The sequence below is a fragment of the Ambystoma mexicanum genome, chromosome 1p (genome assembly GCF_040938575.1).
Source record: "Ambystoma mexicanum isolate Mex_15411 chromosome 1p, UKY_AmexF1_1, whole genome shotgun sequence".
NCBI classification, from domain to species: domain Eukaryota; kingdom Metazoa; phylum Chordata; class Amphibia; order Caudata; family Ambystomatidae; genus Ambystoma; species Ambystoma mexicanum.
In genome coordinates, this window is record NC_090921.1 from 653165720 (window position 1) to 653454077 (window position 288358).

At 45.9% G+C, this 288358-nt stretch overlaps 2 protein-coding genes across 2 annotated transcripts; one reads left to right on the forward strand and one right to left on the reverse strand.

Annotated features, from left to right (window-relative positions):
- Nucleotides 1-65167: 65167 nt before the first annotated feature.
- LOC138578437 (uncharacterized) lies at nt 65168-104659 on the reverse strand. The gene is made up of 2 exons (XM_069649707.1): nt 104549-104659; nt 65168-66818 (listed from the first exon to the last, which is right to left on the reverse strand). The coding sequence occupies exon 2, from the start codon at nt 66809-66811 to the stop codon at nt 65735-65737; it is 1077 nt and encodes a 358-aa protein (XP_069505808.1). The 5' UTR covers nt 66812-66818; nt 104549-104659; the 3' UTR covers nt 65168-65734.
- Nucleotides 104660-106334: 1675 nt separating this feature from the next.
- NDUFA7 (NADH:ubiquinone oxidoreductase subunit A7) lies at nt 106335-219785 on the forward strand. Its single transcript, XM_069649708.1, has 4 exons — nt 106335-106442; nt 128796-128845; nt 184357-184506; nt 219505-219785. Exons 1-4 carry the CDS (start codon nt 106392-106394, stop codon nt 219599-219601), a joined length of 348 nt encoding a protein of 115 aa, XP_069505809.1. The 5' UTR covers nt 106335-106391; the 3' UTR covers nt 219602-219785.
- The last annotated feature ends 68573 nt before the right edge of the window (nt 219786-288358 follow it).

Here is a 288358-nt window from a genome sequence, read left to right on the forward strand (position 1 = left end):
AGGGACAGAGTGGGTTACATGATTACCCATTTAACAGGACCTGCACTTGCTTGGGCCACGCCTCTAGTCACTTCTAATAATGCCGTACTCGATTCTGTGCCTGCTTTTACGGCGAACCTGAAAGCAATGTTTTCAAGAAAGGAGTACAATGTTTCCACTCAAGAGAAACCCTTAGAGTTCAAGCAAGGGTCTCTAGGTATTTTAGAGTTTATCACTCTATTCAAACAAATGGCTTTAGGTACGTCATGGGCCAATGATGCTCTTATAACTTTGTTTAGAAGAGGGCTACATGACGATTTGAAAGATGAACTCGCACAGGTTCCTAGGCCCACCCCACTTGCAGATTTAATCTCCCTAACCATGCAACTAGACTATCGGCTACAAGAGAGACAAGCTGAAAGGAAAAAAGGGAGAAGTCATCGCTCTGGGCCTGAATTCGTATCTTCTCCCAAAACTTCTACTGCGGATGAACCCATGCAGGTGGGAATCACTCGGGGTCCTCTTACTCCCGAGGAACGAGCCCGCAGGAAGAATCAGGGGTTATGCATGTATTGCGGTTCTTCCACCCATGCGGTACACAAATGCCTGATAGCTCCTCTCAGAAGGCCGTTTCGTTCAGGAAACGCCAGACCTCAGCCGTAAAGGGAACTACGGTCGGGGTAACAGGTACTGGTTCCCACTCTCCTACATTATTGCCTCCATCACTGGACATGGTAGTCCTGCGGGTTACCTTTTCTCTGCCAGACAAGACGATTGTAACAGTACCCGCATTGATCGACTGTGGGGCAGCTGGTCTGTTCATAGACGATCTATGGGCGAAATCACAGAATTTACCTCGCTCTTCCAAAGCAATAGCGATACCTGTAGAAGGTGTGGATGGAACACCTCTAGTTTCGGGACCCATTCGAGAACAGACGTTCGCCTTGAAAATGTCAATCGGTTCTCACAGGGAAGAAATTGTATTTGATATCATAAAAGCCGCTCACTATCCCGTCATCTTAGGTCTGCCATGGTTAAGGCTACATAACCCTTTCATAAATTGGGCAGCCGGTTCTATCTTTCTAGGATCGGAGCATTGTGTTCAACACTGTCTTGCCGACAGTTCAGTAGGATTCTGTACTCCTCCTTTGAATCCTGATAACTCCCGAAAGATAGTGGACCAAATCAGCCTTCTGCCTCCAGAGTATGAAGAATTCCAGGACATTTTCTCCTCTTCTCAGTTCTCTGAGCTGCCGCCTCATCGAAGAGACGATTGTTCCATTCGTCTCGAGTCTTCACAGCCAATTCCCTTTGGGAAGTTGTACATCCTTTCAGAGAAAGAAAAATTAGCCTTAAGACAGTATCTAGATACCAATCTTAGAAATGGGCTGATAACTGAATCAACCTCTCCTGCAGGAGCCTCGTTATTCTTCATAGCAAAGAAGGACTCAGATGAATTAAGGCCCTGCATCGATTATCGGGGTCTTAATAAAATCACCATTCCCGATCGTTATCCGATGCCACTAATCCCTGATATCCTGGAGGCAGTTAAGGGGGCAACAATCTACATGAAACTGGATCTCAGAGGAGCTTATCACCTCATCAGGATTAAGGAGGGGGATGAGTGGAAAACTGCATTTCGTACCTCCTTTGGGCATTTCGAATACCGGGTTATGCCCTTCGGTCTCTCGAATGCTCCTGCAGTTTTCCAGAGATTTATTGACCATATTATTTCAGATCTCCTTCTCTATACAATAGTGGTATACCTTGATGACATCTTGGTGTATTCTAAAGATCCTGAAGAACATCACCAACATGTATGTCAGGTATTACACCGATTACGGAGCAACCAACTGTACTGTGAGCCAGAGAAATGCAAATTCCATCAGACTACTGTTACTTACTTGGGGTTCGTCCTGTCCCCTACCGGAATTACCATGGATCCATGCAAAGTCACTGCGATTCTGGAATGGTCTCCTCCTCGTACCATCAAGGAACTCCAAAGCTTTCTGGGGTTTTCAAACTTTTACAGGAAGTTTATAGCAGGGTTTTCCTCCATTGTTCTGCCACTAACAAGATTACTAAGGAAGGGAAAGACCTTTGAATGGACAGCAGAAACCCAATCAGCCTTTGAAACTTTGAAAGCCCTTTTTACTTCGGCTCCACTCTTGCGAACACCCAGACCAGAGTCTGCCCTTTATAGTAGAGACGGATGCCTCTCACTTTGCTTTGGGAGCCGTGCTGAAACAAGCTCTTGCACAGGGACCAGAGCACCCGGTGGCTTATCTTTCTAAGACCTTTTCTCCCTCCGAAATCAACTACACAGTCCTAGAAAAATAACTATTGGCTATAAAACGAGCATTTCAAGAGTGGAGGCATCTCCTTTTGGGTTCCCAACACCCCATCGAGGTCCGCACAGATCATCAAAATCTCAAGAGTCTGCAATACGCCGAAACACGCAACAGCCGGCAAGCTAGATGGGCACATTTTTTCTCTCCCTACAACATCACTTTCACCATTATTCTGGGTAAAACTAATCTACAAGCTGACGCTTTATCACGAAGAGATCGACTTGCAAGCCTGGTTTTCAGACCGAAAGACTGTTTCCTCACGCTACTTTTATAGCAGAGGTTCAGGACTTCCTTCACTCAATTGCAGCCCAAACTTGTGTCTTAAAGGACTCTATCAAACTTCAAGCGGATAAATGGGGTCTATCTTTCGAAGATGGATGCTTTTACCAAGATCATCGAGTATACATCCCTACTCTCCGGCTCCGTACAGAAGTTATGCATATGTGTCATGATTCCGTCACGGCCAGACATCGCGGGATAGCTAGCACTCAGGAGCTCATATTGAGACACTTCTGGTGGGAAACCCTAAAAAAGGACGTGACTGAATATGTCTCATCATGCGTGGTATGCCTCCAAACCAAGACTCCTCACAGCAAACCATTGGGGAAGTTGGCTCTAGTTCAAATACCTACCCGTCCTTGGCAACTGATTTCCACAGATTTCATTGTCGACTTACCAGAGTCTAAAGAACATACCACCATCATGGTAACTGTCGATTATTTCACCAAATTGGCCCATTTCCTGGCACTGCCCTTGATACCGACAGCTCCACAGATGGCAAGACATTTTATAAATTCCATTTTCTCCCAGCACGGTCTTCCGGACAGCATAGTGTCAGATCGGGGTTCTCAATACATTTCCCGATATTGGAAGCAGGTCTGCTCCGCTTTAGGCATTAAAAGGGCCTTAAGTTCGGGATATCATCCTCAGACGAACGGGCAAACCGAACGCTTAAATCAAATTTTGGAAAAATATCTGCGTTGCTTTGTGTCTGCTGCACAGGATAACTGGAAGGAGCTGTTACCCTTGGCAGAGTTTGCCTATAACAATGCTCCTCATGCATCTATTAATACTAGTCCATTTAATTGTACTTATGGGTATGATCCCTCCTGTTGTTCTTCTTCACTTCTCAAGTCTTCAGCCTTTTCAGATGCCGACGCCCTTATGGGCAACATTCAACAGGGACATCTTTTGGCCAGGACTGCATTGCTGGAAGCTCAAGAACGTTTTAAACGCTTTGCAGATCGGCATCGCTCACCTACTCCCGAGATTGCTCCGGGGGATTTGGTCTGGCTCTCTGCAAGATTTCTTCCCAGACACTTGGTTCCATCTAAACTGTCTCCGAAGTTTTTTGGACCTTTCACGGTATTGGGAACGAAGGGTCCTTTGGCCTTTGAATTACAACTTCCACCATCATGGTCCAGAATCCACCTGGTATTCCATGTATCCCAACTCAAACTTCTTGTTCCAAACCGGTTTGGTCGTTCTAAAGCCTGCCCTCCGCCATTGTCTACGAATGATGGTCCCGAATTCGAAGTCTCTGGTATTTGTGATTCTCGATATCATCACAGTCGGCTTCAGTACTTGATCCATTGGAAGGGATACACGGTGGCTGATCGTTCGTGGGAACCGGCCTCCGCCGTCCACGGTCCTTTGCTTGTTCGCCGTTTTCACAGGTGTCACCCGACCAAGCCGGGTGGTGTTGCCCTCAGGGGGGGCATACTGTCATGGCTCGTTGGCGCCACCGCTCTCTGTGGCAACGCTGGAGGTTGCGAGCATCGTCTATTTTTCCTTCTTCCAACATGGCTCCTCTTACTCGGGGTAGCAGTGCAGCGTTTCCGCGTTTGGAAGTCAGACGTCCTCTGACGTCATCACGTTGTTCCGGGGATTCCGCATATGGCCCAGCGGATCCAAAGCTCAGCGTGTCGCTTCTCTCCCCAGACGCTACGTGAGTTCGCAGCTAGGGTGCATGTTACCTACATCCTTGCTTCTACTTACCATTTCCTTCTATTCCTTCCCACAGCCTTGTGCCTTTATCCTGCCATTTATTCCCGTCATTCAAGACCCTTCAAGAACCTTTGTTAGGCTCTTCCTCCCGACACACTGGGTACTTCTCCACCCCTTTTCCTCTGATTTAACTACGTGTCTGTCCCTCGGCTCATATCCTGTTTGTTTATTTAGAGTCCAGACGTTTTCGGGATCCCGCGACTAGAACCTGGGAGTTCCTTCCCGTATTGATGAGCGGCGTACAAGGGACGAATTGATCCATCCATCTACACATCCGTTCCAGCAGGGTTTTATTCCCCAGGAGGGTTTCCCTGGGATCCCTCGCACCACCTCTTCTTTCCCTTTTAAGAGGAGGGGAAGTGTCAGGGTCCTCGGGGGACTCCCCAAGTGCCTCGTTGATTGCTGCACAAAACAGGTTAGTTTTGAATTATTACACTGCAATCAACACCCGGCAGAGTTCCACTCCATATCCATCCAGTTCGGCAATACTATTAACCTCATTACTCTTTGTCATTCTCCGTAGACATTTACTTCCATTGTGGATATACTACCTCTGCTAAATCCCATCCTACTTGCAGGAGAGTTTAGTCTGACAGTCTCTGTACTCACTCCTGATCAGGATTCAACTGGACCTTCAACTATTGTAAAGGGTTTGTCTTCCTGGATCAAGGTTTCTTTTCCTCCTACTACAAAGTGCACAGAACTTTGGACGCTTACCTGTGTGCACCAACCCGACTCTAGTGCGGCCCTCGTTCCGCCCGGGTTAGATTCCTCACTACCCTTTCCTTGTCGTTGTTTTCCTTGGATTTATCGGACATTGTTGGGACTTACCTGTGGCTGAACATCCAGGTTAGTGTATATAACATAGGTTCTTATTGTCCTTTTGTACCAATAGCCTTCTAATTAGTTCACTCTCTATCGACAGCCTGGTGAATCGTGGTCCACTCCTGCCCTTCCCACTAATAGCTCTCTTTGACTGTGAGTTTTAATACTCAGAGAGTGACATTAGTTAGAAGGTTTCTCTTGAGACATTACGTTCTACCTCTGACAACAGTAGATGGGAGAAGACATTGAGTGTATCCTTTGCAACTACCAGTCTGTATCCTTTAAGTCAACCTTAGACGTATCTTCTGTATCTGTTGTGTTTCATTATCACAAACCTGGTTATAACAGAATCAGAAGCCATGATGGAGGGTTCCGATCCCCTGATTGTCCTCACCCAATTGGTGGTGGATTTGAGACAGGAAATGATCACAGCACAGGATACAATGCGCCATTTTATGGACGTAATGCAAGATGCCATACGTGCCTCCTCACAAGGAAGGGTTGCCCCAGAACCAATTGCTTCCGGTTCAGGTCTGTCTGCACCTCAAAGGGAATCCGTTCAGGTGCTAATACCAACACAATTCCCTCTGGCTCCACCCAAAAGGATAACGGGAGACCCCAAGACCTACCACACTTTTGTTAATCAGTGTCGTCTCCACTTCCTGTGTAGACGCAGTTCATTTCCGGACTTGACAACCAAAGCAGCTTTTGTATTGTCGCATTTGGGGGGCACTGCAGCAGCCTGGGCGAACCCTTTGCTGGAGACCAACAGCCCATTGTTATATGACTGCAACGAATTGCTGTCAGCAATGAGCAAGGTCTTTGACATGAGGTATGCCACTCAGGCAACCGATTTGGAACTGTTGAATCTACAACTGGGTAGCCAACCACTAGTGGCCTATCTCGCACGATTCAATCAATTTACAGCTGAAACACAGTGGTTGGAAGATAAGAAGACTGCGGTCTTCTATAAAGGGCTGTCCGAGGAATTGAAAGACGCCTTGTCAACAGTCCCTGTCGTGCCATCAGGATACATGGAGATGCTCGATCTAGTTCTCCAGATCGATTCTCGGAGATCCGCCAGAAAAGGCTAAAAGAAACCCTTCCTGTCTGCGCCAAACCTACCTGGAGTTACTCAGACCACCTCTAACGGACCTGAACCCATGCAAATAGGGGCTATTCGGAGTTGTTTATCCGCCGCTGAGCGAGAAAACCGTCGCAAGAATAACCTATGCATGTACTGTGGCTCTGCGGATCATTTACTGGATTCTTGCCTAAAAAAAACGGCAAAAAAGCCGGGAAACGCCAGAGCTCGGCAATAGTGGGGGTCCCTTTGCGAAAACGGACTCGGCTTTGTCTTTAAAAGCTTCCATTGCAGTAACAGTGTCCTTGTGTTTTAACGACACCACTGTTCAGACCCAGGCTATGATAGACTCTGGTGCAACTAATAGCTACATGGATATCACTTTTGCCAGACAGTCAACTATACCTATGACCACTAAAGCAGTATCCGAGTCAGTCAAGACAGTCGATGGTTCAGCACCATCTTCTGGTCTCGTAACGGAAGAAACGTTGCCTATCACAGTATCCTTACCTGACGGTCACACTGAAAAAATGGTTTTTGACGTAATCACAGCACCTCAATATCCATTGATTTTGGGTCTATCTTGGCTTAAATTACATAGCCCTGTGGTGATTGATTGGGTCACTGGTCATATCCAGTATCCTTCGGATCATTGCAATGAGAACTGCTTTTTGGATTCTGGTGGGTTTCATGACACCCCTGTCTTGGCGTTCCTCGAAGGGTTGCTGAGAATAAGTGCACTGACGTCACCTAAGTCACCGATACCTCAGGAATACCAACAGTTCTCCGATGTGTTTGACAAAGGCAAGGCTGAAATATTGCCTCCACATCGTCAATACGATTGTCCTATCAAATTGATTCCCGGGGCCAAGACACCAACCGGTCGAGTCTACTCTCTTACCAAACAGGTAGATGCAGTCTTGAAGGAATAAATAAATAAGGCACTCCAGACAGGCTTTATTTATCCTTCACAGTCCCCGGCTGCATCTCCTTTGTTTTTCGTCCCTAAAAAAGAAGAGGACTTGAGACCCTGCATTGACTACAGGGCTCTCAATGCCATAACGGTTAAAAACCAGTACCCTCTACCTTTGATTAACGTCCTGTTGGATCAGTTGGGCTCTTCAGTCGTTTCTCTAAACTGGACCTGAGGGGTGCTTACAATCTTGTACGGATCAGGGCAGGTGACGAATGGAAGACCGCCTTCAAGACCCGGTATGGTTTATATGAGTACCTCATCATGCCCTTCGGTCTGTGCAATGCCCCCGCAACCTTTCAGTATTTTATGAATGATATCTTTAGCGATTACATGGATCAATTTGTGGTCATATACCTGGATGACATATTGATATCCTTGGCATCCTTAGAGGAACACATACTGCATGTATCCAAGGTACTTCAAAGGTTAAGACAAAACCATCTCTTTGTCAAGCCAGAAAAATGCATCTTTCACTCTCAGGATGTAGAGTTTTTGGGATATGACATCACCAGCCATGGAGTTAGAATCGGTCAATTCAAGGTAAAAACCATCCTGGACTGGCCAGTCCCCGTCTCTATCAAGTCCCTGCAATCTTTTCTGGGATTTGCAAACTTTTATAGACGCTTCATCCATTCCTTCTCAAGAGTGGTGGCACCGCTCACTACACTAACTAGTCCCAAAAATCCATTTTGCTGGACATCGGAGGCCCAGGAGGCGTTCGATCTACTTAAAGACGCGTTTACCATGGCTCCGGTCTTGCAACACCCGGATCCTGAACTACCGTACATCGTAGAAGCGGATGCGTCTAATCAGGACATTGGTGCAATCCTTTCCCAGGTTTGCAAGGACACCGGGGTGGAACATCCAGTGGCGTTTTTCTCACGCAAGCTAGCTCCATGCGAAAGAAACTATACGGTGACCGAGAAAGAGTTGTTGGCTATCAAAGACGCATTCCTCACATGGCGACAACATCTTCTTGGAGCAAAACACCCGGTGGTTGTGTATTCCGATCATCGTAACCTTCAGGCCATCAAAACAATGAAGTGCCTTACAGCTCGCCAGGCCCGTTGTCATTCGTTTTTTGCCCAATTCGATTCCCGCATCGCCTACAGACCCGCTAAGGATCATACCAAAGCAGACGCCCTCTCCTGTATGCACTCCGGGGTGGACAGCTTAAACAACACCAAACCACCTCTACTGGCAGAACACGTTGTCTGTGGTTGTTCAGTTCAACCCTCATTGAAGAAGGAGATCCTAGATTGGGTATCACATAATCCTCACAAGGTACATGAACTGCGTCTCGATATCAGAGATGGTCTCCCGTTTATGAACAGCCTCCTGTACCTACCGACAGAGGAGACACGTACCAAGGCACTGCATTGGGGTCACGATTCCCTGGTAGCAGCTCATCCGGGCCAAAAGAAAACGTTGGAACTGTTACAACGATGGTGCTGGTGGCCCAAAATGTCCAGTGATGTTGTGGATTATGTCTCATCATGTGCCCTATGTGCACAATGCAAAAACACACCGAGTAAACCTATGGGATTACTACACCCATTACCGGTTCCCCACAGATCTTGGTACATGGTTTCCATGGATTTCGTAGTCGAATTACCTTCCGTCCATGGTTACAACATGATCTGGGTTGTAGTCGACTACTTCACTAAGATGGCCTTGTTCATACCCTATCAGGGCATTCCCACTGCTAAGATTTTGGCCGATTTGTTCCTAAAACACGTCTTTCGGTTCTTTGGTCTGCCCTCTATCATTATCACTGACAGGGGGTCACAGTTTGCATCCCGATTTTGGAAGGCACTAACTTCTGCTCTGCCTATGGAGGATCGCATGTCCAGTTCCTATCATCCTCAAACAGATGGGCAGACAGAACGGGCTAACGGAACTATGGAACAATACCTACATTGTCTGTGTCTTCAGTACCAGTCCTCTTGGTTTTCGCTGTTGCCGGCAGCTGAGTTTGCGTATAATAACTCACAGCATTCCTCAACGGGTATGTCACCGTTCTATGCTCTTTATGGACAGCACCCACGATCCATCCCAGTAGATTTGGAATTGACTGACACAGTACCTGAGGCAACTGACAAGTTAAAAGCTCTGACCGCCCTTCATACCGAAATAAAAAAACACCTAATTAAGGCCCAAACTAGTGCGAAATACTATGCAGACCAGCGTCGGGCGGCTGCTCCGCGCTACAAAACTGGCATGTCAGTCTGGTTGTCTACCAAACACCTAAAGATCCCGGGTAAGAGGAAACTTCTGCCTCGATTCATCGGTCCATACAAAATAACACAAGTGATCAATCCTGTTGCTGTACGGCTGGACCTGCCCGCAGGTTGGAGGGTACCATGTTTCCTTGGTCAAACCATGTACGTCAAGAACCCGGTTGCCTGTCCGACCTTTGGTGGTTTCAGTTAAGGGCACAGACCAATATGAGGTCCGTGCTATCCTAGGTATGAGAATGCGAGCCGGGGTTCCCCACTATCTCATTGATTGGAAGGGGTACGGTCCGGAAGACCGATCATGGGAACCCTTGTCGAATATTCACGCTCCTGTGTTGCTCCGTCGCTTCCATGCGGTGAGAGGAGTGGGGCGCCCTTTGGGGGATGGTACTGTGATGCCTGCCACCCCAGGATCCATTACTTACCCCAAACGCTCCTATTTTCCGGCATCCTCAGCCTTCAGAACGGCCAGGCCGTTCTATACACATTGGAAATTGGCCGGGAGACGCCACTGAAAGAGCTTGCGTCACATGACCAACGTACGCGTCATCACGTTGGTCAGGTGCACGTCAGCTGCCATTATTTAACGAGGCTGATGCCTTACAGCTGCACTTCTGATCGTTTTCGGTATCTGAGTTCCGGAGCTTGCTTCTGCTGTTCTTCGCAGACGCTCATATTTCCATCGCAAGGAGCGGTTGCCTTCCCCCGCATTCCTACGCAGTTTCAGGCAACCTCCCAGCTCGTCTCAGAGCTACCCCTTCCTTCCACGTTCTTACGCAGCTTTCTACAAACGTACTCTAGTTCCAATATGGAGCCCCGTTGCGTTCCCACGCAACGCTCTTCAACCTGTTGCTTCGTTCCAAGACGGAGCCCCGCCACGTTCCTACGTGACATAGCAATTTCCACGGACTGCAATCAACACCCGGCAGAGTTCCACTCCATGTCCATCCAGTTCGGCAATACTATTAACCTCATTACTCTTTGTCATTCTCCGTAGACATTTACTTCCATTGTGGATATACTACCTCTGCTAAATCCCATCCTACTTGCAGGAGAGTTTAGTCTGAGAGTCTCTGTACTCACTCCTGATCAGGACTCAACTGGACCTTTAACTATTGTAAAGGGTTTGTCTTCCTGGATCAAGGTTTCTTTTCCTCCTACTACAAAGTGCACAGAACTTTGGACGCTTACCTGTGTGCACCAACCCGACTCTAGTGCGGCCCTCGTTCCGCCCGGGTTAGATTCCTCACTACCTTTTCCTTGTCGTTGTTTTCCTTAGATTCATCGGACATTGTTGGGACTTACCTGTGGCTGTACATCCAGGTTAGTGTATATAACATAGGTTCTTATTGTCCTTTTGTACCAATAGCCTTCTAATTAGTTCACTCTCTATCGACAACCTGGTGAATCGTGGTCCACTCCTGCCCTTCCCACTAATAGCTCTTTGACTGTGGGTTTTACTAGTCAGAGAGTGACATTAGTTAGAAGGGTTCTCTTGAGACATTACGTTCTACCTCTGACAACAGTAGATGGGAGAAGATATCGAGTGTATCCTTTGCAACTACCAGTCTGTATCCTTTAAGTCAACCTTAGACATTCCTTCTGTATCTGTTGTGTTTCATTATCACAACCTGGTTATAACACTGACACTGTGTGCTCATGTTGATTCCTTAAATAAAGTGACGGGTAACACCCAGCAAGGATTCTGGATATTTTCTGATGTTTTGAACCATTATTTTGTAATCTCAGCAACCAAAGAAAAAAAAGGATTTCAGAGCACTTCTAGGTTTCCTTGCAATAAAGCACTGCCTTTCGTGTAGTTTCCATTTTCACTCTGTGGGCAGCCCAGTGACAGGTTTCCATAGCTCTCAACCATTTGTGTTGCAAAGGCGGGTGAAACCACCCGATTTTGTTTTTGGCGGGTGAGACGCCCATTGGAATGCATGGGCGTGCAGGAGGCTTGGCGGGTGAGTCAGCCCTTTAAAAGGCGGGTGACACCCGCCAAAAGCGTGTGAGTTGAGAGCTATGGGTTTCAGCAGTGTGGTCTCCTGTTCGAACACTGACACAGGCAAAGTAGATTGGCAGCCATCTTTTCCAGTCTCAAAGCACAATTTTCATAGGTTTAGCGTGCATAGGGCTTTTTGCGGCCATTTTGCTGGTTCTGGTGCCACCAGCACACAGTGATGTCGCAGGGCAGAGCTTGGTGGGTCAGTACATCCCACAAGCTACTCTTCATTTATAGCTGACTATAGCATGCTATGTTATATCTTGTTCAATATTGCAAACAATGTCAATGTGACTTTTATTCTGTTGCTTTCATGTTAGATGCTCAGTGCCGCCTCCTCAATCACCTCCTTCGCTGTCACACATGGATTAGCATACCTCAAAGCGATGCTGGAATTGACATGGAGGTACAAACTTTTCAATCCCGCAAACTGCTTCTTTCTTTTTTACTGTCTCACTGTGTGGAGACAAAACACAAAGCATAGGGGGGCAGTCAGTGTAAACTCAGGAATGCTATTCCATGTCGAACGGCACAGTGCATGTGTGCTTGTGTCCCAGTGTTACACCATTCCGTGTATATCTCTAGCTGTATGCTGTGCAATACAAGATCTTAGGCATTTTCGCTTGTTACTGATCTCGGGTGATGTCGCTACCCAGCACAGAACCCAATAAGTGCGTAGCACTAAACAGCATGAGGCCTATGGTTTAAGCAATACTTTGTAGTCAGAAGGGCGGAGCAATTGACCCGAAGAGCCCATACTTACCATCTCACCACTTTCTTTCTACTTCATAAGGGACCGGGTCCAAATGCGAAACGCTGTGTTTCATTTTGAAATATACAAAAGCTAATAAGCTACTCACGCTGGCCAGAGGCTCCCGTGGGCGTGACCAGGAGTGGAGCTCAGGACACGTGTTGCTTGCTTTGCGGGCCATTTTGGAATGGGACAGCACACATTGCCTATCTATGGTGTTGTTTTCGGGAAACAACTCACTAAAGGCTCACCATCTTTAGAGTTGCGACCACAGATGAATGCAGGGTAGCAGTTGACCTGCCGATAACTACCCTGCATGCCCACAAACGAGATCAAGGCTAGTCAGTACAAAGTGTGGCAGTTGTACATTAGCATCACTTATTTTTCAGAGAAAAAGAGGGCCAGAAACCAACACCAATGTGGTTGTTTTTGATGTTGTTCTTTGTGTTTTTTCCCCTTTATGAAAATTATTTTGTAGATATTTCAATTCTTGAATTTTTATTGAGCTTAATCCCAAATAATTCCCACATTTTTGATTTAGGGTTTTTAAAAATGTTTTTTTAGGACGGGACTCCCCGCCATACTTCAATATTCCCCGTCTGCCTGCATTATCATATGCCATATGTGTATCAATTATTGTTTTTCTCTATCTGATCGTGGCTAGCTCATGCCATTGGATATTTTTATCAAGGCCATTTTAACAAGTGTCCAAGCGAAAAATCCAGAGTTGTTCACGTTTGAGCAGGAGGTCAGCATCGTTCCCTCCACAGCACGGAAGGTGGATTTCTTCAAGAACTGTCCATCTAAAATCTTCCGCTGTATGGACCATTGCCACAAAATGAAACACAAGTGGAGCCGTCAGTTTCACGGTTCTAATGCACGATTTGTGCCCGATGAGTCTTTTTTTGATTGGCCTTGCGTCATTCCAGTATACCGTAGTCCACAGGGACACGTAAGGAGGTATACCACAACTATTTCAATTGGTGAATGATCTTTGTGCCCAAGGGGACCTCCACCCTATGTCAATCTCAGTGCTGCATGTGGTTTGAAAACACATGATGGACTGTTTGCAGGGTGCATGTCTGATAAGGGGACTACTACCTGATAGGGTCAGTTGCGCGTTGTTCTCATCATTTTCAGATAAAGTGTGGACTAGCCGGTCCCTCAAATTTTGTCTGCATTTTATTGCAAATGTAGGCTGTGCAATATCGTTGGAGCCAGTGTTGAGTATCGGCCAGAGACCCTTTATTGCTTTAATTAGTTTGTTAAAGAGTGGGGAATAGATGAACACTGCAGTTATATTCCCTCAATCCCCTAATTTACGATGTTGTTGTAAAGTCACATCCCTTGGAATAGTCCTGGCTAGTTTGTAGGTGTTATGTACACTTCTCTTGGGGTATCCTCTCTGTATCAATTGTTGCTTCAATATCCTGTCCTTTGTGTTGTAATCATCAGGGCGGTCCATCTATACCTGAGGAATTGACCAAATGCTTTTGCTTCTGCTTTCTCTCTCCCTCTCCCCTGCTAAATTCTTCATTGAAACTGCACTGAACCTGCACCTGGGCCACTCTCACCGACCTCGGTCCTTGGCCCAGCCACTCTCCACTTTCACTGCCTCCCTGGCAACCCCTCCACTGCGGGACTGTCTCTGCATCCCTACAGCCCCCCCCCCTCCCAGCACTTGTCTGCACTTACCTTGCACTTGCCACCAGGTGGCCCTATTTATTTATTTATTTTTTATTCTACTTACCCTGTTCAGCACTTTCCCCTCTCCCCTTCCCCTTGCACTTTTTCCCTTCCCCCACCCCCGCACTTGCGCGATCTGAATGACACCTGGCCTAGTAGGATCGCTGTCTGTCTTTCCCTCCTGATCCCCCTCCCTGCCTCGTCGCGCCTTGAAACACTTGTGTGTAGGCGCGTTACAAATGCCATATCATATCATATCATCATATCATATCATATCATATCATATCAAATGGTAGGTTATTCCTTAGTGCCTGAGGATGGTAACTTGAATATGACAACAACAAATTGTGATCTGTTGTTTTCTTGTAAACTTTGGTAATGAGATGACCCTCTTGTACCAAAATGTGTAGATCCAGAAAGTAGGTCTCAAAATGACTTAGCTCCGTACTGAACTTCAAATGCAAATTGCAATTATTCACCCAATTGTGATACTGTGTTACTTCCTCTGCTGTTCCCTCAAATATTACCAGAACATCATCTATGTATCTCTGCCATAGCAGAATCTGTGCTTTAAATGGATTGGTTGCTGGATATATATGCTCAAATTCAAAGTGGTGTACATAGATGTTTGCTAGGCTGCGGGCAAATGTAGCGCCCATAGCGATACCTGAGATCTTCTGGTAATAGTTTTCTTCATATAGGAAAAAGTTATGAGTCAGGGCGATCACTGCCAGTTGTCGAATAAAAGTGGCATGTCCCATATCTAATTCAATGTCTCCTTTTAGGAGCTGTTGTACAGCTCCCAATGTGTCCATTTGTGTGATCTTCGTGTATAGCGACTCGATGTCCATGTTCACTAACCATTGTGTTTCAACATTGAATGTCATCGTCTATAGTAAGTTCAGTATGGCCGTAGAGTCCTTAACATAGGATTGCATCTTGGGAATTTCGTCTATAATAAAATAACCAACATATTGTGATAAAGGTTTGAGTAGAGAATTAATACCAGACACAATGGGTCATCCAGGTGGCGGGGCGATACCCTTGTGAATATTTGGGAGGGCATAAAAGGCAGGAAGTATGGGGTGCATAGGGGTCAGAAAGGCAGCTTCCCTCATGCCGATGTAACCCTCAGATATAGCTTCTTCAAAAATCAGAGCTATTTGAGCTCTAATGTCAGATGTGGGGTGTACGGCTATAAGTTTGTGACTATTGTCTTCTTGCAGTAGCTTCTTAACCATATTGTTATAATCTTCAGAGTTCATGATAACCGTTGCTTCCCCCTTTGTCCGCTGGTTTTATGACAATCTGTTTGTTTTTAGATAACTCATTCAGAGCTGCCAATTGGTCTCTAGAACAATTGTTGTGGACAAAAAGGTATTTCTTCTACCATCAGTTCGATCTTCTTCGTCAGAGCCTGTTCAAAGGTAATTGATTTCGCAGTGTTAGTATGTGATGGCGGTAAAAAAAAATTGACGGGGGTCGTAGACCAGTCAGATCTTGTTGTGTATCCATTTGTTGTTCCCTGAAAAATTGTTTCAATCTTATCTTTCACATGAGCTGAGCCACTTCTATTCATGTTTGAAATGGTTCATATTTAGCTGTGGGGACAAATGAAAGCCCCTTTTGTAAAAACTGTGTTTCTGCTGATAACAAATGGTGTGCTGGTAGATTATTCACTAAAGGAAGATCGGTTGCTGGAGGCGCCTGCCTCTGCTGCATGTTATTTGTGGGGACTGCGTCTGCCATCTCAGTCTGAGCCTGTTGTTGCTGCGCTGTCCTAAAAAATTAGGTCCAGAATTGTTTCTATTCTATGGTGGTGCTCCAAAGTGTACCTGCCAGGCTGGTAGCTGGTTGTCACACCCCTGGAGTATCACACAACTCCTTCCTAGCCATGGAAGCCAAATGCAGTTGACCCCTCCCACCATGGTTGGCACGGGCTCCTGATTTTAGGATTCACAGGTAACCACGAGGTAGCCAATGGGGGGAAGAGGGTTAGCGAGACGTTGTGGATAAGTAGGGGGTGTTAGGATAACTGGAAAGAGGTTTAGGGCTCTTGAATTGGATAGGTATGGGGAACATCAGGGAAAAACATGCCTTACAGCACACAGTCCTGTACAGTGGAAACCACCTTGTATCCTTACCTCTGAAAACAGGCTAACACCCTTCTTGATCAGGATATTTCCCTCAAAACCTGTATCTCACACCTTTCATACCTAAGTCAGCATAAGCACATAATGTCTTATCAGGAATCATCTGATAAGAGCAGTAGCATACAACATAGAAATTGACATAAGCCAGAATACAACATAGACATCTTGCAACAGTAATACTTCCCCACTGGGTCTTCAAAACCCCCTGCTGTACCCCCTGGCGGAGGTTGCTTCATAGAATGTCTTGAGAGTTAGCAACCTGCAGCAACAGATTCCTTTCCATAGGCTTTAACAAGAGCAAGCAGCCATGAACAACATATAAGGTCCCTCGCTCTTATGCTCGTAAATGCAGGGAACGTTCAATGTTCAAAACCAAGAAACCGCTTTCCCGGGCTTGCCCTGCTTGAATTCCTGATAATGCTGCAGTGAACACACGTGAAGGCACGTCACCACGCATCGCCTTAGATCTATGTCGCGTACTGGCAAGTAGCTTGTGTGTGAAACCAAACACACTGTCCTTGCCTCACAAGTCCATGACCTCCCCCACCAAACACTTCACACTCCCAGCCTTCACTTAACTGAGGCCTGGGGGGAGCTTGCCGGCACCTCCCCAGGCAATGTTTGCTCCACGGTTGGACGGTCACAATGCTGTGATCTGCTCCGTCTCCCCAGTGAGGGACGCAGGCTTCCCGCAATGCTCCTCCTCACCGCCAGAGCCCAGTTCCATAAGCGCTGACACCTGTACTCCTCTGGTCCATGCCTGCCACGCCAACAATCACCAACTGGCAGCAGAGGCCAAGTATGGGCTTAAATAGCGTGCTCGAACATGCACATGCGTTGGCACATTAAACCCCATGTATTCATGGATAATGTTGTACTCGGGCCGTCTTAGCCCGCAAATACATTCCTCTCTTCCTTACACTGGTATGGGCCTGAGGGCCCTGCCCGTGCTCCGTTATCCAAACTGTCACTAGAATAATTAGTTGACCCTGACCCAGATCTGGACCGGCCAAAGCCCCTGTTCAGTGTCTAAAGGTTTTGTAGGTAAGCATCTCGCTTGTTTTGCTTCTGGAGTGTAATAGTTTTCCGAAGTGTATGGATATATTTAGCAGTGTGAAAATACTGCTAGATCTTTCTTCAACTTGTTGATGTTTTCGGTGATATTGAGCTCTTTAAATTCTTTCATTGTTGCTTCAAGAGCTGCTAATTTGTTGTTATAATTCTCGAGGGCCATCTGATTTTTAATAAGGTCCAACTTTTCCAGTAACTCACCCATTAGGTTTTCTGAGATGATGAAAAAGAGGTCAAAAAGCTAAATAGCCCTCTAACTGGTATTTGTCAAAAAGGAGACAACACAGAGTGATTGTGCTATGCAAATGCAAGGTAACCCAGTTTAGTTCAATAGACTGGGGGAAAAATCAAGATTAAAAGCCAAGCTCTCACTCCAGAATTCTTCAACGTTTGAACAGACAACAGAAGTTTATATAACACAAATGTGTCATTCTGATGTCATCATGATCACTGAGTTATGAAAACCTATCGCTCCGGTCATTGGCTCCCTCTACTAAGCTACATATAGAAACCTATGTGTTCCTAACTAGTGATTGGTCAACCTTATCTAAGATTACACCCATAAGACTTCCCATACTAATCATATTATATAGTAGGCCCTAAATTACTTCTGCGATGAAAAAAGACTTGTGCTTATCGGTTAGAATGCGGTCAAACTATCCATGAACTGGCTGCATGGTGACATGTTTATGTAGATAAGAGAGAGAGAGAGAGACAAGTGTATCGCCTTGTTTTAATTAAATCAAACAGCCCATGTTATCTCCCCTGCCATGTTGTAGCCGAGTCTCAAGGACCTGTTCTCGCAACAGTGATCGCACCATCCTGTTCTTGACACATTTAAGAATAACAATTTTGTGAGTCATTCTGCTTTCACCCTGCTAAGATTTCATTGCGGCAATTAGTTGTTTTTTAGTTGCCTTTGCGTTGTTCTGTCACGCCTACTCGATCGTAGAGGCATTAATCTGCCACCTGCTTCTGACTTCCTGGTCCGCAGTGTTATTGTAACTTAATCTACATTGACAACTGGATGCACATAATAGTATCTTGTTCCGACATGCAACCCTCCCTACTAAGTCTTTTGGGCCTTTACATTCGTTGGGGGCACACCATTTTCCCTGATTTGTTCAAGCAGGGTTTTTTCTTAAAGCTGCAATGCTGAATTCTCTGCTGGTGCAATTTAAAATGGCAGCTTGTCACATTATGTTTCTCTGCTGGACACATTTGCTGGATTTCTGTTGTTTAATTAATGAAGGGCTGCAGTGCAGCATCTTTGAGTGCAGTGATGGGTCTCATTGGGTCCTTCCACAGTACTTTACTTGGTACACCTCATAAGTAAAGACTGGGACAAGGAAGAGGTAATGCAGGTAATGCCTTGATTACTTCACGGAGACCTACTCTTCATTGTCACAGTACTTTTGACCCTCCCCGCCCACGCTTGTTGTTGATGGTCCCATGATCCAACTTGGAAATTGTCACTGAGGATTGTGTAGTATACCTCCAGGGGAGAGAAAAGGAAACAAAAAGTTCCTGTCACGAAGACGTAGGATTGGGAGAAATGTAGTAATCGGGACAAGTACATGTGATGCTGGAAATGCATCGGAGGGACAGGGCCTCCGTATCCTTGTCCTTTACTGCTTTTTATTGTGTGTTCTGTCGTGTTTTCTCCGCAGGAGTTCATGTGGGACTCCTGCCGGTGCAGCTCTCTCTTTTGGCTTGGTGAACAGACCCATGGATACCCATATGGCACCCATGGGTGGGGTACCACTCTGTGCCCCTAGTCTATGTTTTTGGGCACTTGTGTGTGGCCCACAGAGCAGGGAACGAGCTGGTGGCAGCTCTGTGCGGAATTGGCTGGTGTCCTGAGTATTCTCCATTTTGGGATGCCCAGGCCCTGTCATTGGTATCGGTAGATTCCTGATGGAGGCAAGATGGCCCCCGTGGCCTCTTGCCTTCCATCGCCTGTTACCTTGATCTTCCCGAAGTCCCGGGAAGCCCTGACTCTGTCCCTTCCCCCTGACTGGCTGTTGGGTGGAAGTTCCATATATGGTAGTGGGGGGAAGTGCCGATCAGACTGGCTGGAGCCTTCCCAACAACCGTATGTTGTGGGTACGCCTGTGGGTGGGACCTGGGTGAATAGAGTGTGTGACGAATATGCACTTCTTGTTGCGGATGTCTGGTATCTGGTGGTTGACACAATGACTGAGACAACCCTGCCCGAAATTGGTATGAATGCAGTGTGTAGTGTTGAATGGCGTGGTACTTGCCCAAATCCACATTCTGTGTTGTGAGTGTCTGGATGGAGAAGAATGGCCTGAATGCACCGTGCGCCTTTTTGGCTGACAGACTGCTGAATGCCCTTCGTAGTGATTGGATGCTCTAGTGTGACTGTAACGCTCACCTGATATCCACAGGGACGCCACTCAGCCGGTCCAGACTTCCGACCACTTCGAACCCTTCCCTGGACTTGCTCAACCCAGCACTGGGCCTTGTGTTTTGATGTGGGGCGCTCTCCATCCTGCCTTCGATGCAGGGGTGTGTTGGGTGATGCGGGCTGGAGGGTGCCTAGTTGCTTCACTGGCATGGGCCCGGCGGACGGGGCTTGCTGCGGCTTTGGCCCGACCGGTAATTGGAATGAGTCTTGCAAAAGTTCTGATGGCTCTAGTCCCTTTAATACTGTGTCTTTCTTTCCTTAGGTGATGAAGGTCTTGAGGATGGTGATGCGCTGCTGAAGTAAGTAGGAATGCGGAGCGTGATGCTTATTGGCTTCCTTAGCACTAACCAATGTTCGTCTTTTCTGTGTCCTTTTAGGTGCCGCAGTAACCCAGCATGGAAGCGAGCTGAGGAAATGTGCTGCTTTGAGAAAGCGTGATGTGCAGCGCCTCTTAAATGTTTTGCGCTAACCTGCTGTGTCTTTTCCCCTTTTTCAGATCGGCGGGATGCTCTGGAGCAGAAGTTGTCCGATCGACGGGAGTTCAGGTAAGGATTAAACTCTATTTGCAAATTCGAGAGAGCTAAGTATTGCAGAATGCTTACTAACGTCTTTTCTTCTATTCTTCTCCCCTTTGGTAGGGCGCGGCGTGCCAAGATGGAGATGACTCTGCCGTAGGAATCCGCAAGACTGGGAAGAGCTGAACAGAAGTTGGATGCTCTTCGAGGTGAGTATTGGCAACGAAGTTCTTATTCTTGCAGGTGCGCTGGCGCTGAAGAAAGAAGTGGGCCTCTTCAGGAGATCCGAGCATGGTGAGTGTCACGCTGCAGGTGCAGAGAAACGCAAAGCATGTTTCTCAGGCCGGGTGTGTTTTAAATAGTCTGTAGGTATCCCTGGGCTGAGCCACACCCGAAAGACTAGACCGCTCATCCAGTTCAAGGAACTGAATTACATGGGGGCATCCATTGCCTCATAATACATTGCAAGTCCAATACTAAGTGGATCTCAGGACTGTGTGTGAGCTTGGTGCCAAAGGCGCCAAGTCTGAGTCCAAGTAGGTGTCTGGGGAGATGGAGAGGCCCTTAGGGGCCGACTAGGTGGCCGTGACCTGGCTCCAGCCTGATATGCCGGGGGCAGGAATCGTGACAGCACTTCCCCCCCAAGGCCCCTCTCAAGGTGGTTTTCCCCTCAGGTCCCAGCTTGTTTGGGTGGTTTTGGTGGAACCTCCTAAGCAGACGAGGTGCGTGGATGTATTCACAGGGTTCCCATGTTCTGTCCTGGGGACCATACCCTTTCCAGTCTACTAGATAGTATAGTTTGGAACTGACATACTTGGAATCCAGGATGTCCTTGACCTCGAATTCTGGCTCTGCTGCGATCTCTATTGGCTTCGGTGCTGGTGTGACACGGGTCCCAGGTAGAACAGGCTTTCAGAGAGACACGTGGAACACAGGATGAATTAGCATATTAGCTGGTAAGGCTAGTTTGACAGCTACTGGATTTATAATGGAGGTGATAGTGGATGGGCCTAGGTATCTTGGACGGAAGGTTCGGGTCCCTTTAATGGGTACATGCTTGGATGCCAGCCAGACTTTGTCTCCCACTTGGTAGTTGGGGGCTTTGATTCGGTGTTGGTCTGCAAATTTCTTCTGACGATCCTTAGCTCGGAGTAGGTGTTCTGCTGCCCCTTTGAAGGTTTGTGAAATGATTGTATGTAAGGTTTTAATTGCTGGCATTTCTAAAGTCATAGGGGTGTCCAACTTGGAAGTGCGTGGTTGTCGACCATATATGGTATAGAAGGGTGTTTGCCCAGTACTGGTGTGTAGGGAGTTGTTATAGGCATATTCAGCAATCAATAATATATATGACCAGCTCTCCTCAGCTTGATGGAGCATACAGCGTAGATACTGTTCGAGCGTCTGATTCGTTCGCTCAGTTTGACCATCTGTTTGGGGATGGTGACTGGTGGATAGTCGGGTGTCAGTGTGAGCCAAAGAGCAGCACTTCCTCCAGGTATTTGACACAAACTGAGTACCACGATCTGAAACCAGTACCGATGGGAAACCATGGAGCTGTACGATGCATTCCAGAAATACTTTTGCTAGAGTGGAAGCGTTTGGGAGCCCCTTTTGAGGGATGAAGTGTGCCATTTTTTAAAACAGGTCCACAACTACTAGAATGGTGTTGAATCCCTGACTGGATGGTAGGTCAGTAATAAAGTCGAGGGATAACGTGTGCCAGGGTGCTGGTGGGATATCCAACGCTTGCAAGAGTTCTGCCGGTTTGTTTGGATGATTTGTTTTGAGCACATACTCCACAAGATCGGATAAATTGAACAATGTCTTTACGCCACGTGGGCCAACAATAATTCTGTTTTACTTTGGCTAAAGTTTTTGCGATCCCCGGGTAGCCTTCGATTAAGGAATCATGATAGCTGGACATGACTTGTTCTCGTAGTTCCTGATTTGGTAAGAACAAGCGGTTTCCGAAGTAGGGCAACTGGTCCCTTATCGTGTAATGCTCCCCTTGTGTGCACCACTCTTGTGATTGCTTAGGACTCATCAAGTTTTGGATTTTTTCGTGCAGTTCTTTCTGAGTGATGGTTGCTGTAATTCCCAGGAGTTTATCACATGGGATAATAGGTATCGGGTCCGGTGGTTTGTAGTCCTGTTCTTCAATACCCATACGGGAAAGGGCATCAGCCTTTCCGTTTTTGACTCCAGGTCGAAATATAATCACATAGTCATATTCAGCGAAGAATAGGGCTCAACGTAACTGTCGTGAAGATTGCTCTTTAGCAGTTTTTAGATAATGGAGATTTCGGTCATCTGTTATGACAGTGATGGTGTGTCTCGCACCCAGAAGGTAATGGCGCCAGGCCTTAAAGGCAGACTTGATGGCCAGGAGCTCTTTCTCTGTGATGGCGTAATTGAGCTCGGGGGGTGTACATTTACGTGACCAGAAGGTAACTGGGTGTAACTGACCCGTTTCAGGATCCTTTTGCGAGAGGACGGCTCCCATGGCCATGTTTGATTCGTCCATTTCCACCACGTATGGGATTTCTGGGTGAGGATGGCGCAGAATTGGGGCCGAAGTGAATCGAGCCTTAAGTTCCTGGAAAGCTCTTTCTACTTCCTCTGTCTATTGACATTTTTTATTGCTCTTTTTTTAGTAACGATGTGATGGGATGTACTATCTGTGAGAACTCCGGGATGAACCGACGGTAGAAGTTTGCAAAACGTAACATGCTCTGTACTCTCTTGAGCGAGTTTGGTGATGGGCAGTTTAGGATCGCGTCTACCTTGTGTACATCCATACGGATACCATTCAGACTAAGAATGAAACCAAGGAACTCCACCTCGGAAACATGGAATGAACACTTTTCAAGCTTGGCATAGAGCTGATGCTGGCGGATTTTTGCCAGTACGGATCGAACGTGTTTGACGTGGTCTTGTTTTAATGCAGAGTACACTAGGATGTCGTCAATGTATACTAAAGAACAGACATCAATTAATTCCCTTAAAACATTGTTCATGAAATATTGAAATGCAGCTGGCGCGTTGCAAAGGCCAAAGGGCATTACTATTCGTACAGGCCATACTTGGTACAAAAGGCAGTTTTTCATTCGTCGCCCTTTTCAACTCGGACAAGGTGATATGCTCTTCTTAGATCTAGTTTTGTGTAGATTTGGGCGTCTTTGACTTGGTCAAGAAGTTCAGGAATCAATGGCAGGGGGTAACTGTTTTTGACGGTAATCTGGTTCAATGCACGATAGTCGATGCGCGTTCTTAGGTCCCCTTCCTTTTTCGGTACAAAGAACAGAGGACTGGCCTCCGGGGACTTCGAGGGACGGATGAACCCGTTTGCCAGGTATTGGTCGAGATAGGACTTCAGGTGCTGGTTTTCTGGTTCTGTGAGTGCGTAGATTCATCCACAAGGGATCTGGGTGCCGGGTATCAGGTCAATCTGGCAATCGTATGGTCTGTGTGGAGGTAGGGAATTAGCTTGTTCCTTCTGAAACACGTCTTGAAAATCCTGGTACTCTCTTGGTAGGGTCCCGGCCACCACTGTTCCCAGCATAGAGGTTCTGGCGTCGATTGATTGTTTCTCTTGACAATAACACGTTTGAGCACAGGTTTCAGAGAAGGCCAGCTCCTTTGCTCGCCAATCTATTAGAGGATTATGAGCTACCAACCAGGGCATCCCTAAGATCAGTCGAAACTGAGGTGCCTTGATGAGGTCAAAAGCGATAGATTCTAGATGCCCATCCTGCCACTGAAGGGTTAATGTTGCAGTGCATTGGGATACTGGACCGGAGGCTATTTCCGTGCCATCGACTGTGGTTACAGTGTCTGTGGTTAACTTTGGACATAAAGGAAGTCCCATCTTTGCTGCGAGATCTTGGTCTATGTAATTCCCAACAGCTCCACTGTCTATGTACGCTCTTGCTGCGTGCATCCGCGGTGGTTGTTGGTTATCGATCAGGATCACAGGTAGTGCAAAATGGGAGGTCTGTAGTTCACTTTCTTCGTTCGTCAAGTGGACCCCTACACTTGCCGGGCTGGGCAGTTTTCCGACTCTTTGGTGGGGTCTTCCTTGTCCGTAGCTCCTACAATCCTTCTCGGTGGCTTACCTAGGCACTCTTTTAGAAAGATACCCGATTTTCTACAGTACAAACATAATTGCTGTTGCCTCCTCCTATCTCTTTCCGCCTTAGTCAAGGGTGACCTGACGCCTCCAATCTGCATTGGTTCCCCTGAGCCTTCTGTTGATCGAGAAACATTGTCCCTTGAACGCACATAAATAGGGCGAGAGTCGGGTCTGATCCGATCTGCTCTTCAGTCTTGCAATCTTTGATCTAGCTGAACCACCAGGTTAATAAATTCTGCACAGTCATGAGGGGGGTCCACTACTTGTGCGAGGACATCCTTTAGCTCTCCCCGCAGACCCCTATGAAATAACGTGGTTCTCTTCTCTGCAGGCCATTCAGCTTCAACCACAAGTCTATTGAACGTGGCTATGTATGTCAATAGGTCTTGGTTCCCTTGACGAAGGGATAGAAGTTTGTTGTCTAGAGCCTGTCCATGAGTACGACGGGTGAAAAGTTTTTCCATTTCCTGTTGAAAACCCCAGAAATCGCGTAACAGAGGATCGTCTTGAGTCACAAATGGTACTGACCAGTCTGCAGCACTTCCGCTCAAATAAGATAGCACAAATGCGACCCGTGATTGGTCATTTGGAAAGGCCAAGGGCCTGCAAAGGAAGTGCAGACGGCAATGGTTCATAAAAGTGGCATATTTCTTAGGATCCCCACTGAATCGCTCCGGTGGCGCCAAGGCAACTGCCCCAGGAAGGGTTACCTGAACAGGGCTGGCTGATGGTACTGGCATTGTAGGCACGTTTCCCGGCAATGGTGCATGTGCCGCTTGCGACTGGAGAAGTTGTCGGCTTAGGTCATCTGTTCGTTCCTAAGCAACTATCAACTCCCTTCTCTGGGTTTTGGTCTCCTGCCGGGCTGCGTGTACTTCGGAGCGTAACTGTCCCAACATTTGGGCTAACTGGTCGGTTTATGACATTTCCAAGACGCCCAGGTGGATTTTTGGTGTGAGTCGTTGCATTCTGAAATGCTCACCTGATATCCACGGGGGCGCCACTCAGCCGGTCCGGACTTCTGACCACTTTGAACCCTTCCCTGGACTTGCTCAACCAAGCACTGGGCCTTGTTTTTTGATGTGGGGCGCTCTCCGTCCTGCCTTCGATGCAGGGGTGCGTTGGTTGATGCGGGCTGAAGGGTGCCTAGTTGCTTCACTGGCACGGGCCCGGCGGACGGGGCTTGTTGCGGCTTCGGCCCGACCGGTAATTGGAATGAGTCTTACAAAAGTTCTGATGGCTCTAGTCCCTTTAATACTGTGTCTTTCTTTCCTTAGGTGATGAAGGTCTTGAGGATGGTGATGCGCTGATGAAGTAACTAGGAATGCAGAGCGTGATGCTTATTGGCTTCCTTAGCACTAACCAATGTTCGTCTTTTCTGTGTCCTTTTAGGTGCCGTAGTAACCCAGCATGGAAGCGAGCTCAGGAGATGAGCTGCGGTGAGAAAGCGTGATGTGCAGCGCCTCTTAAATGTTTTGCGCTAATCTGATGTGTCTTTTTCCCCTTTTTCAGATCGGTGGGATGCTCCGGAGCAGAAGTTGTATGATCGACGGGAGTTCGGGTAAGGATTAAACTCTATTTGCAAATTCGAGAGAGCTGAGTAGTGCAGAATGCTTACTAACGTCTTTTCTTCTATTCTTCTCCCCTTTGGTAGGGCGCGGCATGCCGAGATGGAGATGACTCTGCCATAGGAATCCGCAAGACTGGGAAGAGCTGGACAGAAGTTGGATGCTCTTCGAGGTGAGTATTGGCAACGAAGTTCTTATTCTTGCAGGTGCACTGGCGCTGAAGAAAGAAGTGGGCTTCTTCAGGAGATCCGAGCATGTTGAGTGTCACGCTGCAGGTGCAGAGAAATGCAAAGCATGTTTCTCAGGCCGGGTGTGGTTTAAATAGTCTGTAGGTATCTCAGGTATCCCTGGGCTGAGCCACACCCGAAAGACTAGACCGCTCATCCAGTTCAAGGAACTGAATTACATGGGGGCATCCATTGCCTTATAATACATTACAAGTCCAATACTAAGTGGATCTCAGGACTGTGTGTGAGCTTGGTGCCAAAGGCGCCAAGTCTGAGTCCAGGTAGGTGTCTGGGGAGATGGATAAGCCCATAGGGGCCGACTAGGTCGCCGTTACCTGGCTCCAGCCTGATATGCCGGGGGGCTGGGGGCAGGAATCGTGACAGTGACCCAGCGGAATGAATGGGAGATCAACGGTATATCTGGGGACCTCTCACTGCTAGGAATCATGTTCAGAAGCTGAAGAGTAACTGGAGTTACACTGAAGCTTGACCTTGAAGCCCTGCTGGAAGAGAAGAATTGCTGTTGCCCTGCTTCATCAATCAGAAAGCTGCAGTGTCTCCAAGGACTGACCCAGAGAGGACCTGGTAAGGCGCCCTCTTCCCGAGCTACGAGGGATCATCGTGCACCTGCTGATCTTTGCCAAAGCTCCCTGGTAGACAGACCTATGACAGGCTGCCGACTGGAGACAGGGACTGCCGCGGAATCCCAAAGAGAAGCGCCCAGACTGTTGTCCATCACTGTCAACAACCGTTGTCGCTGACCGGAGCCGCCCCACTCCCGTTGCCTAAGAACATTTAATCTGAGGACGCTCTCGTCTGCACCGCCGCCCGCCTTATCCCGCCGGAGAAGGCCAGGCCGTCGACGCGCTGAGGAGTATCCGCCAGTGGGTTTCCCACCACCCAAAGACCACAGAGACGCCGACGACTCGACGCCCTTGCTGGACCACAGTTCTTCAAACTCTTTGTGGTCCAGAACTATCGACATTGAGGTGCCCCAAACGCCTCTTCCTTACAGGACGTTTACGCTTCCCCGTCGATGAGCACTGCTAGGAAAGAAGCTGCCACTTCACCGCCGTAGTTCACCCTGTTCTCCGTCGGACGTTCGACGACCTGTGACTCCTGCCTTAAAGGGAGGGCACTCAAGAAGGGCCGTCGATTCCCAGACGAGGAACTCTACAATGCCAGGTACTTTGGGGTTGCTGAACTATTGGAGAGACTCTTGTGAACAATATATGGACTGGGCTTGTGATATATCTTTATTCTACAGGTTGCCCAGGTGGGGGATCTCCACACAGAACTGTGTCTAGGTAACGGGGCCAGTATTCTGCCAAGTGTTCTAATCAAATGCTTTCCTCTTATATCTAATGTTGGTTTCCTTTACAAACTGATTTGTGACATTTAACTGTACAGTTGATGCACTTGAAAGAGATCTAATAGTCATTGTGGTACCACGTAGAACTGTATATTTGCCATTATAGATAACCGAGTACAAAGTGAGTTATCGTGATCGTTTACATAACCTTGAATATTAATTATATAAAGACTGTGTTTTAACTGATACAGTGTGCGGACATTCCTTTGTGGGTGCGTGGGGACTACCCTGTACTTAAGAACCAGCCCATATCACCTCCTGAGAAGCTAGGCCTTGATTGCTCGACTAGCGCTACCCTATAGAGAATCTTGGCTGTGGACCTCTGTGCCTCTCCTCTGCCATATAGAGAGCAGGAGTACAGACCCCTCCTCCAGTCTTTACAGTACACATCAATACTCAGCTTTAAATGAACATTTCCAAATATGGAGCATTATAAATAAAACAAAAACAGCGATTGCAGCTTAATTTGTTTCCCTCTAGGTAAACCTATTGTGATGAACCAGGAATGAGACACAGACACAGAGAACTCATGTTGGTTGTTATAGACTTTTCTTTAACTAATAAAAGGGTGGAAAATGCCTCGATATCCCTGTTCTAAGAGGTATTTTCCTACCCCAACCAAAACTAAGGGACAGTCTAGTTTCAAGATGTCCAATAATAAAATGTCCTGTGTCCAACGTCTTATCCTGACCTTCACATTCTAAAAGTAACTCTAATGTGCTAAGGGTATTGTCTTTGGCCTTGAAAAGGGCACACATGTTCAATTTCAGGAAAAGGGGTAACTCCAACAAAAAGGCTCCGACTGAAGTAGGGTTCACAGTTCCTGGTAATGTCTCCCTTCCCCAGGTTTCTTTTTAGTAAAACAGAGTTCAACAGAATAGGTGAATGGCACACAACTCAAGGAGATCACTCCCACCTCTTCGTATTTGCAATTTAGTTTAAAGACGTGACTTTGCCTGGTATACTTTCTTGCCAGGATTTTCTTAATCAGTTAATTCAATTTGTAATACACATAGATAGTGTTCACAGTTCCAAGGAGTGTATCCCTTCCCCAGGTTGTTTCCAGCAAATACAAAGTTCAACAGAATAAGTGAGTGCCATACAACTCAAGAAGATCACTCTCCCCTCTTGATGTTTGCAATTTACTTTACAGACTTGACTTTGTCTGATATACTTCCCTGCCGGGACTTTCTTAATCAGTTCACTCAGTTAGTAATCCACTTAGACAGTGTTCAAAGTTCCTGGGAATGTCTCCCTTCCCTAGGTTTCTTTCCAGCCAAAACAAAATTCAACAGAATAAGTGAGTGGCATACAACTCAAGAAGATCACTCCCCCTTCTTGATGTTTGCATTTTACTTTACAAACTTGACTTTGCCTGGTATACTTCCCTGCAGGACCTTCTTGTATAATTTCACTTAATTCACAATCCCAATGGCAAGGGCTTTCCTTAGGTTTCTTTCACCGACTTGGCTTTGACTGTATACTCTCCTGCAGGACTTTCTTGTATATGTTCTCTTAATTCACAATCCCTAAGGGCATTGGTCTTCCTTAGGATTCTATGTTACAGAGCTTCACACGTCTCTTTCTCAAGGCTCTTAAATTCGGGTGCAGGTCTAAAACTTGCTGAATTGCAGGCCTCAGCTTTTGACCTCCTTTTCTGCTTTTAATGGATCAGCGGCTCACTCTCATTCACTTCCAGTGGGTTTGCCTCCCTCTCTCACAATACGTGGCAATTGCCGTTAAGCACACCTTCCCCAAGGGGGCTCACCAGTCATATGCGGCTGCTTCAGCATCCCTCGCGTTCTTCTGTGGTTGCTGTATTCATTTAGGAAGTTGGGAAAGCGTCCTATCCTTTCTTTGCTCTCCACCTGCCTTCTACGCCCTACGGGCAGCGTCCCTCCGATACTGCTCGAGTGGCATGAGGGTTTCGGTTGTCCCGCTTCACCTCCTTGGCGAGACCAACAGACCTTCCAAGTTGCACAGCACTCACTGTGCTCCTCTCTCCTCTGCAGATTTCGCCAGTAGGTGGGCTCTCGCCAAGCCGCTTCCTTCTGCCACAGGAGCCGCTTGCTCCTCTCAGCTTCTCTCTCGGTTTCCTCAGTTGTTAGGGATTTAAAGTTTCCGCATCTGCCACTCCTTCCAACATCTAGAGCATGTTGTGGGCTTCCGCGCTCTAGTGATCCTCATAACTCCATTCCACCTCCTCGTCGCTGTATCTTCCACGGCTTTACAAACGTGGGATGGAAAAACTGTTTGTGTCATTATTTTTACAGGATATTGTAGAGTGTTTCCAGTAGGTCTTGTGGTCTGCAGAAGGGGCTTACCCCAATAGGCCATTAAGGCTTTAGGAATGGAGGGGACATTCTTATAAGGAAAAGGAGGATACCATGTCTCGCCTGTTGATATCAACTCCCCCCACATGAGGGTCGCCTCCTCGATGTGATCCTCCCTTGCAATGCCCCCTGAGGGTCAGGATCAGGTAGCGGCTGATGTTTCCTGGCCACATGAGAAGAGGCTTCCCTATGGAAAGGAGTGATGACATCATCAGATTCATTTTTGGATTAAATCCTTCCCAACAAATAGAAGAGAAACTGTATGGACCAAACCTTTCAAATCAACTCGAAGGTAATTCACCTGTGGAGTACCACAAGGATCCTCCATATCCCCATTGCTCTTCAACATATACCTGGCCCCACTAATCAAGCTCATTAAAAAACATGGCCTTAAATGCTACATCTATGCTGATGACACACAAAACGTCTACAAAATACAAGATACACAGGAAGGAAAGACAACGCTGGAAGACTGCCTATAAGAACCCTACGGCTGGATGAACACTAACACCCTTAAACTCAACCCAGGCAAAACAGAAATAATGATCATATCCAAAAGCAGGGAAGACAATCACTATATCCCATGGCCGACAGAACTAGAACAGCACCGACTGTATCAACAATAGTAAAAAACCTGGGAGTCTTGATGGACAACTAACACTCGAACCACAAGCAAACACCATAATCAAGAAATGTTTCTTCCTCCTACACGTGTAAAAAATGATCCTACCATTCCTATCTTTCACCCACAAAACACTCACCATCATCGCACTCATCATGTACAGAGTAGACAACGCCAACAGCCTATACCTAAGAATGCCAGAACGACTATTAAAGAAACTTCAGCGCATACAAAACGCTTCGGCCAGACTCCTGCTCAAACTACCATGAAGAGAACACATTACCCTAGCGCTGGAATCGCTACACTGGCTACAAATAAAACAGCAAATAAAGTTCAAACTGATGTGCATTACACACAGAACAATCCCAGAGAGCAGAGTTCCTAAAGGAGAAAATAACCATCTATCATCCAACAAGACCACTCCTATCAAGCAAAAACATTTGTTTAGAAGCAAAACCATAAAATAAAAGAAAATTCACAGGATCATCATTCTCTCCGCTAGCAACAATAACATGGAATTTACTTCCAAAAAACATACGCAACGCAAGGGATCATTTGGAATTCAGGAAACTACTCAAAACCTGGCTCTTTGTCCCAGAACCAGAAGGAAACAACTAGGAAATATGTACCCAACGGGAAACAAGAATCTTAATGATTAGCCCATGACCCTGGCTTAATCTCCCCTAATCGGAGGGCGGGGAGAGGACCCACCATCAACCCATGTCCAGATACAGCTAGCCCACAGAGGAAACTCAGGTAGTAAGAACCCCCAAGGGACAGGCAGGGAGTGACCAGAAACCCTTAACCCAAACATCACCAACCCAAGGCGGGGAACTCGCCTGCATTTGCCAGTTAGACATACCAGTAGAGTAACACATAGGAAAACTGCCAATCCTTAACATGCCTGCCAACTAGGCGGAAGAACTACAATACAAAACACACAGGACATTCATAGATGCTGAGTACAGAAATGCAAATACAAAGAGGTAAGGAAAACCTGCTAACACAACTTTAAGACCTCAACCATCCGCATACACTTCCCATACAGAAACCCACACAAACACATCTCTGCACAGCAATCCACATGCACGTCACCACATTGCAACAACAGACTAACAACACATACCCTGGCACAACAGCACATGGGAAGTCGCACCGACCTGGAAACCGCACCTAAGCTCAGCGAACGCTGCAAACCAAACTGATGCAACCAACAGGACATCACATCTCTCACTTTCCTATTCCCACTACACCCTACCCTACTGCTTGTATCGGAGGGGGTTCCGGAACACGAAACAGTAGAAACAGTAAAAGAGCCAGCACTAGACCACCAAGTGTTCCGAACCGCCCCCTCCGCTCTATCCGTTTCTTCTGTTTCTCCCCTTCAGTCATTTCTGCCTGATCAACGTGCCGAGAGTAGTGTTGTGTCTGCCTCCCTGAAAGTCAATGCCAGTAACAACGAACCTCATAAACACATTTTAAACATGGATGCGTCAGAAATGACAGGCCTTGGTTCCAGCTTGCTTCCCTCTGAAACATCAATAAGCAAACAAAGTAAATTGCGAACCTGTAACGATCTGATGTCAGCCCAAATTCACTCTGACTGTAATGCCCAAGTCCCTAACTTGGATGTAATTGATCTGGACGCTACATGCATTACAAGAAACGACGAAATAAGCAGTGGTCTTTCCCGTCCAATGTTCTATAGTGCTCTTGAAAAATTGATGCCATCACCAGTGAAGTCAATTAATATGTCTCACGATGAGACCAATCACAGAACATTCATTATGCATAAGGACGTGGGCGAACATGTGACTGAGCCTAGTCCTGATCCTCTTTTGGAGGTGTTTAATCATCCCCTCTCTGCGAGAGCAGCCCTCGAAACGCCAACGAACCTGGAAAGCAAACATGACAACAACCGCAGAAATTCCTTTGACGTTGTCAACAAACTACTATCAGACCTCAAACAGATCAACAAAGGCAGACACAACAACTTAACAACAAAAGAAAAACAAAACAGTGTTCCAAAAACAAGTGAGGACAGTCCTGACCTGCCCGTCACCTCAAACTTGAGCGCCTCAATCAAAAATAACAAACTGCAGTTTTCTCAGCCAAGTGGCATGGCGAAAAGAAGAAGAGCTAACTCGAGCACTTCACCCAGCATTCAATGCTCACAGAGGAAGATCCCTAAAATGGCTGTTGCTGCTCCTAAACAACCTCAATCTCACTCACTGAATGAATCGTGGCACGCCGGGGCAGGGTGTCCTGCTGATCACGATTGCTCTGAGTCCACGTCTGATTCATCGGCCTCCGATTCATCTCTAACGGAGCGCCCCATTTCCAAAGATCAGACGATTCCCTCTGGGCAGAAAGTGTCACACAGGCCTCGACACTGAGGTTAATGGTAACGCGTGTCAAACTGCAAAAACGAAAGACCTTCAGTCCACCATTATATCCTCAATGACGCTGTCCCTTGCGCCTTTTCTAAAAATGTACGAGCACCTAAACGAGAGTCTTAAAGACTTAACAACAGTAGTCTCCATCATGCACTCCAAGCTTGTGACCTTTGAAAATATGCACACGCAACAAATGGATGCAGCCCTGAACACAAATAACATGTCGGAGCTGGCTATGCGGCCCCTCATGGACAGTAATAAGAACGCCAATCTGGACAAGAAATTACTCGCAGAAGTGGCAAAACAAGCGCTCAACTTGTTCCAACAAAAGTCCGAGCTGAGCCCCCGAAAGAGGGGTTTGGTCGAAAGAGGGCTTGACGATCCCCATTGCCATGACCGACCTTCACTTGGCTCTTCAAAACGCCTGTACAATGTTACACGTGATCTGCCTCTGGTCGTCAATGCTCCCAGTGACTCACTGAACTTAACACTAAGACCCCAAGAATGTTCCAGCTCAACTCTCGATAAAAACATTGACGTCCTGTCGAACAAACCCGACAAACTCTTAACCAACTATGCACAAGATTCTTTAACACCGGTACCACCGAACCTCATGAACAAATCAGGGGCCCAAAATCCAGTCGAAAATTCAACTACAGCCGGATCGGACAAGAGAACTCCAATGGACTTCAACGATATTCTCCTGGCGAGCTTAGCCCCAGGTAACTTGGCCCTCTTAGATCCCCAAATTGCTTCCACCTCTGCTTCAAGTCAACACACGGAACCAACAGAATTTTGCGAGCATTTGTTCAACAGGATTCTCAAGTGTTGTAAGACCCCTAACTCATGGAAATCCGCTGTGATCATACCGTTCTTTAAAAAAGGAGGCCGCAGAAAGCCCAAGAACTATAGACCAATTGCACTTCTCGATGTATTAGGAAAAGTGTATGCTACCCTTCTCCAACAACAACTTCTGGAGTGGTCCACCAAAAGTAATCTCGTGGACCCGAGACAGACAGGCTTTGTCAAGGGAGTGGGCTGCTGCGTTAACCTCCTTCTGTTAAACCTTCTGAAGATGGAAGCCCACCGCAAAAATTCTAAGATCTATCTAGCCCTAATCGATCTATCTCAGGCGTTTGACAGTATAAACAGAGATCTATTATGGCGGAAAATGAGCAAATGGAACTGCCCACCTAGCTTGTTGGCTGCAATTCGAGAACTGCACACAAACACCTCCATTAGAGTTAGACTAGATCTTAAGGGCAATCTATCAGCCCCCATTGAAACATCTAGAGGAGTTAAACAAGGCTGCCCGCTAGCAGCGAGCATTTTCAACCTGTTTATATCAGACATTAAAGAGGTCTTTGTTGGGCTACATACGTTTCCACCGAAAATACATGGCACGCATATTGATTACTTAGCCTATGCGGATGACATCATCCTGTTGGATTCCACACCAATAGGTCTGCAACGCAAACTTACTGCTGTGGAAAAATACTTAACAGAGAACGGCCTGAACATCAACAGGGGGAAATGTGAAATCATTGTCTTTGAAAAACTCCAAGGCACCAAAAAAAATGGCCAGAAATTCAAATGGTATTTGGACAAAGAACCTATCTGCCTTGTAAAAAACACCACCTACTTAGGGATGCGTATAAGTGCTAGCAGGAATGACGCACCCTGGGTAGAATCCGCAAGGATGAAATGCCGTCAGCTGGCATGTCAGGCTTCCTTAATTAACAAAAAATTCGGGAAATTTTCCCTAAAACCTACGCTTAATTTCTTTCAGCAAAAAGTGGTTCCATCTCTGATCTATGCTGGAGAAAATGTGTTTGGTTGTGGGAATGAAGTATGAAACTCGTTTGAAAACATCTTTTGGACCAAAGTCTTACACCTCCCTAAGGGAACTCCTACAGCTTGCGTAAGATACGAACTTGGCTACATCTCCATTCAGGCAAGGGTTACTTGGAACCTTTTAAGCCTTTTCAGGAAAACTTTATTAACAAACCAGGTGCCTCAAATCGCAATTCTTCACAACCTAGAGTCTGAACAACCTGACACAATCCTGTATCAATGGAATGTGTTATGTCACGAGGTTCTGAAAGCACATAACATCAAGACTCAAATGCTGATTGAAAACCCTGACGCTGCAAAACTGAAGCTTTGGAGACTTGACTGGATCCATACTTGCAATTTAAGATCGATATCAAGAACAGCGCAAGATTTCCCGACTGAAGCACGAGCTTATGGCCATCTTCCGGGTTACCTGTCCTGTTTTCCGGATCAGTGGTCGAGATCTCTTTACCTGAAATTCAGGCTCAACGTCCTGCCAACTAAAGAGCGACTCTGTTTCTGGTCACAATCAACTGACTTAGATCTAATGTGTCATTTTTGTAATACCACAAATGAAACCCTCAAACACCTGACAATGACATGCCCTGGGCTAGAACAAGAAAGAAACAGAATCTTTGGCCCAGTCACAAAGAGATTTCAGTTCGCATCCCGGGAGGACTGGTGGAAAGCCCTGTTCGACGGGTCGAACAGATCTGTGCTATATGCCTTGGTGTTCTTTCTGCAAGCCGTTAAAGACCGTTTACACACTAACTCGGCTATTCAATAGAGGAGAAAGGCTGACCAGTAACCTAATGATGAATGTGGTGACTAACATGGAACAGGATGCAATAAGACGTACTTGTTTTGTCTGATGACTTGCCTGACGACGAAACTGTCGTCACTTGTATTCTCTTTTACATTTTTAAAGGTTTGAAATAAACCAACAAAAATAATTAAAAAAAAACATATTCTTCAACATAACATAATGTATGATGTGCATTATTTTCGTCAAAAAGTACATTAGTCTGTCACATAGTCATCAAGCGCACAGCACACATGCCATTTTCAATCGGCAAAATATTATGTAAAGTTATGCTTACATCATTTCAGGGTGTTCTATTCTCTCAATGTCACACTAAACAACCACTCCAAAGATCCCAGAAATAGAAACTGAAGTTTTGTATCTCCATTTTCAATATAGTCAGTGTTATCAATTCTTTGTGGCTATTCAACACATAGGGCCTCATTACGAGTCTGCCGATCCGGAAACAAGAGTGCCGGTAGCAATGTACCGGCACCCTTTCCGGACCGGCAGATTACAACTCTGAACTGCCGGGCGCATCGGCCCCGGTAGATACAGTTATCATGGAAGCACCAGCACCGGTGCTGGTGCATCTGAGTCCCCATTCCCGCAGAGTCATATTGGACTCCACGGGAATGGGGACTAACATTTTCCGTCGGCTGATATCCTGGGCCGCCAGGACTTGTAATGTCCCGGTGGCATCAGGAACTCAGGTGGCGGAAACAGTGTTAAAGTCTGGGGGCAATCCACCGGTAGCACCGACAGGTTACTGCTGGACTTGGAATGAGTCCCATTGTGTCCTTCGAACTGTTAGTGTGTTTCATTCAAGGGCAAATAAAAATGCCTTGAACTAAGGGTGGGTTCCCAACATACATGTGCAAGTGCCAAATAACAATGCCAGCCTGTATTCAGTGATCTAAGCCAGAGAGGGGTAGGTTACGTTTTGGAGAAAGAATGCCACAAAAAAGATAGACAGCATACAACCTTGCTTCTGACACATGGTTTAGAAAACTAAGGACAGTTAAACACAGCGATTTACAATATGTGACTCAACAGAAGAGCGATAACACACCAGAAAATTATGTATTGCTGTTACCGCTGGGGCTATCTCTGTGCTGTAAGAAAAGGAGATCCATACCCCCTTCTCGCTCATCCCACACTCTTTCGTGGCTCAAAGCATACCCCTACGCCTAGTCTCCTGCAAACCTAACGACCTTCATTACTAAGTCCCTGTTCCATCCTTGATTCGGTTGTTCACTTCCTATGTTTCTGGCATATATTGTACGCCTCTTACTATAATTCCCACATGTCCGGTCATGCTCAATTGTGCATCCCTGAAGCATCCCTGTGTACCATCAGGCGAGACTGGGTGAGATTGCGTGCTCACACTACATATGTCTCCCGTGTGTTTATTCTCGTGTCAAGTAGCCACACACACCACGAGGTGAGGCTTTAAAACACTGTATACTCAGACCTATTGTGTCTGTAGCCTTTTGGCACCCTTGAAGTGACAATTTCTGCCATATGGGAATTCAATGTGGTGTATTTATCAAATTTTTATTTTATTTAATTGAGCATTTGTAAAGCGCTTTACAGAACATAATTGTGTTTCAAAGCACCACAATGCTAAAAGGGAAATGAACATGGGAAATAATAACATTGGCATAACAGTAATATACCGTTGTTGTCCTACTAGACCTTGTGGCATTTGCCAGTGCAAGTGCATTGTGGAGAAGTGCTGGTGAAGGGGATGGAAGGAAAAGCAGAGGGGTGGACAAGTGCTGGATAAGGGCCCAGGAGGGGAGTGCTAAGGGGAGCCAAGGAGGAGAACCTCAGGCTCAGTGCTAGTACAGGCGGCTCTCAAGCCTGGTATGTGGAGCCATCAAGCAGGGTACCACAGGGCAGTGAAGTGGGTTGGAGGGGTGCTGGTATTGACTAGGAGGATGTTTCCTGGGATCCTCTGAGATTCATGATGATCAGGCCACCGGTCACAGCGGCAGTGCGGTGATTAGCGGTGAAGCAAAAGAGGGATGTTGCGAAAGAGGGCCTTGTGAATGATGAAGATGGTCTTGAATTTGATCCTTGCAGCCAGCCGGAGGTAGTGCAGAGATTTTAGGGCTAGAGAGATGTGATACCTGGGCTTGAGGGCAAGGATAAGTCTTGCGGCCCTATTCTGGATTAGCTGGAGGGGGCGAAGGGAGGTAAGAGGGAGATTGAGAAAACGGCTGTTGCAGTAGTCCAGCCTGGAGAGGACCAGAGCTCCGGAGACATTGAGTTCCTGGCAGAAGGTGAGAAAAGGAAGAATGTCTGTGAGGAGGTGGAGCTGGAAGTGGCACTTCTTGTTAAGGTCCACGATGTGAGGGGTGAAGGATAGACTGGAGTTGAAGATGACCCTGAGTTTTTGGCCTCACAAGATGATTGAGGTAGAGGACCAAAAGAGGGTGGCCAGAGGGTAGGAGGAAAAGAGGGCACAGGTGTCCCAATGAGGCAATTAGGAACCTAGGCCTTTGTTCGATTACAATTCGAAAATGCACATCAAGGATCCCATCCTTTTCACCACTTTCCATGGCCCTTTCAGAAAATGTTTACTCTAGTAGGAACGCACCTTCACTTCATACAGATTAAAAAAAAACTTTTATTGGTCATACTTATTCCCTCTGCATCGCCATATCCACGGAGGACTTTCCACGCAGTTACATTTGCTTCCATGATTGGAAATAGGCATCAACGTTAGAACAATTGGCCATATGTCTCTACAATAATTGTCAAGTGCTCTGAGTGTCTTTGGCTCAGTTGTTTGTGGGTGGTCCCCAGAGATACAATTACCATCAAGTGCACGACCACAACTTCTTCTTGTCTCTTGCGTAAAATGAATGGTAAATAAATGTGATCTACCATGTACAACCAAACCAGGGCAATGGCGGGTGGTGAGTTGCAAGCAAATGGTCAACAAGCTATGTGGGCTAATGTATTTGGGCTACTACGTACAAACATTAGCACCCCTATGACTTCTGCTTGGTAAGATTGCTTGATTAATAACAACCACGCTACTAATAGGTATTGTTCCATCGATCCTTGTTTGAATTTCATTTATTTTAATTGATTTATTTGGGATGTTTGCAATGAGCCTAGACAACTAATGGTGTTTCAAGGCTCCACAAGACCGACAAGAGGGGGCAGTTTGGGACGAGAGAGAAAGATAACAAAGCGGTCCTACCTACTAGGTCATTTGATATTTGGATAGTGCAAGTGCATTAATAAGAAGTGCAAGGAAGAGGTGGGGATGTGCGTGCCGGTTGGCTAAATGTGGAGTGCTAGTGTGGGAAGGGAAATGAAGGGTAAAGAGGAGAGCATGCAGGTGAAAGGGGTGGGAGGGTGGAGCAGGGGGAGTGACGGCAACAGAGGCTAGATGACTGCTAAGGGGAGGCTATGAGTGCAAGGGCCAGGGATTGCATGGGTTGCAGGGGTGAGGGTCAACCAGAGGGGCCAATTCTGATAGACAAGAGTACTTCCATCTGGTACCAATATTAATGGGCGATAAAGAGAAAGGGGAGAGGGCAGAGACCATGTGGCTAGTACATATGACAGGAGAGGGAGCAACAAAAAGGATTTCTGTGACAGTCTGCCTGTAAGTAGCATTGACATTAGTGTGAGCGATGGGCAGGCCGGGCAGCTGTTATTCTGTATTCACAATAAATTCGAACAATGTCAATATTACATCTTGCTTCTATTGTATTGTGAATAAGTTCTTTCTGGGACGGCTTTTTTGTAACCCTTAAGTAAGCCTCCTTAAGCTGTGATTCAGCACCTCTATGCCCGCGGGCTGTTTGCGCGCTCTACAAATACAAATAAATTAAAAAAAATATTCAAAGATGTGATTGCATTATTTACAGATGATTTTTGATCTGTCGTACTGAACATTTTACACAGACTTTTAAAAAGATTTAGAGAATCGAAAAGCATGTCTCAAGAATTTCAATCCCAGAAAACCTTTCCATGATTTTGAAATAAAGGCGCATACTTCAAATAATCACATTGGCATTTTAGATTTTAATTTATATACAATGACAGAGGAAAAGCAATATAAAGAAAGGAAAGGTAAAATGACAACCATTTATGCATATTTAACACAATTACATCACCAAAAATAAATAAATAAAAATACAGTATTCAACATTAACATTGCAAGTGTTATACCATTACATTATTTTATTAATCAATACAGTGTCCAAACATTGGGTAACATATTGAAACCTGCTTGTGAAAAATGTGTGAAGACGGCTACAAATCATTTCAATATGGATGTCAAACTCAACAATTTCAAGTTTTGGAGAACAAGCCTCTTTTGCAATGTTGTGTGGCCAAGCCGACTCCAGCACTGCCATCTACCTTCTCGGTCATCCGACCCATTAAGCGTGTGTCAGTTGAGGCTTTCGCCGCCACTTTCTATCCCCCTCCACCTCCTCTGGCTGACTCGCATCCTGACACAGCCCTTTCGGCTTGAAACCAAAAGCCAAGTACAACTCCTGGTATGACCCTGACCTCGTCACCCTTAAGCGCAAGTGCATGGTGGCGTAGAGGAAATGGCTAGCTTCCTGTGCAACCTGGCCTGCTGCTTGCTCCAAAGGCAATACCGGCTCTCTGTCTGGACTAAGAAGAGAGCCCACATCCAAGCCTGTGTCTCTGCAGCATCTAACAACTTGACTGAACTCTTTAAAATCTGCAAGGAGCTGGCCAATCGTGCTGCAGCCTCTACCTCTCCTGTCCCTTCCCAGGCCCTCTGCATGGCTCTGGCTTCTCATTTCATCTCTAAAACCAAGGACATTCTGTCCAACCTCTCTTCCTCTCCTCCTCCCCCCTCCACTCTCTCCTCTACCTTAAGAAAAAACTCCTCTACCTTAAGAAAGAACTTGGAGGCCCCTCCTTCTACCACTTAGCCGCAAAAACCTGGAACAACATCCCAAAAGAAATAAGAAACACTGAAGATCACCTAAAATTCAGGAAATCGTTAAAAACCTGGCTCTTCAACACCACAGACTAAATCTGGAAACCAAACCAGAAAAAGGAGGAGCTAAACTGGAAAGGAGACGGACATCCCTGACCCGAGAGGGTAACTCCCAGGGGACCTGGACGGGTGACACCGGATAGACTGGAACACAGGCGGCACGCACAGAGACCGAGTCAACTACCTCAGACAATCCCACCAACACTTTCCCCACCACTTAGTTACCGCCAGATATCACAGTGGTGTGGAATTGTCGAGATATTGGCAATCACCACACTACCTGAGAGGTTGACATTGCCAGGTGCACAGGCCACAGGAGTATGAAGGGAGGATAAGGGGAGCTATAAGAGAACATGTTAGAGGTGGGTGCCAGAGGAGTAAGGAACCTGTATGCCAGTCGGACCCAGATCAGGACAGAGCCGCATCAGGGGAGACTACGCAAGCTGAGTGCCTCAATTCAGGATAGAGACGCAAACTAACCAACCCCACTAACAATTTCCCTTTCTGCATACACCTCTCAAACTCCAAACGAAACACAACCAAAACCTACAGCACAACAAACCGCACAAACTTCACTACATTGCAACAACAAAACAAAAACACACATAGTCTTGCACAACAGTACACAATGACTACCGGCCGCAAACACCCCAGGCCCAGCCAACGGACCCACCGGGCTGAGGCCGCCAACAGCACATTATTGCTCTGTTGCACTTTTCCTGCTTCCTCCCACTAACTCAACCTCCCCTCCTCTTTCAGAGCCGCCAGAGCGCCAGGGGACCACTCCGGTGGTGATAGTGCGCGGTACAAATGTCCTTTAACATTAACATTAACATTACCTCCGGCCCCCCTGTGGCCACCTCTCCTTCCTCTTTCTCTTCCTTTACTATGTTCTCCCCTGATTAGGTTTCTAGACAAGTCCGATTTATGAAAGTCTCATCAAAACAGGTTCTTCCCTATTCTTCCAAAACCATCAAGGACCATATTGACATCCTCAATCCTGCGCTGGCTGACTTATGCAGCCACTCAATCGCCACTGAAGCTTTCCCTTCCCCCCTGAAGCACTCTCTTGTGCACCCTCTTCTCAAGAAACCCTCAGCCGACCCCTCCTGCCCGGCTAACTATTGCTCGATCTCCATCACTCGTTTCCTGGCAAACTCCTGGAAAAGCTGGCCATCTCCCATCTCAATCTTCACACTGAATCTTTTGCTTATCTCCATGACCATCAGTCTGGCTTCAGAGCAGCCAGAAGCACGGAAACTGTTCTCCTGAACATCTGTGAAGACCTGCCCTCTAACCTTGATTCTAATCTCCCCTTTGTCCTCATCTTACTCGATCTCTCTTCTGCCTTTGACACGGTCAACCATGCCATCCTGCTCAATCGTCTCCGTGATAGCCTGGGTATCACCGATCAGGCCCCGTTCTGACTGACCTCGTTCCACTCTGATCTACCCTCCCAGGTCCATCTTGGGTTGTTCCTTTCCTTTATCTCACTCTCTACCTGTGGTGTTCCCAAGGGGTCTAACCTCTCTCCCTGGCTGTTCAAGCAATACCTGGCACCTCTCGCCCACCGCATTGCCGCTCTCTGCTTCAACTTTCAGTGCTATGCGGATGACACTCAGCTTGTTTTCAGGCTCCCCTCTGCCACCTCTTCTCCTTCTCTCCTCTATGAATGTCTGCAATCCAGGAGTGGTGTGCCACCAACGATCTTTGCCTTAATGCCAGTAAGATAGAGATTCTCTCCATCCCCACCCCCTCTGGCACGCTGTGATGTTCCCTTGTGCCCCCCTTCTCGCACACAGGTGTTGCCTGTTTTACTTGATTCTGCTACTCTGCTCCCCTTCCCCCCTCCAGCCTACATCTGCAGGAGTCTGTCCTGATACATTCTGGTTTCAACCATCACCGTCTTGTGGGCAATGCTTTATTTGACTTTTATGGACTTCATTGATTCATGTGGTGTCACCCTTTCCCGACTCTCATGCTGGACTTCCTTTGCATCTTGTACTCATGTTGGCCTTGAATCATGCTGTTCCCATCTTCATCTTGTATCCTGGCTTGCAAAATGATGTGTTACTATTGACTTCTGCAATTGCATTCGCTCTCCCCTCTTGCTTCTCCACTCTTTTTGACTGCTTACTCTCTGTTCTCTCCTCCTCTCCCTTTCTCCCTTTTCCTATCTCCTCCCCTCCTCCCCTTACTTTCTTCTATGTACTTACTCTATCAGAATGGTCCCTGGACCTAGTATGATAGCAACCTTGTCTGTCTCCTCCCCCTTCCCCTTACTTTTTTTTCCTCCCCCGCCCCCAGCACTATCTGAAATGCCGTCAGGCCTAGTACAATAGTCGCTTGTTTTGTTCCTCCCCTCGCTTTCTGCACCCCTCTCCCTCACCTTTTGTTTTTCTCTGGCTCTACCAGAAATGTCGTCAGGCCTAGTACGGTAGTCGCCGGTCTGTTTCCATTTCCTTCCCACTCTCCCCCTCCTTTCCTTATCTATGTCTTAGCTCTTGCACTATCTGAAATGTTGTCAGGCCGAGTATGATAGTTAATTTCACATCCTTACTGTTAATGGCCTGTAAGAATGTCATTGTATTTTCCTTTGTTCCCTACCTTCCCTTGAAGCGCTTTGAAATACATTGTGTATAGGCGCTATATAAATAAACTATCATATCATATCAGCACACCTGCACCCTCCTTTCCTGTCACTCTCTGTCTGACCTCCCTTGGCCCCCCCCTGCTTTGAGGCTAAGAACCTTGAGGTCATCTTCGACCCCACACTCTCCTTTTCTCCTCACATCTCTGACATCTCTAAGAAGTCAAACTGCCAACTGTACCTCCTCAGAGGTTTTCTTCCTTTCCTCTCCTTCCCCCAGAAGCTCACTGTCCCTAGAGGTCTGGCTCTCTTTAGGCTAGACTACTGCAACAGCCTCTTTCTAAATATGCCTGCTTCTACTCTCCGCCCTCTGCAACGCATCTAGAACAGGACTGCGAGACTTGTCCTTGGCCTCAAGCCGAGGGATCGTATCTCTCCAGCACTAAATTCCCTGCATTGGCTCCCAGTGAATGCAAAGTTTTACGTTCAAGACCCTCTGCATTGTCCACAAGGCCTTCTGCGGCCTGGGCCCTCAATACCTCCAACTCTCCCTTCACAAATACCTTCCTACTCGAGCTCTTCGTTCCTCTACCTCCAACTCCCTCAGGGTCAGTCGCTTCTCTAAGCAACGGGTTGGCGGTAGATCTCTTTCTTTGGCTGGGGCATCCCTCTGGAACTCTGAACCCTCCTTGCCTCTCTGAAACTCGAGGAGAACCATCTCAAGTTACGGAAGCACCTCAAGACCTTCCTCTGTGCTTCTGCCTTCTCTCTTCCTCTCCCCTGCTGATTTCCTCTCTGATACTGCACTGGTCACCTGGCTACCGTCTGATTTCAGCCCCAACTCCCTACCCTGCCCAGTTGCACACCTGCACTGCCTGCCGGCAGCCTTTGCACTTGGGTCTGTATCTGTAACTTTACAGTCCCCCTACCTGCACTTTTGGACACCTGCTGTCTGCACTTACCCTTGCACCTGCCACCTACTGGCCACACTTCTTTTTATTGTTTTGATCCCATGTACAGCACTGCCCCCTCCCCTTTCCCCTGGCACTTTTCCCCTCCCACCTGCCCTGCACTTGCACGATCTTAATGTCACTGGGCCTAATAAGATCGTTGTCTCTGTCCGCCCTCTGTATCCGCCTTCCTTGCCTCGTTGCGCCTTGCAACACTTGTGTATAGGTGCGTTACAAATGCCATATGATATCCTATCATATCATAGTCTGGGCCCTGGAAACAAACTCTGGATACATTCCATGCGTATGCATGGTCAATGTCAGATTTTTCACAAATTCAAAATCCATTTCCTGGAATATTGGTTTAGCCACCCACTGTTTGCTTGGTTTTGTAAATGCCATGTGGTAACAAAGCATCCCTAAAGTTTCTGCAGTTTTTGCTTGTTCCCTGCCAACGCTCTCGTTGTGCGCAAGTACAGCCAGCCTTGTTCTGGCCTCCATAACATCTATGCCGAAATGCAAACTTTTTGGCCTGTACGTTTGGCACATATTATGGAGCACCTCCAAATCTCCAGTGTGGCATAATTCGGTAAGTCCCTTCAGGTCTCTTGAAAGCGTTTTGTCGTACACAATTTTCTGGGAACCTGACACCATGTTCACATTCACGGAGATGTTCATTTTCTCTCCAAAAGTGTATGTTGGAACAATGTTGAATCAATGAATGATACTTTTCAAGTAGAATTTCTACAGATCCATTACAAGTTTTTGAGCTCCACCAATGATGGTCGCTGATAGACTGGGATCACTTTAAAATGTTTTCTGAACCCTTTTTTTTAACCAGCAGCTGTAATTTGTTTTGAAATTAATCTTGCAATGTGTCAATCCATCAACATGATTCTGTATGTGTGGGAACTGCTCTCACATGGCCTTTGCTATTCCAACATGCATGTCAGTGGTTAACAGGTCTATTTGCATTTCCCTGGATTCCAGAAGTTCGATTGATTTCATTAAACCATGTTTCTCCATGGCAACAGACGATGTACATTCAGACACCTGCACGATGACCGAACTCCCTATTTTTTTACTTTCCATATCTAGAAAGTGGTAAGTGCACTATTTAGTGGAAAATCCTGGACTGTCACACTGTCGCCAGCAAGCATGACCCTTTTGGCAGCGAGTTTACTATCAATTGATATCTGTTCGAGTTTCCAGGCCTCGCTAATAGAGGGGAGCAAGAAATCCTTATGATAATTGTAGTACTGTGTTTTAGCAAGGAACTCAAGTCCCACAAACTGACAGAAACTTGAAATGTTACTGAACGTTGGTCAACTGAACAGCAAAGCAGATGAACAAAGTACATTTCCAGCAGGCAATTTTCCAAGCATAGGTGGTGCTGACCATGAAAATGTGTTATGGTGGTGGACACAGCTTACCTGGATTGTCAGGTTGGTGCCTTTGACTACACGAGTAAAATTCAACAATGGCTCCCCACATATCTTCCTATGTCATTTATGATCACATTTAATAATTTGTATAATCTCTAGCAGGCTGCAGTCAAATACAATGCATTTTTGCTCCTTTAATAGCCAATCGTCCAGTAGTACTTTGGTTTGAGAGTCGATGTTGATGGGCAACTCCCCCAAAGTAGGAACACTGAAGTCGAGCTCATGAGCATATTCGTCACTCAATTGTGAAGATGCTTCAGTTATTTCGGGCTGTGGTATTTCCGCATGAATTGGAGAAACATGGATAATTGAATGTTTCATTGGTGGACATTTGCTAGAGGGTGTAGATTGTGTCAACGCATCTGCAAACAATTCTTATATATATTATTGAGCTTCAGTTTCATCTAGGCAATGTTTTTCAATGTAGCAATGATCTGTGGTTACTTTCCATGGCTCACTGATGACATTACATTAATATTCCAGCCACTGGACATCTGCATCCTGCCTCAGAATCTTGACTGGACCAGGCTGCACCTCAAAAAGCAGTTGATCCATAGTGACATCCGTTTGGCAAGTGAAATCCCTAGTTTCTGTTGTTGTCTGAGTCTATATGCTCCTCTTCCTCCTGGGCCTCTAACAGATTGAAATAAAAACATGCTCAATTTATAGCACACATACAGAAGATACGATTTACCAAAATATCAGCTTAAAAACTTCTCGTAAACAAACTGGTTTGTTCTTTACCCTTGTTTTCTTTATTTGCCTTGAAACATTGGACTTCGATGTGCCGTCCACAAGTCCAAGTTGAAAAAAACATTTTTTCAATGTAATAAACCTATCAAATTTCTTTTCCACTCAATGAAATATATGTACATATATACAAATAGAACCTAAATTACAAAAGTAAAACATTGCAACATACTAAAAATTACAATGCCTATCTGATGGGTTGATAAATGATATTTCAGGTTATGTTATCTATACCTCTGGTCTATGTGTCTCTTCGAGTTAATTGTCAAGACAATTTAATTGTACAATCTTTGATCTCACAAAGTTGTTTTAAATAATTGTCGACCTGAAATGATAAGGTTAGTAGTGGTAAAACAATTTGAACATTTTTAGCACGATAACGTCGAACACTTGGAATATGTGATGCTTTCAACATGTATATTTCACTTTTCACCTTATAACCTTCTGAGATGTCACATGGAGTTGATGTGATATCATCCTGCAAAACATAGTGATTAAAACGTTGCCTCCCAAATAAGTTTGTGCTGTAATGTTTTCTTTTTAATGTATTCTGCTTTGGGCAGGAAGTTAAATGTTATTAACAAAAAGAGAAAACTTTCATACAGTGAAAGGTTACATGCATAGTATGTTTTTGGGAAGGTTTTACTTTCATTGTTTAATGTCTATGGGCGATAAATACAACAAGGTTGTTGATTTAATTGTTTTCACTTTTCTGACAGTATTGTTTGTAAATGTTTTCAAAAATAGAACACTTAAGTTAATTTCAAAACAAATAAAGTAGATCCACAACTACCAATGTAATGCAAATTCTAACTACGCATACCTCATACTCCGGACCGGTTGCAAATGAGGGAGGCGGTGGTCACTGTATTGTTGAAACCAGGGAAGGCAGCAGATGAATGCTCCTCCTACCATCCAATTTTACTTATTAACTTAGACAACAAGATATTGGTGACATTTCTGGTTACAAGGTTAGCACCTCTGATGAATAAATGCATTCAATTAGATGAATCTGGTTTTATCACAGATGCTCTACCTCTTATCAGCTATGCCGCATGTTTGGCTTAATGTCAGGACAACTCCATGGTGGCAGCACTATTAGATGTGTTGGGATGCACATTCAGATTCCAGCCCCTCCCAAACGATTTAGACTGTGGAAAGTATACAAAACATGAGCGGGAAAAGGGGGTGGGCGAGTCCTGTGGGCATAGGCAAGTAGTGTGCGGTGTATTGATTGTAGAAATCGAGATAGGTGTAAGGTAAACTAAAAACAGCCCTACGGAGTGTTAGCTAGATATACTGTGTGCAGACACTATACATGGGACAAGCCTCTGCCAAAGGATGAGAATCCTAGAAGTGTTACTAAATACAAAGTTGGGCATGGGTCCTTGCAGGCCGTGTTGAGAACACAGAACAATGAGGCCTCATGCTCGAATAGTTCACCCCCACCTCAGGCGAGGTAGGGAACATGCACACCCACACACACACACACACACACAGACACACACAAAGACAAATGTATCTTGTTAGAGCTTTTTGAAATTAGAAAGGAATGGGAACAGCCTAAAACGAGTAGGGCTGTGGCCGGTCGTGAAGGACAAATCCATGGGAGCAAGGGCAGAGGTCTAGAGCTGCAAAAACACAAGTTGAGATTTAGGACACCAGAGCCCCCCAGGATAATGACCAACCCACTTGATCTACCAGATAGATGCCTGCGAGCAAACCATCTAAATCCTTTGCGAATTAGACTGATTAGTGGGGCCTGCAGGAGAACCAGGCCTGCCCACACGGGAGGAGTAGCTGATCAGGGGAGAACAGAAGACAACTCTGCCCGTGGTTTGTACCAAGGAGAACAAAGGGTGATGCCAACGTATACAAGATTGTCACAGGGAGGCATGGTTTTTTCTTAGAGGATTGTTATTTATCTGTCTGGTTGTTGGTGGATTACCCTACACAATTGATGACCCCGACATGATCTCATATTCCCCGCAAGGACAGAGGATTGCTGGCCACACATCTGTAGGGGCCACGCCCACCTGCAGCGATCAGTACCCTTGGGCACACCTTCGAGAGGTTTACAGGAGCCATGTTATCAGAATTCCTGTCTATTGATTGGAGCGGGGCGCGGTCCCCGATTGTACAGGCCGTTGATGGGACCCTGTGACAGAGGTTTTCAGGAGAGCACATACATGTAAGTGCACCATTTTGCAGAGAAAACAACCGGGGTAAGGCAGGGGATTTTGAGTGTTTGAGGGTGGGAGGAACGGTGTGAGTGTAGTGAGCAAGGAATAAGTGGAAGGTGTGGAAGACCACGTGGCATTTTATATAGGTTGGTTTGGTTGTAACATAGAGGATTGTGGTGTAACGGAACCCTTATTATTGCCAGGGAATAAGACAGTGCTGTATAACGAAGAAAAAGTATGGATAGAGGCTCTGTATATTTAGTGGGCCTGGGAATCTATGCCCGGTATAAGGAGGGCGTAAGAATGATAAGTAGTTGTGGTAGAGGTAGAGGATCCCCCCACCTGATGTACAGGGGGCGTGGGAACGGAAAAGTCATTTTTATTGTGATTTTATTTTTGTGACAATGAGAGGCCGAGAGAGGGCCTGATTTTGTTGTGTGAGAGGAGGGTAGTGGGTGGTGTGAGGAAGTGCGTGATAGGTGCGTGGAGGGTTGTGAGTGAGGGAAAGGATTGGTAGTGGGAGGGCAAGAGGGGTTATGAGAGAGTACAGCACCGATGGTTCAGGGTGTTGTTAGATGAAATATTGTATAAGCGTGGTATAGGGGCAGCTGCGGTGTGTAAGGCTATTCCAATTTACTGAGGGAACATAGTCAAATATCATAAAGAATGGCTAGCAGAGACCAAAGGGGGGATATATAAGCTGTGACCTGAACAGGGAACACATAAGATAGTTTATGTCATATGTATGCGTTTTTAGCAGTCAGAATGGAGGAAAAAAGTTGAAAAACAGAAAGGAAGTGTTAGAGTTGTGGAAAATAGTGGAAGACTTGGAAGATGCTCCTATTTTCCCCCTAAGATGGTGAACGGGCCGCCCATACCCTACGTCCCAACCAACACTGTGCCCACCGCCTGAGCGCTCCAGTACCTCCTGTCCCAGTGTCCCCCACAGAAGCAGGGCAGTCTCCTCCCCTATGGTGTTATCCCCATTCCCAGTGAAAAGATCGTTTTATAAAGATCTTTTCACTGAAACGTTGATTTAGAAAGACCACTCTGTGACCGCATTGAAGTGTCATGCCACTGCCGCACACGAGTGTGCGCCGGGGCTGACAGGCTCTGCGGGACCAGGAAGCGGAGGGTGAGGAGAACTGGTAAGTGTGTGTGTGTGTGTGTGCGCACGTGTGTGTTGGTGTGTGTTGTATGTATGTATTTTTGGTTGGGGTGGGGCAGGGGGTAAGTGGCTGGGGCTGTGGGTGAAATCCGGAGGATGGGGGTGGGAGGAGGGGGCTCTTGCTGAAATCACAGGGGAGAGAGAGAAGAGTGGGGGCAGGGAGAAGAAGTGGGGGGCTCGGTGGGTGAAGCCCACCGAATATTTTTTTTTAAAAAGGGAAAACCGCATTTTGAAAAAGGTTTCAAGAGAAAAGGGCATTTACAATGCCGGTTTTCCGATCAAAAGAAAATCGGTCAACGTAAATCAGTCTTTTTCACTTGAGACCTTTAACTTTAAAAAAAGGTAATTTCACATAGAACCATTACCCCACACATGCTGCGTCAGGATACACAAATCCTACTTATGTCCTTTTCCCGCTACTGCTATCCCACCACCTACACCGGCCCAGTATCAAAACCTCCCCAATCCTACAGCGTCTGCAGCTGCGAGAGCTATGGCACAAGAAGAAATAGATAGGAAGCCACAGAAGGCATTGAAAGAATCGCTGAGAAAGGCAGAAGAAGAGCTATCAAGGTTGAAGTTAGATAGAAGAGATGGACAGCGAGCGCCTGTTGGGACTGACGAATGGAGAGAGGGAGACATTGGGCCTCATGACATGGTAGGCGCTAAGGGATTACCAGTACCGGCAAGGTCACCGGTGCCGGTAATCCCTTTGTGCCCTACTACGAGGTCCCTCAGCGGGTCCCGTCCTTAACGCCTGGTCTGACCAGTGCGTGGCAGTGGTGAAAAGAACTCAGGCTGGGAAGAAGAAAGTGACCAAGACACTGGGGGCACAGTTTCCATTATAGTACCAGGGGCCAGGGAGGGCCCAGAACATACCAGAACATACCATGGGCCCACATGGATAAAAAGAATCCAATAAAGGCATTCCCATCTATCACCGCTGGAGCAGGTAGGTGGATATATGCTTTTGAGAAGCAGACGGCCGGACTACCTTGGCAGTGGGAAATCTGAAAAGTGTATTTGTTGCACTACTGGGGGATCAAACAGATGGCATTTGGTTTAAAGCATAGTACACGGGAGTGAAGTTAGGGGATGATAGCCAGGATGGAGCACATTCCAGGATATCTTGGGGTTCTCTTCCCCAAGTTCAACACAGTTCCAGGATATCTCAGGGTTCGCTTCCCCAAGTTCAACACAATTCAAAATTGTCTCAGGGTTCCTTTCCCGGAGTTCAACACACTTCCAGGATTTCTCAGGGGGTACCTTCCCCAAGTTCAACACAGTTCAAAATTGTCTTGGGGTTCCTTCCCCAAGGGTTAACCCAGTTCCACACACTTCAAGTCTCTTGACTTTGAGCAATATTGTCAGCTTTACTTTATACTCTTTTGAATTGTATCAATTTGAACCAGATGCTTTCTTTCACTTCAGCACTTGTATCACAAAGCCTTTGTCCTTGGGCTTCTCTTGGCTACTTCCCAAGTCCAGCTAATCAGTCTAGGTGCATTGTCAGACCACACGGTCCACCCATTACAGGTCACGCAACTGATAACCTTTGGCATTTTGTGATGCTCTTAGCTCTCCTTGATTAACAGTGGGTCTCCACCTAGCACCAGTGTCAGTACTTAACATGTGCTGTGATTTCTTTTCAACAGTTTTTGGGGCTTGGTTACCATTTGTATATTGGCAGTCCTTTGGCTTTGCCACAACTTGAATACACTTTATTTTGTGATCTATATCTTCTTCCACCACCTTGCTTTCACCTGGCCCCTCTTACTTGCAACACCTCTTACTTGCAACAACTTGTTTTTCACACTTGCTTTTCTTTTAGTTCATAAGTATTCATGACATCCTTCACTTTGCTTCTCAATGCTTCTTAGCAAGTTTCACTGCTTTCCAAATAGCACATCATTTGCTTTCCACTTGTGCTATACATGATTTCCATATCTTCTCTTTAGTTCGTTATTCAATATAGGCCATGGTATTTCCCAAAATACTTGACAACTGTTTCATGATTCATTATTCTTTCATTGTATTTCTCAAAATACTTGACACCTTGTTCATGATTCATTATTTCTTCATTCAGGTTCCAAACTACATTCTCATAAGATTCTCGCTCGTTCGCACTCTTTAAATGTCCACAATTCTTTCCCTGAGCACCCTAATATGAGTATTCCCTGTTTCGCACACATCGGGGCTGCTCCGCTTCACCAGGCGTCTTATTGCCGCTCTCTGTTCCTCCCTCCACTTCCGAGTATGCGTCAGGAGCTCCAGTGAAAAGCGCTCGCTATCAGGGAAACTTCGTGCAGCATCCCGCAGCGGTTGTGATATGATATGATAGGTTATTTATAATGTGCTTAATACCCAGAGGTTTCTAAGCACGGACCCGGGGATCAAACCTGTATTGCTCTGTGTCGTTTTGCTTCCAAGGCGAGCATGTTGTCCCTAGGCTATCCTCCCGAGACAAGATATCTGTGTTCCCCAGCTGGGAACACGCAGCTCAGGCAATTGCTGGGGCTTTGGTCCTCTCATGGTCTGCTTCGGTCATGACACCTTTCTCCTCCCCAGACAACACACAGTGTCCTCTCTGTCCTTAGCTGCTCCAGCCTGCTTTTTGCCACACAGCTGCCACCTTTTCTCCAGGCAGGTTCTCCCTGCTTTGCTGCTTGGGCCTCCTTTTCAGCATCTGTAGCCTTTGAATAGGTTGCAGGTGCGAGTAATGTGCCTGACCCTCATTACACCAATTGACTGGACATGCCTGATTGTTCATAGGCTTATTCCTCATCTCAGTACCACAGTGGTGAAACTGACTAGAAGTGTGCATTACTCCTAGTCGCCTCCCCGGTCTTAAAGGTATATGATTGAGGGCCATTATGTGTGTATGGAAGGGATAGGGACTGAGTGATATGGGGTATTCCTCCTAGTTGTTTGCTTTCTGTTTTTGTATATGTTTGAGGTCTTTGGGAATCAACATAAGAGTTTTGAAGGAGTTCTACCTGGCCCATATAGAGAGAGAGGTCCTTCGAGGTGTTTTCTTTCTAGATTTCTTACAATAAGGGTGTTTCCACTGCTCACTCTGAAAGGAGGGAAAGGGGGTCTGTTGACATGACCCTATAAAAGCTTCTGGGCTGTAAGGCTCATCATGAAAAAGAAAGGGAGAATTCTGCGTCTCACCTGCAGACATCCTCTCCTCACTCCCCAATGTCCTTCCACCCAGGTGATCCTCCCTCGCATATCCACCCCCCAGGGAAGGGATCCAAAAATGATGGCCTTTCCCTGGCCCCCTAAGCAGTTGGAAGTTGGGGAGGAAGAAGGGGGGATGCCCTCAGGTTTCTCACAGTGGGACAATGCAGATGTATATGTAGAAGAGGGAAGCACAAACAGACCCAGAACAATTGTCCAGAGAAAATATTTATAATAACATATCAAAATGTATTTTTAAATGATACAAAAATTGGAGAAATAGTGAATCAATCACAAATTATTAAGCACTTCATAAATTCAAAACCCAGCAGAATAGCAGCATTATTTGCCTAAAATAGGCTAAAAGGAATCAAACACACTTTCCATTCATGGTGCAACATTCAAACATAACTCGTCTCGGGAGGATAGCTCAGCGGCAACGTGCTCGCCTTGGAAGCAAGACGACATGGAGCAACACAGGTTTGATCCCTGGGTCCGCGCTTAGAAACCTTTGGGTATTAAGCGCGTTATAAATAACCTATCATATCAAATAACCTATCATAACTCAACAATCAATGACATTCATCCAAATTGCTAAAAGACAATGGCCCTCATTACGACCCTGGCGGAAAGTGACTGACCGGACCGCCACAGCGTAAATAGCGTTTCCGCCATTGCACGATGGAGCAAAGTGCGGCCCATTCCGACCCATCGGGCACGAGCACCACGGCATGGCGGAAGTGCAAAGTCCGCGATGGCGGATATGACCCCAAAACGGCCCACACCGCCGCCGTACGGCGCCCTAGGTGCAATACCGCCACCCATCTCAGCGGACACCGCAGTGAGCGCCAACCGGAAAGTACGGTGACCGTAAATATACGGAAACGGAAGTAAAAACATGGGCCCGGAACGGGAAACATCCCGCCGTACACCTATAAAACCACAAAATCCACACAACCACTAAAGACACTACCCTGAAACACACCCCAACCCGTCATCCACCCTAGCGAAACCAAGAAAAATGGGAAAAGTAGCGAAGAAAGCGTGCGACCGCAAGCGGCAGGTCCACTTCTCCCGTGAGGAACTCACCGTGCTAACAGAGACCCTCCAGGAGAATGCTGCCGTCGCCTTCTCCACGCAAATGACCAGGACGGCACTTGCGAACAAGAAGGCCATATGGGCTCTGGTGGCACAGCGGGTAAGTGCGGTGGGGACCGCACCCCGCAACCCACAGCAATGCAGAAAGCGATGGGACGACCTGCGGATACGCGTCCGTAGCATACTTTCTGCCAACCGCAACATTGCCACAGCCACCGGGGGAGGTCCTGAATCACCCATCAAGTTGACCCCCTGGGAAGAAATCTGTGCCTCCACCATTGGAATGGAGAGCATAGAGGGAGTCGGAGGGATGGAGAAAGGAGTGCAGACATCCGAAGAATCAGGTAGGTGCCCCAAATAAAACAATGCTAAATCCACAATTTCCAATCATGTGAAGTACCATGTGTCCCCATAGTGCAACAGGAACACATGTCCAGGAGAACGTCCACACACATTGGCCTGATAGCGCACTTTAAAACTCACAATAAATACATAAATAATTAAAAACCCCTAAAACACCCACTACACGTGCAGCAGGCACACCCTAACTGCAGGCTGCCAAACAACTGCACCCTTACTCCACACACAAATGAAAGCACCTCCAAGGCCCCGACCCAAATCACCCTCAGGTACCACCCCAATGCATGTGATACAATGCCATTCCAATTCCCACAGACCCATTAATAACCCTCGCCCTCCTTTACTCCACCACAGGGTCCGATCCAAACGACGAGCATCAGGACACCCCTACCAGCACACCTGCAAAGAGGGCCAAGACCAACGGCCAAAGACCCTCCACCTCAGCTGCACGCATCAAGACACGGCAGCAGCACAAATCAGGTGGCAGCACAGAGGAGGGAACATCAACAGGCACCCCAGCAGCCAGCATGCCCACAACACCACCACCACAGGTCCCCCCAATGGATGCCACAGAAGGCACTGCCTCTGGTGGCAGCAGCACCATAGGTGACACCCCATTGATGGCAGCATGCTCCGACACAGAAGACGGGGATGTCGAAGTCAGATCCATCCATGACCTGTCCCAATCCCCCTGTCTGTCCCATCCCGTACAACATGAGGATACCACGCAGGGGCACCCACAAGACGACGACTGGCCATCCCCCACAAGCCCTGTGGCAAGGCAACATGAGGTCACCAGCCCCTCTGTGACACCACCGCAAATGGCCATGGCCCAGCAGAGGCAACAGTCCCTCGACCAGTTAATCGTGCAACAGCAGCAACTGGCCACGCTCCTCAAGGACCATGCCGATGAATGTGGGGGCACTAAGGCAGACATAGAAACATCAACTGAGACACTGAGGGCAGAAATGGAGAGAAGTACAGAGACACTAAGGGCACAAATGGAGAGTAGCACCGAGAGCCTGAGAGTACAAATGGAGAGTAGCACCGAGAGCCTGAGAGTCCAAATGTAGAGAAGCACCGAGAGCCTGAGGGGGGAACTGCATGCGACGTCCAAAGACGTATGTGCCGAACTTGCCGCAGTGCGCCGTGTGCTCACTGAGCTCTCACAAACCCTTAGGGACATGCATGGACGTGAGCAGGCAGAGACATCATCCGTTGCAAGTTCCGTCCAGGGCAGCCCCCAACGTAGATCTGGGAGGAACCTGCGCTCCACAGGCAGGGGTGCCCCTGATACCCGCAGAGGGGGCTTGCAATAGCGACTGCCCACTGACAATGAGCATCTTTGGACACTGGTGTTCGGGGGGGAGGTAGGAGGGTGGAGGGGGTGTTTTGGGCTCACTTGGGTGGCGGGTCGATAGGGTGTTCAACATGATATCACATATGCCATAAACAATGCACGATCAACCAATGAGATGTGTGGACAATGATCTTTGTGTACTAGGCCATCATAGGCGTACAGTCCATATTGTGCATGTACCAGACACACACAGTGCCACGAGTACCGTGTCCATGTATCAGCCACCAGGCGTGAGTGCTAGAAGCATGCATCAATGAGATGCTGACGAATGTCACGGCCCTCCGGTGCCTCGCAGACTCCTTGAGGTGCTGCCACATCCCCACCCTCATCATGACCATCTTCAGGTGCTTGCAGTTCTGCGTCAGGGGGCATGGGCACATTTCTACGTACGCACATGTTGTGGAGCATGACACATGCCATGACCATCTTTGCAACCTTCTCATGGCGGTACAGGAGTGCCCCGCCAGACCTGCTGAGGCAGCGGAAACGAGTCTTCAGTAGGCCGAATGCCTGTTCAATGACTACACGGGTACGTGAGTGGGCATGGTTGTAGTCCTCCTCATGCTGGTCCCGTGGGTTCCGGACTGGTGTGAGGAGCCATCTCTTCAGTGGATATCCAGCATCACCTGTATGTGGACGATAAACGTATGATGTGGAATGCCATTGCTACGTACGCACCCCCCCCCCCTTCCTGCCAGGTCATTGCCGAATCACATACCCCACATCATCATGCATGAAATGAGACTCACCGAGTAGCCAGGATCTGTTCCCTGCGTGTCGCTCCATGTAGCGTGGTATTGTAGAGTTCCTCAAGACCATAGAATCATGGGTTGATCCAGGGAATCGGGCACAACAATGTGTAATGATCCTGTTGGAGTCACACACCATTTGTACATTCAGGGAATGAAATTGTTTTCGGTTGCGGTACTGGGCCTCCATGGCATGTGGGACGACCAATTCCACATGGGTGCAGTCGATGGCACCAATGCAACCCGGTATGCCGGCAAGTGCATGGAATCCCACTTTTGTGTTGGTAATTTCCTGCTCCGAGCGTGGTAGAGAGATGTAGTCGTCTGCGTGCTGCAGGAGGGCATCGAGCACTTGCAATAGTGTCCGTGAGAACAGTGGCTGAGAAATGCCATGCAACTGTCCGACTGTGTGCTGGTAGGTGCCTGTGGCCAGGAAGTGGAGTACAGACACCACCTTCAGTAGGGGTGGGATGGCGGTTGGGCTATCTATCATGCTGACAAGGTCAGCCTGTGTCATGTCCACAATGGCGGCTATGGTGTCCCGGTCCAAACGGTAGAGGGTGTGGATCTGCTCATCAGTGAGGTTGAACGGATGTGCTCGGAGGCGTGGGATTGCGGGCTGCCTGCGTGGTGGTAGTGGCTGTGCTCGCGGCCCTTGCTGGCCCTGCCTTGGCCTCCTCCTCCTCCTGCGTCTCCTCCGTGCGGCTGGTTGTAGTTGGTGTTCGTCTTCTTCTTGGAGTTGGAGTACTTGCAGTGCTATCAGGTCCCCCAGGGCCAACATCGCGAGTCCTGCCGGTAGCATTTCGGAGTGGGTGTGGTTGTGGGAGGAGACTGGGTGTGCAATTTATGTGTTTTCAGGCTGTATGGCCTCCACCTGTGGTGATTCATTCCACCTGTGCAAGCTGCTCTCCCCTTTGGCCGAGCACGTCCCGCACACAACGCTGCAATTCGAGGAATGGCATCTTGCTATTGCAATCATGTATTTGTACCCGATGGCCGTGTAACATTGGTTGATATGTACATTCGGCTATGGTCCCATTGTTTCACATACAATCTTTGCAGTCGCGAACAGACTTGTGAAGGGTCAGTGGAACGTAGTACTCGAGTAACGGTGGGCCCTCATGCATCACTGTACCGAGTTGCACCGACGGGCGGGGCGTCCCATTTGTGGGTGAAGGCAGTTGCCATTTTCACACACAGCCGCACTAGATGGATTAATTTGTGATTTCAAACGGCCACAGATGCCTTTTCGACGTGATGTTGCAAATGAGGAATTCGAAGGGCGGCGCTTTCGGTTTTCAGCTAGCGGCGAGGAGATGCCCACAGGTCTGACTGCAAATATAACGTTCTATTGTTCAATGTCCTTGAGACAGGGGCCATGGCGAGGATGCAATGATTGATATGAATAGTTTGGGATGCGCAATAGCGACGTGGGCGATGAGGCCGGACGTTCCCAAATACATGTTACTTCACAATACTGGAATTACGGGCTGGGGCACTGTGGATTTTGCAGGCTGCATAACGCACAGACTCAATGGATATTTCTAATGTTATGTGAGTAAATATTCAGGCGTTTTCATACCGGGATGAGGGAATGATGAATGGATGCATGGGCAGATGATTTGATACAGAGTTTGCCATGTACAGGGCTTCTTGGAATCTGTCCGCCTCCCCTGCGCTATGTGATGCAGGGCTGCCATAGTGGGACCATCGTCTATCTGGCCTTGTTGAGCCCTCCCTGTCTCGACGCGCCTTCAGACACTTGTGTCCATGCACGTTAACATTCCCATCAGATGGATTCTGTTTTCACAGACGCATGCACAGGTACACTCGTTTGTGATGGTGTTTACACCTCGATATAGATGGTTATGAGTCGCAAGTGGTTTTGGGGTGGTGATGATCCTTTGGAGTGTGCTAGCATGCATATGGCTGTGGATTTAGTGTGATCATTGAAGTGAGTGGTTCGAATGTAGTTCGGATGGCCATTCTGTTCTTTTTCTTTTCTTTTGGTTGACAGGTATCTCCTCCCCTTTTGCCACTGCCATCTGTATGCCACTCCTGCAGATGGCTTTTACTCCCGACACCTGCTGCTTCGTGTTAATCAGTGGAGCAGCATTACGATCTTATGGGACGATCGCCAATGGGCCACATGCCCTTACGCAGTACTAGTGGCTCGGAGCAACATTTCGGCCTTTCAGCTGGACTAGTGCCTCCCCATTGGGACGGCCCTGCGGTTCTGTGCGCTTCCATGTTGCCTTTTCGTACGTGAATGTGGCTCTGTGTACCATGATGGAACAGGGCGTCACACAAGAAGTAGCTGGTCATTTCTTGCGGATGCAGCCCACAATGGTGAAATGTGTTTTGGAGTTCATGGCCTAATGGCTGTATGGGCTTGGTGATTTTGTTGTGCATTAAATTTCTATTCTGATATGGGCCGTGTAGCGTTCTTCTTTGCAAGTGATGTGGCATATTCCTATTTGGGGAGCGATGTATTGTGAGGAGATCTGCATTGGGTTCCAGCTTCGGAGTTTAGTTGCGTGGTACTGTGCTGGGCGCGTTTGCCTACGGAGCCCAGTGAGGTCAGGGATGGGGGCTGCCAATATGACTGTTTGAATGTTGTCATGCTCAGGGGCGGGGGATTGGGTTTTGTGTAACAGATGCCGGTCAGCCAGGTGGACTGGTGGAATGATGTGATTTTCGGAATATTGCTGGTCACAGGTGCCTGTGTTTGCGTGCGTTTCTTGGTGGGGGACTGTGGTCATGTCCATTGGAATGGCTTCTGTATTCGTGCCATCTGTGCCCTGCAGCTCCCATTGGCCCCTCTTGTGATTCTTTTGTTCGTTGGCATGCATGGGTGACTTGTACATTTCACTGGTTGCATTGTGACTTCATTGCACCTACGGGGAGTTGTACTTTGTGGGCAGGGAGCGGTGTACAGGCACTCAGTGGGGCCGTTTACGGTTGATTCGCGATGCCGTACTTCTCACCATGGCGGAATGGTACTTTCCGCCGTGCTTGATGGCGTTAGGTACATGTCCGCTAGGGTCGGAATTCGCGTACCGTTGCGCCATGGTGGTATTTACGGTTTGGCATGGCGCGCGCGCGCGTACTTGGTGCAGTTAGCGTTGGCGTTCACTACGGTGTCGCTAATGGCATCGTACTTTGCGGTGACGGGTCATAGTCGCACCGAGCGCTATTCGATGGCGGTATTGCATTTCCGCCATCGTTTTTCGATTTCCGCCAGGGTCGTAATGAGGCCCAATAAGAAGAAACTATAAACATATGAGGAGAAAAATCCATAACTTCTCCCCACAAATACATTAATTATTTTCGTATTTATAAAGAACACAATAGAAATTAATAAAACACAATCTATCATAAAGGTGGATCACAACAGAGAAGTACAAGGATCACATCCCTTTGAGGTTTTTCTCAACCAGTTTCGATGTGGGGTGTTGGTTTAAACAATGTCTTCATCAGGAGGAAGATGTAACCATACTGCAAAAACACAAGGACATGACTATATAATATTGCATATAAAACCTGTTTAAATGCAAGCTGCCTGCATGATAAAATTGATAAGACTACAAAAAGGCCTGAATTTAACAACAATATAAATGGAAGGCTAATATACAAAAAAGGAATTAGTATAATGGTGTCCCTAATCAACAGAGTTGAAGCCCAGAGCGCAGGGTTAGTGAGACCCAAACTAGAACCGTGCTGAGTGATGGCGGACCAACACTACCAAAGCAACACTGCAACAGTAAAAATTGCTAGTGCAAAAAACAGCTAAAATCATGCTGATAGACTGACCTGGTGTGCAAAAACTACTGTGTTCAACAGATAAGCAGAGTGGAGCGGCCACCCAGCAAGGCTTCAGACTGACCCCAGTTGGGCACAAGTGTCAGGCCTAACTCCTTCCTCCCCCGACTCCTCACCTGTGTCTTTGATTTCACAGTGGCTGTCTGCTTCCTTGTGAATCTGGATGATACCTTGATTGATTTTTCTTTAGACCTTCTGTCATGTGAGTAGGGTCTGGATCCCCCGGAGGCCACCCTGACAGGGATGGGGACTTGTCTCGGGGGGCCTCCGAGGAGCCAACCCCCAATCGTCAGGGAAAAACCCGGAACGGCACAAATAACCCTGGAGTAGTCCTTGGAGAGTCTTGGGCTTTCAGAGGTAGGAACAGCCTGCAGATGTCTTCGAGACGCTGATGTTTCAGGAGCGGCGTCAATGCTGGGCTGGTAACAGTCCAATGGTAACCCTTCGGCTGTATACTGAGAGCGGTTAATGTCTCGTAGAATTAGTGGACTGCTGAGAACAGGGATAGTAAAGGGAGGAAAGAAAGGAATGCTAAAGAAGAGTAGAAAAGTTCCGACTTACCAGTTATAGAGTAGAACCCGAAGGATAAGGGTAGAAAGCGAAGTGTCGCAAGGGGTGGAGTCAAAACGGAACCACAAGCACGGAACAGCGAGAACGCTACAGGTAAGTAAGTACGAAGAAATACTGAACGGCAGAGTGCTGAATGGAAAGTTGAGCGAGAGGGAGGAATAGTGCGGGGAACACCCCGGAATCACTGGAAAACAAGGGAAATACACAAGAGGGCAAAGAGAATGTAGCTACAGAAAGTCAGCTATGGAGCTTGATATCCAAGGCAGATACAACGCACCATCTTGTGGGCGGAGAGTAGCTTTATAGCCCGGGCGGCTATGTTAGTAGAGGACTATACCGCGGACCGTGGAACGACTCTGCACAGTGTGAAACTTCCATGAATGCCAGAGTTGCCACAGTCGAGTCCTGACAGTATGACCCTTCCCCCACTGGAAGCCCCCTGGTTTCCCTGGGTACTTTTGATGGAACTTCCTTAAGAGTCTAGAGCATGTATGTGATGTTTGGGTTCCCAAGGTCTTTCCTCTGCAGGGTAGCCCTTCCAATGAACCAGGTATTGGACACTGCCTCTTCGGTAACGTGAATCTACCAGGTATTCCACCTCATACTCCTGAGGTCCTTTCCAGACCGGTGTCTTGGCCTTCTCGGTCTTTCGTAAAAAGGGATCCTCCTTACATTCCTTGAGTAAGGATGTGTGGAAAACAGGATGTACCCTTTGAAGGCTCTTGGGTAATCGCAACCTAAAGGCTACTGGATTGATTCTTGCTAGAACAGGGAAGGGTCCCAAATATCATGGAGCAAATTTGCCTTTGTGAACCCAACAAGGTAGGTATCTTGGGGACAACCAAACCATCTGTCCAGGATTCCATTCAGGATTGTCAAGTCTGCTGCGGTCAGCCCACCTCTTGTGTCTCTGCCGACTGTTCTCCAAGGCTCTTCGGGCTAGGTTGTGGACTTCCTTGAGTTCGGTCAACATGCTATCTATGGCCGATGTCTTTGTCGTTTGTATTCCTGTCCATGGAATCTGTTGAGGATGATAGCCGTACGTGCATATAAATGGGCTCATCTGGATTGAAGTGTGACAGGTGTTATTGTAGGCAAATTCGGCCTGAGAAAGGAATGTGCTCCATCTGTCTTGTTTGTTACTGCAAAAACACCGTAGACATTGCTCTAGACTCGCATTGAGTCTTTCGGTCTGACCGTTGCTTTGAGGATGGTATCCAGATGCAAGTGCGCGGTGTATCCCTAGTTGTTGGCAGAGTGATGCCCAGAACCTTGAGGTGAACTGGGTGCCTCTGTCTGAGACTATAGTATGGGGTAGGCCATGTAGATGAAGGACATCCCTGAGAAAGACAGCTGCAGTTTCCGGGGCAGTGGGTAGCTGACGTAAGGCCGAAAAATGAGCCATCTTACTGTATGTATCGATAGTTACCATGATGGTCGTCTTGTTATCCGAAGCTGGCAGGTCCACTATAAAATCCATGGAAATGTGTTCCCAAGGACGACCTGGTAGGGGTGATTGTTGAAGTCTTTCTAGGGTCTTGCCTGTAGGATACTTGTTCGCAGCGCAGATAGGGCATGTAGACACGTACTTCACTATATCCTGACGTAGGTTGGGCCACCAAAATCTACAGTTGATAAGATCATGAGTTTTCCTTATCCCTGGATGCCCAGAAAGAGGCGAATCATGGCACCAAGAAAGGACTTGTCTTTGGAGTTCAGTAGATGGAAGATATAGTCGTGCATAATAATAGTACAGATCGTCGTTACCCTTGACTACAGATATCGGGAAGTGGGATAGTTGTTTGTACTGAGCAACCAGCTCATGAAGAAAAGGTATAACACTGGCCATCACTCTTAGTCCTGGAAACAACAGATCACGACCCCTTCCGAGGTCTGTATCTCCTTCTTGGCTCTGAGAAAGTGCATTTGCCATCTTGTTCTCTGTGCCTGGTATGTAGGTTATGTCGAAATCAAAGTGGGAAAAGAAGTATGCCCATCTGGCATGTCTAGCATTGGAGCATTCCATTTGTTGTAAAACTCGGAGGTTGTTGTGATCTGTTCGGATTAGAAAGCGGTGCGCCGCTCCCTGCAGGTGATGTCTCCATTCCTGACAAGCTAGCTTAATGGCCAACAATTCTCTTTCCAATACTGAATAGCTGCATTCGCTCTTAGTCAAGGACTTTGAGTAGTAGGCCACTGGATGAGTAAGTCCATCTTCAGCTTCTTGTAGGAGAACCGCGCCCACTGCTTCTCCTGAGGCATCAGTCTCCAAGATGAAGGGTCTTTCTTGGGTTGGTTGTACTACGATGGGTGCTGAAGTAAACAGTTGTTTAAGCAGAAAAAAGGATTCTTTCTGTTCTGGGCCGAATAAAAATTTGACCCCCTTCTTAAGTAGCCATGTAATAGGTAGCATTAGCTTGGAAAAGGTAGGAATGAATTGGCGATAAAAGGTTGCTAGTCCAAGAAAAATCTGGATGTCTCTGACACATTTTGGTTCCTTCCACTTGTAGGTGCCTTTCCCCGTTTTACTACGTGTGAGAGAAAAAGAAATAAAATAACAGGCAAAACCCCTCATCGGGGAAAGAGGCACTGAGACCCGGCTGCAAGAGTTCAAAGGATGGTTTATTTCTCCAGCTAGGAAATAACCCAAAAAACTCTACCTCATTACATCAGTGCCAACATTTATATTAGTTAAAGTAACTCTAACAAAAAATACTAAATGGACCCGATTGGCCAGACGGTGTGGTGCTGTAGGTGTGGGTAGCATCTCTTCCTCCTGGTTGGCTGAGTAGCTGACGGACGTCAAACATCTTGCGCTCCATGCAGGTCAGGGTCCGGTCACTGTGGTCACTACCTAAGCTAGTATTGTTGCATACTAAATGACAAATTATTTAAAACATTTTATGCTACTTGTCACATTTCTGCATAAGTTACACACAATGATTATTGTCAGTACAATTGGGTCATTCGTGTCTTTAATTGAAGGCCTTGACCTTTATTGTGCATGTAAAAGAATCAGGCTATGTTTCGCATCTCTTTCTAGGTTTCAAATTCATTAGTGCAAGTAAAAGCATATATAATAATAAAAATGCTTAAGGTTAGTAGTCGGTGTGTTGGGTGGGTTTCGCAGCACAGGCGAGGGTCTGGCACTTGAAAGAAATACCTTACAGGGGGTGCAGGGTCAGGATGGCAATAAATTGTTTTAATGGGGGTGGGTGGCTTGCACGTTTATGAGGACGAATCGAACAGAAAGTGCTTAGCTCATCTTGGTTCACATGCCGGTTTTCAGGCAAACAGTGATCTCAGAGGAAGAAAACTGTAGCATATTGATTATTGCAACTTTCTCCAGCTTCAGCGTGAGAATGGAAGCACAGAGTTTTCCTTCGCAGGGGCAGTACGAGGGTGGGGGCCAGCCAGCTGCCTGCGCGCCTTGTGTGTGTGTGTGTGTCTCTGTCCTTGGCTGCTGCGGTGGAAAGGGGGATTGAGCATTGCTTTACTATCGCAGTGAGGCCTGTTTACCCAAGATGGAGTTGAAAGGGGGCACAAAAGATGGATGCCCCATGTCCTATTCAGTAGTCCCATCTATGCAGCAATCAACCGTGGTTAACTTTACATAAGGGCAAGGGGCAATACCACTACCGGAGGCACGCGGTCCAGGCCTTGTACTGAGGAGCGTATGACGCGAGGGGGCCTGAGGACCCCTCGCTCTCATACATTCCCCCTTTGGTTACATCTAAAGTAACAAACTACTTTATCTCGTACTTTCCGTTCTCCCTTCGGTAGCGCTCAGCTTCAGCCACAGCCTCATCCCAAGCAGGTGTACCCTTTATTGGCATCCATGCTTTACACACACTTCTTAAGCTGTTACCTCTTCTTTCATATTCTTCTGGGGTGACCATTAAGTATATCCCACCATCCCCATCTAAATCTATCCATACCTCGTTATACCACAGCAAGTTTTTTGGTTCTCTAATGGTAGTGTATTGTAGATTATCGACCACATCCCCATACTGTCTATAGATGGCAGTCATCCTATACTGTGGTGTGGTGTTTTTTCCGGTTTGTACTTGGGCATCTATCATGGTAGCCACCGTTGTCTGTCGGCCCACTGTTACCATCATCATTGCTGAATTAGGCATATTATTTTCACAGCATCTTAGTCCCAGTTGGCACACACAGAATATTAAAAGAAGAAAGACTATGATGGGAATGAGTATCTTTGCTGCGATGTTTACCCACGAAGGTATCCAGCTGAACAGGTCGTCGAACCACGTGTTGTTGTCTACTCCGCCTTCTGCTCTCATTCTTTCTCCAAAATTATGCACTGCTGTTATCACACCTGACAGTGTCCCGTTATCAGCATCGGAAGTTGGTACGAACGTGCAACACGCCCCCCCATTTTTTTGCAAACACCACCGTCCATCGCTGTGATAAGATCTAAGACATATCTGTTTTGCATCGTCATCAGGCGCAGTGCACGGAGCTCTATTTTTATGATGTTGAATCCTTCTTCAGTGTCGTTGGCCAGCTGGATGAGCTCCCACCGTGTTATCTGCAGCCATTTCGCATTTGCCCTTGCTTGAACGCCTGGTGCTAGGAACGATGCAAAGAATGTTTCTGCAGATGAGAAAAGCTTATACTGTTGTGGGATTTTAGCAAGGAATTCTGACGATTTGGACGAAATATAATTGGATCTTTTGCTGCGTGACAACTTGGTTTTCAAAGTTTCATCTGACAATAGTTCGTATGCTGGGGGCTCTGTGATTGTCTCATCGGGCGCTGTCGATGGTTCAGCCGATTGCCCTGCTGCCGATGTGTCAGTCGATTGGCCTTCTGTCGATGTGTCAGCCGAAGGCCTTGCTGTAAACTGGACGTGGCTCTCTGGTATCACCATTAGTGCTGAGTGAAGTGTGGCTAGGGCACAAGTGCCCCTCCAGGATGCTGGGAGATGCAGGTAAACTCGTTTGCCACAGATCCACTATATGTCCATTAATACAGCAGTGCCTTTTTTCATGACTGGCATTATTAAATTCTTATTGCACTGCCGCACCGTTCCCATGTTCACCTTCCCTTCTCCATGGAAGCAAAGTTCGTGCAGTATTTCCTTTTGAATCTTTATGGGTCTCTCCAGGGGTGTGACCCATGTCAGCTTGGTGATACGCTGTGTCTAGATGGGGATGCACGTTTCTCTTGCCCATTCGTATGTTTTATCTGGCAGCCCTGAAGCCCCTCAGCTTTGCATTCAATCGTTTCATCATGCCACTTGTCATCTGCATATCTTGTGCCTTTTATAACGAAAAATGGCTCCTGGAGGCAGATTACTCCTTGTCGTCTGCTGGTGCAAGTTTGTTCGTTTTCCAATTTTTCCATAGTGACTCTGTGTGCTTGAAATGTCTTTTTTATTCTACACAGCATCAGATGAATCAAACATTGGGCCTCAGACAAGGGTACTTCCTGTGGGATCAACATTTTTGGGGTTACAGTTGCGTGAGGAATAAGTGAGCAAACGTAACAACTTTCGTTACTTGCTTGCTTTGCTGCGGCACTCATGTCTGAATACCATTTGTTTGATTGGTCAGGGTGTCGGGGGTCCTCTATTTCATCTAACCCCAAGTTATGATAAATATCGTATCTGTTTTTTCCCACCCCCCTTTTCCTCCTCCTTCTGTTTTTTAATTGGGTACCAACTAGTGAATATTGCAGCGGGAATATTCTAGACCATGCTTCATCTATGTTGTTCATTGTGACATGTGTGTATTCAGTGGTGGTTTCTGGTGCAGTGTGTGTACGCATGCTTGTATTTCTGGAATCAGCTAACCAATAGTAATCATCATTTACATTCCATCCAAGCTCTATTTCCTTGGCTCCAGTATTATTCAACAATGGAATAGCAGTTTTGTTTATGTTCAATTGTACAAGGGGCAATGTTATATATTTATCATTCAATTCAATGTTATAAGTGTCATTCAAAATAGCCGTTGCTTCAGTCCATATTAGTTTAGACCCTGGTTTTGTCATATCAGTTCCGCTTCCCCCTTTGTTCATTTCATTTGCCACATATAAAACAACATTATACCAAATAAGATAAAACATCATTATTGCAAATAATATGGCAGCATATTCTATAACACATTCCAAATTATTTAATCTACTGGCCCTAGTGGCATCCCTATTTCTATCTAACATTTCAGCTTGCTCAGCCATTTCGTCGCATTGGCTCATGTAGAACCTATTGGGCGAGACAAATTCGTTAAGTCACATGGAAGAAAAATAATTGCAATTATTCATTTCTTTTTCATTTCTTTACTCAGTTAGGCATGTAACAATTCCTTTTCATTTCATCATGGAATAAATTAGGAAAAAATAGAAAAAACAACACGATTTATATGAAAAGAAAGAAAGAAAGAGAGAGAGAGAGAGAGAGAGAGAGAGAGAGAGAAATATATAAAACCTTTGCTTTTCCCCTATACTTTCCCTGTCTTAAGTTGCAATTGTCATTATGTCAACCTGTGCCAGTGGTGGCATCCACACAGTCAATTTCATTTTGGGGAGGTGTAACACTGTGTGCCCTTCTTACGTCTGAGAGGTGCACCCAGTATTTTAACCCTGTGACCTTAACTGCAGTTGGGGTGCTGCACACCACTGTGTATGGACCATGAAATCTTGGTGAATTCCACCTTCTTACAAAGTTTCTGACAAGGATTTGCTCCCCTGGCATTAAAGGCCCCTCCGGGCCGTCTGCTGTCGGCATGGAGGTGTCTGTTGCTACATCTTCAGTAAATGGTGAAACAATTTGTTTTGCTATGCTGCGTACTGCGCGCGTTAGCTGTGTTAGGTATTCCTTAAACTCTTCTCCCAGCACTGTGGCAGCCCTGTGCGCATCAGACGCCCTCCTAACAGGGGAGAGCGGCATTCTTCTTCCCGTCACGATTTCGTGCGGGCTTAAATGATGATCCTTGCATGGTTGGTTTCTGAGTTGCAGCAGTGCTAGGGGCAGACAATATACCCAATTTTCTTTCAACGTGCTGCATAATTTCGATAAATTGCTTTTGAGCAGCCCATTGATCCTCTCTACAACTCCATTGGCCATTGGATGATAAATCGAACATAATTTGTGTTTCACCCCCAGAAGGGAGGTTACTTCTTTGAAGAGGTCATTTACAAAGTGTGTGCCGTTGTCTGAACGGATCACGTCACAGATTCCCCACCGTGAGAATCCTTCTCGCAAAAGGAACTTGGCAGCACATTTTGCATCAGGATGGGGTCAGGGGCCCGCTTCTACCCACCGTGAAAAAGGGCATACCACCACAATCAAGTATCTTGCTCCGTTACATCTTTCTACCATATCGGCGTAATCGATATGTAGTTCTCTAAACGGACCTGTAGGGCATGGCAAGGTGCCACGCAGAGTTCGCAATGTCATTCCTGAATTATAAGTTTGGCATGTAGTACATTCAATCACAAATTTAGTCAAGTATTCGTGTAGATTAGGAACAAACCAATCCTCTTGAATATCTGAGGTAATGTGGTGTTTTGCAACGTGAGCTGGAAAATGCAGTTGTCGGAATGCTACTTCTAATAATTCTACGGGCATCACTACCTTGCCTGTCGTTTCCTGTCTCCAAATGAGATCTGTGGCTGATTGCTTACACCCTCGTTTGCCCCACAACTCCTGCTCTTCCGGTGGGGCCCTTCTCTGAAGTTCTATCAATTGTGCTATGGGCGTGTTATTGTATGCATCTGCTGGTTGTTCTGCTGTGGTTGTTTTTACAATGTACTCTGATGTTGGTGTCTTATTGAAGTACGAGGCTTCTTTCGCTGCTGCGTCGGCTGCCACGTTCCCCGATGAGACGGCGTCTGTGTTATGGGTATGGGCTTGGCATTTAACCACCGCTACTACCGATGGTTCTGCTAAACCTTCTATTAGTTCATTTAGCAACGTGGCATGTTTTACAGGGGACCCGTCTGCTCTTCTAAACCCTCTCCTTCGCCAACGTGATAGCCCTGAGTGAACTGTGGTGGTAACATAAGCTGAATCTGAATATATGGTCATGGCACAATCTTTGGCTGTGTGTAACGCGCTGATTAGTGCAGTCAATTCGGCTGCTTGTGCATAGTAATGTGAGGGGAGGCGTTTTTGAACAATCACTTCGTATGTGTCTTCTTCCATGCGCACTACCGCCATCCCCACATGTTTCTCTCCTGTCTCTGAATTTACGGATGCTGACCCGCCCATGAAAAACATTTCTCCTTCTGTAAGGGCGTTTTTGCTTGCTTTGGGAATGTCATCGCCCTCTCCCTCATGTGTGCTACAATCGTGTTCCTGTAAATCCTCAGTTGTGCATGGCTCTGTAATGAAGGTAGCTGGGTTCACTGTCTTGCATCTGACCACATGTACATTTGGACTTGATATTATTATTTCATAAGCAGAGGCTCTCTGTGTTGTGAGGGTAGATTGTGATCTTTCCAAGATAGCAAATAACGAATGTTCCACATATAGCGTCACTGAACATCCCATTACGATCGTGGCACTTTTCTCAATGGCGAAGGCCGTTGCAGCGAGGGCCTGTTCGCAAGCGAAATGTCCCTGCATTACTGGGTCTAATATTCCACTTTAGTACGCTAATGGTTTGTGGCCTAGCGATGTCTTTTGTGTCAATACTGCTGACATTAATGTTCCATTGCTGTGTGAAAACAGGAAAAATTCCCTTTCATAATCTGGATTTGCAAGGACTGGGGCGTCTGAAATAAGATCTTTTAATCGAGAGAATTGAGCAATTGTCTCCTGTGTCCATTTTATTGGGGCTCTGTTCTTTTGTGCTTCTTTTAGTGCTTGTAGCATTGGCCGGGTGTATGCTGCGTAATCGAGGATCCATGCTCGGCAATAGTTACATATGCCAAGAAAGTTCTGCATGTCCTTCACTGTTTTTGGTATGATAATGTGTCGAATGGCTGCTGCTCTGTCTGGTAATATTCTTTTTCCATCTTTAGATATTTGCTGGCCAAGATACACAACGTCAGCAAGGCAGTATTGTAACTTTCCTTTGTCCACTTTGTGGCCCTTGACAGCCAATACGTTAAGGAGTGTTATGGAGTCTTCTCTACACTCTTCTTCTGTTTTGCTACAGACGAGTAAATCGTCTACGTACTGTATAATGGTGCTCCCTACATCTATGTTGCCGATGTCTTCTCGTAGTACTCTGTTAAAAATGCTCGGGCTTTCGCAATACCCCTGTGGGAGTCTGCGATGTTCATATCTGTTGTTTCCTAATGGAAATGCTGTGAGGTACTGCGACTCTGGTGCGAGTGGCACAGAGAAAAAGGCATTTTTCAGATCAATGACAGTGAAGCAAGTTGCCTCTTTTGGTATACTGCACAATATTGATGACGGGTTAGGCACTAAAGGGAACTCTTTTTGGATGACGTCATTGAGTGGGCGGAGGTCCTGGACCATTCTCCACGCCCCTCCTTTTGCTTTCTTAATCGGAAAAATCGCTGTGTTGAATGGGGAAGTTGATGGCACTAAGATAACTTGGCTTAGGAGTGCATTCACTGTTTCTCTAGTACCTTCCTCTGCTTCTTTGGATATTGGGTATTGTTTCACTCTGGGTGGGAGGGCACCTGGTTTCAGTTTCATTTTTATGGGAGTTACCTCGTGCAACAATCCTACATCGTGTGGTCCCGTAGTCCAAATTTCAGGTGCTACCCTGGCCATGTCTACTTCAAATATTGTCAGTGGGGCCTTTATGTTAGCCATGAGTGGGTTGTGTATTTCTCTGTATTGAATCATAATGTCACATGGTATGCTTATTTCCATTATTATTTCTCCATCCCCTTCGTAGTCAGTAAACGATTCTTCATCAGTAATATCTTTTAGCATTATGTTTGGCTCTATGCATAGCACACTTCTCCACTCGCGTCCTTGCGTGTCCAGGCCTATGACCACAATGCGTCTGTTGGAAACTTGAACTGCCTCAATGTCTATAGACATAATTGTGCCTGGCACTACATCTGTTGGTGTGATTGGGCGGAATATGAAATCGGATGGTATTCTCCACTCTTTTTGTGTTATTTCAGGCACTACTCGGGCTAATACCTGTATTCCATAGACGAACATGTCCATGTCAATGGGAATCCCTCTTACTGCAACTTCCTTTGTAATCATACTTATTAGCAAGAATGCCCATACGGGGCATATCCTTGGTGTTGAGCACACTATTCCTCTTTCAGTAAAGGCTATGGTCATGTTTAACTTACTGAGTAGGTCTCGTCCCATCAAATTGATTGGCGCGTCTTCGTAATACAATAAGGGTGCGCGCACTGTTTTTCCCCCCACTGTTACATAAAGATCTTTTGTATAAGGAACTTTTAAAATAGCCCCAGAGAACCCCTGCGTCTCCAAATTTCTTCCCGAGAGCTGAAACCGCCATTCTGTGAGGCATGATTTTTCTGCTCCAGAGTCTACCATAAAGATAAACTGCTTGTTTCCAATCTCTGCCGCCGCTAGTGGTTCCTCATTTGCACTTTGTGTGGTGGATAGGACTGGACACACAAGTGCTCCCTGTGGGCTGTCCTAGTCTTGGTACCTTTGCTGACCTGGCATTGAAAAAACGTTGTCACCCACGACCGTTACGCCGCGGTATGGTGCAGGGGCACCGTTTGCGGGCGCTGCAAAAGGGTTATTGTTTATGTTCCCTACTGGGTTTTGTCTCGCCATGGGCTGTAGTGCATTTTGCTGTTGTGGCTGCTGCTGCTGGTGCTGCTGTTGTGGGGCTTGCTGTCTCTGTTGCATTTGGGGGTCATAGCAGTATTGATCCTGTTGTCCCCCCCTCCCCATTGGAGCTCCACAAGGGCTACCTGGGTGTGGGCAGCCCCACCCCTGTTCATTGTTCATGGGCTGTTGTTGCTGCTGTTGAAAATACCCTAATGGTCGCATTCTACAATCTCGTGAATAATGTCCCCATCTTCCACAATTCCAACACGACCCCTGTTGTCCTCCCCTTGGTCCTTGCCCACCATACACTCTGTTTCCCATTCCTCCGTATCCTCCCCTTTGCCCGCGGTACCCACCTCTTCCTTGGGCCGGCCTGTTCTGCCACTGCGATCCTTGGCATGGCTGTTCTTCTCCGTTCCAATGTCCTTGGTACTCTCCAACCCACTGCGCTGCTATCCCGACGGGCCTTCCTCCCGCGTTTTCTTCTCCTTCATTTCCTCTGTCTGCTGCTGTACTGGCAGTAATGGCAGCGACCTTCACTAATTTCGTCTGTACTCATTTTGCTTCGTCTGCCAGCCTCTTTTGCGTGACCTCCTTTTCCTTCTCTTTGATCCTCCTCCAGTGGTGTACAATTATGCTCTGAATTTCAGGCCACCCTCTGGCTTCGATCCCAGCTATTTTGTCCAAGGCCTTCTGCACCTCTTTCGGCAACCCCTTTTAAATGATAAAATAGAATAAAGCTGTTGATTGATTCCATGCCGTACCAGTTTCGCTTCTCCATAAATCTTGCACTCGCAAAATGAATTGCGCAGGATCCTCGTTCTCCTCCATTGTACACTGCATCACTGCATGTAAATCTGGAACGTCTGGAAATGCACGCCGCAATGCATCCCATACTTGTGCTCGAACTTTGTTAAATGGTGATCCATCGTGTCGGTCACAGCTCATCGTTACTCCCGGGAACCCTGCCCTTTCCCAGATTGTGTCTGCTTGGTCCACGATTGCTGAAACTAATAGACTTTTTACATCACCTATAGCTAATGGCACACCTGCCGTGTTTTCCTCAAATACATGTATCCACTTACCTGCCCCTCCCGTCAGCGGGGGGAGGAGTTTTAACAGGTTGGTTTTGTCCATTTGGGCCCACGGAATGTAATTTGGCCTACATGCTCCTTGTGTGGCATTTGTAGTTTTTGTTTCTTTCCCGTTCTGCTTGTCTTCCCTTTTTTCGCTTTACTTACCAATATGTTTCCTATCCTCCCTGTTCGTTGTCTTAATCTACCTTGCCATAATGGTGCCGATAGTGTGTCTGGGTAATGGTGATTTGGCAGTGGGGAACCCTCCGCGGCAGCTGTCTCTTCGTATTCATCTAAATCGTCCCATATCTCTTCTATTTCTGACTCTAACTCGTTATTATCCTCCCAGTTTGCCTTGGGTTCATTTCCTTGTCTCTCACCCTGGTCTCCACTTTGTTGACTCTACGGTGTATCTGGGTGTATAATTCTCACTGGCTTGTTATTCAATTGGAACAGGAACTGTCCTGACTGCCACTCTTGTTCTTGCCTCTGCTGCGATGACGTCCCTTGCGATACTAGAGACTGCCCTGATACCGAGGCTGCTGGGGTTGCATTGCTTGCTGCCCCTATCGGGGGTGTGAGATCTGCCAGTGACAGCGGGGGTACCTCCCCTCCCCCTGGCAGCATTTGCCCTTTGTCACATAAAGCTCTTAACCGTGTTATTTCCATTTGTGCATGTGCTAGCTGACGGTTCAAATCACCTGTTAAACGTGCTATATCCACAAGAGGCGCACTCGTGGGGCCATACAGGCCTCCTTTGTCATATGGTGGAGGTTCGGGCGCTCTGGGCTGTGGCGGTGGGTGGTATATACAGGGGTTCACTAAACCCTACCGCTGGCCTAGTCATTAAGGGATAGATTTTTGCTACTTCGTTTTTGGTTGTAGTTGTTGAGCATTCCCCTTTTGGTGTCCCACCCACTTCTTCAGGGTTTTTCTGCTTTACTGTCATTCGGCTTGTACCTACCTCTGCCGTGGGGGAAACTTCCTCAAACATTCGCCATAAATCTAACACTTCTCTCCGGTTCTGTAACTGTTTCCCTTTGTATCGTGCTAGCAAATGTGTTGATACTAGGTCCAACACTCTTTTGTCAAATGATCCTCCTTCTGGCCAAATTGGTGTAACCCCGTCTCCCTTTATCTCAGTGATCCACTGATCGTGATACTTCTGTATCCTGTCGCTATAAAGTGGAAGGTGCTGGCAAATATGTGCCAGTGGTGTTACTCCCCCATGGCAATGTTTCTTTTCCTTTCTTGTGTATTCCAGTACTTTTTGAATCTCTTCCCACCTCTAACTTGGTACATCAGTTACAATATGTAGAAATAATACGTTCTTTATCAATGCTCACAATTACCATATGTCACATTAGCTTTCTGAGAGGTGTTACCTGATCACCCCTCACAGTTTATTTCTTCTGCTTTACCTTATATCAATCACAAATTACTTGTGTTAAAATACTTTAGCGTGTTCAACAAGACATAAAATAAAATACATAAAAGCAGACCAACAAACATATAATTATGCAACATACACATGCACTGCCTGCGCGCGTTTGTTCTTTCCCTATTCCCGTTACTGTCCCTGTTTTTCTTCTTCCCTATACTGCCTACTATTTCGCATTCACTCCCCACCTCTTTCACCTTTATTATGTCTCAAGATTTCTTACTTCCACGGAAAAAGAATATTTTAAAAACTACTCCGAGCCTACACGAGACCCCTACTATTTTTCTCTTTATCTCTATTCTGCACTTGTTCGGGACAAATGCTACGCAGCGCCGCCTTCTACCCCCTACGGGCTAGGATACCACTTCTCTTCTTCTTCTCACTTCTTACAACACCTAATGGCCATATAAAGGATAGATCAGAAAAGCCTCACCGTCACTCACGCAGACCCTATTCTTGGCTACCTTCCCTTTGTTGCTAATTCCCTTCTTCCCGTATTTTCCACTTATCTTCCTTTGGGGTCTTTGCAACCGGGACTCCACGTGTTCAGTCAGGTACTCCGAGGGTCGCCGTTCACGGCCAGACCTCGCTCAGGTCCGTCCCCCAACCAAGCCATGGCCTGCCTTGGCGAGCAGCTTTTTTCGATCGGGTATTCGTCAACCGGGAACCCTTGACCCTTTCTTCTTGGTGTGCACAGTCTGGTCAACCGCTGAGGCGATGGTTCTGCTGGGGGGCACCCTGGATCTCGCTGCCGGGCGGCGCAGGCCTCAAGGCACCTCTCTAAATCACGTCGCGGGGGTCACCAAAAATGTAGGTGCCTTTCCCCTTCTTACTACGTGTGAGAGAAAAAGAAATAAAATAACAGGCAAAACCCCTCGTCGGGGAAAGAGGCACTGAGACCCGGCTGCAAGAGTTCAAAGGATGGTTTATTTCTCCAGCTAGGAAATAACCCAAAAATCTCTACCTCATTACATCAGTGCCAACATTTATATAAGTTAAAGTAACTCTAACAAAAAATACTAAATGGACCCGATTGGCCAGACGGTGTGGTGCTGTAGGTGTGGGTGGCATCTCTTCCTTCTGGTTGGCTGAGTAGCTGACGGACGTCAAACATCTTGCGCTCCATGCAGGTCAGGGTCCGGTCACTGTGGTCACTACCTAAGCTAGTATTGTTGCATACTAAATGACAAATTATTTAAAACATTTTATGCTACTTGTCACATTTCTACATAATTTACACACAATGATTATTGTCAGTACAATTGGGTCATTCGTGGCTTTAATTGAAGGCCTTGACCTTTATTGTGCATGTAAAAGAATCAGGCTATGTTTCGCGTCTCTTTCTAGGTTTCAAATTCATTAGTGCAAGTAAAAGCATATATAATAATAAAAATGCTTAAGGTTAGTAGTGGGTGTGTTGGGTGGGTTCCGCAGCACAGGCGAGGGTCTGGCACTTGAAAGAAATACCTTACAGGGGGTGCAGGGTCAGGATGGCAATAAATTGTTTTAATGGGGTGGGTGGCTTGCACGTTTATGAGGACGAATCGAACAGAAAGTGCTTAGCTCATCTTGGTTCACATGCCGGTTTTCAGGCAAACAGTGATCTCAGAGGAAGAAAACTGTAGCATATTGATTGTTGCAACTTTCTCCAGCTTCAGCGTGAGAATGGAAGCGCAGAGCTTTCCTTCCCAGGGGGAGTGCAAGAGTGGGGACCAGCCAGCTGCCTGCACGCCTTGTGTGTGTGTGTCTGTCTCTGTCCTTGGCTGCTGCGGTGGAAAGGGGGATTGAGCATTGCTTTACTATCGCAGTGAGGCCTGTTTACCCAAGATGGAGTCGAAAGGGGGCACAAAAGATGGATGCCCCATGTCCTGCTCAGTAGTCCCATCTATGCAGCAGTCAACCGTGGTTAACTTTACATAAGGGCAAGGGGCAATACCACTACCGGTGGCACACGGTCCAGGCCTTGTACTGAGGAGCGTACGACGCGAGGGGGCCTGAGGACCCCTCGCTCCCATACACACTCTCTACGATCGCCCTTATCTTACTGGGATCCATTTCAATACCTTCCTTCGATAGGATGTAACCCAGATAGGAGACTGAAGTGACTTCGAACTGACATTTCTCTGGTTTAACAAGGAGTTGATGTGACTTAAGGGGATGTAATACCCTCTTGACTAGGTTCCGATGTACCTAGAGTTCCTGGGAATATATGAGTATGTCGTCCAAATAGATGACAACCGATACAAATAACATATCGGAAAGAATCTTGTCGATGAACGTTTGGAATATCGATGGGGCATTCACTAAGCCAAACAGCATTACTTTATATTCATACAACCCAAATGGGGTACGAAAGTCCTTCTTCCATTCGTCCCCACTCCTTATTCTAAGGAGATGATAGGCTCCTCTAAGGTCCAACTTTGTGAAATAAGAGGCTCCTCTTACCGCCTCCAGGATATCACGTATAAGTGGCATCGGGTACCTATCCTGGATGGTGATTTGGTTTAGTCCCCGATAATCAATACAAGGATGCAATTCCGATGAGTCTTTCTTAGGAATGAAAAACAAAGACGTACCCCCTGAAGATCTGGATTCTTGTATGAGTCAATTCTGTATATTGTCATCCAAGTACAGTCGTAATGCCTGTTTCTCGGACAGTGACAAAGGGTACATATGGCCGAAGGGAACTACGGTTCCTGGTTGAAGGTCTATGGCACAGTCCTCATTTCGATGTGGGGGTAAGAGCTTGGGTATAGTATCCTCAAACACTTCTGCATATTCCTGGTATCTCTGAGGAATCAAGGAAATGATTTTATATTCGGATGGTTTACTCTTCGTAATCACTTCTTCACTCTGTGGGATGGACATGCAATGGTCTTTGCAAAACGGTGAGTCAAATCTAACTCGGTTCGATGCCCAGTTGATATGAGGATTGTGTTTCCTCAGCCATGGTATCCCCAGGACCAATGGGAAATGGGCAGCTTGGATCAAGTCGAATTCGATGAGCTCGTGGTGTTCACAAATGTCTAGGTGTAATGGGAATGTCTCGGTGCGAATGGGTCCTGAAGACAGTGGTGTACCGTCTACTCCTTCAACCGGTATGGGCCTTTCCTTTTGTCTGAGGGTTATTTGGTGATCATGAGCCCACTTTGTGTCCACAAAGTTTCTGGCTGCTCCGCAGTCTAACATGGCAAAGATTTCAAAGGAATCAGATCCAGTGGTCCACAGCTTGACTCGAAAGACCATTAGACTGTTGTCTTCTCTGGCTGCGATGGTTCTTGTGAGATTGCAAGGATTGTGTGTGATTCCCCCGTGACCTCCCTTGCATAAGACCGGGGGCTGAAGTTTTCCTTCCGTCTCGGAGGTACCTCTGGACAGTCCCTGAGAAGATGTTTAGCAGAGCCACAGTATAAACAGAGGCCTGAGTCTCTACGCCTCTTTCTTTCTGTAGGTGTTAATGGTCCTCTGGTAGCACCTATCTGCATAGGTTCTTTCTTGGTTGGAGCTTCCCTGGATGTCTGGGGAGTCGGGTTAGAGGTTGGAGTAAATATACGAGGCCTCCTTCTCTCCTGTCAACGTTCCATTAATCGGTACTCGATTTGTAAGGATAGTGTCATGGGGTCCTGAAAGGATGCAGGGCGAGCCACACGGGCTAACTCGTCCTTTATCTCGTCCTGTAGTCCTCTCCGAAATATAGTCTGCTTAGCTGAATCCGGCCAGTCGGCCTTGGTTGCCAACCTTAAGAAGCGAGAGATGTATGTCTGGACGTCTGTAGTTCCCTGTTTGACATCAAGAATAGCTTCATACGAGGAATAAAGTACTTCGGGCGATCAAACCTCTCCTTCAACCGGTCTACGAACCTGTCGTAATCATTTAAGGCTGGGTCGTTGTTAGAGACAAAGGGTGTGGCCCACGCGAGTGCATTACCAGTCAGGTTGGATATGAGAAACCCCACCTTGGTTCTGGCAGTTTCAAAGGCATGTGGTCGAAAGGCGTAATACACTTGACATGCGTCTAAGAACTCCTTAAGTCCTCAAGGGTAACCATCATACTTTACAAAAGATAAGGGCATGGGAGGTAAGTCTCCTTGATCATCTCTGTGTAGTACCACTTGTTGACGGAGTGCGGCGTTCTCTGTCTTGAGAGATTGTACTTCAATAGTAAGGCTTTGTAGAGCCGCTACTAGCTCTTGATATTGTTCCATGGACACCATCTGTTGGGTCGGGCGTTGTATTCTGTCAGGCCTAACTCCTTCCTCCCCCGACTCCTCACCTGTATCTTCGATTTCACTGCTCTGTAGAGTGGCTGTCTGCTTCCTTGTGAGTCTGGATGATACATTGATTGATTTTTCTTTAGACCTTCTGTCATGTAAGTAGGGTCTGGCTCCCCCAGAGGCCACCCTGACGGGGATGGGGAATTGTCTCGGGGGCCTCCGAGGAGCCAACCCCCAATCGTCAGGGAAAAAGCCGGAACGGCACAAAAAACCCTGGAGTAGTCCTTGGAGAGTCTTGGGCTTTCAGAGGTAGGAGCGGCGTCAATGCTGGGCTGGTAACAGTCCAATGATAACCCTTCGGCTGTATACTGAGAGCGGTTAAAGTCTCATAGAATTAGTGGACTGCTGAGAGCAGGGATAGTAAAGGGAGGAAAGAAAGGAATGCTAAAGAAGAGTAGAACAGTTCCGACTTACCAGTTATAGAGTATAACCCGAAGGATAAGGGTAGAAAGCGAAGCGTCGCAAGGGGTGGAGTCAAAACAGAACCACAAGCACGGAACAGCGAGAACGCTACAGGTAAGTAAGTACGAAGGAATACTGAACGGCAGAGTGCCGAATGGAAAGTTGAGCGAGAGGGAGGAATAGTGTGGGGAACACCCGGGAATCACTGGAAAACAAGGGAAATACACAAGAGGGCAAAGAGAACATAGCTACAGAAAGTCAGCTACGGAGATTGATATCCAAGGCAGATACAACGCACCATCTTGTGGGTGGAGACTAGCTTTATAGCCCGGGTGGCCATCTTAGTTGAGGACTATACAGCGGACCGTGGAACGACTGTGCACAGTGTGAAACTTCCATGAATGCCAGAGTTGCCACGGTCGAGCCCTGACAGCAAGATCTAAATAAACCGAAGCATAAAGTTAGAGACCACACCCACAGGGATCCAACATGAGATTAGTAACAATGGAGTAAACAGGGGCTCACCTTGAGGGGTCTCAACTTGATCACATAATGTCCAAGACAGCAAATGCTTGATGGATTCAGACAAGGCAGAATCTATCGGGGTAGCCGGAATGATTGGCTGTAAATCAAAAGAGGCCCTGAAAGCGCCAATTAGTGGTGCAATTCTGTTATGAGGTATATTGAGCACAATACTGTAATGGAAATAAAATAGATACAGTTGTGAGCCAGAACCTTCACGAAAAATGATGAACAAGGTCCAGCGCCAGGTAAAGCCAAGATGCAGAGAGGCTCAAACATAGTATAACCATAACAGAAAAGAGAAAGAAAGAAAACGGAGCGCACTGAATTGGAAAACAGACTGTGCCCGGAGTCAGTGCCTAGGCTCTGAATTTTTAAAAAATGTGCAACTACCTAACTAAGAGAACAATATTTCTAGTGATGCTGTCCTTAGGCTTAAAAAGAAGCAATTTCGCACTGAAATGCATTGACATGTTTTAAAAGAATATCTTAAATCAAGTATCATCCCACAAGGTCTACAGATCAAAATCATTCCTTGTCTATTTTTGGGTGATACGGAATACAAGCCAAATAGAAACTTGAACAAGTTGAGAAATGCTTTCGAGAATTTAGAAATATCACTATAGAAAAAAAGACTAATAAAATAAAAAAAGACATCTCCATGTTCAAAAAAGAAGTTGTCTATCCATATTTGGCAGATGACTTTAATTTCCAAATGTTCTGGAAACAACATGGCAACCAGAATGTTGGAATGAGCAGAAGGCGAGGGGTCACCTTTTCTGACACATCCTCTAGCACTTCAGGCAATGAAGATCCAATCAATCTGAACTCAGGGAATCACCCTTTTCGAGGAAGGGGTGGCCACAGAGGCCGCAGGAATTTCCAGCAGGGCGTAGGCTCTCACAGGCAACCTTACACGCTGGTGCAGAATGCCCCCCACAAGGCCAAGGGCACCGAGATTTTCAAACACGCAACCGGTCGTACCGGTGGTGAGCGAGGTGCTACCTATTTTCAATTTCTCATCCCGGGCACTTTCTGAACCCGAATTGGCTACACTGAAGCAAGGCCTATCATTTGTTCCTACACAGACTCCCAGTGCCATTTTCCTTACTAGTGAGGTCCAACAATTTCTGAGAAAGATCTGATAAAGAGAATATTTCTGAATTTAAAAAAATCAGGCCTGGCTAAATCTTCTTCCTTTACTCCAAATTCGGCAGCGCTTCCATCAGAAGTTCTTGTCTTTGAAACAATTGTGCTTAAGGAATTACCTAAATGCATAGAGAATCCAAGAAATATCATGAGACCAAATCTTAAACTAGCTGAGTTTCACGCTATTGAATCCCTTTCACAAGATCCTTCATTCATGATCAAGACAGCCGATAAAGGTGGGGGTATAGTGGTATGGGATTCTGCGCTGTACGATCAGGAGGTCTATCGGGAAATCAATTGCGATCCTACATCTCTGATCAAGAAGAAAATTCTTTCTGTTTCTGAGAGTGCACTAGAAGAGGGAGTGTTGTCCAATAAGGAATTTGAGTTTATCAATTCTTCAGAAGAAATAATTCCTCTTTTTTATATCATTCCTAAAATTCATATAGATACATTGAATCCGCCAGGTCGACCGATTGTCTCGGGTCGCGGCTCTATTTTAGAGCCGTTGTCGAAATATATAGATGTGTTCATCAAACCTTTGTCAATGGCCACCCCCACATTCTTGTTAGATTCCAGGGATGTTATTAATCTTGTTGAAGGTCTCCCTTTCGATGCAACAAAGCAAATTTTGGTGTCCCTGGATATAGAGGCCCTTTATACTAATATCCTACAAGATAAGGCTATTTGGAGTCTGCGGTCATGTTGGATAGACGCCCTCTGCCGCATATGGTTCCAACTGTTTTATTGTGCTGAACTGGTTCTGTCCAATTGTTTCTTCAAGTTTAAAAACACTTATTTCTTACAAACAAAAGGGATGGTGATAGGCTGTACTTTTGCCCCGAATTTGGCAATCATCTTTATGTCCTTGTTTGAAGAAAATTTTGTGGTTAATGACGTTAACCCTTACATCAAAAACATCAAGTTATACCGCCGGTATATAGACGACATCCTTTTACTTTGGGAAGGTAACTCAGACACATTGGATTGCTTTGTGGGTTGGCTCAATCAGGTTGATGTCAATATAAAATTCACCTTTGAACATTCAACCTCTCGGATTGCTTTCCTTGATTTATCAATCTACAATGAAGATGGTTTTCCTGCAGACTGATCTCCACAGAAAACCGACGGAAAGGACTACCACCCTGCAGTTCGAAAGCCAACACCCCAAAAGCCTTTTGCGCAATCTTCCTTATGGGATGTTCTTATGGTTACGGCGCAAATGTTCCAGCATCACGCAATTTAACACACATGCGGATGTGTTACAAGCCAGACTCGCACATCGATGTTACCCCTGGAAACTGATTAAACACTCAAGAAAAAGAGTGTGCTATATCAATCGGGATGCCTTACTTACTGCCAAACCCAAAAATGTAGAGAAAGATCAGCTTGTTTGTGTGTCCACTCTCTGTCAACATAGTGAAACAATCAAAGGCATCATTCAGAAAAATTGGAGGATTCTCAACTCCACTGAGCTCAAGCTACAGAAACCATTATTTGCTTTAAAAAAAAGCAAAAACTTGGGGCAGAAACGTACTCGTGCCACCAGAATACCTCTACGAATCAACCAGGTTAGAGACACCAATCTCAACCAAGTTAAAGGTTAAAGGTCACTACCCATGCATTTCATGTTTAGCTTGCAAATTCTCAAAAAAAATGACTGACTTTTCCAATGATGGTAGGACTTGGGAATTACGTACATTTACTATTTGCAGAAGTAAGAACATAGTGTACGCTATTCAATGTCAATTGTTTTATGTAGGCAAAACCTCGAGAGAGGTCCACCTACGAATCAATGAACATCGTTCTAAAATCAGAACGCGTACACTCTCTGGACCATTAGTGTCTCACTTTGTAGAAATGGGCCACGATACAGAATCACTAACATTGTTCTGTATTGAGAAAATCTTTGCTAATGGGCCAGCTCAAATAGCCAACAAGTTGGCTTACAAGGAAAAAATGTGGATTTTCAACCTAAAAACACTCCACAAAGGCCTCAACATGCTGGAATCGTGGGATTTCAATACCAGCTAGTTGGTTGGGTAATTCGTGTGCTCTGCTGAATTGATTCCATTTCATTCTGTGGCCTGTTTTTGGGTGGCAAGACTGGCATTATCGGTAGTCACGTTGATTTAGGCCTTTCCTTTGCGCTTCAGTAGCTTTTGTTCATTTCATTCCTTATTTTATTCGGGTCTATTTTTCATTCATGCACTCTTCTCGTAAGTACCATCTGAAATAGCAGTCAGACCCTTGGTTGGTAGAGGACAGGCACTGGTTCATTGTCAGTGCTTATTTTTGCACGTTTTAAAGGCAATTCACACGTTCATTATCTTACGCTCGTTGAAATATATGCGGCTGTTTAGCTGGTCTTTTCATTAATCAGCTTAGCGGTCACGTGAGCGCTACTTACGTTATCACCACTGTAGTGATGTTCTTGGAGTCATTCAGGCATGCGTCTGGCCGTTAAAAGCCTACTTGTAGTATATTACCATTCTGATAGAAGCTGCCTGATCTCTGTGGGACATGCCTGATCACATCATGGTATGCAGAATCAGAACACTAAGAACTCAGGCCTCAATAGAGTTCTAGAAGAGAGGACTGCAATTGAACCATAACTGTCCAGCTCTCGTTGCTACAAGCAGTCTCCCTCCTCTTTCCTTCCTTGTAACCTATTTGTATTATTATATATACTATCCATTAAATATACTTATATTTACAACTGCCTCCTGCTGTTTCATAACTTACTCCTGTCCCGGTCCACTTCATTTGGCGACGAGGATGGCTCCAATTGAACTATTGCCTCATCATTGTGTACGGAGCCGCTCCGCTCATGCCCGGGCGTAGTAGTGGCCCCGTCGTCTAGTTCCTGAAGGTAACGTTTCCCATTTCGTCTCAAATATTTCACGTCAGTGCCGCGTTTCATTCGCTCCATATGCGGCATGTGTGAAATTCGATTGCTGTTGCTGGGCCGTGCTACACATCACTAAGCCGTCTTAGCCCTTCCTTTCGGCTTCTTCCGTTTACACTTCTAATTGGACTTCGCGCATGCGTTGAATGCGCTGAAGAAGGAAGGCACCTTTAAAGGCACAGTACGCCGTTTTTCTTCCACGCAAGCCTGCGTTTCATACACACGTTGAAAGCGCTGAAGAGACAGCACATCATCGAAGGCAGAGTTACCTGTTTTGCTTTCATCGCAATTTCATGGAATACTTTATGTTAACCACTATACAAGTTGAACGCTCACCTCCTGATTTATATTAAGAATCCATTTCTCTACTGATAAAAGATGTATTTAACATATTTGCTTAATCAAAATTAAAGACACACATACTTGTAACGATTCTGTAGGAAAGCGCTGTGCACATCACGCTTCCCGGACATTACTGTGACCTATACACAGTATTCAGGCAGAACTTGGACTTGCGCAGTTTTGCACTTTACGGGGCCTTAACTGAATCATACATACACAGTCTGTGTTCTAATAAACACAAATTGTCATGGCATTTAGCAGTGTGCCTCCACCTGCTTTCTTTATGCCTAACACTGATGAACCTGCTTTGCCTTGGAAGAGGTGGATAAAGTCCTTTGAACATTATGCAGGGGTGATTTGTGGTCCCAATTGTAGTGCAGAGAAGAGGAAGTCATTACTCTTGCACTGTTTAGGTCCTGTTGGACAAGGAAAATATGAAACACTTCCAGAATTACCAGAAGAGGAGAGTGTGGATCTAAATGAATACCAGCGAGCTGTAAAAAAAATTGACAAACACTTTGAGAAGAAGGTGAGCATAATTTTGGAACGTTACAAGTTCGGCAAACGCACACAGGAGGAGGGAGAAAGCGTGGAAAAGTTCGTCACTGCATTAAGGAAATTAGCAAAGTCATGCAATTTCAATGAGCAACTGGATGAGAGACTCAGAGACCAGTTTATGTTAGAGTGTCGCAGTAGCAAAGTGAGGGAAAGATTGTGGTCTGAAAGTGATCCTTCCCTTGACACTGTTCTCCGAGTGGCAAAAGAAGTAGAACACACGGAAGAGTGTGTTAAAGAATTGGAGAGTAAGATGAAACAAGTAAAAATAGGAAGCAGCAATAGTAAAATGCATGATACACCTGACGAGGAGTCAATTTCCATGATCAATGATAATAACATTAAGAGGAGATCTGTCACTAAACAATACAATTTGTTGAGAATGGACAAAAGGTCAAGCAAATATGGTCAAAAAGGTTCATCATACGAAGTTTCTAAGAAAAACAGTCCAGAGAATCAATTAAGGAAATTGGGAAAAAAGCGCCAAGGAAGGTGTTACAGATGTGGCAACGTGAATCATTGGGCTGATGACCCAGATTGTCCAGCATTGAAGATCATTTGCAACAAGTGCAAAGGGAAAGGTCACTTCTCTAAATGTTGCAGATCACGTGATAATGCCATGAACTGGATAGGAGACAATTCTGATAGTGATCGCAGTGAGAAGGAAGTTCAAGAGGATTGCGTATGTACCATAACTGATGATGATGATGAGGAGGTGTTGGAAAGTCCCAGAGCTATGGTGTCCATTGATGGCAATGAAGTATGTATGATGATTGATACTGGTGCAAAATATAGACAATTTTGGAACAAGAATAAACATGAGTATCTACATGAGACGGATATTAATCCAAGAGCCTAGTGAGGTGTGAAGATCAATGTCATCGGGTGGCATTGGGGAAAGTTGAAATTTAAGAACAGAACTGCCAAAGGCAAGATATACATCACTGGTGAAGGGAAAACTGCTCTACTCAGCTGGACTCACCAGAGCAAATTACGAGTGAAAGTGGATTCCACCAGTGAGGAATCAGTTTTGTCTATAAGTAATGGCAATTCTGAATTGATTAATGGCAGTGATGTTATACGTAAAGCTGGTTTGCAAAAGGTTTTCCGAGATAAGATAGGATGTCTTCAAGGTTATACCCATCAGATATTACTCAAACCAGACCAAAAACCTATAGCCCAAAGATTAAGAAGCATTCCTTTAGCTGTACGAGAAGAAGTCAGTAAGGAAATAAGGAAAATGGAAGAAGATGGAATCATAGAAAGTATTGATGCCAGCGAATGGGTCTCTCCACTTGTTGTTATAAGAAAAAAATCAGGAAAACCAGGAAAACTTAGAATTTGTGTTGACTTACGTGAATTGAACAAATGTGTCATACCTGATCGCCATCCTCTACCAAATATACAAGAAATTGTTTCTACTATTGGACCCTCTAAAATATTTTCAACGTTAGACCTATCATCTGCTTACCATCAGATTAAACTTCACAGAAGTTCAAGGAAACTTACTGCTTTCATAACTCGTGATGGTTTGTATCAATTTAAAAGAATGCCTTTCAGATTAGTGTCGGCAGCATCAGTCTTCCAGAAGGTTATGTATAGTATGTTCAAGAATACTGAAGGAGTGATTTGTTTTCAAGACGATATATTAATTCATGCCGTCACTCAAGAACTACATGACAAGAGGTTATTACATGTATGTCAAAAATTATGTGATGCAGGCATGACTTTAAGCAAGGACAAATGTAAGATAAATTGCACAGAAATCGAATATTTGGGACATAAAATTACAGCAGAAGGAATTTTTCCAAAAGCACAATTGGTCAACACCATTGTGGGAATGCCGAGCCCGAGTAACAAAGATGAGATTCGTACATTTATTGGTATGGCTGAATATTACTCAAAATTTGTCAAGGATTTTGCCATCCACACCGTTCCATTACGAGAGGCGCTCAAGAGAAAGTTGTTTGAATGGAATGTGGAATGTGAAAATGAATTCAATTTTATAAAAAATGTGATAAATTCTGCTCCTGCATTAAAGAATTTTTGTACGGATGACAAGATTATCATCACTACGGATGCCAGTAACATAGGCTTGGAGCTGTGTTGTCTCAAGAGAAGGATGGTCAGGAAGCAATAATTGCTTTTGCATCGAGATTGCTTAAGGGAGCAGAGATTTCATATGCCACTATAGAGAAGGAAGCTTTAGCTATTAAGTGGGCAGCTGACAAGTTTAGAAGCTTTATATGGGGAAACCAAGTTGAGTTTCGAACTGATCATAAGCCCTTAACTCAAGTGTTCATGTCGAAAGGACTTAATAAAGTATCCAACAGGATGAGAAGATGGGTCATGATGTTGCAAGAGTTCAACAACACTGTGATATATGTTCCAGGAATTAAGAATGTGTCTGCTGATTGCTTATCTCGCTTAACTAACATTTCCGAGATTGTCGATGAAGATGAAGACATGGAAGTTGTCTTTTGTGTGGAAACTTCTTCCATCTCTAAGGATGTTTGGGATCACGCTGAATCAAATGATAATAACATTAAGAAATTGAAAGAATTAATTCAAAGCCATGATTTTATGAAGAAATCTAAATTTGAAGAGGCCGACTTGAGTGCTTTTTGGTCTGTTGCAGATGAACTGCATGTTCACGGTAATTTTGTGTTCTGATCTTGGTGATCCGCCTTGATGGTCGTGCAGCTATAAACTACCTCCGTCCCCAAGTACCGCTCGAGCAGGTAAAGAATACTGCTCTAGCAATCTTTGAGGCCACAGGTGATGAGTGGCGTCGTCAATCGGATACCCGGAACACCGGAAGGACCCCCGAGTGCTGTAAGGCAAAGGTTAGGATCAGGTATACTGTGAACAATAATGGCAGTGCAAGCAAACAAGGAGAAAATGGCAAAGCTTACCCTGGGGATGACAGGACAGGTAGTAAGCCTGATTAGACAACGAGGGAAGACCGACAGCAGGCTGGGATGTACAGCACTTCCTCCCACTCACACCGGTAGCCAGAGCGTGACCAGATAGCAAGTCCATCCAAGGTCCAGGTGGTGAACCCCAAATGACTCAGGAGACAAAACGTGATCGCCAGGAGCGTGGGTAGAAGTTCGCCAAAACAGAAGGGTAATCCAGAGCAATTCCAGGGCCAGAAAAAGGGTGGTCAAGAGTTCCAAGGGTCCAGAAGATGCGTCGAAACAAAAAGGGCAATCCAAGACAAGTCCAAGTAGCGGTCCGTTGTCGAGTTCCAAAGTGTATCAAGAAGAACGAGGGTAATGCCGAACAGGTCTCTGGTGGAAACAGCTGTGAAGCACTGAGTGTTTCCTCTCAGCTCTTTTTGAAGGAAAGGTAGATCACGTGACAGGGCACGTGACCGCACAGAAGCGTCACGTGATGGACGGACGCCATCAGTGATTGGTGTTCGTCCGATGTGGACGCCAGCGTCGGCTACAGGCGATCCCGTGACCAGTCACGTGATCGTCTGAGCGAGACGCGATCAGGTTCCCCCGTGCGTGGAAGCTGTAGCCGCCGACGCCGGAGCCGTCGGGCATGTATGAGACGCCATGGCAAGCGCCAGCACGGAAATGGGCGGAAAGAGGTGGTTCTGCCCCCTCGGACATCCCGCCTGCCGTGTCTTCCCCGTTGGTGTGGGTGGTGGGTATGGGAACGAATGGTGCCTGGTGAGTGACGGGAGGAGGGCAGGACCGGGGACGTGACATTTTGTAATGAGAGGAGATAAAGTCATTCCTCCGACGGATCTGCGTTTGAAGATCATAGAATTGGGACATGAGGGTCATCAAGGAGTGATAAAGACCAAACAAAGAATTAGGAATGACTATTGGTGGCCTGGTTGCGACCTGCAGATTGAGCGATATATTAGGGAATGTATCCTTTGTTGCGATGATGAAAAAAAGTGTGTGGGTTCCAGACAACCAATGGTTATGACTGACATTCCCAATAGTGTGTGGAGGGATATAAGCATGGATATTTTAGGTCCCATATGTTGCAAAGGTGTACAAAAATATTGTTTGGTAGTCATAGATCTCCTCACCAGGTGGGTAGAGATTTTAATTGCCTCTAGTATCACGGGTAAAACTGTAGTTGAATTTTTATCAAATATATGTGAAAGTAATTGCCCATCGTTTTACTCCACACACCAGTACAGGTCTTTCTCCCTTTGAGCATAGTAGGGGAAGAAAAGCAAACACCAAATTAGCTCCCATTTGGCTTATCAAGGGGAGTAAGGAAATAGAGAAGAATCTGGTCAATGCAAAGGACAAAATTAGGGAAACGCAAAAGAGAAACAAGATAAACTATGATAAGAAAGTACGTAGCAACAAGTATGATATGTCTACAGCTGTTGGTAAGTTTGTCAAGGTTTTACTTCCTCCTGCTCTAAGAATTGGACCATGCAAATGGTCCAACCCTATTAGAGTTATAGAGGCTTTTCGTCATGCTGTCAGGACAGAGGACAAAAGGATATGGAATGTAGAAAGAATTTGGATGTGCGAAAGTAATGATCTTAACAAGAAAGAAAAGAGAAATGTAGACCAGAGTACAGTTAGCAATGTTAAAGTTTCTAGAAATTTAAGCAGTGGTGTGAAGAGTAAATGTGGTAGTGCTGTTGAGAAGAAATGTGAAAGCAATTCTGAGCAATTTCAATTTTCCTTGCCAACCACCTCCAGACACGGAGGATGCATGTCCAGATCTGGCAGATCTTATCGTCTGCCGAAAAGGATGGAGGACTATGTGGAGTTTACGTGAACCAGCTGGAACTTCTGTTTCATCAGTTTTTGTATATAGTTTGTGGACAATATAAAGGGAAGGAGATGTGTAGTATATTACCATTCTGATAGAAGCTGCCTGATCTCTGTGGGACATGCCTGATCACATCATGGTATGCAGAATCAGAACACTAAGAACTCAGGCCTCAATAGAGTTATAGAAGAGAGGACTGCAATTGAACCATAACTGTCCAGCTCTCGTTGCTACAAGCAGTCTCCCTCCTCTTTCCTTCCTTGTAACCTATTTGTATTATTATATATACTATCCATTAAATATACTTATATTTACAACTGCCTCCTGCTGTTTCATAACTTACTCCTGTCCCGGTCCACTTCACTACTCTGCATGTCATTCCGCCGGAGCCATAATTCATTCGCATTCAGTCCTATGCGCATGCTCGGCGTTCGTGGATTTCTTCCTTTCAGCACGGAGATCAATTGACTTAACTTCTTCGTGTTATATTCCGCTTCCAGGCGAGGTGAGTTGTTCAGACTCTGGCGATTTGTCTGTGTGCAGCGTGCGCCCGCCCACCGGCACTGTCGCCTCTCAAATCTTCATGTTTTTCAGCTGAGGTTTAGTGGCTCTTGGCTTACATTATGCGCCAAGTAGGACTTTGCTTTCAGAGCCTAGGCACAGTATCCAGGCACAGTCTGTTTTCCAATTCAGTGCGCTCCGTTTTCATTCTTTCTCTTTTATGCTATGGTTATACTATGCTATACTATCCTCTCTGCATCTTGGCTTCACCTGGCGCTGTACCTTGTTCATCATTTTTCGTGTAGGTTCTGGGCTCACAACTGTATCTATTTTATTTTAATTACTGTATTGTGCTCAATATACCTAATATCAGAATTGCACCGCTAATTGGCGCTTTCGGGCCTCTTTTGATTTACAGCCAATCATTCCGGCTACCCCGATAGATTCTGCCTTGTCTGCATCCATCAAGCATTTGCTGTCTTGGACATTTTGTGGTCAAGTTGAGACCCCTCAAGGTGAGCCCCTGTTTACTCCATTGTTACTAATCTCATGTTGGGTCCCTGTGGGTGTGGTCTCTAACTTTATGCTTCGGCTTATTTAGATATTGTGCCCAACTGGGGTCAGTATGAAGCCTTGCTGGATGGCCGCTCCACTCTGCTTATCTGTTGAATACAGCAGTTTTTGCACACCAGGTCAGTCTGTCAGCATGATTTTAGCTGTTTCTTGCACTAGTCACTTTTTACTGTTGCAGCTTCGCTTTGATAGTATTGGTCCGGCATCACTCAGCACGGTTCTAGTTTGGGTCTCACTAACCCCATGCTTTGGGCTTCAACTCTGTTGATTAAGGATGCCATTATACTAATTCCCTTTTTTGTATATTAGGCTTCCATTTATATTGTTGGTAAATTCAGGCCTTTTTGTAGCCTTATCAATTTTATCGTGCAGGCAGCTTGCATTTGAACAGATTTTTTATGCAATATTATATAGTCATGTCCTTGTGTTTTTTGCAGTATGGTTACATCTTCCTCCTGATGAAGACGTTGTTTAAACCAACACCCCACATTGAAACCTGTTGAGAAAAACCTCAAAGGGATGTGATCCTTGTACTTCTCTGTTGTGATCCACCTTTACGATAGATTGTGTTTTATTAATTTCTATTGTGCTCTTTATAAATACGAAAATAATGAATGTATTTGTGGGGAGAAGTTATGGATTTTCTCCTCATATGTTTATAGTTTCTTCTTGTTGTCTTTTAGCAATTTGGAGGAATGCCACTGATTGTTGAGTTGTGTTTGAATGTTGCACCATGAATGGAAAGTGTATTTGATTCCTTTTAGCCTATTTTAGGCAAATAATGCTGCTGTTCTGCTGTGTTTTGAATTTATGAAGTGCTTAATAATTTGTGATTGATTCAGTACTCAGCCAATTTTTGTATCATTTAAAAATACATTTTGATATGTTATTATTGATATTATTGATATGTTATTATAAATATTTTCTCTGGAAAATGTTTCTGGTTCTGCTGGTATAATAATACTCTGGTCCAGAGGTTAGAGTTTTCCTGCATTTTTCAGTTTTTGAAGAGGGAAGCACATCCTGTATGGAATACGGGGGCTGGGGGGCTGGGGTGGGTTTGCAGAGCCACTGTTCTTTTCTGTAGTGTTAGTTGTTGAAAACAATACAATAAACAGAATTTCAACAAAAAAAGTATGTTCCAATGAAAGATATTCCGGGTAGTCATAGATTGTTTGTGGATAAACAGGCTTTTTGGCCAGTGAGATATGTTGGTTCCTTTAGACGATGGACATCAGCAAAATTCTTACCATCTTCCTTACTCTTCTGGAGGTACTGGAGAATGTTCTGTGGCTCTTTTTGTAATCTAGTAAGCAATTTTGTCCTCCGTGGGCGTCATAGAAGGAGGTAAGGGATAAAGAGGTAACGTCTTTGAGTGATGACCAGTGATTCCAAGGGTGAGGTTCCTGTAGCACTATGAAATTAGTTATTATAAGAAAACTCGGCCTTGTGAAGATATTTAGCCCATTCTTTCTCTTTTTGTGAGCTGTAACACCTGAGATATTGTCCGAAGTTTTGATGCTCTCTCTCTCTGTTTGGCCATCGCTTTGTGTATGGTATGCCAAAGACAGATTTGATACCTAAATGTTTTTGTAAAGTTGTCCAGAATCGTGAAACAAATTGGGGTCCTCTATCAGAGATTATACACTCTGGAAGACCATGGTGACAGACCATGGTACTCAAGAAGATATGAGCTAAGACAACAGCATTAGGTATCCCTTTTAATGGATCAAAATTGCTCATTTTAGAAAAGGAATCTACTATGGTCATGATGGTAAATAATCCTTCCACCGTGGGGGGAAGATCTTTGACAAAATCCATACTACTAATGGAATAACAGGGGTTCAGAGGAATGGAATTGGTTGAGGCAACAACAATCCTGTGGGTGCTTGTCTCAAACTCTTGGCACGCATGCAAACCTCATATCCTGCAATGTAGGTTGTTATTTCACCAGGCATACCGACTTGTTAGCTCATAGGTCTTCCTCTGTTCATAGTGTCCTGCCTAAGGAATATCATGACACCATTTCAGTATCTGTTGTAGTTCTGGTAACGGAAGTCATAGTCGTTTTTGGTGATATAAAAGTTTATCAATGTCATAGTAGTCTTCTTCTCGGAGAAAGGAGTCATCTCTTCAGTGTATGAAGTCTTAAACCTTTCCAGGAAAGCACTAGCGGTGGTGGACAGGGATAAAACAACCTTTTCAGGCAAAATTAAGGGAAGGTCTTCTTCTTGATCCCCACTAGGGCCAAATCTTCTTGATATTGCATCGGCTTTTGTGTTTAACACTCCAGGTTTATAGGTTATGGTGAAATCAAACCAGCTAAAAATGTGCATCCACTTGGATTGCCATTGATGGGTACTACTAGCTGTTTTAAGGAATCCCAGATTTCTATAATGTATTAGCACAGTGGATTGATGATGTGCCTTTTCAAGGTAATATCTCCATTCGACCAGGGCGTAATAAATGCATGTTCCGTCTGTGGCTACCATCGGAAGGTAACATGTTTCTTCAACAACATAGTTAGTGGTTGGGCCATAGGAGAATAGGTGGCAATAATGCATCTGTAATAATTGGCAAAACCCAAGAACCTTTGCAGTTCTTTGATGTTCTTGGGATTGGACATTCCACCATGGCATGTTCTTTCCAGAAGTCCTTTTCTGTTTTTCACCATATGTAAGGAACACATGGCGGCAACAGTAAAGACAGATACAAGTGATCACAGTTCAAGGGTGTTTATTAAACTGGATATGCAGGTTGGAAAAAACGCCTAATCTAAACCTAAAGCTAAAATGGGATTAAGCTACAACCATCAAATGAAAAATAAGGCAGTCCTAGAGGCGTGTAGTTTTCACAAATAATACATCAGGATGTGATAGCCAGGGTCTTCCTTCCCCACGTTTTAGGCATGGGACAAGGCGGGACTCCGGAGCATAGCACAAGCTTGAGCTTTCCCAGCACGGGGCGACAGTTCTGTTCTCAGCTATCAGTACCGTTAATGGTCAAGTCGCTTTTCTCACAAAAAGTCTCTTGCCTTCGAGGACCTGATGTAATCCAAAAATAACATACAAAGAAAGAAGTTCAGTTCCAATTGTACATTGGCTGATGACTTCACCCCTGGGTCATCCTCTTCAGGGCGCAGACCCCTCAAACAGTTTTTATCAGTATCAGGCCCTTCAGAGGTTGTCTCTCTTACTTCCGAGGACCTGATAGGTTCAAATTACAAACAAAAAGTTACTTTCGGATTGCACTTTAGGGTGATGATCCTTCACCCCTGGGTCCTCCTCTACTGGCCCTAGACCCCTCTCGAATATTAGCCTCCCTCCGTCGAGTTCACTCTGGCTTGTATTCCGAAGATTTCTTTGTTGCATTCATGTGTCGGTGGGGTGCTGGTTTTCCAACCCCTGGATCCCCGTCTGACAGGCTCAGTCCCTTCTTGAATGTTGGCCTCCCTCTGTTGGGTTCACTCTGGCTCTCATTCACATGCTTTCTTCTTTTACTTTCACAGTTCTTCAGGTGGCAACTTTTCACCCTTGGGTCTCCCTCTTCTGGGCTCAGACCCTTCTCAAATCTCAGCCTCGCTCTGTCGGATTCACTCTGGCTTTCATTGCATTGTTTCTTCTACTTTCTTACGAGTCGGGATTCACTTCCCTTAGCTTTTCAACTTCTGCCGGCCAAAGATGTTCGACTGTACAGAAGATTTTACTAGACCCCTGTATGACCACTTTGACCTTTTCCCTGCGTCTCTCCTAGGGCCTTCTGCTATCTGTAGTTCAACAAACACGGGATTAACTAGAGTCTCTCAAGTGAGTACCCACGTGGTGCTGAACCCCTCTACAGCTGGTTTTCCCTCAGTGTTCACAGTTCTTTTAATTGTTATTAATTTGCCACTTTGCGACTTTCATTCAACACATTTCTGTTTCTTATCGGTTCTCCCCTTGACTCACCGGCTGTGATGAACCACTTGGCTTTAATTGTATCTGGAGTCAAGGACCGTACCACGGTAGCAAGGTTCTCCCTCTTTCCTGCTTATCAGTGTAGGCATGCTCTGTGTACCATTGACATCTGCTGCAACACACTCTGACTATTGTTCACGGTTGAATCTTTCCTTCTGCGGAGGCTTTTTGGGTCTGGGTCAGAAAGGGCAAGGTCACTTCTTTCCTTGTTGGCCCTTCGGTTCTCGCTGTTTTCCTCCTACTATTGAACTGCCGTGCTTGGATAGCTCTCTCGCTGTGCGGTCTGCCTTGCTCATCCGGTGCTCTCATGCTCCACCTTTTATCCCAGTGGGGGATGGGAAAGGCTGTCAGGTATGCGTGATTCTGTACAATTGCCTGACTTTGCCTGACCCTTGTATTGGGACATGTCCTGTAATCCGTTGGTGTTAATCCGTTGTCTTTTGTGGTGCGCGAAAGTGTTTGTGTGGAAAAAGGGGGGGGCAGTGTGTCTGTATATCCTATGTGGTTGGATGGGGAAAAGGTGTTGGAAGAAGGGGGATACCACGTATCACCCGTCGGTGTCCCACTTCCACTCCCTCAAAACCCCCCATCCAGGTGATCCTCCCTCACAGGTCCACCCCCAGGAACTGGATCCATTAGCGATGGCCGTGTCCTGGCCACCTGGATGACAGATCCCCGGGGACTAGTTAGGGTGACACCTTCAGGTTTCTCACAACGCGACTACTCCCATACAAAGTAATCCTACGCGTAATGTTTAAACACTTGCATACTGGGCTTCCTTTCACATGGAAACTCACTTGTTGTTTCTTTTGGCATTCCTGCAGTGCAGATCTCTAGGCCTTTGATTTGGTGCCCCCGGGCTCCATCTCCTGCTTCTCAGGCACTCCTGGGTCGGCTTCTGACCTCAGGAGAACAAGCAAAGCGAACTCCACAAAAAGGGGCAGCCTCCAGACACAGCTCCCTTTTCAGAGTTGGCTCAGTTCTATGGAGCCCCAGCTCCCGGATTGCACTCCTTTGAACCACTGGCGTGCCACACACCTACAGCTCCTTGCTGCTTCTCTTGGCCTCTCTGCTGCTGCTCCTTCATCATTGCCATGGCTTCTCTCTGAGCTTTTTTGGGTGCGTCTTTTATACACCTGCAGCCCTCTAACAGGGTGCATGTGCGAATGTACAATTAGCCCTGTTTGACCCTCATTAAGGGGACATGCCTGACCGTTACTACTCTCAGCAGGCCAATTCCTCGTCCTTGTACCAGAGTGGTAAAAGTACCTAGTTTTCATTACTTCCAGGTTGCCTCTTCCTCGTCCCAGTACTGTTAGTAGTTGCATTAGAGGAAGTTAGGGGAGTTGACTTACATGTAGGCTCGGAAAGGGTTGAGTTGGTCATTATTAGGAAAAGGGGGATACCATGTCTCTCCCAAAGAAATCCCATGCTCAGTCCCTACAGACCCTCCAGCCAGGTGATCTTCACTCGCTTTTCCACCCCCAGGGTCAGGATCCAAAAGCGATGGCCTTTCCCTGGCCATCTGCGCAGAGGACCCATCGGGAATAGGAGTGAGAATACCCTCATGTTTCTCACATACCCTTCCCCAATGTGGGTTGGACCAGAATGCGTCAAAAGGAAACCGAGAGGGGAAAGTTACCTTATCTTGCTTTCGTTCCTCTGGAGGTTTTATTGTGGAGCAACCAGGATGATGGTCCATGAAACCCTGCATTTCTCTAAGGTCAGGTCCTCTTTGTGGGAATATTGCATCTGTTTCCAATGAAGTAAACCTGTCCTCCTCACAATTTTTTTATTTCAATTGTGGAGTTTCTGATTTACAAGGTGAAGGAGGTCCAACTACAAGATTTCTAGAATTTATTTGGGCTATTCGTGAAACCCATGGGTCAAAGTAAGGGTTCCATGTAATAATGTCGCCACAAAAATCTCGCCATGCAAAAATATCGCCGGAAAATGGCCGTTTTTTGTGACGACATTATTGCATGGAACATGCGGGCGACACCCCAGCAACCCCCAATTTTTTTTAACATTTTTTTATTTAAAAAAAAAAAAAAATGTTGGCCCCTGTCCCCATATATATGGTCACCCAAATAATATTGCCACAACATTTTCGCGGCGATATTATTTACGGCGTCCATATATATGGTGATATTATTACCTGATACCAAAGCAAGGTACATCTCTCCCTAACACTACTGTGGGGCAAGTTGGAAATTACTGCTAAAGTCAGATCTATTTTCCTTCCCAAAATGGAAATAGGAATTTGAGTCAATGGATATTTCTGGGAATGGCCATGTATATAAGTTACCTTTCCATTTCCCCTTCTCTCCACCATTGGGGAAGTATCTCTGTTCTTATGGCACTTTCTTTACTCCCAGTGTCCAATTCTGCCCAAATCAGTTTTTCCTCTAAGATAATGGGGAGTTTATATGTAGGTTTCCCTTTTCTATATAAAAAGGCATCAAGCCTTCTTTGAGGCTGATCGGGTTTGCTGGACGATAGAGATTTGGGAAGTTCATCTGCATTCAATGGACAACCTCTCGCAATGTGTCAACACCCCTTGCAAGAATTACACTTCCGATAGGGATTGAGAAAGGGATTTACTACTGCAGGGTACCCTCCTTCTTATGTTGATTCAGCTTTTACAATGCCTAGATTTACAGATGTTGTTATCTGGGGAAGATGAACGTTGAGTAACTCTGATGAGGAAGGTATAGCTCTACTTGATGACCAACTCGAGTGCTCTGGTTTCTCCCCAAAAGGATTTGTCAAAGCTATGTATTCTCCCTCGACCTTCCTGATTTTTGATATTCTCAAGCGTTCTGGGGTAGTATCTGAATCCATTAATACTGTTTCCCCATGGGAGTATTGCTCATCTATTTCAAAAGGGTTAAGGCCAAGATCTTTACTTCTTTCCTTACCAGAGATGTTCTTCCGATAATTCTTTTTTGAGACTGGATAGGAAGTAGGTTCCCATAAAATGTCAGACCTCAGGATTCCTATCAACTGTCCCCTTTTAATCTGAAAGGTGCCATCAGGAAATTTCAAGAGGACACATTTTAATTCCTCTCCGCATGAAAGGATAAGCTGTATCCTTAATCCTGTTGCTTTAGGTGGTAATATATAAATACTTATACTACCGGGATAATCAAGCTGTAAGCCCAAAGCGATTATTATCCAATCTCTCTCTGTTATTCTTCAGTCATAAAGGCAAAAAAGATGATAAGGATGGCATGTGTGTTCAAAGCCTGAAACGACACTCCTAACTGATGATCCCCCTGGTTGGGAAAATTGGTCTTTTCCTCAGAACTCAGACTTTGTGGGATTGACCCATAAGAAAAATGTTGGCTTGCGTCTGTCCCTTAATTAGTGGAACATGCAGATAGAGTGGGTGTACTAGTTTTCTGGCAGGTCATACAGGCCTGCATCAGGGCTTTCATATCGGCCTCCATCCCAAACCAGAAAACCCTTCCTCTTAAATAATTTTGAAGTTCCCCATGTTCTGAGTGATTTTTCGTCAAATGGCACTGAGCTTTTCCCAAGACCACCTTTTTATGACTTTCTGGAATCACCAATTGTAGCTCTACCTTGCCTTCTGAGGTGGTCTTTCCCCTATGAAGAAATCCTTGTTTCTGAAGGAAGAAAGGTTCCCTTCTTTCACATCCCTCTCTTTCTGAAACTACTTGTGAAATTATTTTTGTTAGAAAGTTGTCCTTTCTCTGGACCATGGCTAAATCTGTATGGGCAGTTGGTTCTCCATGACCCTCTCTTTCAGACTCGGAGGGGAAGGAATCATTTGAAGCCGCCTCCTTCTCCCTGAAACCCTGGGTCCCCCTTTCAGTGTTTTCTTTCTCTGATACTCCGGGAAACATTGCCCTCTCAATCACCCCTTGAGCAATTGTATGGCCTTGGTAAACATGGAAGGGCTTCTTCCTGTAGTTTTGTAGCAACACTTTAATATTGCCTCTGAATTTTGGATCCATCACCCCTGCTAAGACATCAACCCCAAATCGACAAGCCACCCCTAACTTGGGTGCTAATCTAATATTTGTATCCGGCAGTGGAATCAATATCAAGTCAGTAGGTATTAGTCTCCTTTCTCCTGGGGTATTAGTTTAACCCCTACTACTACAGATATCAAACCCGATAGAGCTCTTAGGCCTTTAGTGACTACTGAGGGGTTTGATGCTCTGGCACTCAATTTCTCAAAGTTAAGGATTCCCCAACTTGTATCGGTTGAGCTACATCCCACTTCTTACACCATTTATGAAGGCATCTTGGAGTAAGGCACAGACAACAGATTCTGAATTAACAATAAAACATTATCAACTCAAAAGTCAGGATGGAAAAATGCCTATCTTGCCCTACACTATGCTGGGATTTCCCTACCAAACCAAAATTAAAGGAAGTCAAAGTCCAAAAGTTCAACTTAAGAATCTGTCTGTGTCCAAAACCTATACTTGTCCTCACAGCTAATCTTATACAAGGTGTAGGGATGTCAGCAACCAACAAAACAGTGTTCAACACAAAGTTTGGAGCTCTGTCTAGCTCACAGCTTTCTTTTAGCTCCCTTCCCCAAGTATAAAGTAGTTCCAATAAAAGTCTCAGGATTACCTTATGTTTGAAATAATATAGAGTTAACCAACACTTAGAGTTCCCTTTCCCAAGTATCAAAACATAGTTTCAAACACAAAATATTTTGAGATTTCGTCCTCGAATCAATGAGCAGGTTAAACCTCAGGGTCTTGCCCAAGATTAACTTTCAATGTATTAGGATATTTTACAGCTTTCTTAAAGGTCTGCGCTAGACTTGTGCCCTTTGGATATGGTAGGTCTTTGTACAAGAATGTCTTTGCAATGTATTTACTTGTTAAAGTTAATTCCCAACATTCCATTCACTCTGGAGTCCCATATATATTTAACTCACTTGTAATGCTGAAGTTCTGTTCACTTTAGGTGTTCAATATGTATTGATTTCTTTGGTTCAAAGCTTTGCTTACTTGTAGATTCAACATATATACATTTGACTTGTAATTAAAGTTGCATTCACTTTTGAGCTTGACATATGCTGAATGTATAAGCTTCTTTCATTTATGATCTTTATAGATAACAGTTTTCTTTCAGTGTTAAAGATATTCACTTAATTTACCAAGACGTTATATGCTGTTGTAGAATGTCTTTAATAGTGTACCCACCACTCAGAAACGCTCGTAATAATTGTAAAAGATTTAATTTATTGCATTACGTTGTTATAAGTCTTTTTAGATTGCCTTTGTAATGTGCCCTGCATTCAGAGACTTTCGTAACCAGGCATGGCTCCCCTTTCAGAGTTCGCTCGGTTCCACTGAGACCCATCTCCCGGGCTGCACTCCTTTGAGCCACCAGAGTGCCACGCACTTACAGCTCCTTGCTGCTTCTCTTGGCCTCTCTGCTGCTGCTCTTCCATAAACGCCACCGCTTCTCTCTCTCTCTCTGCTTCTTTTGTGTTGGGCCTTTTATACACCTGCAGCCCTTTAACAGGCTGCAGGTGCGAATGCACAATTAGACCTGCCTGACCATCATTAAGGGGACATGCCTGACCTCTTCTACTCTCAGCAGGCCTCTTCCTCATCCCAGTACAAGAGTGGTAAAAGCACCTAGTCTTCATTACTCCCCGGTTGCCTCTTAATTGTTCAAGCATGTTAGTAGTTACATATGAGAAAGTTAGGGGAGTTGACTCATTGGGTTGGGTTGGTCCTTATTAGGAAAAGAGGAGTACCATGTCTCTCCCAAGGACATCCTATTCCCAGTCCCTACAGACCCTCCACCCAGGTAGATGATACTCCCTCGCTTGTCCACCCCCAGGGTCAGGATCCAAAAGCGATGGCATTTCCCTGGCCATCTGCGCAGAGGACTCATGAGAAATAGGAGTGAGAATACCCTCAGGTTTCTCACAGGTTCCACTAGGATCAAAATTGCAGGTTGAAGGAAATTCAAGAAACTGAATAAACCAATGTAGAATGGGTGCATGGAAGGTAATCTGAAAGGGGCAACCTTCTAAATATGGTGTTTTGAACGATCTTACTTATGTCTTTTTTTCACTCTAGACCTAATATATAGGAATTGTCAATCAAAAAATTGCATAAATGCTAGACTGTACTGGACATTCTTTGGCTATTCATTCTTTGCACTGGAAGTATTGCATCTACAATAGATGGAAAGGCCTTTGAAGTTTACTGTGTTGAGAGTGGGGAGACAGTAAAGCTATGTTATTCTTGTCTAAGGTAAGAGGTTGGTTGGGTTCATCTTTGGTTGTCTTAGTTTCTTGGGAAATATCTGGGAGTACTCTAATTACTTATATTGAGCCTTGCCTGGTGGTACACTGTGTGGCAGTGATGGGACATGGTACAGTTAACAAGATGCTCATAGCCAAAGTTATTCAGTGATTCTCAAAATGTGCCAAAGGTAGAGGTTCTGGCTATATTGGGGAAGGAAGGTGAGGGGATGCAAGACAATGTAAGGGATATTGTTTGTGTTACACAGAGGCAAGAGTTGGAGTTGATAATGCAAAGATTGGGGATTGGTAACAATGAGGTTGGTCATCGCGCACAACATTGGTTGTCAGGAAGAAATGTTCACTTAATTGCTACGGTTCAGTCAATTGCTAGGGAGTGGTCGGTTGCCGTCCTCAATGTGTAGGGTTTAAATTTGCCACATAAATGCTCACTGCTAGCACTGGATTTAAAAAGTACTTTCAATATTTTATTCAGATGGGAATCTCATTATCAGATCATCCAGGAGAGGGCCATTGGGGTCTCAGGGATAGGCCTCTAATGTTGTGCTAGTGGAGTTAAGACTGGGGATATTTTGTTTATTTTTATTTTTTTATTATCAAAATGTATTTGGTTTATTAAACCTTTACAAAAGCATTCAAAAGAAAAACATTATATATTGACCATTAAGAACATGAATAAGCACCAATGCATTATCAATAAAATATAAAAGTTAAAGAAACTGCACTAATCACTAATGGGTTGCAGAGATGGATTACCCTAGATATTGCATACTACCTTTACTCACTAGGACCCAGTTCTCCCATTTCCAATGGAACTTTGTGATACAAAGAGCCCCCTTAACAAATTGCATGATTACAGTTATAGATGGATTGATTTTCAGCTCTAACCCAGCCATGTATTGACCAAAAGCGTTGCTTAATCTCTGAAACCTGATCGGCATACAGTCCATCAAGATAAAATCATCAGCATAGGCCGCCCAGGGAGCTCTCAGAGTCCCAATTTGAAGTAATACCGGAGTACTTTGCTCTAACACCTTTCCTGCATCTGCCACATACAGATTAAATAATGTTACACCAATATACAACCTTGGCGGAGTCCATTATGCGTTGCTACGCTGGGCGACATCCTGCCATCTCCGAGTTTCTATGTAAATGAATGAGGATACTTAACAGACCTTTGGCAATACCAGCATTTGAGAGCTTAGTCCAAAGCACAGCTCTGTTTACCATGTCAAAAGCCATGGACAAGTCCATGGAAGCCACAAAAACAGGTGATGTTTTAGATCGCCACGCACTCTTCTGAATGCAAGTAAGCAAAAGTCCCCCACGATCAGTTGCCATATTTATCCAAAAACCTGTTTGTCTGTAATCTAGTATTTTGTTAGAGTCACACCAGACCTGTATGTGCTCCAGTAATATTGAGGCAAAGATCTTAGATGCCACACCTATTAATGCAATGGGCCTATAATTCAGGGGGCACATCCTACAGCCTTTTTTTTAAATTGGAGATGACATGCGATACTCGTCAGGAAAGGGGAATAGTCCTCCTTAGCACCATATCCCAATTATAAATATGTAGGATTTTAGCCCATAAATCCACATTTTGCTTTAGAATCAAATAGGTCCGGTTATTGGGATTGTCCGTTTGGAGGATTTTGATTTACCAATAATCCTAGTAATCTTTTCGGTAGAAATATCCACATTCCATTCATAACCATCCACTTTTGGGTTTTCAACAACAGACACAGGAGCCTTATCCATGTTCTCAAAATGTTTCAGCAATTCTTCCTCAGCAATGGGATTGATGATTAGCTGCACCTGCTTAGCCTCTGTACGATTTACTAATTCCCTAAAATTATGGGTATTGTTTCCATTGAGAGATGCCATCATTAGTTCGCTATCCCTTTGGTAGAGAACGGCTAATGCTGTTTCAAACTTTTCTTATAGTTTTGTCTATGCTTCATTAACTGTGTCTTACAAGTTGCACTTGATTCCCCAGTTTTATGTATCTTTCTGACTTCTTTTTGATGGGCGGCTTTGCATTTTTTCACCTCAGGATCAAGTACATGCTTATGTTTTACAACTACTGCTCTGGTAGATTGAATGAGTGAATGGAACGTAGACATTTGTTTTTCTAAATAATCAGGAAAGTGAATCAGTGAATAGATCATTGCCTTTGCTTCAAGAGTGGAGAAATTAAAATCATGCAACATAGTGGCATTCAATTTTTGAGTCTTGACCAACGACTACTTTAGTCTGTTCCCTCTAACATTAACTTCTATGTTGGCCCAAGCAGGTGGAGGAATAGGATCCTTAGAAATCCATCGCAAATAAAGACATAACTTTGAGTGGTCACTATACTGTGATTGACATATCTTGAAATCCTGTATCGTACAAAATAATTGCTTGGATAGGAAGATATAGTCGATGATAGAGCTGATCCCCTTTCCTCCGAGGTCAGAGTCTCACCCTCGACCAATACTAGCCTCCCTGGATAGTTTTCCTTAAGTGTGGAGAATTAGGCTTTTCAAAGAGAGATAGATGCTCCTGCAAATTATTAGATGCCTCCTTACAATTCACATTCAAGTCCTCTGCCAGGATAAGGGCACCACCCGGGACGAGATACACCCACTCATCTACCAAGATGTTCGGACTTTTGAGGGTAATTTCCAATTCTGTTTCTTCTTTGACCAGTGAATTCCAGTATACATTTATAAGCAACATGCCACTAATCCCTGAGGCGCGGGATACATGAATAGAAATAAGCAAGAAAGCATCCGAAATTCTCCATTTTCCTGTTTTGGTTATATTGAGACCCTGCTTAAAAGCGATAGCCAGACCACCTTTGGGCCGACCCCTTACACACTTATTAGCACACATGCAAGTGACCTCATACCCATCTCAACTGAGATTTCCCAAAGCCCATGTTTCTTCTAAGAATATCAAGTCAAAAGATTTCAAATCATTGATCAAGTTATCCTTGGAAATTAAATGGGAATGCCCTCTAGTGCTCCATGACATTAGACTATAGCACACCCAAACCATCTAAAGTTGCTGACTCATCATTTTTAGTTGTGCTACAGAATCTTTCAGAGAGAGCGCCAGCCAGCGCCAATGGGGTTTCGCCTGCACAACAGCAGCAGTCCCGGCATCTTTCTTCTGGTTTCTGTAACTGCTGCTCACAGCTCCCAATACTCTTCCACCTCCAACTGCTTCTCTTGGCCTGCACCTGAGGGGGTTCTTAAATACTTAACAGTCCCTCTCAGGTGTGGGTTCTTTAGAATCAATTAACTGCACACTACAGTTTCGTGCCTCTGATTTCCTTTTCCTCGTCCCAGTTCTTCGTGAATTGTGGGACTTGAAGTCCCCAATGTTCTTTCTTTTTATTCCACAAATAACATCTTTCTTTTTAATGAGTGTATTCCTTTTAGTAATCATACAAGAGACTCAGAAAGATTAATGAGTGGTCCAGATTTAAAGGAGAAGAACTTTTATTGGATGTTAAGGCCTCAATGTTTTGCTTTTCATATATTTTCTTCTCATGTTGATCATAATCAGTTTTACTACCGACAAAGAGAGTAGATTTAAGAAGAGAAGCCTTACTCTGACAGCAAGCCATTAAACATTCCGACATTAAGTAATTCTTCCTTTTGGCAGAAGACAAATACTGTGTTTCCCCCAACTGAGTCATCTCACTTCCCTGGGGCCCTTCTCCTCCAAGGTGATCATCCTGGCTAATACGACCCGCAAGGTTAGGATCAGTTAGCGGCTGACTTTCCCTAGTCACCTGGGAGGAGACTTTAGGTAGGGACTTTGCCATGACTCTGCAGGATTCATCAAAGTAGCCATTTCTGGGGAGTCGACCTGAGGAATTTGTGCTTCGATGTGCCCCTGCTTTTCTCCCACGTGGTTTCTAAATTCCATAGGTCACAGGAAAGTCTGCTTCCAGCCTTCCTCCAAATGCCAGGGTTGCCATAGATTGGATATTAGGAATGAGGTGCTCATGTACATTGGAAGGAAAAGTGGACAACTTGTTTGTGACTTTTGGGGACAGATTGGCTGGCAAGAGTGCCCCACTGGCCCCCCATCTACCAGCAGATACTTACTATGCAGCAGGGCTTCAACTACCAATGAAGCTACTGGGAAAATGGCCATGTCCTGGGCTAATGAACAAGAGATATGCAGAGTGGCTATTTGGGCTGTCCAAATATATTCATCAGACATTATAGGCTGAATGTGACAAGACAGCTATGTTAGTACCAGTGTTATGGGATCAGATTATGGCTTATTCAAAGTATTTAAGAATTATTAGCAACCTCAGCGGGTGCGGGAGCCAATCGGGTTGCTCCAAACCTGGGCTGAATCAACTGATGCAAGCACGTGTTTCGAGCAACCCGAGAGCTCTGTGCACCCGCCCTCCCCCGGAGCTGCAATTTCCCTCCTCCCCTGCCTCCCGCCCCCCAATCCAGCCCTCTCACACTGCCCCCTCAGCCCCAATACAAAACTCCTTACCTCCGGGTCTCCTCTGACCGGGCCGCACGGCTTCCTGCTTCAGTGCCATGGAAATGGAAGATGGGCTCCGAGCGGAGCCCCGCATTCGGTTTCCATCGCAACCATGCTTGACTCTCCCCAGTAGCTGGTGCGAACGAAGCAGCACAGCCGTTTTTTTGTATTGCTTTTAGCTCCTCGAGGATTTGCCTAGGGGTAGTAATAGCAATAATCCCGCCTTCTGCTGGCTATACCGGACCAGCAACAGCAACAGCACCGGGGCCCCACGTTCGCTCTGGCCTGTATCTTGGGCCCCGGGCCATTATCGGACTGTGTAGCCCACAGAACGCTGGATTATTGCTAAATTATGTGCAATTGTTGATAACATTTTTCAAATGCATTAAAAAGTATAAACATTCGAAAATATGATCGCAATAAAAAGAAAAGTGAGTGTCGATAGTCTTTTAATAGAGTTGGTTATTGCGTGTCCATAGGGTTGCCAAATGACTTCATGTCAGGAGGGACACGATGTCCCAGTACTGGACTTTCACTTCTCCATCATTTGCCTGCTGGGAGATGTAGTGTTGATTAACTTCAATTAAATTAAACAGACTGAAGTAAAACTAAGATAAAAGGAAAGCACAAGAGTGGAATAGGGTGTCCCTCATGACATGGAGTAAGATGGCAGACCTAAGTGAACAGCGGTGTACATTGTGCTTTGAGTGCTATTTCATTGGCCCTACCAATCCTCACTTGATTTGGTATTCCTCAAAAGTAAAAATCTGGGAGTAGGAAGGGGGGCATGGAGGTAAGGATCTGATTATCTTCCAGTAATCCTCATTACTTGTTGCTTACTCTTCCCTCTTACTGTACTTACAACCCAACTCACCATCCCAGAGGGGGATGGTAGGGCCCATAACGATATGTGGAAAAAGGTTAACTAAGGAATGTGGGTTGTAGGAGGCGTTCTACTTCCAGGAAGGAGAAGTGAACACTTTAAGCGGAAGGAAAGGGTTCTGTCACATAACTCAATTTATAAGCCTTCGGCGGGTGTTACCCGCCAAGCTCACTCGCCCTCCAATCCCATAGCTCTCAACTCACCCGCCTTGCAATTAGCTAAATCACCCACCAAGCCCCATATATTCCCATTCATTTCAATGGGCTCACACTCGAATAAATCAGGTGTTTTCACCTGCCTTCGCGGCTTAAACAGTTGAGAGCCATGTACATACATGCCAACCCTCCCGATTTAGGCGGGAGACTCCCGATTTTCGACTGAAAAATACTGCTATTTTTCACGTTCTCCCGCCTAAAATAATTATTTCCCAATTCATTCCAATGGCGAAATTGTTGTCTCCCGATTTCTCTCTAGAAATCTCCCTCTCAGCCACTTCGGAATGTTGGCATGTATGTATGTAATCCCTTTACTCATCCTTAAACTTCAGTGGGTTCCCACCAGGCAAACATGAAATTATATGTTTTCACCAGTCCTTAGGGACTCACGTTTGTGAGGTATGCTGTTATGGTGGCTGATGCCCATTCAGTCCAATCCTCCTGATTTTGGTGTGTGAACCCCCCATTTTTCTATCAAATGTGGCTATTTTTTACTTTCTCCTTCCTAACCCCAATGCAGTTCAATGGAAACATTGTATTCTCCCTCTCACGTCCAAAATGTTGGCATGTATGGGTGCCTCAAGAGTAAGAGTAGTAAGAAGGTTTTCTAGTAAGTATTATGAAGAGAGAGGGAGGTAGGGTGTGGGAGAGAGAGAGAGAGAGAGAGTATTTCTTCCATTCCCATTAGCAATGTTGCGTTACTATAGCAGTAGTCCGTTTTTTGTGTTTATGCCGTGTGTCCTTGGTAGCAGTAATGGCGTCGGCCACAAAATTCATCCGGCGGCTGCGGAATTGGGCTGCAGGGGTGAGTCAGAGAGTGTGTAGAGCCGGGGTGCAGTTGAACGTAAGGAGTGGAAGGAACAGCCTTGGGTCGGTTTATTTGACCGCTGTCAGTCTTGTTTCCGCAAGACGTGAAGTGATTTAACAGGCGATTCCGACATCGCTCCTTGCTCATCCCTAGGCTTGACATTCTCATTTCCTCTGTATTTTGGCCGTCCCCTGTGGTTTCACAGTGTCCAAAGATAGTGCACCCTTCGTTAACGTTAGTTTGTAATTGAGCGCCTTATAACCTACGTTCTCCTGTCTCGATGCCTCTAACAGGCAGTTACGACGGTCCCTTACTTGTGATCACATCTAGCATTATTTTATCCTTCTGCTGGTGGCAGTCTTATACCTTTTGAGTGTTCTCATTCACCAAAGTCCTATATTGAAGCACGTTCTCCCGCATGAGTCTCGTCATTTCTAACATATTATAATTTATTGGTGGGTATTAATTAAACTGTAAGGAGAGGCTCTTTCCTTTGAGCGCCCCTTTGATTTACAAATTATTGTTTATTGAAATATTTTATTAGTACAATTAATTGACATAAATGGCTACAATAACATTAATTTTTAAAAACATTTCATAACAAGCAAGTGAAATAGAATGTAGGATTACATATGAAAATTCTTCTGAATGTGGAAATCAGCCTTCCTTTGAATCTGAATGAAGTCTCAAATAGATTTAACACTCTATTCAAACGTTTTTATTTGTTCAAATCAATGAATTGCGCTGCTTTTAAATCTTTGACCTTGAGCTCTCTACTTAAGTCTTTATAATATTGTTGCACTTCCCTTGTTCTATAAATGTTACTCTCCAATGATCAATATATGTCCACGTTAATGTCACTGTGTCTTTTCAAACCTTGGCAGATTTAAGCCTGACCGAGGACCCTCGGTAGGCCGATTGGTAGGGTGGCAACTGTTCAGGGTTGCCACAAAAGCAGCATTGATTACCTTTGGGGACAATTGTTCCATGTATTGCAAGTTCTTGTTTCTACTATCAAGTTGTGTGTTTAGGGGCATGACCGTCTGGAAACGGCTTAGTCGCCTTACCATGTCTTGCTGATAAAGTGATTTTGTCCAGGATCACTCAATTTGTTCAAGTGGAAAAGCCGTTCTCCCCTTCCATCTGTTCATCCCATGAAAAAGAACATGCTCTCCTGTACCCCTTCCAAAATCTTCTGCTACCCTCTTCCATCCACTCCCTACGTCTCCTTCCATAAGACCCTCATTCCTTTTGACCTTCCGTTCTTCCTTCTATCCACTACTCTCATTTCCAACTATCCCATCTCCACTTTCCCACCAAAAAATGCCTTTGCCACAGCAGGACAATTGGTCTGGGAACACTGGCTACTCCCAGCATACCTCTGAGGAGGGCTTCAGGTCCAGGCATCTTGTGAAAGAATGAGCCACCAGAATACCGAAGCATGGAAAGGAATTGTGTGGCTTAGCATTTTGAAGCGCAACATTGTATTTTTGCTGCATGCTTGGTGCACATTTGTAATTGAGTTGAGGGTGTGAAGGAGTATTGTATGCTGGAGACAGAGATCTGATGCAACAGCAGTTGGAAATGTAACTATAGCCGGTCAAGTGGCACAGCGAGAAGAGCGCTCACTTTGGCATCTTGCAGAGCTTGCTAACGCAGGTTCGAATCCCGGCGGGGCCAAACTCAGCCTTTCATCCTTCCGAGGTCGATAAATGAGCACCGCACACAAGCAGCGCTCAGATACCTGAGGGTTTGTAGCGCTATATAAATGCCAAATTATTATTATATAACTATCCTCAGGGCGACACACATGCTTGGAAACATCTGCCACTTTGTATGGTTAATATGAAGGGTCATTATTTGTGTGTTGTGTGTCTTTAAGGCGTCATTTGGTGGGAGAATGTTTCCTTGTTGAAGAGTTGGTGGTCATGGAATTGAAATAATGTGACAGGTTTGTGGCCCCTATAGTTATGATCTGAGCTTTGACCTTTTTTCATATACTTGACCAGGTGAAAATGTGTAAGGACGTCATCCTGCAATGCATGTGGATATTAAAGAGTATGGGAGAGTGTTTGTACCCTGCAGTACCTCATGGATAAAACTTGAACCCAGGTCCAAGAGGTTGGAGTTTTAGCTTGTGATATGTCTTGCTTGAAAGGATGATGACTGCAGTAAAATCCGCACTTGCCTATTTTTCTCTCTTCCATTGCTTTCATTTGCTTCTTTGCTTTGAGTTTTCCCAACGCCTAACTTATTGTGATGGAGGGGATTGCAATGAGAAGACTTGCTGGCGTTGTATAATGGAAGTATTTTTCATGGCCTACTTTTATACTAGCAGTAGCTTTGCTGACAGACCTGTAATAGATGAACCTGTAGTGAAAAGATTTGACGCACTTAGTCCAATTTTTATAACATTTTATTGGACTAATGGAAATATGTTGAGATTGTGAGGAATTTGACCATCCTCACGGTGGGTGTGCGCTCGCCTAGTTTTTAAATAAAAAAAAAAAATGAAATTGAATGATGGTAGATCATCCTCTAGGAAATGCGTGGGGCAAATCCGCACGTTTTCCGATGCTCACAACATGACATATACATAGACCTGTGTACGCTCCTGTCCTATTTAGTTGGGCTATGACAGCCAGGAGTACACCATCTCAGAAGGTGGAGGGCCAAACCTTCCCCCACCATGTCCACCCTAATTAACAAATACTCGGTGGATCCACCCTGTCCTTTTTCTGGGCCCTGCAGCTAGTGGCAGCGATTAACTTACATGCCAATATAGTGTACTTTAACAGGTCCACATGGGTCCTGGCTGCAGAGGTTAACGAAGGAGAGCGGAAACCCCAGCAACCATCGATTGACAGTGAAATGTCATGTCTGGAACAGCGTGTTACCGTAGTGGGACCCCATTCAAAAGGTATGAGTATGTGGATTGACGGCGTCAGAAAGTATGGTCTTGCCACAGCTTCAAGGGAGACCTTTCACTTTAATCAGGAACCACAGAGAGCTCCATTGACCAGAGAGACCCTTTGATCCACAACAGACAGGAAGATGGGTGGGCCTTAGTATTGCATGTTTTCACCCCTTACCTTCTTTGTTGTAAAGCACTCTGGTTATGACCTCATCCATACAGGAGATTGGTGGTGGGGACCCAGGATTGGTTCATTAAGGTAGGCATAGTCTTCACCCATCCCTGTGGTTCATTTGGCTTTAAAAGAGGGTTGATCCCCTCTTTTAGGGAGATCATTTGAAGAATTTGCAAGGAGTAGCAAGAAGAACTTTTCATTGGACCCTGGCTGAAGGTACAGTCTGCCTTACATCTTGGGCCAGTAAAGGAAGGCCAGGACCTCCAAAGAGGGAAGCAAGATCCCTCCCCAAAACATTGCGCAGGGAACAGAGGGAAATGCAGAGGACCCTCTGCGGGTCCAGACCTGGCATCCAGCCAGCACACAGTGTGCCTGGCTAGGCTCTTCAGCAAGCTTTCTAGGTGGGAGTGCCAGAGAGTCGCTGAACCAAACCAAGGACAAGGCACCTGCCTGCAACACTTATACCCGCTTTGCGCTGTCCACCTTAAAGGACGACACGCGCCCAGTGAAGAAGCTAGGAGGAGCACATCTACGGACGTCCGTCCTGAAGGACATTTTCGAGACAGTCGATCCCCTCAAGCTGCAACAGACGGCACCGCTGACTGTTGTTACGCCGCAATCATCAACATCGTCTGAGACGCCTTGACCAGTGCTTGAGAACCGCCGACCAGCACCGAGACAATGATTCTTGACCTTGAGCCATGTTGGCCAGCCTGCAGCCATCCGTCCAGCTTCACTTGCTGAACTAACTGCCGCTTGATAACCGCAGTGGTCAAGTACCCTGAAACCAACTCGACCTTGTCGACCACCAAGAGCACCTACAGCACAAGGTACATTGTGGTTCTGTCCCCACTGACATTTTACAACCCATTCCTCCCTTTGTGTTGAAACCAAGTATTCTTGTGTCATGCCTGCTGGACATACCTCTGGACCAGGAACGACTTCTCCTTTCAAAATGAGTTACACCCATAGAACCACTAGACCATTCTACTCAAAATGGAGGTTGTTCGATGCATTGCCCGGAAAACGACGTCTGCATTTTTCACGTCGTTAAATTTCACGTGACTTGGGTCCGTCACGTGTATCACGGCAGTGCGTCCATAAGCAGCGTGGAAACTCCAATCGCTGCTTCTGATTAAGTCAATTTTGGCGTTTTGGTAGCTGAACTCCGGACCTACGTTCTCGCATTCCCTTCAGCAACTTCTTAGGCCTATTTTGAGCGTGTTTCCTCCACACGCTAATTCCGGAGCTGCGTGTTTCCTGTTCGCGTACCAAGTCTCCACGCGGACGCTGTCTGCAAGCGCAGCTGTCCTGAGCTGCGTGAATCCTGTTCGCGTGCCAAATCTCCACGCGGACGCTGTCTGCAAGCGCGGTTGTCCTGAGCTGCGTGAATCCTGTTCACGTGCCAAATCTCCACGCGGACGCTGTCTGCAAGCGCGGCTGTCCTGAGCTGCGTGAATCCTGTTCGCGTGCTAAATATCTACACGCGGACGCTGTTTTCAAGCTCGGCTGGCCTGGCTGCGTGTATTCTATCGCGTGCAATCCTGCATGTGGTTTTCTGAACTATTTTGAACCTTTGGTACCTGTGACGGTTAACAGGTGAAATTCTAATTTTTGTTCATCGTGGGAAAGGAAGTATTTATGAACTATTTGAAGGTTATTGTGCACAGTACTTTGGACGCTATCCTGTGGTGCACCAACCCGGTATCTAGCGAGAGCCTCGTGCCGTTCGGGATAAGTCTCCCTTACTAATCTTCCCTTCCTTTGTCGTTTGTTCAACTCCTGGTTTTCTTCAAGGAACCTTCGTGGATTACTTCAGTTTTTGCCATAAGGTCAGTGTCTGAATTAATGCTAAACTGTTATCTTAGTAATTCGATTGGGACAGTTTCTTATGATACTTGATCTATCCTAGGCATACTTCCTACACAATTCCCACGCCCTTTCCAGTGATCCATCTCTCTGCCTGTTTTTATCCAGTCAGAGAGTTGTATAATTGGGAAGGTCTAATTTGACCTGCCTACAATCAAGTCTTGTGAAAATAGGATCCGGAAGAGCCCTACCAAATTGTATCCTTTTCAGTTGATACATTGGTGATTTATGACACTTGAACTATTACAATTAATTACAATACCGACTACCCTCCTGACAGTATGCAGTGACTGGATAGTCCTTTTTATCATTGGGTAATAATTGTATTTTTGAGGTGTTGCAACTAACTAATGATCCACAACCTTTTGGAGATAAACCTGCCATTCCATTCACGTTAACACAATTGGATAAGGAGATTGATAATTTGCTTGTGTTTCCAATCTGTTGGGATCCCTTCTGGTGTACTAGAGTAGTGGGGCTGCTTGAATTTTGAAAGATTTATAAACGCCCACACAGCGAGCTAAATCGTATCCTGGCGCAGATGGAAAGAATTCGGTAAAAAGAGAAACGGGCAAGCCCATCTTGATCGTATTAGAACAAACATAGACTGAGCAGTGATCCAAAATCTTAGAATTACTCAGGTTTTTAGACCTGCTCTGAAACTCATCAGTGAGTTAGCTGTCTCAGATTTAGTGGGAGACTATTCCACAATCTGGGTCCGGTCACTGAAGAGCACTGGTCTCCTCTAGATCTACACTTCATCCTAGGAATTACAAGGAGAAGTTGATCCTCCGACCTGAGGGTGCGGGTGGGTTGGTATTGTTTCAATTGTTTATCAGATACTGGTGCCATCCCATGCAAACCTCTATAGACCAGGCAACCAGTCTTAAATTTGATCCGATCTTCCACCATCAGCCAGTGTAATGATCGACGGAGACTAGATGTGTTAGTGTTCTTGGATACATCAAAAACCAATCTCACTCCAGCATTTTGTGCTTTTTGAAGGCAATGAATTTGACTACTCGGTGCTTGTTAGGGAGAATTCTCTGTTTAGGCTGAATTTCCTAACCTAGTGAGTCCCCCAGCAGCTTTGCTGGATTTTTGGGGTTTATTTTTTTCTCCTGCCAAGAGTGAGACTCTTTTACCCTCACTCTTGGGCATGATTTGAGTGTGTTTCTTTGAATCTAGATGTGTTTAATGGGCTATGGGGTCTTTTACCCCATAGGGCTTCATGTGTTTTTGTAATGTGTGTTACACAGCACCCTCAGTGCAGTAACACAGGGGTGTCATAGTGACCCCCCAGTATAGACTCCATACCCTGGGACTGACTACTGTCTCCCAGGGCATGTTAAGTCACCATTGACTTTACTAGTCTTAAATTCTGAACAGAACCAGTACAAAACATCATATTGTGGACGTACTGGCTGGGGCAATTCAATTGCCCCGGGGTCTGTTAGTCGAGGGGGCACGTCTCCGTCTCCCCCGGATCGAGTTTTGGCTGGTGGCAGTGGATACTACTTTTTATATTCAACCGCAAATATTTTCTTATGGGATTTCCCATTGTTTTAGGCTACCATCTTTATTTAATTATTTACGGTAGCCTCGAACATACCGCCGGTTTATTTAATTAATATCAATTCTCCGGTTGGTATTTTTTGCCAAAACTTGATTCTAAAATGGCGTTTGTGTTCTCTTCTGTGACTCCAACCCAAGTCGAGCCCTTTGTTCCACTTTCTGGCGGGCTTCTCCACAGAGGCCCTCCAAAGTGGTGCCACTCTGTCTGGGGTACTGTGGAGGGGGATTTAGGCACCCTGGACTGAGTTGCCTAGGCAACTCAAGTCGCACTCTGTCCTGATTGGCCCAAGTGGATCACCACTTAGCCTGTTTGAGTGACAGCTAGGCTGAGTGAATAGGGGTTTTCTGCATAAAAGCAGGGCTTTGGGGACTGGAACTTCAGAAGTCGCCACAGGACTTAAGAATCCGACGAGGGAGAAGCTGAGCCGACCTGCCACGACACCACCACCGGTGGAGCCCTGCTGGACCGTCTCACCACTTTTCCCAACGACAGAGGAGATCTCCCGCCGGAGAGTCTTCTTCCTTTGACTGGTGGGGATAACCAGTTTCACCGTCTTTTCGCCTTCCCGACGTACCTCGTGGCCGCCTTGCCTGTGCCAAGCACCCCGGCAACCGGGATACCACATTTTACCACGACCGCGCAATGGTACCACCTTTAACCGGAAAACTCTGCGGCTGGTTTCTTCCCTGGTAGTGCAACGACCTTCATCTTTCCTCCAAGTCGAGATCTTCTCTTCCCCTGGACGACGACGCGACTTGCACCCACTGCTGGGAACAACTGCCACCGCTGGAGGATCCTTCCCACTTAAGGTACCGTGTCCCGCCTGGCTTCCCTTGCTACCGACTGTACGGTGTAGATTTAGCACCCGGCTTTCGAACCTGGGTTAGCCTGGGACACCCTGGCTAAACTTTCCTAAGCCTCTCTAAACTCTTTTTGAACCCTCTGCAAGACTTTCTAAGCCTAGTGTAACTGTGTGATCTTGGGCGCATTTGTGCTCTGCTCTCTGTAAGAGTGGGCCCAGCCTTTGGACTTTGGCTCACCAGTGACTTTTTCTCTTCTGCCTTGCTAACAGTGTTCCTGAACCTTAGAGTGGTGTACCTTTTCCATATTCTGTCTTTTTCCCTCCCTTTCTCACAAACTTATTGGAGTGCCATCTAGTTAAGCGCTCACCTCTGTATGAAAATAAGTGGTGTTTTACTGTGACTTATCTGATAAGGAAAAAGGGGTGTATATATTACAATCGTAACTGTGTTTAGAATATTTTACAATAAGAGTGCTGGAGTGTTTCAAACAGTTTGTTTTTAAATAAATAATTATATACTTTGATACCAAAGCTCTGGTCAGTGTTTGCTTGTATTGATGTGTCTGAGTGCCTATTGTGTATACTTTGCATACTGCCTAGCTCTTCTTGAGGGAGGTCTGACTGCTCAGCCACAGCTACCAGGTAAATCTGGGTGGTACAGACTGCTACCAAGTGGGTTTACTGCTAACACCTGTAATCTTAAATCTTTTGCAGTGTTCCCTAAGGGAACTGCACAGGTTTCTGCCTAACGGTGCTCCTGCCAGAAGTCCATTGCAGTAGTCAAGGTTTGAATTGACCAGCGCCCTCACCTCCGCCGCCCTATCTGTTCGGGGCACATAGGGTAAAGCTTGGCGCAAAAGGCTAATATTATAGAATACAGACTGAACCTTGGATGAGACCTGGGCATTGCATCCCAAATCCCTCTGCCAAATGCAGCCCAGATTCTTTACCTTGGTGGAATATTTGAGGCTGGCTCCCAAAAACTGGGGTGATTTAGAAACCGATATTCATCCTTGGACCACTTGTGCCCCGAAGTTTATTTGTCACAGAGTTAGTACACACATTAGCCTTCAAAGTCCCTTTAGACTTCATCGGATGGTGCAGAGTAAAATGAGGAGCAAAGAAATGCAGTTCTTTCTGATAGTGCTCATTATGACCGAGGAGAATCCGACAGTGTGTTTCCCGAAGATCAGAGACGCTGAAGACTCGACGCCCAAGATCTTCATTGCCTCCTTGTGTCAACGAACACTCGTCGTCAAGGTGCACCGCACGCCTCCGCTTGCAGGATGTTTTTCAACTGATTGTCAGCGAGCACCGCAAGAACCGAAGCTGCTGCGTCAACTACTGTGTTCACCCGTTTCCCTCCTGGGATCTCGACGATCCGTGGCTCTTGCCTTAAAGGGAGCCGCTCAAGAAGGATCCGTAGACAACCAGATGTTGAACTCTGCTATTCCAGGTACATTGGGGTTGTAGAACTAATTAGAAGGAAATAAGACTCTTGTGAACAATATTTGGGCTGGGCTTGTATGATTTCTTTATTTACAGGTTGCCCAGGTTGGGGGGGATCCTCGCCGAACTGTGTCTAGGTAAACGGGGCCAGTATTTTGCCTATTGTTCTAACCAACTTCTTTCCTCCTATGTCTATTGTTGGTTCCCTTTTATTAATTGATTTGTGACATTTGACCAAAGTACAGTTGATGCACGTAAATGAAATCTAATGGTAATTGTGGTACCACGTAGAACTGTGTATATATTTGCCATTGTAGATTAACTGAGCACAAAGTGAGTTATTGCGATTGTGTATATATCCTTGAACCTTAATTATATAACGACTGTGTTTTCACTAATAGTGTGTGGACATTCCTTTGTGGGTGCATGAGGACTACAATGTGGGTGCATGGGGACTATAATGTACTTAATAACCAGCCTGCATCACCTCCTGAAAGCTAGGCCTGGATTGCTCGACCATAGCTACCGAATAGAGGATCTTGGCTGGGGTCCTCTGTACCCCTCCTCTGCCATATAGAGAGCAGGAGTACAGATGCCCCCCTCCTCCCCCCTCCCCCCCAGTCTTTACAAGCTTTTTAACCAGGCTCTTCTAAACTACAATCCGGAGCTAAATAGCTCCCAGCTCCCCTCCAATTTCAAACCCTGATGAGGACAAGATCCTCCCAACAAGCCCTCTTCTTTCATCGCAGTACCTGGTAAGGTCAAAACCAAGTCTGGCCAAATGAGTCACTGGAGGGGCTCAACCAGGCCGTGAGGGAGGCCAGGGGACAGAAGCCATTCCAACTCCTATGTGGAACTATAAATATAAGCCTGAGAGAGGCCAGGGCAAGGGAGACATTCCCCATATTTGTGACCTGTGGTTGTCCAGAAGAAGGGGGTTCTTTTCTGGACTGTCTAGAGACTGTTGCGCTTTTGTTCATTTGTACGTTTTTGAAGTAGGATTTGGACCCGGGACAGTGGACATTTTAGGTACGGACATTCTGAAAGCTCCTTAGTTTTTGGTGAGGTAGGGAAACCCCTCTTAGAGTTAGGGATGGTTAGGTTTTTTTGCTTTCTTTTGATATAAATAAGCATTTTTTGCCCAAAAGCATGCCACCTGTGTGTCAGTCTCCTCATTCCACACGCTTGCATATGCTGTCAGGACTGAGATCTGACCAAATTGACAAAAACTGGGGAACCCTAAAGTTTACGAAGCTCACTGAGCGAGCATCAAATCCACAATTGCCACAAAAGAATCCATTGATTTTGATCTCTCGAGTAGTAGGGATTTCACTAGGAGAGAGACATACATGTCCCCACAAGCTTGGTCCTAATCCCCCCCCCCCCCCCCACCCGCCAAGTCATGTGTATTAGGCTGGTTTCCAAGTCAAGGCTGACATGGCCTAGATGTGTCAGCAGGGGTGATAGACCTGCACTATAGACAGAATATTAAGGTCTTGATACAAAACAGCAGCAAAAAGGCTTATCAAGTAAGTCGGTGAAAGGATTGCTCAGGGGATCTGGGAGAAAGCCTTATTCCCCAAACTCCTAGAAGTCCCAGATACTGATACCACCAATAGAGGGATCAAGGTTTTTGGTGAAGCTGATGTAACCCCTGAACCTGACATAAATATCCCAAAACGCCATCACGAGGAGGAAGACCTAGAAATGATTCCAAACTTAGCATTTTCCCAACCAACACAATGACACTGTGTTAGCAGAGGCCTTTCTAAAAATCATCTGTGAGGAAGAAGATAGAAAGAAAGAGGGGCCGTTCTTTCTAAAACACTGGTTATTTTATAGAGGGGGATACCTGCCCTGAAGGGGCTCCTCGCTCTCAGATAGGAGTCCCCCGCAGCCACAGGAGGGTAGTGTTAGAAATCGCACATGCCCACCTCATTGCTGGTCACTTAGGTACTACCACCCACGGGCAAGAGGTAAATTGGTTCTATTGGACTGGAGTGTATGCAGATGTCAAAACATTTGTAGCCGCATGCTCTATACGTCCGAAGACATCATTACATCACCCCCCACTTGCACCTCTTCTACCCCTGCTCTCCCGAATAAGAATGCATATAATGGGATTGTTGGAACCCTCTAGGCTTGGGTATAGATACATACTAGTGCTGGATTATGCTTCTTGCTGTCCTGAAGGCTTCCCCATGCGAAGCAACCGATTCTAAAGCACTTGATCCCCCATTCTATGAAGAGTACGCTTCCCCAAAGAAATCTTGACCGACCAGGGAACAACTTTCATGAATAGAATAATGACGGAGGTAAAGCAAATCTTGCATATAAAGACTAAAGACTTTGCAAACCTCTGCCTATCATCCCCAGACGGATGGTCTTGGCGAATGTTTTAACAAGGCCCTAAAACATATACTCGAGAGACTGGTGGAAGCCGATTGTAAAAATAAAGGGGGCATGATGATTCCTTGGACCTCGTTTGTCATTAGGAAAGTCCACAGGCTTCCCTGGGATTTTCACCTTTTGCATTGTTGTATGGGCGAGACCCCAGGTGATGGACATGCTACGGGAAACCTTGGAGAAAAGGGAGGAAGCCATTCTACCCTTGTCCCACAGCACAGCACACTAAAGAACATATGCATGTGGTGCTGGACATAGTTCACTCCCATTGGACTAAAACCCAAGAACATCAGAAGGAACAGTATGGCATTGAAGCTTTGACCCGATGTTTTTCCACGAGACAAAAAGTGCTACTCCCAACATCTGAACACAAGGTGTTATGAAAGTGGCACGGGCCCTATGAGATCCTAGAGCAGACTGGCCCTTGTAATTACTGCTTTGCTCTACCTGATAGATTAACAATACATATTTACCATGTTAATCTTTTAGAAGAATGGGAAGAAGATCGGGTGGAGTTTGCATGGTAATGGCTAGTCTCCTAGCATAAGCCCAGATGAATGCAGGCTAGTGCCAGTTGACCTACCACCAACCAACGACAGGACATCCAAGATCTTTTAGATACATTTCCTGATGTCTTCAGTTGTGTGCCCGGTATAGTGAAGGAGGTATTTTACTATATATGGACTCCCCATCCAACCCCGCCCCCGAACAACCATTAACCTCAAACCTAGAACATAGAATCCCAGAGGCTAGGAAAGAAATGGTGATCCAAGAGATGGAGAAGATGTTGGATGCTGATGCTCTTGAATGATCCTAGTGGCAAAACCTGATCAATCGTGGAGGTTTTGTATATTTTTCAGAAAACGTAATGCTGTCACAATTTCGATAACTACCCAATGCCCCGGATTGATGATCTCATTGACCGGCTTGGCACAGCATTATACCTCTCCACGATTGATCTCACGAAGTGCTAGCAGGTGCCATTAAATCCGAGGGACAAAGAAAAAACAGCCTTCTCTACCCAGAGGGGACTAATCCAGTTTTTATGACCATTCAGACTGCATTGCACGCAACTTTTCAGAGATGAATGGATCCGGTCTTGCACTCGTACACTAGTTTTAGTGGGGCTTATTTGGACAACGTTGTCATATATATTAAGACTAGGGAAGAATGTTCCACCTCTACAAAATCACCTAAAATGAGCGGGCCTGACTGCCAACCCCAAGAGGCAGCCCTACAGATAAGGGGTGCATCCACCCCTTTTACTCCCTAGAAATAGGCAAATACTCCCAACAAAAAATAGGAAACAGACACGTTGAACAGACCAGTAGTGTGTGTTGTACCACAGGAAGAACATACTACTATACCTGCCTGATCGGAAGAAGTAAATGTATCTTTTACTGTGCATTTAATAACTACATGCAAGGAATTAACTACTACACATTTCTGTTTTCCAGTTAACATATTTTTATTCGCTTATAAAATACTCTCATTGGGAATTGGATTTACATTTTTACTCCCTAATAATAAAGAATTTTACTCCCAACTTTTAAAAACAGGGAGTAAAATACTCCCATTTCCAAATCTTATCTGGAACAGTGTCAAGAAATGTTAGCCCAGTCAGCACTAAAGTACTTGGGCTTTCTGTGGGCAATGGCCTGGTTCAGCCACAAACAGAAAAGTCCAGGCGGTTCAAGAAACTCCAGTCCCTAAAACAAAACGTGACTTGAGGAATTTCCTAAGATTTGTTGGTTATTATAGGAGATTTATTCTGAATTACTCTTCCATTACATCATGATTAACCGACGAGCTGAAAAATGCAGAGCCCCCCGAAGTTACAATAGTGGAAAGTTCAAGCCTGTTTCGATACCCTGATGATCTTATGTATTGAGCCCATACTTGAAGTACCCAGCATTAACAAAGAATTGGTGCTGCAAAATGACTCTTCCAAGCTAGGATCAGGTGCTGTTGTATCCCAAATATATGATGGAATGGAACACCTCATGCTTTACATTATCCGGAAACTATTCCCAAAGGGAGAGGACTATGCCACTATCGAGTTAGAAGCGTTGGCTATTAAATGGGCCATAGGGTATTTCAGATAACTTAATGGGGGGAAAAAGTTTGGACTGGTCACAGACCACTTACATGGTTGAGTCTCTGGAAGGACACTAACCCAAGGGTAATGCACTGGTTCATTGATCTTAAGCCCTTTTGCTTCAGTGTAGAACATTGGAAAGGCAAAAAGCAAGGAAACGTAGACTTTCGGTCTCGTTTTCGTGGAAAAACGAGGCCGAAAGACGAGGAAAACCAGCAGCATTAGGAGAAGGGTATGTGATGGATCCTGTAATGGGCAGGGAGGTGAGGCAGCTACCCGATAGTCATATACAAAAGTTGGTACCAGGAGATGAGGAAACTCTAAAAGGAGGGCGAGTGGATGCAAATTTTAATTTATCATTTTCATTTTATTTTGAATTTTGAATTATATAATACATAATACTTAGAAAACATTTAATTCATTTTACTGCTCATTCATTCGCACACATTCATTCAAGTAATTTGCACATCTAAAAGTTATATAAATGTAATAAAATGCCATAAAAAAGAATTATTCATTTCATTGGTACATTTCATTATAAACCTAATAGTTAATCAAAGTTCATTCCAGAAAAAATATCGACTATTGGTGCTTTATCAGATAGTTCTTTTTTCGAAAAAGCTCCCCAGATGGTAAATAGTTACGACTTGGCCGATTTGGATGTCTTCATCAGGATTGGATGAACATTTAACAGATACTTCTAAAAATAGAACAAACGTACAATTGTAAACATTATTAAAACAACTGTCTGAAATTACATACCTAAATCACCCCTCTCCTAGTGTTTCCTCTCACAAACAATGTATTACGACATATCAGTATCTAGAGCATCCCTATGGCTTTAGTCTCAAGGTCAGCATCTATCTAGTCCACCGTGTAATTAGACGTGTTGTCACGCAACCTCTTTATTGACTTAATCAATATAATTTTATATTCATAAAGGATGTCAAAGAAAACTAGAACGAAAATACGTTCTTGTAATCTCCATAACACGCACTTCTAAGTTAGTGCTGAACAAACCCTTCTCGTCACACTCAAGAGTCCCCACTATTATCAGCATCAGATCTCAGCATCGAAAAATAAGAAAAAAAGAAAAAGCCTTCCTACCTGCAAACCACATTTGGTTCGCCTAGAAGCTTAAGCTCCAGCAAATTCTGATTCAGAAGCTGGATATCCTAAAGACAACACAAAAACATATATAAACCAGTTTTAGGAAAAAACAAATAACAAACATATTGCTGTCAAAAGGAGGCAAATGTTAAATTACCTTCTTTCCCACAAAAACGAAATATATATCTTCCACACTGGTACTTTGGATAGAATCAATTTGCCTTGGGTGCCAATTGTTTTCTAGCGTTCAAAAATGGCCGGTTAGCATGGGTTAGAGAGCGCAGATTTAGTTGGCTACACCTCTGTGCTGTTTCAAGTGGAAATATAAAGGTAAACAAAAAAATAAATAAGTAATGAATATTGGCTACATGCCACAATAACTCAAAAGTAAAAGGGACTGCCCAACTTCTTGCTTACCTATAGAGCCACAGAGGTACTCTACTAAAGCCTACAGCTCTATCCTGAACATCAATACGAATAGTATCCAGTTTCCACGGCTAGCCGCGTGTCCTTCCCACAGCGGTGATCTAAATGTAATAAGGAAACAATGTGAAAACGACCGGTCTAGTCTGATTAAACGGTACCAGTCCAACTACCCGAAAAACGGAGCGATCTGCTCTCCCAAAGGCTACCCGATAGTCACCTGAGGGGTGGTACTTGGAGGTTGGATCTCCTGTAGAAGAATTCCCCCCCTGGGATACAGGGAGGACACCTGGGTTTACATGGTATGATACACCCACACCCTCACCGCTTCTTCCTCACCTTCTTTTCCTTCTTCTGGTCACACAAGTTCCTCCATGTATTATTTCCATAGCAATGGTACCAATAGTACTGGGATGACGAAGATCAGGACTAACTCCACTGAACTGTCACCTTGATATATTGAGATGAGGTAGGTTGACCCAGAAAAGCGCCGGGGAAGACTGTCCAGCAGGTACGGGTGGCTGGGCTCCCAGGAACTCCAGGGCAATACAGAAGCCAATGTAAAGGGGCCTGGGACGGAGGGAGAGAAACCAATGTGAAGGGTCTCGGACGCAAGGATAAGAAAGTGTAACGATTGGGTAAAGGACTGTGTTCCTGGCTGGGGAGTGTACCATGGGTACTGTGAGGAAGCAGTCGAGCACATCCAACTGTGCATGAGGACAAGGTCCTCCAACAAGCCCTCTTCTTCATCGCAGTACCTGCTAAGTTTGAATACCGGGTCTGGGCAAGTGAGTCACTGGAGGGGCTTAACAAGGGTGTAAGACCAGGGGACGAAAGCCATTCCGGCTCCCCTCTCCCCCACTTTGTGGAAGTAATTACAAACCTGAGAAAGACCAGAGGGCGGAAGTCATTCCCCTAGTTTGTGGAACTGTACATTTAAGACTGCCGAAAGGCCTGGGGAAGGCAGACGTTCCCCCTTTGTGAACAGTGTTTGCCCAGAAGAAGGCACTCTGAAGAGACTGATCCAGTTTTGTGTATATGTAAGTTTAGGGATTTGGACACAGGTTTGTGGACCTTTTTTAGTTCTGACAGCGTTGAGGCAGGGGACCCTGAATTAGGGAATGTTGGGTTTCCTTCCTCTTGGTATAAACAAGTCTTTGTCCATAAGCATGCACGTGAGTCATTCTCCTCCTTCCACATCATTTCAATAGTTGCAGTAATCCCATAGTCTTTCTTTAAGAGCATGCAGACCATAGCATTGAAAAAGTTGTATTTTGGGCAAATTGGTGATGTGAAAAACTTTGAGAAAATAGTTACCAACCAGCTTTTGTCGCTGCTAGAGTCTTCATGCATCCAGTGCTCCAGATAAGCTTTTGAGGTGAGTATTTTACTCCCTATTTTTAAACGTTTAGGGTAAATGTGATTTTAAGCGAGCAAAAATAGGTTTCCTCCTTCGTGAGAGAGTAAAAGGTTTGTGACATCCAGCAGATGCATGCAAAAAGTTAAAACTTTATGGAAATCATTCTTATGCGACAGTGTTCCAAATCGTAACACAAAAAGGTTTCTCACACAATTGACAGATAATGCACAGGGTGCAGTATCGCAGCACCCTCTCGCAAATGGAAGATACGAGCACTAACACTCTGAGCTTCCCTTGCGTTCAGGTACTATAGCAGCTCACACAGAATCAGATGGCTTGAGTTGGAACAGTGCAGGCTTCCCTCACACAAACATGAAAGGCGAGTCAGTGCAACAGCAATGTACGGTTTTGTCAAGTCGAACAGATGGAGTGAATTAGTGCAAGGTAAATCAAGGATATGAAATTCCCACACACCAAACGGAGAAGGAATGGGTTTCTGCTGTGCTGTGGAAGCTCCCCTTTCATAGAACATGTGCAGTATATGCTGCAGGAGTGAACACTCTCCTACTAATATAGATGAGGTACGCTATGATCCTCAGTAGATCATGCTTTCCTCACATGGGTCTTGACATAATCGTGGGCCACAGCATAGATGTTCCACTCGCATAGAGAAGGAACTGCATTGAATGGAGCAGTGCAAGCATTCCCACACTGAATAGGTAAATGAAGGGCCTAGACAATGCAAGCTACACTAGCATAGGCCTCAGCAGTCCACCTTCCCATAACAAGAACATGGGCAGTGATCCAAGCTCCTCTGAATCTGCAGAGTCCTCACAGAAACCCTGACTAACTTCTCCTCCCAGGTAGCCAGGGAAAGGCAGCCGCTATCTGATCCTAACTCTGGGGGTGGTATTGGACGGGAGGATCACCTGGGCGGAGAAGGGCCCCAGAGGAATGGGATGGCTCCATTGGGAGGGATGCAGTATTTGTCTTCTTCGGAGGAGGACATTTCTATGATGCCAGAATATTTCATGGCTTGCTGTCAGAGTAAGGTTTCTCTTCTTGGACCTACCCACTTTGCTGGTAGTGAACATCATTGTGATCCGCATGGGAAGAAAGCCTATGGCAAGCAGAGCATTGAGATCCTGACTTCCAATAAAAGTAATTCTCCCTTAAATCTAGACCAATCATTAATCCCTCCTAAATCCTTCTCATAAAATGGTTACTAAACAGTGAATTAATTAAAATGGAAGACTGTATTAGTGAAACAAAAAAAGAAGTACATTGGGAACTTCCTCGTCCCACTACTTCGGGCATTGTGGGACTTGGAGGGGCTCAGAGGCACGAAACTGCAGTGTGCCGTTAAATGATTCTTATGACCCACACCTGAGCGGGACCTTTAGGTATTTAAGACCCCCCACCCCCGAGGTACAGGCCATAGAAACGAGGCAGAGCAGCAGTAAGAGTTGTAAGCCATAGTTGCAGCAGAGAGCCGGAGTCGCCTCTGTTGTGGAAGTGAAGTTCGGTCCTGGGAGTGTCTTCATAGTGGAAGATCTGAACTGTAGAGGTTGAGCAGCGGGAAGCAATAAACTGAAAAGCTGTCCCATAAGTGAGAAACTATCTTCATTGTAGGCCTCTTTCTGGTGGCTGGTGAGCACCGGCCATCAGGAGGAGAAAGACAGGCTCCTTTCCCAAGCAGCTCGGGCTGCGGGAATGCAACCAGACTGGCAGGCATTCAGAAGTCCACAGAAGAAGCAGAGGCAGTGGTTCGAGCGGACACGCATGGAGAGACCGGCGAGTTTGCCTGTTTTAGGAAACCCTGTAACGCGCCGCAGTTTAACGCTGACCGATAGTAATAATTGTGAATACCAAACTAATGAACGAAGGTTACATGGGTGATCTACCCACTTTAAAGGAAAGGAAGGCTACCACCATTACTGCCAAAACAAAAATGGAACAATTTTGCAACTAAAATCCTGCCTTGCCAAAGTAAAGAGGGGGCAACATTGAAGAAGACCTAGAACAACCATTACCAAAGTAAAGAGGAGGCAATACTTTGGCAAACATATAACCCGCATTGGCAATACAATGTTATTGCAGAGGAATTGTAACCATTGTTCTCAGAGTGTGGAAGAGGCAATCGATAAGCCACCCACCAACAAGCATTGCCTAAGCCAAAGAAAGGCAAGTGAGACTAAGAGACATTGTCAGCAGCAGTTTTATGTGAAAGTGAGAGATTGTGGCAGGAGAGAAACCTTCCTTGTAAGAGGTATCAAGGAAGAGAGGAACATAACCTGCATTGCCTGGGAAAATACATCTGTGTAATGAACAGCATCAATGTGTATTGTGACTTCACAGAAGGAATTGTGAATCTGTTGTTGAAAGGCAAAGACGTTTCTGAAGGTTGTGTGAAGCAAAGCAAACCACAAAGTACTATAGAGTTTTTGTCCTGGCAGGGGAGTATACTGGGCTAGGCAATATTAGTGGTAGTCCAGGCAGGTTTGTGGACCTTGAAGAAGATATTGAAGTACTGCAATGTGGTTGAAGGTTGTGAAGGAAAGTGGCAAGCCCTCTATTGTGTTTGACTGATGGTAAAAACCATCCTGACAAAGACATTGTTGTGAATCAAGAAAAATTGTTGGATTGCTCATGTTCCAAGTGTTATTGCAGTGTTGATGATCTGTTTGAAGATTGAGACCTTTCTTTTGGAAATGTGTGAAATGCAGAGTGAAAGACATTTGGAGCAAGTGGAACTTAATGAATTGAACTTGGCTATACAAAGGAGAAACGTACTTGTTTGGAACCTGGTGAAGAGGAATTGACCCCCAGGCTACAAGGATACAAAGTTATCAGGTTCATGTTGAACATAACTGTGATTTCTGTTAAACTTAAAGTACCTTTATAAGTTTTATGTATGTACAAGTGTGAGGGGACAGATTCCTTTTTATTAGAGCGTTTTCCTTAATTCTTGTTTTGATAGGCAGGGAAATCCTCTTTCGGTTAGGAATAGCGAGGCGTTTATCGCACCCTTTTGAGTTAATAAAATGGCTTCTTGTGAAAAACCTTTACCAAGTTGTTTGCCTTGCGTTTCTGACCCCTCGCACTCCGCCCGCATGTAGAAAAGGTACAGCAAAACTGCAACAATGGGAACACCACCCACATAGAGCAGGAACAGTTAATTGCCTCTGCAGTGCAGCTCTTCACAGAGAGAACTATTACAGAATTGAGAGCGACAAGTCCAAATATTTAGGCTAACTCTGAATCTATAATCGGAAAAGCTCTACATAGTAGTAGTAATTTAGAAAAAGTTTCACGTAGTAGGAATTTAGTAAACCATAATTGGAAGGAATTCAGCTTTCGAAAAACTGGCCACTCTAAAGCTGGTTCAGTTCCTAGAGCACTTTGCACAATGGGATATTCATTTCAGCGGGAGTCTTTAATACACCCATCATTATTCCTCTACAAAGGTCTGCACATTTGATGTCTTCTGTATGGATTTTAACTTTTAAAACACTAGCAAATCTTGCCAATCACAAAGTAAATAACCACAACTTGTATTATATGCTTTGAGGATTTAGGCATTGTTGTATTTTGATGATTAATGAAAGTCCTCATTTCTGGGAACGTGTACCACTTAATGGAGTGCCAGTGTTGAGCAAGGGCCTTGCCGACCATTTATGGTACCATCATTTGACTCCCATGTTCAGGTTGAATGGATGTTTCAATGGGCACTGCATACCCATCCGTGCCCCAGAAAAGGCTTTGAGTATCTTGCACACTCGGTCTCATTGCGATTCTGTTGCTAAATCTGCCATTTTATTGGCACAATCACTTACTATTACCGCTACTCTGTCCGTGGCATTACCATAGGATTATGAGTGGTAGTACAGCAGTGTACATCTCCATTTCTGGAGTTTGTAGGACTGCAGAGGGATTTTTTTAAATGAGGTATTATTGCACAGTACCACAATAAAAGTCACTGTAATAGAATTACTGCCACTTTTGTATCGCAACATCAAACTCGGAATGAGGCCCATTGTTTTTATAATTGGAATGTAAATTAAATTGTAAGAGTAAAAATGATGTGCCTCCGCAATGGTGTAAAACATTTGCGACAGGCAACCAAAACATGACTAAACTTGAAAATGAGTAGAGCTCCTTAAAAACACAACGAGTTATGGAAGACAGATGTTTAGCTTACATTCATTCTCCTACACATTAAAGTGTATGAGCACACTCTTCTGCTTAGTATCAGGGCTGGAGGCATCTCTTCTGCTTAATATCAGGGCTGGAGGCATCTCTTCTGCTTAGTATCAGGGGTGGGGGAATCTCTTCTGCTTAGTGCAGATGGGGAGCAGGTGCAAGTGGATCTAGGTCCCCTGGCCTAAGCCCTGCCCATCTGGTGCCTTCCTGCCTGCCGCTCTTTTTCACCACTTAGCAAGCCCCGCCCACCTGGTGCCTTCCTTCACCATCACTGTCTTGTGGCCAATGCTGGATTTGACTTTTATGGACTTCATTCATTCATGGTGCATCACTCTTTCTCAACTCTCATGCTGGACTTCCTTTGCATCTTGTACTCGTGGTGGCCCTGAATCATGCTGTTCCCATCTTCATCTTGTATCCTGGCTTGCAACATTATGTGTTACTAATGACTTCTGCAATTGCATTCGCTCTCCACTCTTGCTTCTCCACTCTTTTTTTCTCCTCCTTTCCCTTCTCCTTTTTCCTTCTCCATTTTCCTATCTCCTCCCCTTACTTTCTTCTATGCACTTACTCTATCAGAATTGTCCCTGGACCTAATATGATAGCAACCTCGTCTGTTTCGTCCACCCTCCCATTACTGTTTTTTTCCTCCCCACCATGCCTCCAGCACTATCTGAAATGTCGTCAGGCCTAGTATGATAGTCGCTTGTTTTGTTCCTCCCCTCCCTTTCTGCACCCCTCTCCCTCACCTTTTGTTTTTCTCCGGCTCTACCAGAAATGTAGTCAGGCCTAGTACGGTAGTCGCCTGTCTGTTTCCATTTCCTTCCCACTCTCCCCCTCCCTTCCTTATCTATGTCTTAGCTCTTGCACTATCTGAAATGTCGTCAGGCCGAGTACGATAGTTAATTTCACATCCTTACTGTTCATGGCCTGTAAGAATGTGGTTGTATTTTCCCTTGTTCCCTCCCTGGCCTTGAAACGCTTTGAAACACATTGTGTATAGGCGCTATATAAACGATCCTATATCATATCATTCACCTTAATGATGAATGCACATGACATAGGAACTCCTAAAATACCTCTATGCAATGCAAACATGCATTCACTGAAAAAAGCATAGTTTGCTATAAATGACACTTTCCAATTGTAACCAAGTTGTCCAACCTATGATTGGTAAGCTCCTAAAATGCTAGAAAAATAAATGTGCCTCTATCCATGTACAGAAAAAAAAACACTGACGAGAAACTATTCCCTACCTCAATGTGTGCTGTTTCTTTCTGACACTCATGTGGAATGCCGGGTAACCACAAGATTATCTTTTAATTGAATACTTATATACAGAAATGTGTATGAACACTTCCATCATATGATCCTTTGTTTAATGATTTTATAGCAGTTTATCTAGCTACTACCATCTGGGGTGGCACTCTTCCCTATGTAGTAGGGTAACTATTGGTGTGAGGCTTCTGACAAACGTTTACACTATCATAATACTTGATTCTTTGAATTGTTTAGGATTAGTTTAATTAATTTCGCCATCCATATTAAGAGCCACACCTTAGATTGAATGTTCTCATCAGAGGGATCTTCTTCAATTTGTACATCTTGCCATTTCCCATGGATAGACCTTAAAGGAATTTACTTTCTTACATTTTCCAGTAAACATTTCGAATCCTAACGATGCAATGACAAAAATTCCAACCAGAAAATTGTCAACTTTTTGAGTTTGTGCATCTATCATTGTAGTAGTGCATCGTTTGATGCTTGAGGACCTTTACCATGATGGCGATCGGAAGTCTCATTTGATGAATAAACAAGCATTCATTTAACAACTCCTGTAACTGCCTTCTTGCAAGTTAGTGTCCAGCAGTAACTATTAAAGGGTAAGGACAGGGAAATATTGCATGATATTTTTTTCTTCTGCATTATTGATGACACGCTTTTTTTTATTTTTTTATTTTGCAGCGTGATCTTCAGGCCAAACTGCAACTACGATGCACTGAAATATCTAAAAGGTAAATACATTTTTGTCTTAGTCCTCGTTGTATTACTGCAGTTACTTAATTAGGTTTGTGTACAGTAAATGGTATTGTGACGGAATGCCCACTATTTTGCAAATTCAATATATTAAGATGTATAAGTTGCTTGCATTGATATACTTAGTTATGTGAAAAAGATACTTTAAAACAACTGGTAAGTGGATCCTCAGACATACATTAAGATATTCTGCTGATCCATACATGCATGCCAAGAAGCTAATGCAATCCCAAGAGGATCAGGCCTAGCAGTAGTGAGAATCCAGCCATCCTCTTAAGTGAATCTGAGCAATTCCACAAGGATTGTGGAGTCGGGTTTGAAGGTAAAACCAGTAAAGAGGCAGGACTCTTGTAGGTAGAAAACATGTATTTCTATTCTTCTGATGTATTACAAGTAGAACAAACTGAGAAGGCAGTCGGCAACTCCCTCCAGTATCATAAATACATTGAGTGACACCACTTGGAGATAATCACAAGAGCATCCATCTTTCACTCGCTGACTTAACTGCCAAATCTGGAACCCTCATTCACTCTGATTGCATCACACACATCAGTGGAACTGCAAATGCTTCCAGAAGGAAGGGGGTTAAAGGTGGACTGAGTATTAATCAACTAACACATTCAAATAGCATTATGGAGTGCAGGAGGGATTGGTGGTGTGCCGGGCAGTATTTTCAGTCTTCAGAAGAAGGCGGTCTTCTGCAGGGTGCGATGGATGTAGGGGTGGGATAGAGAGCTATAAAAGGAGCGCCCGAGACGTACATACAACGCACTTTGACATTTGGGCCTGGAGTAAGTGCACAGATATAGGAGTGGTGATGGATGGATAGGGATTTGGCGAGCATGGGGCAGCATTTCACCTGAGTTGCTGAGCATCCTGGAAAAGCACTATTCCCAGGGAGGTGCTTAGAAGCCCATTGTAATGTACTACATGACCTACAATGACATGGTTGCATTATGCTGTGAATCCTCTAAATGTGTGACCTCACCATGGTTGCAACTGAGTCATGGGGTGGAGGCTTACCTTGAATCAGTTGGTTACAGGCATGATGGAGCTATTGGTTGATCAATGTTAAACCTCTATCTTACGTTGGTGGCCCTGTCTGAAAGGTGCGGGGATGTCTAGAAAAACATTTGGGGTGCGGAAATGGCAGGATAAGAAAATGATAGAAGATAAAATGATTCAGATATATGAAGCGCTGCAGTGGCCCTGGACCATCAATGGGAACCGAGCATGAAAATGTGCCTTCATTATAAGATAAGGACATTATTATGCGGAAATATCCTGCAAATCTACCTCTAGAGATGAGGTGGCAAAATATCTTGAAACATTTGGCGGCATAGATCCATAGGATTAAACATGGCTGAGTAGACTACCATGTTTTAAGACTATGGGCCTCATCACCACTTTGGCGGTAACCCTTAAAATCGGCGGTAACGCTATTATTGCCGATTTTAAGGGTCCGTCGGATCACAAGTCCAAGTGCAGCCGGCGCAAGTGCAGCCGGCGCTACAAGCACCGGCCATAACAGCGCCAGGAACCATTCGCGCTAAAACTTCAGCAATCATGAGTCCGGCGTTGGCGCTATTAGCGCCATAAAAGCAGCGGACAATCCGCCGAAAATACCTCCAGCAAAAAGCTGGAGGTAACAGAACACAGGCCACAGCAAGAAGGACCCAGGTTGAACCACTGCAAATCGGAGGCCTACAAAGGACCCACCCATGCACAGCACACCCTCCCCAACATCATTACACCAGCAGGAGCAGGGAGGAGACAGCAATAAGGACCCAGGTGGAACCACTGCAAATCAGAGGCCTAAAAAGGACCCACCCATGCACAACACACCCTCCCCAACACCATTACACCAGCAGGAGCAGGGAGGAGACAGCAATAAGGACCCAGGTGGAACCACTGCAAATCAGAGGCATACAAAGGACCCACCCGTGCACAACACACCCTCCCCAACACCATTACACCAGCAGGAGCAGAGAGGAGACTGCAGTAAGGACCCAGGTGGAACCACTGCAAATCGGAGGCCTACAAAGGACCCACCCATGCACAACACAACCTCCCCAACACCATTACACCAGCAGGAGCAGAGGAGACAGCAGTAAGGACCCAGGTGGAACCACTGCAAATCAGAGGCCAACAAAGGACCCACCCATGCACAACACACCCTCCCCAACACCATGCTGCCATTTGGAGCTGGGAGCCTCGATGTTGACTTTTAGCTGCTGCGTCTGGAACTACAGAGGCCAGCCAACCAGGCCAGGGCCCTTGGAGTGCAGGGGTCAGTGGGGATGAGGAAAAGGAGTTGGAGAGCAGCACCAGCAGCAAGGCAGCCAGCCATCCCCAGGGTCAGGCCAACACCCTGGGCCCTGACTGATGGTCAGTTGGTGACAGATTATCAGCTGGACAGGGCGACCATCAGCCAGTAGCTGGACACAATCCAGGGTGACATTGGCAGCCGCATAGCCACCAGCACGGCAGTACCTCCCCTAGTGAAGCTTGTGTCTGCGCTTCAATTTCTTGGGACTGGCAGCTACCAACATACGTTGCCATGATGCATGGAATGTGCCAGTCCACATTCCGTGCCACGCTGGGACAGGTGCTTGATGCACTGTTGAATCATGTGAATGAACACATTGCATTGCCAGCCACACGGGCACAGCTGCACCAGCTGAAGTGTCAATACTATGCCATTGCCCAAGTCACGAATGTAATAGCAGCCCTCGACTGCACACATGTGACACTCGTACCACCCCAGGCACATGAGGCTGCCTACAGAAACCGGAAAAAGTACCATTCCCTCAACGTGCAGATGAAATGTGGTCCCGACCACACCTTCATCCACTTCTCTGCCCGCTACCCAGGATCCACCCACGACTCCATGGTCCTGCGCAACAGTACCCTGCCGGCATACATGAAAAGGCATCGAGGGCAAAACACATGGCTACTGGGTGAGTACAAATGTATACCATAAAGCATGTCGATCCACAACAGATGGTGCCTGTCACAGAATCCATCATTCACAATAGGCAGCAGCATTACTGCAGCATACACATTCAAGCACCTTGCACGATAAACCTCGGACATGTGCAACACAGCAGAACACACCCATGCAGGATGTACGACATGTGGCGGCACAGTGACATATGGAAGCCCCACCACAATAAAGCCTCCTGTGTGAGTAGCACCCTGGCTCCCAACACTGACACGGTACAGAATTCCCACCCTGCCCACCCGACAATAATTAATTTTCAAACCATAAGCTGGCACAACCGCACCACACATAAGTAGGCCGAGTAATGACAATGTTCATCCCACGAACACTGTCTTCAAAATGGCCAGGGAAATGCATGGAGAACAGTACAGAGCAGTGACAACCAGCAAATGCAACTGTAGCCAAATGGATTTGCAATGACACGAGGCAGCCACTTCTGTCATGCAGTAGTAGATGGAAGTGCCCCCTTATCCTGCGACAACTGAATGAGTACTGTTACATACAGATACATAGTCGTACCAAGTGGAGAGTACCCCATTGATTCAATCGTGCCCGTAGGACAGCACACTCCACAATGTTATAGGCCAAATGATATAAAAGGCAAAATGACACTGATGACAGAGCCCTGTACACCCACTGGACTTACCTTGTCCCCATGCAGTCTTCCTCTCCCCTGCAGGTGAATCTGCATATCCCCAAGACACGTGGCACATGACCCCTGTGCGTCACCCACACATGGCGGTGGAGCGGGCATACAACCTTGCCCATACACGGATCTGCGTGGTGGGGGGCATTTGGACTGGCGAAGGCACGCTGCCGGTGCCTCGACTGCATGGGAGGGGCAATGATGTATGCACCAGAATAACTAGGCTAAATTGTACTGACACGTGCCATGCTGCACAACATCTGCTGTCGCAGAAATGTGCCACTGCCCCCTGATGCTCATGTGCATCCACCTGAGGATGGTAGTGAGGGCGATGAAGTGCCAGAATGTGTTGCACATGCACAAAGGATTGGACTGAGGGAGGGGAGGTTGGCCAGACAGGGATAGATGGATGGATTATTTTAGAAATGGGTAATGGGTAGATCGGAAATATGTCACTTCAACATTGAATTGCATTAGTGACAATCACTACTGTCCATGCATTGTGAATTTTCTAACGTGATTTAACATCCAACACTCCCCACCTCCCCCCAGTGAACACCCAGTACACTATTTCCCTCCTCCTCCCCCCAGAAAACACCCAGCACACTATCCAATAGACTACCCCCAACTGTGCAGATAGGCACGTGTCATCAGGGCAACAACAACGATGCCATGCACCACTAGGATGGTCGCGGGCGCTTCCCTTTTCTGGGCCCCTCCGGTGTGCGTGCCCTTGGTGGCGCATGGACCGGCGCCTAGGAGATGGCTCTAGGGAGCCCTCCGTGGGTGTGGTTGATGTCGAGGGGACTGAAGCGGTGGCCATCACGTGCTGTCGCATGAGGTTGTTTGCCTCCAGTGTCTGTTCAGCAAGTGCTGAGACTGCCTCCATCAACTCCCTCACTCGTTGGCCAAAGCCTGTCAGGGCAGCGGTACATTGTTCAACAACTCGGCGTGTATGCGCATTGTCCCGCGCTATGTACTTGCACCCATGCCTTATTGATTGACTGACTGCCTTGATGTGCCTGCTCTGCACCTTCGCCATCGATTCCACCCTGGCCTGTTTGGCCTCAATGATGTCGAGTCGGTCCATCACTGCTGCCCCAGTGACGAAGGGCTCCCCTGGTGCGTCACGTGGTGGCCTATGACTTGTGTGCTGTCGAGGGGACGGGAGGGAAGCCCATGGCGACATGGCGCCAGCCTGGACTGGGCTGCCTGGCTCAGAGTGCCGGTCTTCTGGGCTCCCATAAGATGGCGTGTCCACGTCGGGCTGCGGTGTGCGGACACGACGCACAGGCACATGTCGACTCCCTGCATGCTGTGTGCCTGGGCTTGGGCTTCCCTGGAGTGTGATCATCCCTTCAGCCTCACTACTTCTGGGAGAGTGTTGTCCTACGGCATGATGGCCACGTGGAGGTGTTGCTCCCACGTCGGGCTCCGATGCAGACCTCTCTCCCTCAGCATCGGGGCTGTGAATGGTGGCTTGGGGTGAGCTGGCGGTCGCCTCCCTGCGGCCATGTGGCTGCCGCTGCTGTCTGGCGGGGCTTCGTTGGGGTGAGGTGGGTGTTGGCCTGGGTCGTCTCCCTTCGGTGCGGCCTCTTTGTGGGGTGCTGGTGGAGGCACGGTGCTGTGGGCGCTGTGTTGGTGTGGCCTCCTCCCCATCAGCTTCGTCCCGTTGGGATCGACGTGTGCCTGTGGGGTACATGGGGTGTGGTTTGAGTTCAATGCTACATATATTTGTGTGATGCAGGTCATGCCAACAAGTGTGATTGAAGCCAGTAACAATGACGCATTCAACTTGCATTCTGTTCAGTCGCCATGTGGCACTTGTTGTGAATGTGTATGGAGGTACACTGCATGGGAATGCGTGGTTGGGGTGCACTGCGCTCTGGGTTTTGGGGGTGTGTTCATACACACTCCAACTCTATGTAGCTGTCCTATGGCTATGTAAGTCTATCCCCTGCCCCTGTCATTCATGCACTGCACGTACGGGGTCATCTAGGCAGCACTACCGTTCTAGGGATGTAGGCCTCACTTATGGGTTTATGCAGTACGTCAACATGTCTTCACTTTCATTCACTAAGGGTCTGCATGTATGGTACTTTCAACTGCATGTATTTGGGGATGGTACTCACCTGCCGTTGGGTCGATGCCAGTCCCTGCCTTCGCTCCACCAATGCCCTCGATGGTTCCAACGTCGATCAGGGCTGTCATTTTCTCCTCCCAAGGTGTGAGTTCGGGAGGGGGTGGGGGTGGACCTCCTCCAGTGGCCCTGCTTGCACTCCTGTGCTGTGACAGGATGCCACGGACTCGCACGCGCATGTCATTCAGGCACTTGCGGCAACCCTCTCCATCCCGGGACACGCGCCCCACAGCACTGACCTTTTGGCTGATGGTTCGCCATATTTGGGCTCTGCGCTGGCCACTAGTTTTTCGCTGCTGCAGCTCCTCGAGGTGTATCTGTGCCTCCTCGACCAGTACGGCTAGCTCCTAGTCACTGAATTTGGGCTTCCTCACCCTGTCCAGGGCGGACTTGCCCCTAGTGTGCTCCTGATACATGTTTTGGCCGTGGATCGCGTAGATGGCTTCCAGAAGCTGTGATATCTGACGGATTGTGATTTCCAAGATGGCCGCCGCTTTATTTCCCGTTCCTGTGGTGACGCATTTCCCACGCGCTCATAGCGCGCGCTCGAGTACAACATGATGGTAGCGCACGGTGCGCCGGATTTAAAGGTTTGCGCTATTCGCGCTAACGCCATGGACCGGGGCGTGTGCACGATAACTCGTGATCTGGCGGATTATCCGCCGCGAGCCTTGGCGTTAGCGCTAATTAGGTCCGGCGCCATTTACCGCCAAAGTCGTGATGAGGCCCTATGTATTTTGTCTACGAATGGATCTAATATATAACTGAAAACAAAATATTAAAATTTTTCAGGAGGCAAATTGCCAACCATAAAAAAATTACTTGTCACCTTAATTGTATACATACGCTAAGTACATAATTTGTTAAGAGGAAAATATGACTAGCTAATAGCAAAAGGAAATGTTGCACCCTACATTTTACATGCACTGTATGTAAATGGTTACCTTTCTTTTAGTACTTATAGCACAAATACTAGTGAATTGATGGGTTTTGCTTGTTTTGAGATGTTCAGCTTAGTTGTCTGTTTATATGATGTCTGTTTAGGTGGTGGTGTTATCAATGGATGTATGTATTTGTTTGTTGGCAAGTTTCTGAAATACACTTTGATAAAACGGACAGAACCAATCCACGAGTAATGGCGAGTGCTGGCAAAGACCTACATTACAGAAGAGTTGATGCACAAAAGTTTTTTTGTGTACAATTATAAATCAAGAAGGACTAATTGAAAAACCTACCACTCTTGACAGTTATTTTTAGCATGCCTTAGCCTGTATCGTCTGAGCCATTGTCTGGGTATTGTGAGTGTGTCCTGATGTGGGCAAGATAAAGTACTTTAGCACACAACCTGTGTCCTGGAAGATGTGAGAAAATGGTGCAACTAATAGTTCGCGGATTACTTTGGATGGTGCCCTGTTGACAGTTCAGGAGACTTGTGGAAAGAGCTCCTTTTAGAGTGCAATGGGTATTGAATAACAATTACTATGTTATTTTTGGGCCAAGTCCCAGCTGCAGCGGGCTTTTTGTTTTTCTGTAAGTAAAACCATTTTGGAAAGCAATGTTAATCGCACAAGTGTGGAGTGTGAATTTATGAAAAAAATGTATTGCGAAACACATGCTCAAAACTAAAGGTTTTGAGCTGAAACAATAATTGATGCTTAGAAATGGTGGAACGGTTATCCACCAAGATCTGCCCCCTCCCATTGCTTCGGTTCCCTGCGAGTTTTCTTTCTTCCCTCACCTTGTATCGTGTCCAGTTCCTTATTTTGAACATTGTTTACATGAAGGGAAAGCCAAACGTATACAGGACTCTTTACTGTTTTGTCATTGTAATCTGTGGGCTTTGTCTAGTTGTTTGTGTGTCTTAGTCAAGACATAATAGGATATATTTTGAAGAACTGTTCTTTTGTAAATCAAGAAAGGCCCTGAATAGTTTGGAGAATGTTCATTGTAGTAAGATCTTTTTTGTTAGTTACAATTTTATGTTTTCCAGTGTATTGTGTAATCGGCTCACCCAATACAGTCTAATTGTAAAACTAGCCTTTACGATACTACCTTCTGCTGTCAATTGAACAAATACAAGTGTGACTTCACCTTTTGAAAATGTACAGACTGTTGAAAATAAGATGGTTATATTTCTTAAATCTAATCAAGAGCTACATCCCATATACAGTTAGTACCTTTCATTTGGATAAAGAAGGTATCTTGCTTACATAAAGGGTACCTTATCAACACACGCCAATTAATGCAGCGCTCATGGAAATAACAAATGTGTAGTTCATTCTTTTCAAGGATCACTACTTATCTTGTAGGTGTTGTCATGTGGATGGAATAATTCACCACTCTCGCACATGAGCAATGACCAATGCAGTGTTTATTCCTAGTTAAATAAAAGGTGAGGTTTGTAGTACACATGGGCATAACATACAGAGTTGCTACTTGACCCAGTGGAGGGTTTGAGCTCAGATGGTTGCGGAATGACTAGATTAAAAAAAAAAAGAAAAAAAAAAGAGAGATGGCCTGTCTGGCAGGCCTGGATGCATTGTGGTTGCAGGATAACGCCCAGTATTGTAGGGGTGGTCCGCTTTCTGACCTGCAACCCAGCTCGCACCCGTTTCACACCCTAGTATTGGTCTGGTCTCCCATTGCCTTTTAGCTGAAGTTCTAGGATCAGGGTAATATGAGAGAAACCCCTACAGGACGTGGGGTATACCTAACCAATGTTACAACGTAATTGGAATAGAGCCAACACTTTTTTTCTTTTTTTTGTTTTGTTCACTTTTTTTTTGTAGCACATTTATAAAGCACTCCTTCACCAAAGGCATCTTGGCGCTGAAAAACTGACTGAACCACCCAAGCAACTAGAATACATGTTTTAGAAGGCGTCGGAAGACAAGATGATTTTCAGTGTCTCTGATTGCGGCAAGGAATTCCACAATTAAGTGGCAGCCACCAAAAGCAGCACAGCCCCTGGTTCGGATCTCTGTGATTTGGCCGTGGCATAATTGTTTGCGGCGGAATTGACCGTAGACAATTTCGCAGTGAAACCAATTTTCCTGTGGCCAAACTCAACAAATCAATGTTCCCAGCCCCCTACTTTTCATGTGTCTGTTTTCGTTCTGACACTGCGGCATCTGTTCCATCTCCAATTCTCTGGAAGCGGGGGACACAGCCGCTACCCCCAAAAAGCAATCACTACTGAACATGGGGAGCAGGGGACAACTCCGCAACTCCTGCGTCCCTCCCTCCCGCTCCCCCCCCCCCCTTCCCATGTTCGGTAGTGATTAACCAATTTGATGGATTGATCGAATGGTATTGGCTGAATTCGGACAGTTGGTTCTAGCCAACTTGTGGCGTGGAATAACAAGAAGGCAACCATCATGCGAGTGGAAAGTACGGGCAGAAACCGAAGCAAATACTTTGCACCGTGGCCATGAAAAGCTTGGTTTATGCTACAGAGGGATTTAGACTCAATACGTTTTGTAACCAGAAGCCAGTGGAGATTACGTATAATGGGCGAGATATGAGAGCCAGTGACCACTCTGGCAGCTAGATTTTGTAAACCCTGTAAAAAGCTGAGATATAGAGGCTGTGCCATGTAAAGAGCGTTACAATAATCAATGATGCCACAACCGCAGCATGTAATTGTGCAGGGAGAAAAGGTAGAACCTTGTGAAGAATCTTAAACTGAAGATGCCCTCCTTTAAAAGGTAGCGCTAGTTTGGGCCTCCATTAAAAGCAAGGAGGACAAGTTCACACCCAGATCTCCACTACTGACACCCGGGTGGGAAAAGGTCCTAAGGTCATGGGCCAGAACGATCCAACTCGCCACAGCCTCCAAGCAACTCCATAACTGAGACAAAGTATCTGATTATAAGAGATTAAGTTGGCCTAAAATCTGTGTGTCATCAGCATAGGAGAAGCACCGGAAGCCGTAGGAGTGAATGAGGCCCATCAGCGTTTGCATATATGCATTAAAAAGAATTGGGGACAGGGCAAGCCCTGGGGACCACCACAAGAAAGAGATGTTGGAACAGAGAAAGGGAGAGAATTTGTCCTCACAGTACAGGGCCCGAGAGGCCATCGAGGCGGTCCATGGGGTGGTCCACTGCAGCAAAGGCAGCTGAAAGGTCTAACTAAATCAGTGCCCTCACTTCACCCTGATCGGACAGCCGCACCAGATCATCCATGGCTGACAGAACAACAATCTTGGTCCCACGACCAAGATGGAAACCGGAATAAGATGTGTTAAAGGAAGAAGAATCTTCCAGAAAACGACACAGCAAGAGTCAAATTAGTCTCCAGAAGCTTCATAGCAAAGGAAAGAAGAGCGAGAGGACGGAAATGTACAGGATGATCAGTATCAAGTGATTTTATTTTTTTATTTTTAATATATAATAAAGGAGTGGGGCAACTAACTCCTGTTTTAATTTTGCAGGATTCCTATTAGATGTACAAGATGAATTCACTGCCTCGGTGACCGTGGGGCAATCTTCTGCACAATCTTCTTCATGATGCTGAAATGAACCGATCTAAAGGGAAGCAGATTTCAATTTAACAGTGGCATGCAAAATGTCTTCAGTCAAGAAAGATGGAAAGAAGGACCAAGATGTAGAAGAATTGGAGATTGGGGTAGGGGGTTTCCAAAACGGGAGCACCTACTGTCAACTCGGATGCAGACATTTTTGTGCAGATACCTACAATCTTTTGTATAAAGAAAGTAGAAAGGGAATCGTGCAAAGCTTGCGAGGGAACTACTCTGTCAAGAGATTAGCATTAGCTGAAAGTCAGTCCACCAGGGGAAAATAATTACTTTTGGATTATTTAGATCCTTTACAACCTTTTAAAAAAAGCATTTGGCCTCGCGAATTGAGCTATGATGAAGCCTAGTGGCTTGTTGAAAGGCCATCCTGTCAGTCTGATGGTAACACAAACACCATTTGCGCTATGCTTGCATACACTTTAAGCACAAAGATTTAAGGTTATCAGAGAACCAAGATTGAGTGTGATGTTTTCGGGTTCTAACCAAATGAAAGGGAGCAAGAGTATCTGTACATGTGGTCAATGCCAACATTAAAGTGAATAGATCGTTTTTGTGGGCACAGCCACAGCTCTCTGAGAGCAACAAGATAATATCCTCACTCACCGAACGCCATTGCGGTTTAGAAACGACCAATGACCGAACCACCTGAGACCTAATAGTAAAAGAAACTACAAAGTGGCCCAACCATTTGACCCGAAAAGCAGGAAAGACCGCCATTAACAAGTTGGAGGAAAAAATAAGGTCAAGAAAATTACCCAACTGATGAGTAGGCTTGTGAACAAGCTGACTAAACCCCTGAAATTCCCATGCTGTCAAATAATTGGGGCGAAGCCGAATCAACGGGGGAGTTAAATCTAAAATTTAAAATCACCAACAATGACCAAATTCGAGAACTTGGTGCATGCGAGAAAGGAAATCCGAAGTAAAGAATTGAACCAATAAAATTAAAAGGGCAACCAGTCAACCGCCACGGCCCGGGTGACCGAAGTCTAAAAGGTACCAAGTAAAAATAAACTCTGAAACAAACCAATGAATGAAATTGAAATATTAAAACAAATAGTATAGAGGAGGCAACAGCCATACCTGTGGTTAGACAGCCTGTCGGCATCTGAGGCATTCAGCCTAGGTCCTTCTCAATGCACCTCCTTAACTTTAGATACTCCCCTTTCCCCCTAATTCATGCTGCAGGCCATGGAAATGGAAGAGGGGTTCCAGTATTTTTCTTCCTCCGATTCACTGGCTCTGTGGGTAGCGTGCTCACTGCGGTTAATCAATTATGTTCCCTTTCCAAGCCTGAAATAAAAAGCAGCTTTACCGCTGTTCACCTAATATGGCAAAAGGGCTGCGATGAGGCGGGTAGGTCGTGTCCTATTGTCATTAGTTCAATCCTTGTTCTACAGTCCACGGATACCACACCCAGGAAGATGTCCTTCAAAGAACTGGGTGCCAGGTTCAATTTGGCTCCTTCTGCAGCCCAAGGGCTCATATAGGTATTACCCAAATTGATCGAAAACATTTATGAATGGTAGATTTGATCGAATTTGGTCACTTCCATTAGTTCGAATTTTTGTGATCCATTTGAAGCCGAACATGAAGAGCAGGGGTGTCCCTCGCTCGCCATTTTCGGTTTCTTCTGCCTCGGAGGTTGCAGGGGTGTCCCCCGCATCCTTAAAATTGGCGGCGGGGGACAAAAATTGCTCCGTCCCCTGTTTTTAATAAATGGTCAAAACGGGGGCCCCAGCAATTGCACTGCAGGCAGTCCACCCGCAAACAAAACGTTTGCGGGCACACAACGCAGATTCCTCAAATAGGGTATCCACCATCTTGGGCTTGGGCATCTTGGCTGCCGTGCAGCTCTGTATTTCACCTACTGGTACTGTCAGTAATTGCAAATGCTCAACCAAACCAAATTTGCATATGCCCAGTCTATTTGCATGGACACTCTGTCTCTTCCAGGCTCCGGGGGAGGGGTGGAGGGAAGGGTGGGCAGGTGTGAGTGCGGAGGTACAGGGAGTTCCCAGAATCTAATGTTCAAATATGCTTGAAGTTTTAGCATTCACTGTTTAATCAAAACCATCATATAGGTGTTTCAAAAATGTAATTGATTCTAGGAATTCAATACCATGCTGAGTCCCTTTTTATACTCCTGTTCTGTGTAAGGTGCAACTGAAAAAGCATGTAACCACCCTAATGCCCCCTCCTGGTGTCTCTGGTAACAAATCTTGACATTTAATTCACACTTCTCCCTAACACGGGTATCCTCAGTCGCAAAGTCCTTCTTCCAACAGAGGTTGAGGATCCTTCTGACCTAAGTTTCCTAAAAATCACAAGATTACATTTATTAACTAGTTTGTTTCCTTCCGCCTGGAATTTGGCAGTAGTATTTAATTTTGGGTTTATAAAATGCAATCTTTTGAGATTACAACGCATATAGAATTCAGTGGGCAGACTGCTGGTAGGCCTGAAACAATTTGGGCACATTTCTCCCGCTTCGCATGCCCTGCGCTGCCTGCCGGTTAAACAAAGGATATTTATTTTGTGCCTAGTGCACAAATGGTGCATAACCCTCATGCCAATCCTCTATTGTCACTTCTGTATCCACACCACACTAGTAGGCATTAGAGATCTCCGTATTCCTGTACGCTGGTTATAGCAAGGTTCACAAAGTCTATTATTGTACGTCCGAAATTTTTCTATAGCACCTATAAACTGTGGAATAAAATTCACCTTCTTACGAAGACCAATGACTTTCTTTCAGAAAACGGCTAAAAACCTTTCGTCCCAGATGAACTTCCTTATTCCTAATGGAGTAGTCCCATTGTAATAATCTTAATACTCCATCAGGATTCTTAGCATCTTCTCACAGCGCTGTGCTACCTGTCGATGAATGCTCGTGCTGCAATCAAATTTACCACAAATACAAAATAATTCAGTGTAACACACTGAGAAATAGATATACAGGAGGCCGAAGGTGTTTCTCCATATTTTACCGTTGGGTAACATTTTCCCCCTTCCTCGTTGGTCATTTTTGAATCCTCTTTTGACAGTGTTGCATAATGTGGGATGAGGACAGGCCTCACAATTATCTTTACTATTGTGGGAGTCCCCATAGTTGCATTACGAAACATGTTGGGCCATTTTAAAGTGGAGCAAGTTTTTCCAAGACCATCGTTTTATTTCCCCTTATCGAAAGGAACAGAATCCATCTGGTGTGACAAAATGCAGCAATTTATTCTGATGTTTTAAAGACGCATGCTGCCAGTCCTTTAGTCTGTGCAAGCCTTAGTCTATTATAGAAACAAAATTGGAGGGCAGTCTTGCAAATTGCACTTCGAGCTACTACAGAACTGTTTGGTAGCTGGCCTGTGTTCGTGACATTTGCTACTGTTTGGGGTCTGGAAGAGCCTGGATTGTGAGTTTGGATACATTTGATTATTGATCTAGTATCTTCTGGAGTACTGAACCTCTGAGACAATGTAGTTGCTCCATTATGGGATCCTGCAATTGCATTTGGCCATATTGACTTCAGCTATATTTGATGAATTTGTTATTGGTTATTTGTAGCGCAACACTCATCTCCCAATTTAGCTTGGCTCTAAAAGTGACTTCCATTATGTTGAATCATTGCGCAAAGCGAGGTTTTCAATTATTTCCTGAATAGAACTGAGCAGTGAAGTAATTCTGTAGTTGGGAAAGGCTCTGCCTCCCAAATAAACAACTACAAACAAGTTCTTAGAAGTGTAGACGTGTGTGGGAGAGGTCAATTAGCGTTCTGTTCCAGGATGCAGGAGGACTCTCGGTGACCATTGATAGCTCATAGAGCAAAGGTTGGTTCTGGTCTGCTGCCATTACTATGCGCAAAAATTGATGGTTCTCACTAAGCACAATGCTATGGCCAAGTTGTGATGGGGTTGTCCAAAATCTCCTCTCTTTCAGGACCTTTCGATGTTCACACTGGCCAGGCGTCTGAGTGCTCCAACATCAGTGGCTGCGCAAGCAGGGAGTGCGTTTATAGGTATGGGTGGGGAGGGGTCCCTTTCGATATGGTATTTGAATGGGGAGGCACATGATATGCCTCGACTACGGAGGAGGAAATACTGAGAGTTCCAGAGTAGATGCGTGTATCGGGGGAGGGGGAGGGGGAGGGGGGAGGGGAGAGGAGAGAGGGGAGAGGAGAGAGGAGAGAGACAGACACACAGACACACAGACACACACAGACACACACACAGACACACACACAGACACACACACAGACACACACACAGACACACACACACACAGACACACACACACAGACACACACACACAGACACACACACACAGACACACACACACAGACACACACACACAGACACACACACGGACACACACGGACACACACGGACACACACACAGACACACACACAGACACACACACAGACACACACACAGACACACACACAGACACACACACACACACACAGACACACACACACACAGACACACACACAGACACACACACACAGACACACACACACAGACACACACACACACACACACACAGACACACACACAGACACACACACAGACACACACACACAGACACACACACACACACACAGACACACACACAGACACACACACACACACAGACACACACACACACACAGACACACACACACAGACACACACACACACAGACACACACACACACAGACACACACACACACACACAGACACACACACACACAGACACACACACACACACAGACACACACACAGACACACACACACACACACACAGACACACACACAGACACACACAGACACACACACACACAGACACACACAGACACACACACAGACACACACACACACAGACACACACACAGACACACACACAGACACACACACACAGACACACACACACAGACACACACACACACACACACACACACACACACACAGACACACACACACACACACAGACACACACACACAGACACAGACACACACACAGACACACACACAGACACACACAGACACACACACACAGACACACACAGACACAGACACAGACACAGACACAGACACAGACACAGACACAGACACAGACACAGACACAGACACAGACACAGACACAGACACAGACACAGACACAGACACAGACACAGACACAGACACAGACACACCCCCCCATCCCCTGAGTGTAAAAGCAGGCGAAGACTGATCGAGGGTGCTAGAAACTTACCCCATCTCCAAAGAGGTGGCAGTTTGCTGTGCTTGTCTTGTAATGATGTAAGGTGAGTTTAATGGTCTGAGGGGCTCATTTTTCCGTACCAGCCCAGTGGGGCAGGAGAGTTTGATGATCTCGTATGGACAGACCATCTCCTTATACCGTTCCACATCAGCATTAACAATCCCCGCTGCCTGTCTAACCAGAAATAAGCGAAACATCACAGCAGACATCCTCATACCATTAGTTCTCCCCCTCCTTAATTCGCTCCCAACCACCGCTGACCTCAGCCTCCTAGTCAGCAAATACAATGACGCCATATCGAACGCCATCGACGTTGTGGCCCCCCTGAAGTCACGTAAAGGCAAACCTAGAGCGCATCTGAACTCCTGGTTCACATCGGAACTCAAAATACACAGAAAGCCAAGCTGGAAACCCTGTGGAAAACCACCCCCTCAGCCGAAAACGAAACAAATCTGATCTCCTCCCATTACAAAAAAGAGATAATCCGCACTAAGAAGGAAGCCTACAATGTGAGAATTGATGAGGCAGGATCCTCTATGAAAGAACTCTTCACCATCTTGAAGGAATTAGAAAACCCCAACCCACCTACAGACACTTGCGCAAAAGACAAACCCTGGTGCATTGTTATCCAAAATGCCCTTGCCAACAAAATCTCTGGCCTCCAAACTAAAATTGAGGCTAAACGACTACAACTATCCAATAGCAACTCCTCTACCTCCAGCACATCGACCCCTACCAATACCTCCGCTGGGTTCACATTCAAACAGGTCACCACACTGGAAGTCCAAAAGATCATAGCATCCCTCAAACCTTCGAACTGCAAGGGGGATAGCTGTCCTGCCCAGATCATCAAAGATGCTGCAAGAGACCTTGCTCGCTTCATCTCCAAACTCATAAACCTTTCCTTCTCCACCAACTCTATACCTGACAATCTGAAACAGTCATGGGTTCTCCCCCCCTCCTCAAAAAACAATCTCTAGACCCAGCCATTACCACAAACTACAGGCCGATCGCCATGGTCCCCTTCCTGCTAAAAATCCTAGTTAGAGTTGCATACTTACAAATTCAGGAATACCTAGAATCCAATCAACTACTAGGGCTACGTCAATCTGGCTTTCGACCGCAACATGGATCATTTGCTGACCTCAAAAGTCAGATTGATGACATCAAAAACAAAAGGAAAAGCAGCCATACGACTCTTTGACCTCTCTGCAGCCTTCGACCTGGTCGATCATAAAATACTATGCAACCACCTCTCATCCACCGCCCATTTCTCACCTTCAGCTGTCAGCTGGATACAATCTTTCTTAGCCAATAGAACTATGAGAGTATTCTCACTGGCAGCTGCAGCAGATCCTATCCCCATCACCTGTGGCGTCCCGCAAGGATCTTGTGTCTTCCCCCACTCTCTACAATATTTTTACAAAACCCCTCTTTGACAAATTGGACCATCTGGGTGTCACCTACACTAACTATGCAGATGACACCCGACACCCAGATACTCCTCACTATCTCGGGCAACTACCTGGCTGACGTCACCAGGATCAACAAAATTTTCTCCATCATTCAAGCATGGATGGCCACACATGGCCTCTGCCTGAATGATGAGAAGACGGAACTTCTCCTGGTCGGCTCTCCCAATAAGCTACAGAAACTCAGCCCTGCTTATTCCAACATCACCACTGATGGCAACACCATCCCTGTTGCCAAACACGTCAAAACCTTAGGCTTCTATCTCGACGCCAACACCAACCTGTCAAAACAAGTCAACATGACTGCCTCTACTACCGCCTACACCGGGAAATTAATCGGAGCTTGCAGACCTTTTCTTTCCAAGAATAGTTGCCTCATACTGGCGAGAGCGCTTATACAATCTACGCTTGACTATTGTAACAGCCTTTACCTAGGGGCTAACCAAGCCATAGTTAATAAACTCCAAGTTCTCCAAAAAAACACGCTGCGTGCAGCATTAACTATCCCAAGGAGAGAGCACATCTCCCCCCATTAGAATCGCCTGCAAATGGCTTTCCATTCAACAAAAATCGACTTAAAAACCCTTTGCCTCACTTACAAAGCCTTAAACTACCCTGCCCCCCCCCCCCCCATTATTTTACCAACAAACTCTCTTTGAAACCTAACACTCAATCACCAGATCCGCCAATACCTTCTGCCTCATGGTGCCTAGATTCTCCTCTAAAAGAGCTGGTGGCTCAAGCTTCTCGGTCCTCGCCCCTCAACTTTGGAACTCCCTAACGCTGAACATCAAGTCTGCCCCCTCATTCCATATGTTCAGGAAACTAGTCATTGGTTGGCTACTGGACAAACAATAATCTAATCCTCAGCCCAACTAAGCCCACGCATACTGTATATACTGTACATACTATTTGATTGCTTCAATTGTTTACCTTCATGACACTGACTGTATATATTGTATTACCTCCACTCCAAACTGTAAATTTTACATATACTGTGCATTCTGTAACTTGTCTGTAAGCGCCCTTATACTCCAGGGTCTGGTGCGCTATATAAATAAAACAAACAAATCTGTTTACATGGAGGGAGCATGGTTGGGAAGGGTTTTTGGGGAGGTGAGATGAAGAGGGGGGACGGATTGCTTGTGGGTCATCTGGGTACAAAGTAGAGGGGTGGCAATGCCTTGGTGGTGGTTGGGAGGGCTGTTAAGAGATAAAGACTAAGTGTGGTGGGTATTTTGTGTGGAAATGTCTGATTTTGCTCTTCAGGGTAACCGTGGGATCACTTTAATGGTGGGTCAGAAGTGGGGTGTTCCTGCATGAGGGTTCTGAAGGCCTTTTTGAGAGATTTTGTGGGGGGTGACATGATGACAGACATGAATCGGGACCTCCACGTATGATCCTTGAATATTTGGAGGGCTTAGCTCACCAACTAAAAGGTCATTGGTTATGAGACAGTTCTGGAGATTAAAGCTGGACGTTCTATGCTTCAGAGACTCGTCTGCTTTGGGGTAAGGAACCTTCCATGTAGTTGGGGTTTATTTTGCGTGAAGGGTTCAAAAGAAAAATGGGATATCCAAACTGATTGGGAACTGTGATTCTAAGGTGGAAAATATGCTAGTGGATTGGGAAGGACATTTCCTCTTTCTGAAGGGCTCCATTGCTGGGATGAAAGCCACATTGGGATCAGTTTATTGCCCTAATCAAGGTCAGCTGCCATAAACCTCGGCTGTTGAGGGTTTCTTCTTGGTGGGGGGGGAGATTCTAATATGGTGCTTGACCCTAGGTGGCAGAGGCCATCCTCTAGGTACTCTGAGATCCCTAATGAACAGGAGAGGGTCTCGAGGAGGTTTTCGAGAGCTCAGTGGCACGTTGGGTGTTCAGAATGTATGTGTGTGAAGCTCTAGTGGGTAATCCGCCTTGTACCTTTTATTTGGCAGCTCGCAGTTCTTTCTTCCATATTGCCATGATTTTGGTGGACGATATGGCGGGTCATCGAGGAGTTGACCTTTGTGTGGTTTCATGGTCCGACTATGACCTGGTGCATGCTTGTTGATGTTGGGGAGGAAAGGAGTGCAAGGGGGCAGTTGGACAAGGACAAGTAATAACTTTCTCCTGAAGGACAGGGAGTTTGGGCCAAAACTACTATTAAGGAATACTTTAAATTGAATGACAACGGGACAGTTAGTTTGGCTACCCGCTGCGATGGGTTTAAGGCCACTGCAAGGGGAGCTGATATTAGCCTCATACCGTAAGAAAGAGGAAGAGCCAACCTCATACCGTAAGAAAGAGGAAGAGCCAAGAATTATCCTTGAAGGACAATGTAGTTAAATTACAGCCAGGAGGTCAGGGGAGGGAGGGATTGTTAACCCTGCAAGGTCTTGTGAACTTTGTCGTCTTAAAGCAGCATTGAGGGCCCTCTTGATACACGAGACTACATGGCATGTTCAGTTTCTCAAGCAAGTATATTAGGAAAAAGGGGGAAACAGCTGATGGGATACTGGCTTGGTGGTTAGGGGAACAACGGGCCATGGCGCAATTCATATACCATGGGGAGGGGGGGTGTTAAGTATAGAGATACGGATATTGCAGAGATATTTAAGCAGTTATATGGTACATTGTACTGGTCTGAGTGTGATGGTAGACTCCTAGTGTACGCTTATTTTGATACTGATATCCCGCGGCTGTCCGCAGATATGGTAGAGAGTCTGAAAGCCCTGATTACCATTGAAGAATTTGTTAATACAATTAAGTCTCTGAAGAGTGGTAAAGCACAGGGTGACGATGACTTCTCAGTTAGATTTTATTAATTATTCCGGTCCACTTTGGGGTCAGTCATAGTTAGACTCTGTGAGACGGGTATGGGGACATGAGAGACACGGAGTCAGTAAGATTTCAAAACCTTTTATTTAAAGTTTTAGGGTTGGTGTTCTACCTTACTGGCCTTAACTCTAAGGGGGTATTTCCCTGAAATCACGCTTCTAAGGGCCGCCCTTGTCTGGAAGTCCAAATAAAGTCTGTCTGCGTCTATACCTCTGCTTGCCCTCACTCTATACAATAAATGTCTTAGGGGGTCTTTTGTCAAAAACGAAAGGTGGTTCAACAGAAAAATTTGGAAACCAGGGTTGGTTTCCGGTGGCCTTGTTTGCCAGGGGTGGTTTTAAGTTCACAAAAATTAGTTCAATCCAAAAAGGGCTGCCTGCAAGACTTTCGCCATGGGGCACTGTTGTGAATTCCTTCAGTGTCTTTTGAGTTCCTTGGGGTCTTTTCCCTAAGCATCAACTTATTCCTGTTCCAAACACCACAAAAGAAATGTATCACAGTTCCTTTTGTAGCTTCTCAGGGTTCCTTTCCCCACGCTTCAGTCCTTTTGAACACTGTAAAGAAAACCAAGAAGTCTCCAACTTGGTTGGGCCTCTCAGGGATCCCTTCCCCAAGCTCCTGTCTCGCCAAGCTTTCTTCAACACAAAAACACAATATATCAGTTCCGTTTTGGTTTCCCAAGCTCAGGCCCCTCTAGTTCCGAACACAACTTCAGCTGGTCGGGATATGCCTTTTTCCTATATACAGTTTTTCTTCCATAGAATCCTCTCATGGGGTAGAATCTGAGACTTTCCAAAACGCCAGGCTCTTTTCTACGACCACTGTAAGGAACTCATGGTGGCAACGGTAAAGACGGACACGAGTGAATATGCTTCAAGGGTCTTTATTTTAACCATATGCAGGTTGGAAAAACGCCTAATCTAACCTAAATCTAAGTAAGCTTCGACCATCAAATGAATAATAAGGATGTCCTTGTGGAGTCAAAGTAGACGGGCCTATACTACAAAACCTATTGCCAGTCCTTACAACTAATATAGAAAGAGTGAGGGATAAGCAGTACGAAAGTCTCTTTCCTTCTCTGACCTGGTGTTTTGTACAAACTTAAAGTTCCTTTCAAAACGATTGTAAGGGTGATAGGGGTTCACCACTGCCCCCTGCCTCTTCTGGGGGCAGACCCGTCTCAATTCTCAGCCTTCCTCCACTGCGTTCACTATGGCTTTGATTCAGAAATACTTTCCTCGTTTGCATTCACATGCAGTTGGGGTGATGGCTTCTCACCCCTCTGCCAGCTCAGACCCCTTCGTGACTTGTTCCGTTCACTACAGTGTTTCACACAGAGGTCCTTTTGCTATGTTCGCTGGTCAAAGTCTTTTGAATGTATAGAGGATTTTACAAGACCCCCTATAGGACCACTTTGACCCTCTTTCGTTCGACCCCCCTCCTTAGGCCTTCTGTTATCGGTATTTTTACAAGAGCAGGATTTATCCAGTGTGTCTCGGGTGAGCACCCAGATGGTGCTGGTCCCCCTTTTGCAGCTGTTTTTTTCCCTTAACACACATTTTCTTGGGACTCTCCTTTAGCCACTTTGCAACTTGAATTCAACATAGTTCGGTTTTTTTTATCTGCTCTCCCCTCGACTCACCAACTGTGATGAACTGCTTGGCTTCTTTGGCATCCGGAGTCAAGGACGGTACCACGGTAGCAGGCGTCGCTCTGTCCTGCTTATTTGCATAGGCAGGCTCTGTGTAGCGTTGCCATCTGCTGCTACACATGTTAGCTATTGTCCATGGTCTTGCAGTTCTTTGCCAGGAGGTTCTGCGGGTCTAGATTGGAAAGGGCAAGGTCTCGTCTCTCCTTGTCGCCCCTTCGATATTCGCCACCTTTCTCCTCTTCTTGAATTGATGTGCTTGTTTAGTTGTCTCGTTGTGCGGTCTGCCTTGCTCATACTGTGCTCTCATGCTCCACCCTTTATCCCTGTGGGTAAGAAAAAAGGGTTGTCGGGTGTGTGTGGTTCTGGTCAATTGCCTGACCCTCGTGTTGGGACATGTCAAGTAAACGGCTCTGGTGTTAGTCCGTTGTCTTCCATGGTGTGTGAACATGTTTGTGTCGGAAAAAGAGGTGTGGGGGGGCAGTGTTTCTGAAAGTCCTATGTGGTGGGATGGGGGGAAAAGGTGTAAAAAGAAGGGATACTGTGTCTCATCCATCGGTGTCCCACTTCCCGAGGACCCTTCCCCCGCCCGGTCACCCCCCCCCCCCATCCAGGTGACCCTCCCTCACTGGTCCACCCCCAGGAACTGGTTCCAATAGCAATGGCTGTGTCCTGGCACCTAGATAACAGATTCCCAGAGACTAGCTAGAGAGACGCCTCCAGGTTTCCTTTCCTCCATGCGATGAAGCCACATTTGTTTCACAGGGGAACCGAGAAAGAAAATCCTGTCATGATCTCTGCTTCCAAGAGGTCAGGGTTTTCCCAACTCCCTTGGAAGCAGATCCATAACCCAGGTTCCGAGTGCCAACCAGTCCCAATTGGGACCTTTTGGACCCAGTCCTGGCGCCAGTGGCACCAGGCTCATAAATATGCCCAGTCCCAGCGCTGGAAGCGCCGGGCTCATAATGCTTGGGTGGACTTACCTGCAGCAGACCATGCTGCTTACTTGCCTGCCAGTTGAGCCTCTGATCCTCTTCTGTTTGGAACTACTTTTCCTGTTGGGTGGGGCAGGAGCCACTCCCTAGATTCAGAACACTGGAACTCTTCTGGAAAGCAGGAACTCTTTGCTTACCTAGGCGTGGCTGTGGAAGGAGACACCTAAGCATTACAGGAGGCTATTTAAACCACACCCGATGGATGAATCTTGCTTTGCGTTATTCTGCATCCTCTGCAGCAGAACGCTCATCGTGTCTTCTGCATCTCATCCTGGGCCTAAGGAAAAAGGCTTACCATCCTGAATCCAGTCTTCAGCAACACCTATAAAGACAAGAAAGAACAGGTTAGCATTACGGTCTTCAGTGACAGCTCTTCACTTACCTGGTCCATCGGCTGTCACCAACGCCTCGCGCTGCATTCCGGCATCTGAAAGACAAAGGCTTACCTACTCTTCGTGCGCTCCGGAGGTCTTCACACTGCACTCCGGCATCTGAAAGACAAAAGTTTACCAACTCTTCGCACGCTCCGGAGGCCTTCGGCGCTGCATCCCGCATCTGAAAGACAAAACAAGGTGCGTTTAAAGACATTGGGGAACTTTAATACTCACGTGCCATTACTCCTTTCAACATCTAACCCAGTGGGTATTCCGGCACCCTGCAGCCGCTCCGAACTTGTACCTGCAAAATAAAAAGACAGTTAGAGCGCACCGTGAAGCAGGCAACAAGCGCTTACTTACGTGCTTCCAGGCGCTTCTATTCATCACACGGGCTCCATCTTCACCTCACTTCAGCCCGTCATCCGCCATCGCCGGAACCCTGCAAAACAAGAAACATCATTACTAAAGACTTTAAAGACATTAGAGTTACTCGAAACTTACCGTTCGTGCAGTAAACGACGGACAGCAGTCCTCTGAAGTCAAGAGGCCTGCTCCCCTTATCCAGTGAAGAAACTGGTTACAGCACCCTGCCCCGAGGCAGATGGAGAGCACGACGTTCACTTACCTAAGGTGAGAGCGTTAACCTTTGGGGTTCTACAGGAGAAGAGAAAGGGAAGAAGAGAGAGACATTCAATAACCCAGTTCCTTAATCCCATATTTTCTATCTGCAGACATCTTACCCTTCGAATCAGACATACAGTGCACAGAGGTCCAGCCCAAAGAGCCAGCCGTGTGTTACACATCACCTTTGAAGATACGGTATACGCCCAGTCAAGACCGGCGCCTCTACGGGAATCAGGTGAGCGTTACAGAACGCAAAGCCTACCACAAAACTCCCGTCCAGGCGCTATGGAAACCTCGGATACCGACCAGCTAGCCCAGTTACTTGGGGAACTAAGGGCAGAAGTGCATGCAGCCCGTCAGGAAACGAACGCTCTAAGAAGGGAACTGATTATTTCCAAGGAGCGAACAGATGATCTCGCTAGACAATTGCTACAGTCACAAGCCGGACAGACCCCGTTACCCGCATCTGGGGGAAATCTTCCTTCTACATCCTCTATGAATCCAGTGCAGATCAACCTACCTGGGAATGTACCTCTGGCTCCGCCCAAACGATTTTCTGGTGACCCAAAGAGGTTTGCAGTATTTATCAATCAGTGCCGGTTGCATTTCTTATGCCGGCCAGCAGCCTTTCCAACTGATCAAGCTAAAGTAGCTTTCGTGCTTTCGTACCTTAGTGGCAATGCGGCAGACTGGTCGATCCCTCTAGTAAATCAAGATGATCCAGTCCTCCATGATTTTCAAGCTTTTCAGCTCAGTATGGAAAAACTGTTCGCAAGACATTCACAGGGGCAGGCCTTGGACAATGAGCTTCTTTCGTTGCGACAAGGTAATCAAGACCTTTTGGCTTATATTGCGTCTTTCAACAGACTGATAGTGGAAACTCAATGGCCTGAGGACAAAAGGATTACGCTGTTTTATAGAGGTCTACGTGGAGAGCTCAAAGATGTGTTAGCCCAAGTATTGAATCCCCCACAAGATTGTTCGGACTATATAGACTTAGTCGTTCAAATAGATCACAGACTGCAGAACAGGAAGGCCGATCGTTCCAAGTTTGTTGCTCGAGTATTTTCCAAACCGCCAACTCCTTCCAAAGGAGTAGACTCCGGGGAACCCATGCAAATAGGGGGTCTGAAAGATCCTCTAACACAAAAGGAGCGGGAAAGGAGAAAACAGTTGCAATTATGCCTCTATTGCGGAAACTCAGGGCACTTTCTTCGAGACTGTCCGGTGAAACCTGCCAAGAAGGCAGTAGGAGCTGCAGTTACCAAAGTTACAAACTCTGAGCAGGGATACGACCTCGCCCGACAAGAATAGAGGTCCTCTTGCCGAGTGTGAAAACCAGTTCCGTGACCTCGCATTTCGTGATACCTATGGTCCTCATTAGCCCTGATAATCCGGATCGATTACATGCAATTGAAGCTTACGTCGACAGCGGTGCCATCGGCAATTATGTGGATCATGAAATGGTTTTGAGGATGAATCTAACTCTTTGTCCCAAGGCTGTAAAGGACGTCATTACTACAGTGGATGGTACGGAGATAGCCTCCGGGCCAGTAACGCATACCACTCAAGAGGTGACGCTAGTAAGTCAAGATGGACACCATGAGAAGATCGTGTTCGATGTGATCAAGGCCCCTCAGTTTCAGATTATTCTAGGAATACCTTGGTTAGAGAAACACAATCCTCTGATCGATTGGCGAGCAAGAACGGTCCATTTTCCAGAATGTGTCTCTACTTGTCACCCTCCACCTGGTGTTGCACTGGCAGCAATTTCTTCAGAGACTCCCCAGTTACCTCCCGAATACCTAGAATACCAAGATGTTTTCCGGAAGGATCAGGCTAACTCTCTACCTCCTCATAGGTCTTATGACTGCCAGATAGACCTGATACCTGGATCTACTCCTCCTTGTAGTAGAATTTATGCCCTCACCGAGCCTGAGAACCTTCACCTTCGTCAATACCTGGCAAATGGGTTTATTCGTCCTTCCAAGTCCCCTGCTTCTTCAGCTTTGTTCTTCGTTCCAAAAAAGGAAGGAGACCTTAGAACTTGTATAGAATATCGCTCCCTGAACCAGATCACCGTTAAGAATAGATATCCGTTACCTTTGATCCCTGAACTCCTGGACCAAGTCAGAAAAGCATGCATATATACAAAGCTGGATCTTAGAGGAGCTTACCACTTGGTACGAGTAAAAGAGGGCGATGAATGGAAGACGGCCTTCCGCACCAAGTATGGGCTATTTGAATATCAGGTCATGCCCTTCGGACTTTGCAATGCCCCAGCTGCCTTTCAATATTTTATGAACGATGTCCCCAGAGAGCTCATAGATGTGTGTGTTGTTGTTTACATTGACGACATCCTCGTTTATTCTTCATCGGAATCTGAACATCGAAACACGTGAAAATGGTCCTCGAAAGATTGCGTCAACACAAACTTTTCGCTAAGTTGGAAAAATGTGTTTTCAACGTGACTGAAGTTGAATTCTTGGGATTCATATTATCACCTGGCGGAGTGCGTATGGATTCAAAGAAGGTCGATGCAGTTCTCAAATGGCCATCACCATCCTCCGTAAAAGGTGTGCAAAGCATGTTAGGCTTCGCTAACTTTTACCGCAGGTTTATCCCCGAATTCTCTCGAATAGTCCAGCCCATCACTGCCTTGTTAAAGAAAAACAAACGTTTTGAATGGTCTACCGAGGCGGAACAAGCTTTCCAGGATTTGAAGACTAAATTTATCTCTGCACCAATCTTAAAACACCCTCGCCCCGAACTCCCCTACATCGTGGAAACTGATGCTTCAAGCCTTGCCATGGGGGCAGTTCTATCACAAAAGGACCCGGTAACCAATCAGTTGCATCCCGTGGCATTTTGGTCCCGCAAATTCTCGCCTCCTGAAATCAATTACACGATTACTGACAAGGAACTTCTGGCTATCAAGTCTGCCTTTAAGGCTTGGCGGCATTATCTGCTGGGGGCCCGACACACCGTTACTGTGATTACGGATCACCGAAACCTGCAATATTTGAAAACCGCAAAAGCCCAATCCTCTAGACAACTCCGTTGGGCATTATTCTTTGCCGAGTTTGACTTCATAATTACCTATCGACCTGGTACAAAGAACGGTAAAGCTGATGCCCTTTCTCGGATGGGAGTGGAAGAACACTTGATCAACCCTAAACCTGTACCAATCATTCCCGAACAAAGAATTCTGGGTGTAATCGCCACAGAATCCATAGAGGAAGTTAAGGATAAAGCCAGGCAACTTGTAACTCCAGCAGACATACAGAATTGGCATCTGCAGGGAAAGGACTTTGCAGTAAAGGACAACTTATTGTATTTCCAAGAACGATTATACCTACCCAGCACAGATTTACAGAAAAAAGTAATCTCTTGTTATCACGATTCTTTAATGGAAGGACATCCCGGTATGGCCAAGAACTCAGAAAAGATCAAGCGCTACTTCTGGTGGCCGTCTTGGAAAAAAGATATCAGAGACTTTATAATGTCCTGTGGAGTATGCGCCCAAAACAAGAGTCAAAAGGAAAGACCAGCAGGCCTCTTACGCCCTATTGACATCCCACCTCGCCCTTGGCATACGCTTTCTATGGACTTCATCACAGATCTACCTCCATGCTCCGGATACAATACGATTCTAGTAATCGTGGACTTATTCTCCAAGATGGCGCATTTCATTCCGCTCAAAGGCTTGCCAACAGCAGCAACTCTGGCCCGAGAATTTCTCGAAAACATCGTCCGACTGCACGGTTTTCCTTCGGTTCTAATTTCGGATCGAGGTAGTCAATTTTTTTCTCATTTTTGGCGAAGTTGCTGTCGGTCGGCTCAAATTGATGTGAGACTATCGACCAGTCACCACCCTCAGACCGACAGACAAACCGAGAGGACCAATCAAACTCTGGAACAGTATTTACGCTGCATGCTGCAACAAACTGAAAAAACTTGGAAAGACATCCTTTGGATAGCCGAATATGCCTACAATAACTGTCCATTCGGGAACTGGGAAAACCCCGTTTTTTCTTTTGTACGGCAGTCACCCTCGAACCTCGGAGTTGGATCCCCTCCAAGATCTTGAAACACCAGCAGTAGACTACCTGCATTCTACAATCACCCAAGCCTTTAAGGAAGCCGTTTCTCACCTTCAAAGGGCTAAAGAACAATACAAGAAAGGAGCAGATCAACATCGGAAGGAAGCCCCTCAATATCAAGTAGGGGATCAAGTCTGGTTATCCACCAAATATCTACCTCTAAAAGGGCCACGCACATTCAACCCAAGATACCTTGGTCCCTATTCCATCACTACCATAGTAAACCCAGTAGCGGTCAAGTTGGACTTGCCCCCGCACATGAAGATACATCCGGTCTTCCACGTCTCTCTATTAAAACCCGTGCAACCACCCGACTAACTAAATCTCCAAAACCTATCCTAGTTGATGGAGAACTCGAGTTTGAAGTCAAAAGCATTCTGGACTCCAAGATCTCCAAATCTAAACTATTTTACCTAATTGACTGGAAAGGCTACGGCCCTCAAGAGAGATCCTGGGAACCTGCTGAATATGTCCACGCTCCTCGCCTAATCAAAAGATTTCACCGAACATTTCCTGACAAGCCAAAACCCCCGGAGAAGCCCGGTTTGGGAGGGGCCTTGAGGGGGGGTACTGTCATGATCTCTGCTTCCAAGAGGTCAGGGTTTTCCCAACTCCCTTGGAAGCAGATCCATAACCCAGGTTCCGAGTGCCAACCAGTCCCAATTGGGACCTTTTGGACCCAGTCCTGGCGCCAGTGGCACCAGGCTCATAAATATGCCCAGTCCCAGCGCTGGAAGCGCCGGGCTCATAATGCTTGGGTGGACTTACCTGCAGCAGACCATGCTGCTTACTTGCCTGCCAGTTGAGCCTCTGATCCTCTTCTGTTTGGAACTACTTTTCCTGTTGGGTGGGGCAGGAGCCACTCCCTAGATTCAGAACACTGGAACTCTTCTGGAAAGCAGGAACTCTTTTCTTACCTAGGCGTGGCTGTGGAAGGAGACACCTAAGCACTACAGGAGGCTATTTAAACCACACCCGATGGATGAATCTTGCTTTGCGTTATTCTGCATCCTCTGCAGCAGAACGCTCATCGTGTCTTCTGCATCTGATCCTGGGCCTAAGGAAAAAGGCTTACCATCCTGAATCCAGTCTTCAGCAACACCTATAAAGACAAGAAAGAACAGGTTAGCATTACGGTCTTCAGTGACAGCTCTTCACTTACCTGGTCCATCGGCTGTCACCAACGCCTCGCGCTGCATTCCGGCATCTGAAAGACAAAGGCTTACCTACTCTTCGTGCGCTCCGGAGGTCTTCACACTGCACTCCGGCATCTGAAAGACAAAAGTTTACCAACTCTTCGCACGCTCCGGAGGCCTTCGGCGCTGCATCCCGCATCTGAAAGACAAAACAAGGTGCGTTTAAAGACATTGGGGAACTTTAATACTCACGTGCCATTACTCCTTTCAACATCTAACCCAGTGGGTATTCCGGCACCCTGCAGCCGCTCCGAACTTGTACCTGCAAAATAAAAAGACAGTTAGAGCGCATCGTGAAGCAGGCAACAAGCGCTTACTTACGTGCTTCCAGGCGCTTCTATTCATCACACGGGCTCCATCTTCACCTCACTTCAGCCCGTCATCCGCCATCGCCGGAACCCTGCAAAACAAGAAACATCATTACTAAAGACTTTAAAGACATTAGAGTTATTCGAAACTTACCGTTCGTGCAGTAAACGACGGACAGCAGTCCTCTGAAGTCAAGAGGCCTGCTCCCCTTATCCAGTGAAGAAACTGGTTACAGCACTCTGCCCCGAGGCAGATGGAGAGCACGACGTTCACTTACCTAAGGTGAGAGCGTTAACCTTTGGGGTTCTACAGGAGAAGAGAAAGGGAAGAAGAGAGAGACATTCAATAACCCAGTTCCTTAATCCCATATTTTCTATCTGCAGACATCTTACCCTTCGAATCAGACATACAGTGCACAGAGGTCCAGCCCAAAGAGCCAGCCGTGTGTTACACATCACCTTTGAAGATACGGTATACGCCCAGTCAAGACCGGCGCCTCTACGGGAATCGGGTGAGCGTTACAAATCCACGTTTCCCTGGCCTTTTCCCTTCCGGTGTTCCACTGTGAAACAAGGTTGGAGATTTAGAAATAATGGTATAACCTGAGGGTTGGACTCTTTGCGTTGGCTATTCCAAACTAGGGTGAGTGTTCTGTAACCAGTGTCAACTTTCATCCCAATAGGTAGTACCTAAGAGGGATAATGGCCCACTTGATGGCTAGGGCCTCTAATTCCACCACAGAGTTTTTTTTTTTTTTTCATGTGGGAACAACTTGCGACTGGTGTAAATCATGGGATGTTCTAGTCCGGTGCAAGTTTGGGAAACAAATGCTCCTACACCTATAAGGGAGGCGTCCGTCTGTAACATAAACTCCTTTGCAAAGTCGACTACCTTTTTTAGGATTGGGTTTTGACATAGTCTGGTTGTTATAGCATACCTTGTTGTCGTTCCAATGAAGTTTCTGGGGTTCGGCATTTTTAAGTTGTCAGCCCTAAACCTACGGTAATATCCTATCAACCCGAGGAAATCTCTAAGTTATCTTTTGGTCATGGGAGTTGGTGTATCCAAGACGGCTTTTACCTTTATGTTGGGGCTGTACATTCCCATTCCGTACGAAAAAGCATAGGTATTTTACGGCTGACTGGGCCAACCTGCATTTAGCTGCATTAGCAGTTATGCCAGCATTCCTGAGGACTTTCATGTGCATAACGATGGAAGAGGTGGTCCTCCCAGGTCTTACTATAAATGACAATATCGTGAATGTAAGCTCCATCAGAATTGGGTTGTAGGATTGCATCCATGAGGCGTTGGAATGTAGCTGGTGCGGAAAGGCAGGACTTTGAACTGGAATAATCCTAGGGGCGTTGAAAATGCATTTTCTTTCCTTATCTGGCCCATATACGGGAACCTGCCAGTACCCCTTGGTTTAATCAATGGTAGATGGAAAGGTGGTTGTTCCAAGTTGATCATTTAGGTAATCAATGTGTGGCATGGTATAGGCATCAAAGTACGATATGGCATTAACTTGATTGGAAGTGTATGCAGAATCTCCTTGAACGGTCCGGTTTAGTGACCAACACGATAGGAGAGGAACATGGACTTGAGGAGAGCTCAACAATATTGGCTTTCATTTTGTTGACTTCCTCGATCTGTCTGTTTACGGGCCTCTGGTAGACGATAGGGATTTAAATGAACCACTTTGCCTTTAGGTGTTCGGATATAATGGGATGTACCTTGGTTTTTCTGAGAATACATCAGGGAATGAGCCTACTACATCTTTTAGATCTAATCATTGTTGGATAGATGACTCGGAAGGAATTAAGTCAGTTATCTATGTCTTCAGGAACCAGGCAGGCTAGTATTTTGGCACGGGTGGCTGACTGGTTCTCTTTCCACTCCTTTAAGAGGTTTATGTGGACTTTCTGTTTTTGGTCTGGTTGGTCTATTTTATATATGCACGTTCCCGTTCGTTCTATTATCTCATAAGGTCAGTGCCACTTGGAGAAAAGTTTGTTTTCTGACTTGGTTAAGAGGACTAGTACTTTCTGTCCGATAGAAAAAGATCTTAAATGTACTTTTTTTATCATAACTGGCCTTTTGTTGGCTCTGGCCCTTTCTCATATGAGTACAAACTAAGTCCCGAACCAACTTCATGTGTCCTCGCATTCTAGTTGTGGTTTGTGAGATTGGAATGTGGGCCTCCTCGCTCTTCCCAGGTTTCCCGGAGTATGTCCTGGACATCTCTGGTTCTCTTCCATAGAGTAGCTCAAAGGGAATGAAACCGTGGAAGCTTGGCGGGTTTTCCTCACTACAAATGGTGGCCGTTCTGGAAAACTTCAGATTGTGGAAGAATTCTTCCGGAATCACTCCTCCCAGCATGTAACTGACCCACAATTAGCTGGAGAATTTATCCAAAAAAGCCGATCTCCTGCAGATATCCCCTGAATTTTGTGAATGCCTTGAAGCCCCGATAACTACAGAGGAGATAGATGGGGCAATCCGTTCCCTCCCGTTGGGTAAGTCCACGGGGCCAGATGGTTTCACTAATAGGTTCTATAAGATATTCTGAGAAGAATTGACCCCTCACTTAACGAAATTATTTAACTCCGTATGGAAAGCTGGAGTGGTCACATCTATGGCAGAATCAGCTACGACATTGGTGCTGAAACCCGGGAGAAATCCTACAGATTGTGCTTCATATAGACCAATCGCATTACTCAATACGGACACAAAATTGTTGGGGAAAATAATAGCGACCCGCTTATGTCCGGTTCTCCCACTGCTGATAAATAACGACCAGACAGGTTTTATACACAATCAGTCTACCTACGATAATGTACGCCGTGCCATTAATCTAATTGCCCTCGCTCCGAAGATCCCAGTTTATCCCTACTGTCCCTGGATGCCCACAGGGCATTTGATAGTGTGTCTTGGGGGTACCTGTAAATGGTATTAGAGGGGTTTGGATTTGGGCCTAAGTTTTCCAGATTAATACTCTAAAATTTCCATATCCCCTCGACCAAGGTTAGGGTCAATAAAAGTTGGACTCTGCTAATTAGGGCGGCCAAAGGTACCAGACAGGGCTGTCCTTTGACCCCGCTAATTTTTGCTCTGGCGATGGAGCCTTTTGCTCAGCACGTCCGACTGCACCTGGGTATTTTGGGCTTTGAGGTGGAGGGGCAATCTCATAAAATCGCCCTATATGCGGATGACATACTCTGCTTCTTGAGAGACACCCCCCGTACGCTCCCCTTCTCCTGTACCTCCTAAATGAGTTTGCCAAGATATCTGGTTTCAAGATAAACCCAGCTAAATCTGTGGGATGCCTCTTTCTGAGAACCCTAATAGGCTCAATGAAATACGAACAATGGTGAGCTTTCCCTGGTCCCTAACGGAGATTCCATACCTAGGGGTAAAGCTAACTCCCACCTATGCAGGTCTTTATGGGGCAAATATCCCCCCCTTTATTTAAAGAAGTTAAGGGGTCGTTGCAACAATGGGATTCTCAGGGAATGTCATGGTTAGGCCGTCTTAACGCGGTTAAGATTACACTTCTCCCTAAGTTATTATACGTATTCCACTCATTACCAATTGCCATCCCTGAATTTGAACTTATAAACCTCCAAAAGGAGATATATCTGTTTATTTGGAAGAAGAAGAAGCCCCGCATTTCTAGTAAACTCCTGACCAGAGGAAGGGCGATGGGAGGGTTGGGCGTTCCCTCGATACCGTGCTATTACAGAGCTGCACAGGTGGCGATGATGCTTTCTTGGAGTAACTCGCCAGACCCTCCCAAATGGTTAGAGGTCGAGCAGGCAACTGCTCCACTTCCTTTGGCTCATTTTCATTTCCTCCAAAAAGAGGCACGTAATTTTAGAGGCGGGGTACTGCCAAGCGCGTTCTCAGAGGGGCATCCCATCGGGTCTGGGACCACTATTCCCCCATCACTCGCAACCCAGCTTTCACTCCGGGCCTGGTACGTTCAGCGTTCCGGATCTGGTGCCGGGACAGACCCCTGTGCCTGGGAGACTTGTACGCTGATCAAGAACCCTTAACCTTTCAGGAATGCAGGGAAAAGTTTGATCTCCCAGAGACGGAATGCTTTCGATGCATACAATTGCGCCATTGGATTACTAATAGACACTCGCAGAGCAGCCGGAAGGGCCCCTCTGGGAATTGTACTTAGAATTCTTGAAGGCCAACAGTCCCACATGATCTGTGTTATAGATTATTAGAAAAAGCCTCAATAGATGAGTAGCTCCCATACATGAAAGCCTGGGAGAGGAAGTTAGGCCTGGAGATTCCAGAGGGCTTTGGCAGAAGATCTGGCACCAAACTCAGACTATCTCTCGCTGTACTCTAGTGAAAGAAAATGCCATAAAAATTTGCTTCAGGTGGTTCTCCCCCCTGCAGACTCCACTCCATCATCCCGGAATATCCGGATACATGCTGGCATGGATGCGGTGAACGAGGGGATCTGGCTCATATGTGGTGGCATTGTCAGATCATCCAGTCATATTGGCTGGAGGTGAGGTCTAAAATCAAGGAAATCACAGGTTCCTTGCTTCCCATGGACCCCAGGATATTCCTGCTGGGGGATGCCCCAGAAGATGGGTCCTTCCCTATGTCCGGAAATAAAGCAGGTCTGATTTCACATTTACTAGTGGCTGCTCTCATCACCAGGGCCCAATTTTGGAAAACGATAGAGGGCCCGCAGATAGCCTACTGGTGGATGAAAATATGGGAATTGTTGGGTTTAGAAAAGCTTACGGCAATGATGGAAGGAAAACTCTCGAGATTCCAGAAGACCTGGCGCCCTTTCCTATACTTTGTTTCTGATAAGCAACACATGTTCTTCCAGCCACAACTCCTGAAGCATTTAATGAATTCCTGAGCCAACTATAGATTGTTAGCCCTACACTTATGCACTTTTGATAGAGAATATGCATCAATGTTAGTCAAGTTCATGAATGAGCTCTTGGTACTTGATATTGCTTAATGAATTCATGTCTCTGATCAACTAAAAGAAAGATAACTGACCCAACGACCTTCACCCTTTTTTTTTTTTCTCCCCTCTCTCTCTCCTTCTCCCACCCTCCTTCCCCACCCTTTCTTTCAGTACCCCCGATTAATTCACAGAAGACATATTGCACTACAGACTTTGTATCTAACACTGTTATTTTACGCTTAATATGCGAGACATTGTGGAATTGTTGGGGATGTAAAGGATTTTTCTCGATTGAAAGGAAATTAATTGTTGGTTTAATTGTTTGTAATACCTTTCATGCTGAAAATCAATAAAAATATTTAAACAAAAAAAAAAAATGGTGTCTATGGGATCATTTTGTTCCAGTCCTTCCGTCCTGGTCTACCAATTTCCATAGAATTTCCTTTCAGGGTCTTATTGAATCTTTCGACTAGACCATCGGTTTGAGGATGGTACACAGAAGTTCGTAAGGTGGCAATGTGGAGTAGCTCTTTGACTTCTGCCATAATAAAATTTGAACCCTGGTGATTAGTATTTCTTTGGGAAAGCTGACCCTAGAGGAGTACGGTAGAAGATGTTTTAGGATCTGCTGAGTTGTATTGTTTTGCATTGGGAACGCCTTGGCATATCGGGCCGCATAATCCACTATCACCAGGACATACTTGTTGCCCAATTTAGATGTTTCTAGAGGTCCTATATCTCCATACCAATTCTTGAAAAGGAGACTTCTATCGGCAACAGGTTCAGAGGGGCAGGTAATGGGATGTGTACGCTGGTCTTTGACATATTTCGCATGTCAGTATGGTATGGTATTTATAACGCGCGCCTATACACACACGTTTCAAGGCGCGACGAGGCAGTTACTGTGGTTACCATCTACTGGCCTCCTGATCAAATCACCTCATTTCTCTGAGTGGGCAGACCTCTCCTCCTCCCTCCTGGCCTCTACCACTCAACTCCTCCTCGGTAACCTAAATATACATTTAGACTCTCCTTGCTCCTCCTCTGTACTCTTCCGTGACACCTGCGACTCCCTCTCCCTGTCCGTCCTCCCCTCTGGCCCGACTCACTCTGCAGGGTACACACTCGATGTCTTGATCTTCTCTGACCTCCCCCTCTCCATCCCTCTGACCACTCCTCTCTCCTGGAGCGATCACTCCCTCCTCTCATCTCATCTCTTCCTCTCTCCCCCCCCCCCCCCCCCCCCCAAGCCAAGCCAACCCCAACACTGCCACCTACCTTCTCGGACATCCGGCCAATGAAGCGTGTGTCAGTTGAGGCTTTTGCCGCCACTTTCTCCCCCCCACCCCCCTCCACCTTTGGCTGTCTCTCATCCTGATACAGCCCTGTCTCTGCTCTACTCTTCAATTTCTGATAGCTTGATGCTCTTGCCCCTGTCATGAGGATCCGTTTGAAGTCCAAAGCCAAGTGCAATTCCTGGTATGACTCTGACCTAGCTACACTTAAACGTAAGTGTTGGGCAGCTGAAAGGAAATGGAGGACTTCCTGTTCATCCTCTGACAAACTGGCCTGTCGCCTGCTACAAAGGCAATACTGATTCTCTTTCCTCACCAAGAAGAGAGTCCATATTCAAGCTTGTGTCTCTGCGGCATCTAACAACTCGGCCAAACTCTTTAAAATCTGCAAGGAGCTGGCCAACCCTGCTGCAGTCTCTACCCCTCCTGTTACCTCCCAGGCTCTTTGCAATGCCCTTGCCTCTCACTTCATTTCAAAAACCCAGGACATCCTGTCCACCCACACTCCTCCTCTTCCCTCTCCATCTGTGCTTGCTGACCCTCCTTTAGCCACCCTCCCACCATCCTTCTCGTCCTTTCCTCTTTTCACCCCTGACGAGGTTGCTAGACAAGTCCGATCTATGAAAGCCTCTTCAAAACAGGTTCATCCCTGTTCCTCTAAAACCATCAAGGACCACATTGACACCCTCGCTCCGACCCTTGCTGATTTTTGCAACCACTCCTTTGCCTCTGGATCCTTCCCCTCCCCTCTGAAGCACTCCTCTTCTCAAGAAACCCACAGCTGATCCTTCTTGTCCAGCTAACTATCGCCCAATTTACATTACTACCTTTCTTGGCAAACTCCTGTAAAAGTTGGCCATCTCTCAGCTTAACCTTCATTCCAATTCTGTTGGCTGTCTCCATGAGGACCAGTCTGGCTTCAGAGCTGCCAGAAGCACGGAAACTGCTCTCCTAAACATCTGTGAAGATCTGCTTACCAACCTTGACTCTAACATTCCCTCTGTCCTCATCCTCCTCGATCTCTCTTCTGCCTTCGACACGGTCAACCATACCATCCTGCTCAACCGTCTCCGTAAAAACCTGGGTATCACTGATCCGGCTCTGGCTTGGCTGACCTCTTTCCTCTCAGATCGACCCTCCCAGGTCCAACTTGGGTCCTTCCTTTCATCTGTCTTCCTCTCTACCTGTGGTGTTCCCCAGGGGTCTAACCTCTCGCCCTGGCTTTTCAACCAATACCTGGCAACTCTCGCCCACTGCATTGCCATTTTCTGTTCAAATTTCCAGAACTAATTTTCAGGCTGCTCTCTGCCACCTCCTCTCTCTCTCTCTCTCTCTCTCATCGCCTAACTGCCATTCAAGATTGGTGTGCCGCCAATGATCTTTGTCTGAATGCCAGCAAGACGGAGATCCTCCTCATCGGCACACCTTCACCATCCTTTCCCCTCACTCTCCGGCCGGCCTCCCTTGGCCCTCCTCCTACCCCCACCTGCGAGGCTAAGAACCTCAGGGTCATCTTTGACTCCACCCTTTCCTTCTCTGCCCACATCTCTGAGGACTCTAAAAAGTCAAATTTCCGACTGCACCTCCTCAGAGGTACTCTGCCTTTCCTCTCCTTCCCCCAGAAGCTCATGGTATCTCAAGCTCTGGTTCTCTCTAGCTTGGACTATTGTAACAGCCTCTATCTAAATCTGCCTGCCTCTACTCTCCGCCCTCTGCAACTAATCCAGTACAGGACTACGAGACTTGTCCTTGGCCTCAAGCCCTGGGATCGTATCTCTCCAGCTCTGAAATCTCTCCACTGGCTCCCAGTGGATGCAAGGATTAAATTCAAAACCCTCTGCATTGTCCACAAGGCTTTCTGGGGCCTGGGTCCAAAATACCTTCAGCTATCCCTCCACAAATGGCTCTCCTCTCGAGCTCTTCGCTACTCTACCTCCAACTCACTCCGGGTCAGTCGTTTTTCTAAGAAACGAGCTGGGGGTAGATCTGTCTTCGGCTGGGGCCCTCCCTCTGGAACGGCCTCCCTGCCACTCTAAAACTTGAGGAGAATCCTCTCCGGTTCCGGAAGCACCTCGAGACCTTTCCCTTTTCTTCTGCCTTCGCTCCCCCTCTTCCTTGCTGATCTGTTCTCTCTTGGCACCGTGCACTTGGCCACCCTCTGTCTACAGAAAAAAACAGCCCCCACATGCAGGGGTTGCCCGGGAGGCAGTGCAGGTGTGCGGCTGGCGGGGCGTGAACCTGGGTCCGAGATCAGAGGGTAGTCAGGTGACAAGTGCAGTTTCAGTCCGGAATTCAGCAGGGGAGAGGAGAGAAAGCAGAAGAAAAGAGGAAGGTCTTGAGGTGCCTCCGGAACCGGAGATGGTTCTCCTCCAGTTTCAGGAAGGCTGTTCCAGAGGGAGGCCCCAGCTGAAGAAAGAGATCTACCACCAACTCGTTGCATGGAGAAGCGACTGACCCTGAGGGAGTTGGAGGCGTATGAGTGAAGAGCTCGAGAAGGAAGATATTTAGGAAGAGATAGTTGGAGGTATTGAGGCACCAGGCCCCAGAAGGCCTTGTTAACAATGCAGAGGTTTTTTAACTTAATCCTCGCAGCCAGTGCAGAGATTTCCGTCCTGGGGAGATACGATCCCTGGGCCTGAGGCCAAGGACAAGTGTCGCAGTCCTGTTCTGGATGAGTTGCGGAGAGTAGAAGCAGGCAGATTTAGAAAGGGGCTGTTGCAATAGTCTAGCCTAGAGAGAACCAGAGCTCTAGAGACAGTGAGCTTCTCGGGGAAGGAGAGGAAAGGAATAATACCTCTGAGGAGGTGCAGTTGGTAGTGACTTCTTAGACATCGGAGATGTGAGCAGAAGAGAAGGAGGGAATGGAATCTAAGTTGACCCCAAGGTTTTTAGCCTCACAAGTGGGAGAAGGAAGAGGGCCAAGAGTGGCCGGCCAGAGAGCGACAGGAAAGGAGGGAGCAGGTGTGCCAATGAGGAGAATCTGTCTTAATGGCATTGAGGCAGAGATCGTTGGCCGCACACCACTCCTGGATAGCGGACATGCAGTCAGAGATGAGAGAAGAAGAGGTGGCAGGTATTGGTTGAACAGCCAGGGAGAGAGATTAGACCCTTGGGGACCACCACAGGTAGAGATGGAGATGGAGATGGAGATAGAGGAGAGGAAGGACACCAGTTGGACCTGACGAGGTTGATCGGAGAGGAAAGAGATCAGCAGAGCCAGGGCCTGATCGGTGATACCCAGGTTATCACTGAGACGGTTGAGCAGGATGGCATGGTTGACTGTCGAAGGCAGAAGAGAGATTAAGTAAGGTGATGAAACAGGGGGTATTTGAGTCAAGGTTGGAAAGCAGGTCTTCACAGATGTTCAGGAGAGCAGTTTCCGTGCTTCTGGCAGCTCTGAAGCCAGACTGATGGTCATGGAGACCAACCAATTCAGTGTGAAGATTAAGCTGGGAGATGGCCGCTTTTCCAGGAGTTTGCCCAGGAAAGTAGTGATGGAGAATGCATGGTAGTTGGCAAGGCAGGAGTGGTCGGCAGAGGGTTTCTTTAGAGGGTGCACAAGGGAGTGCTTCAGGGGGAAAGGGAAGACTCCAGTGGTGAAGGAGTGGTTGCAGAAGTCAGCCAAAGCAGGAGCCAGGGTGTCGATGTGGTCCATGATGGTTTGGTTTTAGAGGAACAGGGATGAACCTGTTTTGATGAGACTTTCATAGATCTGACTTGTCTCGGGAGAACAGTGAAAAGGCAGAGAAGGAGGGTGGAGAGGTGGCCACAGAAGGGCCAGAGGAAGAGAGGGGATTAGAAGGAGGAGGAGCAGCGGAAGAGAGAGAGGATAGGATGTCCTGGTTTTAGTGATGAAATGAGAAGCCAGGGTCGTGCAGAGGGCCTGGGAGGGGACAGGAGAGGTAGACTGGCCAGCTCCTTGCAGATTTTAGAGTTTGGCTGAGTTGTTGGATGACGCAGAGACGCAGGTTTGGATTTGGGCTCTCTTCTTGGTGCAGACCGAGAGCGGGTATTGCTTTTGGAGCAGGCGGCAGGCCAGTTTGTCAGAGGATGTACAGGAAGCACGCCATTTTCTTTCAGCCACCCTGCACTTGCCTTCAGGGGTGACGAGATCTGAGTCATACCAGGAGTTGCACTTAGCTTTGGTCTTCAAGCGGATCCTCCTGACAGGGGTAAGAACCTCAAGAGTATCAGATATAGCAGAGTGGAGCATAGAAAGGGCTGTGTCGGGGTGTGAGTCAGCCGAAGGGGGAGGAGGGGTTGAGAAAGCGGCCGCAAAAGCCTCAACTGACACTCTTCATGGGTCGGTTAACCGAGAAGGTAGGTGGCAGTGCTGGAGTTGGCTTGGCCTGGGGGGGTGGAGAGATTGAGCAGGGAGGAGAGGAGAAAAGTGATCACTCCAGGAGAGTGAGTGGTGAGAGGGACAGAAAGGGGATGGTTTGTAGACCTCAGAGCATCCAGAGTGTGCCCTGCAGAGTGAGTTGGGGCCAGGTGGAAGAATAGAGAGTGAGGGAGAGAGTTGCAGAGGTCGCGAAAGAGTCCAGGAAGGACAGGAAGCATCCAGGTGGATGTTAAGGTCTCCAAGAAGGAGGAGTTGCATGGTCGATACCAGGAGGGAAGAGGAGAGGTCCGCTCACTCAGAGGAACAAGGAGATCTGACCATGTGGCCGATAGATGGTAGCCATAGTAAGGGAATGGCTAGGAGAGCGAGAGAGAGCACCTGCAGGCGAGGCATTTGAAAGAGTAGGCCTGCATAGGAATGACAGAGGCAGGAATCTACTCTGGGAAGATCATGGCTACACCCCTTCTGGAATGGTTGAGGTCTGGGCACGGAGAGGATCTTGAAGCCATCAGGGAGGAGAGTGTCAAAGCTTGTGACGGAGCTGACCGTGAACCAGATCTGAGACTGAGGACATTGAGGTCAAGTGCTTCAAGGAGGTGGCAGATGTCAGAGGATTGTTTGACAGCAGAACGATAGTTTAGAGTGCCAATATGGAGAAGGTTTCCGTCCTTGAAAGACTTCTGGGAGGGGTACAAATCAGAGGTACGCCCTGCAGAAGTGTAGAAGAAGCCTGAGGGGGGGGGGGCAGAAGAGGCAGGATGAGAGGGCAAGGAAGCTAAGGAGGAGACTGCAGGGAGATGCAAGGAAGCCATGGGGGGGGAAGAGGGGACAGCAGGAGAAGAAAGGAAATTGATGAGGTGCGGGAAGCGTCTGTAAAAGAGGTGAAGGTTGGCCTGAGGGCCGTGGACCAAGACAGTGCCATTCAAGTAAACACTGAGGGATGACCTTAGAAGAGTGGAAGGAGGCCAGGAGGGCCTACCACCAAGTGCCACCATTAATGAGAGAAGAGGAGAAGGCACAGACCATATGCAGTCCATGGGTCAGGTGAGGGGATGACAAAGAGGATGTCAGTGAGGGTTTGTCTGGAGGAGGCACTGGTATAGGTATCGGCAATAGGGAGGCCTGGGTTGGAGAACAGGATGTCCCTTTTAAACTTCTTCCTACCAGATTTAGTGAGGAGAGCAAGATAGTAGATAGAGAAGCAGTTAAAAAAGATAAGAGAGACAGAGAGCATCATAGAGTAGGCAGGGAGAGGAGAGGAGAGGAGAGTAGAGTAGAGGAAGGGGGCGGTGGGCGGGGAAAAAACTAGGGATTGACACAGAGGGGCGCAAGCAGACTGGACAAAGAGAGACGAGACAATTGTAGGCAAGTGAACAAGACTACAGGAGCGCAGTCAATAGAACAGTTTGCTAGAGAAATGCTTTAAGAAAGCAAAACCAAAGAAAGCACTACTAGCATAATGCAATTTAAATACCGAAGAAAAAACAGTCTGAGATACCTGTGAAAGCCTAATGTACCTCTCCTGTTTTATGTGGTTTGCTTTCTTTGAATTGAGGGAACAGCAAGCTCTCCAAAATTCCCTGAGCAATTGTCTCCCCGACATACCTCAAAAGGGACTTCGCCATGATTCTGTAAGAGAACTTTAACGTCTCCCCAGAAGTCGCGGTCAGTAACGCCCATAAAACATCTATCCTGAACGTCCATGCAAAGTTGGATTTTTGGGCTATCATATGTAGCGCCCTGTAGGGGGTATCAAAACCAAGTCTGTATGAATCGTTCCTCTTTTCGCAAGGGGATAATAGCTTCCCTACTGTTAGATACCAAACCCTATTGATTCCTTGGAGGCGATGGAAGGGTTAGAGACGCTCGGGGAATCCTACAATTTCAAACATTTAGTCCAATATTTTTCAATTGAGTCACGTCCCACTTCTGACAAGACTCATGGTGGCAACAGTAAAGACAGATACAAGTGAATATGCTTCAAGGGTGATTATTTTAACAATGTGCAGGTTGGAAAAACGCTTAATGTAACCTAAATCTAAAATGGGAGCAAGCTTCAACCATCATATGAAAAATAAGGCAGTCCTTGTGTAGTCTAGTCAAAATAAAAGGGCCTATACTACAAAACCCTTCGCCAGTCCTAACAACTAATATAGAAAGAGTGAGGGTTAAGAGGTACAATGAAGAAAATATTTGTTCACAAATGATAGTCGGGATGTGCTAGCTGGGGGCTCCCTTCCCCATGTTTTGAGCATGGGTTAAGGTGGCACTTCTGAACACAGCACACACTCTAGCCTTCCCCAGCACGAGTTGACAGTTCTGCTTTCAAGCCATCAGGCTCTTCCGATGGTTGAGTCTCTTGGCACTAAAGTCTCTTTCCTTCTCAGACCTGGTGTATAGCACAAACGTTAGGTTCCTTTCAAAACAATTGTTAGGGTGATAGTGGATCATCGCTGGGTCCCCATCTTCTGGGCGCATACCCCTCTCGAATCACAGCTTCCCTCCGCCAGGTTCACTGGCTTGGATTCAGAGATGTTTTTCTCACTCACGTTCACATGTAGTTGGGGTGATGGTTTCTCACCCCTGGATCCCCCTTTGCCGGGCTCAGACCCTTTTGACCTGTTTGCCTCCCTCCTATCGGGTTCACTACGGCGTTTCACACAGTTCCTTTTGCTACTTTTGCTGGTCAAAGTCTTTCAAATGTATAGAGGATTTTACAAGACCCCCTATATGACCACTTTGACCCCTTTTCATTAGAACCCTCCTTAGGCCTTCTGGTGTTGGTAGTTTCACAAGAGTGGGATTTACCCTCCTTCTTTAGCCACTTTGCAACTTTCATTCAACACAATTCGGTTTTTTATCGGCTCTCCCCTCAACTCACTTGACTGTGATGAACTGCTTGGCTTCTTTGGCATCTGGAGTCAAGGACGGTACTACAGTAGCAGGCATCGCTCTGTCCTGCTTATCTGTGTAGGCAGGCACTGTGTACCGTTGACATCTGCCACTACACATGTTGGCTATTGTCCACGGTCTTGCAGTTCTTTGCCAGGAGGTTCCGCAGGTCTGGATTGGAAAGGGCAAAGTCGATTTTCTGTTGGTCGCCCCTTCGATGTTCGCCTCCTTTCTCCTCCTTGAATTGCTGTGCTCGTTTAGCTGTTTTATTGTGCAGTCTGCTTTGCTCGTACTGTGCTCTCGTGCTCCACCTTTTATCCCTGTGGGGAAGTCAAAGGGCCGTCAGGTGTATGTGGTTCTGGTCAATTGCCTGACTTTGCCTGACCCTCATGTTGGGAAATGTCCGGTAAACGACTCTGGTGTTAGTCGTCTTTCTTGGTGTGTGAAGGTTTGTGTCGGAAAAGGGGGGAAGGGCATTGTTTCTAAATGTGCTACGTGGTAGGGTGGGGAAAAAAAGAAGGGAATACTGCGTCTCACCCGTCTTCTCCCATTGTCCGAGAACCCCCCCCCCCACCCCCCATCCAGGTGATCCTCCCTCACTGGTCCACCACCAGGAACTGGATCCAATAGCGTTGCCCGTGTCCTGGCAACCTGGATCACAGATCCCCGGGTACTAGCTAGGGAGACACCTAGGTTTCTCACACCACTCTTTTATTTTTTACTTGTGCTTTTCTTTTATACCTTTTTATCTTCAGGTGCTTGTCTTGCACACTTGCACTGTTTTTTCCACTCTATTCTTCTTCTATGCCTCTTTGCACCTTCCTGCGCTTGTTTCACTCACTTCTGCCTTTGACCATGCACACTTGCACTTACTTTCCTTTGGCCTGCGTTCTTGCACTTTCAATCTGTCAATTTCCTTCTCTGTGCTTACTGGCACCTTTTCCTTAATTTACTTTCGGGCCACTTGCCCTTTCTTGCCTTTCTCATACGCTCTTGCACTTTTCTTTTCCTTTATTTCTGTCCGCTTTAACTTTCCATTCGGGCCCCTTGCCCTTTGTTTCAAATCCATCTTCTTTGCTTTCTGTTCTTTATTTCTGCGCTGCTCGTGTGCACCGTTTCTCTTGTGACACTTTCTTTCACTCTGTTTCTTTCTTTCTACTTTGTTTCGTAAACTGTCCTCCTTGCTTTTCACTTCGAGCCATTTCACCAATCTTGCGTTTTTCTCCTTTTCCCCCTCCAGCCACCCGCACGCTCCTGAGTTTCTCTGTCATGCAAACTCAATGGGTAGCGCGGTGCTGGCAATCGGTCTCACCGGGATGCTTTGAGTCGAGGTCAGGGTCTCACCATCTGCCCCTCAGACACTGTTTGGCCCAGCATACGGCCTAAGGGAACGAGCAATTGAACAGACTCCACCAGCAGGGTCCCAGTTGCATCGCTCCGGCTCTTAGGAACACGGCTACCCAGCCACGCTGCAGCCCGCCTCGGGCACCGGGCCAGCTTTGCAACGTGCCGTTCTCCTCTGGATCCTCTTTCCTGCAGCTCCCAGCTTCGTGGCTTCTCTGATCCCAAGTGCCTCTCCAGCTCGCTCATCCATCTGTGAAAAACCACACCTTTCTATAGCGAAAAAAACAGTCAAGTGGAGTCTGGTGAAATGGTCACTATTAAATGCCTGACTCTATTAGTGGGACAGCTAGAGTTCTTTCTAGGGTAGGTTGCCATTTCTTTCCCCATGTTATTCCTATGGGCAATATTTACTGATCTTAGTTACCTCTTCCTCGTCTCAGTATTGCTTGGAAATGGTGGCCTGGGGGGAGATGGTGAGATTGGAGATACCCCATAAAGGCTCAGGGGAGAGTAGGTCGGGGTATTTCTGGGACTGGTCGGGGTATTTCTGGGACTGGTCGGGGTATTTCTGGGACTGGGAGAATACCATGTCTCGCCCTCGGGTATCCTCCTCCCAATCCCTCGTGATCTTCCCTTGCTTGTCCAACGCCATGGTCGGGATCCAAAAGCGATGGCCCTTCCCTGGCCTCCTGAGTGGCAGATCCTGAGGGAGTGGATGGGAGAATACATTCAGGTTTTCTTACAACTCTAGTGACATTTTGCTGGTGGGTTCATTGCCAGATACAATGTTGGGGGTGCCATCTATACTGTAATTCCCACAGTGGGAAGGATGGTACGCTTTCTGGGTCATATTTGCATATAGATCTTCTTACTATTGACATGAAAATCTTTGCAAACATTTTGGGGAATAGGTTGGACAGAGTACTCCCTTCTCTGAATCATGGTGACCAAGTGGGGTTTGTACGTGGCCGCCAGGGCTCTAATATTCTTTGGAAGACTCTGGACTTGATGTACATGGTCCAGCGCACAGGGATGTCGGCGTGCCTGCTTTCTTTGGACTCAGCAAAGGCCCTTTTCATAGGTTTGAGTGGGGTTTTATGGGAGCCCTATTGGAAAGGTATGGTTATGGGGTTTAACTTTCTGAGTTGTGTAGCTTCACTACAGAAATCCGACGGGCCGTATGAAGGTTAAATGGAGTCTTGTCTGATGGGTTCTTGCTCTCCAGATGCATGAGACAGGGTTGGCCGCTGTCTCTGCAACTTTATGCACTTGTAATGGACTCTGGCGATAGCCGTTAGAGCAAACCCGAATATTCAGGGTATTTGTTGGGGGGTAGGGAGGTTGGAGTTTAAGTGTTCTTTTTGCCGACACCATTTTAGTTTATTTGGCTGATTGTCGGGAATCTCTTAGTTAGCTTATGGGAGTGATTGAGAGGTATGGCAGTCTTGCAGGTTTACGGATTAGCCAAGTCCAGTTTGATGTTCTTGGGGCCTGAGAAAGTGGAAGAGGCGGCGCCTAGTGTTATCAACGGTCTATCTCTGGTCAATTATGCATTTTGTTATTTGTGAATTGAAATTCCTAAAGACCTTAGCCACTTGTTTACTTTACATTTGCACCCCTATTGTAAACTGTCAGGGCAGATCTTCGGCTTTTGTCTAAGCGGTCTCCTGGTTTGAATTAGTGACATCTGTCAAGATGAACATCCTGCCTCGTTTTTTTGCCTCGCTGAGGCACTTAAGGAGCTGAATTTTATGGTTTACAATTTTGTGTGGCAGGATAAGAGGGCCCATATTAGTAGGTCCACGCTGATGCTCCGCAAGTATCATGGAGGTTTTGGATTTCCAGATGTCTATAATGATAAGACAGCCTATTTAATGGGACTGCTGGAACACTTGAGAGATGACCTTTGGAATTATTGAACATTCCTTGAGGATTAGGTGGTTCATCCTAGAAAAGTGAGAGACTTCTTGTGGTCCCCCATAAGGTTGGTCCCAGAGGGGGCACATAATGACCTGGTTTTGGGAGTCTTGTGGGCATTGTGGAAGGAGGGGGCATCTAAACAAGATTTCTACATGGCCCTCTCCCTTAGTTTGCAGTGGGGTCCCCCTCTTGATATTGGCAAGTTGGGTTTATGTAATGCACAGGATTGGTCGTATAGGGGTCTGAAAAGAGCATGCCACTTTTTCAAGGGGGTAGATTTAAGTAGTCTGATGCGTCAGATCCATGTTGGGATTTTCAGTTTTCTTTATTTTTGATTGTTTAAGGTTGAAGGGACGCCTTACAAACCTGAGATGAAAGGTGAAGTTGGGTAGAGATCTCACCCCCACTAGTGAAACATTGTTGCAACAACGGTCCAAGGGTTTCTGGGAATCCGGAGTGAGTGGGGTTTTCCTGAACCATTGTGGGATAAAATATTTAAAGTTGTGTTTCATGGGAACCCCCTAACGACACATGCAATGGAACACAACTTTAAGGTCCTTCAGGGGTGACATAAAGATCCTTACACTCTTTCCAAGATGTTCTTTGCCCAAGTGTTAGAGTGGGGGTTATCCCATATGTGGTGGACATGTCCAGTCATACAGATCTTTTGGGCAGAGCTGAGTTTCAAAAACCTCACAGGTGTCCCCCTGAAGCTGGAAGTGTTGACGGTATGGTTAGGCTTCCCCCCAATGGATTGAGGGTTATCGATTTTCCAAGGATGTGGAGGCATATTTACGAGCAGACAGACTGGCAGTTGTCCAGAATTGGAAACTGGGGGTTCAGGTTAACTGACGATGTGGCCTGACCTGTCCACATTTGAAGAGGAATGGGGTACCCTCACAAAGACTTTGGGATAAAGTGGGGATCCATTTGCAGGCTCTCCTTGTGGGCACACCAGGATTGGATGTGGGCTGAGGTTGTGTGGGCTAAGAAATTGCTCTGTGCTATGAATGTTTTTATATGGATTTCTTTTTCTTTTCTCTTAAGGATTTAAAGGTGTAAAGTATGTTATGGGGAACTTTATTTATTTTAATTGGCAGAGGTTTACAGCAAACGGATATGTCTGAGCACGCCGCGAAATCGGTACACTTGCAGGACATAATATAACCACAGGTAGCATAATACATTTCCAGTAAAGGGTGCAAACAGTTATAGAGCAACATGATACACAAGTTCTTTCCCGAGGGGCAGAGGGTGAACCACTTCCAGATGCGCCCTCCGCCTGATTGTTAAGGTATTAAAGGTGGACCATACATTTCTGGGGCGAGAGTGAGCAGGGAGCAATTTCGGGCCCACGTAAGTGCAGCAAGCCACTTCTAGAAAGTCGGGGGGGAGGAGGAGGTGGCAGGGGCTCTTCCAACATTGAAGTATACACTTCTTAGCAATCATGCAGACCTATGTTCAGAAACCTGGCCATGTGTCTGCGATTTCTACTGTTCCATACACCGAACGCACCCCCAGAGGATCAGGGTCGATCGCTGCATCTGCGATGTCCTCATGAGCCCTCAGTATTCCCTCCCAGAAATCCTCCAGTACATGGCATGTCCAGAACATGTGTAGATGGTCCGCGCCCTCTGCCTTGCAACGAGCACAGGTGTGGTAGTGCAAGCAAATTTAGAAATCCTGAGAGGAGTGTAGTACAGCCTGTTCAGTAATTTAAACTGTATGATCCGGTATCGGAAGTTGAGGGATACTTGACTAGTTTGGGAGCACATCTTTTCCCATCGGAGATGACCAGACCCAATTTGCCTGCCCATTCGTTCGTACTTTGTTATGGGGAACTTAAGAGGTGTATTGGGTTTATTTCTTTTGTGTTAGGTTGTTCATGTCTATGTTTTTGTGGTGTTGGAGGTTTATTGATAAAGCAACAAGACATTTAAAAAATAGGAATTCGGGTGCAAGTGACTTTTTATATCTGGCTATTAGCTTACAACTTCAAATGTTACCCCCTGATTAAAGGGCGGGCAAAGTAAAATGCAGGCGTGGGATCTATCGATTGTGCTTACTACTAAGCTACTTTTTTTTTATTTATATACACAAAATAATCCTCATTCAACAAATGTAACTTTTTGGTATGAGCTGAGTTCATATCCATGTTCTACAAAAAAAAAAAAACAATCTAAGAAGAGCTGGCATACCATGTCACAATATAAACACGAAGTTGGTGTCGGTTTCAAAACAGATCTGCTTTACTGACACTTTTACAAGAGACTGCGTCTGATGCTGCTGTCCTACTATTCAGTGGTTTTGATTTGTTTACATTGAGTACAACACAACAAGATTGCCAGTGCTTTTAGTAAAAATTGACAAAGCCCCATCTGCGAGGAGATTTTATGATTATCATTTGCATGGTGCTCTACGTTGCCTGCGACGAGTATGGGGTATGCAGTAATAAAATCGTGGCAAAAAATGTCGCCTTGGCAGAAATGCTGTGGTTTGAGCCGGTAAAGTCGGCCATGACGAAGGCCATACTAAGGCCTGTTGGGTGCCCATTACCTCCACTTCACTTGCCTGCAACAAGGGTAGAGGGCAGGAGCCCCTCGCACCCCCCCCCCCCCCGAAGCCAGAATTCAGCCCCAGGAGTGCGGGCACACGGAGCAAGGCCTGCCTGACCTTGTCCCATCGGAGCACCTGACCCCGCAATTCCGGGCGCATCGCGGCGCCACAACGAGGCCGCATCTTCACTTTTCTTCGGCCTGCATCCGCCGGCAGGCGGAAACGCCGGCCACGACGAAGGCCATACTAAGGCCTGTTGGGTGCCTGTTCGGAGCCATAGGAGCCAGGGGCCAGGAACCTTGCCCTTTCCGCTCCAGGTTCTTCATTATTAGAAGGTAATGGCAGTTCAAATTAGTATTTATGGACTGTAGATATATACGAATTTAGGGATTAGAATATGAAGATGTCTTCTGAAGCTGCCACTTACATTGCTTGCTTACATTGTGTTGTGCCTTATGGTCGCCAATAGACCACAACTGACTGTGTTTTGCCCTGATTTATGCTGTGCCTTTAGTCTTATGGCCCTTGCCTTTCACTGCCAATTTGATCTTAGGTGACCACTGTCTATGTACATGGTTGTTCTGCCACCTAGCTCTTCTCTCTCACCTAGGTGACCAGGACTGTCATCATGCACGTCAGTGTACTCCTTCCATTACTCTACACACTATCCCTTCGACTTGCCCAAGCTCTCCAGCTACCTACGGTAACAACCTCCACACTCTGGGTTAAAATGGACCAGCCTTCTACCAGCATGGCATCCCCACGACCTCTCGCGTCACCTAGAATGAGCCCGGCAGCACCCGCTGTAGGCCATACCAACCAATACCTCAACGACCCAGCTTTATGGCTGGATCACTTTGCTAGGAAACCTACACCTAACCAACCCTGCCCCCTCTCTCTTAGAAATAAGAGACTAGGCACCAGATTCCGCCTACGCCACATCCGTTACATCTCCAGGAAACAAACCCCCCTCTCTCCTGGATCTCTGTCAACTGCCACCACATGCAAACCCACCACCTCCGAGGTTAAACTGCCCATGTTCAAAGGTGCCCTTATTAATGCTAGATCCCTCACTGCACACGCACTTGACATAGCTGACCTCATCACCACGTCTGACCTTGACTTCATAGCTATCTCCGAAACATGGCTTCATGCCGCATCTGGCCCCTTACTAGCGTTAGCCCTACCGCCGAACTATGGCATCACACGATGTGACCGCTCCACCGCCTCTTCCAAAGGCGGCGGTGTGGCCTTCATCCATAAAAATACTCTTGACCTAAGAGTGTTACCTGATTCCAAACTCACATCAGCTGAATTGCTGTCTGTCAAACTAGCACTCACACCTAACCAAACAGCCACCATGCACCTAATCTATAGACCTCCAGGACCCGCACCAACCTTTGTCAGTGAAATCTCCACTCTCCTCCTCAACAATACAAAGAACAATTCTCAAACAATCATCCTAGGCGACCTCAACTTAGGTCTTGGTGACTTAAAAGATCCTGTGGCCTCTGACCTGGAGATCGCACTATCTGACCTCGGCCTTACCTTATACATCCAAGAGCCTACCCATATTAAAGGTAGAACACTTGACTGGGTAGCTGGCTCCAATTGCAATATCAAGGTCCTTAACAATACCCCCTGTCTATGGTCCGACCATCACATTATAACTTTCAACATTGAAGCCACACCACGAATCCCGTCACCATTAGCCCCAGCACTCCCAACTAGAAGCAAAAAAGATATAACCAAGGAGAAACTCCTCCCATTGTTACTCCCGTCCCTTAACACAGCCACCAACTCTTACTCTGATCCAACCTCACTAGCACACACCTACAACCAATCAATGCGAACTGCCATTGATTGTATAGCACCTCTCAAACTTAGAAAGGCTAAACCTCAAGCTTATCTTAATTCATGGTTCACACCACAGTTAAGATTGCTCCGCAAAGCTAAACGCTGTGCCGAAAATCGATGGAAAAGCCACCCCTCAGACGAGCATAAAGACAGTTTCCTTCTAGCCTCACTCTCCTACAAAGATGCCATCATCACGGCAAAAAAGGAATCTTTCAACAACCGCATTATACAAGCCGACTCGAACACCAAGGAACTCTTTAAAATCCTAAGAGAGCTTGAAACTCCAGTCGCCCCCCCTGACACATGCGTGAAAGATAGTAAATGGTGTGCCAACATCCAAGCAGCCTTACTAAATAAAATCTCCACACTACAAGACAAAATCAAAGATAAACAGGACAGCCTGAAGCGCGACAACCACGTTCTTTCCCTCACTAAGGCCCCCTTGCCAGACTCTGCCAATATCACACCATTCGCATTCTCTCCGCTTACCGTGGCAGAGGTAGAAAATATAATTCTTAGAATTAAGCCAACTAACTGCCAAGGTGACCCGTGCCCAGCCCCTACTATCAAGGACTCAGCGCATGAGTTGGCCCCATTCATCACGGCCTTCATCAACTCTTCCTTTCAAACAGGTATTGTCCCGGACAATCTGAAGGACGCTTGGGTTATCCCACTGCTTAAAAAACCTTCCCTAGACCCTAACATTCCCACTAACTTCCGACCTATCACTACTGTACCATTTCTGCTCAAGATCCTAGACCGTGCCGCATACTTTCAGATCCAAAATTACTTGGAAACTAATAACTTGCTAGGTCTACGACAATCTGGTTTCCGCCCCAGACACGGGACAGAGACCGCATTATTAGACCTTAAAACTCAAATCGAGGTTCTAAAGGATCAAGGCAAACTAGCAATGCTACTACTTCTCGACCTTTCAGCCGCATTCGATCTGGTCAACCATCAGATCCTGTGCGAGCACCTCCATTCCGCTGCCAACTTCTCTTCTTCGGCTGCGGCTTGGATCAAATCTTTCCTGAGCAACAGATCCATGAGAGTCTTTGCCCCATCCGCAGCCGCGGACCCTTCCCCGATTTACTGTGGCGTTCCTCAGGGATCTTGTGTGTCACCTACACTCTATAACATTTTCACGAAACCACTCTTTGATGTGCTTGACTATCTGGGTGTCTCCTATACCAACTATGCGGACGACACCCAGATACTCATCCCCATCACTGGTGATTATCTAGGTGACACCAAGGCCTTTAACGACGTCTACTTGGTCATCCAAGCCTGGATGGCCCAACATCAGTTGTGCTTGAATGATGACAAGACGGAGCTCCTGATCTTGGGCACTGCACAACGCCTGAGCAGACTAGAGCCGTCCTATCAGTCATTCAACATAGATGGTAATATCATTCGTGTCTCAAAAGATACCAAAACGTTAGGTTTCTACCTTGATGCCACACTCTCATTAACCCGACAAACTAATGCTGTCAGATCTGCGTCTGCATACACATGCAAACTTATCGCAGCTTGCAGACCATTCCTCACTACGTCTAACAGCGTTACGCTAGCGAGAACCCTTATTATGGCTAAAATTGATTACTGCAGTGCTCTTTATCTTGGCACCAGCCAAGAGAACCTGAACAGACTTCAAACGACACAAAACAACGCCATTCGTGCCGCTTTAAACATTCCCCGACACCACCACATCACAGAAACCAGAAGTAAGTTAAATTGGCTACCTGTCAAACAGAGAATTTCACTCAAAACACTCGCCCTTACGCACAAATGCCTAGCCAACAAAGCCCCGATCTACCTTGGTAGTCGACTGTCGCGCCATTCTACCTCCCGACCTCTAAGAACAGCCCAATCCCACTGTCTAGCGATTCCCAGATTTAAATTGCAAAAAGCAGGGGGCTCAAGTTTCCCCGTCTTAGCTTCCAAGTTATTGAACTCCCTCCCTGTTTCAATTAGAGCGGAAGACTCTTTCAATACCTTCAAAGCCAATACTAGATCTTGGCTTTTCAACCAGCTTTAAGGCCGGCTTCGCGCTTCTTCCTGACCTACCCTGACTTGCCGACCGCTACTATCACCTATCGGCACTGAAACTACTGTACATATGTATATAAGATCCTCTTGTAAATGTATATAAGGATTCTGTGTTATACCTGCATATCGGATCCCATGTGTAAATGTTTAATGTTTCTCTGTTATACCTGCATATCTGTAACCTTGTACAAATTGCGCCCTGATGCCTGTTGGTTTGCGCGTTATAAATAAATAAAATACAAATACAAACTACAAATAAAGGTGTAACCCATTATACCATATAAGGGGAGCGGGGGTTGCAGGGGTGTCCCTGCGCCCCTTAAATGGTATAATGGTCTGGGGGTTGCTGGGGTGTCCCCCGCATCCTTTACATGTATTGCAGCGGCAAAAAGGCCATTTCTGCCGCGATTTAACACATGGAACCGAGTATGGGGAGGTTTCAAACTTATTTTACATTTACTGCAAATAAACCTGAAATTTTATCTGCAACTTACGTTGCAAATAAGTTTCACTGTGCATGACTGGACTTTGGGTGGCAGCATTGCACCAAATATTAAATGTGCCTATGGTGACATGCACCATTTTACATAAAGCACTGGTAAATATTTTTTCACCCATTACCATGGAGCAAGTGCTTTACCCCTCAGACGAGTATGTAAGCTAATGAACTCTCTGCACATAAAGTTGGATTTTTAATAATTTACAAGGCTTGCTACCTAGGTGGCAACAAGCATTTCCCATTCAGCTAGAACCGTTGGTGGAAATTGTCTTGTGTGAGTATCTAGGAAAGGAGGGTCCATTTGCTTTGCTCTCTGACTTGCATGTTGACTTAACGTCTTCAGAATTCTTTTAGAATCTTTTCATTTGGGTCATGTGTTGCATCATCTCTAACTTCATGTCACTGGAAAATGAGTTTGTAGGCAAACTGGAACAGCAATACATCCCAATGGAGGGTGATCTACAGAGGATCCTGTATTTGATGTAGGTGGGCTTGGGACATGAGTGTCCAGGCTGCAAGTGCCACAGCTTGCCTCTAAGAAGAGGGAATGCTTTCCCTTCTGTTGATAGTTAATGCATAAACTTTTGATGTGTGCTTTTCATGGTCGGAGCTCTATTTCTGCAAGCCTGTTGGATGGGACTCTTTTGATAGCCAATCAAGTATAGGTGTATAGGTGGCTTGGAGAAATGTGATGCCTGTAGGCAAAGGTCATTGCTTCAGCGGTTTGTGGACTTTCTGCTATTGGTCAGTTTGAGGAACCAGGCAAGCACACGTGTCCTAGACCAGGCATGAAGAAATCATTGTGTGTACATTTCTTTTTTTTGTTTGCAAGTATCAAAAAGCAGGATCCAAGAAAGCACTTAAATCAATTTGGCATTTTTGCCATTTGCCTTTTTTGAAACTAGCATTTTGCTGAAAGATAGTTTAAGTGTAATTGAAGCATGCATCGTTGCTTTTACCAAAAAAATGACAAAACAAAAGAAAATGCAGAGCAGTTGCATGGGAAAAGGGGTTAGGATGTGTTGGTGTACTGTGGAGAGAAACCAGGCAAATGAAATGTAAGGCGAAGTGTATTCTCAGACAAAATTTGTTTCTCTGAACACCATCAAGGTAACTCTTGGGCTCCCTGACACATTGGTGTCCCTAATCCCTCTTGTTTAAATCTTTGCAGGCAATGTCTTCCTTGATTTTTCTTTAGAATGGGCAAATTGGCAAGAAATGGTAGGCACCTTCATCCATCATTATGTTGCGTTGGCATGTGCCACCTGCCCATAGTTTTATTTTTGTTAAATCCCATATTGTCACTTTCAAGGTCCTGATCATTCTTCCATATTGGTTCTTAAGGATTTTCAAGGACTATTGCACATATTTACTTTTTGTGTATGCCCTGAATTGATACTATGTTTGACCACCGTCCGGTTTACGAATACCGTATGTATTCGTCATTTTTAACTTTGCTGCTCGACGTGTTGATTCATAGCAGATGAGCTCAGTGCGTCTGGAGTTTTCATTCGGCTCAACAAAATGTTGTCCGAGCTATTCAGCAAGTTGTCATAGACGCAAAGCTTTGAGTGTTTTATCAGGAGTATAAATCTCAAGTTGCAAGCTACTATTCGTGCATAAACTCACTCACCCCCTCGATTTATCCACAAACCCACTGCACACAATTTCTTACCAAGAATCAATTTTCAATAGCCATCAGCTGGTGGTGAGTGGACATTTATTTTGCGGCTTGGTTTTATAATCTTTCACTGTAAATCACAAACTGGTTCCACCATCTTGTATTGTACAGAGGTGGTTCTTTTAACTACATATACTGCGAAGCTGTTGACACTTTTCTTAATAGTTGACTAATGCATCAAGTTACAGAGTGGATTCTGGGTAATGTTTTGCTAGTCGCAATTGTTTCACTTATTCCCTTATTTTGTGTGTGGTTCCAAATCCCATAACTGCTTCACGTGAAATTACCAAACCCAGATATTTTACTGATTTGGCAAGAGTCTAACATGAACCCATTTATGCTGTCCAAAGGCAATTGCTGCAAGATTTGTGATGTTCATCACAGAGTATGAATTCATTCTTGGTGGGTTCTACCTTTTAGTTAGCCAGACAGACAGTTGTCAGCATTGATTGTATATTTTTCTTGATTGTTTTTGTATGATTTCATATTAACAAAATCAAATTGCAGGTAGTATATTCGCATGCTATTTTCACTGCTGTTCCTATTTGACTGTTCCACATTTTCTATTGCTCATATTTGGCATACTACTCTTTATACCACCATTGTTTAGGAAACCGAATACTAGTATGTTTTGGAGTTTAGCCCACATTTGTGAGATATTCTGAGACCTGGACAAGTTTATTAAAAAAAAAGGACACGGCATTGGCCCATTTAAAGCATTGGCTTGCCTTTTCCAAAGTTGCTCAATTCCAAGTTTAAAATTATAATTTTAGTTGAGCCCCCTCTTAAGGCAGCTAGGCCCATTATTTCAAAATAGTGTTTTTTTGTGTTGTGCTTTCTAAGTGTTCACATAAAACGAAACATTGCTGAACAACGAACTGAGGATTGGGACTAAACCCATGTGTTTGTCGAAATTAACTATGATGTTGCTGGTCTAATTATTCTGTCACTAACTCTGTGATTTGCTTTTCATTTGTTTGTTTCTAGAACCCAGCCCCCACCTTTACTTCCAGTTGGTCCTAGTCACAAGTTTGCAGATAATTATTACTGTACACGCGATGGGCGTCGGGAGACATTCCCACCCTTGATCATTATGTCACCAAATAAAGCCATTGCTTCAGAAACTCACGCTGAAAGGTACGTTTTGTGTTCCACAGTTTACTTGGAAAATGTTACATTGCTTTCTTTTGTATGCTGAGCATTTCTTGGCTTGCATTGAACAAGGCATCTCGCCATGAGTGAGATTTTCTGTTGTCTGTATTTGTGTATATCGCTCATCTTTTATAGACATGACCTTCTAGAACTTTAGCCTTGTCTGTCAGTGTGCTGCTGTAAAGCTCCGGATTCTGGTATTTTATTTATTTTGTTTGCTTGTTAGGCGCTTATTCAATAAGAAAATACTGTTTGAAAGCGCCCACAGTGCAGGGATGGAGCAAGGATGGGAAATATATTAAAGCCCAATATTTAAGAGCAGTGGGGGGGTAGGGGGTTAGAAGGGACGAACCTACTATGTGTTGTGAGTGGTCAGAATGTGCAAGTGCAGCAAGGAAGAGGGAGTAAGTGCTGCGGAGTCAGAGCTCAATGGTGAGTCACAGATTAAGTGCTAGGAATGTTGAGTGCTACTGGGGTTGCGGGAGGTTTAAGTGCGAACCTCGAGGGCGGATGGTGCATCTTCAAGTGAGCTGGGCAGAATTGGTGTGGGAGGTCAGGGCTCCGAGGATGCATAAGGGCCCTGGACACTGATCACAGCAACTGTGGAATTAGGAGAGGGAGGGGAGGCTATTCCATAGGAGGGGAGCCCGCTGAGGAAAGTGAACGACCACCTACCCTCTGTTTAGCAAAACGCTTTACAGGCAGAGTTGGTGCCAGAAAAACATAGTGGTCTAGAGGGAGAGTATTTAGTGAGAGAAAGTTGAAGATAGTGTGGTATACCTTAGTCTTGTACGTGTGCTTGATGGGATGGTGTCCTGGCCATGCATGATCTAAAGTCAGTTCGGGTCAATACTTTGCAGTTGGAATCGGAGTACAGGTATGTATGTCTAAGTCTAGCTGAGATATCGGTTTAATCGGTCAGTAATGTATGAATGTCATATGGGATGTGTCTGTGTCCAAGTCTGTAGCCATCATTTTTTGTGTGTACATTTGGTATTTAAAAGGCAATGCATGTGTAGAACAGAGAGGGGCCACAATCTGAGATATCCTGTATTATCCTCCTAGTCATCCATGGGAAGCTTTCGATGACTTGTTGATCTTGAGTGATTCCAATCTTATCTTGTATATGTGGGGGTGAGAAGTGCCAGGCTTTTTTTTAGCTTTTTATTATAGATATTTTAAGGCAAGACTGTGAAAATGACTGTAATTAGGCTCTCGTGAGCCATCTGTAAATGGCGCAACAACAGTATGGAATGCATGAAGGGTAGCCTGATAATGTGCACAACCCGATATGTGATGCAGAGGGATTGGAACTGATTTAACAGGTTGCAAAGTGGCAAGAAAAATGCAAAATCCAGTGCCCAGCTGCAATAAGAAACTGGCTGCAGTGTCCTAAACCAATTGAAAGTGACTTAGTAATAAAGCTGGAAGGGAAACCAATGTAGAACAGTTTGAATTGACCAGGGGATTGTGTACCACTGCATTGATTGCATGAATGCTTTGGGTGCATTCCTGGCTGCACCATGACTTTCAGTTTTTTTACTGAAATAGATAATATAAGTAATCTTATATAGCGTGCGCCCTTCTGCCAGTTATGTTGGCCTTGCTGTTCACGGCTCCATCAAAAAGGTGAATGGGCCATGTTAACTCGAAAAAGCGGGAAGGGAGAAGTGGAAAACCTGTGGCGTTGATGTGTGCAGGTCGAAAGTATGTTACCTCTGTTCCAATATGAAAACTCTGTTCTTTGTAAAGTGTCTCGGTGGGCCCGGGTTTACCTTGTCATAAGGGCATCCCGAGAGTAGCAAAGCATTGATTTGAAAGTGGCTGTAGACATAAGATGGGTAGGTTACACCGGCTGGGTCATCTGAAGGAAATGAGAGTGAAGTGTTATGTTGCAAGATTTTACAAACGAGTAGTTAACAGATGGGGGTGAGTGGGGCGGGGGTGGTGTTAAGGGTTCAAGTTTGTCTTGGTTGTAGATTTCTTTGAGAGATTCCGGTGCAGTCCAATGTCACGCAGGAAGGGATCCGCACATCAATGGAATATCCCACAAGTGGTAGCCTTTTATGTATGCCAAGATCCAAGAGGATTTCTGATTTCAAGGTTAAAGAAAATATTTAATTGAGGTGTTATCCCAGATAGCACTTATTCATATTGAGGAGTTTGGTGTAAATGCTTTTTGGGATCAGTAGTTAAAAGGAGGTTACTCTCACAATAGAACCTGCTCTCATGACACGCTGGATCCCTTGCACATTCATTCAATGTGGTGCTGGGATCGTAAGGCTATCTGTTGCATAGCTCTTGATTGGTTGCTGTTTCTTTTCAAGATGTTTGGTTGAAGAGCCAAATCTTGCTTTTTTCCTGATTGCAAGATGGTTCATTTCCAGGCAAAGATGTTTTATGGCGAGAAAGGAGAATGAGGGGGTCGCCCTTGTTGTTTCTTATTGAAGTCAAGGACTTATGCAGGGTTGCTGGATCTCGGTCTTCTTGAAGAGAGTGTTTTGCTGGAATTTATGTCTGAATTAGAAGAGTCCTCTTCTATGGTATGAGAGATGACAAGGTTTTGAAATTAATAATGTTCTTGATGGATAGCCAGTAGTGAATATGTAGTTCTGGTGTGATGTTCATTCTCTTAATTCCTAGCAGTAATATTGCTGCAGTGTTTTGGACTTTTTTTTTTATCACTGGGTAAACTGGGATTCTGAGAGAGGCAGTTAGCCATGATTTCACATGTACTATCCAGACTAGATTATGCTATGCATCTGTGGGCGAATGTAAGTAAGGTAAGATGCTGCGTACCATGCAGAGTTAGAAAAAGCAGTTTTTGAAAATTGGCCCTTATGTACGCTTCAAGAGTCACGGTATTGCCCATTGTGGTTCGAAGGTACATTCAAATATGGGCCCATCTAGTCTGGTCAAGGGATTGTGGTGTGTTAGGAAATTGTTGGATTGCAGATCATCCTTCTGTTTTGGTAGGGTTGTGTTTTAGTCTGGTTGTTGTCATGCCTTAAGCAGATGTTTTAAAATGTGGAGCCTTTAACTTTTTATTTTAAAGTTCATGTGGAAGTTTGTGTCATCCACATAGTTGTGGTAGATGAGGCCAGATCCATTGATGAGGTAAAGTTGGAATGCCATGAAGATGTGCTAAAGAAGAGATGAGAGTATGAATCCTTGGTACTTCGCAGGTTAATGGGTGAGGCTGGGATTTGTAGGGGTCCATGATGATGGGTTTGGTTCAACCCATGAAGAGGGCGATCCAGCATACATCTGTTTTAGTTTCAATGTTGCCTGTCTTTTTAGAATGGATTTGTGACTGATGGTGTTAAACGCAACTGAGATGTGCAGCAGGATGAGACGACTCAATTTGTGTTGTTTTAAAGATGTGTCCCATGTTGAACACGCAACTCATTATCTACCCTTCTGTGGTCTGAATCCATATTGTGCCTCATCCAGGAGGTTGTTTCTTTTGATCAAGTACCAGAGTTTCCATGGATGCATTTTTCATATAGTTTCCAGATGGAAAGAGTGTTTAAGAATGGGTGGTGCTAGCTAAGTCATTTGGGTTTAAGAACTTGGTGATCTCTGGCCCAAAGACCTGGCCCCATGCAGTTCTCTTATTTCACTGTAATGAGCCTTAGCTCTTTAATTGGGTACAATGTATTCCCCCCCCCCCCCACATGTGGAATTGGTGCACATGTGCTTCCAATTCAGAATGTACTCCTCTTTCTCCATTTCATCCATTCATGATCTACGGCAAAGTGACTGTTACCAGTGAACCTTTCATCCACACAGTCCTACTACTGTGCCGACTTCTTTACTAAATGTCTACAACATAATAAAAATGCAGCTGTACCATGGTCCTTTCTCCTGAATATTGGAAGGCCTATTGCTCATAACCGGTAACCAAAGTTACCCCTTGCTCTTAGTCTTCATTTTTATAGGTTATCTTGTCCTAATTACTGTGCTCCAACAACATACGGCTGGCCATTCACTACAATCGTCTAACGCAGTGGGAAGTATTCTGGATATGGTATTAATAACAAACTTTCCAGAGCTTTGTAAGCCTCTGGTGGGATGTTTTTCCTACTACTGGTGCACTTTTTGCATTTCCCTCACAACTTAAACTCCCCCTTCCCAGACCAACACCACTCCCCCTTGCTACACCTACACACACACACACACCTACATATATATAATATAGGATTTCTCCACCAAGCTCTGGATTTCAGGACTGGTATCGATGTCCCTTAAAGAAGTAGTTCAGACCGGATTAGAGATAATGGTACTCGGGCAGAATGTGCAGTTTTGGCCAGCAGGAAATCCATCAGCAATAATAGCCGGCAAGGCTTAGCAATATTGAGTTTGAGAGGTTGTATCAATACAAATGATCGGGTAGGTTTTCTATAACTATATGGCAGTGGATTGTAAAAATGAAATCGGGAAGGGGGATTTTCAATATTGATTTTATGCAGTATTAACAATAAGGCTCTGACAGGTCACAAGAAGGCCGCGGAAACTGACATTTCCACTGGTTATTTAATAAATTCTAAGAATAAGGCCGCTTTCCCTATTACTAAGCCTATTTTGTGCTCCACCAAGCCTTCGACTTGGTGGAGCACAAAACCCTATGCCATCACCTCGCAACCACTTTAAACTTCTCCCCAAAGGCTTGTGCATGGATCAATTCATTCCTTCAAGAGAGTCATGAAGGTTTTCTCAGAATCCTCCAACGCCACACCCAGTCTGATCAAATGTGGAGTCCCCCAGGGCTCCTGCATTGCCCCCACTCTTTATAACCTCTACACCAGACCCCTGTTCCGTATTCTGGACTCACTGGGCATCTCGTATACCAATTACGCGGATGACACCCAGGTGCTCATACCCCTATCGGGAGACTATCGCACTGATACAGATACCCTCAACATCATCTACTCATTCAATCCTGGATGGCGGATAACTGGCTCTGTCTAAACAGTGAAAAAACCGAACTCCTATTGATCGGGTCCCCTGTTACACTGAGCAAACTTGACAATATAGACAACACCCCCATCGCAGTATCACAAACCATTAAGACTCTAGGCGTATACCTAGAACCTAGCATGACCATGGATAGGCAGGTCAATGCTATAGCCTCCTCAGCAGCATACCATTCCAAACTGATCAATGCTATTAGGCCATTCCTCACTCAACAGAACTGCATTACCATAGCCAGAGCTATCATTGGCTCCAGGCTTGACTATTGCAATGCCCTCTTCGTCAGTACCTCCCAAAGAAACCTGGCAAAACTCCAGATTGCCCAGAACAATGCCTTAAGGGCCGCAACCGGCATTTTACGTAGAGAACACATCTCTTTGGTCAGGAGAGAGGCACACTGGATACCCATCAAAGAAAGGGTTATCTTCAAAACCCTTGCCCTAACTCATAAATGTCTTCATGGACTCGCTCCTCCCTATCTTGAACAAAGGATTCACAAACAAACAGCGTCCAGACCCTCCAGAGCCGCCTATGCCAATCGCATCCCGACTCCTCACACGCGTAGAGTGCGTGCTGGGGGCTCGAGCTTCCCAACCATGGCAGCCTCTCTCTGGAATAACCTACCAAATGAGATTGGATCAATTGAATCCCATGCTGCCTTCCGCAAGGCACTAAAAACTAGGCTTTTTGTCTAGAGGGCTTCCCTTTGTATGATCCCTGTCATATGCTCCTGCATTGAATGATACTGTACAATACTGTTATGTAACTGTACCAACCAAAGCCAACGTTATATACTTTTTGGGCCGCTTATTGTAACCCTCAAGCCAGCCTTCTTAAGTATCCTTGACAGCGCCTCTATGCCCGTGGGCTGTAGCGCGCTCTATAAATGCAAAATAAATAAATGTGTGTACCCTGCCTATACAAATAAGGGCCTTGTCAGTCATTGGGAAGACTCAAATGAATACGTTTGCTGTCCATAAACGAGTCTAACCACTATTCTAACCAACTTAAATAAGGTCAGCAGAATGTCTTCCCTTCTCCTGATTGTCTCTTCTCGGAATGGTTCTCCTTCATTCCAGCGTTGTTCTTACTATACTAGTTAAAAGGTTCTTGTCACGTTATGTATTCATTCTTGCAATTCTCCCACAAGGTCTTTGGGTTGTCTCTCCTCCTTAGGGATAGTTTTGCAGTAATCCCCTTTTACACACGTGTCTTATCTTCTGTCCCTGGCTGCCATGCTTTTTTGATTTTGGTAAGCAATCATTTCTTAGGTTTAGGGATCTCTTTCTTGACAGTTGTTTCCCCTCTCCTGGAGTGGCTCACTTTGCCTATCTGTTCCCTTATGGGGTTCACTTTTCCTTCACTTCATAACCATAGACTTCTCTTTCTGGTATGCCCTATCTGTGCTTCTTGAACTATGGATAGTTTCCCTCTTCCCTGGGTGTGCCCAAGTATTATTGATCTCTTTCAGGCTTAAACCTGATTCTTGTTCTCACATTAGTACAGTTCCACTTAATCAACTTTATATTGAATACCTGGTTAATCCCATGGGGACGAGTTTCTTTGACTTTCTGTTCTTCTCATTAGAGCATTCTCTCTTTGATATGTTCAACTTATTACTTTTTAACGTAGATATTTTCCACTCTTCCCAAGGTATTTGTACCCAAGCTTTAATGATTTCTTATTCAGGTTTAAACGTGACTTTCTTTCTCGCATTATTACAGCTCCACTTTATCAGCTTTATATTCAATATCTTGTCAATGTTACTGGGACGAGTTTCTCCTCGTCGCGGTTCTCAGGTTCACCCCGTTACCTCTGGGTCTGCAGGAGAACTTCCCTGGGGCCTATACTTGCTTGGTTTCTCTTCGTTCACTCTGTCCCTCCACCTTCCCAATTCCGCTGGCGTCCCACTCTTGTCCTATCTCGCTCAGCGAGCAGGTATGGCTGCAGGTAACCGGACTCAGAGTCATTTCGCCGTAGTTTGACGGGCTCACGGCCCACCACAAAGTCATCATGGGCACACCACCAGGATTTGGAACCCAGTCGCCTCTTTCTCACTGCGTGTAAACGCTGGGCCTCAACGATTCAATCTTTCAGGCCACATCTGAAAGTCGCGGGCTCTGCGGCTCCCCTAAACTCTGCCTCTCTCAGGTGTTTACGCTTTCAGGGAGCTCCCGTGCTTAAGTTTGCTTCTCTCTGCTTTGCCTCTGGGTGTGTTCTGTTTTCAGTTTACTCCTCTTGGTTAAATGAAGGTCTCTCCTTAAAGAACAGATCCTCTTTCTTGTTCAATATTGGTATATTTTAGTTTTGTCTTCAGCCACATCGCTGGACTTTTTCTTTATATGCGATAGTCCCATGTAAGCCACCATGGGGAATGGCTTGGGGCATTGCTCACAGGAAGGAGAGTCTCTCCCAGTGAGGTCCCACTTGCCCAGGCCCCTAGGTGGGCTCTTGCGAAGTGGGCTCACCTTCCTAGCCTCAAAGGGGCAGGCATCCCCTTGGGGAGAAGGGACGAATTCCCTTGATTCTTCACATGTGCAGGTTTATCCAGAATCACAGATTACACAGCTTGGAAATTGTATTGCAAGTGTCCCAACCACCATAAAAAGCTCTCCCGTCAAAGCCATAGCCTCGCCATGCAAACATTTCAATGCCCTCCCACGTTGTACCCACATCCATAACCCTACAGATATAGCTGCAACCTCCAGCCCCCTCAAAGGCACAGCCCTGTCATCCAACTGCCCCATGGGCACATCTAATCACTCGCCCAACCCACCCCCACTTCTCAACATTGTTACTCACTTTCAATCCACCCTGAACCCCCACTTAGGACAGCTCCACTCCCTTGCTGCACCACCACGGACACCATGCCATCCTACCACAAGGATGCCAACCAAATCCACCCCTTCCAGGCACATTCCCATCTATCTGGCCACCAATTTGCCAAGACGCAGTACTACCTTCCATTCAGAATTTCACATGTGCATGTGCACCATCCCATACTGACTGCAAGCACATGTGAGAGGAGGAAATCGAGAAGAGGCAATAATGAAGGGTGGATGGGGAAAAGTTTGTGGGTGAAAGGAGAGCGGGCCAGTGGATACATTTCAAACTTTGGAACCAGAAGATCTGAGTTTTAATCACAAATGGTGTGATTTGTCTAACTTTTTCTTTTCTGTTTTTCTTATCTGCTATATATGGGAATTCTTGAAAATAAGACCACTGTATAAATTGCTTTATTCAATCAAAAATAACGGCCACCATCGGACTTGGGATGCTGTTTTGTGGCTTAACTGCACACTATAGGACCAGATGTGGATTTTAATCCTGCCTTTCTCTTGAACCAAATTCTGTGATATCCAAATTCTGTGATATCCTGTGCACATCATGTTTTTCATCTGTTAAATGCGAAAATGCAGAGTATAAAGTGCAATATTGCACCAATGTTAATGCAGAGGAGAGGTCTGATTCAACGCAACTCCTGTTTCTGCCTGTAAAGCTCCATAATCTGATTACTGATCTATTAAGTCACCATTAGCCTATGGTACTTTTATTAGGTGTTGGTGCGTTAAAGCTTCCCATGATGCCAGGGAGGTTAGACTGCTACCCGTTGTCCCCCTGGGAGTGGTATTCAGCAGATGGATCTCATGGGAGGGAAAAATCCCTATGGGACCAGTGACTACTATACTGCCAGAACGCAGTATCTGCCCAACACCTAGATCTCCCCTTCACCCACTGTCTCTCCACCCCTACCCTCCTATCCAGTATGCTTCTATATAACTCTGCAAGTAGAAAGGGACCGAGACAAGGAAAAGTTGAGTTAGTTGTCATGAAGATCCAAGCCAAAGGACTGATGTCTGCAAAGATCAAAGAGAGGAACCTACGTGAATGATCTAGTCTTCAACTACAGACCGTAGTGAATGCCGACATAAAAACGGACAGACTTGCCTATATGTCAGATCCGCTGAGGAGGAACTGAGAGAGCGCCGAATGCTCACTGCAGAGAACAGCAGCAGAAGACCAGGACGTGGAACATCGCGAAGCATGGTGTCGGGGACACAGCGAGAGAAGCAGATAGTCGGCTGGTGAGAGCACCAGCAGCACGACCACATGGTCCAACTACACAGAACAGGGACTATGGTTGGGGGTTCCCAGAGGGTACGTAGAACCCTAATGTCAATAGTACAGGAGAAGTGGGGAAAAGGAGGATAACCTTTATGGGAAATTAAGAGAAGCACACGCAAAGCAATATAATAAAGAGAATAGGGTCTGGGACCCTTGCATCCAAAGGAAATATCGCGTAACCAGGATACCTAATCTTCCTTGTGTCAGTATTTGGAGGGAAGATGACCCAAGTCTGTCAGTTAAGAATGGAGAAGGCAAAGAGAGCTGTGAGAATAAGATACGAGGACAGTACTTGGCAGGCGAGTAAACTAAGTCTGTGTTGGAGCCTGAGAGGCCAGGGAGAGAGGAGAACCAGGTCTGCCAACCAGGGTGTGGGAGTCTCCACGGTTTGGGACAGCATTCAAACTCCTCATCTTCATTGCACTGCCTCATAGAAGAGAACCAGGTCTGCCAACCGGGAAACTACAAAGCTTATGAATGTGAAAATAATGCTACTGATTGTAATCCACATTTCCCTACTTTTGGAAAACTGATCTTGGGCAAATCTGCTTCAGCTTTTGTAGCTAACAAATGTGTGAACGCTTAGAAATAAAAAATAAGCTGGACCCCAATATGAGCTGTGATCTCCCATATTAGCCCACCGATAGGAGGTGGGTTGTGTAATGTGGCGCTGCAGCCATTCAGAAAGCTCAGAGCAGGGTCTTTACCTCCTGGTAAAGCCCCCATTCTGAGCCTCCTCTGAAGCAGAAGGCTGCCATCTTCCCCCACCAGGACAGCATGTAAGGGCTTAATGTGCTGTCCACACCCTCCATAACCCTGACCCACTTAACTGCAGCTGGCTCTGGAAACCCTAAGTGTTCCTGGCACATTTCTGTCACAGCGATGGCTACCTTGGAAAGAGCCTTTGTCAGTGGGGATTTATTGCTTGCATAAAGAAAGCCAAAGAGTGGAAATGGTGATTCATTGAAGTGTCCAAGTTGCTGATTTTGAAAACCGAAAAATCAGCTTTTTATTCTCGTGTTAGTCCTATGAACCTGGAAATCTACCTCCAGGTCCTGGAGACCGATATTGTCAGGCGAAGGCACCAAGCCCAGTTTGGCCAGACCTAACTCTGGTAACCATGTATCCTAGAATCCACTTGGATGAAAGAGCCAACCACGGTTTCTGCAAGGAAATCGGTCCAGTTTTTTTTAGAATTTTTTTATTTATTAGTTTATATAATAGTACATAGATGGGATATTTGAAAGAGTCTCATTGGTGATAAACAAATACAGTCCAGATTTGTAAAGCAGTAAATGTTGGATGGGATGTTCCAAGCCATGCCGTTCTGCAGGGCGGTTCGCTTTGAACGGTACTGCAGCTCCCACAATTCTGTTTTTTATGGAAGTAAAACCCAGACCTGAAAACTCCTGTACTGTGACATTGTTCATCAGCTTGCCCACCTCTCATGGGGAGGTTTCAGTATACATAGTCAGCAGGGGGTTTACAGGAGTCTGCCAGATTGAACTCCTAAGAGTAAGAGGGGGGGGGCATCCAACCACACAAATGGAGAGTGAGCAGGAGCTACCACCCATCCAGTAGAGGAGAACATACTAGACTGCAATCCAATATGTGTTCTTCCCTTTCAAAGACTTCCTCCAGTGGGGCAGGGCTATAGTTTCCCAGGCACTGAGCATGCTCAGACCCAGCAGGTGACTGCCTGAACCAGTCGCGCTGCAACTGTTTCAATCAAGCCCTGTACAAGAGCCAGCTGCTAGCACAGCAGTGACAGGTAGTTTTGGAGCTGCAGACTGGAATTGTGGGTATTGGGAAGGAGCACAGCATACGAGAAGGTGCCTGAGCAGGAGGAAGGAGACGAAGGAGGTTGCCAAAGATCGGGAGAGGAAACTGGAGGTGATTGAGAGGAAGAAGATGGTGTGCAGGAACAACAGGAGTGAAGAGTTTGGAGGGAACAAAGGAGGAGGAGGAGGTAATTCTGATGCGTGAGGAACTATCTTTAGCCCCCCTGATACCCCTAGTGTTACCAGGTTAACTGTTTTCACTCGCCAGGTATCTGTGGAAGGATGGCTCTCCGTCCTGCTTTAACTCTAGCAGGGACGCAAGTCTGTTCAAGGTGGGAACCAGTTAAGTCACTGATTCATATCTCCCAGCCCAGTCCTGATGTGGCGTTTGATGAGTGTTCTTTATCAGGTGAGTCTAATATAAATGCGAGCAATTCCTCAGCGAGTGTTCATACTGCCTACCATGCTCTTATCTTCTTGTTCCTTGTTATTCTATGCACTGCTTTCTTACTGTTTACCTTTTGTCACTTATTCAGCGTTTGTTCTCTACTTCTTTGCTCTTTCTGTCTTCATGCGCATACTGTCTTACTAATGCATACTGTTCTTTGTTATAGCTGCCTGCTGGAGCCGCGGTGATGGAGTAGAACGAGTTTGCAGCTGTGACAGGAGCCAGGTAATATTTTCTTTATATGCGCAATGCCTCCTGTATGCGTGCGATGCTTGCTATGGGCTGGCTTTTGCTTACTGTTCTTTTCTTTACAGGTGTCTCCTGAAATCCTGATGATGGAGCAGAGCAAATCTGCAGCTTGGCAGGAGCCGACCAGAGCTGTGATAGCAGAAACTGGAGAGAGGTCACAGCTGACTACCTGAATGAAGCTGCGTAAGTATTCCAGAGACAGCAGTATAGTTCGGGACAGTGAACTGGAATGGAGCAGAGTTATCGAGGGAGTCCTTGAGTATCTTCAGTGCACACAGGAGCTGTGCCGGTGAGCGTCGCACTGCATTGAGCAGAGAAACGTGATACAAGGGCTGTATGCCGGGGTGCCGTGTATATAGCCAGCCACACCCAAAAGGCATGACTTTAGTTTTCTGTTCTGTCCAGGCTATTCCTCCTCCATGTTGGGGGGCGGAAACAGGAAGTACTTGGATTCCTATTCATCCAAGGGTAATGCATATGGCACCAGGCGCGCCAAGCTTGGGCCCAACCAACCTTTCGTTGTCCCCTAACCCAGTGGCCTTTTAGGAGAACACGTGTCGCTTAGGGAGACTCAGAAAAAAAAAAAAAATATATATATATATATATATATATATATATATATGTGTATACTGTGGAATTGAGACTGGTGCAAGATGGGCAGCCATGAGTCGTGACAGCACTCCCCCCTAAGGCCCCTCTCAAGGGTGGAATGGCCCCTCTCAAGGGTGGAATTCCTGGCCCGGTTTGGTGGGCTAATTGTGATGGAATCTCCTGACTAATCGTGGTGCATGGACATGTTCCTAGGCTCCCATGACCTGTCTTGTGGCCCATAACCCTTCCGTTCAGTAAGATAGTACAGTTTAGATTTAAGTATTTTGGAGTCCAATATATCCTTGACCTCATATTCAGGGTCATTGTCTATGGTTATAGGGACCAGGGGTGCCTTCAGTCTGGTGCCGGGTCAGACAGGTTTCAAGACAGATGCATGAAATACCGGGTGGATATGCATATTTGGAGGCCAGGTTAATCTCACTCTCACAGCAACCGGGTTCATTATGGCCTCAATGGCATATGGGCCAAGTTATTTGGGTCGGAATGTTCTGGATCCCTTCGTGGCTACGTGTTTGGATGCTAACCACACGGTAGCCCCAATCTTGTATGCAAGGGCCTCTTTTCGATGTTCGTCTGCACATTTTTTATGCCTTTCCTTGGCTTGTATTAGTTGTTCCTTGGCTGCTTTGAGAGCTTGGTCAATTTTTGTATGCAGAGCCGTTACTGCGGGTATCTCCAACTCTTCTGGGGGGTGAAGATTGAGGTTCGTGGATGTCGCCCGTATAATCGACTGACTACCACGGTCTGAGATTAAAGCTGCCGGGAAACCGTGTAGCCGGACTATTTGCTCTAGAAAAACCTTTGCCAAAGTGGATGCAGTAGGCAATCCTTTTAAGGGAATGAAATGGGCCATTTTTGAAAACAGATCTACCACGACTAGGATGGTGTTATGGCCGTCACAGGGGCGGAAGGTCAGTGATAGTGTGTGCCATGGCATGAAAGGAACCGCCAGTAGGTGTAAAGGGCCAGCTGGTTTTTGTTTCTCGCCCTTGTTTTGTGCGCAATTCCCACATGCCAGTACAAATTGGGTGACGTCCTTACAAGCTGGCCACCAGTAACTGTTTGATCTTGGACATAGTCTTGGTCACCCCACGGTGCCCTTCCAGTAGCGTAGCGTGTCGTGGTAGGTGGTGAGGATTTGTTCCTGTTGGGTTCTTGTTGGAAGATAGAGGTGACGCATATAATACTGTAACCCCTCAATGAGTGTGTGCTGAGCGCCTTTCAGGGTCCAAGTTTGTAATTCTTCTGTGCTCATGTGTCGCGTATATCTGCCTTTAAGTCGTCTTAACGAGGAGTCTGTTGTAACCCTGAGGAGTTTACTCTCTGGTATGATGGCGACTGGCTCTGGTGTTATATATGCATCTTCTCCTTTGCCCAGACAAGATAAAGCGTCTTCCTTGCCATTACGTGTTCCTGGACGATAGGTAATAACATAATGGTATTCCGCAAAAAACAGAGCCCATCTGAGTTGGCAGGATGACTGTGCTTTGCCGATCTTAAATACTGTAGGTTGCGGTGGTCGGTGATGACGGTAACCGTGTGTCTGTACCCTAGAAGGTAATGCCGCCTTGATTGCAAGAAGTTCTTTGTCGGTGATGGCGTAGTTTATCTCAGAAGGGAGGGGGGGATTTTTTTACCAGAACGCTACCGGGTGTAATTGACCGGTTTCAGGATTCTTTTGCGAAAGGCCCGCTCCCATGACGATGTTAGAAGCGTCTGTTTCAACCACATATGGGAGATGAGCTTTTGGATGCTGCAGTATTAGTGCTGAAGTAAACCTCGTTTTCAAGACCCGAAAGGCTTCTTCAGCTTCTAAAGATCACTCCAAAAGTTTGTTCTTTCGCAGTAAGGATGTGATCAGGTGAACGATGTGGGGAAAAATCTGTGATAAAGCGGCGATAAGAATTTGCGAAGCCTAGCCTAGGAACCTCTGCACACCTTTGATTGACGTCTGGGAAGGCCAGCTGAGAATTGCATCCACCTTGCAGTTGTCCATTCGGATACCCTGAGGATTGAGAATAAACCAAACAAAGGAGGAAAGAAAGGAGTAAGGTGAGCAGAGGAGATTGTCCATTCCATGGAGGAATGGGGGGAGGGTATATTAATGGAGGAGGAGTGGTGCTCAAGAGAGGGTTGCAGGTGATGACAAATGGGAAGAAGAGCGCAATTATCGCAGGTGGTGGTTGGAGGAGATATTGAAGGACGGACAGAGAGTGTGTTACGCTCACCTTAGCTCTGCAGGAGCGCCCGGAGCCTCTTCACTGCGATGAGATAAGTCTGGACCCTCTGAAGCCTGGATTCTCTGGGGCTGCTCCTACGAATGAGGGTACAGGGACAAGATTGTAATTCTGATGCGTGAGGAACTATCTTTATCCCCCTTGATGTCACCCCTAGTGTTACCAGGATAACTGTATGTTTTGACTCACCAGGTATATGTGGAAAGATGGCTCTCAGTCTTGCTTTAACTCTAGCAGGGGCGCAAGTCTGTTCAAGGTGGGAACCAGTTACGTCGCTGATTCATATCGCCAAGCCCAGTCCTGCTGCGGCATTGGATGAGTGTTCTTTATCAGGTGAGTCTGATATCAATGCAGCAATTCCTCAGCGAGTATTCACACTGCCTAGCATGCTCTTATCTTCTTGTTCTTTGTTTTTCAACACGCTGCTTTCCTTCGGTTTACCTCTTGTGTCACTTATTCAGCGCTTGTTCACTACTTCTGTGCGCTTTCTGTCTTCATGCGCTTACTGTCTCACTAATGCATACTGTTTATGTTATAGATGCCTGCTGGAACCGCTGTGATGGAGTAGAACGAGTTTGCAGCTGTGACAGGAGCTGGGGGCGTTGAGGGGGGCTTGTAATGTTTTCTGTATATGCGCAATGCCTTCTGTATGCGCGCGATGCTTGCTATGGCCTGGCTTTTGCTTACTGTTCTTTTCTTTACAGGTGTCTGCCGAAATCCTGATGATGGAGCAGAGCGAATCCGCAGCTGTGACAAGAGCTGGGTAATGTCGTATACGTGCGGTGCGTTTGAATTTTCGCAATGCTTTATTGCCTGGGAGAGGAAGAGGTTCCCATATGCACGAGACAGTTGTAACTAGTCAAGGAAGTGGACGAGGGCTGGGTGTTAAGTTCTAAAGCCTGGATTCAAAGACTGGGAGGTCGCACAGAGAAAAATACCCGGCCTCTGTAACGGCTATGGTGATCAGCCTCCTGGTGTAGATACTGTTACATTGCTTTCCATTGTGACTGTGAAAGGCCTACTGTGAACACGCACGCAGGCACTGAGACCCAGGTGATTAAGCTTCCCAAGAGACCCAACTGCAAAGCTGAGGAACTTTGAGTAGTCCTGAAGGCAGAATGGGCAGTAAATGACAGAGAAGGAAGACTACCCAGGGAAGTAATCCCACAGCTATGGCTTACAAACCCTAGAGGATGGAACCCAGAGATTCTTGTTGGACCCGAAAAAAAGTATGTCCCCCAGCTCAACTTTTGGTTTGCACCTCCAGAGACTTTGAACCATGAAGAAACCATTATGCAGAATTGTCGCACTCGAAACGCCTCCACTCTCTTGGCATCTTAAACTAACATCCTGACTTATATTTGGCATGTTTGACATGGATTTTTTAGGAATACCACAAGGATTTACCCCTAAAGAAGGGTTTCTTTGGCCCTCGTTAGAGTTTTGTTTTCTTACGACTCGCATAGTGGTGTAACTATTTGTGAGCTAACTGTAATTTGTTTTTGAGTGGAAATATGCTTTGCTTTATGTAATAAAATTGCTGCATATTTTATGAATACACTTGATGGTTTTATTAAAGTTTGGAACCTAGTTGGTTTTCAGTTTGCAGTTGGGTTCTGGACAAAATCTTTTGCCTGGACAGTTTAGGCGTTTTGGGGTCGGAGGGCAGACCCTATCCAACATTGGACTTTTGTTCAAAATGTACTTTACAAAATGTTTACGAATTTTCCCAATTAACTTTTGAGTTAGTTGGTCTACACTGATCTTAACTTGTGGTGTGCATTTTCCGTTGATCTCCTTTTTGATTTTCCTTGCCCTCAATAGGTGTTTTATTTTTTTTATTTTTTGCTCCAATAAAATGTAATGGTGTTCCAGTTGTCATTTACTAAAATCGACGCTCTTGCTGATAAACAAGCAGAAACTTTGGCCTTGTCTTCTGAAGAAACCCAGATCCTTAACCTTATGTTTACTCGGCAAGATGCCCAGTTTAAGGATAATCCAGACCAATTGGTGGGACAGTTAGAATAGTTGCAACGGAAGTCAATGAAAAAAATTCCATATGGCTAAACTTGGACAATATTATACTCAACAGATTTCACGTGGACTAAGTTTCACTTCAACGGTTGTTGTGCAGAGGTAGTTCTCAATTTGTTGTGGTATCCTATATTAAATAAGTCCTCAATAGACCTCATTTTGTTAATGACTAAATGGCACATATTAACACGCTTCAAAGCGAGTTAGCTCTGACTAAGTCTAATTAAACACAACTTATCAGCAGTGAAGAGCTACATTCAGTTTTAGAAAATATCAATACTAAATAAGTTACTAAGGAATTTGAAGCTGTGAAATTGAGGCTGTTTTCTCAGGACACTTAAGATTATTTTTTGTTTATACCTAGCAAGAAGCTTATTAATCTCAGAACTTATAACAAACCGAAGGGTGGTTCTTTGTCCTCTGTTTCAGGTGGTGGGATTGAGGGTTGACTTTCCCTCTGGCTGAGCTTCAATTGAAAATGGTGCGAGTGACATTGACGCTGACCTTTGTGACAGTCTACGGCTACAGTACCTAAGCGGAGATCTATTTTTTTTTTTAAAAGTAACACACGGGATCTGATGAGGCTGTAAGAAAGCAACCACCAAGAAAGCAACCCTCTCGCAAGACCGATTGTTCATTTATCAGGCATTTCATTATCTGAGTTTCATTAACTTTGTCCCAGACCACCCAACAGCTAAAGGAACATATGGCTGTGGTTAGATCCTTGGTACACTTGCATCTTAGTAAATCCCAGGTACATCAGAAAGCCAATTATGACTGGAACACTATCACCCATTCCTTTTCTATTGGTCAGAAGGTTTTGTTACTCCTTCCCACCTCGGAACATAAAATGCTCGCCCGTTGACATGGTCTCTATGAGATTCTGGAACAAACAGCACCATGTAATTATCGGGTGTAGCAGCCTGATAGAAGGACCAATATGCAGTTTCATCGTGTCAGTCTGTTAATGGAGTGGACGGAGGACCCAATTGAAACAACTTCTGTGTTGGCCAGTCTCCTGGCTGAGGAAGTAGATGGGATCAATTTAGTCCCAGTCAGTTTATCATGTGATAAGAAACAGGATATACAAACCCTCTTAGACCAGTTCCCCAACGTCTTTGACAGTGATCCAGGAAGAGTAAAAGCTTTCTTTAATCACATATGTACCCCTCCTGATAAAGCCATCAACTTAAAACCTTATCGCATTCCTGAGGCCTGTGGAGAAAATGCTGGCTTCTGATATAATAGAACCATCAGTGTCCCTCGTCCTTGCCAATAGTATGGTGAACCGTCAATTTTGTATTGACTTTAGAAAGTTGAAGGTATTCTCCCAGTTCGACAACTATCCTATGCCTAGGATAGATGTTCTTATTGATCGACTGGGACCTGCACATTTTCTCTCCACAGTTAATCTTGCTAAAGGCTATTGGCAGTTCCCAGTGAATGCTTGATGGGGGGGAAAAGACTGCTTTCTCCACTCCTATGGGACTATTTCAATTTAAAGTCCTACCATTTGGTTTCGACAGGGCACCCGCAACCTTGGAGATAAATGGATCAAGTCATTCGGTCCTCTTCTGGGTCTTGCAGGCCCACTTGGAAGATATAGCCATTCATAGTAAAACCCTGGAAGAGCACTTGACTCCCCTCTGAGATTACCAGGGTCCTAAGGAAAGCTGGTCTTGCGGTCAACCGAACAAAATGCCATTTGGCTCAATCTTTGTCGGCAGTGGGCTTTTACAACCCCCAAACCAAAAAGGTTAAAGCCATACAAGAGACCCCTATACCCAAAACAAAACGGGACCTAAGAGCCTTTCTTGGGTTGGTGTAGGGTATTACAGGAGATTTATACCAAACTACGCTTCCATCACCTCCTTTCTTACTGATATACTAAGAAACCCAGAACCCCCAAAACTCAAACTGGATAAAACAGATCAGGCCTGTTTTACCACTTTAAATTCAATCCTTTTTAGTGCTCCTGTATTGAAAGTCCTCAGTTTTACCAAAGAATTTGTTCTTCAAACAGACTGGCCTAGGAGCCTTGTTGTACCAGGAGTATAAGGGAATAGAACACCCATTATTATACATCAGCCGAAAGCTTTTTCCCAGAGAAAACACTTACGCAACAATCGAGCGAGAGGCTCTACTCATAAAGTAGGCTGTGGGGTATTTGAGATATTGTCTAACTGGTAGAAGGTTTCGGCTAGTTACCGACCACTCACTCCTTACATGGATGAGCCTCAATGAAGATGCAAACCCCAGGATTATGTGCTGGTTTCTTGATCTGCAACCATATTGCTTGTGTGTGGAACACCAAAGAGGTAAAGAGAAGGGTAATGTAGACCTTTTGTCACATTTTTCACTTGGAGATGAGTAAACCAGTGGCATAAGGGCAAAGTTATGTGACAAATCTGAGGATGTTTTCCCTTCTCCCCTAGGGGGAGACCTTTCCCATGGGGCCAGAGCGGCACATCCAAAGTACATTTATTCTGTTGCAAGGTCAGTCACTTTAATATACTTGGCAAACCTTAAGTGCAGGAGATTACTATGTATCTTGCATCTGTATTGAAAGGGAGTACTTTGAAGAGGAAGATCATGGAGAGTCCGAGGATCACCTGGGAGAAGCATAGTGAGCAGTCTAGCTTCTCGCGAGATGTCACTTGCCTGAACGGATACAGCTGGCCGGCGTAGGAGTTCAAAAGGAACTCAGCTATGAGACAGGAAGAGAATGATCCTCTAGGGAGGAACTGTGGGAGCTGTGCACCGGGCTGGCATAGAAAAGCCAAAGGGGAAGAAGCCACGAGGAGAAGGATAACCCAAACGCGGTCCGAGCGGGAAGGACGTTTTGTGCTGCTACTGATGCGTATCTCAGGGCACCCCAGGCTCTGGTGAACCGCCTGAAAGGCTGGACGCATGCAACCGGGCAGAAAGATTCCTGCAGACCCCGCCATTCACCAGAGAGCTGCCAAATCCTTGAGGAGTAACGCGGAGGCTGGAGAAATGCTGGTACCTACCGAGCAGCAGGAAACTGATGCGCTGGATTTCCAGGATGCATTGGAGGTCCAGGAAGGCAAGGGGGTGAATACAGACGTTGGAGAAGGAGGGTCTAGGACCCTGAAGGGACATTACGAGTCTGGGGGGAGCGGTACCCATATGGGAACAAAGTATAAGAGGGTCGGGGACCCTGAGAAACCCCAAGAGAAGAGAATATATTTGGCAGAAGAGTGGACAGAACATAGGATAACAAACTGCGAGTCTGGGACCCGCACCCATGTGAAGGACAGCACCTACTATTATGAAGAATAAAAGAGTCTGGGACTCGCATGAAAGAGAGATGGTTCACTATAGGAAGCTAGCTTGGTAGAGTTAACCAAGCTATATTGAGAGTCTTGGACTCTCAACCATGTGAGAGATTGAAAGGGTCAAGTACCCCGGAATTGGTAAAACAGAATCCTACATCTTATGACTAACTGTATCAAGTTGGCAAGACAAAGGGCCTAATCATGAATTGGGCGGTACACCTTAAATGCAGCGGTTACTATTACCGCTGCGTTTATGGGCTGGCCCTATTATGAGTTGGGCGAAAAGTTTGGAGTTTTACCCCCAGCTTTTTTCTAGTCGAGATTCTGGGATATCTGGCAGCCTTTCCTGATCTACATCCCAAAGGGCAATAAGGATCTTGCATGTCCCACCAGGCCCTACAAATATTTAGTCCTTTTTAATTGAGACGAACTGTGAATTGTATGTTGCCCAAAAAAATGTATTCTAATTTTTTTTTGTAACTCCCCTAACAACAAAGAGGTTTCGAAGCACGGACCCGGGATTCAAACCTGTGTTGCTCTACGTCATCTTGCTTCCAAGACTATTGTGTTGCCATTGAGCTATACTACCCGTGCCTAGCCCCCAAAATGCAAATATTGAACTATTACAGACTCTTACCTGTCTAATTACCCTTGCACTATGTATATTTTAGCTATAGTGCAATGTTGCAGGCAGGGTTAGGGAGGAGGTTTGTAGAAGGCGCACACCTAAATTGAGTTTTTTTTTGTTTTTTTTTTTACTTTTGAATGATTGTTGGGCTTTTATTTCTCTGCAAGTTAAAATGGTAATAACAATTTTTTGAGAAACATATGCTAATTCAGGTATTTGGTGTATAGCTCTCTCATTCACAGTTCACACTGCTATCCCCTTTGCATAGGTCAATGCGTCTATGCTGTAGCTAAGTATGGAAACCAGCGGTTGGGTGGCATAGTGTATTAGTTTGTGCGTATATAATCTACTATGGGGCAGGGAGTTTGAAAGACTAGTGTGCAGAAGTAGGTACTCTTACCTGGGGTTCTAACCTCTATAGTTATGACTTTTCCTATTTGGACCTGTTGCAGGACCAAGGGTTCCCAACAAGTTGTGAAGGTAGGATAGCTCCTGACTAAGAGTACATGAAACACCATAAAAGTAATACTTCATTTTTGCTAAATTAATAATTATTTAATGATCTCTGTAAAATGTTATAATTCATATGGAACATAAGGACTCCTATTTGTGCCCCAGGTCACAAGGCTACAAATTCCTCCGCCTCATATGTATTTCCTTCCTCCCCACGGTCTATGGTTAAGACAGCCTCTGCCCTTTTGTTGGGGGCATTCAACTGTATTCTAGAAGAGGATCATGTATTGCAGTAGGTCTGTAAATGTACAGACTGGATGGAACTATTGCTCGCTAATTTGCTTAAACATCTAGTTGGCTTTGCTTCTCGGTTTTCTCTTACATAATAAAAACAGAGTGGATGGCTTAGCAGGCAGAGAACTGGGAAAACTAGGTGGACATTGTAGTTTACAGACCTCTCACTTTTCATTGTAGCCTGTAAAAAGCAACAGATGAGAGAAAATGTCAAGGCGTTCGGGATCATCTTATGGGTTGAGCACCAGTTGCACTGATGGATGCAACCAGCAGTTCAGACCTAGGCATTCAAACGTGTTCACTCGTCCATATGATGCACCTTTCCCAACAAAAATGAGATGTTGACGCAGAATTAGATACACAAATCGAACTTTTACTGAAATAAATGGAGACTGTGCTGTGTTTTTACAGTAGTAATACTGTAATTGTGCATTATGTAACAGTTGGAGTGCAGGGTCAAGGAAACGCAAATCACAGCAAAGTCTGAGACAGTCCCATGTGCATCTGACGGTATCAACAAACGGTATCAACTGTATGCGCAGGAGGAAGGCCATGGGCCACAGAGGACACAATGCACAAGAAACCCACCAATAGTTTCTATGACTCCAAGGGGACGAAAAGCTCTGATGGGTCAATTTCAACCGAAGAGGTGTTACAAGTGCGACAGCCTATTGCACTTGGCCAACAACCCTGATTCACAGCTCTCAGAATAATCTGCAGGATTTGCAAAGACAAGGGACATCTCGTGAGATGCTGCAGGAGCAAGAATTCAGCAACAAACTGGGTCAACTAGATCTAAGATGAAGAGTAAGAGGAGTTCATTTCCACAGTGAAAGATCAGGAAGATCTGTAAAGTCCCAAGGCGACAGTTGCCCTGAATGGTGTACTTATCGTCATGATTGACCCTGGAGCCAAGTACACGTTACTACTGGAGATCATGTGTAACAATGCTTTTGGAAACTTAATATCTGCATGAAGTTGACATAAATCCCAAAGTATTTGATTGTTTACACATTTAACTAGCCTGATGGTTTCTAGCCACATTGCAGTTTAAGGGGCGAGAAGCCACAGGGAAAGTGTATATCTCGAAAAGAGGATCACAAGTTGGGGCCACCAAAAGAAGTTAGAAGTAAAGCTGGATCCAAATGCAGAGGGGTACTGTACTGGCAAGAGAGAATGGGGTCATTGGACACAATGCAGAAGCACAAACAATTGTTTGCTGACACCTCCTCCGCGTCCACCTATCTTTCTCAACCTGTGGTGCTTCACCTTGAACTTCCATCAACTGTCTTCGACAAGTTAATTTATAATCATCACCACCATTCTCCCATTCACATTAGGCTCATGATATCCTCTGAATATGTAACTTGTTTTGCTTCTTTGTCTGCGGCTTGGTTTCTGCGTGAAATAGTCGGTTCTTAGTGTGCGCTGCGCACTTAACTATTGCGATAGCTACTGGGAGCTGTAGTGCTTTAATAAGTCTGTCCAATAAGGCGGCATATTGCACCGGAGTAGCCCCTCCTATTCCAACGGGCCAACCCTGCGTGCACTGTTGTCGTAACATAGGCGAGTCACTGTACATGGTTACTTCCTAATCTGCGTTATTTTCCAGCGTGACAATTGGCGCCACGAACTGCAGTCTGTGCTGAAAAGTGGGACGGTAGTCGTGCACTTCAACTCCCCATTAGCCATGTGCCTTACCACAGCTCCACTGTATATCTTTGCCCATCAGTTTGATCGATGTTTGATGAGCCATCAATGAAGAGAATCTCCAAGTTGCTAGAGCACTTTCCTTCACCCTCGGAATCTCGTCATACAACTCCTCATAGTTGAAGCAATCATGTGCCTGTTCGTCAGCTGCTGGTGGTTCGGCTACAAACGTGGCAGTATTCGCTGTTTTACATCCCACTATTTTAATTGCCAGATTCGGTATGACCACCTCATAAGCAGAAGCACTTTGAGACGTCAACGTACCCTTAGGTTTTTCCAAAACAGCCAATAATGCATGTTCAAAGGACATCGTCGTGGAACACCCCATCACTATACTAGCAGCTTTTTCTATTGTGCACGCGGCTGCTGCCAAAGATTGTTTGCAGTGGATGTGATCCCTCATTACTGGATCCAAAATCCCACTGTAATATGCTAAAGGCTTATTCCCCAAGGTAGTTCTCTGCATGAATACTGCTGTCATAACTGTTCCATTAGTTTGTGAAAATAAAAAGAATTCCTCAGAATAATTGAATTCCCCTAAAACTGGAGCGATTTCCTCAGTCCATACAATCTTTTCCTGTCTCGCTTGAGCCTTTTTCAGGACTTGCAACAACGGCTTTGTGTACAAACTATAATCAAATACCCATGCCCTCACATAATTGCACAGTCACATGAATGTGCTTTATCGTGTGCGGTGTCGTAGTTTTCCAAATTTCCTTCATGCGAAATTAACTGTCCTATGTATAACGCCTCATCTTGACAATACTGTAGTTTCTCTGTCTACCTTGTATCCCTTCTCAGCTAAAATAATCATTAGCTGAACTGAGTCACAGCTGCACTCTTCTGATGTGCTGCAGACCAAAATATCCTCTACGTATTGGAACAAAACACTTGGAAAAGAAATATTGCTTAAGTCCATCTGCAGTACTCTATTTAAAATCGATGGAGACTCATAGTACCCCTGAGGGTAATCTTGTGCTTTTTAACTTAGTCTGTCTGAACGTAAATGACATCCGATCCTGAGAATCTTTATGTAACGGGATTGAGAAAAATGCATTTTTCAAATCAATGGCAGTGAAATATCGCGCCTCAACAGGGATACTACATAAGATCGTCGCCGGGTTAGGAACTAGAGGAAACCCGGCCTCTACAATCTGGTTAATTAGGTGCATTTTTTGTACTAAGCGCCATGACTGCCTTTTGATTTTATTTTTCCACAGGATACCACGCAGTATTGCAAGGTGACTCTGTCACTAAAATACCTTGATCCATCATGGCGGATATCATCTTTAAAATACCTTTGTCTGCCTCTCTCGACATAGGATACTGTTGTGCTGGAGGTAAAATTGCTCCTGGCGTCAGTTTAATCTCAACTTCTCCAATCCCCTTTTAATAGGCCTACATCATAAGGACCTGTAGTCCATAAAGAAACTTGCACTTTCATGTATTCATCAAAAGATGTAGGGCGCTGTCTCACTATCGTCATCCTTTGTGGAATCTCGCATTTTTCTAGTCTAACCCAATATGTAATGCTCATCTCGAACACTACTTTGTCATCAGATGGGTCATCCTTAAACATGTCCTCATCAGTGACGTCAGTTAATCTGTAACCTTCTCCGATAGCGATTACTACTGTGCTCCATGATCTGCCCTTGCCATCAAATCCTACGAGCATAGCCAAGACCCCTCGTACTACAGCTGCTTGCAGCTCTAAGGGAAAAAATCTGTTCCACTCCCCCCACATCCCCTTCGTCCATGGGAATCTCTGGTCTAAAGAGTGGTGTCATAATCTTACCTACTAAACCAGGCAGCCATGTTAACAAAATGCGTACCCCATAATGAAACACCTCCTGGTTCTAACGGTACCCCTCGTATGGCCATTTGCCCTGTAAATGCCCTGTAAATGCCATAATGAATTCACTAACATTTAAGTAATGTATCCCTGGTGTTGACACACACTGCCTTCATCAGTATAAGAAAATTGTCATATTCAACTTAGTCAAATCTCGACCCAGTATAGTAACTGGTGTTGCCTTGAATACAACAATGGCACCGGCCTATCTCCTATCGAGACTAGTAATTCTTCAGTAAAAGGAACTCTACTTGTATCTCCTGTGAAACCTTGAGTGTTCATGGCATTACCCGAGAGTAAAAATGTTCCCTCCCATATACATGAGCGAATCGCACCCGAGTCTACTAGAAAAGGATTTGCCTCCTATCATGATGTCAACCCTTATCCTAGGAGTCGGTAACTGTCCTGTGTTTGCACTCTGCTGTATTTGCATGGGGGCATGCTGCGACTGTCCTTGTGGTGAACTCAATGGTGCTTGCAAAGCCTGTTTTGTTCTCGGCGCTTGTGCTTGATACACTGCTTGATCTTGGGCAAATCATCCCTATTTTGTGTGCAATATGCAGGTGGAAATGCATCCCCCCCCTCTTGATAACTGCCCATTCTGTACATACCCTTGACTCCCGCATGCTCACGCTATATGTCCTGTCATTTCACATGTCCAACATACAGGAGGAAGTCTCAGAATCTGCCCTCCCTGCATGCCCTAATTATCACTCTGTATAGGCTGAAACCCACCTTGGTTATTCTGAAAGTTCCCTTCATTATTCTGAAAGTCTCCTCTTCCGCGGAAGGTTCCCATTCCTCGGTATGCAAATCCATTCCCCCCCCCCTCGATTGGCCTGCCTTTGGTTATTCACCTGTAGCATACCCAATGTCTGCTGTGCTCCCTGCCCTTCTCAACTAGTTAACTTCGCCCCTTCTATAGCGTACTTTGATAGCTTTTTCTGCACCAACTTAGTCGCCTCATGCTTCCTACCTTTCTTTTGGCTTTTCTCTTGTAACAAACGGCAATGATGCATTATTGTCAACTGTATCTCTGGTTAATGTTTTGCCTCCATACCCACCAGCTTCTTGAGATGTCTCTGTACCTTGTTTGGTAGCCCTTGACATAACATATGATAGAATACAGGTATATATTTTCCCCAAGGCTTGCGTGGTTCCAAGCGCCATTGCTCTTGGGAATTCTGAATATAAATCAACGGATCCTTTCCTTCCTGTATCTTTTGTGCCATTATAGCTCCCATATCGGACGTGTCTGGATACTGTACTCGAAGAGCTTTCCACACGGCTGCTCTACAATTATTGAACAGTGCTCCGTCATGAGCAGTATTCTCAGCAGTGACGCCTGTGTATCCTGCTCTTGACCAAATGCCCTCAGCTCTTTTCCCCAAGTATAGCTGCTAGGCTAGAAGACCTGTAATGTCCCCTATAGCTAACGTGTTACCTCCTGTCATTTTCTCAAATTCATAAATCATTTTCCGGCACCCGACATTAAACTCGGGAGTTTGCACCTTAGATTATCCTTATCCATCTGGGACCACAGTGTATATACTGTGGTCTGACCCCTCCTTTCTCTAACAATGGAAATTACGAAATCCCAACTCGCATTCATCCCCCATCGTTTGTCTGTCCATAGCTGGGACAGTGGTTCCACACCGTCGTCTTCCTGGTAATGACCTTAGTCTACTCACATAAAGTGGCGAGTACCCTCTCACACTAGGGGATCGTCCTGTAGGCCGATCTAGCCGCGCCAGAGACTCTGACGCCTAAGATTTCGGTAGGTCTAGATCTGACCATCTTTCTTCTGTCCGTAGTATAACACCCTTCAAAACCATATGCATTGATGCCCTCCTGCCCACGGGAGGTTTCTCTATCTTCGTATCCTGTCCCCAACTTGTGTGAGACTCTTCTTTCTGGTCTCTATTCAGAGTCAGCCTGTCCAAAGACAGAGTTCTATGCTCCAGGCTAAACAAACTTCCCTCTTTCCTTGCGACTGCGCACTTTGAAATCGATAAATTTTTCCCTTGCTTTTTTGATTTTCTTGGTCCTCGTGTCATGATGAACCTTATCAATTTTTATTTGTTCCTTAGATTCTTCTTTAACCCTTTCCTCTGCCTGTCTTTTCACCTCTTCTCACGTTTACTCTACACATTTCTTCGTCTTTGTATCCTTCATCTCTTCGTCTTTGTATCCTTCTATTTCTTAATTTCTGTTCTTCCTCTCCTAGCTTATCTCGTTCTTCGATTACTCTTCGTCGATTATCATACGTTCTTTGTTCTTCTGCTCTTTCTTGTTTTTTCAACTGTTCATATTGAGGCATCCCTTCTTCATCCTATCTTTCAGTCTCTTCCTCTTTCAAACGTTTTTCTTGTCTTTTTCGTCTTGTTCATCCTCTTCTTGCCTTGCTTCCCCAATGCTCTTTCCATCATGTTTGAGCAATATCTGACTGCCCATCCATTTGTTCTGTATGAACGCTATCTCGTCGGCTTTGTCTTTCTCTCCCTTCCATTTTTTTATCTCTCTGTCTAGAGTCATAACTGGTTGGTCACTTCTTTCCTTGTCTTGTGGGACTTTAGGAATCGCATCTCTCGTTGCTGCTACATGCAGGTGACTTATACGTGGATTACTATGCCGTGTTGCTGCCTTGTGATCTCTTAAGGGATATAATCCTTCATCTTTCACAGTATTGCCATTTACTTCAGATGCAGAAGGGGGAGTAGAAGGATCTTCACCCCTCCCTCTTTACACTGGTTAAGCATCCAGTCCTCAGAAGGTGGGTCTTCCCGTTCCTCCTTGTACATCTTCCAGAGCTCTAAGCTTGCCAACCTTTTTTTTAACTTTTCTGTATATGTTGCATTCAAGTATGTCATATTTTGTAGGACCGTTTAAGACAACGATCCCCCTTGTGGCCATAGCATGAACAATTTATCTGCCATACCCTTAACCCATTCTGCACTATATTGCTTAAATTTGGGTGCGTGTTTTGGCAGCTGTCTGCACAAATGTATGAGCGGGGGAATATCCATCGTGAAAGTCACAATTGACTATCACCACTTTCTGTTATGTCACAAAAATAAAAAACTTTCCAGAAAAATACAATGTGAGCGTGCACCAATCGTCGCAGCTCAAAGCCTCTGTATCACGTTTTACTTCAGTGTACCTATCCATTGAACATCATCAGTTTAACTAATAAAAAAAATAATCTGATTTCTTCAAATCTCATCGTTTCCATCCAGTCTTTTTTCCTTATTTCTCAATTTTTCATTTCCTTACCACATATATCTCATGCAACATATAAACAGACCGACAACACTGACAAATGGGCCGGCTCACATGTACTTTAGTCCACGCTCTTTGTGACTACTTCTGCCCCTAAAAATAACTCCTAGGGAGTATGAGCTGTGCTCCTTAACGACACCTTGGTCGTTTGCCTAGATATCAACTTGGATTTTAGAAAGAGCTCCTTCTAAACATCGTTGACGTAAGTCAACAGGCTACCTATATAGATCACTTTGTCTATATACCTTATACTGTGACGCTCATAGTCTCAAATAATAAAATATCCCAACCAACCCTCCGTTACTCTACCCCCGTTATCACTCTTCCCCTCTCGATACTCATTCAGTTTGCCACCTCACTCGGCCTACTCACCATTTGCGTTTTCGACTTCCAACCCTCGGGATCGTCTCATCCTCAAACAAGCCGCTTCAGTCCGCTCAGCTTCCTATAGATGTCGGGAGGGGATGCCGCCTGAAAATGAGGGACCCGTCCCACCTATACGTGCAAGATTTTTAAACTAACCGCTGTTATGTACAGGGAGCCTTACGTTCTTCCAGTTAAAAGGCAGAGGATGTCCGATACTACCGGGGACCCCAAAGCTTACTAGAGCAATGGTTTTTAACCATCAGCTGTGCTACTGCGTGAACTCCGGCATCCGACCCAGCCCTTTAAGACGAGGTATCAATACTTAAGAGACAGATGGAGATGCAGAATATTACTTGCATCAATAATCAGAATTGACTCGGGAAGCTGGCAAAGTGTGACTGTTTTAATATCAATTATCTAAAATGCTCGGTCAGATTATATACTGAAAAACCCATCCCTATTGACATCAATCTACGTTGCAAACTACAAAAACCTATTTGGAGTGGTGATAGGCTTACAAGGAACATCTACGTATACGTTCCATACTGGTAAGGGAAAGTGATTGGGTCTCAAACATCAGGTGGGGCAACTAAGCCCTCCTTTAGTGCAGGTCACTAAGAACGTCATCGAATACATGACGTCCCATTGGTTACACATATTATAGGGCCCTCTATTACGTGTCCCTCTATAATTGGTTGGCACCCTTGTACCCCTCTGTAATATTCCACATGCTCAAGCAGCACGCAGGCTGGCATCTAGGTGCCAGTGGGCTGATCACAACCATAGCTTCCCACCTATTAGCCCTGGCATCCATCACTTGCAGCCTACTAGTCAATTAAGGCTTTGAACTCTGCCTTTGAAATGTTCTCTGTGCTGGAAAATGAGGGAGTATAACCTACTGTCTTCTCGTTTTCGATACAGCTCATCATAGTGTCTATTTTCATCTTACCAGGCGACTGTAGACCACAATTTTGAGTCCTACTGCATTTAAAATACTATTTGATGAACCTCTGACGTCTTCAATGTTCTCGCTTCTCATTAGAGACTAGAGCTCTGCTCTTCCACACAATCTTATTGTTTGTACACACATCCAGGCCCAAAGCAGCCTTGACTTCTTGGTGTTGATCCAACCAAACCTTTCTTTGATCCACCTCCATGGTTGAGTTTTCGATTTCTAACTGCGACATATTAAAAACGTCTTTCTGCTTTCGGAATCCAGCACTGCTAAAGCGCATTGTGGAATTATCCATAGTCCTTACATTCCCTATGTATATACGTTGGTTCATCACCGCAATCAATTCACTACATAACCAGCCTTAAAGAATAATCTTTCTACTTGTGTTGCTGCTTCTGTACAATTGTGAAATTACTTAATATCTTTATCTATTCTGTAGCATGAGCAGCACCATCTCGAGCCCGAAATGTTGCTCATCTTTAACACCTTGAATTTAGAGTGTATAGAATATTTGTTCTCTCGTCTCTGCATCTCTTCTGGGTGCGTCAATTTGGCTCTTCATGACATCACCAGTCTGCTTTCTCGCTTGCTTTTCCCATTTCCTCTGGGATTTCATTCAAATGGCCATCATATTGTCGTGTATGCATGTACAGCTTTTTCAATGGAAATCTTACTTCCAGGATTCTCTTTGGTACAGGTATTCTCACTGGCAGTGCACGTGTTTCACATTCTGGCTCCCAACATATAGGCATCATGGGGGATGAACTTTGGTTGGGGGTACTTGGCTCCACCTCTACAGTGCAATTCAGTCAAATTATCAAGGAATCATTAAGGTCGACCTAGGAAAATGAGGAGTGGGTGAAAACGGTTAGAGATCGGTTTAGCCCACAGATTCACACCACCAGCAATTCACCTTTTGAGTTGAGCAGGAAGGCCAGCACCAAGCTTTTTCCATGATGGCTTGGAAAGTTTGATACTATAGAGATGTGAGTGAGTGAAAGCAGGATAAGGAAGCAACGGATGATTAACAGTGTTGCATGGCAAGACTGAAGTAAGGCAAAACAGTGTTCCCCCTCGTTGGGGATTGGGTCTGGATTAAGTTAGAAGAGAAGGATGCATGTGGTCAAAACCCATCAGAGTTCAAATGATTTTGTATAGGGCCATTAAGACTGTGGATGGCAGAGTATGAAATATGGAGAGTGTGATGGAGTTGGGTGTGCATAGAACCTGTTCTTTGCCAAGCAATTCAGATGTAGTGTTGCAGGGAAGATTGAGAAGTGGGAGAAGTTTGGACACCGAGATACCTGAAGGATTATACAGAGTAACAAGAGGAAGCTTTGAGAAGAAAGAGGATGTGTAGTATGCTGTTAGGTTCTAGAATGCAGGGAGAAGGAACATGGAGAGAAGGCGGTTGAGAGTTCAGAGTGAAAAGTGGTGAGGGGAGAGCTCCTTATATCCTGTGGCAGCTAAATAATCATAACTTAACTCATCTGGCTCTACCTTTGTTAACACTGCAGAGGTGAATCTTCATGATGGATGCAGAAATTGCAAATAACAAAATGTAGCATCCCAGGGCCGTATCCTGGGATGGGAAGGGTAAACGAGTTTTGAGTAAGAATCCCTACAAGGATGGGGCTGCTGCTGAGAAAAATGTAGTGGCTACATCAAAACTCGTAAAGGATTTTGAGTTTGACTTCCGGCTTAGTGGAGGATAGTCGGTCTGTTCATGAGGGCGTTAAGTCCTTGCACACAAAAATAGAGCAGATCAGCAGTGGTCATGACACGCAGCTTGTACGGTACTAACCCATTGTGACAACCGAGGTCCCTGGCTTGTGTTAAAATCTACAGAAGGCAATGCAGCAGACAGTATGGCCTTGCTCTGAGGAGTTTCACGAGTACTCTGCCTATAAAACGGGGCTCTCAAGACTGGCTTTGGGTGTAAGATGTGACTGCAGGATTCAGGTGCAGAGGTTTGATTGATTAATTTATTGTCAAAGTGAGAGAGGAGGAACATTGATTTCGGTGTGCATACTCCGTTTTCTAATATTTGAGTATTGTCATAACTTTAAATAATTACTGATAAGATTGTTTTAAACTTAGCTCTGTCATTGAACACCAAAGCAACTCGTGCACCAGTAGCTAGCAGTACATTGACACAGACATGCCCACAATTGTAAGGTTCCATTTATTGAATCTGTTTTACAAATAATAAACTGCCTTAGGTACACGGCTGATGTGGGCTGGTTTAAAAAAAAAAAAAAAAAAACGCCAAGCAAAATGTTCAAAATGTTTAAATAAGAGTCCTAATTGTAAGCACTAGATGTTTGCCTCTATCCATTAAGCAGAATGGCTGAAAACCTCTCTTCACATAACTGAAAGAGCAGTCAGATAATTGTGTGGGCAGACTATATATGATATGAGACACCTATGGGTTATTGGAAGTAGGAAGGAACACAGAGGAGACATTCAGGTGAGCATGTTGCAATCCAAAATAGAGGTAAGACACACGGGTGTAAAGCTGAAAACCAGTTTTTATTTTTTTATTTTGGCCAAAGAGCAATTACTTTTTTTAATGAGTGACTTCAAGTGACTGTTTCTTTGCGCAAAACTGGATTGATAACATACAAGAAGGCTATTTATTACAAGTGCAATATGAAGCAAGTGATCTAACACGGTTTTTAGTGCAATGCCTAATTATATTAAAGTAATAAATGAATAATGCATAAGAAGGGCTAAACCATTTAAAACTGTAAAGGAAAAACCGCATACATAAAAGTGAACGAGAAGCAGCTATTTTTATACAAAAGAAAGATGGTCTTTTTCCTATATTGAACGTTAATTTGAAAAATAGTGTTTATTTTACTTTTTTATTTTTATTTCAAATACCAAGCATTTTAACTGAATGGTAGTGAGCTCTGGGAATATGGCAACATGGCCGAACTAGAAAAGGATGAAGGAATTATTCTGAAGGATAATATCCTGAAACGCCTTTTGGGACTCAATACCGACTAGATTAGAACTTGGTCTATTAGGGATAGCCCATACAGTTACATTGAAGCCCTGACTGTAGTGGCTTAAAATATGCAATGATGGGACCTTGGAAACATATTATTACGCCCTACACAATAAAATCACTCTCCAGAATGCTATGAAAATACCATGGCTAAGCTATATTACGAATGTGTTGAATAACCTAGTGCTGATGGGATCTTTGGTATAATCACCAAATGTTTGGCCTAAAGTATATGATGGTGGGTGGTGCACAGTACCTACAACATATGGTACCTTTGGGAGCTATTCACGAATTGTGTCCAAAATAAATGATCCCTAGAGAACATGAGAATTAAACAGCTGCTAGGTCTAGAGCCATACCTTGACTCCAAGAGAAACACGAAAATCCTTATGACCAAAATGAGAATGTGCACTCTACCTGCACTTGCACGTTCTGAATACTCACAAGGCCTAGTAGGTTTGTCTTTATCCTCCAGTGTTTATTTTGTTTTCAATCCCATGGTCCCTCCCTGTTGCTTTGAAACACAATTTACTTGTTGTACAAGCGCCTAACAAATGCATAATAAATAGACCCCTCTGGAGCCTTTTGTGTCTCATTGGATTAAGGATTCTGGGACTTGTCCTCTTGTGTCAATTGTGAGGGACACATTTGTCACTTTTTATTAATATGCCCCCATACTACTGTTCAGAAGGAATTTCTCAAACCTCTGTTTATTTTACGTAACATTAGATGATTGAAGGATGCTCTAAATTTTGTAAAACCTACCAGACTCCAGATGAAATCGACTATTTTACTTTAATTTTGAGAAATCTTGGTCAATTCAACAACTGCTTTTTATGAATACTGCTATTTGATTTGCTTATGCTTTCTACATTGTGTACAGAAATGGTTTAACTGAGATTTTGAAAAATCTTGTATTTAAATGGAGTTTTTCTTTTTTTTTTTAAATATGTATTCCATTGAAACTGTTCAGTGATGATTTGTTGTATGGATTTTAGGAAGTTGAGCTTTTTCTGCCACGCTGTTATCTTAATTCTATTCTAGAGTGTTTACATATGGTTCATTTGCAACTTACACTGTTGCCGTGTGATGTCAAATAGTTTTTTCATTAGGCTGCATTTTCTGTTTTGCTTTTTATGGCTCATCTTTGAAATAAAGCTTGATTTCCATCTAAAAACATGGCTGACTAATCTGACGACAAAAGTTCCTACGTCAGCTGAAAACGGGCCTGTTCACTGAAATATGTATCAGTGACCTAGATGCTTGAATCCACCCCTGTACAAAAATGTGATCAGAAATGTTGGACTGCATGATAATGAAAGGGCCATGTTCAAAGAGTTTGCTTCTGTGTTCCTAGAATACTGCCTTGTAATTACAAATGTGTAGCTCTACAGGACTAGAAATACTGAGAGGAAGCTAACTGGGTGGAGCTTATTCGGACTACTGAATGCCCAACAGTGTTGGTTAGAGGCGGGTTTTTGAATGGCCAGGAAAATTGTTGGTAAAAGAGGTATTTTTGAGGAGGATAGAAGCAAGAGTTATTTGGGACCCGATTATTTTTTTTAATTTTTTTAAATTTTTTTACTTCCCATTTTATTCCTCTCCCCACTTGTTTCAACTAACCCTCGGTCCCATGGTTGGGAAGGATGCTACAGAGAGTTCTTCCTTGTTAGATGCATAATGAAATAGAAGTGTGGATTCGCTGTATGTTATGCCACGCTCATGCCCAATTAAAAATTGAACGGATTGGTTTCACTGAAGAGAAACCAACAGAACCAATTGAGTTACTCTGAGAGGGAGTATTAGCTCCTATGTGATGAAAGCAATTCAGGATTTTTCCGGATGCCAATTTCACAGTTAGGAATGATAAACTGTGGACGAGCGAAATTAAATGACCTGTGGGAAATTGGTACAGTTCAAAACCTGACCCAAGACCATTAAGGCTTGTTTAGGGCAGGTCATGATGGGAACTGTTCCTTTTGAAAGCCTGATTAGGCTGGAGCAGTCAGTAATTTTAGGCAGAGTGTGGCATTTCATTGACTTTTCCTGGCCCCTTTGGGATTACAATTATTGATATGTGAAAGGGCCACCTGGCAGGTCTGGTTTTGGGAGCGTTATGAGAGTAGTGATGAGCACTTCAGTATGCACAGCGGTATTCACTCAGTTCAAGCTACAAACTCCTAACTGAGGCTCTTCTTTAATCTTTAAGGCAGGAAGTAAAGTGCACATCTTTAGACTTTGTTTGAGATACCATAACAGTGTGACCTCCTACTTCTGTGGCAGTTCCTAAATTTGAGTCTGGCAACGTTCAACCTCCCCGAAGTAGTGTTAGAAATGGCTGGTAATGTGCAAATCACTGTTCATTTATGTGTATATTTGAGTGACACTGGGATCCAATCGGCCAGCTGTGTTTTTGGCGTGTATTTCCGTGTGAATTAGTACATGAAATAATGGTGTTTGAATCGCCATGGAAATTTCACATGATTGAGCCTTGGACACAATGTGTGGGCGTGTTAAAGGATGCTGCCACCAGAGGCGGAATAGAAAGTTCTCTTCAACTGATGTGCTAGAAAAGGAAAGTAATTACTTGATGCATTGTGATTTCAGACTCAACACTCAATAGATCAAAGAACTGATTTGCCGCGGCCTTAATGGTTTCTTTTTCTCTTGACAGCAAAGACACTGAGGTTGCACCTATTGAAACAAAACCCGTTTTACCAGGAGTACCTCCCCGAAAATGGGTGCTGTCGAAGGATGAACCATACTTGTGAATGGAACATTGCAGAAGATGATCCTCCATATATTTAAGTTAAAAACATTTGACAGTGAACACACGAACAGCCGACTGCCAACTGTGGTGGAAATGTGTCATTGTGCACTGTATAGAAAATGCGCTTCTAAAAGAACTTTGATAGCTAAATAAATTAAAGCAAGCTCTTCAGTTTTTTTCTTCAATTTGAATTTTGTGTATTTTTAAATACATCCCTCTAAACAGTATCATTGTTTCAATTCAGAATTTCGCCATGTTCATGCTTTCCTAGAAAGATAGAATTTTGAGACGACACTGGGCTTCACATCCACTGTTTAAAGGCGTAGAAACAGTTTCTCAAATAGTATATTGACCTCAAATAGAGAGATTCATCTACAATCTATAACGCAAACAATCCATGATGTTTCCCCTGCTTCAGTAGTAAGTGTTTTTGTCATCCTTTCGTTAAGGCCCTCTCGCATCTGCCACCGATTTTTGCCAGCCTTTATACATTGCCTTGGTGGTGGGAAAATCACATTTGCTTTGTTTTAGGGTGATCAAGGATTCCTACCCATTGCCTAGAGCTGCATTGCGGCTGTGTATGTGTTCAGCCCTATGTCCAGGACCATCTTATACTTGTTTCTTAGGCAGTTTGCAGAGTATTTATCCACCTTTCTTCATTGCCTTGTGAGTCTCTTCTGACAGTTTATAATTCTTCCTTAGACCCTCTTCTTGACTGACTCCCTTCCCTCTCACCAGCCTCTTTTTGTTACCTGCCATATCTATCCACAGACATGTTTAAGTACTCTCTCCAGTGGCCCAATATTTCATTGATTGTTATCCCATTTGGCCTCCTTTGGCATTCCAGAAACCTAACTTGGTCTATTCCTTTACTTCAGTCCAACGTTTGGAGGCAGGTCTTCTACACCATTTAGGCACAATTTGTTAAAGTGGCCAGGTCAAGGTGGCTTTTTAAAATATTTCGCCCTTTTGACTAAAATGTTTTTCTTGGGACAGGATTGCATTACATGCAGAACGTTTGCTAGTTTTTCTCCACATTGCATGTCTGCATCTAATTTTAATCTGCCTATATGAGGGGCAGTTTATTCCTTGCTATACTTCCTATTGGATTAGCATAGTCTTGGACTATGCAGTTCTCAAGTTTCCCTGCGACATGCAGGAGTCCTGTCCTGAAATGGGGACTCAGTCATATATTTAAAATGGGTGTAAGACAATACTGCCAATGCTTGAAAACTGGCGATTGGATAATCAATGTTGTTTGAAGCGCTTTTTTAAATGACCATCCAAACTGTACAACCCCTTAACTTCAGGAGCCTTAACGAGTAGGTGATAAAATCACTTTGGAGCAGCAGTTGCTTCATATAAAAATCAAAAATGCCCTTATACCATCTCTGCAGAGAAAGAAGTATATGCATACATTCTCTGGTCTCTTGTGAAGCCCAGAATAAGCAGGGGAAGTCGAGTAAAACGGGAAAACTCGGAACAAGTGACCCCAGCTAATTCTACAAGTGGAGAAAAGGGTAGGTGTTTGTGTTTATGCTGAAATCGTCAGTCTGCAAAGCTTCAAGGAGTAACTACACCAGAATCCTTCAAGCAGCAACCAGCATAAGGGTTGGTGATGTGCTGGCAACTGTAGCTAAGGTTCCTTTTCTAGTGGCTGAATTCTGGGCATGCATGGCAGAGCTCTTGCTACTCGTGCCAGTGAGCAGTCTAGTCCTACACAGCCATCCTCTTTTCTACATGTTGAGTATGCCGGTGAGCCATTTGTGTTTGCTGAATGTGTAATGCAGAATTATGCGAGGGAACGGGTCCTGCACTTGAGCACTGGACAGCCGCACCATGGTGCCATGAGCAAAGTAGATGTGGTGGGACCAAGACTGGTTACCTCGCACTCTAGATTCCTTACAGGGAATGCTCTGCACTTCAGAACCGTCGGAGCAAACCACAGGACCATGAGCTATGTAAGCATGGACTGCCAGACCCCCACCCACCCTCCCTCCCCCCATGACTTAATTACAAAATTCAAAAAAAGGCGGACTGCATTACCTAACTCATGGCAAGGGGAAATGTAAGAGTAATGGCAATGTCACACGAACACATCTGTGTCTTTCATTATAATTGTACTTTTATAATGCGCTTAATACTGGGGACCATAAGCGCAATCCTGGAATTCAAACCTGCGTTGATATGCTTTGTTTTGCCCCCAAGCTATCCTCCCGGCCCAATACCTTTGTCTGGTATTGTTTCCAAGGCTTTGAATAGTTTGAGTCACACAGTCCAATCCTCCTTTGGCACCCTGAGTGGCGGTAGGCTGGAAGATTCCCTGCGGCCCCGGGATCTCCTTGTTTCATCAGGCCTGTATTTAGAGAGATGCTCCTAACTGATAATCTAGGTGGCTATGGGAAGGGCTCCGGTAGACTGACCTCTATTCCCACACAGACTCCTTTTCACAGCAAACGCCTCTGTAGCCTACCACATCCCTTTCACAAGTAGACCGAGGCACAATTTCTTCTTTACATTCCCAAGCAGCAGTTGGGAAACGCTCAGATACCATCCTTGATCAGAGCCGTACCCAAATACCTCAGTGGGACTATGTTCCTATGGCAGGGCTGCATGCAGTGACCTACTCTTCTGCCTGACTTGATGAATGCAGCATGACCCTTTAAGCCACAGAACCACTCATTAACCCAAATGACGAATAAGGGATGACGTATGTAGGGAAACCAATACAGACTCAGGGAAACGCCTATTTCATAAAGGGTGAATAACCTATGGGACCAGAGTTTGAGAGGGGGAGGGGTCAGCAGGAGGCAATCGGCATCATCAACTGATAAGGTAGGCGACAGCGAACACTGTTCTCGTTGGAATATATCCCTATTACCACACTAGCCCATAAACTTAAATTAAATGTGTTAACCTCCCAACGCAAAGACCACATCTTCACAACACATACGATACAAACACAACCTTAACTGCACACTAGACGGCTATAGCAGAAACACTACTCTGCGTGTGTCCACATTACCTGCTGTGCTTTTAAACCTAGGCCTTTTTCCCCTTGATTCAGGTGACTCGAATCTAGGTGTTCTTGCATTACCTGCTGTGCTTTGATAGCTAGGCCTTTTTCCTACTATCCAGGTGACTCGAATCTAGGTGTGTTTATTATTAAACACATTACCCTAGCACTTAACCCCCACTGCCCCCCCCCCCATTGAGAGAGCCAGACCCCACCTACAACAAACCGAAGGGGGACCTTCCCCTTACTCGCCAAAGAGATAATTTTGCTGTAGAGTAAGGACCTTCCCAGAACTCCTTCTGCATACTACCTTCCCACCTACCCACAAGACCACTGAGAGTGCACAGTTAAAGGGATGGTCTAGTAAACATTTTTATTTAAAAAATAGATAGGCCACATAAAAAAATACTAGCATCCTCCGTTTTAAAACTTCCTATGTAAAATTTTGAGCTATTCAAGCTCAAAATTCGAAAAAGCAAGCACAGGGGCGCAGCCATTTTGTGAAATGGAGGCCCTCCTCTGCTGGCTTTTGCGGCACTAATGAAGGAAAAGCCAGCCAGCTGTAGTAAACAAAAGCTACCACTGGGTGGCTTTCCCTTCATTAGTGCTGTAGGCGGAGGACGGGGACCAGGGACCAGAGCAAGAAAGCTGCAGCTGAATCTCGGTAAGTGCCATTTATTTTTTTTACAAAAAATAAGCACTAGCTGTGTTTTTTTTTTCTAAGTTTTCCGGGCTGGAGGAGCCCGGAAAACGTAGAAATAAAACCGCAGCTTTAAAAACGTTGTATTTATGTTTGCGGTCGCTTTTGAAGCGACCGCAAACATAAATACAACGTTATTGTGTTGGAAAACGCTGCAGTTTTTCTTTCCGAGTTTCTCAGGCTCCTCCGAGCCGGAGGAGCTTGAGAAACTTGGAAAGAAAAACCGCAGCGTTTTCCAACACAACCGCGTTGTGTCTGCCTGAATCTGCTTTACCATTTGGGGCTCTCGGGCTCCCCGTGGGGAGCCCGAGAGCCCCAAATTGAAAAGCAGATTCAGGAAGAAACAACGCAGCATTGCGGAAAACAACCGCGTTGTCTGCCTGAATCTGCTTTTCCATTTGGGGCTCTCGGGCTCCCCGAGAGCCCCAAATGGGAAAGCAGATTCAGGCAGACAACGCAGCATTTAGCATTTCCCATTTGGGGCTCTCGGGACACACGCGGTTGTGTTGGAAAACGCTGCGGTTTTTCTTTCCAAGTTTTTCAGGAACTTGGAAAGAAAAACCGCAGCGTTTTCCAACACAATAATGTTGTATTTGTTTGCGGTCGCTTCAAAAGCGACCGCAAACATAAATACAACGTTTTTAAAGCTGCGGTTTTATTTCTAAGTTTTCCGGGCTCCTCCAGCCCGGAAAACTTAGAAAAAAACCTGCAGCTAGTGCTTATTTTTTGTAAAAAAAAATAAATAGCACTTACCGAGATTCAGCTGCAGCTTTCCTGCTCTGGTCTCCAGTCCGCGTCCTCCGAGTCCCGGCACTAATGAAGGGAAAGCCACCCAGCGGTAGACTTTGTTTACTACAGCTGGCTGGCTTTTCCTTCATTAGTGCCGCAAAAGCAAAAGCCAGCACAGGAGGGCCTCCATTTCACAAAATGGCTGCGCCCCTGTGCTTGCTTTTTCGTATTTTGAGCTTGAATAGCTCAAAATTTTACATAGAAAGTTTTAAAACGGAGGATGCTAGTATTTTTTTTTTTATGTATTTTTTTAAAATAAAAATGTTTACTAGACCATCCCTTTAAAGCTATAATCACAAACGCAAGGAAGGAAAGAACCATTGCAAACCCAATTTTATAAGGTGTTGCTCGTGGGCCACCGCCCCTGCAACATAAACAACTTACCACTAAGGACCACAATATGTCACGAAACAGGACAGCGCGAAAGGAAAACGAGAGAAAGAATAAACAAAATGAAATCGCACCTTAATTGGACACTGTCACAAGTACAGGGCACACCTCCTCAAACACAGAGGACAACAGAACAAACAAGAAGAGAAGAATCCCTCTACCACGCAACCTTCCACCCGCCACAACATCTCAGTACCACCATCAAAGCCTGACGCACCAAGACCTTGCAGGAAAAGACCAGGATCAGAGAGCAAGAATTTAAAAAAAAAATCGATTTCCCCTCACCATATATCACAAAAACACTGGGACACTTCCATCAACCACAACGAAATACAGAAGAGGAAACTGAAGTAATCACATACCCAACACTCAACGTAGCAGACCTACTCAACGACGAAACAGACGCCACTGAACAACCTTCGCAACATGGGAAGAGACCAATGCTACTATCACAAGACAAAGCCAATACTAACAAAAAAGCAAAACCAGACAAATCCACAGCAAGCTCATCAACGCAAGATCGATGTCCAAGCACGCCACAGAGATCTACAACCTGCTATGTGACGGCGGCACTGACATCCTATTCATCACAGAAAGGTGGTTAGATGAAAACCACAAAATTACACTTCATAGCTGCCTACCCAAAAAAGTTCTTGCGAATAGACAGGAATTAAAAAAGAGATGGATTTGGCAGTAGCATAAAAGGAACATCTGAAAATAACGGACGAACCACTAAACATCAATGTGAATCCCTAATCCTTCACCTGACAGTAAACCCCAAAACAAACCTCAAATTCATATAACGCAGCATTAATTGACACCTTTGTAGAAGCAATTGCCAACCTAGCCATAAAACACAAACACCGGATAATGGGTCTTCAACATCTGGCTTGAAAAAGAACACGCAAACGCTTACTGAGCAACTCGTCACAATGAAACTATGCCAGCTTGTAAAAGGAGCAACACACACAGCAGGACGCGCGCTTGATGCAATTTTTGCCAACACAAACCTTCTCACCACTGCCCTGCCGATTCAAATACTCTGGAGGGACCACCTCATCATTCCTTTTGTGATCACGCTACCAACAAAAGCAACTGAACAACCCAAAACTCCCTATGACTGTTGAAACTGGAAGATCATAAAAACCAGCAATTTGGCAGAACAACTTGACATCACAAAACCAATTACCTAGACGAAAGTGACCTCAACGGAAAAACACAGCTTTTTCAAAGATGGAACGCCAAAACAATCGACAGCATCTCCCAGAAAAAGCTGTTCACCCCCTCACGCAAGAGAGCAATGATAGTGGTTTACCCCCTTCCTCAGTGCCATGAAAAGGAACAATAAGAAGCTTGAACTAGAACGGAGGAAAGAATATGATCAGACAAAAAAAAAATCGCACTCCCAACAACAAATGAGATCTTACAAAAAAGAAATGAAAGTAAAAAAGATACGACAACCGAATCACCAAAGTCGCCAGCACCCAAAAAGAACTGTTCAACATTATAAACTAAATGAGGAACCCACCGGGTTGCAACAACGCACTGGTACTCTCTCTAAAACTATGCAACGACCTTGCGTACCACTTAAGAAGAAAAAAACATCTATCGGATCATACAAAGCGGACCAGTCCATTAAAACTCACAACCCTTCCCACCGACCATGGAACCACAGAATAAACTCAAAGGTTTTCCTCAAATATCAGTAGTGTTTTTCGTCAAGCTGGTAAAACATAGCAATAAAGCAGGCTCCCCATGGATCCATGCCCTCCAGACATATACAAAGCAATGCTCACACAGGGCAGTCAGTTGGAACACTTCAGAAACCTCTTTACCTTGTCATTGGCAACAGGAGAATTACCATGATCCTTAAAATCTGCATACATCAAACTGCTCCTCAAGGACTTGGCAGGCGACTTGGAAGACCTCCAACTACAGTTCTATCTCTAACATTCCCTACACAGCAAAACTGCTAGAAACCTATGTCTATAAACTAGCACAGGAACAAACAGAAAAATTCCAGCAGTTGGTCTAGGACCAAGTCTGTTTTAGACCCACGAGAGGAACAGAGATGGCACTCCTATCTATATGGGACAATTTTAAAAAACAAACTCATATTCCAACACAAACTCTGCCCTAATACTACTCAACCTCTCTGCAGCCTTTGACACAGTCCGCCATGACATCCTCCTCCAAAGACTAGATGAAATGGGAATATCCGATCTAGACCTGGACTGGATTAAACCATTCCTAACTGATAGAACAAAAACATTCTGGATGAAACCCTTCAAATCCACTCCACGTCCCCACTGCTTTTCAATATCTACCTGACTCCATTAATCAAGATCATGAAATGACACACCCTTATCTGCTACAACTACACAGATGACACAAATCTATAAAATCAAAGACCCACAAGAAGAGAACACAACGCTTGAAGACTGCTTAAAAGAACTCCACGAATGGATGAACCGAAACAGCCTCAAACTCAGCCCAGGCAAGACAGAAATTATGATTATCTCCAAAAAACCAGGAAAATAACCAGTACATATAATGGCCCAGAGAACTAGGAACAGCACTCGCACCATCGAAAATAGTCAAAAACCTTGGCTTACTAATGGACAACACACTCAAACTAGAACTGCAAGTGAACACAATTATCAAGAAATGTCTTCCTCCTACTCATGATAAAAAGAATTCTACCCTTCCTCTCCTTCACCCATAAAACACTGACCATCATCGCACTCATGTCCAGAATAGTCTATGCCAACAGCCTTTATCACGGAATGCTGGAACACCTACTGAAAAAACTGCAACGTATACAAAATGCAGCAGCTAGACTCCTCCTAAAACTATCACGAAGGGACCACTACATCAACCCTGCGCTAAAAATGCTACACTGGCTGCCAATCAAACAGCAAATTGCATTCAAAATGAAGTGCATTACGCACAGAGCAATTCATGGCGAAGGGGCAGAATTCCTACAAAAGAAAATTACCATCTATCTACCAACAAATCTTTGATCAAACAATGACATCTGCCTGGAGCCAAAACCATACACAAGAAAAAAAAAACTTGGATGATCATCATTCTACCACCTGCCAGCCAAAACATGGTACACCCTTCCAAAAGAAATACGCAATACAATCACTTAAGATTCAGAAAATCACTTAAAACCTGGCTCTTCTGCTCACAATCGGATGGGAATAAGTAAAAACACTAAGACATCTCTGGAAATAAAACGGAACATAATTGACACACATGTACGGAAGAAGCCGGGTAGGGAACAAACCCAAGGCATACCTGCACCTAGACCACCTCCAACACTATGCTCTGCCCAAGAATAAGGACCCTAGCCACAGACGAGCTAGCATTAACCAAAAACTAGACAAAGAGCAGCATCTAATCGGATGGAGTGAAACAATCCTATAAACCCATGGAGACAATGGCATCCAACCCCCTGGTGAACTACAAACGTTCCTAATACCATACAGTTCCTGGCCCGGTGGTTGTTTGGGGGCATTTAAATCTACCCCACCCTCAGACCACCAAACAGTTTCAAAGATAAAAGACCAATGGCGCAGAACGCTGCTCAGGACTCGGTGAGTGTAGAACATCCAAAAAACAAGGTAAGAAAAGTCCCACCAACCCAACTGCTAAACCTCAAATCTCCTCTCTGCACACATCTCTCAAATGCTAAACAAACACAACCATGTCCTTGCACAGCAATCTGTACCTAATTCACTACGCCGCAACAACTAAATAAACCACAGATAGACTCGCAGAACAGCACATGGGAGTCTACCGATCCATGAATCACCCATGCTCAGCGAACGGTGCTAACCGAACTGAAGCTGCCTACAGCACATCACAATCTTTTCTTGCTCTTCCTTTGTCTTGCTATACTGCACCCCACCCTCTTACATTTCAGAGCCGCTAGAGTGCCAGGGGACCACTCCGGTGGTGATGGTGCGCAGTATAAATATCCTTTAACATTAACATCCACCTATAAAAAGGGTGCAGAGGCCCAAAATGGCTAGTATCTTGAAGGAAGGCAAATAACTTGGAAGATGGCAAGACACCGAGAGCAATAAAAGGGAGTGCACTTGAGAGAAATAGCAACAAGCCTGCTGAGGGCTTCATTCCAGACACTGGTTAAGACCTGACCCAGATAGGCCAGGATGTTGCAGACGCTGCGAGGAAAAAAAAATAAGAGCCAATGAATCTGTGGAAGGAAGTTATCCTGAATTAGTGTGCTTGAGTGACCCGAGTGAATGATGACATGAATTCGGTGGAAGCCTGGGCATGTCGGCGGTATGTGTTCCATGAGCCAATTAATCATGCAAGCTTATATGCATGGATGTCAGGTGCACCCTGTTTCTGCTACCATAACGCTGTCCTGGTGACCCAATGACTGATTTACCTAAAACAGGAGAGTCCTAGAGTAAAGTTTCTATCTCTTTACCATGGCTGACTCCTGTGCCATAAATCCAGAATTATACCATACTTCAATATATGGCAATGATTTGGAAAAAATACTTGTGATGGGTGGGCAGCAGTTTATCTTCAGCACCCACTGCCTGCAAACGCTTATGGATGTCCGTCTCTGCAGCTCACTCCATCCTTTTCAGCTCCATGCATGCGCAGCAGAAGCATTTCAGATGGACCCATTCAGAGCCTTAATGGTGAACATTTATGCAGACTGCATCATGCCTTCATATTGTACTGCACCACAGGGCACTAACAAAGTGCTGGACCACAGGGATTCCGAGATGGTGCAATCTTTATGGTTTGTAAAGGAGTAGCTTCCTAAGTAAAGCACTGCAAGGTTTTTTAGTGGTGCCTGATCAGACTATAGTCCGTCTCCTAGTGCCACATGCAGAAGTCCACTGCTTGCATCTTTCTACTATGTGATTGGGTTGTGCACAGCTATAAGAATGGTGCTGCCCCTGGCTGGCTTGTTCACTTGTGATGTGCTAACTAATTTGACTACACCTGCACGTTCTGCTTTTACTATGCTACAACCATAGCAAGGAAACCCCTTTCTCTGGTACTATGCCCGTAAGCGGTTGTGCCCCAGCCCCATGTCACAGTATATTTTGAACAAGTGATTCTACTTTATTCGTGAGCCAGTACCTTCACATGGAACCTCCACCACTGATTGGGCATCTCCACCGTTTCGGTGCTCTGTGGATTCAAAGCATGCATCCTTCCACATTCTGTTTTTGGAACTCTGCTTCGAGTAAAGGACCAAGCCTCGATCATGTACACACAGATTGAGGCCAACTCCTAATCAAATTAGTGCTACATCGTAGGGTACTAACTACTGTATGCTACAATACACCAGGTATGCCGGCATGAGGCATGCTAGGTGACTTGTGTAAAAGAACTAAAACTAACTATTGCTGCACCTTTTTAATGGAGTGGTGCCCAGGGGTGAGTGCTGGCACCAGAGCTTCTGCAGAGATTGGCCAAGCTGCTATGTTGCCCCTCAACAGACTAAAGCTGGCTCTTGCTGCACCATGGGGCAAGCCTGTTCGTTGCAAAATACAAAAAAGCTAATCCGAGCAGAGCATAAGTCACACCCACCTCTCCTGTGCCCTCCTGATGCATTTGAATTTTTAGTAATTCTGTGAATATTCCAGATAGAAAACTGCGAGAAGAGAAGACTTTGGCCCAGAGGGAGACCAATGGTTGGAAGGTTAAAACATCTGACCAAAAACACTAAGCTAGGGGGAACAAGTACTTGCTGGGAGGAGAGTGTAAAAAGGTCCCATGGTTGGAGATATAGACTAGGGTGGTCATGGGGGCCAGGTGCCACCATACACGCTCTGATGCAAGCCCCAGAGAAGGTTTACAGCGGGTCCCCTCATCCCCAAGTCGATTTCTAGATTAGGGGGAATTCCCCACCATGCTGTCCCTATCCATCGCATCATAGAAGGGTCCCACTGGGCAGCATAGTATTGATGCATCCGAAGATCATGTAGTTTGCAGAGCTGCCAGTGTCCAACGTTTACTAAATAGTGAGTCCTAGTTGCCTGAAAGGCAACAGCTTGTTTTCACGCTTGCCGAGTGGTATAGGACCTTGCATAATCATGCTTGTGTCCATCTGTTAGATTCTGAAGCGGTATGTCAGGGTAGAAAGCATTATCTGTACTATAACACTGGTTTGGGATATGTTACAAATATCAGTCAAGCAGAATAATAGTAATGGGGAACACTGGTTCGTGGGATCAGTCGACAAAATCAGTCATCAGCAACAAGGCGTTCATAAGTAAGCATCATTCTCCCACACTTTGACCAGGAAGCACATTTATTTAACACACTCTTTCACAGACGCACACAGCTGTGCAGACAAACGTGTCTTTTTTACACCTACATTGTCAGGCCCTGTGAGGAGTCAGAAATGTGAGGTGGACAACGTTTGAATGAGTTCTCAAAATATGCCATTTTATCAAGTTATACGTTTCAACGGAAACCTCACTATTCTTGCCCTGACGAGGATTTACCCTCTAAGAAAGGATATCTGGACCGCAAACATAAAATACACAAGAACATATATGGCAATTCACAACAGCATCAGCAATTGTATTTCTAATGTATTTACAGTCTCTTTTTATAACCTGGGTGAAGTTAGGTTCAGTTCCCATGTTCAACAAAAAGAAATCAGGAATTCCAGGTTTGCAAGAATGTTCCAGCTCAGTTCTTGGTTCCTTCAGTTTGTCAAAAGAAAGTTCTGTTAACCAATGTTCAACCAAAAGAAAGATTGCTCTTCTTCCTTGAATAATTGTTTCCACTTCATCAAATAGTGTCAATGGTGTTCTGTATCAAGATGCTTTTCCACAACCTATGAATGTCAAAGAAGAAACACGGTTCCTTGTTAGGTTCAAAGAAACCCAACTTCTGACAAGGTTAAAGAAACACAGCTTCTTGTTACCTCTTTTCAATTCTTCCTAGCAACCTAAATCGCAGTTTATATCTTTGTCAGGGTGGCTTTACCTGCTTTCACCTGGATAACTCTCATACCAGGTTAACTTCTACAAGGCTTCACCATGCGGGTCTACTTGCCTGCCGGATATTGTTTGACATTTAACTGGGCTTCTGAAGTTTTTAATCTGACAACCAAAGTTTTACCAAAGCTCAAATAGTTTGCAACGATGTGACTTTTAGCAACTTTTCAGAAAATACAATATCCGCATTAGCGCTCCTCAACACCTTCATGTAGGCCAGGTACTCTTCCTCTGAATGTTCACCTTTCAGAAGGGAAGCCTCATTGCCACTGGTCTTTCTTCAACATCAATATTTACCAAAACTTCAGCAGTTTGCAGTTTTGCGACTTTGGACAACTTTTTAGAAACCAGATTCACTCAGTGCCTCTCAACACTTCCAAGTAAGCAAGACACACTTCTTCTGAACATTCACTTTTCAGAAGGGCAGCCTCTTGCCATTCTTTTTTTTTTTTTTTAAACTTTATTTTTGGTTGCAGTTCACATTACACACGCAGTAACCTCCCAATAGTACAGGATGCACATAATATAAGCATAGTTTCCACCCATTCATTTCAATATATACAACATCATTGCATTTCCTAATGTTAGACATGTATTGCTGGCTTTATGGCACACAATTCAGTCAGAATCTGACTCTCCAGCGCTTGGTGAGGTGGTAAGCAGGTAATTTCTGAATGCTGACCATATGTCTTTAGGTCTACACGGAGAGGGGACCAGTCCTATGTATGTTTCTTCACATTCATGCACGTATGTCAGTGCTGTTAGGAATTGTTCAGCGCGAGGGGCATAGGCGCTTTTCCATTTCTGCAAGATACATTTCTTAGCCACTACACATGCAATGTTGAACAGCCTCCTGGTTTTTTCCGGGAGTTTTCCTATGTCGCCGAACAGGTATTTTTGGGGGTTGAGCTGTGCAGGGATTTGTGTAATGTCTTCCAGTATGGTTGCTACTTCCCTCCAGAATCTAGTTATTTCAGGACAGGCCCAATACATATGGTATGAATCAGCTTGAGGGTTATTGCATTTGGGACAGTTTGTATTAGCAGATTCCTTAAATTTAGTCATTTTGACTCGGGTGTAGTGCAGTCTATTGAGTATTTTGAATTGTATGAGTCTGACCCCCGCATTGAGGGCGATTTTCTTTGTAATTAGGCAGTATCTGGTCCATGTTCCTTCCTCTATTGTTGTACCCATGTCTTTTTCCCAGGAGGACTTTATATTATTGGATGATGTTGTGTGTGTTTGGATTAAGGTATACAATGAGGAGACGCACATGCTGGGCTGCGTATGAAGTGTCTGGTAGCAGGGGTGCTCGGGCGGTTCAGCTGGGTATGATGGCCAGCGTTTCGTGAACGCTGCCCTCATGCGGTGGTATTGTAGCGTGATGAGTTGGCCCCGCCCAACTGTGTCTGCAAAGTCCTCAGGGGTGACGAAACTGCCATTGGGAAACATGGCCTTCATTATGATGTCATAATTCAGGACCCAGGCTTTCTGTATAGAGGGATAGTACGTGGGTGCGATGCCCGTTAAATTCCATAATGGGGCTTGGGAGTCGTAGGGGGTTTCAATATGGAGGCGCCTGCTGATTGCGGCCCATGCAGCGATTGTGCAAGATGCGGGGTCATATTCGCATTCGTCTTTGTGGGATTTCGCAAAGATTATAGATCGCAAGTCCGTTGGGCGGACCGAGTGCCGTTCTATGGGAACATGTGGTGCTTCTAATGCGGGGTTCTGCCAGTATTTGGCGTATTGAGCCTGTGACACTAGGTAATACAGCTCATAATCGGGTGCATCGAAGCCACCCGTGTCATAGGGTTCCACCAGTTTTTCCCATTTGAGTCTGTTGGCACCCCCGTTCCAGATGAAGGTGGTTGCCAAGGACCATAGGTTTTCAAAAAAGGGCTTGCCTGGCCATATTGGGACATTATTAAAGATATATAGGAGCTTAGGGAGGATTACCATTTTGAGTACCGCTATCCGACCAGCCAGTGATATGGGCAATCTAGTCCAGAGAGAGTTTAGTGTCGATCGTCTGCAGTGTGGCTTCGTAGTTGTCTATATATAGTGATTGTTTATCTCTAGATACCAGGATCCCCAGATATCTGATGTAATCAGGGGACCATTTTAGGCCGTGTGTGCATGAGGGGCAGGTGGTGGCCTGTGTTAGAGGGAAGATTTCAGATTTGGCTGTATTTATTTTGTACCCCGAGTGTAAGGTGAAGTCCTGTATTACTGCCAGTATGGGTTCTAGGTTGTTTTCAGGTTTACAAATATACAATAAGGCATCGTCCGCATACAATGAGAGAGACTGGTAGGTGCCGGCCAACTTTATGCCCCTCATTTCTTGTTCTCTTCTGCATGCAGCTGCCATTGGTTCGATAGTGAGTGCAAAAAGGATAGGGGAGAAGGGACAACCCTGTCTGGTACCTCAATGTAAAGTAAGTTGGGTAGAGCGGGTGCGGTTTGTTAGGACCCTGGCTTTGGGAGAGGTATAGAGAAGCCTGACGCAGTGTATAAAATATGGGCCAAAGCCGAATTTTTTGAGGACCTCAAACATGTATAACCATGAGACGGAATCAAACGCTTTCTCGGCGTCCAACTCGATAGCCACAGCCTGTGTCTGGTTTGATCTGTGCCATAATACCGAACAGTCTGCGCAGGTTTAGGGCAGTGGATCTTGTTGGGATGAAGCTGCATTGGTCAGGGTGTATTAAAGTAGTCATTTTAGGGAGAAGTCTGTTTGCAAGTACTTTTGCGTATATCTTGGCGTCTTTATTTATGAGGGACGGTGGACGATGGGACGCGCGGTCGTGGGCTGGGCGTCTAGGTTTTAGTAGGACTGTTATGACTGCATCAGTCATTGACTCTGGGAGCGAGCCGGAGCTCAAGGCTTCCTCCCATACATGGGTTAATATAGGGGATAGTATTTCTGTATATGTTTTGTAGAGGTCGGAGCCTAGGCCATCAGGGCCTGGGGTTTTTCCAGCTGCCAGTGACTTGATCGCCTCAGCGATTTCCTCCTTGGTTATTTCCTGTTCAAGGGCAAGGTTGTCTTCAGGTGTGAGTCTAGGGAGATCGATCCCGTTCAAGTATGTTTCAATGTCTTCCTGACTTCGCGTATCGTGGTTTGCGTATAGGCTGGTGTAATATTTAGCAAATTCGGTGTTGATTTCTTCCTCTGTATGCACGGGATCGCCTTTGTCTGTCATGATACTAGTGATGGGGGCATGATAGTGCTCATTACGTAATATACGTGCCAAATGGTTCCCTGCTCTATTTCCTTCACCATATCTATGGGCCCTGGTTGGAACGGACATGTATTGTAGTTCTTGGATTGCTAGCTCATTGAATCTAAGAAGGTGTGAATTGATATCGGCCACTGTGTTCTTGTTGTGCGTTACACTATAATCGTTTTCAAGGGTTTTCAGGTGCGTTTTGGTCCTATTTAGATTGGATCTAACACTTTTCAGAAGGCCAGTAGTTTTAGACATAAGACTTCCCCCTCACCCAGACTTTAAATGTTTCCCACACCGTGGCCCACTTCCCCACCGACCCCGTGTTCAACTGGAAGAATTCCTCCATCTCAATTTGCAGAGATTCAACTACGTTAGGGTCCTTCAGGATATTTGGAGGCATCCTCCAGCGCTGAGTTGGTCGTTTAATGTTCTGGAGTGATATCTCAATCGTAACAGGGGAGTGGTCAGAGAGTGTACGGGGGAGTATTTCACAGCTCACTACAGAGCTCAGCAGGGAAAGGATATGAATCAGTAATCTATTCTAGATTCGGAGTCATGGGCTGTTGAATAGAAAGTGTATTGACGGTCTGTAGGGTGTAGTCCTCTCCAAGCATCGGACAGAGCCCTGTCCTGCAGGGCTTGATGTATGGTATTCGCGGATCTGGTGAGTGACCTTTGTCGACTGGAGGACCTGTCCAATAGTACATCTAGGATAGTATTAAAGTCTCCACCCCACAGCACCCATGTATCAGTTGTTGTGTCGATTACATTGAGGAGATGCACATAAAATTCGGGGTCATCCATGTTTGGGCCATAGGAGTTGAACAGTAGTATTTTTTTTTTCCCCCCTCCACTGCGCCCCATACCACTAGGTATCTACCCAAGGGGTCGATTTTACTTTTTCGAGGGTAAACCCGCACAAAGGATGTATCAATGTGAGGACACCTCTGTTCTGTGACGAATATTCGGTATAATATCTGTTGTTACCCCATTGTTTCAGGAGATTTTCATTTGACTCCCACAGTGCATGGGTCTCCTGAAGCATTACCATGTGCGGGTGGTGTCTGTTAATGTATGCCCCCACTTTGCTGGATTTTGCTCTGTTATTCAGACCTTGGACGTTCCAGGTTAGTAATTTAAGTGTTAACCCGTTAGAGGTGTGTGATCTCTGTGCCATTTCAACAAGTTATAGTTAGTTTTGGGAGGAAGGGGTATCGCTGTGGGGGGATCGGCGCATGACTCTGTGCTTGCATTTTTACCATTGAACACAAGTTAACCGCTTCCCAAATTGCCCAACTGGGGCTTTCAACGTGAACCACCATATATCTGGCCATTGAAACACCCAAATCCCCCGTACCCACCCCCACCCACATCATCTGGTCCAACTTGATGATGAACCCCATTTAAAACCATGTGGTTTCACTCGTGGAGGGGGACGAGTGCTGCAACACTGCTTCCGTAGCCGAGCACGTCTCATCCGGCTATCTTTAATGATTGGAGAGTAATATAAAACACAACTAGAAAGAACAGTTCTGCCTTTCTCTGATGACATAATGATGAGCGTCTTGCTGAAGAAACGAGGAGGTTAGGTGCTGTGGTCGATCAATATGCCATGTCGAGATCTATACCGGCTGCTGCAGAATAATTTGATCAAGTTAGTTTCTTCCAGGAGGTAGGGGAATAACGGATTGCACATAGGCCAATGCAGCCGCCGGGGAGTCAAAGAAATGCGCACATCCGCCGTGTTGTATACGTAGCTTTGCTGGAAACAGAGCATATGGGACCTGTCTCACCCGCAGCTGACGTTTGATGGATTCATACGAATGTCTCTAGGTTTGGACTCACGCAGAGAAGTCCGGATATATGTGTATATTGTCATTGCCATGTCTCAAAGGGCCCTTTTCTCTTGCCAGTCTCAAAACAGCATCTCTATAATTTAGTAGCTTTGCCACGATCGTGCAGGGGGGGGGCACCTGGTTTGGGGGCGATGTGTCCGTTCGACCAAAAATTGAGGCGAAAAGGTGTCAGAACCAAGGAGGGTCTTTAAGAGGGTTTTGAGTTGAGTTTCCATCGGGCCTTTGCAAAAGGATTCTGCTAAGCCGACAATGCGTATATTGTTCCTTCTCGACCTCGTCTCCAAGTCCTCACACTTATCACAGAGTTTATTCATTTTGCTTTTCAAGACAGTAATGTCATGAGTGTTACGGTGGGTCGAGTCTTCGTTTGCACTTATTCTGTTTTCAGCATCCGTGATTCTATTTATTTATAGTGTGCTGCAGCCCACAGGCTCTTGGCGCTTGAGCAATGCTTGATTCACTCTTGGATTGGGCAATGCTGTTTTGCTCATGTTTTGGGCAATGCTTGTTTCCAAGAACTCACAATTATCAACTTTGTCACTTCACCTTAGTGCTGCATTATTTCCAACTGCTTCATAATTGACTCTTCAGTTAACCTTTACCTCAGAATCACTTTTAAGTGCACACAATCAGCCTCATCTGTTTTCTGCAGTATTTGTATTCAATTAACTTGATTCAGAGAAGAGTGTGTTACTCTTACGCAAGTGCTATGGAAGAGGTTCACCCATACGCGAGTGCTACTTTTGTGGCTTTCCATTGTCTGACAATCAAATGTCGATTTCATACTGCTTTGGCTCACATGCAAGTGATTTCTGCTTGGCTACAGTTGCTGGCCTTTGTTCGTGCAAGGGATCAGAACATTAGTAACACTCACCGGCATCTGTGTTGCTCCCTTCGCATGTTGCAGGACTTTAACTTCTCCTGGCTTCATTTTAACATACACACTTCTCCAGTTAAGGTGTCCTTGTTCCTGCCATGCAGTTAAGGAGCTTCTCTTGCTCCTGGAACCTTCGGCTGCACGCCAACTTTCAGCTAACGTCTTTGGCACGCTTCTTGCTGTGTAATTTCTGAATCGGGTTCATATGGGGGGGAAAAGCAATCGTCCTTCTGCTACGCAACCTCTGCACTTTGAATATAGGAGGAACAAGACAGTCTCAGGACAGGCAGCTGAAATCTACTCAGTTAAAGTCCCAGGGTCCCTTCTTTCCCCCCAGTTCTACTTGGGCTGCCAACAATGTGCTCTCCTGCTGCTGCTATGACTAATCCAATTCCATCTACGTTTCATGGCCTGCACCTAAGGTGGCCTTTTGAGCCTCTCTGCTTCCCTCAGGTGTGGGTCATTATGCCAAACAAGTGTAGAATTCCTACAACATTGCTCTTGCACCCGCTTCCGCGTTCCATTACTTAGGGGATTATGGGACGTGTAGTCTCCCGTAACAAAATTAGGTTTTCTTGTCCGCTTTCCATTTTTAAATGCAGAGTTACGTCCCTTAAATGCATTTAGGGAAAAATCACAAGTTTACTTGATGAGGAGAAGGTAGTTTGTTCAAGACATTATTTATAGGTTTCCTTTCACTGTACCTCTGGGAGTAAGGGGGATGTTTAACCTTAGAAGTCTCAAACACCACAGCAAAAGGCTTAATGTGTGGGTCAGATGCATCATAATGACAATAAGCCATTACATGCCTTGGTGCCTGAAAAAAGGTTCTTCCCTTTTAAAGACAAATACTTTGTCTCATCCCATGGGCTCTCCTTACCACCCTGGTCCTTGTCTCCTCCCAGGCAATCCTCTCGCAGTAAACCCCCCACCCCCCAAAGTTAGGATCAGGAAGTGTCTGCCTTTCACTGGCCACCTGGGGGGAGACTTTAGGCAAGGTTTTAGTGAGGGATCAGCAGGATTAATCAAAGGCATCCTTTGTGCATCTGCCTGACATAGGCTCGGGTTGGTTTTGGCTGCTTCTAGAACTCTTCCAGAGGGGTCATTGTGACAAATTGGATTCTGCCTCGCAGAAGTAAAATAGTAAGCAGGGACAAAATGGCTCACTTAGCCCTCACACTTCGACAAACCAAAACACAATACAATCATAAAGGTAAAACGAGCACAGTTGAGAGATATACCTCCTTCACCCTTTGTGGTAGTGCAGGCCCAGGGCAGGATATACTCTGAAGAGGCGTGTGAAGGTGAACCAGTAGTGATCCAAACAGCACAGTATCACCGTTCAAAATAAAGAGCATGTCCAATCAAAGTCCTGTTAAAATATAAACACTTTAATAAACTACACCATCTGCAAGTAGAAAGAAAAGGGACTACTGTACGAAAACCCACCACAGAGGAGAGTCGGAGAAGATGCAAAAGACTGGAGAAAGTAGCACTTTGAGCTTAGTTGTAGGGGTTTTAGGTAAGGTACTGCCAAAAGGGATATCTTGGTGAAGACTGGGACAATCATGACCCACCCAGTCTGTAGGGCCCCAGTGGCCCGGGGGGCAGTTTAGTGTCCCAGTACCTGAATTAGGTTTTTGCCAGCTGATGCATCAGACCTAGGTTGAATACTGGTGCAGGATGTTCTGTCTCAGTCAGGCACATAGGATCGTGGAGGCCTTGGCAGCAAGCTTGTGTCGAGCAGGGGGGAATGTGGGTGCTTTGTGTGGTTGAACAGCAGTGGTTCAAATACTGCAGGTCAGGGCGGTCCCAACAATGCTTCAACATTGGCCGGGCTTAGTCAGGCTTTAGCAGCTGGCAGAGGTTGGCGATTGACGCTTCAATGGGTTAAGTCGCGGGCAGCAGTCGTAAAGTGCTGATCAAGGGGGCGTCTTGGTGCCATCAATGATGTGGCAGTTCTCAGGCTAGCTGGGACGAGCCAAGTGGTAACTGCTAGGCCATAAAGACTGCATATGGAAACTACGGCACAATAACCATATACACTAGTGACATGACGGACATGAGGTTCGATTTCCAAACAAGTCTGGTTTATTTCAAAGTATCTGTTGGCCGACTGGGTCTTAACGTCTCACAACGTGTGTTCCCAGACCTCGTGAGACGCAAGAGCGCAAGCCATGGTCAAACAGCAATATATATACATAACAATTAATCTTTATGAAGGCAATTCGATCCGCCCATAAACGTATTATTCAGGCTAGGGTTCGGTGATCGACCGTAATGACAAATATAACACGTTTTCACAAGTCTTCATTCAGTCTAAACATAGTTATTCTAGCAATGGCAGCAGAGACAGCTTTCTTATTATGGGGAACATGGAGCTTCTGGTTGAGCAAGAATATTGTGTTCTCGGCAGGGAAAACATTCCTTATTACGTTATCTGTATGGCTCGGGTCATGAGAAAAAGGTCAGATAGTTCTGAAGCAGAAAATACCACTCTCTGCGAAGGAGTACCGCTGAAAGATTATAATTCATGTTTTAACTGCCTTTTACTACAGCGTTTGCATGACAGGCTGGCACCTGGACTACTGATTAGATGCAGTTTCTGCTTGACTGACTTCAAGGACTGGTGGGGGGGAAAAGAACAATGTATCTATATACTTTGACATTCCTGTCTGTGTTAGTATTTCAGCATTCAGGCCGTGGCCTTGCACCGCGTTTGAATTCGAAGCATAGAATACATTTGCAAAGCGTTTTGACAGAAAGGAAAAAACAAATGGCCGACATTTCATAAAATTTGCTGGTCTCTGCACAGGCGAGTACCATGTGTGCTGAATGCAAGCAGGCTGCGTTACGGCATGATAGCTGGTGCAGAGACCTCTTTCCATGGTGACTGGTGGGAGCTCAATCGCAGAAGGGGAGTGCATTGCACATGACTTGCACATTGTAAGATAGTGTGTACTCTGGTGTGTTGCATGTGGTAAGCCCGTAGCCCATTCGATGCACGGATGGAGGCCTTGCACCAAAAATGATGTGCCGTGGGTGCAATTAGTTGTGACATTGTTGCCTTCTGTGTGTGGTCCGTCAGCATTTGTCATGGCCACAGGCCCCAGACTCATATAGAGATGTGAGCAGGAACACTTTATTTCAGTGCAGGGGTGCTTTTACTTTATTTCAGTGCAGGAGAGCTTTTATTTTACAAGAACTTTCCATGAGCTGAAAGCCTTTATTCCAGAGAACATCCTCATGTGCCGACTCATCGGGTGTGGCTCCCTAGGCCTGGTCTACATGTGCTGACTCATCGGGTTTGGCAGGCAGGCTGAACCTGGTGGGCGTGGCTTCAGAAGCTCCGCTTTATAAGCTGCTCCATCCTTAAGGCCGGAGCTTTGTGTTACTGTGCACTCGCATGCAACGTGACGCTCACCGCCACTTGGACCAGTTTACTTACCTTTGAAACCAGGCATTCTCCTGTATACTCGCCTCCAGGAAACCGGTGCTTCATCGCTTTATCTGCAGACTCATCTCCTGACATCCAGTTATCTTGATCCCGTCGCCACAGCACTGCACTCTGTATCCACAAACTCGGACCCTGTGAAGAAGAAGAAAGACAAGGTTAGAACATCCGTTCCAGGGCCGCGCCGCATTTGAACCCCGCGCGTCCCCTAGTTAACTTACCAGCTACTGTACCTCTGCAGCTTCGTTCCTCATTCCCTCTGGCTGCACCCTCGAGCTCTGCAGCTTCTGCCGGGCCGGCAACATCACCTGCAAGGGAAGAAAGCAAAAGAGCAAACATCAAAAGTGGAACGGACAGCAATACAAGACAAAGAACTTTACAAAGGCAAACAGGAACACTTACCTGAAGTATAGTGGCTTAGTCGCAGCAGAACTGGACTACCACGTGCAAGGGACCAGTGAAGGAAATCCGGCCAGATCATAAAGCGCCCCTACCAGAAGCAGCAGGACGGAGTGCTGTCATACCAGGCATCAGGACCAAAGCCCTCAGCTCCGGGAGCAGGCATCCAGACATTTGTTTAAAAATCAGCAGCCCCGGCCATAGGCGCCAGGCTCATAGACTTTACTTCTCCAGCATGGGGTCTGGCATGGATTCACATGCTCATGAATATTCCCCGTCGTCAGGCTGGGAATCCTCGGTAAAGAAAAAAACCAGTATCAGTTTCGTTTCTGATCTGTCTTTCGTAGTAATGACCAATCACTGGTCTCTGCGTCATACTGACCACAGCCAATGACTGCCCTCTACCTAAGCACCGCCTCTGGCAGCCATCTTCAGATTTTTACCGCACGTTCATGTGTTGGGATCCTCGTGCTATTGCTCTCGAGCGTTAGTGCTATTTTTTCATGTTTTTTCTCAAAAACTTCGTTTTTTTCGGTCAAAAGAGCCTCAAGCTCCACCGACTCTCCATCCGATCAACGGGGACCCGTGTCGGGTTCGTCTGCGCCCCTCAAGGGTGAAGATTTCGTCGAGCTACGCTTTTGGAGGACTCCAGAAGCTTCTCAGGCCCGGACATGGCCCAGGCGAAGGGAAGCTCGACGCCCGGAAAGCTGTTCAGGGTCTGCCCTGGATGCCAGCTGCAGAACGTCTTTAAGGAGGACGAACACTCCTTTTGTCTCTACTGCTTACATGAGGACAAGACGCACGTGGAGAAGGACTGTGCGTTTTGCGGCAATATGTCGGAGCGGACCATGAAGGACCGCCATCAACGTCTCGGCAACTGGCTGGAAGGGAAGAGCCCGTCAGGCGAGAAGACAGAGGAAGAAATCCGAGCGGTCTTCTAACACCTTTGAGGTCGCCCCGGCGACGGGGGTCCAACACAAGGCCAAGCACCGCAAGTCCGCTGGCACCGGGAGCGCCGAACGGTCGGGCTCTACGGGCGCCAGGCAGGGCGCACCCTCCCCGGCACCTTCAGCCACGAGCCAAAGCTCTGGGTCGGGTAAGAGGAAGGGCGAGCACCCGGCGAAGCTCCTGGAGAGGCCCCGGACGAGCTCGAAGGCCCCATCGGAGGGGGAGCGAGGCAGTGTTCCCCCCCCTCAAGGATAAGGCGGTGAGCGCACCTAAGGTGGTGAAGGCCTTAATCTATCCAGCCAAGCCCTCTATCGAAACTGTCGCGGCGGCCCTGGCTCAGCCTGTGGAGGCTACACCAGTGGTGGCGACCTCGGGGCTCAGAGTCTACCTGCCACCTCGGAGGGAGTCCTCTTTTGTGCCCATCGATAGGACCCCCGTGAAATCCCCGGCGGGGAAGAAAAAGGGGGGGCAGGGCGTCGTCGTAGATTCGGCTTCAACCTCGGAGGAAGAGCTGATCGAGGTCTTAAGCCACGGCCTTGGCGTGGAAGAAGACCGGCCCGTCGGGATGGATCCCGACGCAGGTGACGACGACATCGTCGAGGGTGCCGACGGGGCCCCTGATCGCCCGTCGGATTCCCCTCTGCCAGCGCCGCAAGACAACTCGGCGGCCATTTTGTTGGCTATACAGTCCTTATGCTCAGAGATAAGGACGAGACTACCGTTGCCGACGGAGGAACCTCTCCCGTCGGGGGATCCTGTACCGGGACCTTCTGGTGTTCCCCCGCCCAAGAAAAGAAGGATTCACCCTCCACCTCCTTTTCAGCCGTCGCGCCCCGTCCAGCCCTCCTCCCCGTCCACCCGAGGGGATGATACGGGGACTGACACGGCAGCGACGGGTACGGACGACGAGGTATACGACGAGGATCTACCGTCGTCACCTCCCACCAGGGCTTCTCCGCCCGACGAGATTGGATCGTTCCACTCCATGATCGCCAGGGCAGCCGAGCTTTTCCAACTCTGCCCTGAGGAGAAGAAAAAGGAAGGATTCCTTTACCAACGGCGCGAGGCCAAGAGGAAGACGGTCCTCGCGGTGCCTCTACTGGACGACATTTGGGAGGAGGGCCTCGCCCTCCTCAAGAACCCTTCCACGACGCCAGCTAGAAGAGACCGGTACGAGAAGAAGTACCGGGTCCCGGACGCGGCCCCCCTGTGCCTCCGGGCGCAGCCTACCCCGGACTCCGTCGTCTCCGCGGCGGCCAGGAAGAAAGCGGGGGGGGGGTGCGGCCTCCACATCGACTTCCCCACCGGACGGCGAGGGAAAGAAATTGGACGCTATGGGACGCAGGGTCATCTCGTCTGCAGCGACGACGATTAAAGCGGCCAACGCCTTGGCTATCGTGGCCCGCTACGACAGGGAGCTATGGTACAAACTGGCTCCCCTGCTGGACTTCCTACCGGACGACAAGAGGGCGGATGCCCTGGAGATCCTACAGGAAGGTGAGGTGGCGTCGGACCACGCCATCACTATTGCGACGGACATCGCCGACACTGGGTTTCGCCAGTTGGGCAACGGCATGTGCCTTAGGCGGCGTGGATGGCTCAAGGCTACGGACTTCCGTCAAGACGTACAGACCAGAGTCCTGGACATGCCGTTCGATGGGAACAACCTGTTTGGGAAAACAGTGGACGATTCCCTTCAGGCCATTAAAGCGGACACTTAGACGGCCCGGGCCCTTGGGGTTCTGCAGCAATGACGGACGCCCTTTCGGAGCAGCGGAGGCAAGGGCGCCTCCAAAGGTTCCGGCGGCGGTTTCTCCACCTACCGTCAAGCGGCCCGCTCGTCGTCTCAGGAGGCCTACAGAGGACGAGGCAAGTCTGGCGGACCCCGCCGTCGTCACCAAGGAGGTCAAGGCGGCAAAGCCTCGTCGAAACAGGATTGAACCGGCCGTGGGGTCGGGCCCCCACCGAAGCACCCCGGTGGGAGGCCGGCTGGCGAGCTTCGTCAGCGTGTGGGAGTCCATCTCCACCGACCGTTGGGTGCTGGACGCCTTAGCCCGGGGCCACGCGCTCGAGTTTCAAAGAAGGTGCCCGCGCGTCCCCCCCGTGGCCAGGAAAGAGCTTCACATCCCTCAGCTTCTCCTGGAGGTAAAGGCGATGCTCAGGAAGGGCGCCATCGAACTCGTCCCAAAGAGGCTTCGGGGCTCCGGAGTTTACTCGAGATACTTCCTCGTGAAGAAGAAGACGGGAGGATGGCGCCCCATCCTAGACCTGCGACGTCTGAACAAGTTCATCAAGGCGCAGAAGATCTGGATGGTCACCCTCCAGCACGTCCTGGGTCAGCTGGAGGAAGGAGACTTCCTGTCGTTGGATTTGGAGGATGCCTACTTCCATATTCCCATCCTAAAGGGGCACCGAAAATTCCTCAGGTTTGTGGTCCAAGGGCGTCACTACCAGTTCAAAGCCCTCCCCTTCGGACTACGGTCGGCACCCAGGGTATTCACCAAGTGCCTTGCACCGGTGGCGGCGCAGCTGCGCCGCGAGGGGATCCACGTCTACCCCTACCTGGACGACTGGCTCATCCGAGCCAAGACGAGGGAGCTCGCCGTGGAGCACACGGCAAGGACCGTCCAACTTCTCACGGACCTGGGATTCTCCGTGAACTACGCCAAGTCCCACCTGGTACCGGCGCAAAACGCACTGTTTCTGGGAGCGAAGCTCGACACAGTGTCCCTTCTGGCCTCCCCGTCGGAGGAAAGGACCAGGTCCATCCTGGGCAAGGTACAGCGGATGTTGGTTTCCGACGCGGCCAAGGTGAGGTCCATCAAGTCCCTCCTCGGAATGATGTCTTCTTGCATCTACCTCATTCCCATGTGCAGGCTCCGGATGCGCCTGTTGCAGGAGTTCCTGGACGCGCGCTGGATCCAAACGATGGGCGGCTTTGAGGAGAGGATCACACTAGACAAGAGTTTCCGCCGAGCGGTCCGGTGGTGGGGCACCCGCGTGCATCTGACGGCGGGTATGGACTTCCAGACCCCAGACCACCAGGAGACAGTGACCACGGATGCCTCCCTGGAAGGGTGGGGAGCGCACACCGAAAATCTGCACGCGAGAGGCCTTTGGCTCCCGACGGAGAAGTCCCTCCATATCAACGTCCTGGAGCTCCGTGCAGTGTTCTGGGCCCTCAGGTCCTTCCTTCCGTCCCTCAAGGGCAAGGTGGTGAGGATCTTCACCGACAACACCACCACCATGTTTTACATCAGGAAACGGGGCGGAACCAGGTCCCCAGCACTGTCCAAGGAGGCGCAGGACCTGTGGCATTGGGCCGTCGCCCAAAGGATGTTTCTGGTGCCGTTTCATCTGGCAGGGATAAAAAAACACCATCGCGACTCACTCAGCAGGGAGCTGCGCTCGTGCCACGAGTGGGAACTACGGCAGGATCTAGTGGATCGCCTCTTCCGACGGTGGGGCACACCCCAGATCGACCTGTTCGCGACGGCGACGAACTCCAAGTGCCGGAGGTTCGCCAGCAGGTTTCCCCAGGCGAGGAGCATGGGCGATGCTTTCTCGTTCCCCTGGGAGGGCCTGTTCCTCTACGCGCTCCCTCCTTTGCCACTGCTAATCCGGCTCGTCAACCAGCTCAAGAGGTCACGGTGCAGGATGATCCTCGTCGCACCTGCGTGGCCGAGGCAGATATGGTTCCCGGACCTTCTGGACTTGTCAGCGTCCCTGCCAATCAAGCTGCCGGTGGACGCGGATCTACTCTCCAGGGAAGGAGGCGCCATCCTCCACCACGACCCGAAATCGCTGAACTTGCAGGCCTGGCTCCTGCAGCGCTAGAGTTTGGAGGATACGACATACCGGCCGACTGCAGAGAGGTTCTTGCAAAGGCCAGGGCGTCCTCGACTCTTAAATGCTACGGACACAAATGGAAGAGGTTCTCTGTCTGGTGCCACGCACAGAAGATTAACCCTCTACGGATTACGGCTCCCCAGGTACTGCCGTACCTGCTGACGCTGGCCAAAGCTGGACTGGCACACGCGTCCATCTTGCTGCGATCTCCCGATACACCAGAACCACGGGGCGGACGTCCTTGTGGTCTCATCGTCTGGTGAAAGAGTTCATGAAGGGACTGTTCAGATCGTTCCCGCCGGTGAAGGCTCCGGCCCCGGCGTGGGAGCTCAACGTGGTGCTGACCAAGCTCATGGGACCTCCGTTCGAGCCTCTGCACTCGGCCCCGTTGAAGTTTCTGTCGTGGAAAACAGCGTTTCTTGTGGCCATCACCTCCGCACGACGGGTGGGAGAGATCCAGGCCCTTTCCTGCAAGGCCCCGTACTTGACTTTTCACGACACGAGGGTAGTGCTCAGGACGCACCCCTCCTTCATGCCCAAGGTACCGTCGGACTTCCATCTCTACGAACCCTTGGTGTTGCCTGTGTTCTTCCCGTCGCCTTCGTCGCCGGCTGAGAGGACTTTGCACTCGCTGGATGTGGCTAGAGCGCTGAAGTTCTACGTGGACCGCACGAAGTGTTTTCGGAAGACGTCACAACTCTTTGTGAACTTTGGACCTGTCAATCAGGGGAAGGCTCTCTCGAAGGCTTCCATTTCCAGATGGCTCTCCGGCTGTATCATGTACTGTCATCGGTTGGCAAACCGACCGCTGCCTGGCCGTCCGAGAGCCCATTCCACCAGAGCGATCGCAGCTACCACGGCGTTCCTTTCTGGTGTGCCCCTGCTGGACATATGTAGGGCTGCTACGTGGAGGTCGACGCACACCTTCACGAAATTCTACTGCGTCGATCGGGATTCCAGGGAGGAGTCCAGGGTCGGCCAAGCAGTGCTGCGCAACCTGTTCGCCTGAGGTGAGCCTGGTGAGGAGGTAAGATGCTTAATGTTGAGTTTGATGTAATGCTTAATGTTGAGCCTTTGCCACCTCCCGTGGTTGTGCATGTGTGTACTGCTATGTATTCTTTATTCATGAGCATGTGAATCCATGCCAGACCCCATGCTGGAGAAGGAACAAGTTACTTACCTGTAACTGTTGTTCTCCAGCATGGGTCTGGCATGGATTCACATGCGAACCCTCCCGCCTACCCCTCTGCGGCTCTTCACTTGGTCATACTGCCACTTCACGTGCTTCCAAATCTGAAGATGGCTGCCAGAGGCGGTGCTTAGGTAGAGGGCAGTCATTGGCTGTGGTCAGTATGACGCAGAGACCAGTGATTGGTTATTACTACGAAAGACAGATCAGAAACGAAACTGATACTGGTTTTTTTCTTTACCGAGGATTCCCAGCCTGACGACGGGGAATATTCATGAGCATGTGAATCCATGCCAGACCCATGCTGGAGAACAACAGTTAGAGGTAAGTAACTTGTTCCTTACCTGATACAGACCATGCTGCAAAAGAGTCCAAGCCTACATGAGGCCTGGATGGGACTATTTTGTCACGGACTATTTTTTACTCGGGCGTGGCTCTAGGGAACTTCTTACATGGAACTACTTTGGAGGCTATTTAAACCACACCCGAACAGCAGCACATGCTTTGCGTTATCCTGCATCCAGCAGCGTGACGCTCACTGTGCCTGCAGCCAGCATCCAGTCTTCTGCCACGTCCGCCTCGAATCCGGAGCTCCTAGAATAAAGAAGAGGAAAAGGACAAGGTTAGAAAATGAACTTATTTCAAATTCCTCACCTAATTCCGGAACCATTTCATCTCCGGACCTGGAAAGTACATCAGTCCTGCACGCGTCGCTTCGCCAGCTCCAGCACGGCACCATACTCACCAGTTCTCACTGCATCTTTCGATCCGGTACTGTCCATCATTTCTTCGCCGTAATCCGGCACCTAGGGGACACAAGAATAAACAAATTGAGCCAAGGGAATCAACAAATACAACCTCTTACCACCATAGACTTACCACCGGCGGTATTATTCCATAACTCTCCACATTTTCATATGCCGCATCTGTAAAGAGGGAGAAAAACAACACGTTAACGCATGCAATAGTTACCGGACAGCGTTGGGTAACACAGACTCTTACCTGAACGCCAGCAGCAGCTACGAGACCTTCTCACGAACTCAGTTGCAATTTAAGGAAGGAAGGGGACAAGAGTGAACATCGGGCACATTGAACTGTTTGAACTTGATACTTACAAATCCCGCCAGGGACTTCAGAGTCAATACTTACCGGAATTCTCCCAACACCTTCAAACCAGTGAAGTAACTGGTATCTACGCGCCCCTGCAAGAGACGCAGGATGGAGAGCTCATCTTTTACGAACATAAGGTGAGGTTACTAAGGGGATATCGGAGGTGATTAGTGGGGGACAGCGAGAACAGTTGGGAGGCCATCACTAAAACCTACAGGTGGTTAATCCCTGTGTCCACTTGCAGGAAAATACTTCTTCGGGTCCAGCAGACAAGACTAGGCGGGCCAGTCCAGACAGTCATCTCTGCACTACGCATCACGTTGAAGGAGGCCGCAGCTGTCCGGGTCCGATCGACACCCCTGTGGGGTCCAGCTGAGCGTAACAGTGCTCGCCAGAACTAATCAACAGGTGAGCTTTCCAGTGATAGCGCATCTCACGGGTACCACGGTTTGGGAGAAGGGGTCTGGAAGGGGCTCAAGTGCACAAGCTGGCATACTCACACCCCCTATTCTCCACGCAGAGCAGTCCCGAACAGCATCACCTATTACCAGTCGCCACATAAGCGCAGAGGGCGAAGTCGGACCAGAGCGACCTCAACCCCGGGAGGGCTGCAACCATCCCCCAACGCGTCCGCAAAGATCAGGTGAGCGTAACAGCATTGCATACATTGTTGCAGCCATGGGTGTGGTGCTTGTTAGAACATCCTACAGTGTTTGTCCATGGATGCAGCTAATGGAGTTAACAGTTCTGCAGTGTGTGCACTGTGTGCAGTGTTGGAATACTGTCAGTATAGAAGCGGCTAGGGTTGAAGTGCATCTTCTATGTGCATGGATACTGCAGTATGTGAAGTGGGTGCAATACTCAAATAGTGTGTGCAGAGAAATGGATAGGGATGAATTGCATATTTCATAGGATTATGTAATGTTCATTGCGCGGAGTGCTGACTACTATACTGCACTATGAGGTATTGCTTTTGTGTACTGAATAGAGTGCTGGGAGCATGGCCACTGTTGTAGAATTCTTTTTGGTTTTGGTTTGGTTGGCAGTAACTCCATACTGTGTGAATGAAAGTGGGTATGAGTGCCAGAGGCTGTGGAATGTTTGTAGAATCTGCTGTTTCATGTTTCCATGCATAGCTGTATTAAGGTGCGGAGGTTGGGTGGCGGTGGCTGTGGTACGTGTGTGTAGTGTGGTACTTGGGCACATGTTTCCATGCATGGCTGCATTATGTTGCAGTGAGTGTGGGCAAGGCCTAGACTATTGGGTGCATGGCCAAAGGCCGTAGGCCATAGGCCATGCACCCAATAGTCTAGCCCTTGCCCACACCCATCGCAGCAATACAGTGTAGTCTGCTCTGTCAGAGGGTGCTCACCTTTACAGAATGTTTGTGGAGCAAATGTTACTCTTCATAGAGCACCAGAAGTGTGCTGGCATGCATATATTGTTGCTTCCATGGGTGTGCTCCTTGTTAGAACATCCTACAGTTTACAGTGTATGGCTGGAGATTGTGCATTGAAAAATCCTGCAGTGTGCCCACTGGGTGCAGTGTTGAAACACTGTCAGTATAAAAGAGGGTAGGCTTGAAGTGAATGGTCTATGTGCTTGAATCTTCTGGTTTGTGTAGCTTCCTGGGAGTAGGCCCAATGTTGTGAAGATTGGGTGGTCTGGTTGGCAGTGACAGAATATTTTGTGAATGGAATTGGGTAGGGGTGACGGAGGCAGTGGTATGTTTATGGGCTCTGCTAACTGTTATATGTTTCCATGCATCACTGTCTTATAGTGCTGGGGTTGGATAGAAGTGCTGCTTACGTTTGTGGATTGTGGTTTCTGGCCACATGTCTGCATGCCTGGCTCCAATATGTTGTGCTGGGTGTGGGCAAGCAGTAGACTCTTGTGTGCATGGTCAAAGGCATGCCGGGTGCCGCTCTGGATGATTTTGCATGCTCATATCGTGGATTTTTTCCCAGACCTTTGTACTGAAGGTGCTTTGGAAGCACATGCAACATGTACTCGGAGTGTTGAACAGTAAATATGGACTGCTGTACAGAAATTATAGTGTTGGCTGCAGAGTTCTTGGCTGTGATTGCTGCATGCATGCGTGATTATTTCACAGTACTCAATGAGGGAGTGCTGGAAGAAGAACAGTGGAGAGGGGACAAGGACTGTCCCTGCTTCACTAGGGTGTAACCCTCGCTGTAGCTGGGAAAGTGCACGTACCACATCCTGCCATTCTCAGTATGGTGGGCATGCGAATGTAACTGTGGGGATTATGGAATCAGGTGTCAAGGGTGTGGTTCACAGGAAGGGGTGGTGCTACTTTTCCCCCCAATACTCTCTCTCTGTAATGAGGTTGGTAGAGATGGAGAGACGCACAGTGCTGCTTGTGGGTGAATACATTTGTACAAGATCTGCAAAGGTATGCCGTGCAAAGAGGCGTTGCTGCTATTTTCAGATTGGAAGGAGTAGACGCTTTGTGGGCCTGTCTCTATGCATGCAGTTTTGGTGGGATGGTTCGTCTTTGCAGATATGTCGCCTCTATCGTTACTGGTCAAGTTGTCGTGGTGCATTATGGAGGTCTACATTAAGGTTATATGTCATGTGGACGGTTGCTCTGTCACCGGAAGTTGATGAATGCAATGATGCAGATTTTTCCCACTGCCAAAGTCGTTTTCTCGATCATTCCATCAAGAGGAGTATGGGACCATACCGGTGTAATTTGTCTCCAGCCAATGCTTGGAAGGTGTCTTCTAAACAGAAGCATGTCTGCATTCATGTGCACTTTGGAATGTTCTCCACCCACTATGAGAGCATTAAATTGCTAAGTATACACTGCTTCCATGCAAATGGCATTTCTTTGCATGTCATTGGCAATACCATTTTCTTTTACACTGTGCAAGAAGTGTTGACCATAATTTGGTCCAAATTGAAGGAGGAGAAACAAACAAACTCATACAAAGTGAAAAAACAAAAACAGTTGTTTGCAAGCACTTAAAAAAACACGTAACAAAAAAACATTAAAATAAAAAGACAAAAACATTTCAGAGGGACCACTAAAAACCCAATCCCCTATCCTGTTTCACCTCCCCCTTCCTAGCATGAAAAATAAGTGGATTCTGCAGTAGTTTCAGGATTACCCATGCCACATCCGGACATTTTCAGGATGGGAGCCATGGAAATGGGACTGTGGATGCTATCGGCATTACGCAATAAGGTTTGTGGTTGTGGTGTGAGCGCAAAAACTGTGGCAGAAGGTCTCTTTGCACAAAGGTGCAGAAGTCTATGGTGGAAGTGTGCAAGGTAAGGGCCAGGCATCCTGTTTGTATGCATGCACTGTATGTACTTGTGTGAAGTTGGTAACATGCATTCAATGCTGTTTTTGTGTGATCATTTTTTAAAAGATTGTAGTAAGTGGGGTACTGCGGGAAACAAAAACCTGTAGAGTGTACCAGGTAAGTGGCAGGCATCCTGTTGGCATGAATGCAATGTGTGCATGGTATTATATGATGTGAAATTGTATGATATGCCATTTATAATGCGCCTATACACAAGTTTTGCAAAGCGCGACGAGGCAAGGGAGGGGTAATAGAGGGGAATCCGAGACAACCAACCTACTAGGCCAGGTGTCACTCTGATCGCCCAAGTGCGCATGGGTAGGGGGAGGGGAAAGTGCAGTACATGGGAAGAAGATCAAATGACAATAAGTAAAAATACTGCCCAATAGTGCCTAGTGCAAGGATAAGTGCAGACATCAGGTGGTGGTGGAACTGTTTGCGATACAGAAAACAGTCCCCAATGCAGGGTTAGCTAGAAAGGCTGTGCAGGGGTGCTTCTGGCGGGGGGAGGTGGCCTGGGCCCGACATCAGAGAGTGGCCAGGTAACCAGTGGAGAATCCGTTGCAGCCAGGGAGCAGAGGAGAAAAAGCAGACACAAACAGAAAGGCTTTGAGGTGCTTCCGGAACCAGTGATGGTTCTCCTCAAGTTTCAGGGTGGCAGGGAGGCTGTTGCAGAGGGAAGCCCCAGCCGAAGAAAGAGATCTACCACCAACTGGTTGCTTGCAGAAGCGACTGACCCTGAGGGAGTTGGAGGCTGATGAGGGAAGAGCTCGAGCAGGGAGATATTTAGGAAGTGAGAGTTGAAAATATTGAGGTTCCAGGGCCCAGAAGGTTTTCACCTTTATTCATCGCAGCCACTGGGAGCTATTGCAGACATTTCAGTCCAGGAGAGATACAATCCCTGGGCTTGAGGCCCAGGACAAGTCGCGCAGTCCTCTTCTGGATGAGTTGCAGAGGGCAGAGAGTAGAAGTGGGCAGACTTAAAAAGAGGCTGTTGCAATAGTCCAGCCTAGAGAGAACCACATCTGTGTAGACCGTGACCTTTTGGGAGCTTGCTTTAGGTTGGTAAGATACGTTCAGTGCTGGTTTGGGTGCCTTATTTTTATGATTTATGTAGGAGATGGGTTAGTGGGGGAAGAAACTTTGTAGCATTGTCGGAAGGAAAGAAGAGGGTATCTGTTTCGATATTACAATGTATGATCTGGGTAAAGGACAACTTTGCAAGCACATACCATTGGCGTGCCACTTGATGGTAGGGGATGAAAGAAAAAACAGTATGCTTTTCAAAAACATAATGGTCGCTCATTGGCAGATACTGTGCGCAGAGGCACTTATAACAGAGTTGTAAACATACTGCATAAAAAGTATTCACACCTCTATTTTGTGGTGCTCATGTGGATGAATGTTGATGCACAAATCTTGCAATCTTTTACTGAACCTTCTACTGGACGTGCTTTCGAATGACAAACACTTGCAGACTGAATTTGTAACGGTACATTTGAAGTGTTGTGCAGGGCTGACAGTGTTGGATGCAACGTCTTCAATGGCATTGGTGGAGGCGTGTGTGACTATTTACCCGTACCCAATGAGGTAGTGGTGGACAAAAAATAGTGGAAAGCAAAGGACGACTGCTCCTGCTTTACTGGGGCGTGGCCCTGCAGTACTTTTGGAAGCGCACGTGCCACATTCTGTGCTTCTCACCATGCTGGCCAATGGAAATGGAACTGTGGGGATTATCCAACCAGGTACTGAGGGTGTGGTTCACAGGAAGGGGCAGTAAAACTGTTTTACAGTACTCTGTGTAGTGAGGCTGGCCGACATGGAGAAACACGTTGTATTGACTTTGGGTGATGCCTTTGTGCTAGATCTGCACAATTATGCCCCGGAAAGACACTTTGATGGCAATTTCGGTATGGAAGGAGTAGACTCATTATGGTGCGCTGTCTATGACTGCAGTTTTGCTGATATGCATGCACTTTCCAGAGACCTGGCCACTTTTGCAACAGTTGTTGTTGTCGTCATGCACTACGACGGGAATGCATTTGGGTTACGTGGCATGTTTAGGATTGTTAAAAAATAAAAATATATAAAAAAATAATTTGGCATTTATATAGCGCTACGAACCCTCAGGTATCTGAGCGCTGCTTATTATTACCCACGGTGTGTGGTGCTCATTTATCGACCTCGGAAGGATGAAACGCTGAGTTTGGCGCGGCCGGGATTCGAACCTGCGTTCGCAGGCTCTGCACGGATGTCAAAGCGAGCGCTCTACTCGCTGTGCCACTTGACCGGCTTCCGTCGACTGAAGAGGTTGCTAAATGTAGCAAATGTGAAGAGGCTTTTTCCCACTGCAAAGGTGCTTTTCTCATCCATAACACCAAGAACAGTATGGGACAATGTTCCTGGATGTTGTTCCGAGCCAGAGGTTGAAAGGTGTCTCGTCACCAGAAGCATGTATACTTTTTTGTCCAATGGTGGGATGTTCTTCTGCAACAATGACCTCATTAGTTGTGGAAATGCAGAGTTTTTCCAAGCAAATGACATTTTGTTGTCGCCCATTGGTAATGTTTTGTTTGCCCGGCTACAGGATGTGGTGAAGTTTACTCTAACAATGTGAGCACAGGAAAACGCAACATCAAATAAAAACCAGAAAAAAGGTGTTTCACTAGAAGCACCAAAAAAATAAAAAATAAAATTAAAAAGGCTCTTTTCAGAGCCGCCAATGAAAACGAACTCCCCTACCCTGGTTGCAATTTATTCCCCAACGCCGGCACGCAGCACGAAATCCACATTCGGGGATTTTGAGGCTGGCCATGGAAATGGGACTGTGGAGCCTGAGGTATTGTGCAATACCGGTTCTGGGTGTGGTATGTACGCAGAGGACTGTTGTACAGAACTGATACTGTTACATGGAGAGCTCTTCAATGTGACTGGTGGATGCGTGTGGAAAGTTCTAACAGAACCCAATGACGGAGCACTGGAAAGAAGAAAGTGAAAGGGAAGAAGGAATGTTTCTGCTGTATTGGGGCACGGCCCTCGCCCTACATAGGGAAACGCACGTGCTACATAGTACCGTTTTCAGCATGCTATCCTTGGGGACTATCGCAACTGAGGGTGTGAGTCACAGGAAGGGCCGTTAATACTTTTATCCATTACTGTGCGTACTGAGCCGGGCTGATATGGTTTCCATTACTTGCAGAGGTAATGTAGCACAGCAGATTCGGTCCACCATCAGTTACAGGGCAAACCTACGTGGCCTTCTACTCTGTGCTGAAAAGCTACAAACAGATTGCAGAGCAGCTCTGGGGTTCGGCCTTTTGTAGGGCTGCTGTGGAGAACTTGCACCCGGAAAACAGGCCTACATAACGGCCCATGCGCAGTGTCTGTGTGGTTGCATGGTGACATCGCCACTGTTCTCCCTTGGGATGTCTGTCCGCAGGATGCATTTTGGGCGGAATATGTTGTGCGCATGTGCCTATGTGTGCTATCCACACCGTTGCCACTTCTCTAATGATTAATAGTATGACACATGTGCACCAACCATTTTGGGAGAAGCTGGGTCTTTATAGGGTATAGCAGGTGGGATGTTTATCTGTACCGCTACCTGTAGTTTGTGGGTGGGTGGTGCGACCTAATTAATGTGCTTTCACATATGGTGCACAGTGGTGGTGTCACCAGGACACAGAGGAACAGATACACATGCGTGAACTTGCACAACAATCAAACGTCCTCTCCCACACATAATTATAGGTGGTGCACAACATGCGAACATGCGTGTTGTTCTGGCGTCGTATGGATTCCTCCATTGTCATTGCGGATAGGCCGGGCAGGTGCCGTGTCTGTAGGACACCTATCTTTTGCTTAATTGCAGTCATTCCTACGAGGACTATTCGGCGCGGCGTCATAACGCCATTTAAAAAAATAAACAATACCATATATACACTCAGTAACAATTTCAATATCATTGTTTACTTGCACACATTCATACACACCATTAGTAAAGGGAAGGGGTCACAGAAGTGGAGAATTGGGGATTTGCACAGGTTGGTCGTGAGGGGAGGAAAAGATTGAAGTATCGCCGTATCATCTTCCATCACACAGATTTTGAGGGGATGGTGGGCTGTGACATGGGGAACGGCTTCACGTGCAGGTCTGCCAGTGCGGTTTCATTTTGTCCATAATATACCCTTGTACGCAATCTTTTAATTGTTCTCCAATTCTTCCATTTTGTCTTCCAGGCTGTCCATTTTGCTATTTACAAGAGTTTCTTTCCTTTCCTATGCCTGCATGCTGTTGTGGAAGAGGTGCCGTTTGTGCTGCCTTGCTTTCGTTTCCAATATGTTGTTTTACAGAAAAGGAAATGTCAGGTGTACATGAAGCAACATATACTACATAAATTACATTTTACACTACTGATAGTACTAATGGGGTTAGTATCATAAGTCATTGCGTCATGAGGGACATTTTCTTCCAGCCACTGTAAGGTGCTTGCCATTGCTACGTACAAAAAAAACTTTCTGCTTCTGTACTATTGTATACTGCACCACCTGCGCAATTATCAGACAACATGTAGTGTGCTTGCTATGTTGCAGTGATGTTCTGGTCTTAGTACTTTTCCGTCCTTACTCTGGCCATTCGTTCTTTGTTCCCATGCACAGTAGCATTGAGGTAAGATTGTTGAAGGGAGACGTCACTTCTGTTGTTGGTGTATTCTGTTACGGTGTAGTCCCTATGCCTTTGTGCTGTTTGCTTCATAAGTATACTCTCTTACCTTGCAATTCATGTACATGCCGCTGCTTGCATATGTTCCTTGTGCTTGTACCACCATGTAAGAGAGCCCCTGCCTTTCTGAGCAGGTTGGATGCCACCCGATGTCTGCGACCAGACGCATACTCGGAGACTGCTGTGCGCATTAATATAGTCCCCACAGGTTCAGTATGTTGTACAGTATATCTAAAAAAGTAAGGGTATCCTGCAAAAAAAAAATACACTATGCAATTCACTGAAGAAGCATTATGCTTAAGATGCACGAGTAAAAACCTATGAAATTCACTGACAAAAAATGTGATGTCATGTTTGACGTCATGGGTGTTAGTCTTAGCAGTGCACAGTGGTGGGGTGAGTTATGGGTGCTTAGGTCACCATAACTAGCGAATTTCTGTTTTTTTTTGGTTTTACTTGTAACCATAATATGGATAGGTTGTTATTAATGTGAAGTAAGTGTAATGTTCCTTTCAAGTACTTGTTGCACTGAATTTGATTTTTTTTTTTTTTTTTTTTAGGGCAACTGAAACATATCGTTCCTTTAACAACATTTTTTGTCAGTGAACTTCATATCTTTTTAGTAGTGCAACTTACACATAATGTCCCTTTAACAATGTTTTTTGTCAGTGATATATATGGTTCCATGTCATTTAACTGCAGGATGTTTTTTCGCAGGGTTTTTTACCGCAATTTTTTTAATGAAAAAACCCATCAACATTTTTTTACATCATTTTTGGGGGGGTTTCCCCCCCCCCCACCACCCCATTTTCTTTTGTTTGTATTTATTCCCATACACCCACACCCCATATATATAATTTACTAACCCCCCCTAAAAAAGTTGATCGTTTTTTTCGAAAAGAAATTTGTGGCAAAAACCCCAGTGAAAAAACATCCCGCGATGAAAGGACGTCGTACCATATATATATATATGGGCAGAGATTCTATGCAGTGAGAAAATTCACACACCATGGCTTTCTTTTGCTACACATGTTTTTCAGGGGACTGTGCCCGTCACATACAGTTTTCTCTTCACACTTGATAGTTTTCTTGCCCACGAGGTGGGGCTGAATAGCTCCGTAGCGCCTTCGATTGCTGCTGGCGGCTTCCACACACAACGATTGGCGTTCTAAAAATAATAAGGTCGGCTTGATTCTAAATCTTGTCATAAGCATTAAACCTCGAACTCCGGGGCTGCACACTACTCTAATGGTCACAGAACAGTGATCATCGAGTGCCAGAGCTATAATTAGTCCCATCACGCTCTGATCGCTTCCGCGACCGCAGTTCGCTCTTACAATATATTTGGAACATTGCGGTCGCCAGAACCTTTCGTCCCATCGTGAACCGTGACTGTCCAATAGCATACTCTACCTCCTGAAATGCGGATAAGCTCTGCCACAACTCTCGCATGCCGTGCTCGCCTTGCCCTGACAATGCTAGTGCTGGCTGTATAATTCATTCACACAACCTCACACACAGTAATTGGCAATGGAAATTAATGCACTAAACTGGCTGCCCGAGCAGGAAAGAGGAGGTTTTAAGTGGATAGCCTTTATAGGGATGGATATGGACGATTGGTCGAGTGTGTGCTGAGTGTGTGGTGTTGCTGGTGAAACCGGCCTCTTTTGCACTTGCTGAATTCACGTTGTTTGGACAGACTTTGCTGCCATGACATTCTCTGCGAGGCATTATTTCCTGCCTCTGCTGCTCTGGCCTAGAGACCATCGACATTGCAGCAATCCACTCACTGAGGCTGCATCCTGTGGCAACCCGCCAAGAATATATTCTACAATAGCACAACTCGAGCGTGTGAGCGCTTGTGTCAAGTGTGTGATGAGTGTCTAGTGGCCTGGTGGTCGAGGGGAGTGGGGCCTCTCTCCCATGCCATATCCCCACTAGCCATCCTGCTCACATTTTTGCCAATTCAAGGTAAGATTACCTATTGTTTATCTTTGCTGGATAAGAAATGACCAGTAAAGCAACCCTGCTTAGTGCCGCTGGGCAAAAAAAACGCCTCTGTAAGAAAAGTATAATAAACACGAAATGGTAACTGATACTTCACACCTTACTGTCTCAAGCTGACATTACAGCTTTTTTCAAGGCAAAACGCCCATCTGAGCCTTGCCACTCATCAGTAACATTTGAAGATGACCAAGACGTTTCTCTATCACAAGCCATGGACAACAATTGTTTGTTAAAGCTTGTGGTCAACTTAAAACGGGCTTTTATGGGCGGCGAACCTATTTCATCGGAAACTAATAATTTGGAGGACATCATCGACATCAATTTTTCTAATTCAGCGGACATGGTGGTCATCGCCTCTCATTCTGATTCTGCCACCACAGAACACTCTATAAGTGATACTGATAGGTCTCACTCAAATGACCTCTCCAGGGAAGGCCAAGCACCACTCAAGGCCAATCTTGACACAATGGTGTCTAAGATTCATGCTCAATCCTCCACATCGGCCTTAATCATGGAGGAACAACGTGCAGGCAAAGCCCTGATGCTGCAATTGCTTGATCTGCTTGCATCTCTCACTAAAAAAAGATCTGAAACTGCTGAACCACTAGTCCGCTCTGTTCTCAATCGGAAGGGCAGGTTGTAAAGAATGGGAAAAAGGCAACAAACTTATCGCCACCCTCTGAAAGGAAAAATAAATCAATTTCAGTGGGATGGGATTTTGAAGAAGTGCATATCCCCCCACCCATGTAATCAAAAAACGCCCTCAAGATAAACGCCAACCACCTATCTCACACTTTCTTCCCACTGCATTAAAGCCTATGGACAAATCATCGAGGACAAAACAAAATGGAGCTTTTCCAGTCAAGAATGTCAGTAAACAAAAGGTCACACTAGTTAAAAAATGTGCGCCTGACGGCACTGTCCGACAGGCATACTTGCAACGGTCTTTTAAGATTGGGGGGCAAAGATTGCATCACAGTCAAAAAAGATCAGCTAACTAATGGCCTAGATACTGCAGCATGCGCGCCACATACTTCTGATGTTGATCTTGACAGGAGCACGCAGAACATTATGCAAACATTGCAAAATCAACGTCAGTTTGCCCAGCCGCAGATTACTCTCCTGATAATCCATCCAAATGCATTAAAAGATGAGGGAACGTGGATTATCCTAGAAGAAAACATTCCAACTGCCTACAGTCCTTTTTTGAATAGGACCGCCCTTTTGTCTATTTTCCAACAACTGCCATACCTTGATGTAATTCAAACCACGGACATACTAAAAATTGAACTACCATTATGGAACAGCTCTACGAACTAGGCATTGGTTGATTTCGTGTCCCCTTTAATGTTGGCACTATTGAAAACTCATGCAGACCATTTGTCACAGTCAGGATACACATTGAGTTCATGTAAAAAGACCAAAAAACCTACTCAATCTGCACCCAAACATGAACCTGCTATGGCCAAGCTCACAAACAAAGAATTCTGAGCGTGCAGTGATGAGAGATTTACAAACCCAAAGTACTCAAACTCGTGAAAACGTGCTTGACACTGAATACTGGATGCCGGTGTGTCCTCAACCCGGAGAAAACTGACCAAATAAGCCAATCTCTTCTATACACTGGCTATGTTGGAATACAAGTAGACTTCGATCTCCTTTGATGCATATAGAGGGCCAAAAACTACTAGAGGATATTGATATATTTATCATACAAGAAATCTGGTGTACTTTGCCTATTGCCATAGACGGCTTGCATATATTGTATAACCATGCTAACCCCTCGAAGCAGGGGCGTTGGTGGCCTAGCTACAGGTGTCACGCACTTCCCTTCTTGGCGTCTATGGAGAGCGTGGAAACTAGGACGCCATTGAATGTTCCACCATTCTGCCTTTACTTACTGGTGTGTGGGTCTAGTTTATTTTACTTTTCGGAAGCTTTGTTCCTTAAAGCCACGCCCTGCCCTTGCAACGGCGTGTTGCAACCCTACCCTTGTCCTTCGGTTTCTGCGCTGTGCTTAGTAACCTTTTTTTTGGGTTTCTCTTCAGATTTGCTTCCAGCCTTTTGGCTACCTTGTTTCCTTCTGTCTACCTTCTGCAGTAAGTTGGCTTACTGTAGCTCCCAAGCGGGCTACTTTCGCTCCAGCGGCTGCGGATCCTTTGTTTATTTACCTTTTGACTTTCGGGTCTTGTCCCGTCTCGACGTCTGCTTACCTACTTTCCGTGGCTCCCTTGCCACAGCCTTGCTGTCTGTTCTTTTTCCTCTCATTTTTCTTTTTTCTTCCGTACCTGTTTGTTTCCTGTTAACTTCCATTAGGATTTCTGCATACCCGAGTGTCTTCCACTCGCCCATTCTCTCTTGTTTCATGTGTGGAATCCTCCTGCCTCCAGTATACCCCAGTGCTCCTCCAGTCATCTAATCCAGTGGCAGACGATCTTTCAGCATTCCTGTCTCTACCTTTGGGAACTATGGGAACTCATCAACAACAGATTACATCTTCTTACAACTTCAACCAGCCAAGTTCCTGAGAGGTTGTTTCTGCCTTGGGATTTTTCATCTCACTGGTTCTCTCACGGGAAGGGGTCCTCTGCTGGTCTGCTCTAAAGAGACAGCTGGGTGGTGTCTACCCGAGGGAGACCATACCTCTACAAGAAAAACATCCAACACGATGGAGTAAGGGGAAACGGCATACAGCATCCTCACAAGATAAAGGTGAGGGGGAGAACGGAGTGTGTGATAACCAAGAGTTCACCAAACCTACAGAGCGTGATAGTTTGCAACGCTAACAAGAAACCAATATGGCTACTGCAGAGCCGATCCAAGAACTAGTGAATGCAGTACAAGGCCTGTCTCAGGAAGTACAGACTCTTAAAACAGAGACTGCTACACTACAGCAAATGATGGCGAATCAGGACAAGTTGCGAGCAGAACTTCCACCCATGCTTCTGGCTTCCGGGAAATATGATGGTTCACCTCGAAGATTTAAGGAATCCATGGATGCCTGAATTATTTACGTCGCCAAACATATGCCTCAGACCAGGCGTGCATTGGGTTTCTCATTTCTAACCTCACAGGGAACGCCCTGGCCTGGGCTACTCTTCTGGTTACAGGTGTCAGCCCACTTCTGCAAGATTGCTCTGCCTTCACCGCACAGTTCAAACAAGCCTTTGAAAGACAAGAAACAGTCCAGGTTGCCAGTGAGGACTTACTGGACATCTGACAAGAATAATCGGACCTACTAACGTACATTTCACAGTTTAAAAGGGTAGCTGCCGAGACTGGATGCCCGTAAGCTGCTCAATACAATATTTTCCAGCGGGGCCTCCGTGAAGATCTCAAAGACGAGTTGGCTAGAATACCCCAACCCATGACGTTTACTGACCTATTATCTACCGTCCTACAAGTGGCCTACCGTCTTGCCGAACGAAGGGCTGAACGAAAGAAAGGCCGCAATCCATTCTCCCATCCTGATCCTCTGGTGCCAATACCCTCCTCACCTAGACCGTCTAGAGAAGAACCAATGCAGATTGGAGTTGCCCGTGGTCCTTTAAGCCCTGAAGAACGAAAGAGAAGAAAAGGCAATCCGCTCTGTATGTATTGTGGGTCCAACACACATATTTTAAGGGACTGCCCAGAAGTACCACCACGATGGCCGGGAAATGGCCAACCTCGGAACCAATAGGGGCGGGTTTTTGAGGAGGACTCGCCAGTCCCTACGTCTGTCTGTCACCTCCACTACCTCTACTGAAGATAACCGACTAATGGTAGTGAGCCTGCAGCTTCACTACGAACAAAAAATCATTGATGCCCTGGGTCTGGTTGACTGTGGAGCAGCTTGCCGTTTTATGGACACGGTGTGGGCCAAAAAGACGGGAATTCTTCTACTGGAAAAAAAGGAAGACCAGAAAGTGGAAGGAGTTGATGGTAGGCCCCTAGGTTCTGGATTGATTACTCACGTCACCACACCTCTCAACTTGACCGTCTTGCAACATACAGAAGTGATACAATTTGACCTTATAAGAGCCGCGCATTTCCCTGTCATCTTTGGAGTATCATGGCTTCGGGAGCACAACCCTGCTATAGACTGGGCCAAAAATCAGATGGCCTTTACCTCAAATTACTGTGCTAAGACTTGCCTACAAGGAAGCAATTATGTCACTGTTAAAACACTTGTGGATTCCCTACCGCCACAGGCTACTGTAGGGGTCCATAACATTCCTTGCAGCCTGAATACAGTGATGTGTTCTGTAACAACGATCCACAACAGCTACCCCCGCACAGACCAGAAGACTGTGCGATTGACCTAGTACCAGATGCTCTGGTACCCTTTGGCCACATGTTTTTCTTATCACTCAAAGAGAAAGAGGTAATTCGGAAGTACCTCAACGAGAATAAGCTGCATGGCCTTATCCGTCCATCACGTTGACCAGCTGGAGCGTCTTTGTTTTTTGTCCCTAAACGAGACACCCGCGAAGTGAGGCCATGCATGGACTATCGTGGCCTCAACTAAGTCACCATATGGGACAGATATCCCATGCCCCTTATCAAACATATTTTGGAAGCTGTACAAGGGGCTGTAATCTTTTCTAAACTCAGCCTACGAAGGGCATACCATCTACTCCGAGTCTGTGCGGGGGACGAATGGAAGACTGCATTCCGTACCCCGTACGGACATTTTGAATACCGAGTCATGCCTTTCAGATTGGGGAACGCTCCACCCATATTCCAAAGACTTATGGATGGCCTGTTTTCTGATCTCTTGTTCCATACCACCATTATGTATCTGGACAATATTTTGGTATTCTCGTCCTCTCATCGACATCACCAAGAACACCTTTGCCAAGTTGTTCAACGACTTAGACAATCACCTTTTAATCAAATCGGAAAAATATGTGTTTCAAGCTACTACCGTTCCTTACCTAGGTTCATTTTATCCAGTGCTGGAATACAGATGGACCCCCAGAAGGTGGAAGCTATTCTTAAATGGCCTACACCCGTTTCAGTGAAAGAGATTCAAAAGTTCTTAGGATTCGCAAATTTTTACTGCAAATTCATTGCAGATTTCCCCGATACTGTCTTGCCAATCACTGTCCTACTTAAGAAAACCTCAGCACCATTTGCTTGGACCTGACAGGCAGAAAAACCATTCCTCCACCTCAAACGGCTCTTCTGTACCGCTCCCATCCTTCGACAGCCAGATCAAGAACGCCCTTTCATTGTGGAAACGGACGCGTCAGCAGCCGCCCTGGGAGCCGCTTTGTTACAAGATTACCAAGGTAAAGAACATCCAGTGGCCTACATCTCTAAAACCCTTTCTCCGAGTCAGACCAACTATTCTGTAATAAAAAAGGACCTCCTTGCCATGAAGACCGCCTGCGAGGAGTGGCGTCATCTGCTCCAAGGTGCTGCTTGTCTGTTCATTCTAAGGACAGATCATAAAATCTGAAAATAATACAACAGATGGAATGTACCAACTCTCGCAAAGCCAGGTGGGCTTACTTCTTTGCCCAATACGAGTTTACCATTACCTACATACCCGGATCAAAGAACATATCTGCAGATGCTCTCTCCGAGATACCCATACCAGGGGTAACCTTGGAACACCCACCTTAACCTATCATTCCTTCACATAAGATTGTCAGCCAGGTTTCGACCTTTCTGCAAAAATTAAGGACGGCTACTAGCCGTGTTACCTTACTCCCAACCCTCACTAACCAGGATGTTATCAGCAAACACGATGGTTTGCTGTTTATCAACAAACGGCTGTATCTTCCGGACCCCGACACCCGGCACCTCGCCCTCAGGTCGTGCCATGACAGTCCCTTGGCTGGTCATCGGGGCAGTCTAACAACACAGAACTCCTAAAAAGACAGTTTTGGAGGCCTGGCTTAGCCTCAGATGTGTACAAGTATGTCCAATCTTGTCCCATCTGTTACGTGCCAAATGCAATCTCCAGAAACCTATCGGTTTGTTGCAACAGGCGCCTCTGCCAACAAGACCCTGGAGTGTCCTGTCTACTGATTTTATAGTTGATCTGCCACCCTCGGAAGGCTGTACTTACATAATGGTGGACTCTTTCTCAAAATTGGCACACTTCTCTCCGTTACCAGGCCTTCCTACCGCCGCAGAGATGGCTACTGTATTCATTAAAGACATCTTCCGGCTCCATGGACTACCTGATAAGATTATATCCGATCGGGGCAGCCAGTATGCCTCCTGCTTTTTGAGGGCCCTTTGTTCCAAGCTAGAGATAGAGAGAGCTATGTCCTCCAGGTTTTCACCCACAGACGAACTGGCAAACGGAGAGGCTTAATGCCTCATTAGAACAATTCCTCTGGTGATGCATCAATTCACAACAGGACAATTGGGTAGCTTTACTACAAACCGCTAAGTTCTCTTACAACAACTCCAAACACAGCGCCACTACCCTGAGTACTTTTTACAGCACTTATGGATTTCACCCCTGTGCCTTGTTACCTGAAGACCTCTAAGCTTCCGCAGTTCCATCAGTGGATGCGATACTCACTAACATATCTGAGGGTCATGCCATTGCCAACAAATCCCTGCAAGCCGCCCATTCGAGGTATAGTACTCAAATCAACCCACACCGGCAGCCCTCGCTTATGTGGGAGAAGGGTACTAAAGTCTGGCTTTCAACCAAGTATCTCCCGCGATGGTTGCGGGTATCCAGGTTGTCACCAAGGTATTTGGGTCCCTTTTCAATAACCAAACGGGTCAGTCCGGTTGCATAGCGTCTAATGCTGCCTAACCATATGAAATGTATACATCCAGTCTTCCACGCTTCACTGCTCAAAGAATTCCATATCGATCCCTACCAGCGTTCGTGCCCTCGGAATCTGATCATCAAAGACATCACTCCAGATGAATACGAGGTAGCATGCCTAGTGGACTACAGATCAGAAAGGAGCGCTTAGAATACCTAGTCCACTGAAAAGGATACCCCCACTCAGAAGACTCTTGGGAACCTAAAACCCACCTGCGTGCTTCTAGATTGGTTCGTAGGTTACATTGATGTCACCCCACCAAGCCAGGTGGTCCACTCACGAGGAGGGGGTATACTGTCATGCGCTTCCCTTCTTGGCGTCTATGTAGCATGTGGAAACTAGGACGCCATTGAATGTTCCACCATTCTGCCTTTACTTCCTGGTGTGTGGGTCTAGTTTATTTGACTTTTCGGAAGCTTTGTTCCTTAAAGCCACGCCCCGGCCTGGCAATGGCTCGTTGCAACCCTACACGTGTCCTTGGTTTTCCGTGCTGTGCTTAGTAACCTTTTTTCGGGTTTCTCTTCAGATTTGCTTCCAGCCTTTTGCCTACCTTGTTTCCTTCCGTCTACCTTCTGCGGTTCCTTTGCTTGCTGTGGCTCCCGAGTGGGCTACTATCGCTCCAGTGGCTGCAGATCCTTTGTTTGTTTACCTTTTGACTTCCGGGTCTCGTCCCGTCTCGACATCTGCTTACCAACTTTCCGTGGCTCCCTTGCCACAGCCTTGCTGTCTGTTCTTTTTCCTCTAATTTTTCCTTTTTCTTCCGTACCTGTTTCTGTTAACTTCCATTAGGATTTCTGCATACCCAAGGGTCTTCCACTCGCCAATTCTCTCTTGGCTCGTGTGTGGAATCCTCCAGCCCCCAGTATACCCCAGTGCTCCTCCAGTCATCTAATCCAGTGGCAGACGATCTTTCAGCATTCCTGTCTCTACCTTTGGGAAATCATCAACAACATATTACATCTTCTTACAACTTCAACCAGCCAAGTTCTACAATCCACCTGAGAGGTTTTTTCTGCCTTGGGCTTTTTCCTCTCACTGGCTCTCACGGGAAGGGGTCCTCTGCTGGTCTGCTCTAAAGAGACGGCAGGGTGGTGTCTACATCCGACACGAGGGAGGAAGGGGAAACGGCATACAGCATCCTCAGAAGATACAGGTGAGGAGGAGGGGGAGAACGGAGTGTGTGATAACCGAGAGGTCACCAAACATACAGCGTGTGATAATAGGTGTCAAGGCTAATATAAAGTTGATCCCCTTCTCAAATGTGAAGAAATCTCCTTACGTTCTGATGGGAATCCTGTTACTCCCTCTTGATCAATTTGAGGAAATCTTGATTATTAACAGATATGATCCCCTGGGTGGCGTGCAAACTAGTGCTATACAGAAAACTTTGATCAATGCTATTTCCTATTGGTATGAGAGATCACCAACTGGTCATGTTGTGCTTGCGGGTGACCTTAATAAAAGGGACCTGTATTTGACTAATACCTCTCTAGCTAATTAAACTGGGGTGTCCAACCCAGGCCTTTAAGAGGAGGTAGCAATACTTTGAGATGGATGGAGATGCAGAATATACTCAAACATCAATAACCAAACTGACTCAGGAAGTTGGCAAAGTGTGTCTGTTTTGATATCAACCATCTAAAACAGGGAGTCACAACGAACATTAAAAAACCTACTTGGGAAGGTGATACGCTTGCAGGGAACATCTAGGTATTCGTTCCATACTTGTCAGGGAAGGTGATTGGGTTTCAAACATCAGGTGGGGCAACTAAGCACTCCTCTAGTGCAGGTTTCTATGAACGTCATCAAATACATGACATCCCATTGGCTATACAAACTATAGGGCTCCCTATTATGTGGCCATCTATAATTGGTTGGCACCCTCGTACCCCCCTGTAATATTCCACACATGTAAGCAGCACGTAGGCTGGCACCCAGGTGCTGGTGGGCTGGTCATAACCATAGCTTCCCACCAATTAGCCTGTCATCTATCATCACTCTTGCAGCTTGCTAGTCAATTAAGGCTTTGAACTTGGCCTTGGAAATGTTATCTGTACTGGAGAATATGAGGGAGTATAGGCATACTTTGTCTTCTTGGTTTCGATACAGCTCGTACCACTGTCTATTTCCATCTGATCATGTGACTGCAGACCATGTTTTTGAGTCTTGCCACATTTAAAATACTATTAAATTATGGACCTCTGACGTCTTCAATGTTCTCGCTTCTCACCTAAGACAGGAGTGTTGTTCTTTTCACACGTTCTGTAACCACTACTCCAACATTCAGGCCCACAGTGGCCAACCAAGCCTTTCTTTGATTCACCTCCATGGTTACGTTTTTAATTTCTAACTGCAGCATACTGAAAAGGTTTTCTGTTCACGGGATCCATCTCTGCTAAAGCACGTTGTGGAATCATCCATAGTCCTTACATTTCCTATGTATATACGTTGGCGCATCACCGCAATCTATTCTCTACATAGCCAGCCCTTAAGAATACATTGTCTACTTGTGTTACTGCATCTGTACAATTGTAAAGTGACTTGATATCTTCTTCATTACTTCTGTAGCATGAGCATCTTCATCTCGAGCCAGAAATTTTGCTCATCTTCAACACCTCCACTTTAGAGCCTATAGAATATTTAAGTTCTCTCATTTCCGCATCTCTTCTGGGTGCATCAGCTCTGTTTTTTCATGACATCACCAATCTTCCCTTCTGCTCAGTTTTCATATTCCTCCGGGATTTCATTCAAATGGCCATCATATTTTCGTGAATGCATGTATGGCTTTCTCAATGGGAATCTTACTTCTAGGATTCTCTTTGCTATAGGTATCCTCACTGGCATCGCGCGTGCCTCACACTCTGGCTCCCAACATATAGGCAGTATGGGGGAGGAGTTTTGGGTGGGGGTACTTAGCTCCACCTCTACACTCCCCCCTCTGGATGATTCATCGACCACTCTCTCATCAACCTTCACATCTAGACATCCTTGCCTGTAGAAAGGCTTCTTTGGGACCCAAATCTTTATGACTCCTTTCAGGAATCCCATTGATTTCACATGCTCATCAGTACTCCAGGACATGAGCATGCATTGTCCACTTGGACTGCAGTAGATCCATTTCCCCACATAATTCTTATGGTTCTTTGGGTACAGGAACTTCGTTCCCTTGGATTTCTACATCTGTCAGCTATTTGGTTTTCCATCCTGACTCAACATCAATCATGATTTTATTTCCTACAGATTTCTTTGCAGTCTTCCTGCATTGCGAGATTATTATCCTGATCACAAAGAATCTTAGCAATACCATCACTATCAGGGCTCCAAGGAACTTGAATATATCTGCCATCCATTGCGGAACCCACAAAAATATTGATCGAAACCAACTGTCATCAGCAATGTCTTCCACTTCGTCTACCATCTGGACCTGTAACTTCATCAGCATTGATATGGCCTCTGTCAAGGTGCCATTCTCGTCGTCGTGAGAAGGTATGAATGTGCAACATGATTCTCCAATTTTGGCTCAAACACCTCCATCCATAGCTGTGACCATGTCCAAGATGTATCTGTTCTGTAGAGTCATCAGTCGTATGGCTATCAGCTCTGTTTTGATAGCATTGAATCCTTTATGGTAGTGGTGACCATCTGCAACAATTCCTATCTGGTTATTTGTAACCACTTAGTATTTGCATCCATCTGGATCCTGGGCATGAAGATTATTGTGAATATTGATGAAGTCTTACTAAACAATCTATGTTCATACGGGATAGAATCAAAGGCTTCTATTGACTTGGCTGATAGATTCAGGAGTTCTGCAGATCTCTTCTTCCTCAGGTGAGCATCTGCTTTCAGGACCTCACCAATATTCAGGTCACTTTTAGGAATCACCAATGCTGGAACATGGACGTTCACTATAGAACATAGTCCTCCCCAATCCTTGGGCAGCTTCATGTAGGCTCTGGATCCACAAGCCCAGCAATGATCCATTATCACTGCTGTTCCTGCTCCCATTTTAGAGCAATCAACTGTAGTCTTGCACCCTATATTAGTTCCCATGTGCTTTTTCCCTTTTCTCTGGAAGCAAACTGTCCCATTTATCAATGGGATTACTGTCAGCGGACCTGCTTCATCTTCAACCCACGTTAGTCGTTTGACATACTTAGCCCATGGTTTAGAACACTCATTGTCTATTTTCTGTACTTGTAGTATATATTCATCTTTTAGCAGGTGAGCTGTGCATGACACCAGCCCTTCTTCCCATCCTTTTCTAGACTTCACTTTTCCATAGATGAACAGCTGGGCTCGTTCCCAGCATCCAGACATCCTAGCTATGTCCTCCTTCTCAGAACAGTTCAGTCTCTGCATTTCTTCAATGATTACTTCATCTTGTCCTGCAGCAGGATACACAATCATTTTGCTTTTCCATTTAGATTCCTTTTCCATCTGTGTAGTCTTGATATAATCCCCCGGGAATGGAAATGACCATTTCACTCCCCATCCCAGAGCAGCCCAACTGCCTTGAAACTGGCCTCTCGTCAGGCATGCTGCAAGGTCAATAAGACATCTGGCCTCATTCTCTGGGATTTCTTTAACAATGAAAGTTAGAACTGTGGTCATAGCATAAGGTATGAGAGCAGAAATGTAGCAACTCTCTTTAGATGTTCTCTCTCCCACCTCTGTTGTTTACCAAATGTGCTATGCTGTCTAGATAATCATTTAGCTCATGATCATCCTCCCTTGTTCTTCCCTTAAGTCTCCTTCTTGCCTCATGAGCTTATATAATCATCTCATGAAGTATGTCAGCATAATTCCTCCTCACTGGGGGAATTCTAGGGCCATTTGTCAGTGAAATCAGTGTCTTTACATGTGCCACTGGTGTAGGAACATCCACATAAGGTTTCTTGTTATTGGCATAATGCAAAGGTATCAAAGAATCATGAAAAACTTGCAAAGCTGACCTCCCCTCAAAGGGAAGCCTAGACCTATCTGTCACAGGACTAGATACTTTCATATGTATTTGCTGGAGTAGGGACAATCGCATAAGGCCTTGCCTGCCTTATAATTGCCACGTATGTACCCTCCTGCTGCATAGGAAGATGCACAGGAACAACTGACTTATTTGGATCTACATAATAGACAGTACGTACTGTGAAAGAGAGAAGAATGATAATGAACATGATGCATGCATATATTATATACCAATATGTCAATTTTATACAACAATAGCCTCTTGCACGTTGTGGTGCTCTCGTTGTTTACCACATTGTTGTTGCTATCGATTTTGCCCATAGTGCTTATGATTACTTTTAAGGAACGAAAACCCACATTTTAATCGGGCAATCTCATAAAATATTCTGGCAACGCTGGCTGATTGCAGGGTGGTTGATAGCAGATAGCACACCAGCTCAACATTCTTAAAGGGCCAAATACAGCCACCTTAATTTTAGGAGACTTCAATCGTTGGTACGGTGACCTCAATGACAAAGAAGCTAGCAACTTACAAAGTCTGCTTAACAATATTGATTTCAAGATCAATAACCAAGAACCCACGATGGACAATGGTCACATGATGGAATGGGTTATCACAAACAATCTGGAAACCCAGAGACTTCGTGACAGAACCGTGCATATGGTCAGATCACCACAGCATAACGTTTCACATCTCCTTGCCTTACCCCAAGTCCAAAATTCCCAACCACCCCATTCCAGCGACATACCAAAACTATAAAAACATAGACAGGAATCTACTTGCTCAATGCCTTACCAACGCGGAAAACAGCCAAGGTGAGAAGGTCTCATGTGAATCTCTATTGTCTAATTTATTAGGCCACATTGACAAATTAATAAATCATGCAGCACCTCTTCAAACAAAACCTTCTAGACCAGTAAAAAAACAAAAACTTTGGTTCACTAGTGAACTCGCAGACCAAGAAAAGGTTAAGAGAAATAGAGAAAACAGTTGGCGAAAAAACCTCTCGCCTGCCAACAAAGCTTCCTGGAAAGAAAGTGAAACCAAATACAAACTTATGATACTAGAAGCCAAGAAAAACGATTATAACAACCAAATTACAGTGGCTGCTAATTCCACTAGTAAACTTTTTAACATCTTAAAATCAGTGGAAACCCCCATTGCCATCACTCCCCCGTTCTCACCCACACAAGAAGAATGTGATGCTTCCCAGACTGCCTTCTTCAATAAAATTTCTAAAGCCAGGGATACTATTCTAAATTCACTAACGAACAAAACAACATCAATGACAATGCCCCCGGAGATTCCGCCTCCTCTCTCAGAAACCTTCAGGTTTTTAGAAATCACGGTGGAAGACATGACTAAAACTCTTACCTACATGAAACCCACCACCTGTGCAGAGAACATTCTCCCTCCTAAAATAATATTGGACAATGTGGACATCTTTGCACCGATGCTAACTAAAATCATCAATGCTTCCTTTAGAGATCAGGAAGTACTTAAGGCCATCAAAAAAGTTAGTTACACCTTTGGTCAAAAAACCCAACCTCTACCAAAGAGACCCCAATAACCTGAGACCCATTACAAACTGCAACTTTATATTGAAAATCATGGATAAGATTGCCACTAGTCAGCTACAGGCACATGTTGAATCTACTAATTCTCTGTATCCTCAACAATCAGGTTTTCGCCCGGCTCACAGCACGGAGTCGGCCATGCTTGATTTACAGTCTAAGATGCTTAGCATCATTGACAAAGGAAAGGCAGGCCTCCTCATTCTTCTCGACCTAAGTGCTGCGTTCGACCTATTGGATCATAACTTACTCCAGTCCGCTCTGAAGCAAACTGTTCAGAGAAAGCCATCGACTGGATCATGTCGTTCCTAAAAAATAGGATATCTAAGGTCCACTGGGGCGATAAGTTCTCCATGGAAAAGGAAATTATATGCGGAGTTCCCCAAGGCGCTAGCATGTCACCGCTACTATTTAACATCTATCTGAGATACCTATGCCTTGTCCTCGATCACATCAATGCATTCTTTACCAACTACGCCGATGACACGCAGCTGGTGTTCGAGGTAAGTGGAGACTACCAGAAAGTTCGTGACAAGCTCACCTTGATATACAACAATGTGGAACATTGGATGGACTCCAATTGGATGTGCCTTAATGGTCAAAAAACAGAGCTTATGATCTTCGGCTCCTCATCAGTCAGAGCTAAACTATCTACCTCGTACAAATCCTTCAAAATAAAAGACACACAGATTCAGGTCCTAAGTAATGTCAAAACCCTGGGTATGATGCTTGAAGCATACTTGGGGACCAATGCGCAGGCACAATATATTTAAAAACCTGTGCTTATCACCTCAGACTACTAAAATCCATTCTGCCTTGCATATCAGAGGACAACAGTGCCACCATTGCTAGAGCCATCATAATGTCTCGTTTGGACTATGGCAATGCCTTGGTTCTAGGTGCCTCCACAAAATGTTTACACAGCTACCAAGTTGTCCAGAATAACGCGGTAAGGATTGTGAAGCATAAAACCAGATCACAACACATCAGTGACTCCAGAAGGGAGCTACACTGGCTGAAAATTGAGGATAGGGTACATTTCAAGGCCTTAACAATCATGCACAGATGTATCTATTGAAAAGCCCCAGCGTACTTGAAATCCATGATTCAATCCTATGCTCCTGGCCGAACACTCAGATCAACCCATCTTTGCAAAATTACAGTTGCTTCGCATAAACTCAAATGCGGTCTTGGCAGATCCTTCCCAATACTGGCAGCTGGCCTTTGGAATAATCTTCCTACCCACACTAGACTGGAAACCAACTACATGAGTTTCCGCAAGCAGGTGAAAACTCTTATCTTTGCCTCCTGCTCATCTGTTTGTCAGTCCCGTTTTTGCAAAGCCCCCATCCATTTGCAATCGTGTCCTTGTTTCTGCACCCCGAGGCTTGCGGACTACCGGCGCATTATAAATATAAACAAAATAAATAAATAAAATAGGGTCTCCGGATGAATACAAAAGAGTTGTCTTTTTGCCAAACCAAATGAGGATGAGCTTCCAGCAAATAATAAAAGACCAAGGCCGGTAGATTGTGAATGTCGTCACTCGACAAACCCATCCAGCGTTCAAGATGTGTCAGGCAATAAACAGATCTGCCTGCAAATTTCATGTATCAACCAGTTTATCACAGGTCGATTCCTTGGACCCCTCAGGAATACACAAGTATTGGTTTGTCGTCCAAAAAGATAAGGATGCTCTACAATCAAGAAATAAAAGACCATTCCCAGCAGTCTGTGTGCGTCCTCCTCAGACAGGACCATCTGTACTTGCTGTACCATACTCAGGTAGCTGGAGGATTTGCTCCATGATGGCTGCGAGCAATCTCTCCCGATTGGACAATTTTTAGGATCTTGCAAAAACACATGACCTTCAGTAGTTCTCCCAACCAATGAAGGATTTGCACGAAGAATGAAGAGGAAAACAGCAAGAATGATCTGATGAACATTGCCATTAGGCACCACCATGGGCACCTCCAAAGAGAAACTCTGTGAGAAAGGAATCTGGGGAACTGCTCCCTTTTCCAATTGCCAAAGATGAACTCTTGGTCTGGCATTTCTTTTCCTTTCAAGACTTCAATATGTCACAGTCCAATGTCAGCAAGCTCCTGTGGCTCAAGAAGAAAAGCTTTTTCACTCCTTGCTTAGCAGCTACAAAGAGTGTCTCAGAAGAACCACAGTCCAATGAACTCTTTATCTGTCTACTGGACAGTCTCTGCGTCCTTATTCCTCGTCATCGATCTAGTCTGTACATGCAGAACTTCTCTGTGGCTTACTTCCGAATGGGGTGGGGTGAAGCGGCCTTGCTGGTGTAGACGTTCATGTCTCCAAGGACTATCCAAGTGCGTCTTTCTAGCACCTTCACTGCCGACAGAGTGACGTCCTTTACACATGAAAGGACTGTTAACATGGGCTGATGCCATTGAGGGTAAAGTTCCTGATCAGCATTTGATCTCCGGGAAACAATCTTGGTAATAATATTTCACTTGATACGGTTGCTGTATGGTCTTCACCTGTGTTTTGAGACCAACACCCCGTCCGCTTGAGTTGTTCTGAAATGACAGAGATACTTGTAGTCATACATGTTAAGTAGGCATGTAGCTCATCTCCTAACAATTCTGCTGTTGTCTGGGCATCACTTCTAGTCCCCAATGGAGGAGTGAGAGGCATTGCCATTTACCTCCCTGTTACTAGTTCATGGGGCGTAAGATGATGGTCAGAGCCTTGTTGATTCCTCAATGCATATAATGCAAGATGCAAGCAATGCAGCCATCCTTTTTTTAATGTTAACTTAAGCTTGGATATTCTCTCTTTGAGCAGATCATTGAGTCTCTCACACATCTGTTCGCTTGCGGGTGATAAGCTGAGGAAAACGTATGCTTTATACTAAGCAATAAGCTAATTTGTTTGAACACTTAATTTACAAAATGTTGGCCATTATCTGATCTCAATACTTCACATATTCCCCATCTAGGAAATACTTCTCGGACTAAAATCTTCGCAGTGCAAGTGGCGTCTGCGCGTGGCATGGACCAGCCTCGATCCACCTAGAAAATGGGCACACCACCACTGTTGTATATCTATATCCATTACAGACTTGCAGCATGTCAACATAGTCAATATGTAAATGCTGAAAAGGACCATTCGGTTGAGGTATAACTCCTCTGGCTGTTCGCAACGTGTGCACATTAGTAAACTTTTGACATACGATGCAATTTACTATATAAAAATCAATGTGTTCTAACAAATTCGGTACAAACCATTCCTCCGCAATAGTTGCTGCAAGGCTTTCCTTAGTGACATGCGCAGGGTAGTTTAGCTGTTCCAACGCCACCCTTAATAAGGCGACAGGCATTACTGGTTTACCAGTGCTTTCCTGCCACCACAATGCCTCGGAAGGGGATAAAGAACATCCCCTCCATTTCCACAGATCTTTCTCATCCTGTGGTGCTTCACCTCGGACTTCCATCCATTGTGTCTTCGATAAGTTATTAAAGCTTTCATTTAAAATCATTATCACCACCATTCTTTCATTCATATCAGGCGTATTAAAGTTCATAATGTCTGCTGAATATGCAACTCGTTTTGCTTTTTCATCTGCGGTTTGGTTTCCATGTGAAATAAAGTCTGCTCTTTTAGTGTGTGCTGCGCACTTAACAATTGTGATGGCTACTGGGAGTTGTAGTGCTTTAATAAGTCTGTCCAATAGAGCAGCTTTTTGCACTGGAGGGCCATCCACTCTGAGGTAGCCCTCCTTTTCCAACGTGCTAGCCCTGCATGTACTGTCGACGTCACATACGCAGAGTCACTGTACATGATTGTTTCCTGGTCTGCGTTTTTCTCTAGCGTGACCATCAGCGCCACTAATTCTGCAGCCTGTGCTGAAAAGTAAGATGGTAGTCGTGCACTTGTCCTTACTTCGATTTCCCTGTTCGCTGTGTGTCTCATCACAGCCGTGCCTGAATATCTTTGCTCATCAGTTTGATCGATTTTTGAATACCCATCAATAAAAAGAATCTCCCCAGCTGCTAAAGCATTTCTTTCACTCTCTGGATTTCATCATAGAATTCCTCATAGTTTGAACAATCATGTGCATGCTCGTCTTCTGCCAGTGATTAGATTACAAACGTGGCAGGGTTCCCTGTCTTACATCTAATTGTTTTAATCGCTGGATTTGAGATGACCACCTCATAAGCAGAAGCTCTTCGAGACATCAGTGTACCTTTAGGTTTTTCCAAAACAGCAAAAAATGCATGTTCAACAAACACTGTCATAGAACAACCCATTAATAGCAAACGCGGCGGCTGCCAAAGATTGTTCGCTGGGAAAGTGAACCCTCATTACTGGGTCCAAAATCCCACTGTAAGATGCTAGGGGCTTTTACCCCAATGCAATTCTCTGCGTGAGTATTGCCATCATAACTGTTCCATTTGTTTGCAAGAATAAAAATAATTTCTCCGAATAATTAGGAATCCCTAAGATTGGAGCTGTACAAATTGCCGTTTTTAACTCATCAAACCCTTCCTCCATTTCCTAAGTGTGATGCTGGAAATGCATTTGAGGGACAGGGCCTCCCTGTCCTTGTCCTGTAGTCCTTTTTCATGTCTGTTCTGTATTGTTTTCTGCCCAGGAGTCCATGTGGGACTCCTGGCAGTGCAGCTCTTTCTGTTTTTGGTTTGGTGTACAGACCAATGGGATACCCTTATGGCATCCATGGGTGGGGGTATAATCCTGTGCCCCTAGTGTATGTTGGGCACCTGTGTGTAGCCCACAGAGCAGGGTATGGGCTGGTGGCAGCTCCATGCTGAATTTGACAGGTGCTCTGAGTATCCTCCATTTTGGGATACTCTGGCTCTGCCATTGGAATCAGTTGATTCCTGATGGAAGACAAGATGGCTTTCTATTGCCTGTTACCTTGTTTTCCCAAAGTCCTGGGAAGCCCTGACTCTGTCCCTTCCCCGTGACTGGCTGTTGGGTGGAAGCCCCATATATGGTGGTGTTGTGAGGTCCAGGCCAGACTGGCTGGAGCCTTCCCAGTGACTGTATCTTGTGGGTAGACCCTGTGGGTGGGACCTGGGAGAAATTAGTGTGTAACCAATATGCACTTCTTGTTGTGGATGTCTGGTTTCTGGTGTTTGACACAATGACTGAGACAGCCCTGCCTGAAACTGGCATGAATGCAGTGTGTAGTGTTGAATGTGAGGGTACTTGTCCCAATACACATTCCTTGTTGTGAGTGTCTGAGAGGGAGGAGTATGGCCTGAATGCACTGTATGCCTGTTTGGCTGACTGAGTGCTGAATGCCCTTCTGAGTGATTGGTTGCTTGAGTGTGACGGAGCAGAATGAATGAGAGATCAACTAGTATATCTGGGGGCCTCTCACTGCTATAATTCGTTCAGAAGCTGGAGTTGAAACTAACATAGAAACTGAAGCTGAATCTCAAAGCCGAGCCTGGAGAAGAAGGTTGACTGCTGTCTTCCTTTGCCGAAATCCGCCGAGCCGTCGAGACTGATCCAAGAGAGGACCTGATTAGGCACCCTCTTCCAGTGCTCCGAAGGATCATAGAGCACCGCTAACCTTCGCCGAAGCTCCCTGGAAGTCAGACCCTCAACAGGCTGCCGGCCGGAGACGGGGACTGCCGAGGAGAATGAAGATAAGCACCGGACATTCCGTCCACCGCCATCGACCAGGATTTGCAGGTTTGCATTACCGCTGGAGGCCCGTCGAAGCTGTGTTGCCCAGAAGAGGGGACCGCTTGATGCCTTGCAATCGATGACCAGAGCCGCACGCTCCTTTGCCTAAGACATTTGATTCACGGACGCGCTCGTCCGCACCCCTGCCTGCCTTATCCTACCGGAAAAGACCAGGCCGTCGACGCTCCGAGGAGCATCTGCCGGTGGGTTTACTGCCATCCAACAACCGTAGACACGCTGGACGACTTGACGCCCTTGCTGGGCCACAGTTCTTCACAAACCCTCGGCCACTGCTGGGCCACAGTTCTTCACAAACTCTTTGCAGTCCACAACTACCGACATCGAGGTGCCCTGCACTCCTCTTCCTTGCAGGACATCCCCCCTTTGTTGTTGACGAGCACCGCTGGGACCGAAGCTGCCGCCTAGATGCCGAGTTCACTTTTTTCGAGGGATCTCGATGATCCGTGGCTCCTGCTTTAAAGGGAGCCACTCAAGAAGGATCCATTGACGACTCACCATCGAACACTGCTATTCCAGGTACATTGGGGTGGTAGAAACATTATAGAAGGAAATAAGACTTATAGAACAATACATGGACTGGGCTTGTGATATATCATTATTTTACAGGTTGCCCAGGTTGGGGGGGGGGGTCTCCACACAGAACTGTGTCTAACGGTAGAGGCCAGTATTCTGCCAATTGTTCTAACCAACTGCTTTCCTCCTATGCCTATTGTTGGTTATCTTTATTAAGTGATTTGTGTGACATTTACCCAGAGTAGAGTTGATGCACTTTAATGAAATCTGATAATAATTGTGGTACCACTTAGAACTGTATATATCTGCCATTGTAGATTAACTGAGCACAAAGTGAGTTATTGTGATTGTGTATATAACCTTGAACCTTAATTAGATAAAGACTGTGTTGTAACTAATACAGTGTGTGGACATTGCTACCAACAATAGAGCATCTTGGCTGGGGTCATCTGTGTAAAGACTGGAGGGGGTGTATGTACTTCTGCTCTCTATATGGCCGAGGAGAGGCACAGAGGACCCCAGCCAAGATTCTCTATAGGGTAGCGCTGGTCGAGCAATCAAGGCCTAGCTTCTCAGGAGGTGATGCAGGATGGTTCTTAAGTACAGTGTAGTCCTGTAAGTGGTTTCAACCCAGCACTCCAACTAAGTCAATGCCTAGCGTGAGATGCCCAGCTGGAACCGTTAATTTATATATTTTTGTGTCAAAAGTTATTTTATTTCTGAATGATGTACCCTTATATCACGCCCCTCTCTTTGAATCCCCCCCGGTCTCATTGAACCAAGAAGTAGGTTGGTTTTGCAAAGTTAAAAGATTTATTTGATTAATTAAACAATATATATATCGCTCTTTTATGAATATGAACAATATCTAGATATCATACTTATTCATATTTATACACTGATCAGCAATGGGTGATATCACAACAACCAACAATCTCTTTAATCAATAGGAGTATGGGTGAGAAGAATAATGTAGCAGAGAATAAAACTGTGTGTGGGCTCAATGAAATGCAATGATATGAAATTAATGCAGCACAGAAATGAAACTTGATATGAATTCAATCAAAGACAATGTAATCACTCTTTCCCCATGTTACTACTCAATCCCCCCTAATATGCAACAGGAAGAGATGGAATAAGGGCACACAGGTTTCAGGAATATACAATCAACAAATGCAAGTTCAATACCAATTCCCCCAGCAAGCTTAGAGAACAGGAATGATTTTTAAACAGGTCAAATGCTTTTGAATGTGATTTGAAATGAATGGGAAACATGCTAAAATTACTTTAATTCACTAAAAGGGATTAAAAACTAGTGGGAGTCGCCTTGGATAGGTTCAGGTAGACACTAGCAATGATGTTTGAATGACTGGCAGATAAGAAACTGAATTCAGCGGTTGAATGCAAGAAATAGCAATTTTATATGGGATGAAATTGAGCCAAATGCAGAATCGCGGCAAACTTTTCAGCGTGCGAGAAATGCGATTACAGACAAACTGTAGTTCACTTGAAAGCTGAGGATGGTAACTTCGATTTGACATTCAAAGTTTGTTCCTAGCATGTACAGTTCAGAAGTTATGTAGGGTTTAGTAAAGGTCAATTTTTCTCAAAAAGAGTCAAGATTTCAAATGAGATTGCGCTTTTGAATTACAAACAGGTTCTTTACACTAGAGAGTCTATGAAGCCACAAGCCCAGTGTGCACCACCGGTTGATTGGGCCTGCCGAGACGCTTGCCTTTCTTCAAAGATATATTAGCGCATAGATGATTTATCACTACAATTATCACAGAATTATATGGATGAAAGAAGGATTCAGGATGGACAAAAGAGATTCTACAATGCAGTACTGGATATTTTGGAATGGGTTAGATAGGATTACTTAAAACTAAGAGATTGGCTATGGACAGTTCTATGCTAAATACTCACAACTATGGGTTTGGAATGCGCCCATCAAGATCTGGTGAAAGGTTTGGACTGCAATTCGCTCGCCACCGGACAGGATTCAGGTGCTTGGTTCTGCACTTTAGCAAGGCACTCTGGTCTCTACGCGGCCTCTGGGACTGGATCTGATGGGTTGGTTCTGGGTTACAGCTCTGCTCTACTGGTTTGGATCTCTGGGTTCTAGCAAGGGTTCTTGGCCAGAAGCAGCAAAACAGCACAGCCAGGCTGTTGAATTTCTTGTGCCCCCTGGAGGTTTGGGGTTAAAATCAGGTTGCAGGATTTTAAGGGCCACCTGAGAAGGGTTCAGCTTTTTGGATTGGGCCTTCTGCTTCAGGGTTCTGGAGTCTGGATCTGGGTTCTGGAGTCTGGATCTGGATTCTTCCTGCAGGGCGCTTCGCGAGTAGATCAGTTGATGAGTGAAATTGTGTCTCTGGGTCCTCAACAGTCCCTATTTATATATTTTCCAAAGGGGTGGATATGCTGATTATACTATGCCCAACCCTCTAAGAATCCGATAGGTCAGAGAATTTCCTCTCCCCTGATTTGAGAAGCAACCAGTGTGTCATGATGTGTCATGATGTATCATAGTGACACTGTGTTTATGGTCCAGGGTGAAACCTCCCCTTTGTTCCTATACAGTAAATATATTTTTCATATAAAATATCTTTCCAATATCACCAACTTGCTAATACTACATATTTACATTCCAGATTAAATAAGGCACGTATCTATCAAAGTCTCATCTTCCTAAGAGTTTTGGTTCACACATGACAGTTTTTCGTGCTTTTGGCTGGTTACCCAGTGTCAGATCTGTACAATTCTTTTCTAGATACATGCACATAACATCTGGGCATACTCCTGTGAAGTTTAATATTTTTAACATTACCACAATAGCTACAATATCAACATTTTTGTGGTTCAGTCTCTGAATATCGCACAGATTCCAGAGTAGTTTTAAACGGTGAGCGACATTTTCATTTTAATAACCTCTAAATTCCATATTTTGACCAGTTCGGCACAATTTTCTATAAGTCTTTTTTCTCAAACTTAGTTTCTTCAGTTCCAAATCCACATCTTCAGTCTGGCCCCACCTCCAATGCTTGGCTGAGCCAGAGAGTAACATGAGCTTGTTCCTGCCTGGGTTGGTTTCTGTTGACGCCCCAAATTAGCATTCCCTTTCAGCTCAAGAAGCCCATCGTCTCTTTACCAGAGCAGCAAAGCAAATCCCCTCCTCCTCTCATTAGCATCCAAATGAGAGATCCTGCCCTTTTGGTGGGAAGGAGAAGGGAGGTGTGTTCCTCAGTGGGGGAAACCTCTTTGAAGTTTAGCTGAATCAGGTTACCTTATAGTAAATTGTGACATTGTTCTTTGTGAAAATGAAAGTTACAAATTTAAAAACAAGCAAACATATCTTCAATTCCAGTCTTTTTCAACATAGAAATTAAATAGTGGCAACCTATATTGCATTTGACGGCAAGTCTCTTCTTTCCCCACACTTTGTTTTTAATGTACCAGTTTAAAAGACAGGTTAAGTAATCGCCAGCTTCTGACACAGGCGAGCAGTGGTACTGCGCCCATTTTTAACATATTTTCCCAAGCAAGCATCTTTAAATGTGGATTTTCTTCTGATAAATGTACTTCTGCTGACATTGTACTTGGGTGGATTCTTGAAGTAAAGTGATGTTTAACACCCAACAAGGAGGTTGGATCTTTTGTGAAGTTTGAGAACTATGATTTTTGCAAATTTAACAGCCAAGGAAAAACAAATTTTCAAGCAGCTCTGTGTTTCTCTTGCAATGCAGCACTACTTTTTCAAGTAGTTTCATTTTACTTTGTGGGTAGCCAAATGATGGGTTTTGGCAGTGGTCTTCTGTGTTACCGCAGACATAGGCAACATGGATTGGTGGCCTATTTTTCAGGTTTCCTGCGCTCTTCTGGGTGATTTTTAGCACGCATAATGCTTTCCGGCGGCCATTATGATGTTCCTGATGCACATAGCGCACAGTAATGTTGCAGGGCACAGACTAGTGGGTTAAAACATCCCATAAGCCCCCCTCTTGCGATTTGGCGTTCACCGTCCATCAATGGGAATTCGCAAGACTGGGATGTCAGTCTCATCTCTTTTGATTCCCAAAATGGCAAAGTTCATCATCTTTTCCTCCATCAGGGGTGGATCGATCGGTTCTCCTCGCCCAGTCCTGATGTGAGTATGGAGCAATACTCTGGGCCCCTCGGGTCTTTCCTCCCGGTCCCCGGGTAGTCCTCCTTGGTTAGTCTCCATGGTTTGCAATCCTAGGATGACAAAGCAAAAGCATATTTGTAGACATTTCCCCACCACTATTAATGTAGTGGGGCAGACACATGCATTTTTATAAATCAGGACACATTGTTCTATGGTAAATCATGGACTATATATGGAATATTTTATAGTTGGGTTCTAGGGAGCTGGAGGGACCCCCTCTGGGGTTCAAGGAGACTTCTCCAGTTGCTGCAGAGTGTGCCTAGGATGGCAACACTTTAGTTGGTTAATATGGACCCACTTATCTTCCCCCTCTGCCAAACTGCCTTTGGGGATGCAGATTTTGTAGGCGACTGGTGAAATTTTGTCTACAATTTCAAAAGGACCCCTCCAGGTAGGCACAAATGTGAGCTGTTTGGCCTGGTTCCTTTGGAAATTGTATAAGTTGACTCGGTCTCCTACATTGTATTCTTTTCTATTAGTCTTTAAGTCATAGTGGGTCTTCATGCTGTCTGCAGATCTCTCTAGATTTCGCCTAGCATAGGCAAAAGCATGTTGAAGGTGTTTTCTCAGATTTTCAACATACTCATGAGTTGTGGAGGCATTGATCAATGTCTGCTCTTGGGTTCTGTAGAGCAGATGCTAGGGAAGCACCATCCTGCGTCCAGTCATCATTTCAAACAGTGACATTTTAGTTGCAGATGGAGGGGTAGATCCGATGGCCATTAGGACAAGCGGTAATCGAATATCCCAACTTGGCCCAGAATCTGCCACAAGCTTTTTTAATATGCTCACAATTGTTTTGTTGTATCTCTCTACTGCACCACTAGAGGCCCCCTGGTAAGCAATGTGTAGCTTCCTTTTTACCCCAAGTATCCCCCACATCTTTGTCATTACTTCGCTGGTGAAATGGCTACCTCGGTCTGACTCGATCCTTTGGGGTAGTCCAAAATGCGAAAAGATGTGATTGATCATTAGGGCAGCTGCTGTTTCTGCCTTGCAGTTTGGGGCCGGGAGACATTCCACCCATGGAATAGTAATGGCATAGTAAATGGCATAGTAAACAAGCATGTCACGCTCAACATGTACTTGTTTCCCCTAGAAGAGCGAATCACGGGCCCGATGAAATCGACTTGTAAATCTGACCATGGCAGTGTCATCCCCCTCTTTTGGAGAGGGACACGGTGTGTGAGGGATGTTGGCTGAAATTGGGCACACACAAGACACCCCTTCAAGTATTGGTCGAGGTCCTGCCCCATGTGTGGCCAGTATGCAACCTCTCTTAAGATTTCAAGTGTGATATGAAACCCCCTATGACCGGCTGTGGCCGCATCATGGCCGTGACTTAACATCAGGCTTCGGAATGAGGTAGGGACCACCCACTGATCATGGCCGGCTAGGGATCTTCTTACCAACAAACCGTCTTGGATTCGGAACATTTTTGGACATTTCATCAACACTTTGAGGTCCTCTTTCCCAATGTAATCGGTATCCGTCAGGGGAAAGTTCTCAGGGTCCTCAATGTGTTGATAAAACGTACCAATTATTTGATCCCCTTTTTGAGCCGTAATCAAATCAGCATCTGGGGTCTCCTTACTCCATTGTGCAGTTGAGAGTTAATTGTCATCATTTGTCTGGGACCTAGTGATAGCAGTGACCTGGATCTCCCCCAACAAGGAATCGATCTCTAGGAAATCCGTTGGATGGCTCCGGTTTTGGCCAGCTGATCAGCTAAGTCATTTCCAGTTTTGTCTGGTCCCTCTACTTTAGAATGACCCTTGATCTTTTTCCAGTAGATGGTCATCCCATTCGAGGTGACCAGATCATCAATATTTTTAATTAATTTCCCATGTTTCAAGGGTTTGTTGTTAGCACATAACATGCCACTGGTTTTCCAGTTAACCAGGTGCTCCAAGAACCCATTCCGTACATAATCCGAATCAGTGATTATGACCAGTTCGTGGAGTTGATGTTGGACAGCAGTGAGGATGGCTTGATGCACAGCCATCAACTCTGCCACTTGACTACTTCGGGGACCAATCTTGTACCCAGCGGAGAGTTCTGGGGTCTCATTCACCCATGCATTCCCTACACCAGCCAAAAGTTCTTTTTCCCGTTGTTGTCAACATAGTAAGAGCATCCATCCACATAGACTGGGGCATTCCCTCACACTTGTCTTCTTCAAAGACTTTGTGTGGGGAATTGAGGTATGCCTCCATGTTGTCCTTGATTTTTAGACTCTCGTCCTCAAGACAGTTTTCTCTGGCACAATCATGCAAGTCAGCCAGACCTTGCGCGAGGGGACTTTTCTTCTTTTGGCCATATCTGACCTCCACAGGAAAGCTTTGCATTGAGAGAATCCAGGAAGTCATTCGGGAAGAACTCACATTTCCGGCCTGGATTCTGTCACTTTGGAGATATTGCAGAGGCTGGTGTGGAGTCTCCACTATGATGTGGTCCCCCTGGATAAACGGGCGGTAATTCTTCAATGCCCACACCGTTGCCAGGAGGGCCTTCTCACAATCGTTGAATTTTTCCTCCACAGAGGATAATGTTTTACTCACATAGGACATTACTTTATTGACCTTGTAAGGCTTTTGGTATAATACTGCAGTCAAGCATGTATTAGAGAACCCTGTCTCTAAGAAGAACTCCTTGTTTTTGACAGGGTAAGCTAGGCAAGGCGCTTGTGAGAGGCTTCTTTTGAGTTGTCGTACTGCCTCGGCTTGTTCTGGACCCCACCCCCACTTGACCCTCCCTTCAAAAGATGAATCAGCGGTATTGTGATCTCTGCGTAGTCCTCAATGAACTTTCTACTATAATTAGTCAGTCCAAGGAGGCTCCTTAGTTCCCGCAGAGTTGTGGGGTCTTTCAATTTCTGGAGTGCTTCCACTTTCTTTTCCTAGGGACAGAGATCTTGAGGAGTAATCTCATGCCCCAAGAAATTTACACGGGTTCTACACCACTGTGCCTTTTGAAAGGAAAGTTTTGCTCCGGCAGCCCTCAACTGTATCAGAACATAACGGATCTCCACTATGTGTTCCTCGACAGTTGAGCTTTTAATGAGTACATCATCTACATAGGCCAGGTTACCCCTTTCACCCAGGTCGGGCATGGCCTTATGTAGGAAAATGTTGAATTCATTCCCGGAGTTGATGTATCCGAAGGGAGTCCGGGTCCATGTGTACTGCTGCCCCCCAAAGGTAAAGGCCAGCTTGTATTGGTCCTCCCTACTGACAGGCACAGTCCAGTATCCATTGGTCAGGTCTATTGCAGTGAATACCTGTGACCCCTGGATCTGGGCCAGCCCTTAGTCAATGTAGGGAAGAGGCCATCGGGAAGTAAGGACCCATTTGTTGAGCTCCCTAAGGTCGGTGCAGAGTCTCCACTGGCCGTTTGGCTTCAATATCCCCAGCACCGGATTATTGAAAGTGCTGTGGACTGGACAGATTATCCCACGGGACTCAAGGTTCTTAATTATTTCAGTAAGGGACTCCCTTGATGCGAGAGGGAAGCGATATTGCTTCACAAACACTGGAGTCATGCCAGGGTCCATGGGAATTGTTGTTGTGTGGCCACAGTCATATGAGTCCACCACAAAGAGATCTTAAAAATCCAAGAAAACTTTTGCTTCTGCTCCAGAGTCTCAAAGGCATCCGCTAGGTTGACTCTCTCTTCAACCATCTGCCTGAAGCCTGGAAAGACTTCTGGTTATGCCATCTCAGCGGCCTCCTCCAGCTGGGTGGAGAAGTCCCTGGTCAAAGTGCTGATTTGGACTGGTGGCTTCAGGTGGGAAAGGCAGTCCTCATGGACCTGGAAAATCACGTCATCCCTCCTGAAGTCACAGGTCACATTTTCCTTACCATAAGGGCAGGAAGTGTACACCAGGAAATTCCCCCTGTGCCGGGTAAAGATCCTGTCTGGTGTTGTGTTGTCATCACTGTCACTGTCAAAACAGTCCTTGGGGATTGGTCCTAACAGTTCATTGCCTAAATCTATGGAAAAATGTCAGTCATCAACCGCCATTCCAATAATGGTGCCTGCGGCTAGAATGATACTCTTTAAGTCGCTGTTATCCACCTCTATTGTAATGGTGTCATGTTCTATGTTGACTAATGGTGTTGGATTTACCCCCAACCCTTGCTGTTGGAGAGAAGCATTTAGATGAATATAGGCATCAGGGTTTTTCAATTTATGTCCTCTTTTAACTTTCACTTCCAGGGAGAATTGTCGGGTCCTTTCTGGGATGGTGACTTCCTCGCCAATCTGAATTTCAACTGCATAAGGCAGCAATTGAGCTGACCTAAATGCTTTCTCTGGGTCATCAAAGCCCATGGGATTATCCGCTAATCAAGACCAAGCTTTGAAGTTTATTAGGTCCAAACTAATGGTAAAGCGATTGAGAATGTCACTGCCTAAGTAAAAGGTGGCAGTGACGTCTCGTACAACCCAACAATTATGGACTATGCTCTTGTTGCCGATGGAGATTTTGAGCATACACCTGCTTGGCAGGAGATGTTTGGAATTGGGTGTTTCCAGATCCATTTCCCATTTGTCTATCAGTTTGAATGTGGGAATGGCTGGATCTTTTGGGAGTTGGTGGAACATGGCTTCGCTGATGAAGCTCTTACAGTTGTTCACACACACTCGGGCGAGAACAGAGTCCTTCCCTTCATTTAACTGAATAGGGATGAACAACTGCTCTCCAATTTGCTGAATATCAGCCAGACTCTGAGCTGATTTCTTATCTTTCTGGACTATAGGAGTAGGAATATCTGATTGTGGATTGGTAAAGAATTTTAGAGCGTTTCCTTCCAGTGTGGAATACCACCTTAGACTGGAAGGAAGGTTGATTTTCAGAAATAGAGAGGACCCCACCCCCCCATCACCAGTTTGTTGTCCTACTGCTGTTACTGTCACGTCTGGGATTTGATTGTTCTGTAAGTGAAATTCTACTTGGTCAGATTTTTGTTCAACCATGTGGCATGTGCCGTTTAAATTAACATGGTTGACACTCTGTTTTAATTTTATTGGTCGGTTAGTCTGGGTCCAGAGGACCTTGTTTACACAGTCTATTAGGGGTGACAACCTTTGCAAGAGGTCATTCCCTAGCAAACAAGTGGTGCCCTCTGGAGTCACAACTATGACCGGGTGCTTCACCTTATGTTGCCCAATTTTAATGTCCAAATCCGCAGTCCCCTCCATGGGAATTTCCTTCCCGTCAAAGTCCTGAAGTTGTCCAGGAAGAGGGGTGAGAGGAATTTGGTATTCCCCCCCCTTCCTGAATTCAGTTTATCAAAGGCCTTTTTGGACAGAAGGGTAGCTTGGGATCCAGTGTCCACCAGTGCCAAAATTGTACCCTGCCTCGGTATTTGTACCAGGGCATAGTATCTTCCCTCCTTCTCCGCAAGGGGGCACAGATAATGTACATTTTTGGACAACTTGTGGGTTCGTTTTTTGATTTTGGACACTGATAGAATTCTGTGGGGAGCCTAGGGAATCTGAAAAAAAGGTGGCAACTAGATATGGGAGAAGTTTTGGGTTCCCCTGGTTCCGGTTCTGGGCTGCCCCCCCTTTTTGGAGGCAGTCACCAGGATGGGTTTGACCCAGGGGATTTTCAGGCTGTTGGTTCTGGGGTAGGATGATGGGCGGCGCTAGCTCACTCCCCCCAGTCTGGATTTGAATCCTTTGGGATCCATTCTTCTTTGGGAGGAGTTCCCCCATCTCTGAAGGAGAAGATCCTTTTCCCAGGATCCTCTGAGGACCCCTCTCCTTCAAATTGGAGGATTTGTACCTCCTCCACAAAATGGGTCTGTTTGGGTTCTTTGTTTCTCCTACCCCCCACCCCCTCTGCTCCTTGGGTGTCAGACTTTCAGGGGCAGGAGATTTTGCTTCCGGTTCCTGGGTTTCCAGTGGCTTTTTACAAGTGGGGAAGGAAGCTTCCTCCAAGGCTTTACACACCCCTTCCCCTTGTGCCTCCTCCCTGGGGACCGGTGGGTTGTCGTGGTGCTACCCCCGTCATTGCTCTGGAGCACCAGGTCCGGAGTTTGGGGCATTCTGCGCCGGCATGCTCATCTGAGGGTTCTGTTGAGCCCTCAGCATGCAACCCAGATCCTGTGTCATGTTTTGGACCCGGCGATCTAG

Coding starts and splice junctions, on each gene's coding strand:
- LOC138578437 (XM_069649707.1), bottom strand. CDS start 66,811: ATGAGCCAATGCGACGAAATGGCTGAGCAAGCTGAAATGTTAGATAGA.
- NDUFA7 (XM_069649708.1), top strand. CDS start 106,392: ATGGCGTCGGCCACAAAATTCATCCGGCGGCTGCGGAATTGGGCTGCA. Junction 128,846..184,356: donor TGCACTGAAATATCTAAAAG/GTAAATACATTT, acceptor GTTTGTTTCTAG/AACCCAGCCCCCACCTTTAC. Junction 184,507..219,504: donor TCAGAAACTCACGCTGAAAG/GTACGTTTTGTG, acceptor TTCTCTTGACAG/CAAAGACACTGAGGTTGCAC.